At 40.0% G+C, this 288256-nt stretch overlaps 2 protein-coding genes across 2 annotated transcripts; both read left to right on the top strand.

Annotated features, from left to right (window-relative positions):
- The first annotated feature begins 140217 nt into the window (after positions 1-140217).
- LOC126456315 (piggyBac transposable element-derived protein 3-like) lies at positions 140218-150781 on the top strand. Its single transcript, XM_050092066.1, has 5 exons — positions 140218-141159; positions 143618-143722; positions 143826-143898; positions 150613-150711; positions 150753-150781. The coding sequence occupies exons 1-5, from the start codon at positions 140218-140220 to the stop codon at positions 150779-150781; spliced, it is 1248 nt and encodes a 415-aa protein (XP_049948023.1).
- A 1753-nt stretch (positions 150782-152534) lies between these two features.
- LOC126457742 (uncharacterized) lies at positions 152535-282310 on the top strand. The gene is made up of 14 exons (XM_050094288.1): positions 152535-152863; positions 169414-169670; positions 175476-176778; positions 181649-181836; positions 195001-195234; positions 204942-205213; positions 213795-214255; positions 215298-215551; positions 239068-239301; positions 240675-240908; positions 242025-242249; positions 250706-250998; positions 274307-274418; positions 282016-282310. Exons 1-14 carry the CDS (start codon positions 152848-152850, stop codon positions 282169-282171), a joined length of 4239 nt encoding a protein of 1412 aa, XP_049950245.1. The 5' UTR covers positions 152535-152847; the 3' UTR covers positions 282172-282310.
- Positions 282311-288256: the final 5946 nt, after the last annotated feature.

The following is a 288256-nucleotide window of genomic DNA, read 5'->3' as shown; positions in this document are numbered from 1 at the left end:
ACGGAAGACGTAGAAACGATATTTCGAAACAAATACGTATAGTGTAAGTCAAACGTTCGGATTAGAGTAGAGGCCCCACTATATATATGAATTACAAAAAACAAATACTAAAAAAAAAAAAAGTTGCATGGCGCGAGATTCGATCCGGCGACCTTCGCATTACGAACCCGAGCGCTTACCCCTGCGCCACGACGCTGTCTGAAATTATAAATCGTAGAGTATTTCACCATAACGATTTCTTTTAACTGTCGATTTTCTCAACAACGGTTGAGAAGTGCATCTTGGTGCTTTGCCACATTACACCTCTGGCCATGAGCTTTTATTATGCGCAGTATGAATCGAATCTGAATTTCACAATTGGCGGCCACCCCTTGTCAGACGTGTCTGGATTTTGGGTTCAACAGATTGAGTAGCCGTTCAGGATTGTGTTAGTATTTGGTTCACCCCAAGTATTTGATTTCAAAATGGTTCAAATGGCTCTGAGCCCTATGGGACTTAACTTCTGAGGTCATCAGTCCCCTAGAACTTAGAACTACTTAAACCTAACTAAACTAAGGACATCCATGCCCGAGCCAGGATTCGAACCTGCGACCGTATTGGTCGCGCGGTTCCAGACTGTAGCACCTAGAACCGCTCGGCGACCCCGGCCGGCAGTATTTAGTTTCCTCGGTACCACCCATAAGGGGTAGGGTTTCCCCTATCCGCCACACGGGATTATTATTATTATTATTGTTGTTGTTGTTATTATTATGTCATCAACAAATCCGATATGGTGTATCATCCCACCGCTGAAATAGATGTGTATTGTTCGATTAAGTATTTCCATCACATACATATGGGTTATAATTAAGTTACATTGCTGCTAGTAGATATATTTCTCACTTTTTCTTAGACAGTTGCTACCTGTTACTCCATCATAGGAATTTATGTGCGCAGCATTGTTGCAATACAGACGTTTAAATTATCCGATTTCTATAATTTCATTTTGATACCAGATCGTTCTAATCGGATTCAGCCAGTCAGTCTTAATGTGGATATCCGGCTACGACTCTCATCATATCATAGGCTGGGTAAACCACATTCTTAATCGGACTGTAGAAGCTAGATCACTTATCTATGACAGGGCCTGAATTCTTAAACACTGTCGAAAATAATAATCGAATATTCTTATTACAAACACGTTATTTAAATATAAATAGCCGGCCGCGGTGGCCATGCGGTTCTAGGCGCGTCAGTCCGGAGCCGCGCGACTGCTACGGTCGCGGGTTCGAATCCTGCCTCGGGCATGGATGTGTGTGATGTCCTTAGGTTAGTTAGGTTTAAGTAGGTCTAAGTTCTAGGGGACTGATGACCTCAGATGTTAAGTCCCATAGTGCACAAAGCCATTTGAACCATTTTTGAATATAAATATATGAACTAACGAGATAACAGTTTATTTACAGGAGCAGAGCCCCATCCATCATAGCAGAGCAGTGCGAGATTGGTTTCAGGGCCAAGAGAGGATAAAGTTGTTGCCGTTTGTTCCACAATCACCGAACATCAACCAGATACAGAATATGTGGACAGAGGTAATAAGGTCATTGCCATGTGGACCTACAAATGCAAGCGACCTTTGGACGAATATAGAAAATGTATTGTGGGAAGTAAACCATCACGCTACACTGTCGACGGCTTAATGAAATCAATGGCCCTACGCCTTCGAGAAATCTTACGTAATGATCGTGTGTGGAGTGGTTACTAAAAATAAACCCGTCCACAAAACCCATGTGTACAATTATCTGATAATCGGTCAAGCTTTGCTTTCTCTCAGCTCTTTAGCATACAAGTCCATTTACTTTCAGTCCCCTCCTTACAATTCTTGCAATGCAAGGTAACTGAAAAATGTTATTGACTGGTGCATGTGGTGTTCAACACACAGTAGTTGTCACCCTCACTGAAATCAATGACTGTTTGTGTGTGTGTGTGTGTGTGTGTGTGTGTGTGTGTGTGTGTGTGTGTGTGTGTGTGTGTGTTCACGCACAGTCTGAATCAATACTATTAACATTAGAGAGACAATCAACAATAAATATTGCATCAAATATGACTGTAAAGTATTTTAATGGGATGGGAAGTTACAAACTGAATTTTTACCCAACCCACGTCCTGCATATTACGTTAAGTAAGATGTATTAACTCCACAGTATCGTTAGCAGAGACTGCGCTCTTGTTGTCGAGGCTCGCGACAAGTGCAGCGATTAGCAGTGCCCAATGCCGCCGCGATTTGTTTATGTCGGCTGAGCGTGGACACTGCAGCAGACGCTTCGCCATAAACAGAAAGAAATCACCTTGGCTCTGACTGCAGTGAGCGGATATCACTGCCTGCGTGTTCTTATAGTAACCAACGTGAGACTCTACTCACAGGTGCCATGGAGCAGTTGCAACGGGCATCATGCCATTAGTCATTAGAATATTAACCAGTGATGAAATGTCCACCCTATTTGAATCCCAAAAAAATAGAAGCCTTCTCACAAAGGAATGTGAGGTGATATCAAGATTTATCCAACATACAAAAATTAACTGCAGGGCTTTCATGTATGCAGCAGTAGCATACAAGGAAATATTATGTCTTGGAAGCGTATATTTCATTTCCTCTTCTCATATTAACGCCCTTGTTTTAGTATGAAGTGAGAAAATAAACACGAAAAACTAAAGTTCCTGAGAAGCATATAAGTCATTTCCTCTTCTCATATCATCACTTTTGTTTTAGTATGAAGTAAAAAAAAATAAACAGTTTAGGGTTGTGAAACATATGACACCAGATTCTTATCGTAGGCGCTAGGAAACGTATAAAGCAGGGAGCTGCCCATTATTTTGTCCAACAGTCTGTTTCCTTTCATGCATTCTTATTTAAGGACTTGGGGGCATCAAGTTCTTCAGCAGAATAAGCCTTGTGTTATTGTGCTAATTACTGTATGAAAAAAATGCAACAAAGGCTAGTTCCCCTAGAGCAGCGAGGATATTTGCTCATGTCTGTATTCAGCAATGACTGCCAGCTGCCACAACACTTCACAGAATCCATGCGGCAGGCAACACAACTGTGTGTGCACTTCAGAATTCATTCAGTAAGACGCCAGGTGATGGATGGAAACGTCAAATTAACGTCGTTTTCCGAGTCGTATTCAATATAGAATGAGGTGTTATTAAGATAGTTGAGCGTTCTAGCAATTACACTTTTATAATTCCCATATGAGTATTCCGATAGCCAAAAGAACCCGTTTGTGTGAAACCATCGGGAACTGCATTAATATCAAACTGCAAGAACTTGAGACAATACGTGGACTCTTCTCTTCGCTGGGTGACCTATTACTGTTATTTAGGATTCTCTCCGTCCTAGTCGTAATGCAAATGGAACTTCAGAGGTGCTTTCCGCTATTCTTGACAAACGTCAACAACTTGTAATCACTGCGAGTCACAACTGCGTGATGATAATGGTTCAGGTTGTCAGTAGTTGTGGTGGTGTTATGCTGTCAAACTGCGTTCAGTAACGTTAATGGCGGCGCGCATAATTTAGCACTGACCACCTACTTAAGTAAAGATAGTGTTGTGGCGTCGTCGCTTCTCTTTATTTGGCCTCAGCTTGAGTAATCCGATTTAACGAACATAGTACTCCATTCGCGGGCTGCTAATGTTACAGTATGACGACAGAGATCATCGTTGGGTTATTGCATTAATTCTGCAATGAATTGCTTTGCAAATATTACCCTCAGCTATGCAGCTGGAATTACTCATTACACAGGTACTCTATGTTGCACTTGGTTAAGTGATCATTCACTGCAATGCTGCTTCTACTGTTCGTAAATACTTGTATACTTCAAAAATGGTTCAAATGGCTCTGAGCACTATGGGACTTTACTTCTGAGGTCATCAGTCCGCTAGAACTTAGAACTACTCAAACCTAGCCATGCGGGATTAGCAGAGCGGTCTTAGGCACTGCAATCGTGGACTGTTCGGCTGGTCCCGGCAGAGGTTCGAGTTCTCTCCCTCGGGCGTGTGTGTGTGTGTGTGTGTGTGTGTGTGTGTGTTTGTCCGTAGGTTTATTTAGGTTAAGTAGTGTGTGAGCTTAAAGAATGATGACCGTAGCAGTTAAGTCCCATAACATTTCACACACATTTTTTTTTAACTTAAACTTTAGGACATCAGACACATCCATGTCACAGACAGGATTCGAACTTGCGACCGTAGCGGTTGCGCGGTTCCAGACCGCAGATCCTAGAACCGCTCGGCCACTCCGGCCGGCATACTTGTCCACTGACCATTCGTTATTTGACTAAATATGAACTACAATCTGATTCGCATATACACTCCTGGAAATGGAAAAAAGAACACATTGACACCGGTGTGTCAGACCCACCATACTTGCTCCGGACACTGCGAGAGGGCTGTACAAGCAATGATCACACGCAGGGCACAGCGGACACACCAGGAACCGCGGAGTTGGCCGTCGAATGGCGCTAGCTGCGCAGCATTTGTGCACCGCCGCCGTCAGTGTCAGCCAGTTTGCCGTGGCATACGGAGCTCCATCGCAGTCTTTAACACTGGTAGCATGCCGCGACAGCGTGGACGTGAACCGTATGTGCAGTTGACGGACTTTGAGCGAGGGCGTATAGTGGGCATGCGGGAGGCCGGGTGGACGTACCGCCGAGTAGCTCAACACGTGGGGCGTGAGGTCTCCACAGTACATCGATGTTGTCGCCAGTGGTCGGCGGAAGGTGCACGTGCCCGTCGACCTGGGACCGGACCGCAGCGACACACGGATGCACGCCAAGACCGTAGGATCCTACGCAGTGCCGTAGGGGACCGCACCGCCACTTCCCAGCAAATTAGGGACACTGTTGCTTCTGGGGTATCGGCGAGGACCATTCGCAACCGTCTCCATGAAGCTGGGCTACGGTCCCGCACACCGTTAGGCCGTCTTCCGCTCACGCCCCAACATCGTGCAGCCCGCCTCCAGTGGTGTCGCGACAGGCGTGAATGGAGGGACGAATGGAGACGTGTCGTCTTCAGCGATGAGAGTCGCTTCTGCCTTGGTGCCAATGATGGTCGTATGCATGTTTGGCGCCGTGCAGGTGAGCGCCACAATCAGGACTGCATACGACCGAGGCACACAGGGCCAACACCCGGCATCATGGTGTGGGGAGCGATCTCCTACACTGGCCGTACACCACTGGTGATCCTCGAGGGGACACTGAATAGTGCACGGTACATCCAAACCGTCATCGAACCCATCGTTCTACCATTCCTAGACCGGCAAGGGAACTTGCTGTTCCAACAGGACAATGCACGTCCGCATGTATCCCGTGCCACCCAACGTGCTCTAGAAGGTGTAAGTCAACTACCCTGGCCAGCAAGATCTCCGGATCTGTCCCCCATTGAGCATGTTTGGGACTGGATGAAGCATCGTCTCACGCGGTCTGCACGTCCAGCACGAACGCTGGTCCAACTGAGGCGCCAGGTGGAAATGGCATGGCAAGCCGTTCCACAGGACTACATCCAGCATCTCTACGATCGTCTCCATGGGAGAATAGCAGCCTGCATTGCTGCGAAAGGTGGATATACACTGTACTAGTGCCGACATTGTGCATGCTCTGTTGCCTGTGTCTATGTGCCTGTGGTTCTGTCAGTGTGATCATGTGATGTATCTGACCCCAGGAATGTGTCAATAAAGTTTCTCCTTCCTGGGACAATGAATTCACGGTGTTCTTATTTCAATTTCCAGGAGTGTATATGACATGGGCTAGCGTTGGCACAAAGCAGTGACTAAGGGTTGGATGCCGTTACACTGATGGCAAGACAAATATTCGCAAATCACCTCTATTGCCTCAAAAAACAATTGCATCTTAAACATCGAAGGACCGACGTCCACACTGTCACAGCGCGTTGAAATACAGCAACGACGGCAGATGAAAATTTGTGACCGACTGGGCTTCAAACCTGGACCTTGCTTACTAGACACACGTACTGATCACTGCACTATTATCTTTTTTTTTTTTTTTTTTTTTTTAGTTGAGAAAACTTTCAGCACCAGGTAGGCGGAGGCGAAGAGAGGAGGGGTCGAAGATCCGAGGCCTAGCCACAATGCCTCCCCCATACCTATCACTGGGCTGTATTACTCCCATGTATTCCATGTTTGCATCCACATATTACTTTAAATTAAAGAACAAAATTGATGTAGTTATTAAGGTAAAATAAATTACAGATTGCAGCCTCCAACGGCGTGCGTTCCTTGTAGAACATAACTTATAACAGTGAAAGGGGTGACGGAAAAATACATAGCAAACATTCATTCAGAAATATATTCACAGTTTAAGTTATTATGCACTGGATGCATATGAGGTCTGTAACGAAGCCATTTATTTTTCAACAAATGAAAGAAATTTAGGAGCCGGAGGGGTTTTGCCAATTAGAACAGTTCTGGTTTTAGAACCAACGTAAAAGAATATTCCAGGAGTAAAAAAAAAGTGAAAGAATAGTATTCTGCTTCTAACCAATAAAACTGTCCACCTCTTTGTAGCCTACATAAAGCAATAGATAAAAAATTTTGAAACCATTCCTTATATTTGTTGTTCTTCTTCAGCTTAAAATGTTCTTCTGTAATACAAAACATGTACTCTTCTAAGTTCTAAGTTTTGTTTGTTACGACGTAAAACAGAAACTGTTCCAGAAGCCACGAATAACTGTTATTCTTAGCGGACGGGTAACATTTCCAGTCGGGTTGTAAAGCTTCAGTTATCGGTATATGACTTTCTGGGGTTCTGTTGATAGTGCTAATTTCTTCCTAGTCCAGTTCCAAATTCTGATTCTATTTTCACATAAGAAGATGTGCACTACAGCTTCTACAAGCCGACATTTGTCGTAGTAAGGAGATGGTCTCAATTTGATTTTCCACAATCGTTCCGCGGTGGGTATGATTTCGTTTACAACGTCGCACCATACGGCACTGACTCTAGTTGGTAGAATTTTATTGTTGATATTTTTCCAGACGTTCCTCCAGTTTTTTTGTAGGTTAATTTACCGGGATTGGTTTGTGAAGACGATTTCTGGTAATACAATTATAGACGATTCTAGTGTTGGTTTGTGCTGGTGGAAGCTCAAATCGCCATAGTACTTTCGGACGTAATCTAAGCTGGCATGCTACGTTAACAGGAGCGTTCCCATCCCCAGGATTTAACGAGTGGAACAGAAGTTTCGTAATGCCTGTCTTAGTGGCATGTATTAGTTTAAAAGTACGTCTTTAATTCCAGGTCCTCCGTTTTGCCTCCGCAAAGTCGCCGTGTGGGAGGATACTTTGAAGATATTTTGTTTCCACACATACCAAGAGGCTACAGCTAATATTTTATGTGCAGTGACCTGTGGTATCGGTAAGACTGCTACGACATGATATATTTATAAACTGAATTTTCGGCAGTCGGTCTAACGATCGCGTGCCATGCTCCTTCAACAAGGTTCCGATGACATTAAGTTTCCGCTCCCAATTGTTCGTGGCCATGCGCTTGGGATTCGCCCTTAACCACAATCCGAGTTGAGGTCTCTCATCAGTTACGTCTAACCAGTGCGCACCTATTGCACTATTGGAAGAACCGAGATGCAGTATTTTGGATTTAAAATTTTGTAAATTTATAGTAGGAACTTATGAGGCCAAGCTGCTTAAGTCATCGGTCCGTAAGCTTAGACACTACTTAATCTAACTTAAACTGACTTACGCTGTGGACAACACACACACACACACACACACACACACACACACACACACACACACACGCACACACACACACACACACACACACACCGGAGGGAGGACTCGAACCTCCGACGGTGGGTACTCTCGGGACACAGCAGCCAACCTCTCTGCAGCACCTACTACACACGCTCCTCGTCAGACTTGAATTCCCATCTTTTTCATACTTTTTATACCTAATTCTATAGATAACCATACTGTTACAATTTCAAATCAATAACTTCAATACTTTTGGAGACATAAATTTTTACCTAAAACACACAATAACCGTGCTAGCATTCTGAAATTGAGTTAGGAACTGTAATATAATCATATATAGTATCAATTGAAACTACAAATAAGAGGACAGGTTCGTATAATCTAATTGTATGGAATTTTCTTTGATTTCACTTAACACAGATTTGTGAACTAATTAAAAATACTTAGGAAAATTATTGTTTCATTATGTTTTGGTTGTGTATGTTTTTTGAAAAAACTGAAAGAGTTAATGGAGGACATACATAAAGTGAGAACGTGGTACTTCATTAAAATTATGCAAGTGTATGTGTGAGACAGTTGTTGTGCAATAGGGGTATTTGTGACGTATGTCTGAGTAAGCTTGATTTTGTAAATGGCAACCAGGAGGGGCATTGAATGTTAAATTTATTAGTAATTTATTTTGTGGAAGGGAATCGTATTTTGTTTTCATTAAATTTTATTTGGTTTTGGAATTACGAGATTTCTAGTCTAAATTGCTTGTGGTAACCTGATTGGGTGACATTAGAAATACTGCGAGTATAAAAGTGCTTGAGATTATTCGATTGGCTGCTTAATATACTAGCCAATAGGATTTCAGCGTTTCCCGCGCATTTGAGTAGGGCTGTGTGCCTCACATCTATGACTGGAGATAGTCACTTGGCTGCAGTCTTCTGGAAGACACCTATGTTAAATTGCGCTAGGTTGTTTAAAATATTGGATTGGACTAAATATCGTCTGGTTACTTTTGGGTGTGAACTTATAACAGAGACAATCAGTAACATGGTGTAATTGATATCAGGATATTAAATACAGACTAGATAACCATTTTTCTCCTTTTAAAGACAATAAACCAACTTAATGGAATTTTTGTAAATTTTTTCAAATGACTCATAAAAGAATTCCGAATGTTCGATATTTTAACCAACTTTCAGTTACTGCCCAAGGACTGGAGTTATGTGGCTCCTTGCATGGTAGGTATTTAGTATAATTTTCCCTAATGCTGCATTTGTCAGCTATACCTGTGGTCTAGGGGTAGCGTCTTTGATTCATAATCAAAACGTCTTCGGTCCCGGGTTCGATCCCCGCCACTGCCTAAATTTTGATAAATAATCAGCATTGGCGGCCGAAGACTTCCGGCATAAGAAATCAGCCTCATTCTGCCAACGGCCTTGTCAAAGAGGGCGGAGGAGCGGATAGAGGTTCAGCGCACTCTCTTGTCCTAGGGGTGGGAAATTGCCCCTAAAGGCGGAAGAATCAGCAATGATCAGCGACATGAGGATGCAGAGGGCAATGGAAACCACTGCATTAAAGACACGTAACGTGTATCCACAGGACATGTGGCCTGTAATTGAAGAAGTGTAATGATAATCTCTCCATTGGCAAAAGATTCCAGAATAGTCCCCCATTCGGATCTCCGGGAGGGGACTGCCAAGGGGGAGGTTACCATGAGAAAAATATTGAATAATCAACGAAAGGATAACGTTCTACGAGTCGGGGCGTGGAATGTCAGAAGCTTGAACGTGGTAGGGAAACTAGAAAATCTGAAAAGGGAAATGCAAAGGCTCAATCTAGATATAGTAGGGGTCAGTGAAGTGAAGTGGAAGGAAGACAAGGATTTCTGGTCAGATGAGTATCGGGTAATATCAACAGTAGCAGAAAATGGTATAACAGGTGCAGGATTCGTTATGAATAGGAAGGTAGGGCAGAGGGTGTGTTACTGTGAACAGTTCAGTGACCGGGTTGTTCTAATCAGAATCGACAGCAGACCAACACCGACAACGATAGTTCAGGTATACATGCCGACGTCGCAAGCTGAAGATGAACAGATAGAGAAAGTGTATGAGGATATTGAAAGGGTAATGCAGTATGTAAAGGGGGACGAAAATCTAATAGTCATGGGCGACTGGAATGCAGTTGTAGGGGAAGGAGTAGAAGAAAAGGTTACAGGAGAATATGGTCTTGGGACAAGGAATGAAAGAGGAGAAAGACTAATTGAGTTCTGTAACAAGTTTCAGCTAGTAATAGCGAATACCCTGTTCAAGAATCACAAGAGGAGGAGGTATACTTGGAAAAGGCCTGGAGATACGGGAAGATTTCAATTAGATTACATCATGGTCAGACAGAGATTCCGAAATCAGATACTGGATTGTAAGGGGTACCCAGGAGCAGATATAGACTCAGATCACAATATAGTAGTGATGAAGAGTAGGCTGAAGTTCAAGACATTAGTCAGGAAGAATCAATACGCAAAGAAGTGGGATACGGAAGTACTAAGGAATGACGAGATACGTTTGAAGTTCTCTAACGCTATAGATACAGCAATAAGGAATAGCGCAGTAGGCAGTACAGTTGAAGAGGAATGGACATCTCTAAAAAGGGCCATCACAGAAGTTGGGAAGGAAAACACAGGTACAAAGAAGGTAGCTGCGAAGAAACCATGGGTAACAGAAGAAATACTTCAGTTGATTGATGAAAGGAGGAAGTACAAACATGTTCCGGGAAAATCAGGAATACAGAAATACAAGTCGCTGAGGAATGAAATAAATAGGAAGTGCAGGGAAGCTAAGACGAAATGGCTGCAGGAAAAATGTGAAGACATCGAAAACGATATGATTGTCGGAAGGACAGACTCAGCATACAGGAAAGTCAAAACAACCTTTGGTGACGTTAAAAGCAACGGTGGTAACATTAAGAGTGCAACGGGAATTCCACTATTAAACGCAGAGGAAAGAGCAGATAGGTGGAAAGAATACATTGAAAGCCTCTATGAGGTTGAAGATTTGTCTGATGTGATAGAAGAAGAAACAGGAGTCGATTTAGAAGAGATAGGGGATCCAGTATTAGAATCGGAATTTAAAAGAGCTTTCGAGGACTTACGGTCAAATAAGGCAGAAGGGATAGATAACATTCCATCAGAATTTCTAAAATCATTTGGGGAAGTGGCAACAAAACGACTATTCACGTTGGTGTGTAGAATATATGAGTCTGGCGATATACCATCTGACTTTCGGAAAAGCATCATCCACACAATTCCGAAGACGGCAAGAGCTGACAAGTGCGAGAATTATCGCACAATCAGCTTAACAGCTCATGCATCGAAGCTGCTTACAAGAATAATGTACAGAAGAATGGAAAAGAAAATTGAGAATGCGCTAGGTGACGATCAGTTTGGCTTTAGGAAAAGTAAAGGGACGAGAGAGGCAATTCTGACGTTACGGCTAATAATGGAAGCAAGGCTAAAGAAAAATCAAGACTCATAGGATTTGTCGACCTGGAAAAAGCGTTCGACAATATAAAATGGTGCAAGCTGTTCGAGATTCTGAAAAAAGTAGGGGTAAGCTATAGGGAGAGACGGGTCACATACAATATGTACAACAACCAAGAGGGAATAATAAGAGTGGACGATCAAGAACGAAGTGCTCGTATTAAGAAAGGTGTAAGACAAGGCTGTAGCCTTTCGCCCCTACTCTTCAATCTGTACATCGAGGAAGCAATGATGGAAATAAAAGAAAGGTTCAGGAGTGCAATTAAAATACAAGGTGAAAGGATATCAATGATACGATTCGCTGATGACATTGCTATCCTGAGTGAAAGTGAAGAAGAATTAAATGATCTGCTGAACGGAATGAACAGTCTATTGAGTACACAGTATGGTTTGAGAGTAAATCGGAGAAAGACGAAGGTAATGAGAAGTTGTAGAAATGAGAACAGCGAGAAACTTATCAGGATTGATCGTCACGAAGTCAATGAAGTTAAGGAATTCTGCTACCTAGGCAGTAAAATAACCAATGAGGGACGGAGCAAGGAGGACATCAAAAGCAGACTCGCTATGGCAAAAAAGGCATTTCTGGCCAAGAGAAGTCTACTAATATCAAATACCGGCCTTAATTTGAGGAAGAAATTTCTGAGGATGTGCGTCTGGAGTACAGCATTGTATGGTAGTGAAACATGGACTTAGGGAAAACCGGAACAGAAGAGAATCGAAGCATTTGAGATGTGGTGCTATAGACGAATGTTGAAAATTAGGTGGACTGATAAGGTAAGGAATGAGGAGGTTCTACGCAGAATCGGAGAGGAAAGGAATATGTGGAAAACACTGATAAGGAGAAGGGACAGGATGATAGGACATCTGCTAAGACATGAGGGAATGACTTCCATGGTACTAGAGGGAGCTGTAGAGGGCAAAAACTGTAGAGGAAGACAGAGATTGGAATACGCCAAGCAAATAATTGAGGACGTAGGTTGCAAGTGCTACTCTGAGATGAAGAGGTTAGCACAGGAAAGGAATTCGTGGCGGGCCACATCAAACCAGTCAGTAGACTAATGGAAAAAAAAACAACCAGTATCTAGCATCGCAAAGTGAAGGGGCAGACAACCTGTATCCTATCCAAATAGGTGGACAGATTGTTTAAATGATAGTGAGAGAACGTATCAGAGGCAGTTACCCAAGTAGCGGACTGTGTGTTTTTTAGATTAGGCGACTCTCTATCCTATCCAGATTAAACGATAGCTGTAAAAAACGCAGAAGAATCAATGTAAGACCCTAAGAAAGGCCTTCCATGGATGAGAGTAGGCCTATTACAATTGTAGTGGTCAACCACTGAAGTGTTTGTAACAAAATGCGAGATTTTGAAGTGCTCCTAAAATGAACTGAAGCTCACATAATATTAGGCGCAGAAAGCTTTGTACAACCTGAAGTTGACAGTAGTAGTGTGACACCTGAGATCAAGAAGTTAAATATCCGTTATTGTAGACTTGCATCATTTTCATGTATACTAAATGTGCGAAAAGAGATGTTGCAATAAAAGTAAAAATTGAGCACAAAGCGAATCAAAAAGTTTTTTTGCTGATGAGAACCTAGAAGAGTGTGCTTGTGTGTGTGTTACTGCAGAAAATTTCTCTGATAATTGTAGCAGTCTACAGATCCCCTCTATGAATCTTCCAGCTATTTATGAGAGATCTAGATGCATTATTGAACCACCTGTCAGACAAGAAGAAACTGTTAGTAGTTCCAGAAGATTTCAGTACAGATTTCAAAAACTATACATACATGAAAAATGAACTAGAATTATAATTTAGGTGTTTGAATTCAATTTCAGTAGCTAATTTTCCAACTTGTGTGCCGCAAGATAGTAGGACACTGTGACTCTTCAAGCTTTCCCGGCGGATGTGTCGTAAGTAGTCTTCTCGGGTTTGCCGCCGGATCACGTTGTGCAAATTCCACAATATTTCCTCGTTGCAACTGTCCGACACCTTCAGGTGGTTCAACCTTGCTTGTGGCCAGGTACGACTGACGGTATCCGCACACCGACGCCCCGTTTTTAGAACACGCGCGCGAAGAATGCGCAGCCGCGGAAATGGCGCATGCGCAGTGATTTGCCATATTCAAACTCCCGCTGCCGAAAATAGCAGAGCTGCTCTCCTGTGCGTGTACTGTACGCTGCGTTTGGCAAGTGCGGCCAGACCTTACTCACCAACGGCTGTACTAGGCTATGACGGGCCTGTTAGTGAAGAATCTTGATTTTCACGTCGTGATTTAATAGCAGCCAATGCAGGATTCCACGCTGTGCTCAGTTGAAATCCCGTATCCTTGTTGATGGATCAAATTCATGTATAGGACAGAGTAAGTTATGATCTCACATTGCTTTCATATTACAAAAAATACTATATTATTTTAAGGGAAATCTTTAAAATGTCCAGAAGAATGCATATACTGACAGAATTAAATAAAGCAGATAATAGGATTAAAACTGTATGGGACATTGTCAAATGGGAGACAGCCCAGCCAGTCAGTGTACAAGATTCCATAACAATGGAATTAAATGACAATCATATGAATGATAATTCACCAAATGCAAGTACTTTTAAAAGTCACTTCCTAAATGTAGCAGCTAATATAGGGTTGAATGGTTCAGTTGAAAACGCAGAATATATTAAAAATGTCATTCACTAAATTTTAAGCAACTAGAAATAGATGAAATTAATACAGTTATAAAAACTCTAAAATATAAAATCTCTTTTGTGTTGGAATTTCAAGCATAATTCTGAAAAGTTGTTCCAACTTAATAAGTAATGTCGTTAGTGATATATGACCACTTCATAAGAAAGGTGACAATACAGATGTAAACAATTGCTGTCCAGTTTCCTTACTGACATCTTTTTCCAAAATATTTGGGAAAGTTCTGTACTCAAGAGTTGTCACACATTTAAGTAGAAACAATTTACTGAGCACATCACAGTTTGGATTCCAGAAAGGTTGCTCAACTGAGAATACTATTTATAGATTCACTCATCAAATAGTGCATACTTTAAATAACTATATATCGCCTGTTGCTATATTTTGTGATCTCTCCAAGACTTTCGATTGTGTAGATCATGACACTCTTTTATAAAAACTCAAGTTTTATGGAATTGATGGCTTTATCCACAGTTGCTCTGAATCTTACTTGACAAACAGAATGCAAAAGGTTGAGCTGAATACTTCAGACAATGTCACAAAGGATGCACACAGGTTACAATTCTGGGTCCACTCATATTTCTTATATATGTGAATGACTCTCCACTTGACTGTCATATTTTCTGGGGTAACTCATCACTTGGAAACAAAGAACTGATTGCACAAGAGCGAACAGTGAGAATAATATATAGTGTTCACCCATGGATGTCATGTAGCTACCTCTCAAAGGAGCTAGGCATTTTAACAGTGGCATCGCAATATATATTTTCGCTAATGTAATTCATCATAAATAATCCATCACAATTCGAGACGAACAGTGATCTACATACCTACAACACTTAAGTACACATGTTAAAGCTGTCTGTGGCCCAGGGAAGAGTTCAATATTCAGCAATAAAAGTTTTCGACTATTTGCCCAAAAACATCAAATATCAGACAGGTAGCGATCAAGTTTTAAATCTAATTTATAAACATTTCTTTTGGGCCATTCCTTCTATTCCACTAATGAATTTCTGCTTAAAAACTGGTAGCCAGTAAAAAAAAAACTAAAAAAAAAACACGTTTTGAAGTGTAGTTGTATAAGCACGAATAAAATGATAATGCGTTCATTAATGTTACCATTAATCATATGTACATATCCTGTAACTCGTTCCACATCATTTCCATAAAGGAATTGTTGAAATGATCAAAGGAACATGTAACTAACTGACTCTTTGGAGAAAATTTAAATAAAAACAGAAATGATAGGGAAATGAGAAATGGAATTGGTATATTTGTTGCAGTAGGCAAGAAACTCAGGATCACTGGGATAGAAATTAAAGCTGCTTGTGAAGTTGCTTAGATAAGAGTCAGTATCGACGGTAGGAATAAAATATTAACAGGGTCCTTCTATCGATTACCAGGCTCATGTTCTGATGTAACTGAAAAATACAGAGAAAACCTCGGTTCGCTAGTATGCAAGTTTGCTAATGATCGTGTAATCATTGGAGGAGACTTTAATCGTCCAACAGTCAATTGGGATGGTTATAGTTTTGTTAGTGGTTAGCATGACAAGACATCGTATGAAACATTACTAAATGTCTTCTCTGAAAACTACCTAGAACATGTAATTTGGAACCCATCTCATGATACATTAGCTCTTCCTCTTTGAGGAAGTCCACAGCAGAACTGGTTTCAGTGACCATAAGGAAGCTATAGCAACAATGAATACCAAAACACAAAGGGTAACTAAAACAAGTAGAAAGATTTAGATTTTTGGCGAACTGGATAGAGAAACAATAGTGTCGTACTCCAATGAAGAACTTGAAACTTTTTGCTCAGGACAGGAATATGTAGAGGAACTATGGCTAATGTTTAAAAGAATAGTTGACAATGCACTAGATAGTTATCCATACAGTAGGACAGTTCGTAATGGGAGAGATTCTCCATGAAATATAGTCACTTTAAAGAAACTTCATAAGAAACAGAGGCTACTGCTTAGTGGGTACAAAACAAAGCACTGGCTATAGACAAAGAGGTGCTAAATGAAACATGTTTTGCAGCCAAGAGCCTTCAATGACTACCGCAACAGAATGTAGTCAAAAAATCTCTCACAAAACACAAAAAAATTTGGTTATAATTAAAGTCTGTTGGTGCCTCCAACGTTAGTATCGAATCACTCATGGACATGGCAGGAACTGGAATTGAGAGCAGCAAAGCAAAAGCAGAAATGCTCAAGTTTGTTTTCAAATGTTTCTTTACAAAAGGAACCCCAGGAGTATTGCCCCAGTTTAATTCCCATACCACTGGAGAGATGAGTAAAATAGACATTAGTGTCACTGGCGATGAGAAACAGCTGACATTAAAGTTGAACAACGCCTCAGGGCATGATGGAATCCCTATGAGACTCTATACCCAATTCGTGGCTGAGTTAGTGCTTCTGTTAATTATCATTTATCGAAGATTCCTTGAACAGAAAACTGTGTCCACTAACTGAAAGAAAGCACAGGTCACACTTATCTACGAGAATGGTAGCAGAAGTCATCCATGAAACTACTGTCCATTGTCCTTGTGTACTTGACATCAGTTTGTTGTAGAACCTGAGCTCAAACATAATGAGGTATCTTTACAGAACGACCTGCTCTGTGCCAACCAGCATGGCTCAAATGGTTCAAATGGCTCTGAGCACTATGCGACTCAACTGCTGAGGTCATCAGTCGCCTAGAACTTAGAACTAATTAAACCTAACTAACCTAAGGACGTCACACACATCCATGCCCGAGGCAGGATTCGAACCTGCGACCGTAGCGGTCACGCAGTTCCAGACTGAAGCGCCTTTAACCGCACGGCCACACCGGCCGGCTCAACCAGCATGGATTACGAAATGCAGATCATGTGAAATCCAATTCGCAATTTTCTCACATGATGTCCTGAAAGCCATGGATCAAGGCAGTCAGGTAGATGCAGTAGTTTTCGATTTCCAAAAAGCATTTCACTCAGTACTACACTTATTATAAAAAATACGATCGCATGTGGTATCATACGAAATATTTGACTGGATTGAGGAGTTCATGACAGGGAGGACACAGCATGTTATGTCGGATGGAAAACCATTGACAGATGTAGAAGTAACTTTGCTTGTACTTAAGGGAAGTGTGTTTGGACCTTGCTGTTCATGTTGTATATTAATGAACTTGTGGACAATATTGATAATAACTTCAGACTTCTTGCCAATGAGGCAGTTATCTACAGTGAAGTACAGTCTGAACTTGTGGACAATATTGATAATAACCTCAGACTTTATGCCAATGAGGCAGTTATCTACAATGAAGTACAGTCTGAACGAAGCTGTATAAATATTGAGTCAGATCTTGATAAGATTTCAAAGTGGTGCAGTGACTGGTTGTTTGATTTTAAAATTCAAGAAAATAAAAGTGTGCACTTAGCAAAACGAAAAACACAACGAGTCTCAGTTGGATTCTGTAAACATAAAAATATTTGAGTGTAACGCTTAGTAAAGACGTGAAGTGGTGCGATGACATTGGCTCACTCATGGGTAAAGCAGGTGGCAGACTTCGATATAATGGTAGCATATTATCTCCAAAGGAGACAGCTTACAAATCACTCGTGTGAACCATCCTAGAACATTGCTCAAGTGTGTGGGGTCCATACCGAATAGGACTAGCAGGAGATACTGAATATACACAATTAAGGGCAGCACGAATTGTCATAGGTTTGTCTGACCCAACTGAACTGGCAGACTCTTGAAGATAAAAAAAATTTATCCAAATCTACTAACAAAGTGTCACGAACTGGCTTTAAATGATGACTCTAGAAATATATTAGGATGCCCTAAATATCGCTTTCATAGGGATCATGAGGAGAAGATTATATTGATTACAGCGGTACAAAGGCATATAAACAACTATTTTTCCCGCGTTTCATATACGAATGGAATGGGAAAATATGCTAACAACTTTTACAGTTGATTGACTTCAAAAATGTAGTTTCACATCACATAGACATTGAGCTTATTAGAAACAGATAATTAGATCAAACTGAGAAGAGAAGGAAGCAGGAAATGTTCATGACATTAAGTAAAAGGAAGAAACCCAGTATGGCTGCATTGTTTTAGAGAAACCATAGGAAAATCCAGATAATAGGGCCAAACCGGAAAGTGAAAATGTCTTCTTCCTAATGGAGTTTTAATACCTTATTCTATGCAAAAGAGACGTCGGGAAATAAGTGGAACTTTATTTTTGGTGGCAGTAGGTGAAGTTGGAAAGAGACAGGAATTTGGCTCTTCGCCAGTGATTGCTAAGTTGTGTTCTACAAAATTGTTGGAATGATAACATGTTCACTTCGTATTACTGCAATCTGGCCATATATCATTAAAATCGTTGAGTAATCTCAGGTACATTTGTATTGTTAATGATGCAGACATTGGATAATTTAGCAACTTTATCCACTCCGCAACGCCCTCTGTGAGAACACGTGTACTGTGCGAAGTACATATATATATACAGGGCGTTTCCAAAGTGGTGGTCAATATTCAGGTAGGTAACAGGAATGATCATTCGAAACAAAAACTCAAGTAAACATGGGGTCTAAAACGACCTTAAGAGCTATGAGCACTCTTGATCTTCGATACTGTGAAACAAATCTCTTCTATTGCAAGGTCTTTGCTTTCCATATTTTGGGAAGTGGTAATATGCACCAAAACAAGAAAAAATGTCCAGTAAACATGTGCTCGAAAATGCTTACCTTGAAAGTTATGAGCACTTGTTCATTAGAAGAGTTGTGTTTCAAAATAGCGAAAATGAACAAGTGCTCATTGCTCTGAAGTTATGCGTTTCAGGGTACATGTTTACTGGACTTTTTTCTTGTCTTAGTCCATACTACCACTTCCCAAAATATGGAAAGAAAAGAGCTTGCATTAGAAGAGATTTGTTTCACAGTATCGAAGATGAAGCATTGTTCATATCTTTAAAGGTATGCGTTTTAGACCCCATGTTTACTTGACTCTTTTGTTTCGAATGATTGTTCCTTTCATATCCTTGAATATTGACCATTACTTCTGAAACACCCTGTATATACAGGGTGTTTCACTAAATATGTTTGTAAGTTACTAAATGTGTTGTGTAAGTTACGAAGTAATAGGCGACGGAAGTATTTATTGTGGTAGGTCACCATAAAAACGTTACACTGTCTGCGGAGCTATGAACATAGTTTATTGTGTTATTATCCAAACAGTAACAGAAAAGATACAATTTTTTAAATGGAACAATAGTTGTTTGTATGATGCACTGGAATCAGTAACACCTGCTGTGTATACATCAATTGGAATTACATTCCTATCACTTTTAGTTTGGGAGCTACAACTCTTCAGATTTTTTGGGGCAGATACCACACACGCTGAGCATAACGCAATGCGCTTTCCGAGTTGGTAACGTCGCCGGTGTCACGGAGCGAGAAGCTTCCTCGATACGCTGTTAGACTGCCGACTGTCGCCGAACACGGCCGTATAACCGACAGTTCGAGCCCCACAAACAAATGGGGCTCAATATACCATAGTTACTGACATCGGATGAAGTTGGCATGCACGAACAACGAGTATGTTCGACATGTTGATGCTCGGCGAGTGCCGACACGATGCCACTGAAGCAACCATGGCGCACACCGTGAGATATCCTAGACGAAGAGCTCCAGCAGCCATTACGTTCTTATGTGCCGAATAACGACTTCGAGAAACAGGCAGCTTGGTAATGCGCCGCAGCAACAGACGAATAACTGCAAGAAATGAGGAGACCAATGTGTGTGTTTTAGCTGCAGTACACCACGATCCTCATGTCAGCTTGCAAGCCGTTGCTGCAGTCGCTGGTGTCAGTCTCACATCTGTGTGGCGTAAAATATACGGCCACTGGTTTCAGCCATTCCACCTGTCACTGACCCAGGAGCTGCACGGGAACGATTTCCGTGCGAGAGTTACATTCTGTGAATGGGCCATATATAATTTCACTCTGGAATCTTTACAAGGTGTTATGTTCTCTGATGAGTCCACGTTCACAAATTATGGTGCAGTGAATCGCCATAACGTGCATTACTGGGCCGCTGAAATCCTGAGTGGTTACGACCTGTCGACCGTCAATGTAGGTGACCTATTAATGTATGGTGTGGAATCCTTGGGGATGAAATCATCGGTCCACACTACTTCCCAGGTTCACTGACAGATGAGTTACATCGCCCGTTATGGTCGACAGTTTGGGTGGTCTCCTTGAACATGTGTGTCTACACATGAGAGTCCAAATGTGGATGCAACACGATGGTCACCCAGCCAATTCTGCACGTGCTGTTGTGGAAGAACTAAACAACAGGTTTGCAGGAAGGAGGTTGGGGCGCCGTTGACCTCATTCATAGCCCTCAAGGTCGCCTGATTTAACACCATTAGATTTCTTTTCCCCCCCATTACCCATGGACCTTGCCGTTGGTGGAGAGACTTGTGTGCCTCAGCGATACAGATGGCCATACCGTAAGTGCAACCACAACGGAGGGGTATCTGTTGAGAGGCCAGACAAACGTGGGGTTCCTGAAGAGGGGCAGCAGCCTTTTCAGTAGTTGCAGGGGCAACAGTCTGGATGATTGACTGATCTAGCCTTGCTGTGCTGGTACTGTGAATGGCTGAAAGCAAGGGGAAACTACAGCCGTAATTTTTCCCGAGGGTAGCTTTCCTGTATGGTTAAATGATGATGGCGTCCTCTTGCGTAAAATATTCTGGAGGTAAAATAGTCCACCATTCGGATCTCCGGTCGGGGACTACTCATGCGGACGTCGTTATCAGGAGAAAGAAAACTGACGTTCTACGGATCGGAGCGTGGAATGTCAGATCCCTTAATCGAGCAGGTAGGTTAGAAAATTTAAAAAGGGAAATGGATAGGTTAAAGTTAGATATAGTGGCAATAGTGAAGTTCGGTGGCAGGAGGAACAAGACTTTTGGTCAGGTGAATACAGGGTTATAAATACAAAATCAAATAGGGATAATGCAGGAGTAGGTTTAATAACGAATAAAAAAATAGGAGTGTGGGTACGCTACCACAAACAACATAGTGAACGCATTATTGTGGCCAAGATAGACACGAAGTCCATGCCTACTACAATAGTAGAAGTTTATATGCCAACTAGCTCTGCAGATGATGAAGAAATTGATGAAATGTATGATGAGATAAAAGAAATTATTCAAGTAGTGAAGGGAGACGAAAATTTAATAGTCATGGGTGACTGGAATTCGAGAGTAGGAAAAGGGAGAGAAGGAAACGTAGTAGGTGAATATGGATTGGGGCTAAGAAATGAAAGAGGAAGCCGTCTGGTAGAATTTTGCACAGAGCACAACTTAATCATGGCTAACACTTGGTTCAAGAATCATAAAAGAAGGCTGTATACATGGAAGAATCCTGGAGATACTGGAAGGTATCAGCTAGATTATATAATGGTAAGACAGATTTAGGAACCAGGTTTTAAATTGTAAGACATTTCCAAGGGCAGATGTGGACTCTGACCACAATCTATTGGTTATGAACTGTAGATTAAAACTGAAGAAACGGCAAAAAAGTGGGAACTTAAGGAGATGGGACCTGGATAAATTGAAAGAACCAAAGGTTGTACAGAGTTTCAGGGAGAGCATACGGGAACAATTGACAGGAATGGGAGAAGGAAATACAGTAGAAGAAGAATGGGTACCTCTGAGGCATGAAGTAGTGAAGGCAGCAGAGGATCAAGTAGGTAAAAAGACGAGGGCTAGTAGAAATCCTTGGATAACAGAAGAAATATTGAATTTAACTGATGAAAGGAGAAAATATAAAAAGGCAGTAAATGAAGCAGGCAAAAAACGAATACAAACGTCTCAAAAATGAGAACAACAGGAAGTGCAAAATGGCTAAGCAGGGATGGCTAGAGGACAAATGTAAGGATGTAGAGGCTTATCTCGCTAGGGGCAAGATAGATACCGCCTACAGGAAAATTAAAGAGACCTTTGGAGAAGAGAGAGCCACTTGTATGAATATCAAGAGCTCAGATGAAACCCAGTTCTAAACAAAGAAGGGAAACCAGAAAGGTGGACGGAGTTTATAGAGGGTCTATACAAGGGCGCTATACTTGAGGACAATATTATGGAAATGGATGAGGATGTAGATGAAGATGAAATGGGAGGTACGATATTGCGTGAAGAGTTTGACAGAGCACTGAAAGACCTGAGTAGAAACAAGGCACCCGGAGTAGACAACATTCCATGAGAACTACTGACGGGGACCGATGACCATAGCAGTCTGGTCCCTTTAATCTCCCAAACCAACCAACCAACTACTGACGGCCTTGGGAGAGCCAGTCCTGACAAAACTCTACCATCTGGTGAACAAGATGTATGAGACAGACGAAATACCCTCAGACTTCTAGACGAATATAATAATTCCAATCCCAAAGCGAGCAGGTGTTGACAGATGTGAAAATTACCAAACTATCAGTTTAATAAGTCACAGCTGCAAAATACTAGCACGAATTCTTTACAGACGAATGGAAAAACTGGTAGAAGCCGACCTCGGGGAAGATCAGTTTGGATTCCGTAGAAATGTTGGAACACGTGAGGCAATACTGACCTTTCGACTTATCTTAGAAGAAAGATTAAGGAAAGGCAAACCTACGTTTCTAGCATTTGTAGAAGTAGAGAAAGCTTTTGAAAATATTGACTGGAATACTCTCTTTCAAATTCTAAAGGTCACAGGTGTAAAATACAGGGAGCGAAAGGCTATTTACAATTTGTACAGAAACTAGATGGCAGTTATAAGAGTCGAGGGGCACGAAAGGGAAGCAGTGGTTGGGAAGTGAGTGAGACAGAGTTGCAGCCTCTCCCCGATTTTATTCAATCTGTATATTGAGCAAGCAGTAAGGAAACAAAAGAAAAAATCGGAGTAGGTATTTAAATCCACAGAGAAGAAATAAAAACTTTGAGGTTCGCCGATGACATTGTAATTCTGTCAGAGACAGCAAAGGACTTGGAAGAGCAGTTGAACGGAATGGACAGTGTCTTGAAAGGAGGATATAAGATGAACATCAACAAAAGCAAAATGTGGATAATGGAATGTAGTCGAATTAAGTCGGGTGGTGATGAGGGAACTAGAATAGGAAAGGAGACGCTTAAAGTAGTAAAGAAGTTTTGCTATTTGGGGAGCAAAATAACTGATGATGGTCGAAGTAGAGAGGATATAAAATGTAGGCTGGCAATGGCAAGGAAAGCGTTTCTGAAGAAGAGAAATTTGTTAACATTGAGTATAGATTGAAGTGTAAGGGAGTCAAATGGTTCAAATGGCTCTGAGCACTATGCGACTCAACTTCTGAGGTCATCAGTCGCCTAGAACTTAGAACTAATTAAACCTAACTAACCTAAAGACATCACACACATCCATGCCTGAGGCAGGATTCGAACCTGCGACCGTAGCGGTCACGCGGTTCCAGACTGAAGCGCCTTTAACCGCACGGCCATGTAAGGGAGTCGTTTCTGAAAGTATTTGTATGGAGTGTAGCCATGTATGGAAGTGAAACGTGGACGATAAATAGTTTGGAAAAGAAGAGAATAGAAGCTTTCGAAATGTGGTGCTACAGAAGAATGCTGAAGATTAGATGGGTAGATCACATAACTAATGAGGAAGTATTGAATAGAATTGGGGAGAAGAGGAGTTTGTGGCACAATTTGACAAGAAGAAGGGACCGGTTAGCAGGACATCTTCTGAGGCATCATGGGATCACAAATTTAGCGTTGGAGAGCGGCGTGGAGGGTAAAAATCGTAGAGGGAGACCAAGAGATGAATACACTAAGCAGATTCAGAAGGATGTAGGTTGCAGTAAGTACTGGGAGATGAAGAAGCTTGCACAGGATAGAGTAGCATGGAGAGCTGCATCAAACCAGTCTCAGGACTGAAGATAACAACAACAACAACAAATTTATTTTCGTGGGGATATCTAAAGGATCGTGTTTATGTCACTGAACCCACATCCTCAGATGATCTAAAATGGCGCATCGAGGACGCATATTGCTCTGTGACATCGGCGATGTTACATCTCGTATGCAGATCCTTTAGAAGGTGCATTGGATTGTGCATTAAGGAACATCGACACACATTTGAATATCTCTTTTAAATCAACTTCCCACCGCCAGAACATCCGTCACCTACCACACAGCTATGTATTATCTACAGCATGTGGTATCTGGCCCTGAAACTTTGAAGGGTTGCAGCTCCCAAACTAAAAGTGATAGGAATGTAGTATATATTGATGTATACACAGCTGGTGTTATTGATTCTAGTGAATGATAGAAACAACTATTGTTCCATTTCAAAATTGTATCTTTTTGCTGTAACTCTTTGAATAATAAAATAAACTATGTTCATAGCTCCGCAGACAGTGTAATGTTTCTTATGGTGGCCTACCGCAAAAAATATTTCCGTCGCCTATTATTTCGGGCGAAGCCTGTTTTTGTACTAACATCAACACACAAATTTTGCAGAGAGAAAAGACAGGATGAGTCAAAATCCCCCTGAACAACTTTGAGTTTCTTGCTGGATATTATTGTAATGTTTGTAAGGTAATTCAAAATGAGACCATATTTTGCAGCCTAGAAAACGTTACCTGCAACATTTCTGGCAGCTGAAATCGCTTTGCGTTTTCTAATGCAGAATCATAACCTACTTCATACTGCTAGAGCTATTCTTCGATTTTGGTGTGGAATGGTGGACCCACGTTTGAAGCCAGAATTCTATATTTAAAAAAGTGATGATACTACTTGTGTGATGATTTCGAAAGGAGTTCCTACTCCCTTGCAGTGGCACACTTTTGAATATTACATCAAGTGAAATGGAGAACCATATAAGAAAAGGAAAGTGCAGATTTCGGCTCTCAGAGAGAATTTCATGCAGGAACATTTGGAGTATTAAACATTTAGTAAAGAAACAGTACCTGAAAGCAAAGATTCAGTTATGCAGCATTTTGTGCTACATTTTGGAAGAAGAAATAAAAATTTTGTGGATTGCCAATGACATTGTAATCCTGTTAGAGGTAGGAAAAGACTTGTTATAGCTTTTCATTGGAATTGATAATGTCACTGAAAGTGATCATAGGACTAAAATAAACAAAAGTAAAATAAATGTAATGGAACACGGTCAAATTAGGCTATGCTGATAGAATTTCAATAGGAAACAGGACACTGAAAGTGGTGTATAAGTTTTGCTATTTGGGCAGCAAAGAAATTGATGATGGCCAAAGAAGAGAGCATGCAGCAAGCACAAGAAAAACGTTTCTGAAGAAGAGGGATTTGTTAACATTGTATATTAATTTAAGTGTTAGGAAGTATTTTTCTTAGGGTATTTATATGAAGTATATTCTTGTGCAAAAGTGAAATAAGGTGATATACAGTTCAGACAACAATAGACTTGATAATTTTGAAATTTAGTGCCATAGAAGAATGCTGAGGATTAGACGGTTAGGACAAACAACTCACAAAGAGTCCTGAACTTAATTGGGGAAAAAGAAATTTGTGGCACAACTTGACCAAATGAGGGATTTGTTGATACGACACATCCTGAGTCATCAAGGAATGGTCAGGATGGTAATGGAAGGAAAGAGGGGGCCAAAAATTGAAAACAGAGAAGCCAAAACCTGAGTGCAATAATTAGGTTCTCCTGAATGTAGGTTTCTACAGTTATAAAGAAAGGATGATGTCTGCACAGGAGAGACTAGCATGGACAGCTGCATCAAAGCACACAACAGCAATAACGTTTTGGAAAAGCTAAGACATATTTCAAATATTTTTTTGAATTATCTCTGACATACATTTAGAATTAAGGATATTTTTCGAAGAATCGGTGCACATCGGAGTTAAAGACCCACTGCGAACGATATATGTATACAGTGCATGTATTTTCTCGCGTCGCGACAAGGAAGCAATCCATATCCCAAATAAATTCCAAACATTTTGTTGTATCGCTTAAACGTGGAATCGACTCCTTCCATACAAGAGAAACTGATACATTCATCAAGCTAGCCTCTCCCAATACATGTACCTCCGTCACGTAACGTTTTATTGCTCTCTGCGGACGTTCCGCTTCGACACTCAAGAGAATTAAACTATATATATATATATATATATATATATATATATATATATATATATATATATATATACCGTTCAATTCTCTTGAGTGTCGAAGCGGAAATGAGGATATTGTTTTATACATTGACAGCGGAACGTCCGCAGAGAGCAATAAAACGTTACGTGACGGAGGTACATGTATCAGGAGAGGCTAGCGTGATGAATGTATCAGTTTCTCTTGTATGGAAGGAGTCGATTCCACGTTTAAGCGACACAACAAAATGTTTAGAATTTTTTTGGGATATGGATTGCTTCCTTGTCGCGACGCGAGAAAATACATACACTGTAGCGCTGCAGATTCAGTTACTCCGTGCAAGAGAAAAGTCGAACTTAATTATCCTTATCAGCTCATCTTCCAAAAATGCAACAGAAGAATTAGAAAAATCATCAACACATGGTTTCAAAGTGCCAAATTAAGGCCATTTCACACTGTCTGTCACGTCACGTCCTGTCAAAGCGTTGTGCAGTGCATTTCAAATGGCGGCATCCACACTGGCCGTCCTATCACGTCGCGTCATGGCACCGTCCACACTTCTCGGGAAGAAAGTTTTGAAGCTCATTTCCACCTGATACACGACCATATGCGTGTTTCCATATTTCGTTTCGTCGTGGTTTTCATGGTTGATATCAGTTGTTTGTTGTTCGTTATTTGTTATAAATTTTTTGTTTCGCTATTTCTTTTGTTAAAATTTACAATTTTATAATAAATGACGAAAGATTAATTGAAGCAATGAGGCAACAATCTGAACTGTGCACACTAAATTACTTGCCATCTACTACATTTATAAAGTTCATTTTTATACATACCGGTACAGTATTCAATATTTTACAATGTGATAGATTGCAATTTAGACGCAACCTGAAGTGAAAAAAATTTCTGTGGGTAGAATCAGACTGATTAGTAAGTGTAATTTATTTGTATGCTGTCAGGCATTTGTGATGTTTCATAACGAATTGCGCTAAAACCTTCAGACGCTGCATGAGTGGCACAATGCCTATTTGTAAACTGTGCATCAAATAACGTATTAGAGTAGTTTGTTTAAATGTGTGTTCGTGGCAGGCTTGCTTATTGTTAAGTAGCTCTCTGGATTATTTATGAGCTTTTACAAGCATCAGTGTTCAATATTTATATGGTTTCACTAGCTAATCCCAGTACTATTAAATTCAAATCAACAAATAAAAAAAACATGTAAATCTTGAAGGGATTGTGGGAGATATGACTATGAAACAAAAATTTAGACTGGACTGGCAACTAAACTTATTCTTAAAGAAACCAATTTTTCACGGGATCTTGTGGTAGCTCGTAACACTTCGTTGTTTATAGTGATTCTGGTTGCAGTTTGATGTAAAAAAGAAAAAAACAACTGATGCTTCGACTTTCTAAAATACTTATAAAATGCAGATTCTTCTTCTTCGAATTCCTTGGATAATGAGTGAAATTCCACTTCAGTACCGTAATGACATTTTTTGGACCCGCATTCTTTTTTGCTATAATTTGCCGTATTGTCTTCCTTCTCTAATGTACAAGCTGTACCTCCAAGCTGAACTTCCCAGTAAAAACAGTTGAAAATAGTCTTGCTAAAATCGCAATTCCCACGAAAAAACACTTGAGGACAACCATGCGAGTTGAGATCACACGTATTGAATTGACTTGACGAGCCGTGACGTGACGGTGGCGTGAAGGTCAGTGTGAATTGGCCTTTAAGTATTCAGCGAAGCATCATAGTTGTTGCATGTTGGATAAAAAACCGTACATTGGAGGAGACTGCGGTGGAGTCTGACTTGTCAATGAAAACCATCTGTGAGTATTATGGATTTTGTAGAGAAGTCTGCTACGGTGGCGTGACCAGTGACAGTGTTCCGATTAGCAGTCAGAATAATGTGGTGGAAGTTTACGAATCACACATGGCTACACGTAAATATGGAAGAGGGCGATTACTCAAGAATGAAAAAGAACATGTGTTGGTTTTTGGAAGGATTGGACGAGATGCGTGGAAGTGTTTTACATGGCATTTGTATTGAGAGGGAAAAAACATTAGTACCACTAATTAAGCATTCGAGAGGGGAAAAAACCCTAGTACCTCGAATTAACCACATCACATTACCCAGTACGAAATTCGTCACAGATGGATGGAAGGCATATGAAGCTATGAAGGAGGAGGGTATGGAACACGATTTCGTGAACCATTCCATAGAATTTATTAATTGAAGACAAAGTCTGTAAATGAGCCCGCAATCAGATTTGTCACTTTATTTTGAAACGTCCGTCTTGATGACACAGAGTTCTTACTTTTTATTACCAGTTTCGGCATACTGCCATCCTCAGATCTGTTACAAAGATAATTATTGTGTAAGCGACAGGTTCAATAAGTTAACGCTAAATCTAACAAGTCTTAGTGAGACATAAAATATAAAATTATAAAATATTTGTAACGACATATAGCAACCATACATACGATTAAAATATTCTGATGTAAATCATCATCAAGATAAACATGTGAGTACATGGTACGTGCTGGTAATACTCAGATTGCGTCTGGTATTTATACAAGAGACTAATGCCAGCAGACGGCACTTTAGCTAGAGCGCATATTAAACCAGTGTCGCCAATGTGACGATTAAATATTAGTTAAAAATCTCTTAAAATTACTTCCCATAGCAAAACGAGCGTCTGACAATAAAACATAACTGATATGAAATTGGATTAATACTTACAGTACCATAAAAAGTACAAATACTAATATAATACAGCCACTAGGCTGACTAGGTAAAACATACAACTTGTATAAGCTAGTATAAAAAGCGTAACAATAAAATATAACATCTAAAAAATCTTCCAGCCTGAGAGATCAGTTACCATAAACGTAACTGGAATACAATTAATAAAATAGTAACTATGCATTAGAAGTCAAAAAATCGATAGTCGATATTATATCCAGCGTGTGGTCTCAATACAGACATGCCGTAGTATCCTTGTTTTCCTGTGGTGGAGCTTACGGAGGAAGGCCGTCTCTTCGTCGTCGACGGCCGGCGCACGTCGACCCGCTGGGGTGCTCTACGCTACTCAAGACTAGTAGGTCTCCGAATATATCAAGATACGCCTTTAGACTGAACTCATTCTGTTCATTCAGCAGTACTTCCGGTTGCCGTTTCCTGTGCACATAAAAACTCCATTTCTTCGAGTAGGTTCAGTAACTGGCCCTTTAGCGCCCTATGCAACACCATATTGTTGTCTATGCTTCCTACTAAATGTCTTTCTCTGCCTAAATGTATACCGAAAGTGATATTGTTTTGATTACACGTATGTCCTCTAAAACGAGTCAGGAAATTCCTTCCTGCCTGGCCGATATAAAAACTGTCACCGTCTTTGCAGCTGATCTTATAAACACCAGATCCCATATATTTATTGCTGTCGTTGTCAGCTTTGTGCCGTAGCTTACAACCAATTGTACATTTAGTTTGAAACCCAATTTTTATTTTTTCTGAAGGTCTGCGCAATTCTGTCGGAAACGCACCATTGTGCGTCATAGCAACAAACTTCTTGCCCTCTGGTCCTATTGACTCCTTCCTGTCACACATTTTTGCTTTTAGTTTGTAATAAAGTTTAATTACATCACGATCTTTATATCCGTTTGCCTTAGCTGCTGTCTAATTACGCTTAATTCTTCCACTTCGTCATTAGGGCAAGTGGTAGTTTTAGCATCATGTTGATCATAGCGCTGAAGTATGCCCATTTATGCTTCCTTGAGTGACAGCACTTCGCATTTATAGTAGTGTCTGTGGCTGTTGCCTTCCTAAACATGCTAATCTTATGTCTTCCGTCTCAGTTAGTTAACCTAAGATCAGAAAAACTTATACTTCTCTCTTCTTAAAATTCCACTGTGTATTTAAGTTTTTCATGCATCTCACCCATTCTTTCCGCTATCTCGCGTATTTCACTTTCGTCACCTTTGTACAGTAGTATGGTATCGCCTGTAATAGACAATTTCGTTAGTGCGGGTTGCCTACATCAGGGGCAGGTATGCACTCAGAGGCAATCCTATTGTTCTCCTTTGATTGACATTTACTTAACATATTATCCTGTTAAGTGATTTTCCATGTCACTGCACTTAACCTATTGGCCCCCCCCCCCCCCCACTCCAACACCCCTGCCCCCCTCACTGGTACAGGTACACTTTCAGGTCTGAGTTACTGGAGTAGCCCCTGTCACTGCTATTAGTTTGATTAACTACTTAATTAACCTCTCCCCCTCAAGTAAACACCCTACCCTCCCACCCTCTCCTCCTCCCCCAGAAAATGGCGGGAAAAAGACGTAATTGATCGGTCGTTTGGAGGGAAATCGATTGCTGTGTATGGAACATTGTTCTAGAGGATTCAAGGCTTTTCAGGTCTGAGTTATTGGAATACACCCTATCACTACTATTAGTTTGCTTGACTACTTAATTAACCTCCCCCTCCACTCTGGTAAACATCCCTCCCCTCCCACTCTCTCCTCCCACCCGGAAAATCGCGGGAAAAAGACTCAGTTGATCGGTCAGTTGGAAGGAAATCGATTGCACTGTATGGAATATTGTTATTTATCAATTTAAACAATGTATGGAATTTATGGAAAGGGTATATTGTTTATTTATAAAAAAACTCAGTTTTTGAGGGTTTACTTTCTCTTGCTCTTCATTCTCTGCTGTTTGGAAACATCTAAGTCTTGCAAGAAGCAATTACATGGGGCAAACATGTTGCATAACCTAATGTTCGTCACTGTACTCTGGGTGTCTTAACCTAATCTTTGGCCCTTTGTCGGCACTTAACCTATTGTTCTATTAAGTGGTTTTCCATATCACCACACTTAAACTATTGTACCGCCTTTGATACGAAATTAAGTAATTAGTTATCTCCTCTCACCATTTTCTGGAACACTTTTCGAATTTCACATGTTTTTGAACGCCATTTCTGGCGCATCCTTCTGTGTCACCCACGCCCTTAACCTATTGTACTGTTCTGCTCCATGTCACCCGCTCACACACAGTCTCCCCTTAACTATTGTACCGCTGACACTACCCTGATATAAAAAATTTATGCAAATTAATTAACTCTATATTCTTCACATGTATGGGGTAGTTTTTTTTAATTTCTACATCTACATCTACATGATTACTCTGCAATTCACATTTAATTGCTTGGCAGAGGGTTCATCGAACCACAGTCATACTATCTCCCTACCATTCCACTCCCGAACAGCGCGCGGGAAAAATGAACACCTAAACCTTTCTGTTCGAGCTCTGATTTCTCTTATTTTATTTTGATGATCATTCTTACCTATGTAGGTTGGGCTCAACAAAATATTTTCGCATTCGGAAGAGAAAGTTGGTGACTGAAATTTTGTAAATAGATCTCGCCGCAACGAAAAACGTCTTTGCTTTAATGACTACCATCCCAACTCGCGTATCATCCTATTGGTCTTAGAGTATTGTTCGTCTGTATGGGGGGCCCTTGCCAGTTGGGTCTGATTCAGGAGATTGAGAAGATCCAAGCGCGTAATGGGGCCCCTTAGGGAAATGGCAGCAAGAGAGGGGAAGAAAACCAATGTGCACTCCGTGTGCATACCGGGGGGAGTCATTCCAGATGTGGAAAGGGTCCTTCCGGATGCCATGAAGGGTACAGGGTGCACCCATCTGCAGGTGGTCGCTCATGTCGGCACCAATGATGTGTGTCGCTATGGATCGGAGGAAATCCTCTCTGGCTTCCGGCGGCTATTTGATTTGGTGAAGACTGCCAGTCTCGCTAGCGGGATGAAAGCAGAGCTCGCCATCTGCAGCATCGTCGACAGGACTGACTGCGGACCTTTGGTACAGAGCCGAGTGGAGGGTCTGAATCAGAGGCTGAGACGGTTCTGCGACCGTGTGGGCTGCAGATTCCTCGACTTGCGCCATAGGGTGGTGGGGTTTCGGGTTCCGCTGGATAGGTCAGGAGTCCACTACACGCAACATGCGGCTACACGGGTAGCAGGGGTTGTGTGGCGTGGGCTGGGCGGTTTTTTAGGTTAGATGGCCTTGGGCAAGTACAGAAAGGGCAACAGCCTCAACGGGTGCGGGGCAAAGTCAGGACATGCGGGGACCAAGCAGCAATCGGTATTGTAATTGTCAACTGTCGAAGCTGCGTTGGTAAAGTACCGGAACTTCAAGCGCTGATAGAAAGCACCGAAGCTGAAATCGTTATAGGTACAGAAAGCTGGCTTAAGCCAGAGATAAATTCTGCCGAAATTTTTACAAAGGTACAGACGGTGTTTAGAAAGGATAGACTGCATGCAACCGGTGGTGGAGTGTTCGTCGCTGTTAGTAGTAGTTTATCCTGTAGTGAAGTAGAAGTGGATAGTTCCTGTGAATTATTATGGGTGGAGGTTACACTAAACAACCGAACTGGGTTAATAATTGGCTCCTTTTACCGACCTCCCGACTCAGCAGCATTAGTGGCAGAACAACTGAGAGAAAATTTGGAATACATTTCACATAAATTTTCTCAGCATGTTATAGTCTTAGGTGGAGATTTCAATTTACCAGATATAGACTGGGACACTCAGATGTTTAGGACGGGTGGTAGGGACAGAGCATCGAGTGACATTGCCGGCCGCTGGTGGCCGAGCGGTTCTGGCGCTACAGTCTGGAACCGCGCGACCACTACGGTCGCAGGTTCGAATCCTGCCTCGGGCATGGATGTGTGTGTTGTCCTTAGGTTAGTTAGGTTTAAGTAGTTCTAAGTTCTAGGGGACTTATGACCTCAGCAGTTGAGTCCCATAGTGCTCAGAGCCATTTGAACCATCGAGTGACATTATACTGAGTGCACTATCCGAAAATTACCTCGAGCAATTAAACAGAGAACCGACTCGTGGAGATAACATCTTGGATCTACTGATAACAAACAGACCCGAACTTTTCGACTCTGTATGTACAGAACAGGGAATCAGTGATCATAAGGCCGTTGCAGCATCCCTGAATATGGAAGTTAATAGGAATATAAAAAAAGGGAGGAAGGTTTATCTGTTTAGCAAGAGTAATAGAAGGCAGATTTCAGACTACCTAACAGATCAAAACGAAAATTTCTGTTCCGGCACTGACAATGTTGAGTGTTTATGGCAAAGTTCAAGGCAATCGTAAAATGCGTTTTAGACAGGTACGTGCCGAGTAAAACTGTGAGGGACGGGAAAAACCCACCGTGGTACAACAACAAAGTTAGGAAACTACTGCGAAAGCAAAGAGAGCTCCACTCCAAGTTTAAACGCAGCCAAAACCTCTCAGACAAACAGAAGCTAAACGATCTCAAAGTTAGCGTAAGGAGGGCTATGCGTGAAGCGTTCAGTGAATTCGAAAGTAAAATTCTATGTACCGACTTGACAGAAAATCCTAGGAAGTTCTGGTCTTACGTTAAGTCAGCAAGTGGCTCGAAACAGCATATCCAGACACTACGGGATGATGATGGCATTGAAACAGAGGATGACATGCGTAAAGCTGAAATACTAAACACCTTTTTCCAAAGCTGTTTCACAGAGGAAGACCGCACTGCAGTTCCTTCTCTAAATCCTCGCACAAACGAAAAAATGGCTGACATCGAAATAAGTGTCCAAGGAATAGAAAAGCAACTGGAATCACTCAATAGAGGAAAGTCCACTGGACCTGACGGGATACCAATTCGATTCTACACAGAGTACGCGAAAGAACTTGCCCCCCTTCTAACAGCCGTGTACCGCAAGTCTCTAGAGGAACGGAGGGTTCCAAATGATTGGAAAAGAGCACAGATAGTCCCAGTCTTCAAGAAGGGTCGTCGAGCAGATGCGCAAAACTATAGACCTATATCTCTTACGTCGATCTCTTGTAGAATTTTAGAACATGTTTTTTGCTCGCGTATCATGTCATTTCTGGAAACCCAGAATCTACTATGTAGGAATCAACATGGATTCCGGAAACAGCGATCGTGTGAGACCCAGCTCGCCTTATTTGTTCATGAGACCCAGAAAATATTAGATACAGGCTCCCAGGTAGATGCTATCTTTCTTGACTTCCGGAAGGCGTTCGATACAGTTCCGCACTGTCGCCTGATAAAGTAAGAGCCTACGGAATATCAGACCAGCTGTGTGGCTGGATTGAAGAGTTTTTAGCAAACAGAACACAGCATGTTGTTATCAATGGAGAGACGTCTACAGACGTTAAAGTAACCTCTGGCGTGCCACAGGGGAGTGTTATGGGACCATTGCTTTTCACAATATATATAAATGACTTAGTAGATAGTGTCGGAAGTTTCATGCGGCTTTTCGCGGATGATGCTGTAGTATACAGAGAAGTTGCAGCATTAGAAAATTGTAGCGAAATGCAGGAAGATCTGCAGAGGATAGGCACTTGGTGCAGGGAGTGGCAACTGACCATTAACATAGACAAATGTAATGTATTGCGAATACATAGAAAGAAGGATCCTTTATTGTATGATTATATGATAGCGGAACAAACACTGGTAGCAGTTACTTCTGTAAAATATCTGGGAGTATGCGTGCGGAACGATTTGAAGTGGAATGATCATATAAAATTAATTGTTGGTAAGGCGGGTACCAGATTGAGATTCATTGGGAGAGTCCTTAGAAAATGTAGTCCATCAACAAAGGAGGTGGCTTACAATGCACTCGTTCGGCCTATACTTGAGTATTGCTCATCAGTGTGGGATCCGTACCAGATCGGGTTGACGGAGGAGATAGAAAAGATCCAAAGAAGAGCGGCGCGTTTCGTCACAGGGTTATTTGGTAACCGTGATAGCGTTACGGAGATGTTTAACAAACTCAAGTGGCAGACTCTGCAAGAGAGGCGCTCTGCATCGCGGTGTAGCTTGCTCGCCAGGTTTCGAGAGGGTGCGTTTCTGGATGAGGTATCGAATATATTGCTTCCCCCTACTTATACCTCCCGAGGAGATCACGAATGTAAAATTAGAGAGATTAGAGCGCGCACGGAGGCTTTCAGACAGTCGTTCTTCCCGCGAACCATACGCGACTGGAACAGGAAAGGGAGGTAATGACAGTGGCACGGAAAGTGCCCTCCGCCACACACCGTTGGGTGGCTTGCGGAGTATCAATGTAGATGTAGATGTAGAAGAACTGCAGGATTTGTGACTGGTTCATTTAGCCATGGCGAGAGCATTAGAGATCTCATTGAAAGTTTGATGTGCGACACACTTCCAGATAACGATGCTCTAAACGGAAGAGGCTGCTCACTAAATTGCAAAATCCTATCTTCGCTGGGGATGTAGAGCATATATTATTACCACTAACATTCATATCACGCAATGACCACCATTCAAAAATAAGGGAAATTATAGCTCATACTGAGACGATCAGGCAGTCGTTTTTCCCTCACGAGTGGAACAGGAGGAGGGAAATATGACTTTGGCATAAATAGTGCCATCCACCACACACCACATGGTGGCTAGCAGAGTATATATGTAGCTGTAGCTGTAGATGGAATATAATTTAAACAAAAGATCGCTAATAATAAAAAATACATCCCACGACTTGACACTCGATGCTGACACTGGAGTCCGGGTGTACCTACGTAACGTTGCTGGTGCGATGATGCATAGCTGCGATTCAATCAAAATGGCTCTGAGCAGTATGGGACTTATCATCGGTGGTCATCAGTCCCCTATAACTTAGAACTATTTAAACCTAACTTACCTAAGGACATCACACACATCCATGCCCAAGGCAGGATTCGAACCTGCGACCGTAGCGGTCACGCAGTTCCAGACTGAAGCGCCTAGAACCGCACGGCCACACCGGCCAGCTTGCAATTCAATCCACAGCCTAGAGATGTTGCAATGTTTCCAGAATAGTACAATGTGCATTGTTCCTCACATTCTTAATCTGGCATGCGAGAGCCATGTGCGATAACTTATGTAACAGGTCTAACTTCGAATGCTTTCTCCCTAGCAATCCTGATGGAACATCACTTCTTCCCTTCCCGCTCTCAGCAAATACACAAACGTTCTCACCACTAAAATCCCTCATCATGCCTGTCCAAGCACGTGAAAACACCGTTCTTGTTGTTTGTGAAAAGATCACTGTCTAAGCACAGATGGGGGAAATCAGAACAACTACACAAACAGAATTCGAAGCACTATCCTACAGTAGAGAAAAACGACGCGAATTTGCGCTATCTCACAGCTACAGGTCTGAAGGTGTCCTAATGGCACAGTGCTGGATGGACGCATCCAAGCCAGAGATAGTTGGTCTGCTTCAACTCGTCTTTTAACACTTGCTTTCTTCGAACTTTCCGTACATACCTTACCGCCATTCTTGTTCAAAACAGTTTGTAGACACTCCTACGTCCCGGACCAAAGGATGTCTTGTGAATTAAGAGAGCATTATAATTGTGTTTTGTACAGATCACCATATTGCACTGACAATTAAGCCCTGAAAAGTGCCCATACACATCGCCAAATACAGAAAGACTCTTACTCAATTACACTGCTCTCCGACTGAGGACAGGAGCTTGAATATTAGAGCACGAAACCGATCTCCAACCGTGTTAGTGTAGTAAACATACAAAAGTGCCCATTTTACATCATTTGCACATATACCACGAAGACAGACAGCACTGTATATACTCCTCACAGCACTAGGTATTTTTCCACAGCCGACGATCACAAGTCATTCACCCCCAACATGTGACCAGAGCACCCTCAGCGGACCAAAGTCACTCCCAGAACTGTTCTATAAATTCGTGCTCGTCTCCCCTCGGCACAAACTCGTTACTGTTTCTGGTCTGAACCTCCTTCCTAACCTGCTCGCTTTACTACACTCATCTCCAGACTCGGGGATTACAAAAACAAATATATTTTCGCATGGTTTGACATAATATTATACCATTTTCCCGTTACTTCTCGACATCAAGCACTCGACAGCATCCTACCAATCGCTCGCACAATATAATTCCCAAGATATGGTCTGGAAATTATTTCTCTAGAAACCCGTAACTTTACCTAGGTGGGACATGCTGTAAACCACTGACTAACTAGGAACTTGTCACGTCTGCAAAGACATTTACTCGGCAAGTCGAAACAAAAATAGAGAAATCTGATATTTCCACTCACGAATACCGATGTTGGTGATGTAACAGATTCGAAATCATCCCAATAATTTACAAGGTCAACTAAAGTGTTTCTTATGTCTAGAGAACCAGCAAACGTGTCTTCCACATGCTAAATACACTTGCTACAGTCGATTTTCCCTCAACTAAATAAAGGCGCGAAATGTGCAGAAGGAGTCAACGGGACAATTTATGTAGGAGGGAATAACGATGCAGTGCAAACACACGTCCATTTTGAATCGTCTCACATTTTCACGCGATCATGAATGCTATCCAACACATACTAAGTATTAGTTCGCTATTCGGCCGTCTAGAAGACAACACGTTAATTCATCTACATTCCTACATTCCAACAGGCCTTTGCATTTGGAAGGCTCCTACAGTTAACGGAAACGTGAATCATTCCCGCGACAAGTCACCGGCGCTGCACGCCAAGCAAGCATAGACAGAATGATCCTGCAAAATCGTTCACATATATATTTGATCGCTATACTTACAACTAAATGTTACGATCGCGGTCTCAGCTGAACGACATTCGACAATGAGCGAAGTATCGGAAATACACCCTGTTGACGGCTGTGGCTCTGGAAATAGAAATATCAGTACCATTCTTATGACCTGACATACTCTTCCCTTTGCTTTCACAGTACTCAACATCAAATCCATACCTTCCTTACACTGGACAGTTATTTCCTTTGCATATGTCGGAACACAAACACACACTTTATAAGCCTGATGCTCAAGGTGAAGCTATCACGCAAGCCCTGCTACTAAGTACAATACTTCGTCAGTAACTGATCGCTGGCGAAACAAAATAATACTGAGAGAAAATCAACCATGGGTGGATATGTTTAATAAGTTTTTCTTGTGAGTGATACCACTGTGTCTTAGAAAGATAGCTGTAATCGTCTTACAAACCGCCAGATTTTAAAAAAAACCGATCCTAACAACTACCGTATGTTACTGTCGCAAGAGGTCTTGGTTCTGTATGTGCACACAAGTATCCATGTTAAATGTTATTACGGCTTTATAAATCCACGTATGGCATTACATCTGAATGAGGTGGCTTTTTGTCCGGACAAATACCGTGACGGCGATCGCAGGAGTATCTATTATCAACCCAACACCCCAATTACACGTCGCCAACGGTTCAACCTCGTAATAAAATCTCTGAATTTAGAACGTGATTCGGATAAGGAACGTGGTATGTAAGCAGTATTTGCGACTCCCTCACGCCGCCCCAGCTGGATATTTCTATAGTACTTGCAACATTTTCTGTCTCGATACCATGTCACAAAAATCACGAAACACATTACCTTTCTCGAACCTGGCTGCTACAGTAAAATTCCAACGTGGTTTTAGTTACCCACTACGCATCTTATAACTGCTCCCATTTCTACAGTTTTCCGCATGGGTTCGTTCCAATTTAAGTCAGAACTGAGCAGAAGTCGGAGGAAGACATATTCACCACCTTCTGTAACCTGTGTAGAAACAGAACGACCTGAGTTAGTGCAACAGGACCGTGTTTTGATCATTCAGTGGAAATGCGCGCAATGTGGTACGTCTCCAAACTAGATACAGATACTACAGTCCGAAGCAGATCCGCGTCCATTCAAATCAATCAGCCCAACATGTTATCGTTATTATCTACCCCCCCACCCCCCCCCCCCCCAACAGAGAAAAATTACGAACTATAAAAGCTCCACTAACTTCATCCAATATAGAAGTCACCTAGGCACCGATGCTCACGTGATGATGCATACCTCCTGTGCGGTCCAGTGCAGAGAGGGAGATTTCACGATGTTCCCCAGAATAGCATTCCTAATGGGACACCCAGTCCTTCATCGAATTTACCTGTCAAACTGCTGCTTCTGCCTATGCTAGACGATCCTATGAAATATACAGCTTTTGATCCAGTGTAGAGGGCAGTTTAAGGCTTCATCACCCATACTGGAGGATAATGACTGTATCCCATGGCTATACTGTAAGTCGCAAGAGACGCTCCATGTAACCCTGTGTCATTTTTTGAAACATTGTTTTCTAACATGCTTTGCACTCTGCCATACATTTTGTTCTTCTGCCACAACTTCGAGGTCTGTGTCAGGTCCTAAACTGACATTAAGACGCTCTGATCCACGGCCTCTTGCAGAAAACTAAACATTGTACGGTGTAAATCATTTTTTTTTTACAGCGGCTACAATAATACGCCACACACTGGACGATTTTAAATAAAAGACAGCTACAACATAAGGAAACTAGAAGAGTTTGGCTGCGTTGTGGAGAGTTTCCAAACAGATGTACGAAAGTGATTGATGGTCTCTGCATTTAAACTCATCTGCCACAGTGACGGAATAGATGATGGCTCTGCATTCCCTTTCGATTGATTGCGCATATTGCACTCATGTATTCGATCACTTTTTTTTTTGTGGTTTTAGGGCGCACAACTTCAATGGTCATTAGCGCCCAGACTACGTTAAGAATGCACTGCAAGGCACAAGTTTAAAACAACAACTAAAAGGGAAAACACGATAAAAGACAGACTGACAGGCATAGGATTAAAAAACAGCATAATCAAATGTCCTTAGAGAGGTTTGTCAAATTGATAAAACGAAGAACGCGAGCAGCTGCTCGTGGGTCATCCGCTAAAATGGCATCTAGAGTACAAGGCAAGCCAAGATCAAGATGCAGTGTGTTAAAATCCGGACAGGACGTTAAAATGTGGCGGACTGTCAGCAATTGCCCACATGGGCAGAACGGCGCCGGCGCAGCCGTCAGCAGATGGCGATGGCTGAACCGGCAGTGTCCAATGCGTAACCGGGCCAAAACGACCTCCTCCCGCCGAGAAGGGCGGGAAGAGGACGTCCAAGCTGCGGGAAGAGGTTTCAAGGCCCGAAGCTTGTTGTCCGTAAGTGCAGCCCAATCGGCATGCCACAGCGGTAAAATGCGCCGACAAATTACCCTGCTACAATCCGACGAAGGGACACAACAAGAAGCTGTCCGAGGCTTGAGGACCGCAGCCTTAGCCGCGGCATCTGCAGCTTCGTTCCCAGGGATACCAACATGGCCAGGAACCCACATAAAGCTAACTGGAGAACCGACGTCCACCAGCTGCTGAAGAGAACGTTGGATCCGGTGCACGAAAGGGTGAACCGGATACGGATCACTGAGGCTCTGGATGGCGCTCAGGGAATCGGAGCAGATGACATAAGCAGAATGTCAGTGGCGGCAGATGTAATGAACAGCCTGGTAGAGGGCAAAGAGCTCAGCTGTGAAGACTGAACAATGGCCATGGAGCCGGTATTTGAAACGTTGTGCCCCGACAATAAAGGAACACCCGACCCCGTCATTGGTCTTTGAGCCATCTGTATAAATGAAGGTCATATTAATGAACTTCGAACGAAGTTCGACAAAACGGGAGTGGTAGACCGAACCGGGGGTAACCTCTTTTGGGAGCGAGCTGAGGTCAAGGTGAACGCGAACCTGAGCCTGGAGCCAAGGTGGCGTGTGGCTCTCGCCCACTCGAAAGGTTGCAGGGAGTGAAAAATTAAGGTGTTGAAGGAGGCGACGAAAGCGAACTCCAGGGGGTAGCAGGGCAGAGACATACAACTCGTATTGACGGTCGAGAGAGTCGTCAAAAAAGGAACGATAAGACGGGTGGTTGGGCATTGACAGTAGCCGACAGGCATACCGACAAAGCAGTATATCGCGCCGGTAGGTGAGTGGCAATTCGCCAGCGTCAGCATGAAGACTCTCTATGGGACTAGTATAAAACGCTCCGATCGCAAGTCGTAAACACCGATGTTGTATGGAGTTGAGGCGGCGTAAGATGGATGGCCATGCAGAGGAGTATACGAAGCTCCCATAATCCAGCTTGGAGCGGACGATCGACCGATATAGACGAAGTAGGACGGTTCGATCCGCTCCCCACGACATACCACTGAGAACACGGAGGACATTTAAAGAACGGGTACAATGGGCAGCCAAATATGACACATGTGGAGACCAGCTAAGTTTCCTGTCAAATGTATGACCTAAAAATTTTGTTGTCTCCACGAATGGGAGAGCAACGGGACCGAGTCGTAAGGACGGTGGGAGAAACTCTTTGTAGCGCCAGAAGTTAATACAGACTGTCTTCTCGGCAGAAAAACGGAAGCCATTGGCGACACTCCAGGAGTAACGACGGCCAAGAGAACGCTGAAGACAGCGCTCCAGGACACGTGTACGCTGCGCGCTGCAATAGATGGTAAAATCGTCCACGAAAAGGGAGCCTGATACATCAGCTGGGAGGCAATCCATTATTGGATTGATCGCTATGGCGAAGAGGGCGACGCTCAAAACTGAGCCCTGTGGCACCCCATTCTCCTGGTGAAAGGTGTCTGACAGGACAGAACCCACACGTACCCTGAACTGTCGATCCTTTAAAAAGGAACGAATAAAAAGAGGGAGGCGACCGCGAAGGCCCCATGTATGCATGGTGCAGAGAATGCCCGCCCTCCAAGAGGTGTCGTAAGCCTTCTCCAAATCAAAGAACACAGTCGCGGTCGGGCGTTTCCGCAAGAAGTTATTCATAATGAAGGTCGACAAGGTAACCAGATGGTCAACAGCAGAGCGCCGCCTACGAAATCCACATTGTACATTGGTAAGTAGGCGTCGAGACTCGAGCAGCCAAACCAAACGAGAGTTAACCATTCGCTCCATCACTTTACGGACACAGCTGGTAAGCGAGATGGGTCGATAACTGGAAGGCAAGTGCTTGTCCTTCCCCGGTTTAGGAATCGGGACAACAATAGACTCGTGCCAGCATGTGGGAACATGTCCCTCAGTCCAGATGCGATTGTAAGTACGAAGAAGAAAACCTTTACCCGCAGGATAAAGGTTCTTCAGCATCTGAATATGAATAGAATCAGGCCCTGGAGCGGAGGACCATGACCGGGCAAGTGCGCTTTCGCGTTCCCGCATGGTGAATGGGGCATTATAACTTTCACGATTCGAGGAGCGGAAGTTAGGTGGCCTAGCCTCCTCTGCCTGTTTGCGGGGGAGGAAGGCAGGGTGGTAACGAGCGGAGCCCGAAACCTCTGCGAAAAAGCGGCCGAAGGCATCGGAGACATCCTCCGGGGCCACAAGGACGTCATTCGCGACCATCAAGCCAGAAACTGGTGAGTGGACCTTAGTGCCAGATAGCCGGCGCAGGCTACCCCAGACAACAGAAGAAGGAGTAAAACTGTTGAAGGTGCTTGTGAAAGCAGTCCAGCTGGCTTTCTTGCTTTCTTTAATAATACGACGACACTGTGCACGTAATCGTTTATAAGTGATACAATTCGCCACTGTAGGATGGCGTTTAAAGGTGCGTAAAGCACGTCGACGAGCACGTAAAGCGTCTCTACATGCTGCGGTCCACCAGGGGACCGGTACGCGACGTGGAGAAGAAGTAGGGTGAGGGATGGAATATTCAGCAGCAGTGAGAATGACTTCCGTGAGGTGTGCGACCTGACGATCGCAGCTTGGGAAGGTTTGATCCTGAAAGGTCGCCCTGGAAGAGAAGAGCCCCCAGTCTGCTTTGGAGATGTTCCAACTAGATGAGCACGGGGAGGGGGTATGCTGCAGGAGATGGATAACACACGGGAAGTGGTCGCTCGAATATGTATCAGAAAGTGCATACCACTCAAACCGGCGTGCAAGTTGGGTAGTACATATAGATGGTTGGTTGGTTGTTTGAGGTTAAAGGGACCAAACAGCAAGGTCATCAGTCCCTTGTTTCAAATAGACTCCATTCTGCTAACGGGACATCTCAGTATAGTCAGAAAAATAAAACGGATAAAGGGGAAACGTAAAAGGGCAGTCACGTTGTCATTAGTAAAAACAAATGAGGGAAGTTGGCAAGAGAACGAACCCAACACTATGCTGAAACAGCATAGGCAAGACCACCTGTGACTTAAAAGGTACAACTGCTATAATGCAGAAAGTACGTATGGGAATAGAAAAACTAACCAAGCCTTAAAAAGAAGGGGTGAAAACAGAGTAAAAGGGAAAGAAAAGAGGATTCCGGTCAGGGAGGTGAATCGGGAATCTCTGAACACTGCCTACAGTGGGAGACACCCAAACACTCACCGCCCTGCCCCAACACCAGAGGGAGATTAAAAACTTTAAAACTGAGAATAAAAACCACTCTCCCGGAGGAAACCTAGAACCAGAGAGACCATCCGGGAATCGTCAGCCAACATCAAAGGTAAAGTGTGGGGGAGTCTGTACTTAGCACGCAGAGCCAAAAGAAGGGGGCATTCAACCAAAATGTGGGCCACTGACTGGAAGGCTCCACAACCACATAGCGGGGGTGGCTCATCACGCAAAAGGAAACCATGGGTCAGCCTGGTATGGCCAATGCGGAGACGACACAGCGTGGTCGAGTCCTTGCGGGAGAGGCTAAAGGAAGAACGCCATGGGCCTGTATTCACCTTAATGGCACGAAGTTTATTAGACAGTGGAGTAGCCTCCCAAGAATTGGCCCATGACTGTGCAAAGTGGGATTTGATGTGAAGCCGTAAATCCGCTGCAGGAGGGGTTACAGAAAACGGGGGGTAAGTAACTGCTCCCCCAGCCAAACGATCAGCGAGCTCATTACCCGGGATACCCACATGGCCCGGGACCCATAGGAAGTCAATGGAACAAGCAGCACGGTGAAGATCAGCGAGATGGTCATGGATGGCAGAGACCAAGGGATGGCGCGAAAAACACCGGTCAATAGCAAGAAGGCCACTCATCGAGTCCGTACATAACAAAACGCGGTTGTGTTGGGATTGTTTAATAAAGGTAAGGGCCCGGGAAATTGCCATCAATTCCGCAGTAAACACCCCACATGAGGGTGGCAGTAGATGATTTTCCGTTCCAACAAAGGACGTGGAGGCATACCCAACATGATCAGCAGATTTAGAGCCATCAGTGTAAAAAACAACAGCATCCCGAAACTCCCATAAAATTTGGCGGAAAAAGGAACGGAATACCACCGGGGGGATGGAATCTTTCGGTCCGCGGCGGAGATCCATCCGAATTCGAGGCCGAGGAACTAACCAAGGAGGGGTGGAGGGGAGGGAGCGAGGAAGACAGGACAAAGAAGGAAGCCGAAAATCACGGGTAAGAGACGCAAGGCGCAGCCCAACCGGTAAACCCGCCCGAGGGCGGGAGTCAGGCGGGCGACGTCCATGGTCTGGGAATAGGATAGAATAGGAAGGATGAGCGGGAGAAGAACGGATAGTAAGGGCATAAGACACCAGAAGCTGGGACCGCCGAACAGAAAGGGGGGGGATCCCAGCTTCAACCAGGAGACTATCAACAGGGCTAGTAGGGAAGGCACCGGTGGCCAAACGGATACCACGATGGTGGACTGGATCCAGCACGTGCAGCGTGGAAGGAGCAGCTGAACCATAAACTTGACAACCATAGTCCAAACGTGACAGAACTAGAGCACGATAAAGACGGAGGAGGAGGGAACGGTCCGCACCCCAGGAGGAGTGGGCAAGGAAGCGAAGGACATTGAGTTTACGGAAACATCCTACCTTCAGGAGTCTGATATGGGGCAGCCAAGTGAGCTTGTTGTCGAAAAGAAGACCTAGGAAACGAAACTGTGGAACCACAGGCAATCTTTGTGCAGCGAGATAGAGCTCTGGATCAGGGTGGACCGTAGTACGGCGACAGAAATGGACCACCCGCGATTTTAAAGGAGAGAATTGAAACCCGTGGGAGAGGGTCCATGCAGAGGCACGCCGTATAGCCACCTGGAGCTGCCGTTCTGCAGATGGCATCGAGGAGGAACTAACCCAAATGCAGAAATCATCCACATACAGGGCAGGGGCGACCAAGGGACCGACAGAGGCCACAAGTCCATCGATAGCAATGAGGAAAAGAAGGACACTCAAGACAGAACCCTGTGGGATGCCCGTCTCCTGGGTCCGTGGAGAACTAAAAGCAGTACCAACTCGAACTCTGAATGACCGATGGATCAGGAACTGGCGGATAAAAATCGGGAGTGGGCCCCGAAGACCCCACTGATGAAGGGTTAGTAAGATGTGATGGCGCCAGGCCGTGTCATAGGCCTTGCGAAGGTCAAAAAACACTGCAACCAAATGGCGGCGCTGGGAAAAAGCCTGCCGAACTGCGGATTCCAAGCGAAGCAAATGATCGATTGGAGATCGTCCCTCTCGAAAGCCACACTGGTAAGGGGACAATAGATCCCGAGATTCGAGGACCCAAGTGAGCCGACGGGCTACCAGCCGTTCAAGTAACTTACAACCAACATCGGTCAAACTAATTGGCCGATAGCTGTCAACAGATAGGGGGTTCTGACCAGGCTTAAGGACAGGAACCACAATGCTATCCCTCCACTGAGAAGGGAAGTCACCCTGGAGCCAGATACGGTTAAACACCCGAAGAAGATGGTGCCGTTGTGGAGCACTGAGATGTTGAAGCAGCTGGTTATGAATGGAATCTGGGCCAGGAGCTGTATCATGAGAAGCAGATAGAGCAGAAAGAAATTCCCATTCAGTGAAAGGTTCGTTGTAAGATTCTGACTCACAAGTGGTGAAACATAAGGTGACAGCTTCAGCCTGCTGTTTTTGATGAAGGAAAGCAGCTGGATAGGAGGCCGACGCTGATGCCACTGCAAAATGGGTTGCAAGATGTTCTGCGAGAACTAATGGGTCCGTACAAATGCCATCTGGGAGGTGAAGGCCTGGGAGGGTGGACTGCCGATGGCAACCTTGGAGAGAGCGAAGTGTAGCCCATACCCGTGACAGAGGGACAGTGGAACCAAGGGAAGGTTGGTTGGTTGGTTGGTTGGTTGTTTGAAGTTAAAGGGACCAAACAGCAAGGTCATCAGTCCCTTGTTTCAAATAGACTCCATTCTGCTAACGGGACATCTCAGTATAGTCAGAAAAATAAAACGGATAAAGGGGAAACGTAAAAGGGCAGTCACATTGTCATTAGTAAAAACAAATGAGGGAAGTTGGCAAGAGAACGAACCCAACACTATGCTGAAACAGCATAGGCAAGACCACCTGTGACTTAAAAGGTACAACTGCTATAATGCAGAAAGTACGTATGGGAATAGAAAAACTAACCAAGCCTTAAAAAGAAGGGGTAAAAACAGAGTAAAAGGGAAAGAAAAGAGGATTCCGGTCAGGGAGGTGAATCGGGAATCTCTGAACACTGCCTACAGTGGGAGACACCCAAACACTCACCGCCCTGCCCCAACACCAGAGGGAGATTAAAAACTTTAAAACTGAGAATAAAAACCACTCTCCCGGAGGAAACCTAGAACCAGAGAGACCATCCGGGAATCGTCAGCCAACATCAAAGGTAAAGTGTGGGGGAGTCTGTACTTAGCACGCAGAGCCAAAAGAAGGGGGCATTCAACCAAAATGTGGGCCACTGACTGGAAGGCTCCACAACCACATAGCGGGGGTGGCTCATCACGCAAAAGGAAACCATGGGTCAGCCTGGTATGGCCAATGCGGAGACGACACAGTGTGGTCGAGTCCTTGCGGGAGAGGCTAAAGGAAGAACGCCATGGGCCTGTATTCACCTTAATGGCACGAAGTTTATTAGACAGTGGAGTAGCCTCCCAAGAATTGGCCCATGACTGTGCAAAGTGGGATTTGATGTGAAGCCGTAAATCCGCTGCAGGAGGGGTTACAGAAAACGGGGGGTAAGTAACTGCTCCCCCAGCCAAACGATCAGCGAGCTCATTACCCGGGATACCCACATGGCCCGGGACCCATACGAAGTCAATGGAACATGCAGCACGGTGAAGATCAGCGAGATGGTCATGGATGGCAGAGACCAAGGGATGGCGCGAAAAACACCGGTCAATAGCAAGAAGGCCACTCATCGAGTCCGTACATAACAAAACGCGGTTGTGTTGGGATTGTTTAATAAAGGTAAGGGCCCGGGAAATTGCCATCAATTCCGCAGTAAACACCCCACATGAGGGTGGCAGTAGATGATTTTCCGTTCCAACAAAGGACGTGAAGGCATACCCAACATGATCAGCAGATTTAGAGCCATCAGTGTAAAAAACAACAGCATCCCGAAACTCCCATAAAATTTGGCGGAAAAAGGAACGGAACACCACCGGGGGGATGGAATCTTTCGGACCGCGGCGGAGATCCATCCGAATTCGAGGCCGAGGAACTAACCAAGGAGGGGTGGAGGGGAGGGAGCGAGGAAGACAGGACAAAGAAGGAAGCCGAAAATCACGGGTAAGAGACGCAAGGCGCAGCCCAACCGGTAAACCCGCCCGAGGGCGGGAGTCAGGCGGGCGACGTCCATGGTCTGGGAATAGGATAGAATAGGAAGGATGAGCGGGAGAAGAACGGATAGTAAGGGCATAAGACACCAGAAGCTGGGACCGCCGAACAGAAAGGGGGGGGATCCCAGCTTCAACCAGGAGACTATCAACAGGGCTAGTAGGGAAGGCACCGGTGGCCAAACGGATACCACGATGGTGGACTGGATCCAGCACGTGCAGCGTGGAAGGAGCAGCTGAACCATAAACTTGACAACCATAGTCCAAACGTGACAGAACTAGAGCACGATAAAGACGGAGGAGGAGGGAACGGTCCGCACCCCAGGAGGAGTGGGCAAGGAAGCGAAGGACATTGAGTTTACGGAAACATCCTACCTTCAGGAGTCTGATATGGGGCAGCCATGTGAGCTTGTTGTCGAAAAGAAGACCTAGGAAACGAAACTGTGGAACCACAGGCAATCTTTGTGCAGCGAGATAGAGCTCTGGATCAGGGTGGACCGTAGTACGGCGACAGAAGTGGACCACCCGCGATTTTGAAGGAGAGAATTGAAACCCGTGGGAGAGGGTCCATGCAGAGGCACGCCGTATAGCCACCTGGAGCTGCCGTTCTGCAGATGCCATCGAGGAGGAACTAACCCAAATGCAGAAATCATCCACATACAGGGCAGGGGCGACCAAGGGACCGACAGAGGCCACAAGTCCATCGATAGCAATGAGGAAAAGAAGGACACTCAAGACAGAACCCTGTGGGATGCCCGTCTCCTGGGTCCGTGGAGAACTAAAAGCAGTACCAACTCGAACTCTGAATGACCGATGGATCAGGAACTGGCGGATAAAAATCGGGAGTGGGCCCCGAAGACCCCACTGATGAAGGGTTAGTAAGATGTGATGGCGCCAGGCCGTGTCATAGGCCTTGCGAAGGTCAAAAAACACTGCAACCAAATGGCGGCGCTGGGAAAAAGCCTGCCGAACTGCGGATTCCAAGCGAAGCAAATGATCGATTGGAGATCGTCCCTCTCGAAAGCCACACTGGTAAGGGGACAATAGATCCCGAGATTCGAGGACCCAAGTGAGCCGACGGGCTACCAGCCGTTCAAGTAACTTACAACCAACATTGGTCAAACTAATTGGCCGATAGCTGTCAACAGATAGGGGGTTCTGACCAGGCTTAAGGACAGGAACCACAATGCTATCCCTCCACTGAGAAGGGAAGTCACCCTGGAGCCAGATACGGTTAAACACCCGAAGAAGATGGTGCCGTTGTGGAGCACTGAGATGTTGAAGCAGCTGGTTATGAATGGAATCTGGGCCAGGAGCCGTATCATGAGAAGCAGATAGAGCAGAAAGAAATTCCCATTCAGTGAAAGGTTCGTTGTAAGATTCTGACTCACAAGTGGTGAAACATAAGGTGACAGCTTCAGCCTGCCGTTTTTGATGAAGGAAAGCAGCTGGATAGGAGGCCGACGCTGATGCCACTGCAAAATGGGTCGCAAGATGTTCTGCGAGAACTAATGGGTCCGTACAAATGCCATCTGGGAGGTGAAGGCCTGGGAGGGTGGACTGCCGATGGCAACCTTGGAGAGAGCGAAGTGTAGCCCATACCCGTGACAGAGGGACAGTGGAACCAAGGGAAGAAACGAATCGTTCCCAACATATCCGCTTGCTCTGTTTGATTAAATAACGGGCTTTAGCGCGAAGGCGCTTAAAGGTAGAAAGGCTGGCTACAGATGGGTGCCTCTTAAAGTGTTGCAAAGCTCGACGGCGATCACGGATGGCAATGGCAATGGCCGTACTCCACCACGGGACTTGCCGACGACGAAATTGTCCAGATGAGCGCGGGACAGCAAGGTTAGCAGCGCGAACAATCGCGTCAGACACGTCACGTAGGACGTCATCAATACAACCCGACAAAGAGGGAGGAAACTCGACCTGTGCAGTATATAGAGGCCAATCGGCGCGGTGGAAAGACCAACGAGGTAACCTCTCCATCGGGGAGCGGGAAGGGAGCGTGATAATCAACGGGAAATGGTCACTATCACAAAGGTCGTCGTGTGGCGACCAGTGTAATGAAGGGAGGAGAGAGGGAGAAGAAAGAGAAAGATCAATGGCAGAAAAGGTACCATGACCAGCACTGAAATGAGTAGGGGAGCCATCATTAAGAAGGCACAGGTCGTGGTCTGCAATAAATTGGTCGATAAGAAGACCTCGTCTAGATGGATAGGCACTGCCCCACAAAGGATGATGAGCATTAAAATCCCCAAGGAGGAGGAAGGGAGGAGGAAGTTGCTGAAGAAGGGTGGTTAAGGCAGCAGGTGTAAGAGTTCTGTCAGGAGGGAGATAAAGATTGCATACTGTGACTGCAGAGTCTAAGTGGACCCTAACAGCAACCGCTTCCAATGTAGTTTGGAGAGGAATCCACGTGCTAGCAATGTCTGTACGGACCAACGTACAAACGCCACCAGAAGCCCGCAAGGGTCCGACCCGATTTCGACAGAAAACACGGAACCCACGGAGGGTCGGTGAGTGAGCATCAGTAAAATGAGATTCCTGGAGAACCACACAAGCTGCTGAGTAGGACGAAAGAAGGGATTTCAATTCCGGAAGGTGACGATAGTAGCCATTACAATTCCATTGGAGAACCACAGAACGATGGTTTAAATGAGGGCTGAACACGCTAAATCCAGTCATACCGCCGGGTCCCCACCCGTCACCGACAAGGAGGGGGCGACATCCATAAACGACAGGTCAGAATCCGGTTGTGAAGCCGGGGAAGGGACCTCCGGTGACACCAGAGGCTCTTTGTCCCGGGACTTATGTTTCTTCTTCTTTTCAGGCTGAGATCGAGGAGGGCTGTGTGGCATAATGGAGCCAGCTGCAGCAAGATCAGGAACAGAAAGAGACCGGGCGACCTGGGGGCCGATAGACCGCGGCTCTCGCGGTCGCCGCGCTGCAGCAGACCTTTGACCTGGAAGGTGCCGGGAAGGGGCATCCCGGGAGAGGCGCCCTTGACCAGCAGACGCCGAAGGAGTGGGACACTTCTCCGGCTGGGGAGGGGGAGCGGCGCCCAGAGGAGAAGGTGTGGGAGCCGCAGGGGAGGGGGGAAGGAGAGGGGTCCGGGACGGGGGTAAGGAAGGGGGAGGAAGGGATGAAGATGTAACCAAGGCGTAACTAGATGTCATGGACACAGGGTGCAATCGTGCATATTTCTTACGGGCCTCTGTGTAGCTTAAACGATCAAGAGACTTATACTCCTGTATCTTTTTTTCTTTCTTATAAACTGGGCAATCTGCTGAACGTGGAGAATGACTACCATGACAATTTACACATACAGGAGGGGGAACACAGGGACTCCCCTCATGGAGTGGACGTCCACAGTCACCACAGAGAGGGTCCTGGGTACAGCGAGAAGACATGTGGCCAAAACGCAAGCACTTAAAACACCGCATAGGAGGTGGGATGTACGGCTTCACATCACAGCGATAGACCATAATCTTAACTTTCTCAGGAAGGGTATCCCCTTCAAAGGCCAGGATAAAGGCACCAGTATCAATACGATTATCTTTAGGACCCTTCTGAACACGCCTAACGAAGTGAACACCCCGCCGTCCGAGATTGTCCCGAAGTTCCTCATCAGTTTGAAGGATGAGGTCTCTGTGGAAAATCACACCTTGTACCATATTGAGAGACTGGTGAGGGGTAATGGACACGGGAATTGTGCCAAGATGGGTACAGGCACGAAGGGCCGCAGATTGGGCAGCCGAAGCAGTTTTTATCAGTAATGAACCCGACCGCATCTTGCTCAGGGAGTCCACTTCGCCGAACTTGTCTTCAATGTGTTCAACAAAGAATAAAGGTTTGACACTGGTGAAAGTATCTCCATCAGTCCTGGTGCAAACTAGATAACGGGGGAAAGGTTTTGCCCCTAGACGACGGGCCTGACCCTCCTCCCAGGGGGTAGCCACGGAAGGGAAGGCCGAAGGGGCAAGAGAAGCAGCACTTGAGGAATCAGTACCACGCAGAGAGACGGCCGCAGAAGAGCGGCCAGAGGTTTGGACCCTTATGCGTTTCATCTGCATTGCGTCCGCCCTGATACCACCCACTCCGATCAGGGGCTCTCCTCACGGGCGCCACCCAGCCACAGCAAGGGCCGTCTGGCACGGCGGCCATTGCCGGGAGTTCCGATGCTCCAGGATGACGAGCAACCACTCCAAGGCATGCATGAGGAGGTCACAGCTCAGGTATCAGAAGTGTGATCCCTGTGTGTTCAGGGGGCTCAACCAAAAGGGTACATAGCGACCCCACCACACGGGCTGGCTACCGTGCTGGCTATGCACCCTAGCATCAGACAACGACGTAGAAGAAAAGGTGGAATATACTAGGAGGGCACACGTCGGAGACACTAGGTAAGGTGCTCTTCCCCAAATGGCTCACACTACGGAAGAGAAATTTTGGAATGGAGGTCAAACCCCAGAGGGGGACCAAGGAATGCCAAAAGGAGGAGATGATTACGCAACAAAGCCAGAGTGTAAAACCAACAGAACCAGGAGGATAGCGGGGGCCAACATAAGCAAGGACACCAATAGAGGGAGAGGAGAGGGCGAGGGGAAAGGGGTATGGAGGGGAAAGGAGGGGAAGGGAAAGGAAATGCAGCCCGGGAGAGAAAGAAGGCTGCAATGGCTCGGGGCCCCGTGCTCGCCACGCACGTATCCACGAAAGAGTTGTGGACCCCCTGGGGGAACCAAGGGAAGAAACGAATCGTTCCCAACATATCCGCTTGCTCTGTTTGATTAAATAACGGGCTTTAGCGCGAAGGCGCTTAAAGGTAGAAAGGCTGGCTACAGATGGGTGCCTCTTAAACTGTTGCAAAGCTCGACGGCGATCACGGATGGCAATGGCAATGGCCGTACTCCACCACGGGACTTGCCGACGACGAAATTGTCCAGATGAGCGCGGGACAGCAAGGTTAGCAGCGCGAACAATCGCGTCAGACACGTCACGTAGGACGTCATCAATACAACCCGACAAAGAGGGAGAAAACTCGACCTGTGCAGTATATAGAGGCCAATCGGCGCGGTGGAAAGACCAACGAGGTAACCTCTCCATCGGGGAGCGGGAAGGGAGCGTGATAATCAACGGGAAATGGTCACTATCACAAAGGTCGTCGTGTGGCGACCAGTGTAATGAAGGGAGGAGAGAGGGAGAAGAAAGAGAAAGATCAATGGCAGAGAAAGTACCATGACCAGCACTGAAATGAGTAGGGGAGCCATCATTAAGAAGGCACAGGTCGTGGTCTGCAATAAATTGGTCGATAAGAAGACCTCGTCTAGATGGAAAGGCACTGCCCCACAAAGGATGATGAGCATTAAAATCCCCAAGGAGGAGGAAGGGAGGAGGAAGTTGCTGAAGAAGGGTGGTTAAGGCAGCAGGTGTAAGAGTCCTGTCAGGAGGGAGATAAAGATTGCATACTGTGACTGCAGAGTCTAAGTGGACCCTAACAGCAACTGCTTCCAATGTAGTTTGGAGAGGAATCCACGTGCTAGCAATGTCTGTACGGACCAACGTACAAACGCCACCAGAAGCCCGCAAGGGTCCGACCCGATTTCGACAGAAAACACGGAACCCACGGAGGGTCGGTGAGTGAGCATCAGTAAAATGAGATTCCTGGAGAACCACACAAGCTGCAGAGTAGGACGAAAGAAGGGATTTCAATTCCGGAAGGTGACGATAGTAGCCATTACAATTCCATTGGAGAACCACAGAACGATGGTTTAAATGAGGGCTGAACACGCTAAATCCAGTCATACCGCCGGGTCCCCACCCGTCACCGACAAGGAGGGGGCGACATCCATAAACGACAGGTCAGAATCCGGTTGTGAAGCCGGGGAAGGGACCTCCGGTGACACCAGAGGCTCTTTGTCCCGGGACTTATGTTTCTTCTTCTTTTCAGGCTGAGATCGAGGAGGGCTGTGTGGCATAATGGAGCCAGCTGCAGCAAGATCAGGAACAGAAAGAGACCGGGCGACCTGGGGGCCGATAGACCGCGGCTCTCGCGGTCGCCGCGCTGCAGCAGACCTTTGACCTGGAAGGTGCCGGGAAGGGGCATCCCGGGAGAGGCGCCCTTGACCGGCAGACGCCGAAGGAGTGGGACACTTCTCCGGCTGGGGAGGGGGAGCGGCGCCCAGAGGAGAAGGTGTGGGAGCCGCAGGGGAGGGGGGAAGGAGAGGGGTCCGGGACGGGGGTAAGGAAGGGGGAGGAAGGGATGAAGATGTAACCAAGGCGTAACTAGATGTCATGGACACAGGGTGCAATCGTGCATATTTCTTACGGGCCTCTGTGTAGCTTAAACGATCAAGAGACTTATACTCCTGTATCTTTTTTTCTTTCTTATAGACTGGGCAATCTGCTGAACGTGGAGAATGACTACCATGACAATTTACACATACAGGAGGGGGAACACAGGGACTCCCCTCATGGAGTGGACGTCCACAGTCACCACAGAGAGGGTCCTGGGTACAGCGAGAAGACATGTGGCCAAAACGCAAGCACTTAAAACACCGCATAGGAGGTGGGATGTACGGCTTCACATCACAGCGATAGACCATAATCTTAACTTTCTCAGGAAGGGTATCCCCTTCAAAGGCCAGGATAAAGGCACCAGTATCAATACGATTATCTTTAGGACCCTTCTGAACACGCCGAACAAAGTGAACACCCCGCCGTCCGAGATTGTCCCGAAGTTCCTCATCAGTTTGAAGGATGAGGTCTCTGTGAAAAATCACACCTTGTACCATATTTAGAGACTGGTGAGGGGTAATGGACACGGGAATTGTGCCAAGATGGGTACAGGCACGAAGGGCCGCAGATTGGGCAGCCGAAGCAGTTTTTATCAGTAATGAACCCGACCGCATCTTGCTCAGGGAGTCCACTTCGCCGAACTTGTCTTCAATGTGTTCCACAAAGAATAAAGGTTTGACACCGGTGAAAGTATCTCCATCAGTCCTGGTGCAAACTAGATAACGGGGGAAAGGTTTTGCCCCTAGACGACGGGCCTGACCCTCCTCCCAGGGGGTAGCCACGGAAGGGAAGGCCGAAGGGGCAAGAGAAGCAGCACTTGAGGAATCAGTACCACGCAGAGAGACGGCCGCAGAAGAGCGGCCAGAGGTTTGGACCCTTATGCGTTTCATCTGCATAGCGTCCGCCCTGATACCACCCACTCCGATCAGGGGCTCTCCTCACAGGCGCCACCCAGCCACAGCAAGGGCCGTCTGGCATGGCGGCCATTGCCGGGAGTTCCGATGCTCCAGGATGACGAGCAACCACTCCAAGGCATGCATGAGGAGGTCACAGCTCAGGTATCAGAAGTGTGATCCCTGTGTGTTCAGGGGGCTCAACCAAAAGGGTACATAGCGACCCCACCACACGGGCTGGCTACCGTGCTGGCTATGCACCCTAGCATCAGACAACGACGTAGAAGAAAAGGTGGAATATACTAGGAGGGCACACGTCGGAGACACTAGGTAAGGTGCTCTTCCCCAAATGGCTCACACTACGGAAAGAGAAATTTTGGAATGGAGGTCAAACCCCAGAGGGGGACCAAGGAATGCCAAAAGGAGGAGATGATTACGCAACAAAGCCAGAGTGTAAAACCAACAGAACCAGGAGGATAGCGGGGGCCAACATAATCAAGGACACCAATAGAGGGAGAGGAGAGGGCGAGGGGAAAGGGGTATGGAGGGGAAAGGAGGGGAAGGGAAAGGAAATGCAGCCCGGGAGAGAAAGAAGGCTGCAATGGCTCGGGGCCCCGTGCTCGCCACGCACGTATCCACGAAAGAGTTGTGGACCCCCTGGGGGGAGTACATATAGAGAGGTCTAAATGGGAATAGGTGTGAGATGTGTCCGAAAGAAAAGTAGGGGCGCCAGTATTGAGGCAGACAAGACTGAGCTGGTTGAAAAGGTCTGCTAACAGGGAGCCCCTCGGGCAGGATGCCGGAGAGCCCCAAAGGGGATGGTGGGCATTGAAGTCTCCAGTTAACAAAAATGGGGCAGGTAGCTGAGCAATAAGCTGCATCATGTCTGCCCTGGTAACGGCAGATGACGATGGAGTGTAGACGGTACAAATGGAAAATGTAAAAGTGGGGAGAGTAATGCGGATGGCAACTGCCTGCAGGCCAGTGTGCAGTGTGATGGGATCGTAGTAAATATCATCCCGGACCAGCAACATAACCCCTCCATGAGCCGGAATACCTACCACAGGGGGTAGGTCAAAACGCACAGAGGTGTAGTGTGCCAAGGCAATTTGATCGCATGGGCATAGCTTCGTTTCCTGGAGGGCTACAACGAGCGGACGGTGCATGCGGAGCAGCAACTTCAAGTCCTCTCGGTTGGAGCGAATGCTGCGAATATTCCAGTGAATAAGTGCCATCGTAAGAAGAAAAGGAAGATGAAAGAAGGGGTCACCTCGAAGGCCGCTGAGGGCCTGGCTTCGAGCGAGCACTGCCGCCGCTATCAGTAGGCGGACAGTCATCGTCCATTGGGTCTATAGGTTCATCGGCCATCTTGGTAAGATGGCCGGGAGTGGGAGCTTCCTCCGCCAGTGAACGACCAGATGTTCGGCTACCAGCGGTGCAGCCAGGCGAAACGGATGACGGCCTGGGGCGGCAACCGCTGGGTGGCGCAGGAGAAGAAATGCGCCGTAGCGGAGAAGGAGAACTGTGCTTCCTATGAGCCTTCTTGGAAGGTCGTTTGGTGGAAGTACCGATCGAAGGCTGGGAGGTCGAGGTACGTAGGAAGTCTGCACGGGACGGTTCCTTCTTGAAGGCCCGTGCATCTGACTTCTGGGTTTTCGTCTTAGCAGAAGCTGATGAAGGGGCTGGTGTCTGTGGGGTGATGGGAGGAAGAGGAGACGTCGACCGCGCGATCTTAGCACTGGCCGAACGGACGACCGTGGTGCTGAAGGTCAGATCGCATGTCTGGGTTGCCACCTCCCTGGTAGTCCGAGGAGAGGCGAGGACAGTACTGTATTTTCCCGCTGGGAGCAGTGTGGGCTTCCTAGTAGCCAATAGCTTGCGAGCAGCCGAGGTGGACACTTTCTCTTTGACCCGAATTTCTTGGATACAGCGTTCTTCCTTATAGACAGGACAGTCGTGGGAGGATGCGGCATGGTCACCCTGATAGTTCACACAACGAGGAGACGGAGGTGGACAGTCACCCTCATGGGCATCCCTGCCACAAGTGACATTTAGCCGCATTGGAACAAGACTGTCGAGTGTGATTGAAACGCTGACACTGGTAGCAGCGCATAGGTGTCGGGACATAGGGGCGAACAGAAATAACCTCGTAGCCCGCCTTGATGTGCGATGGCAGCTTAACACTATCAAAGGTCAAGAAAAGTGTCCGGGTCAGTACAAGGTCATTGTTGACCTTTTTCATGACCCTATGGACAGCCGTCACGCCCTGCTCAGCGAGGAAAGATTGAATCTCCTCGTCAGTCAATCCGTTGAGGGATCTAGTATAGACCACACCACGAGACGAATTCAAAGTTCGGTGAGCCTCCACCCGGACAGGGAACGTGTACAGGAGTGTGGCCCGAAGCAGTTTTTGTGCCTGAAAGGCGCTCTCAGTTTCTAGTAATAAGGTACCGTTACGCAACCTGGTACAAGATTTGACAGATCCGGCTATGGCATCTACACCCTTCTGGATAACGAAAGGGTTGACAGAGGAAAAATCCTTTCTGTCCTCAGATCGAGAAACGACGAGGAACTGTGGGGCAGGCGGTAGTACGTTTGTCACTGGTGGCTGGTCAAGTTTCCGTTTTTGGGCAGAAGTCGAGAGAGATGGAGTGAAATCCATTGTGGAGGAATCCCCCATGATTGCCAGCGTCTCCGATGGCGCGCTCCTTCCTTGTGGGGACCCTCTCAGAGGGCACTCCCGCCTTAGGTGAATGTTTACACCTCAGGTCACACCTCCCGAGAAACAGACGGAGGGACCAATCGGCATGGTCAGAAGGTATCAGCTCAGGCAATCACCCCTCCCTGGGCCTGGCCTTTACCAGGGGGTACGTGCGTACCTTACATGTCTACCCAGGGCGGGGAATTACGCGTTACCCCGTCACCGGCTACGCGTGCGAACGCGTGGGTCGGCCTTCAGGCGCGCACAGGGAGAAAGGAAGAAGAGGAAAAAGAAGAGAGAGAGAGGGAGAGAGAGGACAGACTGTCTCAAACGCCGAGGCGGAGACCAGAGAAGGCAAGGAGAAGAAGGCAATGAGAAGGCAAGGAGGAGAAGGCAATGAGAAGGCAAGGAGAAGAAGGCAATGAGAAGGCAAGGAGAAGAAGGCAATGAGAAGGCAAGGAGAAGAAGGCAAGGGAAAGAGTAAGGAAGACAGTGAGGTGGAGAAGAGCAAAGAAAGGAACCAACCAAAGGAAGGAAGAAATGAGAAGTGAAAAAGCAAAATGACCGCAAATAGAGGTCGTGGAACCGTCCGTCTCCGGATGCAGGCGCTAACTACCCCCTTGAGGGGGAGGGACTCCTTTTAGTCGCCTCTTACGACAGGCAGGAATACCTCGGGCCTATTCTAATCCCCGGACCCGCAGGGGGGGCGATCACTGTGTTGGTGTTAGCTATCCCCCAGAAGGTGTCACCCATCCACAAAACTCATTCCCCAACTCAAACAAGTGCTGTCAGTCAATCATTAACAGCGCACCAATGCACGGATGGGACGGAAAAGACACCACCGATGTACTGTAATAATAAGCATCATAGTTGATAGCACGAACAATTTTACCAATTTTACAGTAATTTCAATGTCGGCCAATGATGTGACAGCATGTTTCCCCAATTTCAGTATCATAGCTAAACTGCCCCTTCTCTACTTTGTGAGAATCATTGCAGATAGATGACTGCACAGTACGTCCATTCAGTGTTAATTCTCGAACACACAAATCGTCTAAGTATACCAGACAACGCTCTACATATTTCTAACATTTCGAGCACAGTGCTCGATTTACGATCTATCTCTCTGCGTATGAGAGTCACAGAGCGTTCTCGCTGTCATAGGGTAAAATTAGAGAGTGAAAGACCCTCATCACACTGTCATTGACCAACCCGCCCTGGAGCACCATTACCGAAATAATCTGCAACCGATCAGAAGTAGACAGCTACACTCCACGTCTCGTGAATGAATAGAGCTTTCCGAGTACTCACCTATCCAAGCGCACGAGATTTCTCGAGATGCGCCCATGTCGAAGAGCTTAGCACTGTATTCGCCATTCCTAACAATCATTTTATATAGGGCTGATGCAGGTATAGTATAATTTCCCAACCGTGATCGGATGTGAACAGTGGGCGCTATACATCTCCGGAAAGCTGTATTGTACTCGTATCACACTGAGCCAATGTTTTAAGGAAGTAGCTTTTTTCGTTTTACCGTTCGATAACATAGTTTATCGTAGAGAAATCGGGAAGAAGGATGTATGTCCTGCGCTTGAAATATATTCCTTACATTGGAATATCACCAGCGCTACATTCCATACGACTGACAGATTGGAAATGTAAGCAATCTAACATAATAGCCCGTTTTAAGTGCAGAACGTTGTAGCCTTAGGAGTGCATGTGTTTATGTTCTCTCTTATCAATACCTTCCAGGTACCGATCCTAGACTCTACAACATTACTTTATAGTTGATATCCTGGTTGATTTACGTAAAAATGCCTCGAACTCCATCCGTCTGGAGCTCCATCGCGCATAAAAATCATTCGTTTCTTGTTTTTCTTAAACGTCTGCTATTACATCATGACGCTTTGAAATCTGTTACTATACATCGAAAAGGAGTGCTAAGCTCCTCGACATGGGCGCATCTCAGAAATCTCGAGCACTTGGATGGGTGAGGACTTGGAAAACTATTTATTCACGAGACGTGGAGTGTAGCTGTCTACTTCTGATCGGTTGCAGATTAATTCAGTAACGGTGCTGCAGGGCGGGTTGGTCAATGACAGTGTGATGAGGGTCTTTCACTCTAATTTTACCCTATGACGGCGAGAATGCTCTGTGAGTCACATACCCAGAGAGATAGATCGTAAATTAAGCACTGTGCTCGAGGTGTTAGAAATATGTAGAGTGCTGTCTGGTATACTTTGACGATTTATGTGTCCGAGAATTAACACTGAATGGACGTACTGTGCAGTCATCTATCCGCATCTATCTCTGTTGGGGGGTAGAGAACAACGATAACAATATGTTGGGCTGATTGATTTGAATGGACGCGGATCTGCTTCAGACTGCAGTATCTGTATCTAGTTTGGAGACATACCACATTGCGCGCATTTCCACCGAATGGTCGCAACACGGTCCTGTTGCACCAGCTGAGGTCCTTCTGTTTCTACACGGGTTGCAGAAGGTGGTGAATATGTCTTTCTCCGACTTCTGCTCAGTTCCGACTTAAATTGGAATGATCGCATGCAGAAAGCTGTAGAAATGGGAGCAGTTGTAAGAGGCGTAGAGGGTGACTGAAACCACGTTGGAATTTTACTGTAGCAGCCAGGTTCGAGAAAGGTAACTCGTTTCGTGAAAGGAGTGTGCCAGAAATATGACTGAGTAGTGGTTGTAATCATTAAAGGAATTGTCAATAGGATCCAACACAGGAATGTGCTTGAATGGAAAGACCTGTTTCCAAATCATGGACATCATTTCTAGTGGATAACTTAACACTACAGGCCTGAGAAGCTAGTGTACATTTTCTTATGACCTGAATCAGCACATCATCTGCTACTACTGTCTGTCATCCTTCTCAGTCAGTAATCGTCTATAGATCACTACATACATCACCAAACCTCTAAGATGGTACCGAGACAGAAAGCGCTACAAGTACATTAGAAATATGTAGTTGGAGCGGCGTGAGGGAGTCGCAAATACTGCTTACATACCACGTTCCTTAGCCGAATCACTTTCAAAAATCAGCGATTTTATTACGAGGTTGAACCATCGGCGACGTGTAATTGGGGTGCTGGTCTGATACTGTATACTCCTGCGATCGCCGTCACGGTATTTGTCTGGACAGAAAGCCACCTCATTCAGAGGTAATGCCATATATGGAATTATAAGGCCGGTATAGCTTTTAACATGGATACTTGTGTGCACATATAGAACCAAGACCGCTTGCGACAGTAATATACAGTAGTTGCTGGGATCGTTTTTTAACATCTGGTCGTTTGTGAGACGATTACGCCTATGTTTCTAAGACACAATGGTATCACTCAGAAGAAAAACTTATTAGACATGTCCACTCATGGTTGATTTTCTCTCACAAGGGAACCTCCCCATCGCACCCCCCTCAGATTTAGTTATAAATTGACACAGTGGATAGGCCTTGAAAAACTGAACACAGATCAATCGAGAAAACAGAAAGAAGTTGTGTGGAACTATGAAAAAATAAGCAAAATATACAAACTGAGTAGTCCATGTGTAACATAGGCAACATAAAGGAAAACGATAGCAGATGAACGCCGTGGTCTCGTGGTTAGAGTGAGCAACGGAAGGTCCTTGGTTCGAGTCCTCCATCGAGTGCAAGTTTTATTTTATTTTCGCAAAGTTACGATCTGTCCGTTCATTCATTGACGTCTCTGTTCACTGTAATAAGTTTAGTGTGTTTTGCGACCGCACCGCAAAACCGTGCGATTAGTAGACGAAAGGACGTGCCTCTCCAATAGGAACCGAAAACATTTGATCGCAAGGTCATAGGTCAACCGATTCCTCCACAGGAAAACACGTCTGATATATTCTATACGACACTGGTGTCGGCATGTGCGTCACATGACGGGAATATGTTGTCGACCCACCTAACTTGTACACTTGGCGAATGGGTAAAAAGATTCTTCTACCTTGCCCGATTTAGGTTTTCTTGTGGATGTGATAATCACTCCAAAAAAAGTGAGGAAAACATAAGAGTTTGTCACATAAACTGCATCAAATGAATGCAACAGTTTCAGAGTCGCACAGTTTTCCCTGTGCTCTGTCAAAACATATGTTTTTTACGTTTTCAAATGTTTCCGTGCGTAGACCATCAAATTCTGTATATGTCCAAGCAAATCTGAACATGTCCTGGAATTTTGGAGAGCGAAGTTGATTATGTGTGAGTGGCTGAACTTTGATAATTATCTGAAAATAAAAAATTAAAATTTTCACCCGAGGGAAGGATTGAACCAAGGACCTGTCGTTCCACAGCTGCTCACGCTAACCACGGGACCACGGCGCTCGTGAGCTGACATTATCCTCGATGTTGCCTACGTTGCGCATGGACTACTCAGTTTGTATATTTTGCTTATTTTTTTCATAGTTCCACACAACTTCTTCCTGTTTTCTCGTTTGATCTGTGTTCAGTTTTTCAAGGCCTATCCCTGTGCCAACTTATAACTAAATCTGAGGGGGGTGCGATGGGGAGGTTCCCTTGTCAGTATTATTTCGTATTTCCAGCGATCAGTTATTGATGAAGTATTATACTTAGTAGTAGGGGGTGAGTCATAGGTTCGCCTTGAGCATCAGACTTATAAAGTATGTGTTTGTGTTCCGACATAAGCATAGGAAATGACTATGTCCAGTCATAAGGAAGGTATGGATTTGATGTCGAGTACTGTGATAGCGAAGGGAAGAGACTGTCAAGTCATAAGAATGGTACTGATATTTCTATTCCAGAGCCACATCCATCAACAGGGTGTATTTCCGATACTCGGCTCATTGTCGAATGTCATTCAACTGAGACCACGATCGTAACATTTCGTTGTAAGTATAGCGATCAAATATATATGAACGATTCGTAGGATCATTCTGTCTATGCTTGCTTGGCGTGCAGCGCCAGTGACTTGTGGCAGGAATGATTCACGTTTCGCGAACTTTGACACACATGATGAGGCCTTTTAGCGGTGAGAACGTTTGTGTGTATGTTCATAGCGGGAAGGGAAGATATGATGTCCCATTAGGATTGCTAGGGGCAATGCATTCGATGTTAGACCTATTACGTAAGTATGCACGTGCAGGCTATACGGCTCTCGCATGCCATGTTAGGAATGTGAGGAACAATGCTATTCTGGAAGCATTGCAACATCTCTAGGCTGTGGACCGAATCTCAGCTATGCGTCATCGCACCAGCGTTGATACCTAGGTTAACACGTATTTCGATAGGAATTTCTCATGTGTCAAGTATGAAAGAAATGTCGCCGCGTCATACTTGGAGGGCCAGAGTGGTGGCGTCGTAGCTTCACTGGGAGCGCCAGCGTCAGTGTCGGGCATCGAGTGGTGGGATGTGTCTTATTATTAGCGATCTTTTGTTTAAACTATTCCATCTACATCTACATATATATTCTGCTAGCCACCAAGCGGTGTGTGGTGGAGGGTACTATTCGCGCCAAAGTCATATTTCCCCCCTTCTGTTCCATCATGAGGGAAAAACGACAGTCTGAACGCCCTCCTTTGCATTTTTACGTTCGTAGCCACCTACTTTGGATATACATTTATTAGTTTTCACTGCTATGTAACATTTAGAAGCACTTAAAAGCCTAAATCAAAAATTGGAAATGGGTAAGGCTTTAACTACGAGGGCTGACAAAGGTAATTTGGTTGTCGTAATTTATGGTTGCGATTACATTCATAAAACCGAAAAGTTTCTTGCAGGAAATAACATGACTGAGGTCAAGAGAAATCCTGTGAACAAATATCAGTCAGATATAAGGAAAGTAATCGAGAAAAGTATATTTATGTTTCCAGATGTAAAAGAGAAGCACAGATTAAAAATGATGAACCTGTCCATCCCTGTGCTTCATTCGCAAATTAAATTACACAAGAAAGAGGAACCGATTCGACCGATTGTTAATAATAAGTCGTGTCCTAATTACAAGTTGAACTGGGAATGCAACAAGAAACTAAGAGCAGGGTATACTTACAGAAAATAATTTAATGTCAGGAATAGTTATGAATTTGCGAATGAGATTAAAGATGTACCAATCCCAGCTGGAGCTACAAGGGCTTCTTTTGACATTGTTAACCTATATACCAACGTCCCAATAAACATAACGTTGAAATTATAAGAACTTGTTAACGTATAAGAATATTAGTCAGGGTGAAATAGTGGAACTTTTGGAAGTTTTAGAACTTGTGTTGTCATTAAACTATTTTAAATTTAACTACAAGATTTTTTCTCAGAAGGACGGACTCGCAATGGGCAACAGTTTGTCTGGTACTTTAGCAGATATATTTGTAAATGAGCTAGAGAATAAGTGTTTTGAACAAAATCCTGACGCCTGCGAGAAAATTGTCAATTACAGACGATATGTAGCCGATATCATACTACTGTACAAAGGCGACGAAAGTGAAATACTCGAGATAGCGGAAAGAATGGGTAAGATGCAGGAAAAAATTAAATACACAGTGGAATTTTAAGAAGAGGGAAATACACGTTTTTTGGATCTTAGGTTAACTAAAAGAGATAGAAGACGTAAGTTAGGAAGGCAACGGACACAGACACACTTATAAATGCGAAATGCTGCCACCCAATGATTTATATAAATGTCCTGGGTGACAATCTGAGCAGTTCTCTTAGGTTATTCGCACATGATGCTGTAATTTACCGTCTAGTAAGGTCATCCGAAGACCAGTATCAGTTGCAAAGCGATTTAGAAAAGATTGCTGTATGGTGTGGCAGGCGGCAGTTGACGCTAAATAACGAAATGTGTGAAGTGATTCACATGAGTTCCAAAAGAAATCCGTTGGAATTCGATTACTCGATAAATAGTACAATTCTCAAGGCTTTCAATTCAACTAAGTACCTGGGTGTTAAAATTACGAACAACTTCAGTTGGAAAGACCACATAGATTATATTGTGGGGAAGGCGAACCAAAGGTTGCGTTTCATTGGTAGGACACTTAGAAGATGCAACAAGTCCACTAATGAGACAGCTTACACTACACTCGTTCATCCTCTGTTAGAATATTGCTGCGCGGTGTGGGATCCTTACCAGGTGGGATTGACGGAGGACATCGAAAGGGTGCAAAAAAGGGCAGCTCATTTTGTATTATCACGTAATAGGGGAGAGAGTGTGGCAGATATGATATGCGAGTTGGGATGGAAGTCATTAAGGCAAAGACGTTTTTCGTCGCTGCGAGATCTATTTACGAAATTTCAGTCACCAACTTTCTCTTCCGAATGCGAAAATATTTTGTTGAACCCAACCTACATAGGTAGGAATGATCATCAAAATAAGAAATCAGAGCTCGAACAGAAAGGTTTAGGTGTTCGTTTTTCCCGCGCGCTGTTCGGGAGTGGAATGGTAGAGAGATAGTACGATTGTGGTTCGATGAACCCTCTGCCAAGCACTTAAATGTGAATTGCAGAGTAATGATGTAGATGTAGATAAATGGGCATACTTCAGATCTATGATCAACATGATGCTAAAACTACCACTTGCCCCTAATGACGAAGTGGAAGAATTAAACGTGATTAGACAAGCAGCTAAGGCAAACGGATATAAAGATCGTGATGTAATTAAACTTTATTACAAACTAAAAGCAAAAATGTGTGACAGGAAGGAGTCAATAGAATCAGAGGGCAAGAAGTTTGTTATGACTCACAACGGTGCGTCTTCCGACAGAATTGCGCAGACCTTTAGAAAAACGAAAATAAAAATTGGGTTTCAAACGAAATGTACAATTGGTTGTAAGCTACGGCACAAAGTTGACAATGACAGCAATAAATATATGGGATCTGGTGTTTATAAGATCAGCTGCAAAGACGGTGACAGTTTTTATACCAGCCAGACAGGAAGGAATTTCCTAACTCGTTTTAGAGAACATACGTGTAATCAAAACAATAGCACTTTTGGTATACATTTAGACAGAGAAAGATATTTAGTAGAAAGCATAGACAACAATACGAAAATGTTGCATAGGGCGCCAAAGGACCAGTTACTGAACCTACTCGAAGAAATGGAGGAAACGACAGCCGGATGTACTGCTGAATGAACAGAATGAGTTCAGTCTAAATGCTTATTTTGATATCTTCGGAGACCTACTAGTCTGAGTAGCGTAGAGCACCCCCAGCGGAGCGACGTGAACCGGCCATCGACGACGAAGAGACTGGGCCTTCCTCCGTAAGCTCCATCACAGGAAAACAAGGATACTACGACATGTCTCTATTGAGACCACATGCTGGATATAATATCGACTATCGATTTTTTGAATTCTAATGCATAGTTACTATTTTATTAATTGTATTCCAGTTACGTTTATGGTAACTGATCTCCCAGGCTGGAATATTTTTTAGATGTTTTATTTTATTGTTACGCTTTTTATACTAGCTTATACAAGTTGTATGTTTTACCTATTCAGCTCTTGGCTGTCTTATATTAGTATTTGTACTTTTATGGTATTTTAAGTATGAATCCAATGTCACATCAGTTACGTTTTATTGTCAGACGCTCGTTTTGCTAAGGGAAGTAATTTTAAGAAATTTTTAACTAATGACTGTGCATGTTGCAATTTAATCATCACATTGACGACACTGGTTTAATATGCGCTCAGCTAAAGTGCTCTCTGCTGGAATTAGTCTCTTGTATAAATACCAGACGCAGTCTGAGTATTCCCGGCACATACCATGTACTCACACGTTTAACTTGACGATGATTTACATCAGAATATTTTAATCGTATGTGTGTCTGCTATATGTGGTTATAAACATTTTATAATTTTATATTTTATGTATCACTAAGACTTGTTAAATTTAGCATTAACTTATTGAACCTGTCGCTTACACAATACTTATCTTTGTAACAGACCTGAGGATGGCAGTGTGCCGAAACCGGTAATAAAATGTAAGAAATCTGTGTGATCAAGACGGATTTGTAAAAATAAAACTCCATGGAATTTGTATCATCTGATAGCACTTGTGTACACATGCAGAATATCAAGCGAAAGTGGAAGTCTCTCATATCATCTGCAAGAAAAGAGTGGAGACCAGGGGATCAGAATCAGTTATACGTGTTTCAGTTCCTGTATTTCTATAACCTGCGACTAACTAGGAAATTTCTGTCCCACCCACTTTTCCTCAAAGACATATTGCGAGTTTAGCCTGGGTATGGCAGAAAAGAAATTGCACCTGTTGTGTACACTTGTACTATAGCGAACTGATGAATAATATGCATCTGCATATGCTGTTCATATCTCTTCTCTAATGAGTTTTTCTTTCCAATATGTTATCGATATACGACGTCCATCAAGAACCGATCACAGTATGGTATAACAGTTTCGTGTGTGTGTACGATTTTGAGGTTTCTTAGTGAAATAAAACCTCAAAATCGTACACACAGATACAAACACACAAAACTGTTACACCCATGTAGTGACTGGTTGTCGATGTATGTCATTATGTTCAAAACAAGATAAGCTATGACAAACGATGCTGGTGGTCACAAATATTTCACTCCATTATTCCTACATTTTGACGTTTATATTCTTCGTTGTCACAAATATTTGGAACATGTGGCATGAGATTAAAAGTTTAGAAATTTTTAATTAGTGACTTGAATTGGGTTGTGCATCCTTCAATATTTAGATTCTTATTTGATGGAACTGGAAAGGAAAAATTATAAGACAAATTTCTTCTGATTGTGTTTTCAACACCTGTTTCCAGTAAGAGCTCTATGTTGGCCATGAAACATTAAACATATCATTTTTACTAGCAAGTGGACTTATGTAGACTACATAACTTTTGCAGCATTTATGTTTAGTCATGGAGTTCAAATTTTAAGAGTTTAATATAAGAAAAGATTAATAGGCATTCGAGGAGTTTTTGTAATTCATATTATTTGAGGCAGAGACATACCTGTCACGAACTGTGTGCGAAAAAAGTTTTAAATTTGAATGGATATTTAGTGACTGTATTGTAGACTTACTGATTCCAATCACTCGAACAATATGTTTATTTGTGATAGTAAGATTATTAAGACTTTCGAACTCGGCATTGACTCAGAGAGAAGTGAGTTCGTTTTTTGGGCGCAATTACGGGTCATTGGCAGCCCTCCGTATGCTGGTGGATACGTGCGCGGTCTAACGCCCTATACTTGTTACTAAGATACAGAATTCGCAAGCTGTGTAAGTACGAGCTCCATTTTATTTGTCATAAACAAAGACGCATCATGCTTAGAGGTCTATTATTGGACATCGCGACGTACTTCAAGAACCAAGCACTACAATGGTGTAACAGTCCTGTTTCATCAATGAAAACTGAACAGGGAAGTTACAAGTAGACTGAGATGGGAACGTGCTTAGAAGTTTGTTATTGCACATCGCGACAAATGTTTTTGACAAACAATATTAAAAAAGAGCGAAAGAAAATGGTACACCTGCTTAATATTGCGTATTGCCACCGCGAGCACACAGAAGTGCCGCAACACGACATGGCATTGACTCGACTAATGTCTGAAGTAGTGCTGGAGAGAACTGATACCAAGACATCCCAGATATGCTCAATAATATTCATGTCTGGGGAGTTTGGTGGCCAGCGGAAGTATTTAAACTCAGAAGAGTTTCCTAAAACCATTCCGCAGCAATTCTGGACGTGTGAGGTGTCGCATTGTCCAAGACCGTCGGAATACACAGTGGACGTGATTGGATGCAGGTGATCAGACAGGATGCTTACGTATGTGGCACCTGTCAGAGTCGTATCTAGCCGTATCAGGGGTCCCACATCATTACAACTGCACACACACACACACCATACCAAGACAGAACCTCCACCAGCTTCAAAGGTCCCCTGCTGACATGCAGGGTCCATGGAGTCGTGAGGTTGTTTCCACACCTGTATCCTTCTATCCGCTCGACACAATTTGAAACGAGACTCGTTCGACCAGGCAACATGTTTCCAGTCATCAACAGGCGAATGTCGGTGTTGACGGGCCCACGCGAAGCGTAAAGCTTTGTCTTGCAGCCATCAAGGGGACATGACTAGGCCTTCGGCTCTGAAAGCCCATATCGACGATGTTTCGTTGAATGGTTTGCACGCTGACACTTGTTGATGGCCCAGCATTGAAATCTGCAGCAATTTGCGGAAGGGTTGCACTTCTGTCACGTTGAACGATTATCTTCAGTCGTCGTTGGTCCCATTCTTGCAGGATCTTTTCCCGGCCGCGGCGATGTCGGAGATTTGATGTTTTACCTGATTTATGATATTCACGGTACACCCGTGAAATGGCTGTACGGGAAAATCCCCACTTCATCGCTACCTCGGAGATTCTGTGTCCCATCGCTCGTGTGCCGTCTATAATGCCAAGTTCAGACTCACTTAAATCTTGACAACCTGCCATTGTGGCAACAGTAACCGATCTAACAACTGCGCCAGAGACTTGTCATATATGGCGTTGTCGACCGCAGCGCCGTATTCTGCCTGTTTACTTATCTCTGTATTTGAATACGCATACCTAAGCCAGTTTATTTGGCGCTTCAGTATATAATTACTCTTCGTTTCAATAGGAGTAATTCAACCTGTACTCAGGTTCCTGCGTAAGTACATACTCGTATATAATGACACAATCGTAGGAAATGTAAATTGTAGTGTTTACATTCCATGTTCATCAATTAAATAAAATTATTCCATCCATGTGGTGACCCGTTCTTGATGTATTTTGTGATGTTCAGAACCAAGTAGCATCTTTCTGTTTTCAATATGTTCGTCTTTTGTCCTGTTTCTTGTCAACAGCTCGAGAGGCAACCGTTCGATATACAGGGTGTCCATAAGGTCCCTTTAGAACTTCAAAATTTTATTACAACGGCAACTGTTGAAATATTTTAACAAAATATTATGCTCTTAGGCCACGCTAAAAAGGAAGAGCTAATGTGAGTTGTTTTTCTTTTATTTCTCAGGAGATGTGACGTTCTGGTAAGACCAGCAATTCCAGCGTCATGGGTTGCGCTGAAGAGGGAAGGTGTGCACTATCTCTCAGCATAGTTATTCTGTTTTGCTGTTGCAACTTAGCTGAAGCCTTGAAGATACGTCCTATATCAAGTGGTGTTTTGTTCTCGCGACCAGCGGACGTAATTATGTCCGGACATCAATGGACCTTAAGGGTGGACTGTAATATTTGGGCGGTTGACGACGAAATCTGTAAATTAGAGGATACATTTAATGAACTTCATTCCATGGTGGCTAATCAGTCAAGGTTTAATGACACACAGGGGGAATATCAGCTACTACGATCAGCTTTTGCACGCTTACAAGCTCAGTTGCCGCAAACTGCAGGAAGGGTACCCCAAATTCCACCCCTTCCAACTTTTAACCTAAGGGTCCAGACAAAATCACTGAACAGTTGTGAGGCACTCCAACAGAACACTGAGTAGACTGAGGACAGAAGTGAATGAACACAGTGTAAATAGTGAATCAATTGCATTTTGTGGTGTTTGTGAAGTGAACTGTAGTTGTTTTATTTTTTGGTTGAATTCGGGGACGGATTCTTTTCGAACGAGGGAGGAATTGTAGAGGACAAGGGGCTATTTTTAGGAAATATGGTGCGAAATTGTGATTTAGTGAGTTTCAGTACGCGATGCGCCAGCCTCACGGCAGACGGCGGACGAAGGCTGGCCGGCGCGTTATGCAGGTGACACAGTGTTGCAACGAGCGTCGGTATGTGTGTATGTGCGCGGTAGCCATCAACAGCCAGAACACAGCATTAGCAGAATTACGCAGGCGCGGGCCATGTGTGGCACGGTTGCGATAGCCAACTCATCGAGAACCTTGTAACAAACAAGGCGCCGCGTAACCGGCGGATTCAGCAGCTGTCTGCACTATTTAAGAGCATCAGAGGTGGGCGTTGGCATTCGGTTCGACCGATTGGGGGTTCGGTCGCTGTTACGTCGTCATCATGAGTGACGCTGTCCCTGAGGACCGGCCGGCGGAGGGTGTTGCCGCTGCTGCACTGGCGACTCCCGGCGTCATCACGAGCCACTGCTTCTGCGAGCCTGGCCAGGCCTCATGCTACTGACCTCCTACCGCCTGTGCAGCCGCTGACCGAGCACGGCGTCGCGTCCCCTGGGCTGCGTGCATCAGCATGTCTCCACCATGACAAGAGCGGTGGGGCTGAGATACCAGAAAATGTATTGGAAGAACCAACAATAAAAAGGAACATTGCTAAAAACAGCCACCTTCTCCTACCCAGCCACACCCTACAACCCCGACCACGTCATCCTATTATACTTTTATTGTAATCACTGTTTATTAAAGTTTTTATATATACTACAATTTTGTGTTTGAGATACTCTGTTGATGGAAGAACCTGAACTTTTTCAAAATGGCAACTCCTCAAGAGAAGGCACAACGTGTGTCCTGGTTTATTGAGACAAAATCGGATGTTCAGACTCAGCGAAACTTCAGAACGAAGTATGGAAGAGATCCACCATCGCACCCTTCAACAGGAGACAGGGAAAATGTTGGATAAAGGGAGGAACAGGCGACCAAGAACATCTGAGGGAAACATCGATCGCGTTTTAAACGTCTTCACTTGTTCACCTACGATGTCCATCCACACCGCTGTCAAACAGTTGCAACTACCATGTTCAAGTGCGCATAAGGTCCTCCACAAGAACTTATGGCTGTACACTTACAAAGTGCAACTGTTACAGACACTTGAGCCAAATAACAAACCAAAACGACAGAGTTTGCACTCAACATGCTGGAAAGCCTTTCGGAGGATGAAGCATTCCTCAAGAGAATTTGTTTCAGTGACGAGGCAACTTTTCATGTTTCTGGGCCGTTAAACAGATACAATGTGAGAATCTGGGGATCTGAACACGCTCATGTGACTGGGATAGTCCAAATGTGAAAGAGTGGTGTGAAATCATGTGCAACCGAATAATTGGTCCATTTTTATTCAACGAGCCAACAATTAGTGCAGATGTTTGCCTCTACCTTCTGACTGAATATATAGCACCACAACTAACTGACTTTCAACCAACTGTCATTTTCCAGCAAGATGGTGCACTACCATATTGGGGACTGCATGTTCGTCGGTACCTCAATGAAACATTTCCAAGCAGATGGATTGGGAGGGATGGGCCAATTCCTCGGCCACCACGTTCGCCAGATATCACTCCCTTGGACTTTTTGTATGGGGATACGTAAAAGATATCGTGTATCAAACACAGATACGAGACATTGCTGACTTGGAGCAAAGGATTCGTAATGCCATTTCCACCATTGATGACGCTATGCTACAGCGAACATGGCAAGAAATCGAGTACCATCTTGATGTGATTCGTGCAACTAAAGGTGTCCATATAGAGGTCTATTAAACACTGTGAAAAAAGCTTTTATAAACACTGATTACAATAAAAGTAATGTTATTAAAATATTTCAACTGCTGTTGTAATAAAATTTTGAAGTTGTGGAAGGACTTTATGGACACCCTGTATATCAAAATGGATCTGCAACTTCAATGTGCGCAGACTCTTGAAAATTACTGAAATGAGGTATTTCCCAGGAATGTTTCTATTTCCATCACTGTACTTTCTAAACACGTTATCTGAACACAACATCTTCTGACGGTGAAACCAAACCACCTCTACTTTTTCTGTTGTAAGAGAATACACAGTATGACTCCCTTCCCCACGCAATTGAAATAAGCAAGATTCACACTGTAATGTTCTCTCTAACTAATGTACTACAAACCCCGCAATTTACACAACACTATGGGTTGCCACTTCAGAGAGAATCACTTCAGCTTCAACACAATCATGACTATGGCTGACTAAATAGCTTTCACTATCTACTAATTGCCAAAGATCAGTGGTGAAATTTATTTATTGTTCTATATTCTGACCACTGTAAGTCAAAATAAGGATTTCTTTGAGGGATGTACTTTTTCCGCTCTGTGGTTCACGAATGTCACTGTGGATTTAGAATCTCTTATACACAGATATGAACTGACGAACAGTTCGATTATTGTTTCATGCACCACAACTAGGGATTTCACTGAAAAACGTCTCCAATTCATCTTGGGAGCTCCTATAAAGGGGGATGCAACTTAAACAAAGGTGCAGTGGCCTGTGGTTCGACAAGCTTTGCTTAGATGTGTAAAATGCTGGAATTACATACAAGGAAGCCAATTAACCCTGTTTTTCTCTTAACAGTACTCAACTCTTGTTCCATAACATTTCAGTGACAGTAAGTGTTTTGACATATATCTGTGCATTCAATAAAAATCTGTCCACAACTTAGAAACTACAAGCGTTCAAAAGTTGCTTCCACTTATTTTGCAGAAGGCTTCTGGAATTCAATATATCACTGGAATTCAATATATCAAACAGACAATTGAACATGTGTATACATTTTATTGTTGCAGATGCGTTTTCAAAAGTTGGTATCTTCATGTTGGAGCAGTACCACATTGTGTCTGCCACAGAGTTGCTGTGCATCTGGGCTGCTAATCTTTCATTTAGTTATTTACAAAATTAATATTGCTGCTTGTCATACTGTTGCCCATGTGGAGTCCTTTTACTTGTAACTTATGTATTAGCTAAAATAGATACCACATTGCCCGTCCAAAAACGTTTCCCTTCTCCTAAGTTCTCAGAAGTTTTAGCATGTGGGGTGATCTAGCAGAAACGTAACTTCAAAAATAATATCTTGAACAACAAATATGGTCTTTAGTCAACATCAACTACTTGAATACAACTGGCACTAGCAAGACTGATGCACTGTTCAACAAAGTGAGCTTTCTACTCCCCAGTTATTCCATACATCAAAAAATACCCCACTGGTAGTGCCCACAATCCATTAATAGCAACTAATGTTAATACATATGCGTCTTTAGCTACAGGTAAACTATCCACAGCAACAGAAGATCCCATATCTACATAGCTGTAGTATTGTGCACCATCAATTTCTATGTGTTGCCTGACTGCAATTTTATCTATGAACAAACTGCATAGAATTTGGTTACTTTGTCCCTGAGAGAAGGCTTTTGCTTCGTTAATGGTGGATGCCTCTGACGTAAATCAAGGTGCCCTGTCTACAAACTTTTACTTTGCTAAGGTTCTTGGATGTGGTAGGCATGTGGTGAAGTAGCGTCTAACGTATTGTACGCTTTTGGGGAATAAAATTCAGAGTAAGAGCCAACAAATGTAGCTTGGGTCTGTATGTTCTAGGCACACCTTGACAGTTTGCCTTTGCTGCTTGTCTTTGCAACAGCTCCTCATTCATCCCAGTTATGCGTGCAATAACACTATCTTCATCAGTCAAATGTTTTTTTCTGAGTTCTTATGTTACCATACTCAAAGAAGCCACTTTTTTGATAAATGGCAGTTTGTTTGCTGAAGAACTTTACCTTTTTCCTATATTGTTCATTTTTTGTTAAGAGAACTGTCACATCCCTTTCAAGGCTTCTCACTATTAGTGTTTCTTCATGATTTCCTTTAAAAATCGGTGAGGGGGCATTAGCAGAATGAAAAGAAGCTTCATCCTGAAATCCACTGGTAGTAACTTCATTTTGAGTTCTACGGGTAGCAGTTAAATCAACTATACATTTTGAAGTCTCTTCCTCTCGTTCTACAGGAAACAAAGATTGAAATAAATTAAAATCTGTTTCATTACACATTACAGTCTACTTACAATTGCTCTTATTGCATCATGCAGAGTCAAATATTTGCAATGCTTCTAGATTTTGATTAGACTTTCGAATATTTATTTGCACTACAATTACACTACAGTGACGCTTGTGAATGCGAGGAGATAAGAAGAGAAAACCGCTTTTATTAAAAGCTCCATTTGGAATGGGGGGGGGGGGCGGGGTGGGTTGAGTTCGATGTCGTCAGTGTAGTAAGAAGGTGCTAATGTGATGTAGTCTGGATCCACTTTGTATCTTGAAATAGTAGCAATTTACACTTGAACATATTATATATTAGACAAACTATCCTCTTTTCAACTCTTCCACAATAAAGCACTTTTTTCCAATATGATGAGATGTCACTGCTCATAAGAGAATGCAATGTTGTTACTGAAGCATTTATATAACGTTCTTCCACTACTGATTGGAATGCTTTCAAGTGTGTCAAATTTTATCGAAGAATGATTAAGTAATCAAAGACCAGGAAGAAGTAAAATAACAAAATATGACAAACAGAAAGAGCAAGAGCATGACAGTTAAAAAATAAAATTTAACATTAAAAACTTGCTTATTACACAGGTATAAATATTAAACAAACGCTTTCTACCTATATATATTTACTGTTTCTACATACAACGGTAGTTTCAAACATAGGAGCGTTATTGTAAATGAACTTCCCGCCAAATACAGGCAAGTATAGAAATATCCTCTCCTAATATGGTATTGTAATTTTATTTCCTACTTTTGCTGGAGTTCAGAATGAAAAGTCTGATGTCACATAGCCAACCTTTGGTAAATGAAGTGGAAAGGCAGGAAAAATTGATGATACTGCATTTTCTCTGTTTCGAACACTCAAAACTGAAGTCTGGTCGAGATTTCTTCTATAAAATGCTGGAAACGTATTCTGCTCCATTTTCTAGGTTTTAATCTTTCCTTCTTACAGCATGAACCCAAATGACTCTATGAATTTCACAGACGAAAAATAAACAAGGCCACAAATTTCGCGAATATAAACAGTAATATTAAAGAAATGTGGTCACTTGCCTGGTATGTACAGAACGTGATCCCTTTTAACTTGCTAATAGTATACCAACGATTAGTACAACGGTAAATATCGGAAGTCAGCATTATCAAGCAAGAAACTTCCACAACTCTACACAGTAGCACAGATGAATACGAGTCTTCTGAGCACACTATCACGGCAGTGCCCGGTGTCAGTCGGTTTCATGTTTGTGTCGTTGAGTCATCTGCTCTTTTTTATACCTCCATGCTTCCTTGTCACAAATATTTCACTGTTTACAAAGAGGTTTATAATCAGTATAGGTCGCTTGCTGTTTATTTCCTAGCACATGCGAAGTTCATGAAGAGACAGATACTTCACATGTTACAACCAGTGGCATTTCCGTTTGGCGTAATTCTGTCCCTAACGTCATGTGCCGCCGTTCCGAATAGGGACAGCGAAAAGAGGGAAAATCCACTGCTCCAATTATCATGTCGTAGAAACTCTTGATGGTGTACAAGACTGTCCCACATCGTTTCATCAGCTTATTTTTTCCTTAAAAGATTTACTTACCCCATGATAAACGAAATGCCCACTTTTATTTTCGCTTGCTATTTTAGTTCTGAAACGTTTCTCAATAGATTTTGAAGAAAGAATGCAGTTAAAAAAAATAGGAGTTTTGTACTTGGTAGTGTAGCATCTTAGCTTCTTAATAAACTGTTTACCTTCTCATAATTTGTAACAGTCACTGTCAAATGATAATATTTGTCAACCATGTGCACCTGATTTACCAATCTTGTAGTGAGAAGTTCGATAGTGAGTAGCTCACTTTTAGATACGTTTTAGACCATAAAGAACAAAAACGTTTTTGAAATGGTAGCGTCATTGACATCTGTCCTTATTCACAAGTAAATGTGAGTTATTGAGTAGCATCATTGCCGAGACTGCAAGCCTACAGAGTTCACAAGTTTTTATCTTATTGTCAAACACTGCATGACGGAAAAAAACAGTTACTGACCTAATGTCAGTCTCTTGTGTTACTCAATGATCCATGTGCAGAAAACTCCAAGCAAATACGAATATTTCTCCTGATGATGACTAATTACACTGGCAATGGTTTTACAGTGGACCACATTTGATATTATAAAAGACAAGCAGTCATTTGTTGTCAACATCCGACAATTAGTAGAATTACATCCGTATTCTGAAGCAGAACCTAAGAATATATTAAACTGAGACTTTGCTGTTGCTGGACTGTACTGAAAGTTTGCGACATTCTACTTAGTTTGTCTTTGGTTGTAGATGAAAAATGGCAGTAGTAAATAAATTAAGTAATTAAACTGAGTAATGCACAGAAAATTTTAACTGTTGTCTCTCTGTGATTATATAGTATCACAAGTTGTAAATAATTACATCTCATTTCTATCCCTGTTGTAACAGAAAGAAGGAAGGAGGTTTAAGATTTAATATCCTGTCGATATCGAAGTCATCAGAGATGGTTAAAAAAAGAATAATGGGCAGGTTCAGCATACTGTCAAACACTGTAGGACAGGTAGACTACTTACGTTGATAGATGGAGGTGTGCCCATCATTGTTTTTTTTTCCTTTTTCCACATGCCTACACCAGCAAGGGAATCCCCAGTCTTTGACAGCTGACATACAAGGTCATAGATAACATAACTGCAGCCATCAGCTTTTCACCACCAGCCATTCTTAGCTATCTTGTAAAACAATGCTTCATTACTTTAATGGTACTATTTTGACAGTGCAGTGACTCATCGAGTCATTAGGCACAAAAGAAATAGGTTATGAACTCATCCCATGTATAGTAACAGACATTTACAAGAGTTTTTTTATTTTACATAAAAAGTAAGGACCTCCTTGAAAATATTTATTTGGAATGAAGAATGAATCATAATACATTGCAGTATGTGCTGCAGAACATTCAAGATCTGATACACATCAGGGACTAATTAACATCGTCATTTTTGGTAAAATCTTGCTGTGTCTCGTTCATTTATAAAAATTCCGTTTACTTTCCACTATATCTTTTCGTTTTTTCTTAGTGATGCTGTAGTTGGCAGTAGCAATGGTTCAACGGCTGGAGCCAATGGCGACCTCTCAGAAAGATTTTTTGTCTTGTGACACTGATCGATAGGTGAAAATTCTTGAGATAACGCCATGTGGCTCACTGGCTCTGTTTCCACTGTCAAGCAACTGTGCATAGCTCTTGAAATTATTTTAGCTTTTAAGATTTGCGATAAAATGAAAGCCAAGTGGAACTACTTTTCGAAAGACTTTTACCTGGATTACCTAACCTGATTTTGCATAGGTTTTCAAGTTTTCCTCTGTATCTGTATTTAAGGTCTTTCCATTAAACATCATTTTAATTTGAATAAGAATAAAAAGGTGTAAAAATGTGGCTCTTTAATTTCCTGTTGTTGAAGATTTATGAAAATAGATGGACTAAGTAACTTTGTGTGTATCATTACTTGTAATTTTTCCTCACGAGCTGTGAAATGAGAAGGAAATTATCCTTCAACAAAATAAAAGATAAGACAAAAGTATAAAAGTTGTACAGTGATACTTATGATAAAGGCAGATGGGAGATATCTGATACACATGGGAGAAACTGAAGTGTAACCAGCTGCCACCTCATGCTAGAAATATTAAACATTCTGGATATCACCGTTGCAACCCAGCTCCTGCCATGCCATCATGACCCAGTCGCCTGTGTGAATGTAAAACAATGGATTTAAAACCCCAGCACACCATGACTGCAAACCGACATGTCATGGTCTGGTGCATAGTGTGAATATATCTAAGACTGGCAAATCGGTACAGACTTCCAATATTCTAAGATGACTGCTGATTTTGATGCCATATCCACAATTCAGTTTATGCAACAAATGGCCTGAAGTAAACAATTTGGCACACAGAACTGACAAGTAAGCTGACAGAAATGTATGGTATCAGCCAGAGACTACACAGAACAATCATTTTGTGTAATAAAAATCAAATTTCAGTATATCCATCAATATAGTACACTGCCTTCAATCTTACCCATACACCAAGGCCCCACAATCGTGTAAGTGGGCTATTGTGAAAAGTGGACAATTAGAAAGGTACTTCAGTGCCCATTGTGAACTTACACACTTCCAATTGTATCACATCTTCCTTTGATTTATATGATGAAATTAATGTCTCATTTAAGAATGTAACTAAGAAATAGCAATTAATTTATGAACAACCACCAGGCACTGTTTACTGATTTCTTTTTAACACACAACAAGTAATTTGTCATAACTGTTTGTTCACAACTATATGCAGCTTGCTAGGTTAGCATGAGTGCAAACTGCAGCATTTCATTGTTCAGTGCTCCAAATTTCTAAAATGAAATGTATTTTGCTACACATGATTTTACCAGTTTCTGACACATTACATTATTATCATTTCATATTATTTGCAGTATGAAGGTGAACCCTGATACCTGCAATTGTGGTGCCTCATCAACATCTAAATTATTTTACAGCATTGCAGAATCAAAGGTTTTGAACCTCACATCTAGTGTCAAAAACAGCAGCTACTATTAATAACAAAGAATGTAAAGTCAGTGACGTACCCTTTATGAAAATGTGCTATGACTGCAAGTCCCTAATGTAAAATAATTGAACACTCCCACATAACGCTGAAAGGTAATATTGGTTCCTTCCCCAAAATTATTTGTGTTATTTAATGCTGCAATACTCTTACCCATTTTCTTCATGTACTCTGGAACCTGTAAACAACACAGCTATAAGTTACAAATACTATTGGTATACAGCAATAAATATATAATGTTCGATTTGTGTCTTTAAAAACCCCAATACACTTCAGTTGCCAGAGTCCTACCGCCACAATGGCGTCCATTCAGCCTGCTCTTTGGTCTATCCAGTGGTTCAAAATGTCTTCCACTGTGCATGGCTGTCAGTGAGCCTAGTTTCATTTTACAAGGTATTTGCCACAGACAGTCAATAATATTCCACAATATGAAATATAACACAGTATTGTTAACAGTCTAGAGGCCACTTTGCAGAATAAACTGAACTGTTAAGGAAATGCAAATAGCCTGTCATAATCAGTTCAGATAACAGAATTTTCTATGTGTAAACTTATCACGTTTCGAAATTCAGCATCAGAGTCATGCTCGAACAGCACTGATTAGCAGTGGAGAAACACTAGCAGTGAAGCTGAATATTGAAGTCGACTTTGCTTGTGGCACACCAAATTAAGATGCCTTTTTTGTGGTGAGGCAGAAAAGAACGTCCTTCCAACTGCAACAGTGTAGTCAGAGAGACTGCACAAGTAATGCTAGGGATGCCGCTCAATTGACATCACTTTAATTTAACATGGAAACACTCTTTTATTTTCAGTAACAAAGTGGCGATTATTATCAATTGGATTCCCATTAAAATAGTCCAAATGTTATTTAGAAATTTGTTGTTGGACTGTTTTTGGCCAACATTCAACAAATGTGACTTTCATCTTACAAAAAAAGTTATTATAACAAAATTTTCATGTTTACTATACTGCACATTAAAATGGTATGTGTGCCAGTGATGTCTCTGAATGTCAATTCACTAATGCTATAGTATCCACTTCCTCTGTGGTTGTAGTTTGGAGATGCATTTTAAGCAGATCATCTCCTGGAGAAGAGCTATCTGGTTTTAATCCAGGTGCCATATATTAAACGTTTAAAATGAAATAGGGGTGCTTTGAATAAGTCTTCATCAAATTTGGATAAATTTCGTTTGGTGAACAACATGCACCCCAAAGAATTGTGTGATAGATTTGTATTTCAATTATTTAAATGAAACATAAACAAGATGACTGCTAAAAAATCCATATCAACACAAGAATTCTACAGTTCAAGTTGACAGTATAATATTATTGTGCAAGATGTAATAACAGAACAAAAAATTATATTTTATAAGTAATACACATGATCTTTTGTCAACTAACAGTTATCCTACCAAGCCCACTTATTGGAGTTGCTGACTGTATGGTGCTCCCCACAAAGACAGCGGATGTTCCCATGGATGAGTCCACAGGAATAGCAACACGATGCAGCCAACCAACCTTGTGTACAATACTCATTCATCAAGATAGCTTCACTAGAATGAGATTTTCACTCTGCAGCGGAGTGTGCGCTGATATGAAACTTCCTGGGAGATTAAAACTGTGTGCCAGACCGAGACTTGAACTCGGGACCTTTGCCTTTCGCGGGCAAGTGCTCTACCGACTGAGCTACACAAGCACAACTCACGCCCCCTCCTCACAGCTTTACTTTTGCCAGTGCCTCGTCTCCTACGTTCCAAACTTTACAGAAGCTCTCATGTGAAACTTGTAGTAGTAGCACTCCTGAAAGAAAGGATATTGCAGAGACATGGCTTAGCCACAGCCTGGCTAAGGCTCTAGCTCAGTTTTTTAAAACTAAATCGTTCACTCATTTCACTCACTCCCTTGTAAGCTTTAAAAATTTTACCTAGCACCAGCTGAATATCTCTACTATCGTCTAAACTTCAGCTCTAACTCATTCTTACTTTCATTAAAAAAATGTATTTTGCTATAAAATATGCAAAAAATTAAGAGGAATTAATATTTTTTCTTTTGACATTCACTTATTTTCTTAAAAATTTATCTTTTTTACAAAAAAAGTGAATGTAAGTGAATGTTGACACCACCTTGGTAGTGAAGGATCTTGTGTGTAATATTGAAACATCATCAAATAATGTAGTTCATGATATAAGTTCGTGGCTTGTGGAAAATAATTTGATGCTAAATCACAGTATGACTCAGTTTTTACAGTTTCTAACCCACAATTCAACAAGAACTGACATTTTAATCAGACAGGATGGGCATGTTATAAGCGAGACGGAACAGTTCAAGTTCCTAGGCGTACAGATAGATAGTAAGCTGTTGTGGAAAGCCCATGTTCAGGATCTTGTTCAGAAACTAAATGCCGCTTTATTTACCATTAGAACAGTATCTGAAATAAGTGACATTTCAACACGAAAAGTAGTATACTTCGCATATTTTCATACGCTTATGTCATATGGTATTATTTTTTGGGGTAATTCTTCTGATTCAAAAAGGGTATTTTTGGCTCAAAAACGGGCTGTTCGAGCTATGTATGGTGTAAGTTCGAAAACCTCTTGTCGACCCCTATTCAATAGTCTGGGAATTTTGACGTTGCCCTCACAGTATGTATTTTCTTTAATGTCGTTTGTTGTTAGCAATATTAGCTTATTCCCAAGAGTTAGCAGCTTTCACTCAGTTAATACTCGGCAGAAATCAAATCTGCATGTGGAATGCACTTCCTTGACTCTTGTGCAGAAAGGAGTGCAGTATTCTGCTGCATCCATTTTCAATAAGCTACCACAAGAACTCAAAAATCTTAGCAGTAGCCCAAACACTTTTAAGTCTAAACTGAAGAGTTTCCTCATGGTTCACTCCTTCTATTCTGTCGAGGAGCTCCTGGAAGAGATACAAAATTAAGCAAATTCCAGTGTACATTTTTGATTTCTTTATTTAAACTAACGACTTGTCGCCTGAATATGTTTCTTATATTTCATTTTATCTGTTTCTACAATCGTGTTATAATTTCATGTATTGACTCGTTCCATGACCATGGAGACTTCTCCTAAATGTGGTCCCACGGAACAATAAATAAATAAATAAATAAATAAATAAACAGAAACAGTTTTATATGTTCTATTCCTTATCCAGAATTTTTCTAATTTTTTCTTCTTTATCAGACATAAGAATTTTAAAAACTGTTGATTTTTCATGTTTTTTGAGACAAGACTTGACTACAGTTCTACCACTGAGAGGCACCCACATGCCTTGCTCATACTGTGGCATCAAGCAGTCAGGCCTGCAAGATGAGTGGTCTGCCAAGCGAGTGGATTCATTCTTATTTATCGAGTAACATGAACTCTAGTACTCACACTTAAGTTACAAGTTATCCTCCTATATGATTAATACGCAACGGAAACACGCATCTGACTATCAGTAATTTACAGAACTCTGACTGTACACTATGCACTGGCAATACCACATTTTCTTTTTGTCTTTTATTTAACGGCTTTTGTCAACACGTGGCCATCGCACTGAATATGAATGGCGCACACATTATAAACTCGGGACATTATGACAACATACAATTCGAAGGAAAAGTCCACCAATCTTTTTCTTTTCACTATCTTATTTATTCCGATAAATTCTCTAACCTAAACACGCAAATTCTATAACCTACAACAATAACACATGAGAAATTCCGCCCAGTGGGCATGGCTTTACAACGGTGAATCTCTATATTATGGTCTCGTAATTATTTTAACGCTACAGTGCACTTTCTGGATAGGATGGTGGATCTTTTATTATACCTCACACTTCGACTCTCACAATCATCATCACTAAACTTTCCTCCAGACCTAGCGGTACCGAAGGAACAAGCATAACCCACTAATCTTTTGAAACTACCTCGCTACTCTCCCATGCAAACCACACATACTCAAATTACATGACATACACCACACTACAACATGAAATACTACACAGAGAATGGTCACAACATTATCACTTTCAGCTTTCCCACTTCAATTAATATTTATCCCAGTTTCACACGACACTGCCCCACTTCGTAATTCTACTTTCCTACTGTGAACTCTGGAGATATATGCACGTCTTCCTGTGCAATGCAAGCCAAGTGGCGTTGCTGGATAGACGGCCGACTCACCTTGATTCTCTCTCAGAGTTTAAATCTAGCGTCACACGGAATCATATAACGCAAAGTAACATTAAGAACATATTCATCACACACGCGAGTCCTCAACTGATACCATGGACGAGTACTTCTCTTTATCTTTAGTCTCATACACAGTTTGAGACTCACACATTACTCACCACGTGGAAGTACTCGTCTCTAACTTCAAGTCCTGCACACGCCATTTCTTAAATATTTCAACTTATGGTACACACGCTATTTCTTAAATATTTCAACTTATAGTACACACGCTAGTAATCAGCTTAACTTAAGCACACGGAAGTATTTCAACTTATTGCTACACGTGGTTTCATTGTGACCGTTGGTCACTTCCGAAGATTACTACAATCCCATTAATATTACCTGCCTGACATTTAATTCTCCCCACAAAAGTTTCTGAAATAGATAAATTAATATTTCAAACTACTCTTAAATATTCCACATGCATACCATGTCTCCACTCCTTCGTCATTACAGAGCACAACTAAAACAGGTCTTAACAGCACAGGGTCCAGCGGCAGAGTGCTGAAATATGGCCGTTCTTGAGGTGCTCTCGCACCTCTGTCGAAGTGGGGGGAGCACCTTCTTACCGTATTGGTCAGCCACATTTCAGGCGCTCAAAGGTCAGGCAAATTTCATCTCTTTGGTCCCACCAAAGGTGGCCAAAGGATCGACTCAAAGATGATCATATATCCACATTCACTATCTGCGGTTAGCAGACGACCATACATTCATTCATTTCAAAGATCTCACCAAACTGGATGTAGGGATTTACTTTGTGGGAGTGCACATGTAATCAATTAAATAAATAAATTGTCATTCTTTTCCACACTGGTATCTGGCTTCGCTGTATTAATTGAAATTGAGTTATTTTACAAAAAAAAATGTGTTCTTCTGGCAAAAATAATGAAGTATGTTGTACCTATTTTCAATGTCGGGCGGTACTGTACTCTTTCACCACCGGCTACCCATGCAGAAAAAACTGGCACGGTACTATCCTTGCAATGCGAGGGTAGTTCCGAACATTTTTTTAAGAAAGCTGTATTAGAACAAACGTAGCAAGTCATCAAAATAACCAGGAGGAGACCTTAGCCCCTGGTGACCGCAATTAGACGACCAAATGCTGTTACTTTACCAAAGTATTGACACAGTTGTTCCATTATTGTACTCTCCACAATCCAGAGTAACGTACATTACAAGTTTGCAACAATCCACATGACAAATGAAACATTACGTCACACAAATAAAAAATAATGTTGAGATATAAATTTGCTTAGTTACTGGGATCTTCGTTATTTTTATGAGTAATCCAAACTTCACTAATTCTATGACAAATAAAAAAAATACTAATTGTACTCATGAAATTTTAAGTAGCTCACCGTCCAAACACAGAACAGGTAATCTGACATTCATAAATTGCGTTGTAATAATCTTTACACGGCAATGTCTAAATACAAAACAAAATCAACAAAAGAAAAAATTTCGTACACTAGTTACACGTAGAATGTCAGGGTCCATACCATTACTCTAAAATATACATCAAACCTACAGAGAAATAAAACTGAGAAGAAAAACAATGATATATACCACAAGTTACCTACTGGTTACGTAATACTGTTCGTCTAAGACATCATGTCATACCTAATTAACTATCATCACTTAAGCAATTGCCACAACTACTCGACTGTGAGTTTAACCTTATCCTTGTCCACCAGTACAAATACCTGCTGCTGAGCTAGTCAGTCCATCAACTTTGATCTATACACCCAATAAATAGTTAGCAATAAGTGCTTGAATCCACCAGTAGATCTTGTATCTTACTCTACTGCTCATTTCTCTGTTGTTATACATTTAGACGACAAGAACTTGCATTTAGACTAGCCCTCGTTCCACTTTAATGTGAAATATCACCACTGTGATAATGCAAATAAGTGGCTTCAGTCAACACACCAACAAGATTATTACTGTCCACGACATCAAAATGCATCAGTTAATTCCGATATTTGTTGTGAAATGCAAACTCTTGTCCCCTGTGACAACCTTACTGACCAATGCAACAAGAGCCGCTACGTTAGTATTACGCCACCGGGTAATAATTAAAGCATCATTGTACCAAATATTCTAATAAACATGCTACGTGGACTTGATGACCCAGAACAAACAAAAAAAAAACACTAACTATTCTAAACACAAATGTTAATGAAGTACAGTTACACTTGCTGTCCCTTCAGGAATGAAACATATAAAAAAAACATTTACACAATAACAAATACATTATTCCCTATCTTGCAAGTCACACGGAAACATTTCATTCTGTGATTTTCTTGGGGTCAAAAAGTTGTGATAGTTTTCCTAGAAACACTGTCTCGGTGTCAAAGCTCTCCCATGGTTACCCGGACGAAAGTCTTTAAGTCACTCAAATCGGCATTTTGAACACGCACTGAACAGTAAACTGTATCTCACATTGAACACAAATGTCATAGTCACTCTCAGCGCACCATCCACACGAATCTGGTCTTCCAGAAATGGCCCTACAACTACTATTACCCACGGTTCTGTCCTTTCAGTTCATGGTGTAATTAAAAGTCGTAATTCCAACAAACAGCACCTATTCCCGCACCAATTAAAGAAATGTCTCCTACTACAGATGCAAATGTCAATGTTCCACTTTAGTTTCTTGCGTTCATACAATAATTAGTCACCAAACGACAACTGTCCTCTTTAAGTATACCAAGCGTCCCACATGCAATTCACAAAGCACACTTAACAAGTCACTGCCAAAAGCTTATGGATCCCACCGTTCAGTGGTCAAGACAAAACAAAACAATCGTCCTGTCTGCTAAAGACAAAATCTTTTCCACCACTCACAACGTGGAAACACAAGTCCTTCACTTTCCACCTTATGGAGAAATACGAGCAGTCATCTTGTTTCACGGCTCCACAGTCCAGTACTAGCTAATAGCTGCTGGTAAAAAATGCCCGCCGGACTATGCCGCGCGTCGTTCATTCTGCCGTGGCGCCGCCGCCGCGCGAGCCGTTCAGCAGAAATAAACCACCCGCTGTTGCCTCCGAGGGATACTTTCCCCAGTCGTAAGGGTGGCGGAACTTATGAATGGCCAGTGGTACGTGCGTGTCGCCCCAGGCCGTTGACCTGCTGAGTGTGCCCCGACCGGCAGTGGAGTGGGGAGTGCCACGGCTCTGTCGCCCGTCGCCATGGGTAGCGGTATGGGCGTTACGACACCAAATCAGTCAGACCCTTCCGTGCATCTCGCAACATTACAGACAAAAGGATATTCTTACAGTATTTAAATACTCATTGATTACATGTATGATCTATTAGATAGATTGGCAATAAAAGAATCTTTGTTCTAAAAACATAAAATCATACCCCCTAGTTTTCTACACATACAACATCAGCATTTATCCCTTTTCTATATACAGCCCACACTTGTGCTATTGATTGTACCTGTCGTCCCTCATACAAAACATGAAAGTGTAAAAAAAACAAAAGGAATAATAAACAATCTATACAACTCATAATTACAATATAAAATAGTAGGCTACTCTAACATCCTATCACAGTGAAAATATTAGAAACTGTTTATTCTAAAACTACAATATACAGTGAACCTTTGTGCTTGTGACAGACTGAAATTAATACCCCTTGAAAGTGTTCTAACAAAAAAACAAAAAGAAATAATCTACACAGCTCTCAATTACCTACCACATGTTATTAAATAGTAAACTACTTTAACATCCTAACACAATAAACATTTTAGAAACTGGCGACTCTAAATCTACAACATAACAGTGCACCTTTGTGCTTGTGACAGACTGAAATTAGTATCTCTTTATACATTTTACATTTTATTATATATAAGAACATTTCTAGGACACGTAAGTGCCATCCACATGTCAGATGCTGACCTGACATCGAGGTTCATCCCAATCAAACAATACACAATAATGTTTTAGTTATGGGTCGGTAGCATCCACTTTACAGGAGTGTGCGCATTGATCACACTACTCTATGACTCTCACTCACCAGACATCACATTTTCCTTCTCATTCAATCCATTAATACACTAACAGAATAGGTCTAGAAGTCAGCTAACCTTAACACCACCACACTCACGACAACATACCATACCTTTGCTCCCTTATACTCATAAAACCACCACACTCACAACATATCATACCTTTGCTCCCTTATACTCAACCACATAACACATGAAGCTGTTTCGGAGATAGCATTCCAGTCTCCGAATTCGTCCTTTCACTTTGGCACCTCTCTCCACCGGCTTACCTCTGCATTCACTTTACCGATTACTCCTCCTGCTAAATATCACTTTAGAATTGCAGCATTTCATCTAAGAACAAAAAATACACAAATTATTCATCCTGCAAAATAACTGAACACATTCTTGGTACCGTTTTGATTAGTTATACTGGTACCAGGCTTCAACAACAACAACAACAAAAATAATTTTTTTTCACATAGCAACTATTATGGTAAGAATTAGATTTACACTTATATTACATCTTACGTCAGTATTCCACAACGTTCACCATCTGGATCTCATACTCCCTTTATGTCCTTTCACATTGTGCAGTTGTCCTCATCTCTTCATTCGTATTTCGGCTCTCCGTCCGTCCATTACTCCATCATTTCCTGGTCTTCCTTCACCATTGGCATCAATCTCTATTGCAGCATACACAGGCCTCTCTGTAACATATATCTAAGACATCTCCACATTATTGAATTCTACTCATCTTTATTTACCACTGTTTCATCACGTCGAATCTCTCTTTATTAATCACACTGCTTCACGTCACTTCTCTCCTTAAATATCCCCTTTAACCACTACTATTTATCACGTCGCTTCTCTATCTACCATCTTTATCCACTCATTAATCATCACGTCGTTTCTGCTTGATCCTTATTCATATGACAAAAAATACGTACATACACCACTCTGTCGACTCCTGTTCATGACTCATTCGACCAGTCTATTCCGTCATACTTCCTGACATCCCGCCTGAAAATTCTTATGTTCGATTTGACCCTGCACAACGTTACACACCACAAATAAATACACTGACTATCTACCATAAATTGCCTACTTTAGATCTATCCTTAACTTTTCCATAATTTGATGTTAGAAATGTGATGAAGCCCACGAGATTGTTTTCCGTTGATCGTCTCAATCAGTACAGCATTTTCATGGACAATTCGCCTCACTCTGAATGGTCCACTATACACCGTAAAGAATTTGCTAGTTAGGAATCTGTGCTTCTTTGATAATCGATGAGTTTTAATTAGAACCCTGTCTCCTACTGCCAATTCAATCTTACGGATCTTTCCTTTCTGCTTCTCGTTCCTATCCTTAGCTGCTTTCTTAATACGCTCTATCGCAACCTTGACAATTTCTGTGTGCCTCTGCTTTCCTGATCTCGGAAAATCTACCAGCTCCCTGACTCGATCTGGTGGTGGTTCATTCTGTAGTACCGTAATTGGTGATAAACCAGTTGCTCCATGTGGTAGCTCATTGAGGATGTCCTGAAAATCTTTGAGAAAAATACTCCAACTTCTGTGTTGCCTATGGCAATAGATCTTACACAATTTTCCCAGTTCTTTTACCACTCTTTCTCTGGGGTTACTTGCAGCATGGTATCGGGATATGAACACCGGTTTTATCCTTCTTCTCTTCAGTGTGGTTAGCCATTGTCTGCATCTATATTGTGGTCCATTGTCAGCTATGAACTTTTCTACAGTACCTACTTCTCGCAAGAAGTTTTTAACGATTGCTGCTGCTACTGTCTTTCCCGTCGCACGTTTCAATGCGGTAAAAGTCACATACTTTGACACCAATTCCACTGCTACTAAAACATATCTGTATCCTTGCACTGACTTAGGTAGCGGGCCAAACAAATCTGTTGCTCCAAATTCCCTCAATCTACCTGGCACTATCGGAAAAGCGGTGCTTTGCATGAGATAGTTAACGATTTTGCCTTCTGGCACAATTTGCAACTACCAAGCACGTTCTTGATCCTCCTCTCCATACTAATGAAATAAACTGATTCCCTTAACTTCTTACAGCATTTTCTTGCCCCGTAATGCCCGTAACTTAGGTGCGTGTACCAGATCAACTTGTTGACTATTTCATTTGGTATCACAGCACCCAGTCCTGTGTGTTCGGATTTCTGTGGTAGAAAAGGACCCCGTTCTGAATTGTATAAAAGCGCGCTATATTGGCATCTAAGTTCGCTCTAACTCTGTCCTTCACCATTCTCCATGACGCGTCTTTATCCTGCTCTTTCGCGATATTTGTGAGTACCGCCCCTATGTATTTCTCGTACGGCACGCCCTGCATATACAATATTTCATATCTGTTCTCGTTTACCTCCTCATCAAAACATTGACCATGACCTACTGGGTTCCTTGACAACGCATCTGCCGCTATATTCTGTGGCCCAGGAATATACATGACCGAAAACTGAAACTCCTGTAAATAGAGTGCCCACCTAGCGAGTCGTCTATGGTTAAGTTTGGCCGACATCAGAAACTGTAGTGACTTGTGGTCAGTATAGATTTTAGTATGCCTCCCATACAAATAGTATCTAAACTTACTAAAACCCCATACTATTGCCAAAGCTTCAAGCTCAGTTACCGTGTAATTTCTCTCAGCTTTGCTAAGCACTCGGCTCGCAAATGCAATAGGTTGTTGTATTACTTCTCCTCCTTGCTCTTGCTCTTGGAACAATGTAACCCCAAGTCCACTACGGGAACTGTCCGTGGCCATACAAAACTCTTTCCCTAGGTCTGGATGCCCGAGAAGAGGTGCCGATAGCAGTGCCTTCTTTAACGCCTCATACTCTTCCTGTGCGAAAGGGTCCCAATTCCATACCGTTTTCTTTCCAGTCAGCTGACATAGTCTGAGTGTCGCTGCACCCCCAATCTTAATGAACCTCCTGTAAAAATTGATTAATTCTAAATAACCCCATAGCTGACGTTTTGTTCTTGGCACCGGAAAATCTCTGATTGCTTTGAGTTTGTCTGGATTTGGTCTTATTCCCTCTGGTGTCACAATGTGACCTAAAAACTCGATTTCTTTTCGTCCAAATTCTGACTTTCCCAAATTCACGGTTACCCCAAGCCTCTCCAATGCACCGAGCAATATTTTTAACGTTCTATTGTGGTCTTCCCAGTTTCTTTCGGCTATCAGGACATCATCCACGTACTGTGTTACCTTATCTTTTATTTAATTAGGAATGACAGTATTTAGCGCTCTGATAATTGCTGCAGATGATACATTTAACCCAAAAGGTAGTTTCCGGAATTGATACGATTTCCCGTAGCACAAGAAAGCAGTGTATTTTCTGCACCCCCTATCTAACTCTACCTGCCAGAAACTCATTCTCAAATCAACTGAGCTGAGAACTCTGATCCCGTGAAACTTTTGTAGCAATTCGTCAAGTGTCAGCGGCCGATCTCTCTCTGGCTCTATTATCTTATTAATCCTTCTTGCGTCCAAAACTAATCTAATTGACCCATCCTTTTTTTCAACATAAACTAAAGGGCTGTTGTACGGACTGGATGCTGGTTCGATAATCCCTTGTTGTAGCAAGCTTTCGATCTCAGCTTCCACTCTTTCTTTGTACACAACAGGTATCGGGTACACTTGGGCCCTAAACTGTTTATGTGACTTGACCTTGAATCTATACACAAAATTTCTTATTGTACCCGCAGCATGTTTAAATACCTTTCTATTCTCGTATAAAATTTTCTGCAATTCCCCGTAGACCGTGGTCCCTCGTAAATGCCAGATTTTCTCCCTGATCTCCTCCTCCAAACATTTATGAATTTCCTTCTTCCCTTGGTCGAACCCCGTATTCTGTGCCTGTCTACCGGACTTTACCGCCAGACATAATGCTAAGTGTGCGTTATCTTTAGCATATAAGCAATCGTCGAATCTTAATGTAATTTCCTCCGAATCTCGTTTCAACTCCATCGAACCATTTCTCATGTTAACGACTGCTTTATATTGGTTCAAAAAATTAACGCCTAATATCCCTTCAACAGTTAGAGATGACACAATCAGGAACACTGTACTAAACCTCTTCGCCTGGCACCCAAAGTCTACTAGCGCTTGTAACTTCACCTCAATTCCCTTTCCTGTAACTGCCCCTCTCACTGTTGTCCTTTGCAATGGCAATGTTGCCCATGGTTTTGTAAGACTACAACACTTAAACACATCTTCCCTCAAAACACTCATTACACTGCCTGTGTCGATGACACAAGGTACGATTATATTATTTATTTCTACGCTAATTATTGGGTGGACTTCACTCCCCACATCTCCTACCTCCTCTAACAGATTCTCCCATAGTTTTCCGTAATCGATATACCTAATATTTATATTTATATTTATATTTGGTTTGTACCCGTCTATCATGTAGTCACCTTCTTGTCCCTCCGTCATTGTGAGAGTGATTGTCCTCTCGTGGACCCAATGACTGCCAATCCTCTCTTCGCCCATCATTTTCATTTCCCCTTCTTCTTCCATCTCTGTCCCATCTTCTATTTTCCCGGTTTGCCGGTCGATTTCCCCATGAATTCTGCCCCCTATTTCCTCGCCATCTTCCATTTCCGTCATTCCTCTGATTCCATGCTCTCCTGTCATTCTGATAGTTTCTGCTGTTCCTATCCTCGACTCTGTCTGACCTATGAGTCGTATCACCGTTCATAATATTGCTCTCATTACCCAGTTCCTGTAACAAGTGCTGAAATGACGCGGAATCGTCTAAGCCTCTGCCTGCTATTACTATATCTCTGCGCAATCTCACTGGCAACTTAGTTATACAGATTCTAATGAGCTCCCCAGTTTCGTATGGCACATCCAAATACCTATTTCGTCTCAGCATTTCCTGATAGCACGACACTGGATCTCTTATACCACCTTCGTTACAATTTGGCATCATCAATATGCTTTGCTTAACCTGGTCCTGCTTACTTTTCGACCAGAATTCATTTAAAAACTTGTCACAAAATATCTTGTAGCTACTACAGTCTTTAATAACTTCCTGCATTTTCGCTCTAGCCTCGTCCCTCAAATGGTTACACACAAACTTCATTTTGAGGAGCGGTCCCCACGACGATGTAATGAATCTTGAAACTGAGACAGCCAGAGGCATGGATGTTGGTAATTATCATGATCCGGAAAACAAGTGTACGTTTGTACCGACACGAAGTGCCTCCTACATTCTTCTTCCGCATTTATGTTTTCCGACCTTGGACTATACCCAGTTGGGTTTGCCACCTGTTTTATCCGACACAACCGTTCTTCTAACTCTCTGAGTTCGTCTTCCTCTTTCTGCCTATTTTCGTTTTTTGAATTTATCTCACTCTGCCTCTGCAGTCTACCTGGTGGTGTTACACCTTCGCTTCTGCACGCTAATTGCAACTGTGCTAGTTCTTTCCTATGTTTCCTATTTGTTTCTAATTGTGCCTCTTTAAACTGCAATAGTGATTGTATCTCCTCCTGGTCGGCATAAACCTCTCGCTGCGTACTGTCAGACCCTGTTTCGCCTCTTATACTGATCTTTTCTACATCTGCGCTAATCGTATTCATTCTGACCACTACCTCCGCAACTTCATCCCTGTGTTTATTTAGCGCCACTTCCTGCCGGGTGACTTGAGCTTCCACGCTGTCTAATGCCCCTTGTTTATCTGCAAGTAAGTCCTCCACTATCTCTTTGATTCGCTCATCCGGCAACACGTCCCTAAGTTCTGTAATACCGCTCTCTATTGCACTTATTCGTACCTCCAAATTATTGGCTTTTTCTTTCACCGCATCACATTCGTGCTTCACTGCATCCAGATTCATCTCCCCCTCATCTAACCGATTATTAACTGCGGACAGACGCTCATCGATAACTGTGTGTAGCTTCCTCATTGCCTCTTTATTTCCCTTATCCATCGCCTCCAATCTTTCCTTATTTGCTTCCAATATTTCCTTAGTCTCCCTATCTCTCTCCTTATTATCTCTGTTCATCGCTTCCAATCTTTCCTTAGTCTCCCTATCCATCGCTTCCAATCTTTCCTTATTATCTCTATCCATCGCTTCCAATCTTTCCTTAGTCTCCCTATCCATTGCTTCCAATCTTTCCTTAAACTCCCTATCTCTCTCCTTAGTCTCCCTATCTCTCTCCTTAGTCTCCCTCTCTCTCTCCTTAGTCTCCCTATCTCTCTCCTTATTATCTCTATCCATCCTCTGTAAAAACTGCAGTATCACATTGTCATTTGCTACTTTCGACGCGCTCACCTCGTTCGCCTGGGAAACGGTAGCTTCGCTAAGGGTAGCTTCACTTTCACTGCATACCTGACCTAGTCCCGGCTCGCCCGCGTCGTCGGGAAACGCCCTCGATTGTGAACAAAGCCCGCCGCATAAAGGATCACCTAGCCGCAGTCTGCTGAACAATTTAGCCCCTTCTGAGTGCTTGCCGTCCCCGCTCATTAACCCATGGTCAACAGCTACTTCCTGCTGCACTGCTACGTCCACCCCAGAATCGCTATTCTCCATGGTGGCTACACTTTTCGACTGCGACCTAGTTACTACGGACATTACACAAAAAAAATTATACCACGATCTTCCAGCCTTGGACGATATAGCAATTAATTACACAAAAAAATAAAAGATCCTCACCAATCCAGAAAGAAATTGCAAACAGAAAAAAATTTTACTTCCTATCGCTATCACAATACATTCCATAAAAAAAATCTTAACAGCAAACCCTAACAAAAAAATATCCTGGCAAAAAATATCGTGGCAAAAAATATCCTGGCAGGGTCGAAATTATGAGAGGCACCCACATGCCTTGCTCATACTGTGGCATCAAGCAGTCAGGCCTGCAAGATGAGTGGTCTGCCAAGCGAGTGGATTCATTCTTATTTATCGAGTAACATGAACTCTAGTACTCACACTTAAGTTACAAGTTATCCTCCTATATGATTAATACGCAACGGAAACACGCATCTGACTATCAGTAATTTACAGAACTCTGACTGTACACTATGCACTGGCAATACCACATTTTCTTTTTGTCTTTTATTTAACGGCTTTTGTCAGCACGTGGCCATCGCACTGAATGTGAATGGCGCACACATTATAAACTCGGGACATTATGACAACATAGAATTCGAAGGAAAAGTCCACCAATCTTTTTCTTTTCACTATCTTATTTATTCCGATAAATTCTCTAACCTAAACACGCAAATTCTATAACCTACAACAATAACACATGAGAAATTCCGCCCAGTGGGCATGGCTTTACAACGGTGAATCTCTATATTATGGTCTCGTAATTATTTTAACGCTACAGTGCACTTTCTGGATAGGATGGTGGATCTTTTATTATACCTCACACTTCCACTCTCACAATCATCATCACTAAACTTTCCTCCAGACCTAGCGGTACCGAAGGAACAAGCATAACCCACTAATCTTTTGAAACTACCTCGCTACTCTCCCATGCAAACCACACATACTCAAATTACATGACATACACCACACTACAACATGAAATACTACACAGAGAATGGTCACAACATTATCACTTTCAGCTTTCCCACTTCAATTAATATTTATCCCAGTTTCACACGACTCTGCCCCACTTCGTAATTCTACTTTCCTACTGTGAACTCTGGAGATATATGCACGTCTTCCTGTGCAATGCAAGCCAAGTGGCGTTGCTGGATAGACGGCCGACTCACCTTGATTCTCTCTCAGAGTTTAAATCTAGCGTCACACGGAATCATATAACGCAAAGTAACATTAAGAACATATTCATCACACACGCGAGTCCTCAACTGATACCATGGACGAGTACTTCTCTTTATCTTTAGTCTCATACACAGTTTGAGACTCACACATTACTCACCACGTGGAAGTACTCGTCTCTAATTTCAAGTCCTGCACACGCCATTTCTTAAATATTTCAACTTATGGTACACATGCTATTTCTTAAATATTTCAACTTATAGTACACACACTAGTAATGCAGCTTAACTTAAGCACACGGAAGTATTTCAACTTATTGCTACACATGGTTTCATTGTGACCGTTGGTCACTTCCGAAGATTACTACAATCCCATTAATATTACCTGCCTGACATTTGATTCTCCCCACAAAAGTTCCTGAAATAGAGAAATTAATATTTCAAACTACTCTTAAATATTCCACATGCATACCATGTCTCCACTCTTTCGTCATTACGGAGCACAACTGAAACAGGTCTTAACAGCACTGGGTCCAGCGGCAGAGTGCTGAAATATGGCCGTTCTTGAGGTGCTCTCGCACCTCTGTCGAAGTGGGGGGAGCACATTTCAGGCGCTTAAAGGTCAGGCAAATTTCATCTCTTTGGTCCCACCAAAGGTGGCCAAAGGATCGACTTAAAGATGATCATATATCCACATTCACTATCTGCGGTTAGCAGACGACCATACATTCATTCATTTCAAAGATCTCACCAAACTGGATGTAGGGATTTACTTTGTGGGAGTGCACATGTGATCAATTAAATAAATAAATTGTCATTCTTTCCCACACTGATATCCGGCTTCGCTGTATTAATTCAAATTGAGTTATTTTACACAAAAAAAAATGTGTTCTTCTGACAAAAATAATGAAGTATGTTGTACCTATTTTCAATGTCGGGCGGTACTGTACCCTTTCACCACATTCACATATAACTTGTATTTCCATATATTTCCATGTATCAGACATAAGAATTTTTTTAAACTGTTGATTTTCATATTTTTTGAGGCAAGACTTGACTACAGTTCTACCACATTCACATATAACTTGTCTTTCCATATATTTCCGTGTATATTTATCTTAATAGAATTCATTCTTTTTATTCAGACAGTCACAACACTGCTATAGGAGTTAGGTATTGTCCATTTAGAGATTATAAAATTTAATAGGAAAACGCAAAATTTTTAAAAAATTTCAATAAGTAAATTCCAAATCATGAAATCCTTTATCATTACATTTAACTTAATTCATTCCTTTATATCGCAATTCAAATTCTGCCCATCAAAAAATTAAAGAAATATCTATTAGATAAAATAATTTTAAATTCATTATAGAGCTCCACCCCCCCCCCCAAGAAACCTTGCCTTTGGTGGGGAGGCTTGCATGCCTCAGCAATACAGATAGCTGTACCATAGGTGCAACCACAATGGAGGGGTATCTCTGAGAGGCCAGACAAATGTGTGGTTCCTGAAGAGGGGCAGCAGCCTTTTCAGTAGTTGCAGGGGCAACAGTCTTGATGATGAACTGATCTGGCCTTGTAACTCTAACCAAAACGGCCTTGCTGTGCTGGTACTGCAAACAGCTGAAAGCAAGGGGAAACTACAGCTGTAATTTTCCCCGAGGGCATGCAGCTTTACTGTATGGTTTAATGATGATGGCGTCCTCTTGGGTAAAATATTCCGGAGGTAAAATAGTCCCCCATTCAGATCTCCGGGTGGGGACTACTCAGGGGGACGTCGATATGAGGGGAAATAAAACTGACGTTCTACGGATCGGAGCGTGGAATGTCAGATCCCTTAATCGAGCAGGTAGGTTAGAAAATTTAAAAAGGGAAATGGATAGGTTAAAGTTAGATATAGTAGGAATTAGTGAAGTTTGCTGGCAGGAGGAACCGGACTTTTGGTCAGGCGAATACAGGGTTATAAATACAAAACCAAATAGGGGTAATGCAGGAGTCGTTTTAATAATGAATAAAAAAATAGGAGTGTAGATAAGCTACTACAAACAGCATAGTGAACGCATTATTGTGTCCAAGGTAGACATGAAGCCCACACCTACTACAGTAGTACAAGTTTATATGCCAACTACCTCTGCAGATGACGAAGAAATTGAAGAAATGAATGATCAAATAAAAGAAATTATTCAGATAGTGAAGGGAGACGAAAATTTAATAGTCATGGGTGACTGGAATTCGGTAGTAGGTAAAGGGAGAGAAGGAAACGTAGTGGCTGAATATGGATTTGGGCTAAGAAATGAAAGAGGAAGCCGCCTGATAAAATCTTGCACAGAGCACAGTTTAATCATAGCTAACACTTGGTTCAAGAATCATAAAAGAAGGTTGTATACATGGAAGAAGCCTGGAGATACTGACAGGCTTCAGATAGATTACATAATGGAAAGACAGAGATTTAGGAACCAGGTTTTAAATTGTAAGACATTTCCAGGGGCAGATGTCTACTCTGACAACAATCTATTGGTTATAAACTGTAGATTACAACTGAAGAAACTGCAAAAAGGTGGGAATTTAAGGAGATGGGACCTGGATAAACTGAAAGAACCAGAGGTTGTACAGAGTTTCAGGGAGAGCATGAGGGAACAATTGACAGGAATGGGGGAAAGAAATAGAGTAGAGGAAGAATGGGTAGCTTTGAGGGATGAAATAGTGAAGGCAGCAGAGGATCAAGTAGGTAAAAAGACGAGGGCTAGTAGAAATCCATGGGTAACATAAGAAATATTGAATTTAATTGATGCAAGGAGAAAATATAAAAAAGCTGTAAATGAAGGAGGCAAAAAGGAATACAAACGTCTCAAAATGAGATCGACAGGAAGTGCAAAATGGCTAAGCAGGGATGGCTAGAGGACAAATGCAAGGATTTAGAGGCTTATCTCACTAGGGGTAAGATAGATACTGCCTACAGGAAAACTGAAGAGACCTTTGGAGAAAAGAGAACCACCTGTATGAATATCAAGAGCTCAGATGGAAACCCAGTTCTAAGCAAAGAAGTGAAAGCAGAAAGGTGGAAGGAGTATATAGAGGATCTATACAAGAGCAATGCACTTGAGGACAATATTATGGAAATGGAAGAGGATGTAGATGAAGATGAAGTGGGAGATACGATACTGCGTGAAGAGTTTGACAGAGCACTGAAAGACCTGAGTCGATACAAGGCCCCAGGAGTAGACAACATTCCATTAGAACTACTGACGGCCTTGGGAGAGCCAGTCCTGACAAAACTATACCACCTGGTGAGCAAGATGTACGAGACAGGCGAAATACCCTCAGACTTCAAGAAGATTTTAATAATTCCAATCCCAAAGAAAGCAGGTGTTGACAGATGTGAAAATTACCGAACAATCAGTTTAATAAGTCACGGATGCAAAATACTAACGCGAATTCTCTACAGACGAATGGAAAAACTGGTAGAAGCCGACCTCGGGGAAGATCAGTTTGGATTCCGTAGAAATATTGGAACATGTGAGGCAATACTGACTCTACGACTTGTCTTAGAAGCTAGATTAAGGAAAGGCAAACCTACGTTTCTAGCATTTGTAGACTTCGAGAAAGCTTTTGGCAATGTTGACTGGAATACTCTCTTTCAAATTCTGAAGGTGGCAGGGGTAAAATACAGGGAGCGAAAGGCTATTTACAATTTGTACAGAAACCAGATGGCAGTTATAAGAGTCGAGGGGCATGAAAGAGAAGCAGTGGTTGGGAATGAAGTGAGACAGGGTTGTAGCCTCTCCCCGATGTTATTCAATCTATATATTGAGCAAGCAGTAAAGGAAACAAAAGAAAAATTCAGAGTAGGTATTAAAATCCAGGGAGAAGAAATAAAAACTTTGAGGTTCGCCGATGACATTGTAATTCTGTCAGAGACAGCAAAGGACTTGGAAGAGCAGTTGAACAGAATGGACAGTGTCATGAAAGGATGGCATAAGATGAACATCAACAAAAGCAAAACGAAGATAATGGAATGTAGTCTAATTAAGTCGGGTGATGCTGAGGGAATTAGATTAGGAAATTAGACACTTAAAGTAGTAAAGGAGTTTTGCTATTTGGGAAGCAAAATAACTGATGATGGTCGAAGTAGAGAGGATATAAAATGTAGACTGGCAATGGCAAGGAAAGCGTTTCTGAAGAAGAGACATTTGTTAACATCGAATATAGATCTAAGTGTAAGGAAGTCGTTTCTGAAAGTATTTGTGTAGAGTGTAGCCATGTATGGAAGTGAAACGTGGACGATAAATAGTTTAGACAAGAAGAGAATAGAAGCTTTTGAAATGTGGTGCTACAGAAGAATGCTGAAGATTAGATGGGTAGATCACATAACTAATGAGGAGGTATTGAATAGGATTGGGGAGAAGAGAAGTTTGTGGCACTACTTGACTAGAAGAAGGGATCGGTTGGTAGGACATGTTCTGCGGCATCAAGGGATCACGTATTTGGTATTGGAGGGCAGTGTGGAGGGTAAAAATCGTAGAGGGAGACCAAGAGATGAATACACTAAACGAATTCAGAATGATGTAGGTTGCACAAGGTAGAGTAGCATGGAGAGCTGCATCAAACCAGTCTCTAGACTGAAGACCACAACAACAAAACAACATAGAGCTCCAAACAAATTTTTTCGTCCATGCCTGGCTAGTAAATATTCCCAACCACTAATAATATGTAAAGCACTTACTTCTAACTCTCTGATCATTTAAACAAATCAGTATTGCTAACATTGTCGAACTTTTTCTGAAATCTTTGGCTTTATAAAGAAAATTTTTGTTACTTTTTTTACAATCTGTAATGCCCATGTAGTAATGCATGTATCTTATTTTCCAAAACATCGTTTCTTGCAATGAGGGCTCAGTGCTTTAATGTTTAGATTTCACGCTTTTCACTTCAAATCAAATACATCATTCAGTATTGTTCTCTATTGTTAAACAAGCAATATTTACAATCTTCTAAGCTCATTGTGTTTTTAACAACACGTTTAACTCCTTTACATTTTTCTCTTTTTTATCACCAAAATTTATAAGCAAATGTTTTTGCTCTTAAACCAAAGAATTGTTCTATGATTTTTCCATTACATTCATCTTTCATTCTTCCTAAAACTGTCTTGTTTACTTGTGGAATTCCATACATATTAACTACTGGATAATCACTTGTACCAAAGTGATCAGTCATCGATTTCATATCTTCATAGAAATCTTCAGTTTCTGTATTGTAGATATAACTGTCAGTATGTTGATAACACAACTCAACACTTTCTCCATATTTTGGCTTCACTATTCTATAGTGGAAATCATATATCAGTTCTTTCGATAAATCTAGTGTACTCACGCCAAAATAGTTTGGTTTCTTAAATCTAATTTTTTGTTTTATTCATATGAACAGCAAAAAGATTTTGATTAAATACAGGTCTTCCCTAAACATTTGTATTTGCTATAAGTTCATCACATTTTTCTCTGTCTGACACTAATTTTGTATTCACTCTGTCTCTGAAATTTTCCATTGTCTTACCAGATACTGAATTATCCATTAACTTGTAGAAATCTTTATCAAAATATTTTTAGCTTTAGTTCTCGTTTCAGTATACAAATCTATATATTTCTTCAACCAATCTGATTGATTAAAACTTGGAACTCTATGCATTTTTGTTAATTTCATTCCTAGAGATAAATACTGTTTAAGATTTCTGTAGTGAATTACACAATAATGTTTTTCATTCAAAGTGGCCATTAACCTTTTTTTTTTAGTTCCAGGTACAACTTTATTTTCAGGAGTGAGTGGTTAATCGTTATGTAAATCATGTAATTCTTTTGGATATTCTAGATCTACTTCAGATATATGCCCTTGTGCAAGTTTACCTGAAATTTCACTTATTTTGTACAATTAAAAGTATCTGTATTATCCCATTCAAATCCATCATATGGTAAATATTGAATCATGGCATAACCGTATAAACTTTTTGAATCCAAATATGCTAAGGAATTCGATTTCTTTTTAACATCATAATCTTTTGTGTATATATATATATATATATATATATATATATATATATATATATATATATAATTTCCTTTTAAATATCTTCTACAACATTCAGATATTTCTCCATTTATTCAAATCAAGTGGCCACTTAGCCATTTTTAACATTACATCCTGATAAAACAGATGCTCTAAAATACCAAGATGGATCTAAATCATAAGCATTTATACAAGTTTTTCTGAAGTTTTCAAACATATCAGGCAATGACAAAACATCAGTTTAAGATATAGATCATGATCTTCAGCAAGATTTTTGGCGTGAAGTTTTTCCGAAACTATTTTCGCCTGTTTACAATCTTTATCACTTCTTTCACAGTAAAATTCTTCCTTTGCTGGTAATTGTGTCTCCTCAAATTTTTTCCAGAAACCAATGTAATCATACTGATAAACACCTTTGTGATCAGCAGATTCGATAAGTCTTCTGGAAAAAATTTTCTATTGTTTTTCATTTCATCTCTCTTCAAATTTAATGAAAGTCTGTAAAGTGAAGAAGTCTCAAATTTAAGTGTATCTAAATATATCACCTTGTTTTTTCTGTCTTCTTACCAAAGTTGATGTATCTATCTTCATTATTAGGTATTAAATGTATCTATTTTTTATCATAACAAAGTTCTTTTACAAAAAGATGTGAATCATATCCTGAGAGATTATACAAGTAAATTAATACAGAACCCTAATGTGTCAGTTTGAGATTACAATTATTACACTATCTCTTTCTTATCATAACCAAGTTCTTTCAGAAACAGATGTGAATCATATCCTGAGAGATTATATAAATAAACTGGTACAGAACTCAGATGTGTCAGTTAGAGATTAAAATTATTACACGATAGATTTATAAATTTTCTGCTTAAATGATCATGATGACGGATCTTTCTATTTTATTGTGAGTAATGGCATTATCACAGTGAACAAATTTTTAATCTTGTATATCTTGATTATTCTTTAGGTGCTAATGGTTCCACTACTTCAATTTCAAAATATGTTCTTCCAATACCTTCCATTTCTTGTTACACATATGCAATAAATTTTTCATAACAATTTGGTCCTCTGTACACAATAGGATCTTTATAACATTCATTAACGTATTTCATATAATAACAGAATTCATGTTTTTCATATTTCATTGCGTATGGATTTTCTGGAATTGGCTGACAATTACCCATCTTCAGTAGAAAACTTACAAAATCAGCAGAAATGATAAATGGAACATTTGTGTACATTTATAATTTTTGAACCTTTTTCTGGCAGTTCTACTTGTATTGATTTGTTAACTAACCTGTTTGATGTGGGATTATCTAATTTTTCTTTACTATTGACATGAAGTAGAAACAAATCACAAATAAATATTACTGTTCCAGGTTTAATAATTTCACTTCAAGCAAGTGTACATAAATTTGTTATACAACAATAGTGTGAGTTACTTCCATCCTTGAAATAAGGGAATCACGTTGTTCTCTTCTTTACATTTTGTAACAATTTATGGGTATAACTGGTATTTTTCATCAATCTAATGAACATTAATAAATACATTAATTTTACTCTCGCTTTTTGGAAGGTTATCAACAACTTCTGGAAATTCAAAATTTTCAACTTTCTTTTTTTTGTATATGCTAATTCTTTCCGCATTTTTATCTACAGAATATAGTGCAGATTTAATAGACCACAAGAAAAATTTTTGATTATTCTTTTTTATATTAATACAGTTTTTTTAATTTTACTTTATCTCGTAATTCGATGTGTGATGATCCTCTCAATGGAACATATCAGTTAATTCTAGTTATAGACCAATAACACTGTTTAATGTCCATTCTGATCTCTGCACATGAAAATTACCAATTCATGATAAAATATCTTGTTTACAACTCTTAAAACTTCCAATTAACTCTCTTTCATTAGTGATTTTACCTGGAACTCAAATTGAATCGCTGATTGAAAAAACATCCAAAATCTCATTCTACTCTTAAGGCAAGTGAGAAAAACAATATATGTACTTTATAATGTATTAGAATAAGAAGAAATTTAAGCTGATGATGAAGTAGCACTCAACAAGTTTATTGTCAGCATCTCACAACTTCATGCAAACCCATCTGCATTGCATAAAATTTTTGTGCTGCAGATTTAGGTTGTTTTTGCAATCAATGCATTTGATGAAAATTTTTTAAAAAATACAAAGGAATTAACTGTTTTTATCTAGAATACAATACACCAATCCTATGTTTATTGCAGAGCTGTTATATGACATGTTTGAATTCTTTCGCTAATTAACACTGTTTACAAAAGGAAATATATCCTTGTAACACTATTCTTCTGGCAACTGTAGTTTCTTCTTTTGGTAATATTTCAAAGAGAAGTTATTGGTCTGAAGCCCATTAATGAATTCCATTGCTTCCACAAATTTTGTCATTGATGATTTATAATGGAAATGATGAAACTTTGAAGTATATAGTGGTACCTTGTCAGCCCTAGGAATATCTCGTTTCATTGTTTCAATAGAAAAGCAAGTCTTCTTATAAATTGATGGCCACCACTTTTTGAAGTCTACTATTTCATCTCCATCCACCAAATGCATGATGAAATCACGGTTTGCAGTTACTATAAGCTCCATTAATTCCTAGATTGTGTACATTCTCTCTACTTCCTTGAGGACTCTCTTTATTACCCCACATACCCTATGACATGGCAGGAATGAGTGACTGTGGATAGGATACATATGTTCAATCTTTTCAAATTGGCCTAACTCGTAATTCAATAGAAAACTACAAACTTGATTGGGTTCTTTTTTCGCTTTCCCTTCGTGATAGAGATAAAAAACAGATGACCTTGTATGTAGATTATGTATCAAAAATACTGAAGCAGTCAACTGGTGTAAGTAGAACAGCTCTTGCCCCAGAACACATGGAAGTTGAACATTTTGCATGTAGTCGAAACATAAAGCAGTAGTTCTAGGATTAGTCTCCAACTGTCTTTTCCCATCTTGCAGAGCATCTTAAAACTTGTTAGATCTTCAGATATGGACAATCTCAGCTACTGGTACTCGTTTTAATACCTCATTGAGTGTTTTTGAATTAATCTTTAACATTAATTCTTTGCAGGTGCAGCGAGTGTCTACTTTAGATCTTCCATAAGCAAGTGACAAGTTTTCATGAAAAATCTTATGATAGTACTCGTACATCACTTGTGAGTTAAGATGTTTTGCGATAAAAAGTTGGTGCATTTTTTTCACAGATAGTTCACGGTCAAGATAGTGCATAGTGTGGCTACCATAATGACTTCCTTGATGGGGAATGATCTGATCTGACCTATAATTTTGAAATTTCCTCTGACGGCACAGCATTAACACTAGTACATTTCTCTCTTCTGTCCTTCGTTGTCTGCCCACTACACAGCAGTTTCTGAATTCTTTTAACTCTCACATCAGTTACTGCTAAACACTTAGAAAAGCTTTTCTGCATATCTCCTACAGGGACACAGTAGTCAAAAGATTTTTCACTCAAGGGTCCTGTCTCACTTCTTGGGCGGTTTCTTTTAACATCACAAGCTGTGATCACCCCTTGTGGGAAACAGACGTGGTCATTCTTGCATTCCATGTTCAGAAAACGTGCTAAAGCTTGAGTTCTGTTGTCTTCTGCTATAACACTAAAACAGCTTCTTAGACACTTGCTATCTTATCCTGTCACCTTTTCCAGAATTGCTGTCCCTCTATAATTTACATGTTCCTCTCCATGAATTATAGCTTTCTTCAAAATATTTCTTTGATATTCCAAAGAATGTTTCACCCTTCTCTTCTCATAACTGCTGGTATGGCACATCATCCATTTTCACAAACATACTAAAATCAACAATGTCAATTTCTTCCATACAGTTGTAGTGCACTTTTCTGTAGTGCTAACAGTTCAGAAGAAAAATAACCGAAGTCCTAGACTTTGGACGTCTCTGCACTCAGCTCAAACTTCCTACCCCTGTTTGAATGACTACAAACGATGACTTTGGCTGTTATCGTGCCCAGTCTGGTGGAGCTACATGCAGAGTAAGCATATTTGCCTTTAACACAGTTTTCACAAAAAATGGACCTAGGAGGCTTTTGCAATCAGCGATTCAATTGTATAATATTTTCACTTCTCTGCATTTGGTACCCACAAAAATGTATAAAAGTTACTTTCAATCCTTGACATATTCTTAGAGTATTTTGTTCAATTTTCATTATTTTGGTTTTACTGCAGTTAAGATATGGATAGGTTCAATTGAGTTTATATTATTTTCAAAATTTATAGGTAATAATCTTTTGGCAAATGCTTTACCAACTAGTTAATCATTAAATGCTTTTCTGTTTTTTGTTTCTCGGAGACAATGGTAGAAAATCGAAATACTTTTTTCAATGATTTATCTTTTTCAGTTTCAAAACTTTTATCGTCAAAATTAGGCAACCGATGCCAAAAAGTTGCACCTTGCATCAGCTGATGCGGGGTTGAGCCAGTGACTTGATATCTCTTAATAAATGTAATTAGATCAGATTTATTGCTTTTACAATAATGATGAAGTTCGACAAACATGAATTTTTGTATTTTAGTCTTCTATTTATTAGAAATAAAATTTATTAGATTCCTAAAAAACTAAGATTTTAAAAATCAACTGGAAAGACTACTTTTTTAATAGGCATTTAAAAATTAAGTACAGGATGATAGCCCTTCCTTATTCTTCATATATTTTAAAACACATTTTTATATTGATTATTATGGTTATATTTATGTGATAGATTTGTGTAAAAACAAATTAAATCTTTAATTTCTTGACAGTCTACCCACTTCTTTGCAGATGTATCAGTTTCATTGTTTTCGTCATTGTTATCTATAATAATTTTTCGAATGTTCTTCACCAGGAATATTTAGAAATAGTTTTTCCATGTACAAAACGAATTCGTTTTCCATTGCATACTTATACAAGATATTCATTTACATATTGCCTACGCATCATTCTATAGCCATATTTTGTGTGTTTTGTGAAGTAAAATTATCGGTTGAGTTCTCAGTGCTACAATTTTTACACAGGTTAGCTGTAATCGATTCCATTTATATCAAAAAAATTATTACGAAAAATGTAAAAATTTCTAATCTTTGCAATGTACCTTTCAATATATTTATTGCCCAATGAACTAATTCTGATGATTTATTAGAATCAACACCACTTAAAAATAAAACAGTATACAAGTTTTAACTAATTTTTTTATGAATTCATTATATTCTAAAAAATATCATCCTTGAAAAAATACAGTAATCCATAAACATATCTGACTGCAGAATTTAATCCCATAGCTAAACCTGGAAGTTGACTGTTTATAACTCCTCGCAATTTATATTCAAGATCAAATTCATCTAACTGCACAGAAAAATTCATTGAAGAGAAAAAAATGTTCTACCACAATAAGTCTTTACTAAACCATTTAATAAAAAGTTTTTATGTAATCTTATAATAGATATTGACATTCAGGATTTAATTCTAATGTATGTGAATTTATCATATACATCACGTCAATAAATAAAGGAACATAGCTATTCGGTCTTTGATATATTCCATCTATTTTTTTGGAAATCTTGCAGTGAAAATGTTAACCAATTACTTATTAGTTGTGCATTCAAATCACTACCTATCCACATCCACTTCTTATACAAAATATATACTATTTCATTCACAAGTATTAAATAATCAAACTTAACAGTTTCACATAAAACTTCGACTGATTCATCTGTTAACACTATTGTACAACTGGTAGATATTTTGGTTCAGTTAGTTGTTCTGATATATTTTTCCATAAAAGCTTTGGATCCCATCGATGTCATCTTGAAATAATTCGAAATGTGAACTGCTATAGTAAGGAAACGTAAGTGGCCAATTTCACAAGCTAAAATTGCAAATAAATTTGTCTGATGTTTTTTCCATTTTTGGTGTATTTTTTCCACATCTAAGTACCACAACTCTTCATCATACATACGTATTTCTACTGGATAATTATTCATATTAGGAAAAAATCCACTTCTTAACACATTTTCTTTTCCTTCTAGGTACTTTGGACAATGGTGACCACATATTTCATTTTTATATAATCGTCTTTTTTTAAAATTAAAATATCAGGATCATTGTTCTCAAGATGAAATCAAATATCAGTATTTTTGCTATAAATGAAATATTTTTTCAGTTATTTCTAATACTTTTTTAATTGCTCTTTTATAGAAACATTTTATATTTTTTATTCCATTTATACACTCTAGTTCTATAGCTCTCAGATGAATCTTTTACACCACATCATAAATTTTAAATTTTCTATCCAAACCCACCAGTTGTTTCAAGATTGTACTGAAGTAACATTAAGGCTTTGGTGACTATGCCATCACTCACTTGAGTAAGTTTTGAATCATTGTGAATATTTAAGTCACAAAATCATGGAGAAATTTTACAGGTTCATTCTTTTTGGCAGATGTTGATATTACAAATAATAGTGGTAGCAGTATCTTCATTTATATACATCTAAAATATTGTAAGATAAAAACCCAAGCAACAACGATATTTGTCAGGAACCTGTGTCTATATCTGGGCTATATATAATTTTTATTAATATAATTAAAAAGGTGTTTCAATAAATTCGGTCGACCATAGATCTTGTCAATAACAAACTTACATATAATAATCAGCAAGTGGTAATGATTATTGATGAAAATAATATTTCTTGGTTTAAAGGAAAAGATTGATGAAATATTAGAATATAAAAGCACAAATCAAGCAATTAGAAAAATTGTCGTTAAAGACACTGGTAGTATAATAGAAAATGTCTGACTCATCTCCCAGATAGGTCTAACTTACAATGAAAAACAAACAATGCTTATAAATAAATCTGGATTATATTAGCTTATTTTATTATCAAAGAAAAAGAACCAAAATAATTAAATTATGTCTTACTAACGATGATTTACATGCAATAAGAAAAACTATTGAATATGAAATGAAAGATCAAATAACACACTTAGAAAATTTACATAAAATTAAAGATGATCATATAGAACAATTAATTATAACAGAAAAAGAAACAGAGAAATAATTACTTTATTACCTCATCTTGTTCCTCAAAGAGTTGATGATAGTTTGAAACCAAAATTCATTCTTTTAAAAATATTCGATGGTGACTATGAATAAAATTATGTCATTAGAATATGACCACAATATTTTCGAGAATAGTTATACAGAATTGAAGATAAATATCTAATTGTGAAGAAATGTTAAGACTTAATTATAACTCTAATTCAATAAATTTGTATCACTAAATAAAAGAAACTTTAAGAACCTTTTGTTGGCACAATTATTTAAATATTTTGAATGACTATGCAAAAGAACAACTAATTAATAATAAAATAAATTATCACCAAACTTGAGATAATATTCTTTTAATAACTTTTCTACATATTGGACAAGAAGCCTTTTCTTCTAACCATTTATCAACACATTCTTTATGAAAGTATGATTACAGTAAGTTTTTAAAAACTCAAGATCACTTAATCATGCAAAACTTTCAGTACATTATGAAGAATTTATTACTTCATAAAGTTTCAATACCTCTTGCATGAGAGATTCTATAAATATAGATAGTTCAAAATATATATCCAGTTAACCTTATTTTTAATTTCTCTTACAAAATCTTCATATAATTTTTTATCACTTGATATAACACTTCCACTTAATTTTCCTAGAAATACTCTCATAAGACCTTGAGATAAAGTCTAAAGGACTGATATAGTCTCCCAGTTAAATTTAACTTGAAACTCAATCATAAACAGTTTTTGTCGACCTAATATTTGACACAAATCTATTTTATCTCGAAATTCTCCTATGAAATCTTCAGATAATTTTTAATTACATGAGATATCATGGCAATTTGATTTATCTTGAAATTAAAACCATAAAATTTTCAGATAATTTTTGATGATCTGAGATTTCATCCCAACTTACTCGAAATTCTCTTACAGAATCTTTAAATAATTTTTGATGATACTCTATGTTATCTCAATCTACTTTATTCTGATGTTCACTTATAAATTTTTCAGGTGGTATTTTTTCTCTTGAAATAAATGATAATCTGTCTTGAAATTGTCTTGTGAAATTGTTAGGTACTTTACATTGTGATGTAGCATTCCAATGTATTCTGTCTTCAAATTCTCTTGTAGAATATACAGTTAATTTTTATTTGATATAATATCCCATTTAATTTTGTCTTGAAATTTTCTTATAAAATCAACAGATAATTTTTTCTGTGACATATTACCCCAATCTAAATTGTCTTGAAATTATTTGATGAAATTATTAGTTAAGTTACAATATGATAAAGCATTCAAGTTTAAATTGTCTTGGGATTTTTTCATAAATTTTTCAAGTAATATTTTATATCTAGATAAAATATTCCAAATAATTTAGCTTTAACTTCTCTAATAAATTCTTCAGACAAATTTCGTTCTAGTATTAATATCAGTTCGCAATCTAATTGGCTTGAAATTCACTCATACAATCTGCAGATAATACGAATGTCCTCATATATATTTCCATCCAGCTTCATCATATTGATCATTATTGCTAACATTATCAAAAATTTTATTTCTGTGTGTTTCAGTTGTCATCGAATGAAATGTATATAATTCCTTAAAATAAATGTTTCCAAAATTAAAATTAAATTATTAGAGTTCCCTTTAATTCCCAGTTCTTTTGCTTTAGCTTTTAATTCATTCATCATACAATTTTTCACTTCATTATTATAATTGTTCAGTTCTTCATTTATTGTATTTTGGTTATTAATTAATTAATAAGTCATTTTAGTCTTAGATTAGAGGAACCTATAAGTGATGATTGTTTTGCTTTAACTTTAAATTTGTTTACTTTTAGACTACTTAAACTCACAATTTCTTAAATATAATTTTTATTAGAGTTGTAAAAAGCGTGAAAATTCGAAAATTTTTTGGATATCCGAAAATTGAAACACCTGAAAAAATAAAATGTCTATTTGAGTGATTGGTTTTAACTACAATATAAAAAATCAAAACTCTAATACAAATTAGTTTTAATAAATGGCAGTTATTATAAGTACTTATAATTCAGGATCGTTTATGTCGAATATAGCACTTATTCAGAACTATGAGTATCAACGGAATTTTTAGTCTTAGTTTAGAGAGATTTGGTTTCCTTCTTTTGAAGAGAAATATCTACTAATTACAAAAGATATTTTTTAATTTTATATAGAACTGCTGAGGGGTCAAATTCCTCCAATGGAATTTTAAACAAGTGAAAAAGGATTAACAAAAATCGAAATACAAAATTGTTAAGGCATTCGTGGCCACATGTTGACAAACTGCCTATTGGATTCTGTCTCGGGTTCTTCGGCCGACGTTCATCTAATGATTTTTCTGACGTTTCACCAGCACGAGTGGCTGGCATTGTCAAAGTTTCACCCTCCATTGCCGGTGGTGAACTGGAGCTGAGCTCGCGGCCGCAGACTATATGTACCTGGCGCGCCAACGTCCGAGGGCTTCTCCGCGGTCATTTCCGGTGCGGTTCTCCTCTTGCTACCTGCAACGGTCGTTCGCTGCAGTACGGGAAGCCAGGATCCGTTTACCTTAAGGCTTTCCTCTTTCTTGTTGAAACTGTTCGCGTGTTTTTGTATTTCTACAGCTTCTCTAAACAAGTGCGTGTGATAGTGCTTCTCTACAGCCAGAACTTCCGTGTCGGCGCATTTTATTACGAATACATACAACACGGAGAGACTTGGCAAGAACGGATCAGGAACTTCTGGAAATTTTCTATCAACTAAGTAGCAGAATGCATCGAAACGACTGGGACAAGATCGACAGCATCACTCACAGGAGCATGTAGAACGAACTCGAGCCCTGCATCGAGAGGCAGAAGAAAAAGTTTGAAAGATGCTGGAAGCAGACCGACAAGGCGATTCCCGACGGGTCACACACAGTGGTCAACCTCATTGAACGACAATTGACCGAAGAGGAAGTGTCTGTTCTTCAAAAAGGAGGGAATTTCGCTATCGTCCCGAGAACTATACCTATGGAGGATATCATTGCCAATACCGAAGCAGCTATTCGGACCCTTCCTTGTGAAAGGGCAGAGGAAATACGCACTGAAACAGCCAGGATACTGCGCCGAGCAAAATCACCAGCTTGCAACCTGAAGAAAGAAGAGGTACAAGCCATTAAGAATCTCAACGCCGACAAGAGTATATTGGTACTGCCTGCCGATAAGGGGAATGCGACCGTCATAATGAAGACCGAAGATTATGAGCAAAAGATCCGAGACCTATTAGATCCGACGACGTACCGAAAACTAAGTGCAGATCCGACGCAGCGTATCACTCGGAATACGAATCGATTAATCAAGGCGTCTTCTCTGCCAGCGGACATACAGAGAAACCTGTGCAACACAGAAGCCCTACCACCTCGGCTGTATGGATTACCCAAGATCCATAAGAACAACGTTCCACTGAGACCGATCGTTAGCGCTCCTGGCTCACCAACGTATAAACTGGCAAAACACTTGGCTTCTGTGCTCCAGCCACACGTGGGGAAGACCGACACATACGTCAAGGACTCAGGACATTTCATTGAGAAGCTGAAGGAACTGAAATTTGCACCAAACGACATACTGGTCAGCTTTGATGTTGTTTCGTTATTTACGAAAGTGCCACTCAGTGACGCTCTGGAGCACATCGGTTCCATGTTCCCGCAAGACATCAAAAAGCTCTTCCATGCGTGTCTCACCACGAGCTATTTCACGTGGAATGGTGATTTCTACGAACAGCTGGAAGGCGTCGCCATGGGTAGTCCTCTCAGTCCAGTGGTGGCCAACTTCTTCATGAAACAATTCGAAGCACAGGCACTGGACTCAGCGACTTGCAAACCTAAGGTGTGGTACAGGTACGTCGATGATACTACGGTATATTGATAAGTTTCACTTATGGACCGTCTGACAGCAACTGAATAAAACACAATTTTAATGCCATATGCGTTTCGCCTTTATTTTCTGCAAGGCATCATCAGTGGCCTGGATTATGTACATATGTTAGCTATTTTATTTACATTTTTGTCACTGTGCCTATAGGTTATAAACAGTTCTGGTGGTTGGTATTTCCTATTAAGTAGTAATGTTTTGAACTGTACTTACAGGTTGTGTAGACAGTTTCTTACATATTACGCTCCTGTTGCATTTTTGGTGTTGTTCTTCTTCCTATGAGCGCCAATTTGCTGTTTTTTCCACATTCCACAGCACTATGCACTGAACGCTTGTTTTAATGCAATGTTTTGGTTTCTGTTGCCGACTGTCAAATGTTTTTGCCAAAGATCGAATATTACTGCCAAACTTATGAGTGTAACTATTGAAGTATCTGTGGTCTGTTCGTGTATGCATTTGTGTGTGCGTTTTTGTGTGTGTGTGTGTGTGTGTGTGTGTGTGTGTGTGTGTGTGTTTTGGTGTGGTATTAATTTAATTTCATTTAATTTTATTGTATTTAGTTATTTATTTTTGTTTTTGTCCTGTGTATGTGTGTGTGTGTGTGTGTGTATTTTGGTGTGATATGTATTTTTTTGTGCTGTGTGTGTGTGTCTGTCTGTATTTTGGTGTTATGTAATTTTTTTTTGGGTGGGGCTGTGTATGTGAGTGTGTGTTTATGTGTGTGTGTATGTGTGTGTGTGTCTGTCTGTCTGTATTTTGGTGTTATATATATATATATATTATGTTATCATTTCCTTTATTAAGTGTAGTAGGGAGCCTGTGCTGATGTGTGTTTGTTCATGTATCACATGTTTGTTTTCTGCTATGGCTTTCTGGATGTGGAAGTTTTCTTGCATTTGTATAAGATGTTTGCCATGGTTGCTTATTCTCATTATTTTCATTTCTTGTTCCATGTTTGTAGGATGATGGTTGTAGTGTTTTAAATGCTCTGCAAATGTGGAATGGTTTGTTTCATACTTCCAACATCTGATATGTTCTTTGTATGTTGTTTCAAAATTCCTGCATGTCATGCCTATGTATACTGCATCACAACTTTGACATTCAAGTTTATATATTCCTGATTGTTGGAATTTGTCCCTCTTGGTAGCTGGCTGGCTTAGGTGTGATTGAAGGGTTTGCCCAGGCTTATATGCTATTTTGAAGCCCTGTCTCTTTAGGATGTTTGCAACTCTGTGTGTTAGTTTATGTGTGTAGGTCATGGTGTTCCATCTGGTTCTTTTCTGTGTGGTGTTGTCATTGTGTGTGTTTGTTGAGTGTGTTTGTAAGTTTTCAGCTTGTGAGTTCTTTTGTATTGTGGAAATGTGTTTGTTTTTTATTTGTGTTTTTATTTTATGATTGAGCCTGTGTACCACATGGGTGTCACACACGTTGTTCCTAGCTATTTGTATGATCGTGTTCATTTCTTGTTCATAGTTTCTCTTGCTGAGTGGGATTCTGTGTAATCTATGTAACATGTGTCTTAGTGCTGCAAGTTTCTGGCTATGGGGGTGGTTGGATGTGGAATGTATTATTGTGTCCGTGTCTGTTGGTTTTCTAAAGATGTTAAATGTATGTTTTCCATTTTCTTTTTTAATTGTAATGTCAAGAAAATTTATTTGATTTTCTTTTTCTTTTTCAAGTGTGAATTTTATGTTCTTATGAGCTTTGTTTATTTCTGAATGGAGTTCATCTATTTTTTCACTTGGCTCGTCTACCAGACAAATAATGTCATCCACGTATCTGTACCAATATATGATTTTGAAACTTTCATTTGTGGTTATCTTATCAAATATCTGATTTTCACAGTGACTGATGAAAATGTTTGCTAGTGTTCCTGATATTGGGGATCCCATGGGCAGTCCATCAGTTTGTAGATAATATTCTTCCTCAAACTGAAAGTAGTTTTGTTCAGTTGTCAGTCTGAGCATATCTGTTATTTCTTTTATTGCGTCTGTGGTGAGGTTGCTGTGGGATGAGAGATTTTGTTCTATGATTTCTATTGTTTCTGTGATAGGGATGGAGGTATACATATTTTCTATATCGAATGAAATCAGTGATGCTGTGTGTGGTATCTGTACGACAATTGACCGAAGAGGAAGTGTCTGTTCTTCAAAAAGGAGGGAATTTCGCTATCGTCCCGAGAACTATACCTATGGAGGATATCATTGCCAATACCGAAGCAGCTATTCGGACCCTTCCTTGTGAAAGGGCAGAGGAAATACGCACTGAAACAGCCAGGATACTGCGCCGAGCAAAATCACCAGCTTGCAACCTGAAGAAAGAAGAGGTACAAGCCATTAAGAATCTCAACGCCGACAAGAGTATATTGGTACTGCCTGCCGATAAGGGGAATGCGACCGTCATAATGAAGACCGAAGATTATAAGCAAAAGATCCGAGACCTATTAGATCCGACGACGTACCGAAAACTAAGTGCAGATCCGACGCAGCGTATCACTCGGAATACGAATCGATTAATCAAGGCGTCTTCTCTGCCAGCGGACATACAGAGAAACCTGTGCAACACAGAAGCCCTACCACCTCGGCTGTATGGATTACCCAAGATCCATAAGAACAACGTTCCACTGAGACCGATCGTTAGCGCTCCTGGCTCACCAACGTATAAACTGGCAAAACACTTGGCTTCTGTGCTCCAGCCACACGTGGGGAAGACCGACACATACGTCAAGGACTCAGGACATTTCATTGAGAAGCTGAAGGAACTGAAATTTGCACCAAACGACATACTGGTCAGCTTTGATGTTGTTTCGTTATTTACGAAAGTGCCACTCAGTGACGCTCTGGAGCACATCGGTTCCATGTTCCCGCAAGACATCAAAAAGCTCTTCCATGCATGTCTCACCACGAGCTATTTCACGTGGAATGGTGATTTCTACGAACAGCTGGAAGGCGTCGCCATGGGTAGTCCTCTCAGTCCAGTGGTGGCCAACTTCTTCATGGAACAATTCGAAGCACAGGCACTGGACTCAGCGACTTGCAAACCTAAGGTGTGGTACAGGTACGTCGATGATACTACGGTATATTGATAAGTTTCACTTATGGACCGTCTGACAGCAACTGAATAAAACACAATTTTAATGCCATATGCGTTTCGCCTTTATTTTCTGCAAGGCATCATCAGTGGCCTGGATTATGTACATATGTTAGCTATTTTATTTACATTTTTGTCACTGTGCCTATAGGTTATAAACAGTTCTGGTGGTTGGTATTTCCTATTAAGTAGTAATGTTTTGAACTGTACTTACAGGTTGTGTAGACAGTTTCTTACATATTACGCTCCTGTTGCATTTTTGGTGTTGTTCTTCTTCCTATGAGCGCCAATTTGCTGTTTTTTCCACATTCCACAGCACTATGCACTGAACGCTTGTTTTAATGCAATGTTTTGGTTTCTGTTGCCGACTGTCAAATGTTTTTGCCAAAGATCGAATATTACTGCCAAACTTATGAGTGTAACTATTGAAGTATCTGTGGTCTGTTCGTGTATGCATTTGTGTGTGCGTTTTTGTGTGTGTGTGTGTGTGTGTGTGTGTGTGTGTGTGTGTGTGTGTGTGTGTGTGTGTGTTTTGGTGTGGTATTAATTTAATTTCATTTAATTTTATTGTATTTAGTTATTTATTTTTGTTTTTGTCCTGTGTATGTGTGTGTGTGTGTGTGTGTATTTTGGTGTGATATGTATTTTTTTGTGCTGTGTGTGTGTGTCTGTCTGTATTTTGGTGTTATGTAATTTTTTTTTGGGTGGGGCTGTGTATGTGAGTGTGTGTTTATGTGTTTGTGTATGTGTGTGTGTGTCTGTCTGTCTGTATTTTGGTGTTATATATATATATATATATATATATTATGTTATCATTTCCTTTATTAAGTGTAGTAGGGAGCCTGTGCTGATGTGTGTTTGTTCATTTATCACATGTTTGTTTTCTGCTATGGCTTTCTGGATGTGGAAGTTTTCTTGCATTTGTATAAGATGTTTGCCATGGTTGCTTATTCTCATTATTTTCATTTCTTGTTCCATGTTTGTAGGATGATGGTTGTAGTGTTTTAAATGCTCTGCAAATGTGGAATGGTTTGTTTCATACTTCCAACATCTGATATGTTCTTTGTATGTTGTTTCAAAATTCCTGCATGTCATGCCTATGTATACTGCATCACAACTTTGACATTCAAGTTTATATATTCCTGATTGTTGGAATTTGTCCCTCTTGGTAGCTGGCTGGCTTAGGTGTGATTGAAGGGTTTGCCCAGGCTTATATGCTATTTTGAAGCCCTGTCTCTTTAGGATGTTTGCAACTCTGTGTGTTAGTTTATGTGTGTAGGTCATGGTGTTCCATCTGGTTCTTTTCTGTGTGGTGTTGTCATTGTGTGTGTTTGTTGAGTGTGTTTGTAAGTTTTCAGCTTGTGAGTTCTTTTGTATTGTGGAAATGTGTTTGTTTTTTATTTGTGTTTTTATTTTATGATTGAGCCTGTGTACCACATGGGTGTCACACACGTTGTTCCTAGCTATTTGTATGATCGTGTTCATTTCTTGTTCATAGTTTCTCTTGCTGAGTGGGATTCTGTGTAATCTATGTAACATGTGTCTTAGTGCTGCAAGTTTCTGGCTATGGGGGTGGTTGGATGTGGAATGTATTATTGTGTCCGTGTCTGTTGGTTTTCTAAAGATGTTAAATGTATGTTTTCCATTTTCTTTTTTAATTGTAATGTCAAGAAAATTTATTTGATTTTCTTTTTCTTTTTCAAGTGTGAATTTTATGTTCTTATGAGCTTTGTTTATTTCTGAATGGAGTTCATCTATTTTTTCACTTGGCTCGTCTACCAGACAAATAATGTCATCCACGTATCTGTACCAATATATGATTTTGAAACTTTCATTTGTGGTTATCTTATCAAATATCTGATTTTCACAGTGACTGATGAAAATGTTTGCTAGTGTTCCTGATATTGGGGATCCCATGGGCAGTCCATCAGTTTGTAGATAATATTCTTCCTCAAACTGAAAGTAGTTTTGTTCAGTTGTCAGTCTGAGCATATCTGTTATTTCTTTTATTGCGTCTGTGGTGAGGTTGCTGTGGGATGAGAGATTTTGTTCTATGATTTCTATTGTTTCTGTGATAGGGATGGAGGTATACATATTTTCTATATCGAATGAAATCAGTGATGCTGTGTGTGGTATCTGTATGTTCTGTATGTTTTCTATTAGGTTTCCTGTGTTTAGCACTGTTCTGTTGTTTTCTACTTTATAGTGGTTTGTAACTAACTTTTGGAGGTGTTTGGCTATGCGGTATGTTGGGGCTTTCTTGAAGTTGATAACAGGTCTCATTGGCATTCCGTCTTTATGTACTTTCGGTTGGCTGCGGATTGTTGGTGCTTGTGGGTTTTTCTGTGTTAAGTAGTATTTCTGTTTGTCTGTGAGTGTGTGTTCAATGTTTTTCAGTGTTCGTTTCACATTTGCCTGGAATCGTGTAGTTGGATCTGACTTCAGTTTTTGTATTGCGTTTGTGTTTATGTATTCCTTGGTTTTTGTCATGTATTGCTCTTTATCCATGAGTACTGTTACATTTCCCTTGTCTGCTCTTGTTATTAACACGTTGTTGTTTGTTAACTTTTGTTTTAACCTTTTCATAGTAGCTGCTTCTGTTTGGTTGTTCTCATTGTGTGTCTGCTGTGTTTGTTTTATTATGCATTTTATTTCTTCTTTTACTAGTTCTCTTGTCAGTCCTATGTTTATTTCACAATTATTTTGTTGTTCTTCACGTGTAAGGATGTGTTCGGTTTCTACTATGAGATTTTCTATGTATTGATTGTTCACTTTGCTATTGGTGCAGTGTTTCAAACCTTTTTCCAAGAGCATTTTTTCGTTTTCGTGTAGTTCTGTCTCTGTTAGGTTAACTAAGCGTGGATGTAATGTGTGTTGGTGTTCATGTGGTTTCACATTTAAAATGTAAATGTATTTTTGCGTCTTTTTTACTGCTAGTTTCATTATCTTGTGTTTATGTTTATTTTGTAAATGTTTCATTGCTATGTATGTGTTGTGCTCAGTTTTTTCTACTAGTGCCATGAAAACTGCGGCGTTTCCTACGTTTTTTGCCAATTCTAGATGAGTCTCGTAGAGCATCATGTTTAGGTGCTGTTTTTTCGAATAGAGCATCTTAATTTCATGTAGTAACCAATATCGTTCTGCAAATGATTTCGACTTTTGTGCCACTGTAGAACTGTTTTTAACCTTTACATTAATGTAACTTGGAATTTTGAAACAAGATACAAAGAACATATCAGATGTTGGAAGTATGAAACAAACCATTCCACATTTGCAGAGCATTTAAAACACTACAACCATCATCCTACAAACATGGAACAAGAAATGAAAATAATGAGAATAAGCAACCATAACAAACATCTTATACAAATGCAAGAAAACTTCCACATCCAGAAAGCCATAGCAGAAAACAAACATGTGATAAATGAACAAACACACATCAGCACAGGCTCCCTACTACACTTAATAAAGGAAATGATAACATAATATATATATATATATATATATATATATATATATATATATATATATATATATATATATATATATAAAACACTAAAATACAGACAGACAGACACACACACACACATACACACACACACGCACACACACACACACACACACACACACACACACACACACACACACACACACACACACATACACAGCCCCGCCCAAAAAAAAAATTTATGTAACACCAAAATACAGACAGACACACACACACAGCACAAAAAAATACATATCACACCAAAACACACACACACACACACACACACACACATACACAGGACAAAAACAAAAATAAATAACTAAATACAATAAAATTAAATGAAATTAAATTAATACCACGCCAAAACACACACACACACAAACGCACACACAAATGCATACACGAACAGACCACAGATACTTCAATAGTTACACTCATAAGTTTGGCAGTAATATTCGATCTTTGGCAAAAACATTTGACAGTCGGCAACAGAAACCAAAACATTGCATTAAAACAAGCGTTCAGTGCATAGTGCTGTGGAATGTGGAAAAAACAGCAAATTGGCGCTCATAGGAAGAAGAACAACACCAAAAATGCAACAGGAGCGTAATATGTAAGAAACTGTCTACACAACCTGTAAGTACAGTTCAAAACATTACTACTTAATAGGAAATACCAACCACCAGAACTGTTTATAACCTATAGGCACAGTGACAAAAATGTAAATAAAATAGCTAACATATGTACATATTCCAAGCCACTGATGATGCCTTGCGAAAATAAAGGCGAAACGCGTATGGCACTAAAATTGTGTTTTATTCAGTTGCTGTCAGACGGTCCATAAGTGAAACTTATCAATATACCGTAGTATTACGCGCAACTGAGGAGGACAGGACCACAAAAGTTGAAGACGTCGATGATACTTTCGTGGTGTGGAGCCATGGTGAAGAACAGCTCGGTGACTTCCTAAGGCACTTGAACAGCCTCCATGCCAACATAACATTTACCATGGAAGTAGAAAAAGACAAGAAACTGCCATTTCTAGATGTGCTGGTCACAAGGGACGGCGAAAACCTGGGACACAGCGTGTATCGAAAACCGACACACACGGACCGATACCTGCACAAACTGTCAAACCACCACCCGAGCCAGAAAAGAGGCATGATTAGTACGCTCGTAACGAGAGTAGGACGAATATATGAGCCGCAACACCTCAAACGAGAAATGCAACACCTGGAAACTGTTCTGAGGAGCAATCGGTACTCCACAAATTACATTAGAAGTGTAACAGAGCCAAACACTCGGCGAAGTAAGGAACCAGAAGAAGAAATGTCGGGTACGGCCTTTCTGCCATACATTCCCAGACTGACGGACAGAATCGGCCGTATATTGCGCAAACATGGCGTAAAGACGATTTTCAAACCGACAAGGAAGATCAAAGGGTGTCTTAGATCGGCGAAGGAGAAAAGAGACCCTCTTGTAATGTCGGGAATATACCGTATACCATGCACATGCGGAAAAGTTTATGTCGGAATGACTGGACGATCCATTAACACCAGGATCAACGAGCATAAGCGACATTGCAGGTTGGGGCATGTGGAGAAATCGGCCGTGGCAGAGCACGCACTGAATGAGACCGACCACGTAATAAAATTCGCCGACACGGAAGTTCTGGCTGTAGAGAAGCACTATCACACGCGCTTGTTTAGAGAAGCTGTAGAAATACAAAAACATGCGAACAGTTTCAACAAGAAAGAGGAAAGCCTTAAGGTAAACGGATCCTGGCTTTCCGTACTGCAGCGAACGACCGTCGCAGGTAGCAAGAGGAGAACCGCACCGGAAATGACCGCGGAGAAGCCCTCGGACGTCGGCGCGCCAGGTACATATAGTCTGCGGCCGCGAGCTCGGCTCCAGTTCACCACCGGCAATGGAGGGTGAAGCTTTGACAATGCCAGCCACTCGTGCTGGCGAAACGTCAGAAAAATCATTAGATGAACGTCGGCCGAAGAGCCCGAGACAGAAGCCAATAGGCAGTTTGTCAAAAATCGAAATATCATGCACAGTAACAAATTACTACAAGTCTTTGGTTTAAGAATATGAACAAATTCAATGTGAAATCAGAACATTGAGATGAAATAATCTTGTTCAAAAGAAATGTATTTTGTTAACACTTAATAAATTTAAAGAATCTACAATGACATTTAACACAAAGCAGTGGAAACAAGTAAGAAAATATTACTCAACTTCCGAAAAAGTACTATTTGACTATACTAAGTAGACAGCAGAGCATAAAGTCTTTCAATTGCAACAATGACCCGGACAATTAAAAAATAATTAAACATAGTTGAACAAGAAAATCAACAAATAAAACAACAACTACAAGAAAAGGACACAGAATGTTTACATTTACAAGATGCAGTAAATAACATAGTAGAACTGAAAAAAGAAGAGATTAATTATACTGCAAATATTGAACATTACCCCAGAAAAAAATGCTTTAAAGCTGACAGTGTTCAATTGAAATTACAGCAACAAGGGCGTTTTTCGACATATAATAAATGTCGATTAGACGATGACAAATTATTTAACATATTTATTAAAGAATCTTATGAAACAACTCGTAGAAAATATAATATAGCATAGCCTCCAGAAAAAAGAATATAATTAAATTATCAATACTCAAGAAAGGCTGTGCTATATGCACTCTCAGAAAACTAATTTGTAGTATCTTTGTTATTTGGTGCAAAAGGGATGAATATTTTTTGTTTCATTGTTTTCTTGGTTCTGATGTTCTAGCTGACATACGCTTCTTGTTCACTGTCTGTTGCTAGTATAATTATCTGTAGTAATATAATAATATTTTGAATATGTGTGAAACTGCTGCTCATAAATAGTGTGTTTTTGTCAGTAGCAAGTACCTTTCCTGCACATGATTTAGTTACGTAATAACTAAATGTTGCCCTGGCCAATTTGTATAGGCCCATTGTTGTAGCAACGCGATTAATCATAAAAATGATATAAGCTATTTTAATAGTTATTTTATGCTAAAGTTATTAAATAGAATAATCTCAATAAATACAAAATGGTGTCTTGTAATATTTTCCAATTCATTTTTGACCAGAGGTACAGTTTAACTAAGAGTAATTTCTATAAATGTGTACGCTGCCATTGCACATAGGCAGCTATCCTGGAGCATCAAGCCTCACAGAAAAAATAATTAATCATTGTGTTTAATTGGCTTATGACATAATACTAAAGACAATATTTTTGATCCATTGTGAGTAAGATGAATGTCTTCATGTTGGAGTACAGATGATATTTCTGGAGACAGCACCCTGATAATATTTAGCCATGTCTTTTAACAAACATAAAAGAGTATATAAGAAAACATTTCATTCAATTATCAGACTATTCTCTTTCAAAAAAAAGTTACACGATAACTGGGGCCCAATGTGGGGATTGATGTTCCAGAAAATTTATATACATGAAAAGAATACATAATTAAGATAAGAAAATTAACGCTTGTATATGTAATCTGTTTCAAGTGTATGAGGATTATTACTTTCGATGTTAAGAGAAACCGAAGACCTGGAACCCACCACAGATTTGAACAAGAATAGAACCGATAGTAAAAACGAAGGTAAGGGCTGCTGAAAATATCTCTTACTTTCGTGTTTTGTGTAGTTTGCCACTATTCATTGTTTGTACCGTGTGATAGTGTTTTGCAAACAGTAATTCAGGTAGGCAAGAAAATTTATATTTGCTGTATATTTTGTGTAGAATTTGAAATTTTAGATTGTATTATTATTATTTTTGGGGTGATTGCTGTGTAAAAATAATTGTGATAAAATAATGTCTCGTTCAGAGTCCATGATATTATGTAGTAAGACTAGGAGAGAAGTTGATATGGAAGCAGATTCACAAGAGAGTAGTGATAATGAATTGGATGAAAGCCCCATGAGATCTACATCCAATAGAAATATGCAAGAAAATATTAGGGGTCATGAAGTGGAGACTGCACATCAGCGCACAGATATAGAGTGTAACGTTGATAGTAGCTTGTTGCCAACTGTGCGGGTGAAACAGCCGTGTCTGCAACTAAGCAAACAGTTTCGCGCATGGAGCAGGGTTATGACACTGTAACTGCAATTCTAATGAAGTTAGATCAGAAACAACAGGAAGAGAGAGATAAAGAGAGCGAAAGAATACAGTTACAGATGTGGAAACAGTAGGAGGAGAGAGAAAGAGAGAGGGAAAGAATATAGTTAAAAAGGGAGAGACAGCAGGAACAGAAAGAAAGAGAGAGAGAGGAAAGGGAAAAAGAGAGCGAAAACAGAATATATGAACAGCTTCAAAGCTTAGAAGTCATGAAAGCAAACAGAAAGTTTGAAACAAGTGTGCCAAGAATTGCCAAATTTGGTAGCTAGTCTAACAACAGATGCACAAATTTGCAGATAGAGCAGAATAGCGTGAGGGAAGATATTAAGAACATAGCCAAGAGGGTAGAAAATCTGAGATAGGAAACGAGGAAAGAATACAGAATTGCCTAGCAGAACATACTAAAAATGTCGTAGAAAAAGTAGAAAAATGGATAGATAACAAAGAGAAACAGATAGACGGTAAAATACAGACAGAACTGACATGCGCAATTCATGCAGTTCACTCGGTTAGTCAGATTAATCAGACAGAACAGGAAAGAGTAGATAACATGAGAATGGAGGAAAAAATGTGTGTGACACATACGGGACTTAACTGCTAAGGTCATCTGTCTCTAAACTTACACAGTACTTAACTTAAATTATCCAAGGGACAAACACACACACACCATGCCCGATGGAGGACTTGAACCTCTGCCTGGACAAGCCACACAGTCCATGACTGCAGCGCCTTAGAATGGAGGACAATTTTTACCTGCTTCTCATGCTTCACACGAAAATCCGACGTTCTCTGCCACCCATAGTACGATTTGTGGGGTGCAGGCAGGAACGTGTTGTCCTAACTCTGAACAGTTGAATGGTTGACGAGCTGTGCTTACTGGGTCTTCAATAATGATGGAGGAAAGTTTAACTGAACACCACCAGTTTCAAACCTTCTCCATCGACAAGAAAAATATTCACCCAGTTGTATTCATAAAGAGCTTTCGAAACATACTGCCCAGACCATGAACAGAGAAACAAAAGATCTAAATCATTGTTTCGCACATAGTAGGAGATGTTTCTCTATGGGCGACAGATGCAGCTGAAACTAGCTACACCTGCGAACAATTTGAGAAAGTATTTCTAAATAAGTACTGGTCGCTTTGTATTCAGGAAAGACTTAGAAAATAAGTATACAGTCCAGAGGCATATAGTCCTAAACAAGGAAGCCTAAGAAAGTATTTCGAAAAAAAAACATTAAGAAAACGCGATATTGGGACGAACCGATCTCAAATCTTGATGTGATCAGGTTATAAAAACCAGACTTCCCTCCAATATTTGAGAGGAACTAATCCATGTACAAGACAGTGATTTAGATAACTTCTTGTCTGTCGTGGATTCAATAGACTAACTTCAGGAAGACTTAAAGTTTCAAAGTAGCAATGGAAATGGTTACGAGTGTAAAGAAAAGAACAATAATAGGCAAAATGGTTGGAATAATTGTAGGAATTGTTCTAATGGACGAAACCGCAATGGTAAACCTATGAACGGAAATTAGTCATTTAACAGTCATCCAAACGATGACAAATATAGTAACAATAGACTGGTTTGGGGAAACAGTTCACCTCAATACAGACGAAAACGAAGATATGAGGAAAGATTTGGCCCAGGAAATGGCAATCAACAGCAGATGCGAGACGCAGGGCCACAGGGGAAGAATGTGTTTGCAATTCCCTAATATCCAAAACAGGACAACCAGAATAACACCAAAAGATACTCGAAGAATAGCAATAGTAGAAACGAACATGGTCAAACAGGTACTTCAAACAACCCGGCTTGGCAGAACCAGAATCAAAGTGTGAGAATAGTTGATATTGTTGGCCGTGGGATGGAAGGAGAGCTCACAAGAGACTTAAGAGAAACAGGATGTAGTTAATATGTTAGGATATAACGATGCTGTTGGAATGAAGGAAGAACTTTTGTCTGAGAATAAGAGATGTAACGAAGTAGATAGTGAGTTGATACAGGCTGTGGTTCAGGTTAAAGTTCTTAGTATACCGGTCAATATTTCAATTGATACAGGAGCTACAGTTAATGTGATTAGTTATGATTTCAACAGGAAATTGTGCAAATTGCTTTAAGTGCCAGTGTTGCCAGTTCAGAATTGCACAGTGTCAGGTGCCAATGGTGCCCAAGCACAGGTAGTGAAGAGCCAGGTACAGGTGGACGTATTTATGGGAAATGGAGCATTAAATTGCACGTTCCTAGTTGTAAAGGGATTGAGAGTCGCCTGTATTCTGGGTCGGGAGATTTTGAGGGGAAGGAATGTCTATATACACCTCTCTCAAGGTATTTGGAGTTTAGAGAATGGAGAAGTAAGAGTGAAACTAGAATTGCTGCGCACAGTAGCTATACATCGCAAATATTGTCAGAATGTTAAAGTCAAATGTAACCTGCCAAAAATACTGGATATGCAGCAGTGTTTTGAGGGGTGAGATTATATCCATCACAGTGGAGAGAATGTTAATACCACAGAGTCCTGTCAATCAATAAAAGATAAAGTACAGAAATCCACATATCTGGTACCCGAGCAGCAATTGCAATTATCTCACCTATTAAAGGAACATACAGAAGTATTCTCTGAGAGGTCATCAGAGGTTATACATATCATATTGATGTGATGCCACACAAGACATTTTGTAATGCTACTTACTCCATTGCATGGTCAAAAAATGAGGCAGTGAAACCAGGAATACGTAAGATGCTAGAATGGGGAATAATTGAGCCATCAATGTCACCTTACAGCAACTTGTTACTAGCAGTTACAAAAGATAATTAAAAATTACGTCTGCTGTTAGATGCTCTTGATTAATAAAATTATTGTGCCAGTAAGAACTAGGCCAGAGAATTTGAAGGAACAGTTGCAAAAGGTTTTTGGAGTACAATATCTTTCCTCCACTGATTTGCGATTTTCATATTATCAAATCCCCTTCACGAAACAGTCGAGAAAATATATAGCTTTTATTTTCACTAGTTGGACTTACCAGTTTAAAGTATGTCCATTAGGTTTAAATACAAGTGCTGGGGTATTCATAGCAGCTCTTGATTTGTGTTAGGCCCAGAGTTGCTTGACAGAGTCACTGTATATGTAGATGACATTTTGATTGTGACTTCCACGTGGGAAGAGCATATGGAGATAACAACCAGAATATTGAGCAAATTCGAAAAGGCTGGAGTCACTACCAACCTAAGCAAGTCAAAATGCGGTAGGGAAAACATTAAATTTCTGGGATTTCTGAGACATGTCATTTCACCCTTGGGCATTGTCCCAGACAAGAAGAAAATACAAGCTATAAAGAATTTTCCATCTCTTAGAACAAAGGACAATTAAGAGCGTTCTTGGGCTTAGTATCTTTCTTTCGGCGTTTTGTTGCCGATCCATTACTACACAGTGATGTGTTGTCAAATCTGCTCTAGAAAAATATATTTTGGCAGTGCAATTCTGCCTGCGACAGAGTTCAATCGTTTCAAGCAAGCACTAATCAATGCAGGTACTCTGTACCACCCTGACATGGTGAAAGATTTTTGCATTGCTGCTGATGTGTCTTTTACAGGACTAGGAGCTTGTCTGTTCCAAGTGGATGAAACAGACGGTGAACGACAGGTTAAAGTGATTAATTTTATGGGTCATGTCTTAACAGAATGTGAATGATCATAATCAGTAACGGAACTTTGAAGCCTTAGCTATGGTTTGGGCTTTCAACAAATTTCATTTTTACGTTTATGGTAAAAATATAAAGGTGTACTGTGACCACCAATCACTAAGTTTCTTGTTAACATGTAAATTGCTACACACACTCTTAGCGAGATGGACTTTAGCGTTGCAAGAGTATTGCTTCCACACTGTATATATTAACAGGAATGATAACATAATTGCTGATCCCTTGTCTAGATTTACACAGAGTATGTCTGAAAATGCAGAACTTATCGAACAAGCATCAGAGTACAAAGTACTGTTAGTTAAGATCAAACATACAGACATAATTTTCTTGACATGGGTAAACATATGTCAGAATTGCAAACTACTGACTGTAAGTGGAAAAAAGTTGTTCAAATTGTCACTGAGAATCCGAATTCGGAATTAGCGAAGCAATTTAAGATAAAAGATGGCATTTTGTACCATAAACCTAAGAAAGATGAAGAACGGTGGTGCGCATGCATTTTGGAAAGTTGTTTATGAGACTATCTGGTATACCCATAAGACTTGGGGGCATTTTGGCGACAATAAGACTACTGCTAAAATAGAACGGTTTTGCTATTACCTAAATTTAGGCAGGTATGTTCACCGAATTTTGAGAACATGTCTCATATGTCAGAAAACAAATTGAGCAACCATTCAACAAGAAACGAATTACATGCAACCATACCAACACACTCATTACAACTACTTTCTTTGGATTTAACTGGACCAATCCCCACAGCACAAGGAGGGTGCAAATATATATTGGTAGTTTACGATGTGTTTTCTAAGTATCTAAAGATGTATCCACTCAAATGTTCTACAACTACAGTAATTGTTAGCAGGATAGAAAACGATTATATATGCATAATACGTAAGCCGGAAGCTGTCATTTTAGATTTTACAAGTGGAAAAAATGTTTGAGAAACCATAGTATAAAACAGATACTGACAGCTAGGTTCGAAGTAGAAGCCAGTCTAGAGGAACACGTATTCAAAGAGTTTAACAGATTCACGCGGACATAAGCGCCAAATAAGCATACAAAATGGATTGAATATGTAACCCTATATGAGAATATATTTAACCATTTATCACATTCTACCACCCAATACATGCCAGCAGAATTGATGATGTCTGAGGGTGGAAGTTACGAGTGGGTAATTGCTTCATTGCCATAGTTAAACTGTCTACAACTGATTAGAGAAGAGAAGATCAGCAAGGCTTTGACCTCTCTTAAAAAATGTGCTGAAATTAGGAAACAGAAGTACGACAAACAGATAAGAAAAGTACAAGAGTTTGAAGTAGGAGAGATGGTACTGCTAAGGAACCACCCGAAGGCTTATCTCATAAATAAAAGAAATAAGAAGTGGCAATTATGGTATAGTGAGCTGTGTGCCATTGAAAGGATACTGTGTGGATGTAGTTGTTTTCTAACTGATCCTGAGAATAAGAAACCAGTGGGTTTATACCCATATAAGGACTTAAGAAAATTTTATAAATAGTATGTGAGTATCTAATAGATGTAAGTTTAGGCTTAATAAGTATTTCTTTTCATTAATGAATTTTCACTTTATTTGTAATCAAGATGAAAGTTTTTTCCCTAGTATGTAGTAAAAGTTTTATGCACTTAATGTCATAATACAATTCGTTAGAAATATGTAACCACAAAAGCAATGATATATCTAGAATTCTGAAAGGGGCTAAAGAATTTATTAATTGGTCATGAGCATAGTACACCTAATGGTACAAGCCATGAATCAACGAGAAAAAAAAACAGATCAATAGGTAGAAACCAAGTAGTTTTATCTACCAAACTTATAAAAATAAAATGTCACTAAGATATGTTCACGTTTTGAATGAACTGGACTGTCAAGCACAGTGATTTAAAAAACATCACAGAAACAGAGACATTTTCAGGAGTCCTGTATTCAATATATATATATATATATATATATATATATATATATATATATATATATATATATATATATATATATATATATATATATATATATATAGCAAGAGAAAAGTACAGCTGATCTGTGCAAGTGTGTCTGGAGATACCTGTTTGTGACATTATAAACAGTGTGGTGTGTGACAGAAGTAGTGAGACTGTGTAAACAGCCTACTCTGGGCACAAAAACTGTGTGAAGCTAAAGTTAACGTAGGACAAACTCTGCATTTGAAAAGTGTCATACAGCAATACGAGATGGAAATACAAACTGCAACAAAAGTGTGATGAACTGTACGTGGACAGTGCCATACCGTGCACTTTGTATATATTAGCAAGTGAATGATTAATTCGTACACAAACCGACATAATCTGGTGCTGGATGAAACAATAAAATCTGAAGGAATAAACATCTATTTACCTATAATGAACTTCTGCTGCTGTTGTTCTTGCATTTCATGAAATTTTGCCGTGGAGCGGTGGCGGAGAACATCTGAAAGGAGGGTAGAAGAAGACGCACGTACGGTACGCGGTAGTGTGCATTGCTGTCGCACGTCAGCTAATCGCTCGCCTCGGTGACGTCACAACCTGCAGTACGCGCTGTCGGGGGCGCAATCTGGTGCCCAGTCCCTCATCACTTCACCAGCTTACCGCAGAAGAAGAATAACAATGAACATTCTAAATTTTGTAAATAACAGTAACTATGAACTAAATTGAAATCATTGTATTTGTTTTTATGTCTTTAAATGCTGAATAAGAGTTCAGTCTTATAGCTCTGTCCTGGTTTCCCTCGGTTTCCCAGTGGCTTTTCCGCAAATGCGGGAGCATAAAACAAATTATTCCGAGGAAAGATAGTAAAAAGACTGCACTCAACTTCAGAATAAAATCATTCATGTGCAAGAACTGCACGAAAGTACCTGTATTATTACAAATATTAAAATCACATGTTTCTGTAGTCACCTGTATGAACACACACAAACTTAAAATGTATTAATACCATGATTAAATGAAATACATCTACTGTCGCCTGTTTGTATGTAGACATCATAAACTAAAATATACTATCATGGAATACCATTTACAAGACTATGTAACTATGAAAGTGGTATTCCAGGGGGCTTTACAATCATCTGTAGTATACTAGTAATATTTTGAATATATAAGAAACTATTGCTTATAAAACGTGTCTTTTTGTCAGTTGCAAGTACCTTTCCTGCACATGATTTAGTTACATAATAATTAAATGTTTTCCTGGTCATTTTGTATAGGCTCATTGTTGTAGCGACGCCATTAATGATAAAAATGATATAAACCATTCTAATAGTCATTAAATGCTAAAGGTATTAAAAATAATAATCTTAATATTTTCCAATTCATTTTTGGCCAGAGGTACTGTTTTATTAAGAGTAATTTCTATATATGTGTATGCTGCCATTGCACATAGGCAGCTATCCTGGAGCATCAAACCTCATGTAAAAAAATAATTATGTATTGTGCTTAATAGGATTATCACGTAATATTACAGAAAGATTTTTTTCTTAATCCATCATAAGACGGATGTCATCACATTGGAATACGTATGATATTTCTGGCGATAGTTCCCTAACAAAATTTAGCTGTGGCTTTCAACAAATATAAAAGATTATTTAACAAACATTTCATTCAATTATCAGAATTTTCCCTTTAAAAAAGCGTTACATGCTGATAGTTGAAAAATATTTGGGTATACATAAAGATAATAAAGAGAAAGAAATGTATCAAGTACACTGTAATGGCATAAAACAGTATAAGGAATTATACTGTAAGATATGAAAAAATATGTTCATTTAATAAATTTTAATACAAGTAAAGTATATTCTAATATACTAACTGAAGACCCTATAGGATTTGATCCAGTTATTACGAAACAAGAAGTCTTGGAAATAAAGCACATATAGTAAAAACTATCGCACAGGGAGCAAAAGGCTATTTATAATTTGTACAGAAACCAGATAGCAGTTATAAGAGTTGAGGGGCATGATAGGGAAGCAGTGGTCAGGAAGGGAGTGAGAAGGGTTGTAGCCTATCCCTGATGTTATTCAATCTGTATATTGAGTAAGCAGTAAAGATAACAAAAGAAAAATTCGGAGTAGGAATTAAAACTAATGGAGGAGAAACAAAAACTTTGAGGTTCGCTGATGACATCGTATTTCTGTCAGAGACAGCAAAGGACTTGGAAGAGCAGTTGAACGGAATGGACAGTGTCTTGAAAGAAGGATATAAAATGAACATCAGCAAAAGCAAAACGAGGGTAATAGAACGTAGTCGAATTAAATCGAGTGATGTTGCCGGAATTACATTAGGAAATGAGACACTTAAAGTAGTAAAGGAGTTTTGCTATTTGGGGAGCAAAATAACTGATGATGGTCGAAGTAGACAGGATATAAAATGTAGACTGGAAATGGCAAGGAAAGCGTTTCTGAAGAAGAGAAATTTGTTAACATCGAGTATACATTTAAGTGTCAGGAAGTCGTTTCTGAAATTATTTGTATGGAATATAGCCATGTATGGAAGTGAAACGTGGACAATAAATAGTTTGGACAAGAAGAGAATAGAAGCTTTTGAAATGTGGTGCTACAGAAGAATGCTGAAGATTAGATGGGTAGATAACATAATTAATGAGGAGGTATTGAATAGAATTGGGGAGAAGAGGAGTTTGTGTCAAAACTTGACTAGAAGAAGGGATTGGTTGGTAGGACATGTTCTGAGGCATCAAGGGATCACCAATTTAGTACTGGGGATTGGCATGGAGGGTAAAAATCATAGAAGGAGACCAAGAGATGAGTACACTAGATGGATTCAGAAGGATGTAAGTTGCAGTAGGTACTGGGAGATGAAGAAGCTTGCACAGGATAGAGTAGCATGGAGAGCTGCATCAAACCGGTCTCTGGACTGAAGACTACAAAAACAACAATGAAAAAACATTCTGCACTTCCTTTTTTGTAATCAGTTAGATTAACTTGATTAATCTTGCCATTAAAATGTGACTTTGTCGCATAGTTACTGAGCTGTGTTAGAAGACTTGTGTATTCAAGTTTTGTAACACGATTGGATAAATAATTATCTAAATATTGTTTTATAACTGCATCATAACCACTTATAGGATCTTTTAAATCTACTAGTCTTCTACCTTTAAAATCAATTTGTTGTGTAGTTATTTTATAAATATTACATAATTCCTTATGAAACTGTTTAATTTAACTTTTATTTTTGGATCAATTTTTGCTTTTAATGCAATTTTGTAAGTTTTATATAAGTTTATTTTTTAATATTTATACCACGTTGAGGCTCATGTAGTTTTTTTCTAAAAATGTCCAATTAATAAATTTGAAGATCATTAGAGTTATAATTATCTGGCAACAGTTTTAAAACAAATAGACATAAATGATCACAAATTACTTCATTAAAATTTTGAATTCGTTGTCCATTATAATACAACTCCCGTGAACAAAGATATTTAACCAATTCTTCAGGAATATTTCCACCAAATGAATCAAATACAAGTCTTTTATTTTTATTGTAACAAATACAGTGAGTACCAACATGATCAGGTGTATCGAAATTTACAGTTCCAGATACAATATTATTTGTTTGATCGCTTAATTCATCAATCATGAAAACACCACAAAAATACTTGATTATTAATTCCTTAGCAAATTATTCTATATCAAAGTTACTTAATATATTTGGATAGAAATAGATTATTCCTTGACTTTTTTTACATTTTTCGTTTCAGCACCTGCTTTCTTTTCCACTGCCGAAATTTGTGTTTTTTGTTCTTCTAATTGATTTCATCTTTATTTTTATTAATTACTGCGTTTGCAATGGCTATAGAATCGCCAGATAGTGAACCAATTGTTGCTAGATATAGTAATATGGCCAATAGTAATGGTAAAAATCTGTGTTCATGTTTTGTCAATCTGGTACCCCTTTTCTTTTTTGTTAGATACTCAAGAATCTTTTTTACAACAGGAATACCTAGTGTAATAATTAGATTACCATCTGTTTTTGTCATTTTGTTTCATTATATTTTTTGTGCATCAGTTAAAATATTATTGATACTATTTAATAGCTCGTCATTTAATTTAATTTTAATTGATTTAGGTTTTGTTTTACCACTAGATAGCAAAGTATAATCATTGCTGAAGTGTTTGAACATTCATAGTTAATGTTTTCTCCTTGATCTTCGTTATGTACATCGTTGAATAAATGGTCTCTAAGAATGTGTGTTCCTGGAAATATGGTGTATTGCGTATTTGATTAAAAGGTCAACTTTATAATCTCACAGAGGACTAATTAGAGTCAATATTTAATATGTTATGGACCCAGGAGAGATTAGTGAACTTTCCATAGCAAAGAAATAAACTGATAAATTAAGGTTATATAATCTTTGCGTGTGTTCAACATGTTGCTATCGTATTTTTTGCCGAGAAACTTTCAAGATTTATTTGTTTAACTATCTAAACGTATTCAAGATGGCTTTCGGAGGACAATCACTGTTTAATTTTGAAAAGTTGACCGGTATGATAAACTACAACGACTGGAAATTCACGATCGAAATGTACCTGAAACATGAGGGACTATGGGACACAATTGCTGGCACTGACGAAGATGAGTAGAATGTACAGCAAGCATTATCAAAATTCTGTTTATCTGTAAATTAATCTGTGTAACCAAAACTTCGTGGAGCAATGACTGCTAAAGAAGCATGGCAAAATTTGCAATCTGCATTTGAAGATAAGAGTTTATCTAGTTATATTGGGCTCTTACAACGCTTAATGAATGTACGATTGGCTTCTGAGAAAAATATGGAGGCGTATTTGTCGAAAATTATGTCACTTGCTCAACAAATTCGAAGTATTGGTAAGAAAATGGACGATGATTTCGTAGCTGCAATTATGCTAAGTGGACTCTCAGGAGATTTCCAACCCTTGATTATGGCAATTGAGAATTCGGGTGTCATTATTACTAGTGATTTAGTTAGTCAGCGATTAATTCAAAAATCGACGAAACGTCAGTTTGCATCCACAAATGAGACCACAGATTCGGCGCTGGTAGCTAGTAAGCAGGACAGTTTACACCAGAAGACGAATATCCAACGTGATGTGCGAAATATCAAGCCTTTTAAGTGTTGTAAATGTCAGAAATCTGGTCACAAGGCGAATGAGTGTAGAACACAGAAGAAACCAAATAAATTTTCAAATTCTGCGAATGCAATGAAAACTGAAAACGAAACTGTGTTAATGGCTCTAACTGCATCTTCACATCATAGTGATGGCTGGTATGTGGATTCTGGGTGTTCAAGACATATGACGAATCAAAGAGACTCGTTCAACACTTTCCAATTGCGCACATATGCTAAAGTGACAGTAGCAGATAATAGCAATCTTTAGGCTATTGGAGAAGGCGATGTTCATCTTCGAGTTACTTGTGACGACAAGAATGAACAGATAACTGCTAATGATGTTGCGTATGTTCCAGGCCTTGCATACAACCTACTGTCGGTTAGTCAGAAGACAAGACATGGATTGTGTGTTTTGTTTGAAAATGCGCAGCGCAGTGTATACAATAAAAGTGATGTAATTGTTTCTGGAACACCAGTAGCAACTACAACTCAAGTAAATGGTATGTATCGATTAGATGAAGTGCGTCATTACACAAATGTTGTAGAAATTGACAGTTATGAATTGTGGCATCGAAGATTGGGACATTTGAATTGTGTAAGCATGTATTTATTAAAAGAAAAAATGCCTGATGGACTGAACTGGACCAACGTCAATTTATATCCGTGTATTCCCAGCATAAAAGGTAAACAGTCTCGACAACCTTTTCCTAAAACATCAAGTAGAAGAGCAAAAGATCTACTTGACATTGTGCATTCTGATGTATGTGGACCAATGAGCATGGCTTCATGGGGAGGATCATGATATCTTCTCACTTTTACAGATAATCTGTCAAGAAAATCTTTTGGTTATATATAAAATATTTGGTTATATATAAAATCAACAACAGAAGTCTATGACACATTCATCGAATTCAAAGCACGAGTAGAAAATGAAACTGGTCGAAAAATCAAAATACTTCGAACAGACAATGGAAAAGAGTTCGTCAATCGGCGCATGAAGTTATTTTTAAAGATAAATGGAATTCAGCATGTAACAACAACTCCTTACGTGCCAGAACAGAATGGTGTTGCAGAACGCTTAAATCGTACAATCATTGAAAAAGCAAGGTCAATGTTAACATATGCAGGTCTACATAGACAATTTTCGGCTGAAGCTGTCAACACAGCAATTTATTTGAAGAATTGATCTCCAACAAAAGCTGTTAAAAATGTCACTCCTGAGGAATTATGGAGTAGTCGTCAGATAAATTTGAGTCATTTACGAATCTTCGGATGTCAAGCATTTGCACATATACTAACAGAAAGAAGGACGAAATTAGAAGACAAATCTAAGAACTTATCTTTGTCGGATATTGCGAAGATTCTAAAGCATATCGTCTGATTGATCCAAATTCACCAAAGACAACTGTTAAAGCCCATGATGTGCAATTCATCGAAAACTCAAAGTGCACTTGTGGTAACAGTATTCCAAACAGTAACCCGATTGACGATAATCGTATAGACAGTCGTCAACTAGCGCCAGCACCTAACATCATTGAAGGGGCAACTGAACGGACACAACCTGCTGAAGCTGACAGAAATGGAGTGTATCTTGAATTAGTGCAAAGTGACACTGAGAAAACAGTAAATAGCAATGTACGTAGTCACACGGAAGTTGCGCAGCCAGAAATGCAACCAGAAATTAGAAAATCATCACGTGAAAGAAAACCAAATACTAAATATTTTAATGGTGATTTTGCTTGTCTTGCTTGTATTCCTGAACCAAATTCGTATGAAGAAGCAATGAATTGTGATGACTATGAAAAATGGAAGGAAGCCTTAGATAATGAATATAAATCTTTACTTGAAAATGAAGCATGGATTTTGACTGATTTACCACCAGGCAGGAAGGTAATTAATTCGAAATGGGTATTCGAGGTGAAAGAAACGTCAAATGGTGAAATTGAACGTTATAAGGCTCGTTTTGTAGCGAAACGTTATTCCCAAATACCAGGAACAGACTTTCATGAAACGTTCTCGCCTGTTGTTCGTCATTCTTTACTTCGTATCCTGTTAGCTTTATCAGCTGAATTTGATCTTGACATTGAACATATGGATGTTCAAACTGCTTTCCTATATAGTGATCACGATGAAGAAGTTTACATTCGTCAACGTGAAGGCTACATGAAGAAGGGCAATTTATGGTCTAAAACAGGCGTCACGCGTTTGGAATATGAAGTTAGATGTGACATTCCATAAAATGAACCTAAAGAAGTCAGAGAATGATTCTTGAATTTACTTCAGAATTGAGAAACAAAATCTACTCATTATAGTTGTTTATGTAGACGACTTGATCATTTTCTCTAATAGAAATAATAGGTGGAAGAAAGAACTGAAGAAAGGATTAATGAATCAGTTTAAGAGGAAAGATCTTGCTGGACTTAGTTGGTGTCTTGGCATGAGAATAAAAGGAAACAGGAAACAAGGGACGATTAGTATTGATCGAAGCAAATATGCAGCAAAAATATTCAAGAAATTTGATATGGAACATTGTAATCCAGTTGCATATCCATTTGAACCTGGTTCAAAGCTGCAAAATTGTGAAAATAAATTGACAGATGAGGAAAAACCTTGTGTTACATCGCATTCCTTATCAGCAAGCCATAGTATCACTACTGTATTTAGCTCAAAGCAGAAGACTGGACATTACGTGTGCTGTGGGAGTTCTAAGCAGATTCAGTTCTAATTATCGAAAAATCCACTGGGAAGCGGTCAAACGAATTATGCGATACATTAAAGGCACAGTCAATGTAGGACTAACTTTCCGAAAAAGTGGAACAACTGAAATTGAAGGTTTCTGTGATGCTGATTATGCATCAGATCTCCATCAGCAGCTATCAATGACTGGCTATATCTTCAAGTTAGCTGGGGCGGCAGTTTCCTGGACTTCAAAACGACAACAACCGTCGATCTATCAACTACAGAAGCTGAGTATATGGCTCTATCAGCAGCAGCACAAGAAGCGGTACACCTTCAATGATTGCTTTGTGAATTGTGTGTTACCCATAGTGAAAAATCAGTAAGTGTATGCTGTGATAATAGAGGTGCCATTGCACTGAGTCACAATGGTGTGCATCACGCTGGAAGAAAACACTTTGACGTGAGGCACCAGTATATCCGTGATTTAATTAAAACCGGAAAATTCAGTGTAAAACCTGTAAGTACCAATAAGTAGGAAGCTGATTTTTTGACAAAGGCACTGCCTAAAGGTAAATATCAGTGGTGCTGTTAAGCTGTGGGACTTTCAGAGTTCACGAATTTCCATCTCGAGAACTTGTGGGGGTGTTGGGCACATTCATATTTTACTCTTTGATGTGTTATATGTATGGTAGTTTATGTTTTCTCCTTGATCTGCGTTATGTACATCGTTGAATAAATGGTCTCTAAAAATGTGTGTTCCTGGCAATATGGTGTATTGCGTATTTGATTAAAAGGTCAACTTTATAATCCCACAGAGGACTAATTAGAGTCAATATCTAATATGAAGGTATTTATTTACAAAGGTAAAAGATTATTAATATTTTTAAAACCCCCATCCGTGTTCATCGACATGTAAACCTATTTATCTGATTTTCATTTTCCATACATTTCTAACTGCAGTTGCTGCCAATTTTACAGGTAAGTGTAGCATCTTCAGAATACATTCTTTCTTTATCTGCTTCATGCCTTTTTTACAAATCTTTATTTTTCTCTATAGGCAATAACATGTTTTTCATTAACTTTGTTTAATGGATTAATTCTTTTATCACCTCTAAATAATTTTCCTTCTAATCTTGTCCCAGCACCACAATAACTGTGAACAGGAAGGTATATTTCAAATGGCAATTTGTTAATCCTTTTCCATAGTTTTCACTTTTTCAAAATGCTTGAGGAAGTTCATTTGAAAATCTAATCAAGTATGGAATTCATTTTGGGTTGTTGATGATGAAATCACTAAAATTATTGGTTAACATCTGTGTTACTCTAACGTTTTCAAACGATAATTTTTATTTCCAGATAATTGTTCACCATGAATTACTGACAATCTATCGATTAACTGACAGACATCATCGATTCAAATATATACATTTGGTTTTTCTGAATATGTCTTTATTAGACCTTGATCTGTTTCTTCATCTGAACTTGAATCTGTATCAACTATATTATCTCTTCTTTAGTTTGGGAAATAGTCATCAATAACTTGTTTTATCAAACGTTTATATTTTTGTCTCTACTTGATTTTATTGTATGTGAATTATTATCAGAATATAGTGCTTCTGATTTGTACAAAATATCTGCATAGTTAGACAAACCAAATTTTTAACCCATATTATCCATAGTATAATTTTTTTAGTTAAACAGTTCATTAATCCATCTGTAGCATCATATTGTTTATTACCAATAATTATTTTCTCATGATTCAATTTAACTGGTAATATCATCTTTGATGACTGCAAAAGCTGTCTTTAGACTGTTAATTTTGTAACTACACCCTGAGTTTGAGCTGTCTTACGTTTCTTCATGTTTATTCAGTGCATCTTATCTTTCTGATTTACTTAATGTGTAGTCATACTTACCAGCATCATTGTCAGACCAAACATGTAGTTGTCTTATTGGTGATATATCTTCCAATTCTTCTGGATGAAAATGAGGATAAGAAATCATCTTTTTTTTCAATTTTTCTGTTTCTTCAATAGCTTTCAGATCTTTATAACCTAAACCTTCGATTCCTTGTTTTACTTTTCCATTGTGTCGATAACAGGTTGACCTCCTTTTTTATACTTTTCTGTTCTTGGTTATTTTTTCCGTTTTTAAACTTTTCTTTTAATTCTTCTTTTCCTTCTTCCATTTCGACTGGCTTTTTAACAACCTCTGAGTCGTATTTATTTATTAAAAATGAAAAAAATAACTCAATTATTTTTAAATGTTTAACATTCTTGTTTAACGTTTACATTATGATTTACCTACTTGTTTATCTCTTACTTGCCTCCATTTGGTTTCCTGGAGAAGCCTAAGATAAAAAATCCAAACTGATCATTCCAGCATTTACTATATAATTCTTTAAAATCGTCAAACTTTTTTAAATTTCCATCAACAAACCCATGATAAATATTATTTAAATTTGTGTCATCCTGTCTGAAAATATTTGAAAATATTAAGATTATCTCTGGTTAATTGTTTTGATATTTTCGAATAAGTTTGAGCTCAGTAAAAACAATCTATTCTATTACGTCTATCTCTAGTAAAATATTCTTTAACTATATCTTGGCTTTCAAGAATCAAGTCTTCAAAAACGCAACTGAACTATTTTGACATTGATCTAATGGAATAATTTCATCATTATTTTCAATATAAGTAGCAATTTTTTTGTGACACGTATCTTAAATTTTTTCACATCTTTTTATAAATTCCAAGTATTTCGTTTGTTCTGAGCTTTTAGAATAAATGTACGAATGATTAATTTTATCCCAGTTTAACCATCCTGATACTAGAATATAATTATCAATCATTAACCCATTACTGGCCATTGTCCCTTTTTTGGGACGCGTATATTTTACTTATTTCTACGTAAGCAATGGAGCTTTTAGCCTTTATTGTTGCACCTGTAGGTTCAACTAAATGTAAAATAAATAACTTTTCTCTAAGTACTTCACGTCAGGAAAATTATAAACTTGCCGATTTTTTGTTCTCGCACTTGGCAGCACTGTATGTCTGCTGGTAGTTCCTGGACGACAATGAGCTGTGATTTTGTTGTCTGGGTGTATCTGTTATGAACATATGGATGTCCATGTAGGATTAAGTATACTTCAGATTTTTTCAAGTAAGTGCAATATCGATATATTTTGTGTGTCCCAATATTGGGACAATGGCAAGTTACACTATCATTTATTGTTGATGTGCCATATTCTTGTATACGCGTATAATACAGAGAATAATTGCATTTTACGTCTTTATATCTGTTTTTTTTCATATTCTATTCGAATTTTACGACTCCAAAAGGATAAAAACATGCTGCGTGGACTTACACTTGAAGAAATTCTAGCAGAACTAGAGAACCATCAAGAGAGTGATGATGAAGGTGATGACGTAGAATTAGTGATTATTCCACCCAATGAAGATGTAATAACAGATGAAGAAGACATTGACGAAAATGTACTGAACAATGAGTCTGTTGTACAAGATGTAGCCTTTAATTTAGTGCTCATAACCAGCCGAGATGAAGCTAATGCTATAGTTGTATCTCCAGAAGCCAAAAGAAGGAAAGCGGTAGGAGATGGAGCAGAAAGTGGTACGTTATCTACAAAAAACCATAAATGTAAGTGGTATAAATGTCAACCAACGTACACAAAGACTAGTGAACCAGGGAAGTGCAACGAACACTATGTTGCGAAGTGTCTAGCAAATAAGACAGTGCCCCAGGTGTTTGAGGATTTTTTTCTGAGAAAGTAATGGGTACTATTATTGAACAAAGCGAAATCTATGCTTGCTAACATAACAAATAAATTTTCTGCTAACCAAAGAAGAACTAAAATCATTTATTGGCATACTACTTCTGAGTGGTTATGAATAAGCTTCCCCATGAGAATATGTACTGGGAACAGGCTCCTGATGTTGGTGTTCCTTTAGTCGTCAACTCCATGTCAGAAATAGGTTTCGGGAAATAAAGAGATTCATTCATCTCAATGACAACTATAAAATAGACAGAAATGACAATATGTATAAACCGAGGTTGTACTTTGAAATGCTGAAAAAGGAATTTGGTAAATTTGGCGTATTTCAATAAGAACTCTCAGTTGATGAAATGATGGTACGTTATTATGGCAAACATTCAGCTAAAATGTTTCTGAGGGGAAAGCCTATCAAATTTGGATATAAAATTTGGTGTCTTACAAGTTCCAATGGCTTTCCTTATAATTTTTCGCCATACTGTGGCAAGACTGACAACAAACAGGAGCCTTTAGGAGCAAGGGTAATAAATGAACTAACCAGCATGATTCCAGAATCAGAGTATCCGAATTATAAGCTTCTCTTTGACAATTTTTTCATCAGTGTTGACACATTGATCACACTCAGAAAGAGTAAAATGAAAGCTACAGGAACAATAAGAGAGATCCAAACTATTGCATGTCCTTTGATTGACTCGAAAAGAATGGCAAAAGAAAAGGAACGAGGATTTTATGACTACATGTTTGACAAAGAGAACGAAGTTCTGGTTGTGAAATGGAGTGACAACAAACCAGTATGTGTAGCGACTAATTACAGTACTATTACTCCTCTGAGTTCCACTAAAAGATACTCACGGGCAAAGAAAAAGGAAATATCTGTTAGAATGCCACATCTCATTGAAGAATACAATGCCCTTATGGGTGGCATAGATCTACTGGACAAGCAGATAAAACTTTATAGGACGAGGATAAGGTCAAAGAAATGGTGGTGGCCATTATTCACACAGATGATAGATATCTGCGTAGTAAACACATGGCATGCATCCCAAATTGCTAACTCTAATGAGAAGCTCTCACTTTTGGATGTCCGACAGAGAATAGTGATGTTTTACCTATCAAAGAAAACAGGATCAGTACCAAAACACAGAGAACCACAAGGAAGAAAATTGATAGGAGGACGGGTGGACACATCCAGAAATCATTTCATTGTACCAAGTAAAACGCAGAAGAGATGTGCTTACTGCAAGAAAAAAAAAAAACAACAAAAATTTGTGATAGGTACAATGTTGCTGTACACGGCAAGTGTTTTGCTTCATTTCATACTGAATAGACATTTAATAATACTAAACTGAGGTATAAAGGAATGAAAAAATTTAAAAATAATGATAAAAAATTTCATCATTTGGAATGTACTCTGTGAAGTTTTTTATAAAATATTTTTCCTATTACATTTTATTATTATTAAATGGACAATACCAAATAGCTAAAACAGTGTAGTGACTGTAAAATTTGAAATTTTCCCGGCGAATCAACTGTTCAAAAAGACTTTGGGCTTGCAGCCAGTCGTTGTAAACTTCATTCTACGATATTTCGGCTGGACAACTGCCAGCCATCTTCAGGTGAGCCGAACGAGGACTGATGAAGACGTTCTCCGCCGAAATATCGTGCAATGAAGTTTACGACGACCAGCTACAACCCCAAAATCTTTTTGAACAGTGTAGTGACTGTCGGAATGAAAAGAGTATTAATGAATTTTATAAAGATAAATACTGAACAGATGGGAATGTAAAAATAAATACTTGAAAATAAAAGTTAGATGTGAATGTGGTAGAACTGTAGCCAAGTTCTATCCCAAAAAACATGAAAAATCAACAGTTTATAAAAATCTTATGGCTGATAAAGAAGGGAGAATTAGAAAAATTTTGGGCAAGGTGTAGAACATACATAACCATTTTTATGTATTTCCTCAAATTCACATTATTTATAAAAAAAGATAATTTTTATAATAAGTAAATGTAATGTGAAGAACATTCCTTCCTTTTCATTTTCTATGTATTTTATAACAAAATATACGTTTTTTAATGAAAATAGATGAGTTAGACATGAAATGTAGGCGATAGTAGAGATATTCAGCAGGTTTTAGGTCAATATTTTAAATGTAATGAGTGAGCGAATGAAACGAGTGAACGAGTTGAGCTCGCTCACTGTATCAATGAAGAATAATACAATGCGTTTACTCGAATGTGATACTAATGTGAAAGAAACAGGTGATGCTATTGAATGAGCACAGAAACAATGAATGCTGCATACGACTACAGACACTGATACTTAGGCTAATTCTCAACAACTGGTCTTTCAAACATCTTTTAACATGTACTTACAATGAGACTCTGAAATCGCCACTGTATAAAAATACGCAGTAACTTATTCTCCTTTCAGTGAAAGGAATATAGTATCCACAGTTTATGTGTAGTGGTCATCAATTGGTGTTGTGACACAGACGTCTACAGGTGGCTCATCTACATTGCCCAGAATGAATTTGAATGTTCCTAAGTACGCAAGAAAACTTCTGTGAAGTGAGAGAGAGGTAGGAGAGAGCTACAGGCGGAAGTTAGGGAGAGTTGTGACTCCTGCCTGGAAATCTCAGTGGACAGAGCATATAACTGCGAAAAGACCCTTTCACATCCAAGAATCTCTCTGTGCAGACATCTGCGCAGATGTCTGTGAATTTAATAAATCGCTGTAAATGTTGTGTGCTCACACTACACAACCTCCAACTGCTCGTCCGCTGTCTATCGATCCAGAAAGGGAATTTCAGTGGCAAGCGGCTAGCTGTCGCAACCTCAAGTTTTATTTCATTTATTAGTCAATTCGTATTGGAGAAAATTCTGTCATGGTCTGTGTTCTCAACTTGTATTACAAAAAAAGTGCAAGAGGCAGAAAGACTTGTCAAAATGGTCTACACAGCGGCAGCTTAAGTGAAGACAGTTTTCGTACATAAATTAATTACTTCGCGAATTTCTGTGGGAACACAATGGCCGACGTAATTAATTGTGGGTGTATTTGGAAACATGTCATTATCTTTTGATCCTCATAACCCTTCGTGTAATATGGAAATATACTTTTATGAGGAGGGCAATTACTCCACATGAGCCATTGACACTGACGTTAAGATTCCTGTTAACAGAATGAAACTACAAGGAGCTGGAATTCTCTACTGCAGTTTCGAAACAAACATTGAACGACATCACACCAAACATTTCTGAAGCTGTTTACACCATCCTGAAGAAGGTTCTCACAAAGGCAAATGAAGTACCTCAGTTCTATAATATAGCAAATCTAACGAGTTACAGGTAATATTTTTTCGGTTTCAGACGTACTTGAAATTTAGTGTAGTCTTAGAAATTAAAGGCGCGTATTCTTAGAAATTACAGGTGTGCTCAATGAGCTATAGTTAATTTGTTTATGAATCTGAAGTTTCCATTCGCAGCCTGAAGTCTACTCACAATGTGCTACAGAATTTCGTACCTGAATATAAAAGTCCACATTAAATTCAAGACAGGGGTTCATCTCGAAAGTTTAACTTCTACGATTATGGTACTGAATTCTACAGTTCACCTATAACTCACTCTTTTTATGAACCACATATTGTTTTTGGAAGCAAATATGTATTAGAATTCCTATGTCTCTGAAGGATTTGCTGCAAGATCGCCCATTATCAGCTTAAAGCTATAATCTGACTGCACTTTTATTTAGAAAAAAATAGGGCCTGCTTTTTTGCTACGCTGTCACGTAAGATTATGGCATAAGAAAGTTGGCCCACTGAGTGAAAGCAAGGTAACAACACTTTCGGATGTCAAAGTAAGAGAAAATTGTAAATTCAAAGCAATTAGAATGAGAATTTTGGTTAAGTTATGCACTTGCTAGTACCACCTTAGTTTGGTGAAATAGTTTCTATCAGCAGCATCTAAAAGAGGTCTCTGTTAGCATCTGCAGTCATTTCACTGGATTATTACTTGCATGTTTTTATCTTGTAAGTAAGTGAATAGATTTGCAAAAAATAAGTAATAGCTATTGTTATCTATAAGATCACCGCATGAACCATAGACCTCGCCATTGGTGGGGAGGCTTGCGTGCCTCAATGATACAGATAGCCGTACCATAGGTGCAACCACAACGGAGGAGTATCTGTTGAGAGGCCAGACAAACGTGTGGTTCCTGAAGAGGAGCAGCAGCCTTTTCAGTAGTTGCAGGGGCAACAGTCTGTATGATTGACTGATCTGGCCTTGTAACATTAACCAAAACGGCTTTGCTGTGCTGGTACTGTGAACAGCTGAAAGCAAGGGGAAACTACAGCCGTAATTTTTCCCGAGGGGATGCAGCTTGACTGTATGGTCAAATGATGATGGCGTCTTCCTGGGTAAAATATTCCGGAGGTGAAATTGTCCCCCTTTCGGATCTCTGGGCGGGGACTACTCAAGAGGATGTCGTTATCAGGAGAAAGAAAACTGGCATTCTACGGATTGGAACGTGGAATGTCAGATCCCTTAATTGGGCAGGTAGGTTAGAAAATTTAAAAAGGGAAATGGATAGGTTAAAGTTAGATATAGTGGGAATTAGTGAAGTTTGGTGGCAGGAGGAACAAGACTTCTGGTCAGGTGAATACAGGGTTATAAATACAAAATCAAATAGGGGTAATGCAGGAGTAGGTTTAATAATGAATAAAAAGAATAGGAGTGCGGGTAAGCTACTACAAACAGCATAGTGAACGTATTATAGTGGCCAAGATAGACACGAAGCCCACACCTACTACAGTAGTACAAGTTTATATGCCAACTAGCTCTGCAGATGACGAAGAAATTGAAGAAATGTATGATGAAATAAAAGAAATTATTCAGATAGTGAAGGGTGACGAAAATTTAATAGTCATGGGTGACTGGAATTCGACAGTAGGAAAAGGGAGAGAAGGAAACATAGTAGGTGAGTATGGATTGGGGCTGAGAAATGAAAGAGGAAGCCGCCTGTTAGAATTTTGCACAGAGCATAACTTAACCATAGCTAACGCTGGGTTCAAGAATCATAAAAGAAGGTTGTATACATGGAAGAATCCTGGAGATACTAAAAGATATCAGATAGATTATATAATGGTAAGACAGAGATTTAGGAACCAGGTTTTAAATTGTAGGACATTTCCAGGGGCAGATGTGGACTCTGACCACAATCTATTGGTTATGAACTGTAGATTAAAACTGAAGAAATTGCAAAAAGGTGTGAATTTAAGGAGATGGGACCTGGATAAACTGACTAAACCAGAGGTTGTACAGAGTTTCAGGGACAGCACAAGGGAACAATTGACAGGAATGTGGGAAAGAAATACAGTAGAAGACGAATGGTTAGCTCTGAGGGATGAAGTAGTGAAGGCAGCAGAGGATCAAGAAGGTAAAAATACAAGGGCTAGTAGAAATCCTTGGGTAACAGAAGAAATATTGAATTTAATTGATGAAAGGAGAAAATATAAAAATACAGTAAATGAAGCAGGCAAAAAGGAATACAGACGTCTCAAAAATGAGATCGACAGGAAGTGCAAAATGGCTAAGCAGGGATGGCTAGAGGACAAATGTAAGGATGTAGAGGCTTATCTCACTAGGGGTAAGATAGATACAGCCTACAGGAAAATTAAAGAGACCTTTGGAGAAAAGAGAGCCACTTGTATGAATATCAAGAGCTCAGATAGAAACCCAGTTCTAAGCAAGGAGGGGAAAGCAGAATGGTGGAAGGAGTATATAGAGGGTCTATACAAGGGCGATGTACTTGAAGACAATATTATGGAAATGGAAGAGGATGTAGATGAAGATGAAATGGGAGATAAGATACTGCGTGAAGAGTTTGACAGAGCACTGAAAGACCTGAGTCGAAACAAGGCCCCCGGAGTAGACAACATTCCATTAGAACTACTGACAGCCTTGGGAGAGCCAGTCCTGACAAAACTCTACCATCTGGCGAGCAAGATGTACGAGACAGGCGAAATACCCTCAAACTTCAAGAAGAATATAATAATTCCAATCCCAAAGAAAGCAGATGTTGACAGATGTGAAAATTATCGAACTATCAGTTTAATAAGTCACAGCTGCAAAATACTTACACGAATTATTTACAGACGAATGTAAAAACTGGTAGAAGCCGACCTCGGGGAAGATCAGTTTTGATTCCGTAGAAATGTTAGAACACGCGAGGCAATACTGACCTTACAACTTAACTTACAAGAGATCCTCCCCATCGCACTCCCCTCAGATTTAGTTATAAGTTGGCACAGTGGGTAGGCCTTGAGAAACTGAACGCAGATCAATCGAGAAAACAGGAAGAAGTTGTGTGGAACTATGAAAAAAATAAAATATGCAAACTGAGTAGTCCATGTGCAAGATAAGCAACATCAAGGATAGTGTAAGCTCAGGAGCGCCGTGGTCCCGTGGTTAGCGTGAGCAGCTGTGAAGCAAGAGGTCCTCAGTTCAAGTCTTCCCTCAAGTAAAAAGTTTGCTCTCTTTATTTTCGCAAAGTTATGATCTCTCCGTTAGTTCATTGACGTCTCTGTTCACTGTAATAAGTTTAGTGTCTGTGTTTTGCCATCACACCGCAATACCGTGCGATTCGTTAACGAAAGGACGTGCCTCTCCAATGGGAACCGAAAACATTTGATAGCAAGGTCATAGGTCAACCGATTCCTCCACAGGAAAACACGTCTGATATATTCTGTGCGACACTGGTGACGGCATGTGCGTCACATGACAGGAATATGTTGTCGACCCAATAACTTGTACACTTGGCGAATGGGTAAAAAGATTCTTCTACCTTGCCCGATTTAGGTTTTCTTGTGGATGTGATAATCACTCCCAAAAAAGTGATGAATACATAAGAGTTTGTCACGTAAACTGAAAATAAAAAATTAAACTTTTCATTCGAGGGAAGACTTGAACCCAGAACCTCTCGTTCTGCAGCTGCTCACTCTAACCACGGGACCACAGCGCTCCTACGCTAATATACCCCTACATGTTGCCTATCTTACTGATGGACTACTCAGTTTGTATATTTTGCTTATTTTTTTCATAGTTCCACACAACTTCTTCCTCTTTTCTCGATTGATCTGTGTTCAGTTTTCCTAGGCCTATCCACTGTGGCAACATATAACTAAATCTGAGGGGGGTGCGATGAGGAGGTTCCCTTGTTAGAAGAAAGATTAAGGAAAGGCAAACCTACGTATCTAGCATTTGTAGACTTAGAGAAAGCTTTTGACAATGTTGACTGGAATACTCTCTTTCAAATTCTAGAGGTGGCAGGGGTAAAATACTGGGAGCGAAAGGCTATTTTCAATTTGTACAGAAACCAGATGGCAGTTATAAGAGTCGGGATGCATGAAGGGAAGCAGAGGTTGGGACGGGAGTGAGACAGGGTTGTAGCCTCTCCCCGATGTTATTCAATCTGTATATTGAGCAAGCAGTAAAGAAAACAAAAGAAAAATTTAGAGTAGGTATTAAAATCCAGGGAGAAGAAATAAAAACTTTGAAGTTCGCCGATGACATTGTAATTCTGTCAGAGACAGCAAAGGACTTGGAAGAGCAGTTGAATGGAATGGACAGTCTTGAAAGGAGGATATAAGATGAACATCAACAAAAGCAAAACGAGGATAATGGAATGTAGTCGAATTAAGTCGGGTGATGCTGAGGGAATTAGATTAGGAAATTAGACACTTAAAGTAGTAAAGGAGTTTTGCTATTTGGGGAGCAAAATAACTGATGATGGTCGAAGTAGAGAGGATATAAAATGTAGACTGGCAATGGCAAGGAAAGCGTTTCTGAAGAAGAGAAATTTGTTAACATCGAGTATAGATTTAAGTGTCAGGAAGTCATTTCTGAAAGTATTTGTATGGAGTGTAACCATGTATGGAAGTGAAACATGGACAATAAATAGTTTGGACGAGAAGAGAATAGAAGCTTTCGAAATGTGGTGCTACAGAAGAATGTTGAAGATTAGTTGGGTAGATCACGTAACTAATGAGGAGGTATTGAATAGGTTTGGGGAAAAGAGAAGTTTGTGGCACAACTTGACTAGAAGAAGAGATCGGTTGGTAGGACATGTCCTGAGGCATTAAGGGATCACAAATTTAGCATTGGAGGGCAGCGTGGAGGGTAAAAATCGTAGAGGGAGACCAAGAGATGAATACACTAAGCAGATTCAGAAGGATGTAGGTTGCAGTAAGTACTGGGAGATGAAGGAGTTTGCACAGGATAGATTAGCATGGAGAGCTGCATCAAACCAGTGTCAGGACTGAAGACCACAACAACAACAGCATCTATAAGATAATAAGATTTAATGACAAAATAATATATAATGCAGAGAATAAAAGCAAAGCAGTCTGGGATGTTATAAAAAAGGAAATGGGGAGAGGCAAACAAATACACAATAACATACTGCTAAGGGAGGGGGATAAGGTAATAAATGATTCAAAACACTTAGCAAACTATGTAAACAAGCATTTTTCACATATTGCAGAGAAATTACAGGAAAAATTCCCCAAAACAAATGTAACACCTGTAAATAATGTTGCACCACAGAGAATGAAGTCAAATAAAACTGTTCAAAAACTAAAACATAAAAGTCAGTAGGCTTAGATGAAGTACCAATGTGTATACTGAAACAATGCCTAGGGCTTATAAAGGCCCCTTAACAAATATAATAAATGAATCCTTCACATCAGAGATATTTCCAGAGCAGTTAAAAAAAAAGGCAAGAGTTATACCTTTCCTTAAGAAAGGTAATGCAGAAGACATAGAAAACAACAGGCCCATTTTCCTGCTGCCAGCACTCTCAAAAATAATAGAAGCAATTATGAAAGACAGATTAATGAATTACCTGAATAAATACAATCTTTTAAGCAAATCACAGTTTGGTTTCTGAAGTGGCAAAAATGTGGAGTCAGCCATAGTAGAATTCACAAAAGTTGTACTTGATGCTCTTGATAAAGATGAGTGTTACACAGACATATTTTTGGATCTTTCTAAGGCGTTTGATACAGTCGACCACAAGACTCTATTACATAAATTAGAAGCATTAGGAATAAGAGGTGTAGCTAATGACTGGTTTCGATTATACCTAGCATATAGGGAACAAAGAGGAGAGATAACACATACTTCAAATACATCTAAACATTTAGTAAAACACTTATCAGAACCAAAATACGTTAATATAGGGGTTCAGAAAGGACCAATACTATCCCTGATATACATAAATGACTTTGCCAGTAGTGTTACTCATGGCGAAAAAATTCTCTTTGCTGATGACAGCTGATGACTGAGAAAACAAGATAACTCCTTGGCGAGAAAGCAAATGAAACTCTCAAGGAAGTTCATGATTGGTCAATAAGCAATAAAGTGTCATTGAACATTAAGAAAACTAATGCCATGAATTTCAATTTGAAGGGGAAAAATGATAATGTTAAATTAAATGTAGATAGCACTTCTATAGACTGTGTAACAAACGCAAATTTTCTAGGAATGAATATTGATTTTCAGTTGAAGTGGCGTGAACACACAAAGGTACTTGTAAACAGAATGTCATCAGCATGTTATGCCCTTAGAATGCTATCATCAGTGTGTAACATGCAATGTCTTTTAGTTACATATTATTCATATATACACTCAATTCTTAGCTATGGCATTCTTTTTTGGGGAACAAACACACAAAATATAAACACAATTTTCAAACTCCAGAAAAGAGCCATAAGAATAATAACCAAAAATACTAGTCGAACTCATTGTAAAAATCTGTTCAAAACACTGGGGATTTTAACTGCTCCACGTGAATACATTTATCAGTCAGTTGTACACATCAAAAATAACATTGGTAATTACTACACAAACAGCTCTGTCCATGACCATGCAACAAGAGAGAGACTCAACTTACTTTTACCAAGAAAATGTAAACATAAAACTCAAAACAGTATTTTCTATCAAGGAATAAAACTGTACAATAAATTACTAAAAGAGATTAAAGAAATTGAAAAAATACACTTATTTAAAAAAGCAGCTAAAAAGTGCCTGTTATTCAATACATTTTATACATTGAAGGATTACTTACATAAAACAGAGTAGGGGTTTGATAAAAAATGTTATACAAATAAATAATAATAATAATGATTATAAAACATCCAACATCCCAACTAACACCTTCACTTTATGTTATTTCCTTCTTTTTTCCTTTCTAGAAATACTTGCCCCAAAGCTATGCACAGCACAATACTAACACCTCTTCCTCTTTTTGAGTTCAACATCTCACTCATTATGAAGAGAAGCTGACTCAGTTTTTCAGGATAGCAAATAGGAAGTTGCAGTACAGGAAATGGCCCAGAGATCACCAGTGTGTGTGTGTGTGTGTGTGTGTGTGTGTGTGTGTGTGTGTGTACCAGGAGTAAATCTAATGATTGTCTCTAACTAGAAGTCCGTAAATATATGTGTATATGAAGTAACTTATTTTAAATTGGTCTAAACTTGTGAACACTTTGACATGTCCTATATCCTTGTAAAAAGAGATATACGGATGAATAAATCTACTTCTTTTACTACTACTATTGTATTGTATTGTATTGTATTTTTATTGATCCAGGCAATCATAGTATTGTACAGCAGTACATATGATATTGGATAGGTCAAGAGAGCTATTTACAGTAATTTTTACAAATTGATGTTTACATTATTTTGTAGCAAGGAAATTATCTATCATCAACAAAACAGGTAATACAAATCAAAGAGATGTAAGGTTTTACATACGATATTGGATAGGTCAAGGGAACATATTTGCAGGTAATATCTAATAAATTGATTTTACATTATTTTGCAATGAGGTAGTTCGCTATCTTTAACAAAACAGTAAATGCAAATGTTGTATGGTAAAATACAAACAGCCAATACAAATGTAATAGTAAAGTAGTCCAGTGTATTTCATAGACATGCACAGTATATAATTTTCAGACCTAATTGAACATTTATCATATTTTTTACATTTTTAACCCCTTTCAAAAAAATGATCAACTGCATAAAAGCAATGGTCCAAGAGATATTTTTTTAACTTATGTGTGAAGGCTCTTGGGTTCTTTATTGCTTTGATTTCATTGGGTAAATTATTATACATTTTTATCCCAACATTTAAAACACTTTTTTGGTAGCAGGTAGTTCTGGACTGAATCATATGTAGGTCAGATTGCTGCCTTGTTGCATAGTTATGAATATCTCCATTGAATTTTAGTGTGCAGTCATTGTTTAACAGGTATGACTTGACAAATGAGACGATGTTATAAATGTAAGCAGAGGGCAGTGTCATAACGCCATTTGTTTTGAAATGTTGTCTGCATGATTCGTTATGTGTTAGATTACATATTATGCGTATTGCCATTTTTTGCATTTTGAAAATATATCTACCTCCAGGTGAGTTCCCCCAAAATATGATTCCATACTGTAATGTAGAATGGAAGTAAGCATAATATACATGTATGAGAACAGATTTTGTGACTGATTTTTTGAGTATCCTTAAAATGTAACACACAGTTGAGAGCTTTTTCGAGATATAATTTGTGTGTGTCTCCCACTTAAGATTTTCTGCAAGCCATATGCCAAGAAACTTGACAGAGTCCACACACACAAGCTCTTGGTTATTTAGAATCACTAAATCTTAAACTGAGTTTTGTATGATCCATATTCGTTGGAATCACTAAGAAAGCAGAGAATGTCAAAGTATCAGAAACTTGGAGTTGTCCCAAGCAACAGATCGAATAGATTTCGCCACTTTGAGTACGTCTGTGGTAGACACTAGACAGTATGCAAAGACTTTTTTTTTTTAATTTGCGTTTCCCAATTTGCCGTAAGGTCAACCGTTCGAAATTTCGCTATGAAAGAATTAAAAACCTCTGCATCCCTCTCGATCGCTGTGTTCTGTGCTTTTAATTTCCCACTAGCATGTCAGTAAGTCCAGCAATGAACTCGCTTTCTCTGCCTCGTGATGACTGGGTGTTGTGTGATGTCCTTAGGTTAGTTAGGTTTAAGTAGTTCTAGGGGACTGATGACCATAGACGTTAAGTCCCATAGTGCTCAGAGTCATTTGAACCATTTTTTGAATGAACTCGCAAGAGCACTCACGTGTATGTTGCATTTTAAAATCCGCTGTGCACACACGGACGAGAAACATGATATTAACACGTTTCGCGCGCCGGATATGTGGCTAGCTTCTGTTCACACGCTACGATTTGTGTGCACAGATGTGATTGATGCCCACAGATTTCAGCAATTTTTCTCAGATCACCAGCTCTACTCTAGTTTTCAAGTTTGCTCACTTCTCCTATCTGCGCAAACTTCTTGCTCAGACGCAACTGTCTGTCTGTGCAGATGTGTTGTGTGCAGACATAAAGGCAAAGGTTTCAGATATGAGTCACAATCCAGTTAATAATTATGATCCTCCAGATTTCAGATCTAAACAGTATAGTGGTGAATGGGGAGGCATGGGGACTCTGTTTTACTCAGAGTGTAAAAGAATGACGCAGAATACGCATTAAAGGATAAGAAAATTGCTGAGCACTACAGAAGCTGTATTTTCTTTCTTTTTTGACTTTGTTCCCTTTCCATTCTGCCTTATCTTCTCTGCTAGCACGTAACTTACTTATACGATATCCATAGAGTGCGCTCGTTTAAACGTCGCAATCGGCTTAGTACCACTGTTTATGTTTACATACGATTTCAAAACAAGCGGTCCGCGAATGTTGTGCTCGGACTGCTGATTCTAGTCATTTACTCTGTGTTATATTTACCTGTACTGCAGTAAATTTTACTCTCCCACGTATGTGTACAAAGTATGATATTTATTTCTGGAAGACGAAATCTGTTAAGCATATTCACCGTAATTTTGTCGTCATAGTTTGACTTCAGAAGTCGGATCGAGGCAAATTCGAAATGGCTCTAGCAACAGGTATGATACACGGGATTGAATTTTTTTTTTTGGGTTGATATAATGCTTTTAACATGTAGAAAAGACGTCCCGAAATAGTGAAGAAACTCACCCTTTTCTTTATTATTTTGAAATAGCGTACAACTGAAATTGCATGGAAACAAGTAGGTTAGGCACGTGTTCACAGCATTATTTGAAAAAGGTTTAATATAGCCTATGCTGCTTTCTTGTATCGTCATTTAGTGTTATGAACGAAGAACTGATGATTGATACAAAAATTAAGTACGCTTCACCTAGAAATTTTTAAGTACATCAGATATTCGCGCAGCCGGACACAAATATTGAACCCGGAGAGGAGGTATACAAACACTATTTTCAATGTGAACAACAATTTAGTACATCAGAGAGTCGCGCTTTATTTTGGCACTATTGTGTTTAGTCAAAAACTGTTCCATTTATTATTAAAACACAGCAGTTTTCTGTGACATTTTTTCAGGTTCTTTCTCTTTCTTGCCAATAACTTCACATATATTTACTGTGCTTTTTTCCCCCCTCTCCACCGTCCACTTCTCACCCGATGTTTTGCGATTTTTTTGCCTGTGCCTCATATCTTCCCCGGAGATGTTTAGTTTGTTTCGGTCCACATCTACACCTGACTCTGCGAACCAGTGTGGAACACTTGGCAGAGAAAACATGCCACTGTACCGGTTATTAGGGCTTTTCCCATTCCATTGACAAATGGAGCAAGAGAAAAAAATGATTGTTTAAATGCCTCTGTGTTGCTGTAATTAATCTAATCTTATCATGATGATCCCTACGGGAACAAAATGTTGGGAAGTTGTAGTATCTTCCTAGAGTCATCATTTAAAGTTAATTCTTGTAACTTCAGTAGCAAGACTTTCTCAGAATTGTTTTCATCTACCTGCAAGAGTCTATTAATTTGGTTCTTTCAACATCTCAGTGACACACTCCCACATGTCAAACGAATGTGTTACAATTCCTGCTACCCTTCTCTGTATATGTTCAACATCCCTTGCTAGTTCTATTTGGTACTGGTTCTACACACTAGAACAATACTGTAGGGTGGGTCACAAGTGATTTGTAAGCAATCCCCTGTGCAGACTGGTTGCATTTCCCTAATATTCTACTAACAAACAGAATTCTGCTACCAGCTTTACACATGACTGAGTCTGTTATCGTTCCACTTCAGATTCTTACTAAGCATTGCACCCAAATATTTGTATGAGTTTACAAACTAACTGATATTACCTTCATAGGGTACAATGTTTTTTTGTTTTATGAAGTACACAGTTTTACATTATTTTAAAACATTTATAGCAAGTTGCCAACTATTGTCCTACTTTGAAATGTTATCAGAATCTGACTGAATATTTATGCAGCTTTGTTCAGGCTGTACCTTATTGTAGATAAGTGTATCATCTGCAAAAAGTCTGAGGTTACTATTAACGTTGTCCACAAGATCATTAATATGCAACATGTACAACAAGGGACTCAGCATACTTCCCTGGGGTACACACAAAGATACTTCTACGTCAGTTGATATCACTTCATCCAAGATAAAATGTTTTGCTTCTCCTTCAAATAAATACTCCATCGAGTCACAAATTATGTTATGTAACCCGTATAATCGTTTTTTCAGTAATGAGTGTAGTTGATGTACAAAGTCAAATGCTTTTCAGTAATCAAGAAATACTACATCCACCTGACTACCTTGACCCTTAGCTTTTAGGATGTCATGTGAGAAAACTGTGAGTTGGGTTTCACATGATTGATGTCTTCAGAATACATGCTGGTTGATATGGAGGAGGTCATTCTGTTCAAGATACCTCATTACATTTAGCTTTGTGGATCACTTCTGGTACCTTTCCTGTAGGCATATGTGACCTGTGATTTCTCCAACTACTGGCCACAGTATTTTGTTCGAGAATTCTACAGTAGACTGTAGCTAACAGAGGGGCTTACAATGCTGTGAATTGGGTACAGAATCTGATACAGATTCCATTGGACCCTGGGATTTTTTCAGTTTTAACAATTTCAGTTGTTACTCAACACCACTGACACTATCTATTTCACCCATCTTTTCAGTGATATGAGAAATAAGTTGGGACAATACTCCTGGGTTTTCTTTTTTAAAGGAACATTTGAAAACAGAGTTAAACATACCAGCCTTTGCTTTGCTACCCTCAACTTCAGGTCCAGTCGTGTCCATGAGTGACTGGACACTTAGCTCTGGTGCTACAAACATCCTTTACATATGACTATACTTTCTTTAGGTTTTGTGAAAGATTGTATGACAGCATTCTGCTGTGGTAGTCACTGAAGGCTTCACGCATTGCTCTCTTGACTTCCAGATGACTTTCATTCAGCATCTCTCTATCTACAACCCTGTGCTTTGTTTTAGAATACCTATGATACAGTTGTCTCTGTTTCTTTAGATGTTTCTTTTCAGTGACTGAATACTTTGGAGGATTCCTCCCATTATGAAATGTCCTACTTGATACATACGTACTTATCCAGTGCATGGTCAGCTATTCTTTTAAACTTGAACCCTAGTTTCTCTGCATGCCCCTGTCATGAGCTAAAAGTTTTAAGTTACTCATTGTGGTATGACACTATTGTTTCTCTGTCTATTTTGCTGAAAATATAAATCTGTGTGCTTGCTTTAGTTGGGTCTAATGCAGCAGGGGATACAACCCGTCGGCTTTGGACAATGACGTCACAAGTCGCCAGAGAGCAGTTTACCATTTTCGCTTTCGCTGTTATGTTTCAGTTTCGTTTTTTTACTGATTGCTTAATAAAGTGGATCTGTTTATTCTATCTCGTGAGATTTTTTTTTTTTTTAAAAGCCAAAAAACACTTATCAGCCACTGAAGGGAGCTACAACACTAAGAAGAATCGCTTCTCGATTGGCCACTTGTGACGTCATTGTCCAAAGCCGACGGGTTGTATCCCCTGCTACACTAGTCCCCTTTAGTTGCCCTTTGTGTTTTGATATTTACTGTTACTGTAACTATGTTATGCTCACTGATACCAGTTTACTGTGGACTTCCTCAAGGAGGTCAGTTTTTTTTTTGTTGCTATTAGATTTAAGTTATTTCTGTCATAAATGGGGTCCTGAACTATCATCCATGGTTTCCTTTACCCAGCTTGTTTTCACTGTATTGCTGGTCATCATGTTTAGCATTTTTTCATCAAGTTTGTCTTCATTCATCGTATTGAAGTGTACATTGAACTTTTCACTTCTTTTCCTAATGTTATTTGTAATTGTCTCTGTTCATACAGTTCTTTTGTTGATCTGTTTATCCAGAGCTCCCTCTTTCTGAACTTTCCCAGTATTTTCCTCTCTTTTTTTGTGTCACGTGCATTTTTCCCTTGATTAATGTTGTTTCCGAGACTTACAAGGCCTTTGGTAACACTACTATATTACAGTGTCTTAAGTTGGGGTTGATGGTGATACTTATTTTGTTTTAGTGGTTCCATGTATGTCTGTATGCTTTTTGTAGTTTTCTAGTTCTTCATTGGATGTCAAGTTCAGTCCTATGTTCTTTAAACCCTCCAAGGCATTTGAAAATTTCTGCTTGCGCTTCTGTACTTAGTCACCAGTGGTGTTTCTCTGTGTGGTGTGTGAATTTTTTGCCCAAGCACTGTGCTTTTTCATGCGTGATTTGTAATCCCATTTTGGCTGACATTGCATGTATTGTCTCTAGAGCTTCTTTGGCTTCTTTTCTGTTATTTGTTATGATGGCTATATTACCAACAAAGGTCAGGCATTTTGTATTGATGATTTTATCTTTGTGTCTCCCTGTCTTGACCCCACTGACTCCTTTATACCATGTCCTGATTAAACTCAGTTTAATAGATTGGATGACAAGCCAGCTCGCTGGCTCAGTCCTTTGTTGATTTTGAATGGGTTTGATCTCCCTCCCATCAACTTCACTTTGATTGTTGTATTTGGGTTGGCTTTTTGGTCGTGTTGTCCACCATAATTTCTTTCAGGATATTGGAGAGTGTTTCTGTATCTATGGGTTCGTAGGCCTTCTTGTAATTGACAGATGTTATTGTGATCTTTCTGGACTTTATCCTTGTTAATAATGTTGCCAGGCACAAGATCTGTTTGCTACCTAATGTTCCCTTCCTGAACCCTCCTTGAGATATTCTTATCTGTGTATCTATCTGTGCCTGTAGGGATTTAACAGGGCTTTGGATAGAATTTTGTGTGTGACAAGTAGTAGTGAAATTCCTCTGTAGTTATTGGAGTATGTTTTGTTTTCTACATCTACATTTACATGGATACTCTGCAAATCACATTTAAGTGTCTGGCAGAGGGTTTATCAAACCACCTTCACAATTCTCTGTTATTCCAGTCTTGTATAGCGCGGGGAAAGAACGAACACGTGTATCTTTCCGTGAGAGCTCTGATTTCCCTTATTTTATAGTGGTGAACGTTTCTCCCTATGTAGGTTGGCATCAACAAAATATTTTCACATTCAGAGGGGAAAGTTGGTGATTGGAATTTCATGGAAGATTGCTCTGCAGCGAAAAACACCTTTGATTTAATGATGTCCATACCAATTCTGTATCATTTCAGTGACACTCTGTCCCCTATTTCACGATAATACAATATGTGCTGCCCTTCTTTGAACTTTTTCGAAGTACTCTGTCAATCCTACCTGGTAAGGATCCCACAGCGTGCAGCAGTATCCTATAATGGGATGGACAAGCGTAGTGTAGGCAGTCTCCTTAGTAGATCTGTTACATTTTCTAAGTGTCCTGCCAATAAAATGCAGTCTTTGGTTAGCCTTCCCCACAACATTTTCTGTGTATTCCTTCCAATTTAAGTTGTTCATAATTGTAATTCCTAGGTATTTAGTTGAATTTACGATCTTTAGATTTGACAGATTTAACATGTAAACAAAGTCCAACGGATTCATTTTAGCACTCATGTTGATGACCTCACACTTTTCGTTATTTAGGCTCAACTGCTAATTTTTTGCACCATACAGATATGTTTTCTAAATTGTTTTGCAATTTGTTTTGATCTTCTGATGACTTTACTAGTCTATAAATGACAACATCATCTGCAAACAACCTAAGATGGCTGCTCAGATCGTCTCCCAAATCGTTTATATAGATAAGGAACAGCAAAGGGCGTATAACACTAGCTTGGGGAATGCCAGAAATCATTTCTGTTTTACTCAATGACTTTCCATCAGTTACTACGAGCTGTGACCCCTCTGACAGAAATCACGAATCCAGACACATATCTGAGACGATATTCCATAAGTATACAATTTCACTCCTTTCTTGTGGATGGGGTGTATTAGGGCTGACTTCCATTCTCTGGTACTTTTTTATTTTCCCTAGTTGTTTTCAATGTTTATTTTACTTTTGAATAACATTTTCGTGGTCAACGTTCTGAAATCGGTCCATATTCTCCTTGTGACCTGCTATTTTTCAATGATTTTATTACGTCACAATTACTTCATGTTTTGTGGATTTGAAATCCAGATCAAGTTCTGGCTTTTTGAAGTGTAGTGTTAGTTTATCACAGTTAGGTAGTGAGTCAAAGCATTGGGTTAATATTTCACAGTTATTTTTTGGGTTTGTCTCTAGTGTTCCACCTTGTCTTTTGAAACATGAACTTGGTGGTTGGTCTCGTGTCATATTTTCTCTGAATGTTCTGTAAAACTTTGATGTGTTTTTTTTTTTTGAACTGTTCCACTTATTAAATGCTAATATCTTTTAAGTCACATTGCTTTAAGATCCAAACAACTTAAAATAACCATATTATTTGATATTTGTTGGCCACAGATTGTAACTTGAACCTCAGGTGCAGGGTAAATGAGGACTATTAATTTTGAAAATTGTTCCACTTGCTCGTGAAATGGCCAGCTTGTATGTAATATGTGTCATACATTTATGTAATGTGTTTCATTCATAAACAATGTGAATTTTACAAAAGTGCAAATTCAGCATCCGATTCCACCAATGTGCTTTGACCCATGATGTCATCAATATGTCACCACATACATTCGCCAACAAACATGAACAAAAATAAAAATGACACAATAACGTCTCACTCCAAAACTCCAAAAAGAAAATGAAACTAAAGGGACAACCGTGGGAAATTGGGGGGGGGGGGGGGGTTAGGGCGGGGCAAGCTAATATACAACAATTAAGAAATCTCCGCGGCATCCCAAAATAAATAACAACTAAAAAAATTTAAATTACGGTATGTGTGTGGTGTCCTTGGGTTGGTTGGGTTTGGATAGTTCTGGGGGACCGGTGGCCTCATATGTTGGGTCCCATGGTGCTCTGAGCCATTTGAACCATTTGAATAACATGTTGTCCACCAGCGACAGCTATGATAGAGCGAGGTGGCCCAATGGCTAGCACACCGGACTCGTATACGGGAGGACAACGGTCCGGACATACTGATTCAGGTTTTCCATGATTTCCTTAAATCGCTTCAGGCAAATACCGGGATAGGTCCTGTGAATGGGCACGGCCGACTTCCTTCCCCAACGTTCCCTAATCCGATGGCACCGATGACCTCGCAGTTTGGTCCCCTCTCCCAAATCAACCAATCAACCGAAAGCAATGACCTTGACCGCGATGACTGCTACGGCCGTGCAGCAGCGTGGCACAACTTGACTAAAAATAAGGGTCGGTTGCTATAACACATACAAAAAAGGCATCAAGAAATTTTCAATTTGGTGATGGAAGTGTGGAGGGTAAAAATTATAGTGGGAGACCAAGGCCTGGATACAGTAAGCATGTAAGAATGGATGTAAGTTGCTATTGTTAAGCAGAGATGAGGATAGAAAGGCTAACTTTGAAAGGTGCGTCTGACCAGCCTTCATTTTGAAGACCAAAACGACGACAACTTAGCATCAACAGAGGTACAGAGAAGTCACCGTAGCACTTTCTGCATTGCAGAAGCGTAACTGCTCTGTTCCGGACGATGCAGGTGCGAAGCATGGAAGATTTTTGCAGGCATTCTCCGATGGAATTGGAAACCTATAGGGCGGCAGGGAGTGTAACACAAGATGCAGAGCACAACGAAGCGCGACAGCGGCGAGGGAACTAACATAAGAATGCGTGCCGCTGGGGAAAAAAAAGAAGGCGCTACCATGTAGGCCTGGGCGAGTTGTAGGAAATACGGCTCTCGCATACAGTGAAAACTGTCTTTTCGAAGTCGACGCAAGGCACTAGCGGAAGGTGGTGGGAGACATGAGCCCACGGATAATGCCGAGACATGGAAAACTCCAGGTTGGTCATCGATGCGCTGGCAGGCTTTGATGACGCATTCCTATAGTCTTAGTATGTAATTAACAGCAAAGATTTAAAGCGTCTCCACAACCAAAATTCAAGGGATGAACATTGGGGGAACGAGCTGGCCAACGTATTGGGCCTCCCCGATCAATCCATTGACCTTTAAATGTCTGTGTAAGTGTCCTCGGATATTCCGGAGAAAATGGGATGGTGCCCCACCGTGCATTCAACATTGTTGGAACGGTATCTGCTCTAGCAGGACAAGCAAGTGGTTTGAAAGGAATTGAAGATACCTTACACAATCAGCTAGTTTGGTATTACGTGAGGTACTGTTAGTTCATCGCTCATAATTCCTGTCATACATGAACTGACAATCGGCACTGAGTCTTGCCTCTTCAGGTGCCCATGACCAGTCGCAGAGGAATGTGTCCTCATTTGTTTACTGCATTCTCTACTCGTACCTAATAACAAAGAGCCCGTAGTAGAAAATCTGTATTTTGTAGTATCGAGGCGATTGTGTGAGACCCAACTCGCTTTATTTGTTCATGAGACCCAGAAAATATTAGATACAGGCTTCGAGGTAGATGCCATTTTCCTTGACTTCCAGAAGGCTTTCGATACAGTTCCGCACTGTCGCCTGATAAACAAAGTAAGAGCCTACGGCATATCAGACCAGCTGTGTGCCTGGATTGAAGAGTTTTTAGCAAATAGAACACAGCAGGTTGTTCTCAATGGAGAGACGTCTACAGACATTAAAGTAACCTCTGGCGTGCCACAGGGGAGTGTTGTGGGACCATTGCTTTTCACAATATGTATAAATGACCTAGTAGATGGTGTCGGAAGTTCCATGTGGCTTTTTGCGGATGATGTTGTAGTATACAGAGAAGTTGCAGCATTAGAAAATTGCAGCGAAATGCAGGAAGATCTGCAGCGGATAGGCACTTGGTGCAGGGAGTGGCAACTGACCCTTACATAGACAAATGTAACGTATTGTGAATACATAGAAGGAAGGATCCTTTATTCTATGATTATATGATAGCAGAACAAACACTGGTAGCAGTTACTTCTATAAAATATCTGGGAGTATGCGTGCGGAACGATTTGAAGTGGAATGATCATATAAAATTAATTGTTGGTAAGGTGGGTGCCAGGTTGAGATTCATTGGGACAGTCCTTAGAAAATGTAGTCCATCAACAAAGGAGATGGCTCGCAAAACACTCGTTCGACCTATACTTGAGTATTGCTCATCAGTGTGGGATCTGTACCAGGTCGGGTTGACAGAAGAGATAGAGAAGATCCAAAGAAGAGTGGCGCGTTTCGTCACAGGGTTATTTGGTAAGCGTGATAGCGTAACGGAGATTTTTAGCAAACTCAAGTGGCAGACTCTGCAAGAGAGGCGCTCTGCATCGCGGTGTAGCTTGCTGTCCAGGTTTCGAGAGGGTGTTTTTCTGGATGAGGTATCGATTATATTGCTTCTCCCTACTTATACCTCCCAAGGAGAGCACGAATGTAAAATTAGAGAGATTCGAGCTCGCACCGAGGCTTTCCGGCAGTCGTTCTTCCCGCAAACCGTACGCGACTGAAACAGGAAAGGGACATAATGACAGTGGCACGTAAAGTGCCCTCCGCCACACACTGTTGGGTGGCTTGCGGAGTATAAATGTAGATGTAGATTCCACTACACCAACAAAAAGCCACAGGAATCTTACATTTCTCTTGACCTATATAGCTGAACCGCAGCTACTGATACCAAAAAACCAACACCTAAAACCCCAAAAAAGTGGAATTGGACGTTTCCCTTGACCCACATAAAAAACCAACACCTACAACTCTGAACAATTGAACCAAAACCACGATGACTCAGAAACCAAAATACTCCCTATTCACTACATCAATTAAAACGCAACCAACCTACCATAAACAGACAACACACAAAACATCACAATTACTATAGAATAAAACCAAAACAAAAACTACTTACCAACAAAAACCTCTGGCAGTATCACTTAGATTGGCCACCCCAAACACACACACACACACACACACACACACACACTTATACACACACTCAGAAAACGCTGCATATACGTGTCCTTGGTCCGAGCCGCCGGAACTCTCGTCAACCTCGCTCTGTTGCATGTTAAACTCAGCATGTCGACATCCACCACCAGAGTGCACCATCAAAAATAACAAAAGGGCATCGAAAAACACAACCAACTCAAAAATTCCGCACTGTAGTGACATCACATACCACTACACCATTACATAACGGGTCAAAGCAGATGGGTGGGATCAAATGCTTCCATTGGCCCTAATTTACCTTGGGGACTGTTTTTCTGGTAAAAAGAATTATGTTACATTTTATTTAAACATAGTATTAACTCATTTTCATTTCATTCAAGAGGTAGAGACTGTGTATGGTTCCACATTAAAAGCTTTCATTTAATTTGACTATTTATGTCTTTCATGGTGTTATTCTCAGTGTGAAGTAATGTAAGAAAACAGGATGCATATTTTCCTCATTATGTTTTTGCTGCTTTACCGAGCGCCAGGTAAATTGCATATGGGAAACATCATTAATGAAATATATTTAAGAACTTAAAATTTAACTTACTCGATGATATTTATATGTAACATACATATATTTTTCTGCAAAATAAATATCATCAGTAATTTGGTCTTTATTAAATAAACAATGATAAGTCATGTAGGCCTACTCACAATTTTTCATGGAACGACATTTGCTAAATAATCTGTTTAGACTAAACAAATTTGTTGCAGTGGACAAGTTGGTAACTGCCATAGAATAGTGACCCTTCAGCAATTACATGGTAACTGTGCTTATCGCTCTGGGATTATGGTGAACGTGTAGTTGATCTTAAAGCTCCAGGCTGGAGTGACAATAGCACAGGCAAAATTAGACCAGTTGAGAATGCAGTTGGCAGCAGTAAGGTTAAAAATGAAATAGGTGACTGGCTGTGATTATGTGCCAGATTTGAGGAAGAGGTTTACTAGAAGCTGAAAAGCACCTGTTTTCAATCTGGGTAGCTCTAAAAGCTTCACTGCTTCAGTGACTGTGTACAGACAATTGAAGGAAAAACTGCAAGTTAAAGCTGTAAATAGTCAGAGGATTGGAAAGACCAAGAAGGTCCTTCTACTAGTGAGTTTTACATTTGCACTCTGCAAACCACCATGAAGTGCATAGCAGAAAGTACATCTCTATCAGTTATTAGGGTTTCTTCCCATTCCATTCATGTGTGGAGTATGGGAAGAATGATTGTTTGAATGCCTCTGTACGTGCTGTAATTATTCTGATCTTACCTTCACGGTCCCTATTTGAGTGATATGTAGGGGGTTGTAGTATATTTGTACAGTCATCATTTAAAGCCCGTTCTTGAAACTTTGTTAGTAGACTTTCTCAGGATACTTTACGTCTGTCTTCAAGAGTCTGCCAGTTCAGTGTCTTCAGTATCTTTCTGAGATTCTCCCACAGATCAAACAAAACTGTGACCATTCGTGCTGCATTTCTCTGTACACATTCAATATCTCTGATTAGTCCTATTTGGTATGGGTCCCACACAATTTAGCAATATTCTAGAACCAGTTGCCGAGTGATTTGTAAGCCATCTTCTTTGTAGAGTGATTCACTTCCCCAGTATCCACCCAATGACCCGAGTCTTATCACCTGCTTTACCCACAAATGAGCCTAATTGATCATTCCATCCCATATCGCTGCAGAGTGTTACGCCCAGATATTTGTATGAGTTGGCCAGTTTGTTGTTTTTTGAAGTTCACAGTTTTACATTTTTGAACATTTAAACCAAGTTGCCTATCTTTACACCACTCTGATATCTTATCAAGATGTGACTGAATATTTATGCAGCTTCTTTCAAACAGTATTTCATTATAGATAACTGCATCATCTGCAGCATCATTTATATACAAAATGAATAACAAGGGTCTCAACACAACTCCATGGGGCAACTCCAAAGTTACTTCTACATCTGATGGGGACTCTCCATCCGAGATAACATGCTGCATCCTCCCCACCAGTAAGTCCTCAATCCAGGCACACATTCTATTTGATACCCTCTATGATTGTACTTTTGACTATTAGAATACGAGTGGTACTGAGTCAAATGATTTTCAGAAATCAAGAAATACTGCATCTGCGTAACTGCGTGGTCACATCATGTGAGAAAAGTGTGAGTTGGGTTTTGCATGATCAATGTTTTCTGAATCCATAGTTGTTGGCATGGAAGAGGTCATTCTGTTTGAGGTACCTCATTATGTTTGAGCTCAGAATATGTTCTAAGATTCTACAACAAGTTGATGTCAAGGATATTGGACAGTAGTTCTATGGATGAATTCTACTACCCTTCTTGTAGACTGGTGTGACCTGTGCTCTTTTCCAAGAACTGGGTGCAGTTTTTTATGTGAGGGATCTACAATAGATGAGGGGGTAACTCCGCTGCAAATTCAGTATAGAATCTGATAGGGATTCCATTGGGCCCTGGAACTTTGTTCAGTTTTAACGATTTCTGCTGTTTCTCAATGCTACTGACTCTAATACTTATTTCATTCATCTTTTCAGTGGCACAAGGATTAAATTGAGGCAATTTTCCTGAATTTCCTTTATGAAGGAAATTTTGATAATGAAGTTAGTCCCTGTTTCACTTGGTAGGGACTAGGGACTGGACACTAACTTTAATGCCAATAACAGCCTTTACATATGACCAGAAATTATTTAAGTTTTGTGAAAGATCATTTGACAAAATGCCATTACAGTAATCACTGACGGCTTCACACATTGCTCTCTTGACAGCCAAAAGCATTTCATTCAGCATTGCTCTATCTATAGCCCTTTGTTTTGTTTTACACCTATTAATGCAGTAGTCTCCATTTCCTTAGAAGTTTCTTTATAGTGACTGCATACCATGTAGGGTCCCTCCCATTACGAACTGTACTACTGGGTACATACCTGTCCAGCGCATGGTCAATTATGCTTTTCAACTTGAGCCAAAGTTCTTGTACATTCTCCACCCCGGTGCTGAAAGTTTCAAGTTCCTCGTTGAGATATGGCACTGCTGATAGATAGGTAGTTTACTGAACATGTGTGCTTTCTGCTTGTTTTACTTGTCCTTTGTACTTTGGTAATCGTTATTGCCACAACATCCTCAGAGAGATCAGATCCGTTTGTTGCCATTAAATCCAATATATTTCCATCATGAGTGAGTTTCCGAGCTATCTGTTTTAGATAGTTTTCGGAGAAGGCATTTAGCAATGTTTCACTGGATGGCTTATCATGCCCAGTACTAACAAAACGGTGAATTTCCAGTTGATTGTCTCCATTGATGATTACAGTATGATTGGGGAATTTAAGTATAAGTGAACTGAGGTTTTATCTTAAGCTTTCAGTTACATCAGGAGATGCGTCTAGTGGGTTAAAGAAGGATCCAATTGAATTATCATTTCATGTCCACCCTTGGTACTGAGTCTTGCCCAAACAATCTCACATGCAGCTTCAATTTCTATTTTGATTGATCTGAGTTTCATGTCTGTTGCGACAAATACATCTCCTCCATTTCCCATTTGCCTATCCTTTCAATATACACTAAAATTTTCCCTAAAACTCTCTGCTATCAATTTCAGGTTTCAGTCAGCTTTATGGACCTAGTATTTTGTGAACTTCACTACTTTTCAGGAGTTCTTCAAACTCTGGCACTATTTTTGTGAATTCTTCAAAACTTAACCATTAAGATTTTAATACTCTCACCTGTGCAAGGCGTTTCTTTTGATCTTACGCTAATACTTCTGGATTTCCTGCAGCTATTGTCATTTGGATTGGATGGAGAGTCATCTGATTTAAAAAGTCCTTGTGTGCATACCCACACACAGTCAGCTATTTGAGTGGCAGCCTCCGATGTGTAGTGCACACTTGACCCATTTAGGGGGCCCTACCATTCACAACCTGTGGCACAAGTCCAGGAAGTCGCAACTTAGCTTGTCACAGAACCTTCAAAGTCTCTGGTTCAGTCCTTCCACTCGACTCAGAACCAAAGGGCCACGATTAGTTCTGGGGACAATGCTGCAAATTGCAAGATTCATTAACACTCCATGCACAAGGCTGGTCTTCTTAACCTTCTCTGCTAGTTGCTGGAATGATCCAACGATGACTCCTGAGCACAGACAACAGGCATCATTTGTTCCAACATGCGTCACAAGCTGCAGTTAATTGCACCCGTTTCCTTTAATAGCTGCCGCAATAGGCTCTTCAACATGTTGAGTGGAGGGGTACCATCATTCGCTGTACGTTTGAACTGATGATTAATAGATCCCTATTGTCTTGCATTTGCCTGCTCTTGCAACTGGACAAAATAGGTTCGCCAAAACAGGTGAAGTGAGTCCTACTGGCTCAGTTTCAGTTTCAGTGAAAGACAGCACCACAGACTTGTTGGTAAGGGGGGATTGGTACAACACCTTGAGTCCCCCTGGTCCCCATCCACCCCGTACAGGGTGCCTAGCTCTAACACTGAAACACCACTCACAATCAAGTGGATGTGTAATGACAGATCCCGTACTTTCTGCAGAGGGAATAGTGGATTGTACTTGAGATACCTTTGGTACTGGTACCACAGATGCATGGCTCTTGAGAGCTCTTCCAAGACGACGACTCGCAGCAGCTGCCAATTCTTTGGCAGTAGTCAGGGCGATTTCTAGCTGCTTATGAATGTCAACCAACTCTTTCCTTGTTTGAGAGCAACATTCACGGTGGGGGTGCATTTTAGCCAGTATGCTGCATTACAGAACAGTGAACAAATAACTTTTAAGTTAAGCCCACTGATTATCTTTTAATATGTTGAGCTAAAAAGTTCCTTATGAGAATTGAAGCAAATACACAAAATGAGATTTTAATTAAGGCAGTAGAACAACCTGTGGTAAAAATTACTAAAACTTTTTGAGGTTAATTATTATAGTTGTAAGCAAACTGGAAAACAGAGCTGATTTATTATAAATATAGAAAATATATAGGGTGTCTCCTCTTTAAGGGAAAAGTAGATGTAACACAATATGTTGGTTACAATAACTGCTATAGTAATTAAATCACAAATGCCAATTTACTACAAATTAGAATATGCACAGGACAATGGCAGCTTCTGAAAATTCTCAAAAATGCACATTTGTTTCTGTTGCTTTACAATGAAATTCAGTGAAGATTATTCTTTGGCAGTAACTGTGAACACCAATTCTGATTTGCTATGAAATAAATTATGTATCCAAAACACTCATACTTGTGAAAGTATTGTTTTGCAAGTGTACAAGTTGTCATGGAAAGGGAATTCTTTTAAACCAAGTACAGGACATGGGGTTGCCACCTGTAATTGAAGCTCTCTTGGCAAAGATCATGGTAAAGAACACCATGTGGTGATTCTTGGGATTAACTGTTCAATACTGCTTTGACAACTCACAACCAAACTGTCACCTTACAAATTAACATAGACTTCAGGCTATGGTACAGATCTACTCTACATCGATACTATGGAAGCCACCGTACAGCTTCTTATGTACTGGTGTGCTTTCAGATTTGTTGGCTGTGCACAGTCAAACTACCACTTTCTTACATAATCTAGACTTCTAGGTACACTGCAACTCAGTCTGTTGCCACAAACTATATTTTGAAAACTAATGTAGATACAGAAAAAAATATTGTCAATGTTTCCTTCCCTTTCTGTTCGTGCATGTATGACATCACACACCACATCACCATTGCAATACAGTACATAACCGGCATCTAGTATAGGTTAATTTAGTTAACTTATTTGGTATGGGTGGCAGGAACAATTTGGACCATTACCGCAACTATGCAATTGACGGCAACATCAGGCGCTTCACTGGGAATATTCCTTGAGTGAAATGACAAGCCTTGGTTGAAGCTTTTTGTCAAATATGTAGATGCAGACTCCAGAAGTTGCTTAACAAGATGGGATGATCACACATGGGTATAACTGGTGTGTTGCTCCTAACACATTTACATCTCACACAGCATGGTCTACACCTGAATGTTTCTGGTAAGACTTTACTTTGACAACTAATTCCCAGAAGCATTCAGTGTAACCAAAATGCAGTGCCTGCTCAAGCCTTGTGATTTGCAAAATTTTCAGTCAACCTTATCTAGGGTAAATGTTTCTCAAGACATAGATGCCAAATAATTGTAAAAACAGTAGAAGTAATTAATGGGAAAACAAGAAATTGCAGCTTGGGCAGCACTAAGGGTGCCAATCATAATATGCTTGGATCTTTCCATCAGTACATAAGAAGCTTGTTAAATAAGAAAGATGAGCTTCCCATATCACTATGGGAAACTGAAATACCTAAAGGCATTTCTGCATGTATGTGCTTTGCATAACAGAACATCAGTTGGGTGTTGAACAGGTGCAAAATAATTTCCACGTTTTTCATTAATTCCTCTGACAGATATGAACTTTGTTGTCACACAAGTGTCACATATGAATTACGTTATGAATTATGATGTTACGAATTACAATGCCTACTTCCATGTTATGTAGTATTATATTTTTTGTGATTTTTAAATTCAGGTTATTAGTTAAAGACAATTTTTCAGTTTTGTGACTACATGGAACCTGCTTGATAGTTTGTAATGCAGCTGCCCTTTATGTGGATGCCAAGAAGGTCAAAATTGAAATAAGGGTTTTATGAGTGCAGCCTATGGTGTTTTTCAGTAATGTCTTTCATTAAATTCATTAAGACTGTTGGCGACTCTTATTATGACACTTTTATTTTGTTGAATGCTATGACCATGGCACTCTGTATTTTTACAACATGATTCATTGTTTAGATGATACTATCTGTGCTGACGTGGTTGCTTTGAATGTGACTACACGGAGGTTGGAGTGGCTATATTTGTTAAGAATTAACTGTGAGTGTAGTGTTCTTCAGTCATACTGATGTGTACAGACAGGAAGTCTTTTCGTTGGATGTATTGTTTTCACTGTTATTATTTGTTATAATGAAACTGTCTCAACACATGCTGTGTGCTCAGAAAGTTTCTTTGAGGTACTGATTGTTGGATCTTTGTATCTCCAATTATTATTTTAGATTAGATGTGTTATTTAGATACGTTATTTATTTTGTATAGTTGTAGTGAGGAGATTGTCATGGATGTGGATATGCTGTAGGTTTCACACATTCATATGTAATGTGTGTTTCTAGTATGGTGAAAGTACAATGATATATGTTACCATTTTCTTTACAGTGCTGCTAGCCAGATTAAACGAGGAGACCATACCTCTGTGTAAAAGACTGTGCCTAGCAAAAAATGTCCTTAAAGACAACAGTTTTCGTATTCAGCATAAAGAGGAAATTATCATAAAGTGGTTTTGTGACCTTGATGTACCAAAAACACAATCAGAGGATGTATGGAAGGCACTGCAGGAGTGCCTTGCAAATATCAGCTCATTGAATATTATTGGTTCTGACATAAGGACTAATGTGAAAAGTTTGTTGGTGCAGGTACGTTTATATTCTGAGAAATTTTAATTTGAAGTGATATACGCTGCTTAGAAAATTACAGCTGCCAGATATACAGGGAACTGTGCTACTTTTATTTTGAAAAATAAATAAATAAAAGAGAGAGGGGGCAGAGGGGAAGAGAAATACAACCGACAACCAAATTTTGTAGGCTATTGACTAGTTTTAAGTTCTTAACAAATTTCTAATTGATAATGTGTATGTAATGACAGGAATATGGAAAACAGCCAGGAATGTTGACAATGACCTATGACTTAGTTTGTTTTAAGAGTTAAATCTTTGTTTAGGACAAGATTAGTATGGAATTCATATCAAAGTACTCAATGCAGCGTGAAAGTACCCCGTGGTGGTGAGTATGTTCAACACATTTGTTGTTTAATTTTGCAGTGAACACATGGTGTGTCGTGGGGCGATCACTCTGTTTTTAAAATAATTGAAAAGCCACGATCGTTTCACTGTGATTTACTAAATAACCGGTTTCAGCACTCTGAAGGTGCCATCATCGGATCTGGGCAGTGATGATGCCGACCGGTGTTAGGCGAGCAGTGGTAGTTTCATCTGGTGACTTCAGTTTTATATTTTATGGAAAGAATGACCATGAGAGCAGTTTTTTATTATTTTTTATTGGTTGTGACAATGATTTTATCAGACGGTCTGCCTCATGTGCCATGATGTCCATATGGTTTTATAAATGTTAATCCATATTTCAGATCCGATGATGGCACCTTCAGAGTGCTGAAACCTGTCATCTAGTAAATGATATTGAAGCGATCATGGCTTTTCAATTGTTGTTTAATGTTACATATTCTTGAAGTTGCATTTGCATATTACTGATGGCTCTCACACAAAAATTAAGAAGTTTCAAGTCACAGCTTCACTATGTTGTCACTGGGTTTCACTGCATATTCAGGTAGTCTATGATCACATTCTCGTTAACATAGTCTGAAAGGAAGAAGTTTATGTGGGTTAACATCTTGGGCTGTGTAGTGGCCACATTTCACTACTTTCATAATTTTCCAGAAACTATCAATACATTTCATAGAATTCCACAAACTTAAATAATGGTGTACTCCAACAATGAAATATAAGAAGTAGATAGTGTTAAGTTTTTGGGGCTACAGGTAGATCACAGTCTTAATTGGAAAATCCACATCTCAGAGATAAGGAAGCACCTTAGTTCAGCTCAGTTGCAGTACACTTTCTTAATGCTGAAGATGATTTAAAAACAAAGAAACAAGTTTATTCTGCACATTTTCATTCATTGATGAATTACAAAATCAGTGCACAGTGCAATGGCTGATGAGCCAGACACAGAATGAGTCTGCATGGTATTTTAACAACCATTGATCCGATACACTGGCCAGCCTTAACACTAGAAGTACCACGTGGGCCATTTTTGACTAAAAAGGGTTTTTATAGGGCTCTACTCCCCTCCATAATCATCGCGGGACAAAATGCTCCTGTGACTTCATCATTTATGGGATTGTACAACTCACCAAAATTTCATCCTACTAGCACACCTAGAAGTATGAAAAATTTACCTGTTGTATCAGTAGTACCATGTGGGTCATTTTTGACCCATACACATTTTAATGCACTTTGATATCAATGACACCAGTTTTCAGACACTAAATAGTTTCTGGGCATGCCTCGACATTATTCACAAGATGTTGGAGTATATTGTAACACTTTTGGCCAAAAAGAATGTGAAATACTAAGAATTCGAAGATTGTTATCAGCATGGAGGGGTATCAGCATGGCTTTCTGTTTTCCTCAGACTGGTGACATGCAGGCACACGAAGTGACACTGGGAAGCCTCAAGTAATATATTATGCAGTGGGAAGCCTTCCCCCTCCCTGCATCACTGTTCAGCTAATAGTTCTGTTACATGACAGCATATGTCATGTGCATCACCCTTATGAAAGTTTCTAGTCAGTATACCTTTGTCTGTGGTCAAGCTGAGCAGGCTGAGGCAGTCCTGATGCCAGCGACATGAGCTTGCAGTTTATTTTCACAAGTTCGCGTCATTGAAGCTGCGATTGCAAGACGACATGGCCTTACGGAGGCTGAGATTCTCTACTATTTGGAGAACATTTCACTGATTCTATCAAGCAATGAATCCGGTAGTGAGATGAATATGGAGGAGGATAACAATTTTGTTCCAGTGGAAACTGCTGACTCAAGTGATTTAGATGTATCAAATGAACAGCAAGCAGAATCTGATCCATCTGACAACAACCTACCTCTTCCAAAATGTAAGCATGAACCATTCTGTTGAAGTTTTTGAACCAATGAGCATGTAGTCCATGGTACAAGTTCCTTTTTTCTATTCTTTATGTGTCGAATTTATGGATTCTACCTGAGGGCGTGGACGTCCCTCCCAACAATGAGCCAAATGAGTGTGCAGTGCAGGTCGGGTCCCTCGACAAGGACAATGATGACGCAGTGCAGGAGTGTCCTGATGGAGTCTTTAAGTCACTGAAACATAAATCTTTATTCAAAATACATCATCCAATGTAAACGCATAAGTCAAACTGCATCATTGCTGGTCTTTCCGACCATTCCCTATCTCTCACCAGCTACAAAGAATTTTGGTAAATGATTCAATTTGCAGCTGACAAAGGCAATGATCCAGGTGTTGTGGATGACTCAAAAGACGGCAATAGTGTGGCAGTCAGTGCAGTTGACGGAGCAGCGAGAGTTGGACATGGTCACGGTATTTGGGTGCCAGACATGGTGCAGCAGGTCATCGTGGACAAGGAAGAGGGAAGTGCCATGCGACATTCACTTCCAGGCAAGGAAGTGGAGAGTTCCAGTGGTACCAAGTGGGGACGGACTGAGCCAGGCGACATAGCAGATAGGCGCAGCGCCCAGAATGTGTTGCAGAAGGTACCCAGGCTGACGGGACACACCAGACAACATGTTGTAGGTGACTCACCACTCTCTGTGTTGCAGCTATGTGTCAGTGACCCCATCAGAAACAAGTAAAAAAAAGCACTGCAGAAAAGGCTCCCAGCACATTTGGTAATAATGAGTGGTCCCAAAGCCTGGAAGAACTAGATGCTTTCATTGGATTACTCTACGCTCTTGGAGTATATGGTGCCTGGGGTATTTCATATAAAGACTTATCAAGCAGTAAGTGGCACTCTTTGGAGATCACTCGAAGAGGTCCCTCCTGTGGCGTTGAGTGGAGATGATGCATTGTGTGCTACACTCTTATACAAGTCAGGCCATAGTCTTCTGACAATATATCATGGGAAAAAGACAAAAATTTCCTTATTCTGAGCAACATGCATGCTAGATGTCAAGTGAATGAAAATGTTGAGAGGAAAATGTGATATTTTATAGTTAAACTGAGGGTGATACAGTTGACCAAAGGGTTAGACACTACAGTGTACAAGCTGGCACCCACTGATGGACTGTGCGAATCTTTTACAATATTCTTGACCCTGCCATGATCAATGTTCACATAATTTGTAAGTTACTTACCACTAAGAAGATTTCATTCTGAGCTTTACCCTCAGAAAAGCAGATGAGCTTGCTGCTCCCTACATACTGCAAAGAGGAGCCAATCTCCCTTTGAAGACACTCAATACTGGTGCTGACCGATATGGAAATAGAAGGCGTTGTCAAATTTTGGTTTCCTGCAAACAGCAAGAGGAGAATAAAACATTAAACATATGCTTCAAGTGCAACAAGTGTGTGCGTGTGTGTGTGTGTGTGTGTGTGTGTGTGTGTGTGTGTGTGTGTGTGTGTGTGTGTGCAAAAGCTGCCAAGCAAAAGCTCTTGTTGAATGTCTGAACTGTGACTCCATTCCAGCTTAGACAATTCTATCAACTCTTTGTTCCTAAACATTTCCAAATATTTATAATTACAGACCGAAGTTGTTGGTTCTTATGTTTTAGTTCCTTGATTGCAATAAGCAAGAAAACACATGGATCATTTTAATCTCCTGCTGCATTTTAGAATGTTTCATAAATTCTCAGTACTTAGCTTATTTGTCTGTAAAAGTAAAAATACTATTAGTACTCACGTAAACAGTATGTTTTAAATCAGTTTCATTCTTTTTATAAAGAAAAACATTGTAACATTGTTTTATGTACTTGTTTTAACGATGATTGATGAGAGACTGTGGAATTTATTCTGTAAAATTTAAAATAAAAATAAGCTTATTTCTGAAAATTTGTTTGACCATGTACTAATCATTTTAGAGACCAAATTATCCTTGGTTATACTTCAGAGTCTTCCTGAGCGTATTGTGAACATGGTGACACTGAAAACACCATCCAGATATGAATGAAACGGCAATTAACTGCTGTGGGTAAAAAATGACCCACAGGTACTACTAGGGGTACGGCAAAGTCCGGTACCTCTAGTGTTAAAGTGGTTTTTAGGTGATTTATTTTTGCTCGATTAGACAAGTGTTGGGCTGGTCGCCAATCTTTGCACCAGAATACATGATACACAAATTGTTATAATATTTTAACACATAGCACAGAGAACATAGTTTGTATGATTCGGAGACATGTGATGCGCACAACTTACCTTGCTTAAGTTAACTGATGGCTGGGGAGGGAGGAGGAGGTGCAGGAAGGGCCATGCGAGGTGAAAATACATTAATTTGCAAAATTGTGAAAAACAGGATCCTCTACAATGGGATAAATACTAAGTAAGAGATGTGAGGTATGGATTAGTGTTTGGGGAAATGCAACTTACAGGGATAATATGTTCAGAATAGAAGAGCATGTTATAACAGCTATATCTGATGTTAGTTGTTGAACATTCTGCAAAAACTTCATAAAAAGTCTCATATTTGGCAACTAGTATTTAATTTTTGATGATGAATTGGGAGAGCAGTTTGCATGCATGAAATAATCAGTATATAATTATGTGCTCTGGCGTACAAACACATCTTGATTAAGAGTTTATGGGAAGCAAGTATGTGTTATTGAAAGACTTGTGCCTTCTGGAATGAAAATTTTTATTTTTTTCTTGCATTACTGTTTTTGGCTTTTAGTGCTCTTTAGATCAAATTTTGCAAGAGGCCTTCTGTTCTCCAACTACAAATTGTATGTTAATAACATCTTTCTTGATGGTCATGAATTTAATGTTACAGTAACCTTGATATATGGTATGGAGTGCAATAAAAGTGTATTTTCAGAGGAAAACATTTTATTTACAGGAGACAAATAGACGCAAGTTTGTAATGACTTTTAGTTTTCATTTTGTGCTTTTGCCGCGTCTTGATGGTCTGCCACTGTAACCTAGACTTTCCATTCACATTTGTCGGCTTCTCTAACTCACAACCAAATAGTCATCTTCCTACTGTCATCATAATTTAGATTTAATATTGACAATTGTTGGGTCTGCCAAATCAGAACCAACTGTCACCTTTCATCCTAATCTAGACATTGGGCTACAATACTGCTTGGTCTGTGACCCCAACCTAGATTCTGCCTTTGAGACACAACAGTGCAAGAGTGCTGTATATGTCAGTAAAAGGAACACATTTAAGTGGCAAAAGCAGGAAATGGTGAATGGGCTGTCCACATGATATGAGTAATTTGTGTTGTTTTGGTACTGTAACCAATATTCAGCCTGCAGTTGACTGCGGGTGACATGCATTTCAGACATCTGCTCAATATGATGAACAAGTACAGCATGTCATTGGCTCTTTGTAAAGTGCAGCCTGCTCTTCATGTCATTTAGATGATAAAAAAAATGTAACCATTTGTAATTATCAATTAATACGGAAGGCTAACCTGTCTCTTTTTTGTTTTCTTTTAGGATATTCAAGACCACATGAAGGAGGTACATCCTAGCAGTGTGCAGTTAATAGGTCTTCATTGCACTCTTAACATTTTACAGACAACGATTTTCCAGCAACATCTTGCACGAAATTTGGAAGAGCTGTACCTACTTTGTGCTTCATTTTTTGAAGCTTTGTCTGAACTTGAAGACACTGACATATCTCGAAAACTGACATTATATTTTGACTGTCTGAATCATATCGTATCATTTAGTAAACAAAGTTCTGTAAAAGGTAAACTTAGTACTGGCTTTGTTAGTTGTGTTTCAGCTTCACTTGTGAAAGCAGTGTTGAAACTGCAACAGCAGAGTACCATTGAAGACAGCACTTGTATTGAAAAAGAGACACTTAAGTTTGTGCAGCAAATATTATTGCCAAAGAACTGTGTTAAAGATATTGTTTCTTCTCTCTCCTCAGTGTTTGAAAGTGAAAGCTGCTCTAATAATGTCATTACTGAAACACTGCTTTATACTTTGCTTTTAGCAAGAGAGAAATTTAGAGCAGATGTTGTGTCTAAGCTATATGCTATATTTTTTGGTGCTGTTGTTACCGACACTAAAGAGGACAGCAGTGGTTTATTTCAGGCATTTGTAGTATTTAGCTTTCTTGTTGGCTTTAAGCCAACAACTATGGCTCCACTGGGGGACTCCAGGGTACAGTTATTAAGGTACAGAGATTTTAAAATGCTTTTTAATGAGTTGAATGTTCACAAACCACATAATGTTGATGAAACATCATTGGCTGTCTTGAAGGGCTTGCTTGATGTTATAATTACAAAAGAAGCAAACTTGGATGCTGTCATTAAAGAAGTTACAATGTTGAAATGGCTACAAGCTCTGATGTTGTCAGTTGTTCAAGACAACGCTGCATCAGAAAGAATGTTTGAAATATTGTGCTGTTTTGTTCAGCTTAGCCCATTAGTAGTGGAACCAATAATAATGGACATCTTAAAAGAAATAATGTTTTCTAGTAAACCGGTACTGCCAGTAATGCTTAGATATACAACTTTTATGTGTACCATCCTTGAGATGTTTATGAAACTTCATAGACTGCAGAAATTTATTTCAAAATTGTTAACTACTTTAAAGGCTATGTTTGAAGGGCCAGTAACATCTGGATTATTAATGGCTGAGGTCTCAGATGTTTTCCCAGAAAAGTTCTGCTCGCAGTTTTCTAAAAATGTCTTGCTGCTGCCCAGTTCTCAGATAATATCAATGATGAGAACCTTTATTTACCATTTAAAAGAAGACTGTCTTCCAAAGCTGCCATCTTGTAGAAATGGTAAGATTAACTATAGAACAGCAACAAATTGCTTCTGTGTCCTTCAGTGTAACATAAATATTATTACTTAGCCGTGCAGTAGTTGCATGAATTTCTGCTACGCTATGGGTCGCTTGGGTGACAGCTGTCACTGACCATTGTTCTCAGTGTTATATTAACAATGATGAAACATAATAGGATATGTATGTCCATAATGATTTCAGAGTCATTTAATTATTAAACACCATACATGAATGATCTATGCATGTTATAATATCCATACATAACTATTTTAATGAAAACAAACAAAAATGAACATATATTGCAGTAAAAATGAATAATAAGTGTGATTTATGAACATACACTGCAATGCCTGTATATGAGCCTCTCTGATACAAGAGTTAAACCAATATTTCAAAAATTACTTTTTGATACATCTATTATTTCAGTCCGCACTGTCCAAACAATTAACACAAACGTCCTTCAAATGATCAGAGCAGGTCCACCTGCCACACGTAACACACTACTTCTGATTGATTTGTCCTGTGCTCTGCCACTCTCGTAACACATTCCTCCTCTTTTTCTCTTTCTTTCCTCTTGTGGCTTCTTTACAGTCCCCTCCATTCCACACAGTGGAAATCTGTGCCTCCTGACCTCCTTAGCTACATATGGTGCTCAAAATCTCCTTTGTGTTTGGGGCTTCATAAGTTCCCATGCAATAATGGTTAGGAAACCAGTTCTCTTCAGTGCTTTATTTTCATTTTAATTGTATTAAATTCTGAAAAGTAAATAACTTCCATATTGAAATTGAAATGGAAATTGTAACACCAGTGGTTGCACAGGTGATAATTCTCAACTACAGCACACAAAGTGGAGAAACTTATTTTTATGCTTGCTAACAATAAGCACATTCAAAGACCAGGGGCGAAAAACTGACCTTTGAAGTGTAACATGAAGCTATACAAATTCATATACGTGGACAACCTGTACAGGCAACAGCATAACAAAAAGAAAGTTGATGCATGACATATACCACCCACATGACTACTCAAGGATTAAAGAAATTTTTTGCTTGGCATGTTATGATGTTAAGTCAAATGTTATTGTTTACTAAATGTAATTGATTATGTCGACTATGAGTGTTCAAACTAAGAAGTTAGTTCTCCGTCTGTTTTATTGTTTTTCCAAGGTTTTGCTTTTGAAGTTTTCTGATTTTTTTGTTTTTATGTAAAGGACTCAATGTCACCCTGTAAAATGAATTCTGGGAAATGCTTCAGATATTTGGAATTTTTACTAATGCAATTGTTTCAAAAAGTCTTTTGTATGTGAGCCATATTTCCATATAGGTATTTTGAGCATTCAACTGCATTTACTGGTACTGTATTATACAAGACATTTCAGAACGTAAGTGTACTGGATTTTTATATTTTTTTTAGAAAAAAGTATTTAAAAAATTACAGAGTGTTGTTGATACATTTGTTGATTATATTTCCACATAATTGCTATCCTGTTCATTGCATGTGGTGAGTCATGGCACAAGCTCTTTTATGGTCTTGTCAAAGAACTCTCCCACCAACTCTTTCCACCACTTCAGAACTTGTTTCTGCATCTGCTCGGTGGCTAAAAATTTAATTTCACTCATACGCCTTCAGCAAGGTGAAAAGATGATAAACTGAGGGTGCCAAGTCAGGGTAATATGGGGGGGGGGGGGGGGGGGGGTTCAAATCATCCAACCAAATGAGTCCAAGAGCACCTTGGTGACTAAGGCTGTGTGAGGACAGGCACTGTCGTGCAACAAGCACACTCCTCTCATCAGCATTTCCCTCCTTTTGTTTTGGATGCTCCTTTTTTTGATCTCACAATTGTATCTCAGATGATTACAAAAATAATTCATAGAGTGGGAAGCAGGAGACAGGTCAGGGCAGCTGGGCACACTACAGGATATCAACAGACGGTGCTGTGATTGAATAATCAAACACATTTAATTGTCTCTTGAGAAGCAGTCATTTAGAACATAACAAACATTTCTAATCACTGAATAAAGTTTATTGTCAACACAACAGCAAACTGTCTTTCTAGCTGCTCTGGTTCTTGCAGACCTAAGTAATGATAATGTCAGTGGCCGCTGTCCCGGGGAGCTGAGCTGTCAAATTGAGATGACAATCTGCACTGAAGAACTGCCCCCGAATGCTGTCTTCAGCGTCCTTTACACTAGTGCCAGAGATGACACTGATGTCGTGTAATCTTACTGCAGAAGGGATGTGTGGCATCTGCCACACTGGTGCCACCCATCGGGGTCCACAGATACTGATGTTTGCACTGGCAGGTTTTGATGGTCAGCACATGAGCGGAGTCATACGATGACACCACATCAAAACCACTGTGCAGTGATGGCCTCTGCCTGAGGCAGAAATCCAACCAAAATGACGTATTTCCAGTTCCAAAACTCTGAGACCATGAGTTTTTTTGCCCGAAATTGTGGTTTTGAATTTTTTGGGAGGTGGGAATTGGTGTGATGCCACTATAACAAATGTCTTTTTGTCTCGTGTGTATTGACCTGCCCACACTTCATGTCCAGTTACAGTAGAGCTCCGAAAAACCTCACCTTCCAATTCAGGTTGCTCAAGAAACTCACTGGCGTTATTGATACTATTTTTCTTGTGCTGCTCTGTCAGCTGTTTTTGGACCCATCGTGCACAGAGTTTTTGGTGTGTGTCTCACATGGGAGAATTTTCGCTGTAAAAGATTTTGCTTCGTGGAAAAGTTGCAGTAGGTGTTATTCATTCTGCGAGTAGGAAGTTGATCACAGTATGTAGCTTGCACTTGGCAAGATTTCTTACGGACTTGTTTCATGCAACTGGACACTACAACATGAGTTTATGTGCTACTGTGTTCCTGTGATGCTCACTCTGGGCACTGGGTCTTCCTCTACCACTCAGTGTTGCCAACCCTGAAAAAAAGAAAACAATGCAGCTTGTAAAGGTCACAGTACACTTACTCTCTGAACATGTCTCGTATGTTTGGAATATTCAACTCGGCTACCTATGTTTGTGATGTTTGTATTTGCATTCCATTATTGATTTCAGAGTTATATAATTCTGTCCTAAGATGTCCATATGGCTGTCCAAATGAAATGAATACAGAGTTCATAGAGAATTTCAAATACCATATACAGTGTGCAGCACACCTACTATGCAAGCCAACTTTAGTATCAGGTGATTAGAGGACCCTGGCAACAGTTATGCTGAAGTTGAGATACATACACTTGTCAGATATGATATCAGTAATGAGAACCTGTATTTACTGTTTGAAAGAAGATTGTTTTTCAAAGTTGCTAGTTAGCAGAAATTTCAAGACTCATGAAATGTCAGCCTAATATTTGTCTGTTACACAAGTGTGTGTGTCTTGACAGTTGTTGTTACTGTGTTTTTCACTCTCCTGCTTATAAAGTTGGCTTGCCGAGTGTGTCTTTATTTCTATGCTATTTGAGTTGCTCTATGTATTAGATGGTCGAGTGAGTTGGACAACCTTATGAATATATAGAATGGAATTACATAATTCCAAAATTGATAACATAATGTAATTATAGGAATGCAGCATTATTATTGCATCATGATGGTGGTTAAGAACCGTAGGTTTGAGTTTAAAATCTTTTTGACATTGAGTACTTACGCAGTTGGATAAGAATGGGGAAATGAGATCACTGTTGGTGTGGCCCAAATATGGAACCATTCTGACATTCACTTGAAGTGCTTTAGGGGAAAATCTAAATTAAGATATTGGACAGAGATTTGAACACTCTTTAAGAATACAAGTTCATTGTCATAACCACAGTGCCTTCTGCCAAGTCAAATCTTTACTAGTTACAAGAGTGTTGATGCAAAATTTGGAGAATAGGCTATACCTGTAATTTCTTTCAGTGCACCTCACTATGCACATTCTTAGTTGGAATTCTTCCCAAGCTTTTGATATATTGAAATTATTTTAATAGTCTTCATATTTCTTGTATCTGCTGCATAGAACAAATTGTACAACCTTTTAATTAATTAATTTGCTTTACTGCAATTGCATTGCCCATGTCTTGAAATAAGACAAAAGCATTTAATGCAGTCTTCTTCTTCTACAAAGATTGTTTCTGTCCCTGGCATGGAACAGGCCAATAATGGTTTGTAATCAGCATAAAAAATTCTAACAGTTGTTAGTTTTTGTGGTGCTCTCCAGTCCAAAGACTAGTTTGACGCCACTTCTCACACTAACCTGTCCTGTGCAGCCATCTTCATCTCTGAATAACTACTGCAGCCTACATCCTTTTTAAACCTTTGTACTGTATTCGTCTCTTGGTCTCCCTCTCAGTCCCCACATGCACACACTTCCCTCCAATACTGAAGTGGTGATCCTCGATGCGTCAGAATGCTTCCTATTGACCTATCTCTTTTAGACAACTTGTGCCACAAATTTATTCACTGCAATTCTATTCAGTCCCTGCTCATACTTCCTCGTGGGTTACGTGATCTACCCAACTAGTCTTCAGCCTTCTTCTGTAGCACCACATTTCAAAAGCTTCTATTCTCTTCTTTATTGTACACATTTTACTTCCATACAAGGCTACGCTTTTGAAAAACGCCTTCAAAAAATACTTCCTAACATACATATCTGTATTTGATCTAAAAAGGTTTCTCTTCTTCACAAATCTTTTTCTTGCCATTGCCAGTCTACATTTTATATCCTCTCTGCTTTGGCTGTCATCAGTTATTTTGATGCCAACGTAGCAAAATGTATCTACTACCTTCAGTGTCTCATTTCCTAATCAAATTTGTTAGTGGGGAATGTTATTATAGATAAGTAATTTAGCTCCTGTAGTTGGCTGTTGATTTGAAAATTTTTGTTGCAGACAATTCATGTGAATCAGCAGAAATTCATACTGCTTTGCTATCCTGCTTATTGTGCCACTTCTTGGTTGGTATTCGTCTAGCTGAGCATACAGTAATAAATTCTGTTCGTAAACGCTTTTGCGAAGCTCTGGAGGAGATGGCTGATGTGTTGGGACAGTTTGGCTCAGCTGTTGTTCAAATCCAACATGTAAGTCTTTTATATGATTTTAATGTTATTATGTTTTTTTAATCATATTAATGTTGGTAACTATACCTTGAATATGTGGTTTCCCAAGGCACAGTCTTAGGTCTGGTCTGCTGTAAGTCTCAATTTTAAAAAGACAACATATTCTGTTCTGCATATCTAGATGTACTACCATAGTGATAAATGTAACACATGTTGAGCAAATAATAGATAGGATTGGAGCATCAAATTTTTAGATGTCCGTTTTGATGATAATTTAGCCTGTAAAAAACACACGTTAGAACTCTTAAAAAACTTGGTTCAGACACATGTGCTCTTAGAATTGTTGTAAACCTTGGGGAAAGAAAAATAAGTAAGTTGACATATTCTGAATATTTTCACACGGTAATGTCATGGAATAATAGTCTGGGGTAACCTGTCCTTAAGGAAGAAGGTCTTCGTTGTTCAAAAACTTGCTGTAAGAATATAATGTGGTGCTGATCCATGATCATTTTCTAGATATCTTTTTAAAGAGTTGGTCATTCTCACTACTGCTTCACAATATATTTATCCCCTCATGAAGTTTGTTGTAAATAATGTATTGCAGCTTCTTACATGTTCCACCTCCAATCCTATAATTACTAATTGAAATTAATTATTTCAGTTCTATCTCTGCCTATTTTTCAGGACATGTACGTCATCCTTTGTAACAGCACAACGAGCAAACGAGGTGAAAGTTCAAACATGTTGATTGATCAAAATAATTGGTACTTAGTTGGTAAAATTGTTTCTCATATTTCACGTGTAGGGGTCTTCTTTTTGCTTTCATGTAGAATAGTGACAAAATGTGTGGATTTGTAGGAGTTCACAGATTTGATCTTGTTTTATCCATTCTAGTCAATGCACTAGACATGTTTCAGTTTTCAGTTTGTTGATATATTTTTGAAATCTTTTCACAAATTATAAATAACACTATTGCATTGTGGTTCACAAATATAAAAACATACTTTTGAAAATTGTTATTTAGACATAATAGGCAACACTCGCTTAACTTTGACCACATGCAGCCATACACCACTTCTCTCCACAAACTACTCCCCAGCAACCAACTCAGTTTACCCAGTTATAGTCCATAGATTGTTAAATAGAAAGATAACAACACATTGGACAAAGATTATTAAATTTCTCCATGTCTGCATACCTCTCTGACTTTTACATTCATCAAAATAATCAAGACTGGTTTTTTATAAGAAATATTTACAAAGTTTATGACAATTAAAAAAGGGTATTGCAAAATGTGTTATTAAACATCTTGTATTGGAAATTACACTAGATGTATAGAACATGACATAGTCAGACCAGTTTCATTAAAACCTACAAATCAAAATGTGAGTATGAGAATAACAGGTTGATGAAAACATAAACAGAACAGTTCTGAATTCAGGTTTATGCTTTATACAGTGCAAATTAGTATGTAACAATATTGTCGCAGAAGAAGCTGAGTAGCACCATGGTGTAGTGGTTATGATACTTAAGTGTTGCATGGAGGCTCGTGAGTTCAAAACTCACCTGGACTGTACAATTTTAATTTCTATATTTGGTTTGAGTACATTCTAGAAGTATCCACAAATGTCAAGAATCATTGTACTGGAATGTTCTGTAGCTGTATATATATATACTGTACGTGTTCTGGCTGGAGGCAGTTTGCTCCGCACTCTTGTATGTGCAGATGCTGAATAAACCTTCATTAAGTGAAGTTAGTGTTCATCATTCCTCTAATTACATCTTCTTCTATGTGACATTATTGTGGTGGAGATGCTGGTATTGGAACTTGTGATAGCGCACATTATCGACGACACAGTGACCCCCATCAGGCCACGACAGAGCCACCATTTACTTGGCAAGAAACCCGAGTTCAAGCCATATCGCAGTCTACGGGAGACAGAAAAAGAAGAAGGCGTTACGATGATAGCAACTGTGTGCCACCACATGAGACATCCTTCCGGGTTCTCTGGTGTTGATGGCCAAGATCCAAACAAGTGGTCAAAGGTATATGAGCGTATAGCCAAATTTAACAAATAGGATGACACCATGTGTTTGGCTAACGTATTTTTCTATTTGAAGGTCACTGTCAAGCAATGGTATGAGAAAAATGAAGAGAAGTTCACAAGCTGGGAAGTATTCCAGGTGAAACTGTGCAAGTATTTCGGCGACACACAACGACAGAAGTGCAAGGCTGAAGATAAATTAAAGTGCAGGCCACTGCATCCAGGAGAAACTACAGCATCCTACATTCAAGACGTCTTGGAGCTGTGTAAAATAGTGGATCCTAGAATGAAGGAGGAGGATAAGGTTGCACATCTCATGAAGGGTGTTGCTGAGGACATGTATCAAGCCCTACTCCTAAAGAAGGTTTCGACAGCAGACAACTTCATAAAATGGTGCCAGTATATTGAGACAATGCATCAAAAAAGAATTACACACAAGAAGTTTGAACGGCTTCCAAACGTCGTATTGATGTCAGGAAGCAACTGATTTCACAAGTGTTCTTCATCATATAGAGAGAGAGGAAGTTCAGAGGCACTTGAATTGCATGGTGAACAAAAAACCAAGACACTTCAAGAGGTCATAAGGGAGGAAGTGGAACAGACATTGAACCCAGTGTCTCTTACTTCATTTCCCTTTAAATGGTGAAAAAGTTGAGACCCAGGTGGAGTTAATGTTCCTACAATGCTGCCTGAGGAACCTGTTTGGGCACCAAGGAAGACTGACATCCGAAGGACCCATTATAACCAACCAGAATGTTTCCACTGTGGACGACCGGGACTTGTGGTGCGTTATTGTTGAGAAAGGCGGCGGATATTTGATGACGCAAATGCCAAAAGACAGCAGACTGATCTTAGCCGACGCCAACTCCGGGACGACGAAGATGAACAAGAAGATGTGGGTGCGGGATGATGTAGGTCACTATCGTCGCAAGCTAGCCACTGGAGAGGACACTCTCCAACACACTGTTCAAGGTCTCCATCGCTGTTTAGAAGCTCTGGCCGATCACCTAGCTGCTGCAACCTGGAAAACTAAAGAGTGCAACCTTCCTTGGAGTTGAGGCTGCCGAAGAGAAAAATCCTCCGCCGTCGATCACCACAAAAATGATAGGAAACTACATCGATATCCTCATGGATTTTGGAGCATCATATTCAGTCATTTTGGAGAAGTACCGTCGCCAGGTGCAGAAAACTGTATTCGTCGACAACAAAACATCTCTGCTGAAGGTGGCTAATGGGAAATATGTAAAACCTACAGGAAGATGTACCGTTCATGTGGGTATAAGTGGCAATACACAGTCCTTAGAATTCATCATCTTACAAGAGTGTAGTTGTGACGTCATTCTCGGATGGGACTTTCTGAAAGCTTCTCAGACAATTATAGAATGTGGTCACTCAAAGATTCTGCTAGATGAGATGAGATACTGTGGACAGGAAGATGCACATCTGAGTGTGTGGAGACTGTGTGCTGGATGAAGTGATCATTCCTGCATTCAGTACTAGAAAGGTAACTGTCACGTGTCATGCCTTGCATCAACCAGTGGATCTTGTAGTGGAATGTAAGAGAAGCATACCACTGAAGAATAACTTGGTCATCCCAGCGTCTGTCGTCTCATTTAAGAATGGATTCAGTGAATTATGGATAGTTATCTGTCGCTGAGAACCGCCGCTGAGAACCGCAGATCCTTCCAAGACGCATGTGCATAGCAAGTGCTGAGCAGGTCATTGAAGAACAGCTGAGCTTCATATAAACCTCCCACACCGAGTCTGTGGGCGAAATTAGCGCTACCACTATGAGACAAGATCTTCTAGCTCGACTATCACTAGTTCTCACTAAGGAACAACAGAAGAAGCTACTTGCCATTCTTCCAAGAGTTCTCTGAATTATTCAATCCACAGGTGAAGCACAAATTAGACAAATCGATGGTGAAGCACTGGATTAGCACTGGAGACCATCAACCTATAAGTCAGAGAGCATGCTGTGTGTCATCAACAGAACGTTGAATAATTCGTGACGGGGTAGAGAAAATGAATACAGGAAGCTTAATAAGATAACTAAAAAGGATGTTAACCCTCTTCCACAAATTGACGATACACTATATTGTCTGAAGGGGGCAAAGTTTTTCTCAACCATGGACATGTGCTCGGTACTGGCAAATTGAAGTAGATGAGGCTGATCGTGAGAAAACTGCATTCATCACCCCTGACAGCCTGTATGAGTTTAAGGTAATGCCGTTTGGTTTGTGTAACCCACCAGCAACTTTTGAACAGATGATTGATAATCTTTTACTTCATCTGAAGTGGACTATGTGTCTTTGTTATTTAGGTGACATTATAGTGTTCTCAGAGACATTTGATGAACATATAAAAAGACTGAGGGCCGTTCTTAAGTGTCTCCAACAAGGTGGGCTGAAACTTAGTCCAAGAAAGTCTATCTTTGGAGCAAAAGAAATAAAAATATTTTGACACCTTGTGTCAAACGAAGATGTGCGGCAAGACCCAGAAAAGGTGAGATCTATAATGGAATTTGCTATTCCTAAAAGTATTAAAGATGTGAGAAGCTTCCTCGGTTTATGTCCTTATTACTGTCGTTTTGTCAAAGTCTTTTGTATCAAAGCCAGGCCACTCCAAGAGTTGTTAAAAGTCAATGCTAAATTTATCTGGGGTGGCGCTCAACAAGATTCTTTCAATGTGTTGCAAAAAGCTCTGACAACTGACCCTGTACTTGGTCTGTATGATGAGAGAGCACCTACAGAGCTACACACAGATGCCAGTGGTTATGGGATCGGTGCTTTTCTGGTGCAAATTTTGGATGGAAAAGAGAAGGTTATATCCTAAGCTTCTAGCACACTTACAAAAGCCGAGAAAGACTACTCGACTACAGAAATTGTATGTCTTGCTGTTATCTGGGCCATGTGCAAATTTCGACAGTGTGTCTACGGAAGGCCATTCACAGTTGTTACAGACCATCATTCACGTTGTTGGCTGACTGTTCTTAAGGATTCAACTGGACGTCTCATCAGGTGGGCACTACGTCTTCAAGAGTATGACATTACCATAGTGTACAAGATGCCGACTGTCTCTCCAGAAACCCTGTGCATGACCATCAAGACTTTGATGAAGATTGTGACTGTCTCACTGCACTCCAGGATCGCTCTGCTGAGCAGAAGAAGGATGCCAAGATATCTCAAATTATGGTTGCCTTAAATCACTCAGAGGACGTGAAAGGACAATTTAAGGTAGTTAATGGAATACTTTGCAAGAAAAACTTTGATCTGTTTGCAAAGAAGTGGCTACCAGTGATTCCTAAACATATGTGCTTAGATGTTCTACAGAAATTCCATGACACACCTGAGGCTGGACATTTAGGATTTATTAAGACCTATGATAGAATCCGCAAGAGATTTTTCTGGCCAAGTTTATTTAGGAGTGTGTGTCACTATGTGTTGCACTGTAGAGAGTTCCAGAGGAGAATGGCAGTTCCTCAGAAACCACGTGGCCGGTTCATACCTATTCCACCAGCCGAAATGCCTTTCCAGCATGTTGGGATTGACCTACTTGGACGATTTCCAACATGTGCTACTGGCACCAGGTGTATTATTGTTTGCGCTGATTATCTGACACGCTATGCCATTACAAAAGCCATGAAAACAGCTGAAGCATCCGAGGTAGCCAAATTCACCATGGAAGACATTGTATTAAAACACGGTGCCCTTGGGTCATTAATTATGGCTCGAGGGAAAGTTTTTCAATCAAATCTTGTGACAGAGATAAACCATCAGTGCAACATTGCTCATCACATGACAACTGCCTACCATCCGCAAACTAACGGGCTTACTGAACGCCTTAATAAGACCTCGGCCAACATGCTATCAGTGTTCGTCAGTGCTGAATGGAGCAACTGGGATGAGGTGCTACCTTTCATGATGTTTGCTTACAACACCGCCAAACAAGACACCACAGGATTTACGCCATTTTACCGGGCACATGGGTGTGAGGCGACTACAATGATGGACACTTTGTTTCCGCTACATCCTGATGACATGGACGACTACATCGGCCAGGTGTTAACCAGCGCTGAGGAAGCTCAGCAGTTAGCTCAACTCCACATGACGCAGGCTCAAGAAAATGATCGCTGAAAGTATGACACGAGCCACTGCCCTGTTGCCTACCAGCCTGGTGTCCTCTTCTGGATCTTCACTTCTGTTCGGAAGGTTGGTCTCTCTGAGAAGCTCCTCAGGCGCTACTTTGGACCTTATAAGGTTGTAAGACAGTTGTCTGATGTTACTTATGAAGTTGAAGATTTCAACTCTGACGCAAGACAACGAAAGATCAGAGATGTGGTCCACGTCCTTCGAAGGAACCCTTACAAGGATCCTGCCACCCAAGGTAAATTCGAAGCTCCAGCGACAGGCAACAAGTGGAAAGGTGATGAAGAGCGCAGCAGCAAAAGAAGTTCTGAGAAGATCACTGCCAGGGTGAGCATCAGTCATGGGGAGTTGGAGTATGCAGGACCGATGACTCGTTTCCGGACTAGGAGGAGATAACACTGAAATGCTGTTCTCTTAAGGAGGGAGCAATGTCATAGAAGAAGCTGAGTAGCACCGTGGTGTAGTGGTTATGATACTAAAATATTGCATGGAGGGTCGTGAGTTCAAAACTCACCTGGACCGTACAATTTTAATTTCTATATTTGGTTAGAGTACATTCTAGAAGTATCCATAAATGCCAAGAACCATTGTACTGGAATGTTCTGTAACCGTATATATACTGTATGTGTTCTGGCTGGAGGCAGTTCGCTCCACGCTCTTGTATGTGCAAGTGCTGAATAAATCTTCGGTAAGTGAAGTTAGTGTTCATCATTCATCTAATTACATCTTCGTCTACTTGACAACATTATGAAAAGGGAAGTTGCCACCATATAGTGAAGATGCTGAGTCGCAAATAAGCACAACAAAAAGACTGTCACAAATAAGCTTTTGGCCAACAAGGCCTTCATCAAAAATAGGCGACGAACACACACACACACACACACACACACACACACACACACACACACAGCCGCGCACTCGCAAACACGACTCACTCACAAGACTGCAGTCTCTGGCAACTGAAGCCATACTGGAAACAGCAGCAGCAATGTATGATGGGCGTGATGACTGGGTGGGGGTAAAGAGGAAGCTGGGGTGGGGAGGGGGAGGGATAGTAGGGTAGGGGTGGGGGACAGTGAAACGCTGCTTGGGAGCACACAGGGATGAGATGGAGAGTGGGTAGGATAGCTATGTGCAGTTGGGAGATTAGACGGAGAGCAGGGGAGAGGTGGGGGGGGGGGGGGGGGTAGCGGAAAAGGAGAGAAGTAAAAAGACTGAGTGCGATGGTGGAATGAAGGCTGTGTAATGCTAGAATGGAACAGGGCAGGGGATGGATGGGCGAGAACAGTGACTAACGAAGGTTGAGGCCAGGAGGCTTATGGGAACATACGAGAAATCCCATCTACCCATTTCAGAAAAGCTGTTGTTGGTAGGAAGGATCCAGATGGCGCAGGCTGTGAAGCAGTCATTGAAATGAAGGATGTTGTGATGGGCAGCGTGCTCAGCAACGGTTTGTCGGTGGTCATCAATACGGACAGACAGCTTGTTGGTTATCATGTCCACATAGAATGCAGCACAGAGTTTGCAGTTTAGCTTGTAGATCACATGACTGGTTTTACAGGAAGCCCTCCCATTGATGGGATAGGTGATGTTTGCGACCTGACTGGAGCAAGTGGTGGGGACAAATCTTGCTTATAGATCTATTACAGGGATATGAGCCATGTGGTAAGCAGTTGGGAGCAGGGATTGTGTAGGGATGGACGAGTATATTGTGTGGGTTTGGTGGATGGTGGAATACGACTGTGAGAGGGGTGGGAAAGATAGTAGACAGGACATTTCTTATTTCAGGGCACAACGGAACCCTGGCGGAGAATGTAATTCCGTTGCTCCAGTCCTGCGTGGTACTAAGTTGTGAGGGGAATGCTCCTCTGTGGCTGGATGGTGAGACTTTGGGAGGTGGTGGGAGACTGGAAATATAAGCCACAGGAGATTTGTTTTTGTACAAGGTTGGGAGGATAATTGTAATCTGTGAAGGCTTCAGTGAGACATCGGTATATTTCAAGAGCGACCTCTCTGCAGGTACGATGACCACGGGTGGCTAGGCTGTATGGAAAGTACTTCTTGGTATGGAATGGTTGGCAGCTGTCGAAGTGGTGGTATTGCTGGTGGTTAGTAGGTTTCCATATCAAACCTACTTTCTTTCAAGCCTCAATTTAATCCTGAGATCAAATCAAGGCTTGAAATAAATTATATGTTCTTAAATTTGCGTAAAAGCCCATCAGTGTTTCTCTGCATAAAAATTTGTTTAACTGGCTGGAGTCCAACACCAATCTCACACTTACATCTCTCTTCATAACTACAACAAGTGGTTATTGTAAGGACTGGTACTTCTTTCAGTAACATCACGTACTTCCATTTTGTGCAATTCTTTCTTTACTGCTGATCTTCTGGCAGTTGGTACACTATAAGGTCTTGTAAAAAATGACTTGTGAGGTTTCAGTTGTAAAGTATGCTGGTTACATTTTACTTGTCCTGACACATTATTAATAAAGACATCACTGTACTCCCAAAGTAAAGATCATAATTCCTGTTTCTGATGTTCGCTGAGCCCACCAGCTTCTCCTACTTTAATGTTACCACAGCCTTCAAACTCTGCCTCATCTGTGTCAATACCAGAATGTCATAGTTCACACCTCCAACTTCTTTCAAAAACTGAATACCATTAACTTTACTATTACTGTTGCTGTTGAAATTTGACTTGAGAAAATTGGTTACAACACAGCTTGCATGTGGTCTTGGAATACAGAACTTCTGTCCTCCCCAATCAAAACCTACTTATCCTATCCAATTTATCCCCAGTATAAAATCCTCTAAAAGTCCTTGAGTAAAATCTACTCCTTCAAGTAATCAGAGTCTGATTCTTCACTGTTTTACTATGTTTACCTGTAGCACCTCTGATTTTAACTAAGGCCTCAGAAACTCATGACACCTGGCTCCTTATGTTGACAAGGCACCTGCCTTCCTATAATCCTGTCTTTCATGTTAATGAAGGAATTACAAACTTCACCATAATCACTGTGTTTAACATTTTTGGATAACAAATCATCTTCAATGTCTTTGGAGCTGTCATCTATGGTTTGTATCTTACTTGTATTGGTCTTATCTGGATTACAAAGTTTCATCACACTAACAGAAAAATCATTACTAGTACTATCCACACCTAGAATGTCACTTATCCAAGAAATTTCACTCCACTGACATTGATCTTCACTCATGTACTTACCTTTTAGTTATTTACAGATATCCTACGCAATTTCTAAAATTTTCATCATTCTGAAATGCCTCACTATGTAACCACAAGTCATAAAAGAATACTTCATCAGTAATAATCTCAGCCAAAAATTTATCATTACTCTCACTACTCTTAGCTGAAGTACCTTCACCTTTGGAATATAAACTTGTTACTGGAAATTAAACTCAGGACTCAGTAGCTTTACCACTATCATTACAATTACTTCTTTTCTCAACTATACCTTTGGATATTTCTACACACTATCATGAATATCAGTTTCCTCCTTATCATCATATATCTCATCTTCTTCCTTAAAACATAAAAAATATTTCTCAGCTGTACTTTTCCCCATAGGATCATCGTCATCACCTTCACATGTACTAATACAAAAATCACTACAAAAATAATTACCTTTCAGATCATTTTTAAACATAGGATCATTTTCGTATCCAGATTTGTTGTTGTTGTTGTTGTTGTTGTTGTGGTCTTCAGTCCAGAGTCTGGTTTGATGCAGCTCTCCATGCTACTCTATCCTGTGCAAGCTTCTTCATCTCCCAGTACCTACTGCAACCTACATCCTTCTGAATCTGCTTAGTGTGATCTACCCATCTAATCTTCAACATTCTTCTGTAGCACCACATTTCAAAAGCTTCTATTCTCTTCTTGTCCAAACTATTTATTGTTCATGTTTCACTTCCATACATGGCTACACTCCATACAAATGCTTTCAGAAATGACTTCCTGACGCTTAAATCTATACTCGATGTTAACAAATTTCTCCTCTTCAGAAATGCTTTCCTTGCCATTGCCAGTCTACATTTTATATACTCTCTACTTCGACCATCATCAGTTATTTTGCACCCCAAATAGCAAAACTCCTTTACTACTTTAAGTGTCTCATTTCCTAATCTAGTTCCCTCATCATCACCCGACTTAATTCGACTACATTCCATTATCCTCATTTTGCTTTTGTCGATGTTCATCTTATAGCCTCCTTTCAAGATGCTGCCCATTCCGTTCAACTGCTCTTCCAAGTCCTTTGCTGGCTCTGACAGAATTACAATGTCATCGGCGAACCTCAAAGTTTTTATTTCTTCTCTGTGGATTTAAATACCTACTCCGATTTTTTCTTTTGTTTCCTTTACTGCTTGCTCAATATACAGATTGAATAACATTGGAGAGAGGCTACAACCCTGTCTCACTCCCTTCCCAACCACTGCTTCCCTTTCATGCCCCTCGACTCTTTATAACTGCCATCTGGTTTCTGTACAAATTGAAAATAGCCTTTTGCTCCCTGTATTTTATCCCTGCCACCTTCAGAATTTGAAAGAGAGTATTCCAGTCAACATTGTCAAAAGCTTTCTCTAAGTTTACAAATGCTAGAAACGTAGGTTTGCCTTTCCTTAATCTATCTTCTAAGATAAGTCGTTGGGTCAGTATTGCCTCACGTGTCCCAGTATTTCTACAGAATCCAAACTAATCTTCCCCAAGGTCGGTTTCTACCAGTTTTTCCATTCGTCTGTAAAGAATTCATGTTAGTATTTTGCAGCCGTGACTTTTAAACTGATAGTTTGATAATTTGCACATCTGTCAACACCTGCTTTCTTTGGGATTGGAATTATTATATTCTTCTTGAAGTCTGTGGGTATTTCGCCTGTCTCATATATCTTGCTCACCAGATCGTAGAGTTTTGTCAGGACTGGCTCTCCCAAGGCTGTCAGTAGTTCTAATGGAATGTTGTCTACTCCCGGGCATTGTTTCGGCTCAGGTCTTTCAGTGCTCTGTCAAACTCTTCACGCAGTATCATATCTCCCATTTCATCTTCATCTACAGTCTCTTCCACTTCCATAATATTGTCCTCAAGTACATCGCCCTTGTATAGACCCTCTGTATACTCCTTCCACTTTTCTGGTTTCTCTTCTGTTCTTAGAACTGGGTTTCCAGCTGAACTCTTGATATTCATGCAAGTGGTTCTCTTTTCTCTAAAGGTCTCTTTAATTTTCCTGTAGGCAGTATCTATCTTACGCCTAGTGATATGCGCCTCAACATCCTTACATTTATCCTTTAGCCATTTTGCACTTCCTGTCGATCTCATTTTTGAGACGTTCGTATTCCTTTTTGCTTGCTTCATTTACTGTATTTTTACATTTTCTCCTTTCATCCATTAAATTCAATATTTCTTCTGTTACACCAGGATTTCTACTAGCCCTTGTCGTTTTACCTACTTGATCCTCTGCTGCCTTCATTACTTCATCCCTCAAAGCTACCCATTCTTCTTCTACTGTATTTCTTTCCCCCATTCCTGTCAATTGTTCCCTTATGCTCTCCCGGAAACTCTGTACAACCTCTGGTTTAGTCAGTTTATCCAGGTCCCATCTCCTTAAATTCCCACCTTTTTGCAGTTTCTTCAGTTTTAATCTACAGTTCATAACCAATAGGTTGTGGTCAGAGTCCACATCTGACCCTGGAAATGTCTTACAATTTAAAACCTGGTTTCTAAATCTCTGTCTTACCGTTATATAATCTGTCTGATACCTTCGAGTATCTCCACGCTTCTTCCATGTATACAACCTTCTTTTATGATTCTTGAACCAAATGTTAGCTATGATTAAGTTGTGCTCTGTGCAAAATTCTACCAGGCGGCTTCCTCTTCATTTCTTACCCCCAATCCATATTCACCTACTATGTTTCCTTCTCTCCCTTTTCCTACTGTCGAATTCCAGTCACCCATGACTATTAAATTTTCATCTCCCTTCACTTTCTGAATAATTTGTTTTATCTCATCATATATTTCTTCAATTTCTTCGTCATCTGCAGAGCTAGTTGGCATATAAACTTGTTCTACTGTAGTAGGTGTGGGCTTCGTGTCTATCCAGATTCATGAGAGTCATTTTCACATAACACACTGTGTGCTTCTGACTTACCTGGTTATTCCACAATTTGACTAATTCCAAAATCATTACATACTTCAGTTACCTGTTCCGATAAGGTATTGAAGGTATTGTTTTCTGCCCATTCATAAAAGTTTACTAAATTCGTTTCTACTTCATGTTCAATGTCATCATATGTGTTGTCAGTTTTGTCTTTTTGTTTTGGTGTGTGGGTTAGTGTAATGGTGCGTGCAAGCAATGACGTCAAAAGATTGTGAATGCAGCATTCAGTTCCATTGACAGCATTGCAATGCATGCATTGAAACTCATGCTTAGCATGTTGAACAGTTGTTATGAGTTAAGTTATTGTTATAAAGTGTAAACTGTGTGGCAATACAGTACTAAATATTCATTTCTGAACATATCGGAGTACTCAAATTAAGATCCTTCACCATCTTTATAATTTTGGATACTGAGGACACCCTTTGATGCCCTGTGTTGTTATTCTTTGCTCACAAAGTAGTACGTAGCACAATCATAACACCAGAACTAAAAACAATCTCAAAAAGATTTCAGGGGATAATATTATTTAAGAAATGTAGTTGAGTTTCAAAAATTAAAGGACTTTCTACCTCATTGTAGAGTTTCTTCATAGGGATCTGAAAAGTAATGTGGATTTCAGTTAGCAGTATTTATTGTACAATGGTTTTAATTATAATTTTATCAATGTTAAGTTTATATTATAAATTCCACATTATTGGCTTGCACCTTAGTAAAAGCTACTTCTTTGACTTCTTTCCTCATCAAGGAGACTACAATTTCTGTGGAATAAGTGTCATGGGACATAACATAATGATTCCAAATTGACTGCTTTTGTGCCCTTTTTTCAGAGACCCAGGTTAGTGGTGTCATATTTGAAAACATGCCATTGTTGGGGACAGCTGCGTATTTTATTGTTATATTATTGTGAGGATACCTACACTCCAGAGATTTCTGTTCCCCATGTTGAAGATTTGACTGCAACTAATTTGACACCATTGCATCGCTATTTGTCACCGGACATCTGGGCACTCCTTACACAAAGAGTAATCAACTTTGGAGAACAACCTTGCAAGGACATATTGGTGAGATACTTTATACTTTCTTTTTACATTCATAATGGGACTGGTAATCAGTACTTTGCTAAATTTTTGATGAAATTATCAAAATATAGAGAGAGTCCCCATGGTATTGTGCATATTACTTTGGAATGGAATGTTAAGTAACCTGCAGATAGAATTGTGACAAGATGATGTCCTCTCAAAAGAATAAATATGCAACTAAATGTATGTGTGAAGAGAATCTTAAAAAAATAAAATTAATGAAATAAAGATTTTAAAAAATGCATTGAAAAGACAGTTGTAGATGTGGGAACGAATATAAAGTGACACAATCCATAAATTTCTTCATTAAGATAATTAGAGAGTCACTTAGAAACTTATAGGAAATATGGTTGGAGAAAATCAAAGACAAATCAATAATAAGGAAAATACATAAATTTTATTTATGGTCATAAATATCAAATGATTGATACGTTGAGTGTTTGCTACTCTGTTGGATTTTACTTGTTTCACTGCAGATTTATATTGATATTATTGTTTGTTGGCAGTGACACTATCCTCCTAAGCCTTTACGTTGAAATAATTAATGATTACTTTTCTGTGTTGACCGTCGTCTCACTGACAGCCAAATGCAAACTTTACATGTCAAACCAATCAAAACACAGTACTACTTGCAGTTGAAAGGAAACCATTTCTTTACTGCGTAATTTACCATACAAACAATCTGAATTCATGTGTGCTGGGAGAAGTATTATTTTTCTTGGCTCATTTGCGAATGTGGTCTCCCAGAACTTTGTGAGTGAGCCTCACTGTGATACCCACCACCCCTAATGGAGTTTTTTGGACATTTCTGTAATACTCCCACAATGAATACACAAACTTGTGATGAATTATGCAGCTCTTCTTTCATCTACATCTACATCAACATCGACATCTGTACTCTGCAAATCACATTAAGTGCCTGGCAGAGGGTTCATCAAACCACCTTCACAATTCTCTATTATTCCAGTCTTGTATAGTGCACGGAAAAAACAAACACCTATATCTTTCCATGTGAGCTCTGATTTCTCTTATTTTATTATGGCGATTGTTTCTCCCTATGTAGGTCAACAAAATATTTTCGCATTCAGAGGAGAAAGTTAGTGATTGAAATTCCGTGAGAAAATTCCACCGCAACGAAAAATGCGTTTGTTTCAATAATGTCCACACCAAATCATGTATCATTTCAGTGACACTCTCTCCTCTATTTCATGATAATATAAAACGTGCTGCCTCCCTTTGAACGTTTTCGATGTATTCTGTCAATCCTGTCTGCTAAGGGTCCCACACCACACAGCAGTATTCTAAAAGAGGACGGACAAGCATAGTGTAGGCAATCTCTTTAGTAGATCTGTTACATTTTCTAAGTGTCCTGCCAATAAAACGCAGTCTTTGGTTAGCCTTCCCCACAACATTTTCTGTATGTTGCTTCCAATTTAGGTTGTTTGTAATTGTTATTCCTAGGTATTTTGTTGAATTTACGGCCTTTAAATTTGACTTATTTATCTTGTAACCAAAGTTTAACAGATTCCTTTTAGCACTCATGTGGATTACCTCACACTTTCCGTTATTTAGGGTCAATTGCCAGTTTTCACGCCATACAGATGTCTTTTCTAAATTGTTTTGAAATTTGTTTTGATCTCCTGATGACTGTACTGGTCGATAACCAACAGGATCATCTGCAAACAACCTAAGATGGCTGCTCACATTGCCTCCCAAATCGTTTATATAGATAAGTAACAGCAAAGGGCCTATAACACTACCTTGGGGGTTGCCAGAAATCACTTCTGTTTTACTTTGAAGCTTTCCTACCTTTTCTGGTTATATAACTTGGCAACAACTGAAGTTAGATGGACATGAGTCAGGCTTGTGCATTCACTAAAGCTGTTTTTATGTGTCCATTCCATATTAAATTGCTGCACATAGAAACTCCTAGATACCTGCAGCTTGTGCCTGATTCCAGTGACTGACTGCTGATTGCATATACAAATAATACCAGATCTGTTACTTCCTTGTGTGTTGAGTCAGCTGCTAATCTTTTTACCAAATTCTGATCATCTGCAAGTTTCCCTGTCCATTTCATTACAAGTTTTTAACAACTTAGTTATTTATTACCGTAAAGTTTTACATATGTTAAGGAGAATGTATAGGAGGCCATACATTTTACAGTCATCATGTCTAAAGTAAATATTGATTCATAGTTCATTTTACAATTGTCCTGTCATAAAGCTCAAATTGATTGAGATAAAAGCGTGTGATGATTATAAAAGACTTGTGCCATTCCATGAAGCCATGAAAAGTGATAATAGTAATAATAATAATAATAATAATAATAATAATCTTACTGGACGGCATGTGGTGCCTATGGATTAAATTATTCTAATGTCTTATTCTCTTAAGATACAGGGTCTTTGAAACACTGGAGTGTCTGTTCTGTGCATCTAAGGCCAACTTCTAAGTTTATATACTTTTTATGTATCCTTTCATATACAGTTACTGGACATGATCTTGTCCTAGTTATTTTTGGGTCATTTTTACATTTTCTTAGCAGGTACTATACCAGAAAATGAGATTTATTTTTAATGTTGTTTTATATATAAACTAAATGTGTTGGCCCTTGTCCAGGAATTCTGGTGTGTGTGTGTGTGTGTGTGTGTGTGTGTGTGTGTGTGTGTGTGTGTGTGTGAGACTTACTCTGTTTGGGCTGTATGTCTAGTCTATGCATATTCATGTAATAATGACTAATTTTGCTATTAGTGTCATTGTATTTTCAAGTTTTCTCATTATGGATCATTTGGTTATATACATTTCTCGGTTTTGTTCCCTATGTCTGTGCTATCCTCATTTGAAGTACCTTCACTGGATTTCCCTACAGTTACTGTGTGTTGTGTTGTCTGTCTGTATAATTGTCTTTGTCTGTATTCTTTGTATAGTGTCCTGGATATGTTACTGAAACAGCATTTAGTTCTATCCATATTCTAGAGTCTCATAGTGGTTGCCAAAATTTCTTTGTTTGTCGAGTGCAGCAGTTTTGTATGGTCCAGAATGTAACTATGGAAGAGTGTGTATTCTGGAGAGACACTTTCTCCGCATGATGCATTCTGTCTCCTGTCTGAGATTCATGCAGGAGAAGGGCTGTGGTCAGTCATCAAGTGGGCTATACACTGGCTGGAGTCACTATGTCTCATTGCCAGCTGCTTTTAGTTGTTGGGAAGAAGTTGTGCATTATTGCTGGTGTCCCACTCCTTTTGCCATGTATCTCTTTTTTGAGACTTTAGTGATTGCAGGGTTTGGAAATTCTCCTCTGTGACTTCTGACAACTTTTCATGTTTACCTACCTTCAGCCAGTGTATTGCGCCCTGCATTAGGTGGTGATGCCTATTGGGTATATTCAGAGCACTATTCACAGTGCTCCCACTGCTGTGGTGCCTAAAGTCCCTAATAGCAATAATAGTGCTCTCACCTGTCTCTACTTGGGAATTGCCTCATAGGGCTACAGACAGTATCAACTAGGTTATTTATACATATAACTAGCATCCCACGATGGGGTCACACAGGTAGCACTAAGTATCTACAGGACAACTTGTCGACACAGCAATAAATTTGTTTACAGGTCCCTGTGTAGAGTTATGCCTAGAATTCAGAGAAGTCTATGTAACTGAGTATCATTGCTGTCATATAACTTAAAGGATTTAAGCAGTGTGTACCAGGAAAGTTCTTAGAAGGCATGAATATTGCCTTTTCCACATTTACCTGTCATTCAGAGTGACATCTTGTAGCAACAATATGTATGTGTGTGTGTGTGTGTGTGTGTGTGTGTGTGTGTGTGTGTGTGTGTGTGTGTGTGTGTGTGGGTGGGTGGGTGGGTGGGTGGGTGGGTGGGCGCGCGCTCGTGTGATCTGTTGCACATCATCTACCAGAGGCTGCCTAAGAGGAGCATGTTAAAAAAAAAACCTTCCTGATCATGTAGATGCATAGCCATGACAGCACTCCTGTTGTAAATTGTAGTACACATTTATCCTTTGTTCAGCCTCATTGCCGCAATTGTTTATTGCAGTCTCTTTGTGGCAGGCTTTTTCACCTTGCCACACTAAGAGTAGTGTCCACATCTAGATTTGATTCATGGGAGGTAGAAAGCTGAAAGCAGAGTTGTGTGCTATGCTGCTGAAAAAACTTTCTTTATGTAAATGAATCAGAACTGTATCCCTTGCTAAAGTAGTTTTTCAGAAACTGTTTTACTTTTTGTGTAAAAAAAATTAAAAACCACAATTTTTGGATTCATGTGTTTTTTGCTAGGAAGTTACATAATTCACTGCTTGTTGCTCGAATAGTGTGCAGTGAATTATGAGTGTGAATTGTGATTGCTGATCTGATGGAAGCAGAAATTGCCAGTTTGAGATTATTATCTTCCTTCAAAATGCATCATTCAACCATCTGTGGAATTTTTTGAAATCTTCTGTACTCATCTACAAGGAATTTCTGTATCCCATTCCATCATCTGTTTTAAGCCACCCTTGTCTGTTTAGCTGTTTAAGAAGCTTATGAATCCACCAATGTTTATGAGCCTTGTTGCTGCTTTTTATTTGGTGCACATTAAGTTATACACTGCTGTACACGAAATGTAACTGACATATTGAAATATTCTTTTATAATCATGAAAGGCCTATACCTCTTTCTCACCAGCAGAGATTCATTGTATAGACAAAGCAGCAGCAGGAGACTTGAATATACTGGGTAGTTATAATTAAACTTTTCTTATTTAATATGTTATAACACAGAAACTAATTGCCGTACGAGGACCAAACGTGGTGGCATTAATGTCAAGCACATGGGGAAGTGAAATTATGCATAATCAACTCAATTGAAGCACTTTTAATGTGCTGCTGTGGTACATTGTACCATTACATACCAGTACCATTACTGCTACAATTGGGCTCAATATGGTTCCCATCAGTGTCCAAACAAGTCTGAAAGTTTAGGACTGCATTCTGCACAGCAGAACAAAGCATGTTCATGGATATACTGGCTACCTCTCTTGATATGCTGTGCTTCAGATCAGCACAGGTGTGAATATTCCCCTGGTAAATCCTTTCCTTCAGATAGCCCCACAACGAGAAATCACAGGGAATGAGATCAAGTGATCGTGCCAATCAAGCATTTGGAAACAACTAGCTGATAATTCATTTCCAAATATATTTCAGGGAAACAGGTGACCTTTAAGAGCGATGTGCAGTGGGACCTCATCTTCAGTGATAACTGTTGATTTCAATGCATCTCTCTCCTTTAGGGTGGCTATGACATGCTGGCGAAGCATATCTCAGTAACGCTGGCCAGTCACACTGCATGTCTTTGGTCCTTGAGCACCAGCCTGTTCAAAAAAGACTGGGCCAGTGATGAATGTAGCTGTGAAGCCATACCATATGGTGACATGTTTGCCATACAGAGGAACTTCATGCACAGCGACTGGAGGTAAAGATCCCCACACTTGGCAATTCTGTGCACTCACCTTACCCATCAGAGAAAAATGAGCTTCATCTGTCTGTAGGATGGTCCACGACCAGCCCTTTTCAACTTCAGTCCTTACGAGAAGGTGGAGAGCAAAGTCAACACTTCTTTGTGCATCCTGTGGTGCAAGCTGTTGGACGATATGGATCTTGTATGGATACCATTTGAGAATGGTTCAAAGCACCTGCCATACAGTGGACTACAAGAAGTTCAACTGTCATGACACGGCAAGCACACTGGCTGCAATCAGGAATTGCATGCAGAATTGTCTGTCATAGCAACAGAGATTTCATCAACCACCTGTGGTGCAACCGGTCGTTGGTCTCTTTCCGGAACGACGCCCAGTTCTCCAGTTGATTAGAACTTCTTCATCATGCTCCGCACAGCAGGTGGAGAAAGAGGACGCTTCCATAATCCTTTCAGCCAGCAATATTCTCGAAGTGCAGCTGCATCATTACTGTTGTTTTCATAATAGAGCCTCAACAATAATGCGCTGCTCCTTTTGTCCAAGCTCATGTTGACATGTCAACAAATGCACTACGACTGCTCAGGTGTGTGAGACTCTGAATCACGATGACTGATCATGGCACCTGGTGGCCATAGTTGGAACTGGACTGTGGCATGGTGACACATGGAAATCATGCACCCCATACTCTGGCCATTGATGTTACCAACTTTGGTACTCATTTGGTAATTAGTTTCCATGTTATAATGTGTTAAATAGAAAAGTGTAATTATAACCACCCGGTATATTTATATGAACAATAACAGCCACACATTACTTCGAGTGATGCCAGATAGATGCTGTCTGTGTTTCTGATTATGTTTTCCCCATTAAGAATAACATACATAGTCCTATTTGGTAGAAGTCTCCTCATTCTAATTGCACATCAGTGCTAATACTCCATGTGTAATTTATTTACCAGGCTTTCTAGGAGTCAAAAAACACAGAATCAAGATGAGCTCTGCCATCCACTGCCCAATGAGTCTCTTGAAAGAACAGAGAAAGCTGGATTTAATGTAACTGGTGAGTGTGGAAACCTTGGCAGCTCTTACATAGGAGTTTTTTGGTCTCTGGAAAAGTCATCATATGAGAGCACAGTGTATGTTCCATAATTGGCACACGAGATAGTTTATTGAAAATCGGTATTAATAAGAACCACCACAGCTGTATTAATGTACATTTACTATGTCAAGACTGGTTTCGTTTAGTGAACATCATCACTGAATGAATCTGGTTGTGCCATAATAAATGTATGTTAATACAGCTGTGTTGGTTCTTATTAATATTTACATGAATCACCTGTGAAGCACAAAATGATCAGGAGCATTTGTTGAAAATTGTTGGATTTAGGGTATACTTTTATGTTAATGGCATGTATTGTCATACATTTTTTTGGTCATCTTTATTACACCAACTATGATAACATTTTTTCCCCTGCTTTGGCTACAACACATAGGAAATCGTTTGTGATTTGGGAGTTCCCTCCAGGTGCTAGGTTGCTACTTTTCTTGTAGTTCAGCATGATTACTAAAACATTCATTCATTCACAGGCTGTGTTTTGTACAAAACCACACAGTGAAGTTGATAAATAATATGGTTGCTTTCATTAATGGGAGTGAATATACCAGAGGCAGGACAGGTGCAGAAGTGCTTGGCCAATGTGTGGGACAAACCTTCTACCTGGGTCTCTTTCAGAAAGATATAATCCATGTGACAATGAATTAGTGGTGGTATACACTATCAGATCAAAAGGATCAGGAATTTATTGGTGGATGTTAATATGGGGTGTATCCACACTTCAACTTTATTATGCCTTGAACTCTGGGGGGGAGGGCAGTTTCAGTGAGGTGTCTGGATGCCTGTGGGTGACTGGCAGCCCATTTTTCCCCAGGAGCTGAATCCAGGGAAAGTAGTGATGTTGAACACTGGAGTTTGGAGTGAAGTTGACATTCTAAATCATCCCAGGGGTATACCACTGTGTTCAGGTCAGAGATGCTGGGCAGTCAAGTCTGTTTTAGCAATGTTATTGTCCACAAACTATTGCCTCATAGGTGGTGCTTTATGATAGTGAGCATTGTCATGCTGACACAATCAGTCATCATCTCTGAAAGGTTCCTCTGCTGTACGCAACATACAATGCTGTAAAATGTGTTCATATCATTCTGTGTTTAGTGTTTCCTTAAGTGCAACAAGGAGACCACACCCTGACCATGAAAATCACCCTCATACCGCAACACCACCTCCTCCAAACTTCACAGTTGGCTCTGCATATAATTACAGGTAACATTCTCCGGGCATTTGCCAAACCCAAGCTCTCTCATTGGTTTGCTAAGGGGTAGCAGGATCCATCACTCATTTCCAATCATCCACTGTCTAATAGCAGTGCTCTTTACACTGCCTCAAGTGTAGTTTAGCATTTACTACAGAGATGTGTGACTTATGAGGAGCTGCTCGACCATTTTACCCCATTCATTTTAATTACCTACACACAGTCATTGTGTTAACTGGATTGCTGGTAGCACTTTTGGACTCACAAGTGATTCCTTCTGCTGGTTTCATGTGATTTCTAAAGAAACATTCCACGTGGGTAAATATATATAAAAAACAAAGATGCTGTGACTTACCAAACGAGAAAGTTCTGGTAGATAGACACAATAGAAAAACACACACACACACACACACACACACACACACACACACACACACACACACACACACAAATTTCAAGCTTTCGCAACCCAAGGTTGCTTCATCAGGAAAGAGGGAAGGAGAGGGAAAGACGAAAGGATGTGGGTTTTAAGGGAGAGGGTAAGGAGTCATTCCAATCCCGGGAGTGGAAAGACTTACCTTACGGGGGAAAAAGGGACAGGTATACACTTGTGCATACACACACATATCCATCCACACATATACTGACACAGGCAGACGTATGTAAAGGCAAAGAGATTGGGCAGAGATGTCGTCCTTTCCCCAGCTTCTTACTTCTATGTACCCTGCACTTTAAATAAGTGTATAAGCCTGTGTGGCCTGTTGTGCACTGTTTTCTAAGTTTTCTGCATCTGTCTTGAATTGCAACCCATCCCTCCCTCCCCCTCCTCCTCCCTCCCCTCCCCCTCCCCCTCCTCCTCTCCCTCCCTCTCCCTATCCCTCTCCCCCTTCCCCTCCCTCTCCCTCTCCCTTTCCCTCTCCCTCTCCATCTCCCCCTTCCCATCCCTCCCCCTTCCCCTCCCCTCCCCAATAATGTTTTTCAGATGTTCCCTCCCTCCTCAGTATCCTTGTGCTTAATATACAACTACTCATGCCTGCACCTGGGTGATCTCTCTCTGTCCTTTGTATCCTTGTGTCCTGCTATCCCCCTTGCTCCCTGCTTCCTCTGTCCAGCTTCTTGGTGTCTTTTGTCATAGTACTGTTTGCACTTGACAAGAGTTTTTTTTGTTATCACTTATCTACCCTTTCATTTCTCTCCATTGCCTTTCATTTCCAAAGTAAGAATCCTCCAATCTGAAATATTTGATTTCTGTGATTCCAGTCTTGGATAAACTTGTCATTCTCAAGATTTATGCATTATTTGAGATTGACTCTTATTTAATTCACTGTGTTAGTTCTGCCTGTTCTTGCATAATTCAGTAGATTGTATAGAATCTGATGTAAGACTGCTGTTTTACTGAATTTGCAGCAAGAATTGTACAATTTTTGGGATAAGGATAATAATAAAATTTTGAGAACAAAGTTAACCAAATGCAGCGTTTTAAATTATGACTGGAATTGGAATGAGGGCATTCTGATATATGATTATCATAAGTTTTGTAAATGACACTAAACAAATGCCAATATCATTACACACAACAGCTGTCTCTGACACTTGCCACAGTACTTTTTAAACCTCATTGCATTTTACTCAAATTGCTTTATTACCAATACATTAAAAACTATCCAAAATGGTGAGTTGTTTTTAGAAAAGAAATACAAAACATGCCAACACAACCAACTAGATAAAATACAGGAATACACTTTCCCAGCCCATGTCCCTTTAAGCCTCTTGATAAGCAAAGAGCATGTGTGTGTAAAAGTCTGTAATTTAATATTTCTATTCTGCCTGTATTTTCTGAAATGTAGCATGATTTGAAATGGTGTTGGTATCTTAAGTTTGACTTTAATTGAAAATTTCAAAATTTGTTTACAGAGACAGCTGGTAATCCAGAAACTGCATTCTCTGTTGCTCCAACATCATCCTGTGAAAGGCTTGGAAGAATCATGTCGTAATGTTAAGTCTTACTTACTTTCTTCTGCTCTGGAGTGTCCACATTTATTGTTAGAAAGAGAGTTCCGTGAAGGGCTGCTAAATAGTGGCAATCCAGTAGACCTCATGACATTGGCGGAGAGAACAGTAGAAGTGTTCAAAGAGGATTCATCTCTTGCCTCCAAATTGTTAGAGCCAGAAACACAGGAAAGCAGGTAATTTATTAAATTTTAGTTTTAAAAACTTCATTAGTTTGTTGTTTTTCCATTACACTGAAATTTCATAAATTTATGAGCTCATAAAAGCAGCAATAACTTGAGGGGGAGGGAAGGAGAGAGAGAGAGAGAGAGAGAGAGAGAGAGAGAGAGAGAGAGAGAGGGAAACATAAAGCAGTTGATACAGAAATTGAATTTTGTAACCAGCAAATGTAATCAAACAGTGCATGATACAAGTGCCTCCATGGCTGGCCTAAAGAGGTTGCCTCATGAAGTTCACAGACCATCCAGCAAGTACACAACAGCCCAGTGTAAGCCTGGCGTGGTGGGCCCTGGGCCTCACTCATGTTTACTTGTTTACCATACACTCACCTAGAAGACTCTGTATTGATGTGTTCTAGATTTATGAGACTTTGCACTGTTCTACACTTCAGTCAGTGTAATTGTGGATCTCTGTATGTGGATGCAGAGTAAAACTTAGTTGATTTTACTTCTGATATTGTGTCTATACAACATTACAACATACTTGGCGATGAGTACGGTGTTGTACTCTAAGTGTTTCGTTTCTTTGATTTGACATAAAGCCAAAATGTCAGTGGAAGAAGTTCTTCAGTCTCTTGGTGAATAACAACATTCTCACTGGCTACCAGCACGCTCTCACCATCACATTAAACAATGTGGCAGCCTTATTGAAGTGCCATGTTCCACTGGTGTTGATGCAAACCCTACCGTTTCCTCCGTACGATGATTCTGCGGAAGATTGGGGCACATGTGAAAACCACCTTCAGCAACATTTTCAAGTTTTTTGGAGTCATTGACCCCAATTTGTGTAAGGCTTTATTTTTGTCATAGATTTCGCTTCATGTTTATCACCTTTTGTGTCAGTTAGTTCCTCTTCAGAAACCTGCCAGTCTCTCTTTTGATGAAATGTGTCAGTTGCTCTCTAATTATCATTGCAAATGTACTTGTATTATTGCTGCTCACATTGAGTTCTACCATTGTCGAAAGCGGCTGCAACTGTCATACAGAGCTTGGGCAGCAGAACTTCATGGGCTTATCCATCATTGCCAGTTTGTTACTGAGGCCCAACAGGTCTCATGCTGATTTGATTGTTCGTAATGCTATAATACACCTGGCTCCTGATAAGGAAATCCTTGAACGTGCTTTACAAAGTGAAAATCCGTTTCTCACAGATGTTCTGAACGTTGCTCAACTTTTGAAGTGTCTAGGGGGCAAAATATGAGATAGAATCATGATGTGAAGATGCCCCAATTGCTTCCCGTCCTCCTTGGCCACCATCAGTTAGCTCACAGGAGTAAGACAACGTCACGGCCATGAATGTAAGCACCAGCAACAGTCAGTGTCACAACAGTGGCTGCATGCCCTTATTGTTTTGTTCATCATGAGCAAGCCACGTGCCCAAAACATTCAGTGACATGCAACCATTGTAAAAAGTAAATAAATAAATATTACATCTGTGTGCAACTCCCAAACTCCTTCACCAGACATGAACATGGATGTAAACACTATTTCCTAAGTGATGGTAGCCAAGAACAAACTCTGAATTGAAGTATGTGTGATGGACAAGGTGATAAAAATTCAAGTAGACACGGGTGAAGTCGTAACTTTGTTTAATTTTCAAACCTATGTAGATCTTGAATCACCGGCATCCATAGTGTACGTAGCAGTTGTTTGGCCTTTGACCTTTCTGGTAGTGGATGTTGTCAACACTGAAAACTTATTTGGGTTAGATGCCTTTAAAAATTTTGGGTTCTCTATTTCTGATGAAGTACATCTGGTGTCGGATCAAGTTCTGTACAAACAATTGGACACGCTGTTCAGAATTTTCCTCTCTGTTTTCAGAAGGTTTAGGGTGTGCTACTGATCTCGAGATTCACATCACAATGAAACAAATGTCACACCCCATTTTTGTGCCCGCCCAGTTCCAGTAGCTTTATGTGAGAAAGTCAAATTGGAACAAGATCGACTCAGATATTTGGGTGTTATCATGCATGTCTCCTCTAGTGAATGGTCTACTTCATTGATGGTTGTCAAAAAACCTAATGGTAACCTTCAGCTCTGTGGTGATTTTAAGTGTCTACAACTTTAGTCTCTTATTGATACCTATCCCCTGCCCCACCTTGGTTAACTCGTAGCATGGATTTCTGGGATTTAGTATTTTTCCAGAAGACACTTATGAGAAGCCTATGTAGAAACTGCCTCTGGATGATAGTTCCAAATGTGTCCTCATAATGAGTACTCCGTTTGGATTATATTGATACCAGTGCCTGCCATTCAGCATGGCTGGTGCCTCTGCCATTTTCCAATGATATTTGGAGTGAGTCACGGCCTTCGTGCAAGGTTGTATTAACTCTTAACGTCCGAGGAGCAATATGACAGACCAGTAGCATTTATTGTTACTCTGTTGCTAATGCATAGGGATGGGGTAGGAGATTACGCCATTATCTAGTTGTTCTTTCCTGAAGCTGCAGTAATTTTGTTTGTCAGTAGCCACTTTAATGTGGCATAAATCTATACTATTACTGCGTCCTTCATGCTAGCAGTCTCTGAGACTGCACCTGGGACTTTGCATTACGGATTCAGTAGCCAAGTCTTCATCTGCTGTTCATGTTATGGACCCTGATTTTGAGGATACTGTTTGAAAATGTTTTCAGGACAGTTTAGAAAGTGATGTAGGACTAGACAGTGACAATGAAATTGAGAGTGGACATAAATCAGAATAGGAACAATGTGAAAGTGAAGACAAACTTGTTTTCCACTTGTGAAATCCTTGAATGAAACAAGTGTTCAAAGTGATGAAGACGGAATTGTAGAGACTGAATCTTTAGCTAAAGGTTCTACTAGAAATATATTTAGTCGAAATACATATCGCTAGTCATTGAAGCCTTTTCCAATGATGGCTAATGGCATTATTTTTCCATATGTTGGACATTAGTGGAGTGAATGTGTTTGTCCTTCACAGTTCATAAAAAGTTCGGGTGAGCTGGTTTAAATTTCTGAAGCAGCTTGCAAACTTGTTGGTAACAGTACAGGTAAAAAGTGAGTCAACTGTCACATAGCCCATGAGCTTCGTTTATCTATTCACCGTGTTTTGGGTGTAGCAGAACTAAGAATAGAAGTCATTGTAGAATGATTGGAAAAATGCAAAACATGCTCCACCTGTGACCCAAAAAAGAAGAGAAAGACATATTTGTCATTGTTGCAAGAATCCAGTCTAATTAGATTTCTCTACAAAAATTTCCAAGTGCAAAGAAAAACTCTGAGGAGGAAACTAAAAATTTGAAAATTACTTGTGTAATTTTCATTTTTTGAATGTTTTGTGGGAGTTTTTTGTGTTTTCATTATTGCATGTATAATAAACAATAAAAATATAGCAAAAAGTAAAAGAGTGCAGGGTATTTGAGTTTCCATAGCATTAACTTTATCATGTATAATTGTGTTCATTTTGTACAATGTTTTGTTTAAATGTGTTTTTTCCATAAAAATAAACTTTAAAATTTATTTGAATACATTTTTTGTGTAGTATTAATGTCACCTTTTTTCAGTTTGAGACAGTGTGTGGAGAGAGAACAGAAAATGATCTGGGAAGCTAAGGGTTAACTACCTGGACAATATTGGGACCTCGGGTTCTCAACAGATGAAAGTTTGCAGGACCTTTTTGCCTTGTTCATGGTGCTACAGGCTGCTGGTTTGAAATGTAACTTGGACAAGTCACATTTTTTTGCCCATCTATCGTTTATCTTGGTTTTGAAGTCTGAGGTGCTGGTGTCAAGTCTTCATGCCTTCTTGTCAATGTCAATGTCATTACAGCTTCGCCACATTCTACCAATGTCAAAGAGTTGCAAGCCTTTCTCAGAAAAATTCCATACTACCATAAATATCTTCCTAGTGCAGCCGCATTGGCACAGCCACTTCATGCTCTCTTACTTAAAGGTGTTAGTTTTCACTGGCCACACACTTGTGAATGTGCTTTTACCCAATTAAGGGGAAAAAAACTTGGCACATTGCTTTGTTACCTTCCAACTAGGCCAACATTTTATTTGGCCACAGACACTTGCTACTATGGCCTTGGGTCTCTCGAGCAAAAATATGCAGACAGTTCCTAATGCCCGATTGCATACACTTCCAAAAATCTGAATCAGTTGCAATAGTGCTACTTGCAGATAGAAAAAGCAGCCCTTGCTATTGTGTACATGCTCAAAAAATTGCATGTATCCCTGTATGGTTCTAAGTTTTGTTCCATTATGATTATAAATCTCTGGTTTCTCTTTCAGTTCTTTGGCATTTTTACCGGACAAAACAGCCCATTGCCTGCAGTGCTGGGCTCTGTTTTTGTCCCACTATAACTATAAGGTTAATTTCTGACCCACAGCACAACATGCTAATGTGGATGTTCTTTCTCAGTTACCGATTGGCCATTATCCAGAATTTGAACAGGATGAAGAGTTGTGATTCCATTTAGACATCAAAGCCCAAAACACTCTGGATGATTTTCCCATTACTAGATCTCAGATTTCAGCGGCTGTTGCGCTTGATTCTGTTTTTTGTCAGGTTGTTCAATTCATCTGACATAGCTGGCCGGATAAACCACCAGGCAGATCATTGGCTCCTTTGTGTAATTATTATGCTCTCCGCCACTGCCTCCCAGTTCTTGATGGTGTTGGCTACTGAAGAGTCAGCACCCAGGATTGTGATCCTATCTGTCTTTGGCAGGACATCGTGCACCTTTTCCATCAGAACCATTGGGGTGTTTCTCGTACAAATTACTAGCCTGCCACTGTGTTTTGGCCAGATATTGACAATGAGATCATGCACGTTGTGACAGTCTGCCCACAGTGTGCCACCCATCAAGCAGCACCACAGGCCTTTCTTTACCCATGCCCACACTCCAGCGCCCCTGGGAGTGCATTCATGCTGATTTTACATGTCTCTTCCTTAACTCCTTTCAGCTTGTTGTAGTTGATGCTTTCTCAAATTTTCCTCATATGGTTTGTTGCTCTTCCATGTCCTCAGCAGCTATGGCCACAGCTCCCTCAAATATTTTCTTCCCTAGAATAATTGCCATATCTCCTTGCGACTGACAATGACTCGCAGTTTGTGTCTCGAGGTATTTGTACAGAGAGTGGTATCTGGCATGTTACAGCCCCTCCCTTTCACCCCTAACCCAATGGAAAGGTGAAAAACGCAGATGAAAAATCATCACTCAATCACTCAATCTTCTGCCGAGGAAGCTCTCAATAGGTTCTTGAGTTTATATAGATTCATTCCAGTTGGCAATAGTAGCCCAGAGGAGCTGCTTCATGGCCACCAGTCCCATATGCTGTTTTATTTGCTCACAGCAGTTCCATCTGGGCTCTGCTGCCTGGGCCCATGGGTTTGGCCGGTGCCCTAAGTGGATACCGATGGTTGTCAGTCACTGCCTTGGCCACTGACTTTACATCATGCACACCTCTGATGGCTTGGTGTCATGACACTATGACCAGCTCTGTCCATGCATGATCAGGTGCATGATGGAAAGAGTAGGTTGGTACTCACCGTAAAGATGCCACATTGAATTGCAGATAGGCATAATGAAAAGACTGGTACACATTAAGCATTTGGAAAAACCCTTCATCACAAAAGAAAAACACACACGCATTCACACATCAAGCACACCTCACACACAGCTGACCACTATCGTTGCTCAGACCAGACTGAGCCTGAGCAGAGATAGCAGTCATGTATGTGGGATGTGAGTTTGATGTGTGAATGCATAGGTGTTTTTCTTTTGTGATGAAAGGTTTGTGTAACAGTCGTTTCATTGTGCCTGTCTGTGCCCAGTGTTTCATCTTTACATTGAGTAGTAATCTGTCCTTTCCATAATTGTAAATAGTAAGTTAAGGCGATCTTTGTCATTACTGTAGGAAGCAAAAACGAGTGACTAGCATGTACTGTCGTCCTGAACAAAAAACTTCTGTTCGATCATTTTTACTTCCTGCAGCAATGACAAAGATTGCTTTAACTTGCTGTTTGTTGCACTTCTGTTCATCACTGGGCTCATTATTTCTGAGTCTGTAGAAGTTGGAACTCTTCGGCTGCTAGTATTCTGTGTTTGGTTGCTATGAACCTCATAGATATAACAGTAACAATACTGCATGTAGTAACATATGAGGTGTGTTGAAAAAGTATTGAACCTTCTTCTTTCGTACAAGATTCAACAGGCATTCAGAGCAATGCCATGAGCAACACAAAGGTACAATGGCTTCAAAGATGACTGCGCATCAAGTGGACCCTCAACAAGCCAAAATGATCATGTCATTGAGCAAGTGTGGACTTTACTCATGGAAGATCATTGTTTCACATTGTAAGAACTTGCAAATGACGTTCGGGGAAGCGTTGGGTAGATACATTCAATTGTGATCAATGATTTGTGCATGAGCAGATAGTCCACAAAATTCATACTGTAACTGCTGGCAAGGAAGTAGAAGCAATACTGCCTGGAAGTGGCACATGATATGCTGACAGTGCAAACGGTAACCCAAGCTTTCTGAACATCGTTACAGTGGAAATATCCAACTTCCCTATCATGTTAACTATTTTCTTCGACTCACAGGGGTGGTCCGTTGTGGTTACACACCCCCAAGGCCAAACCATCCCAAAGGAACACTACCAGAGAGTTTTCATCACCTTTGTGATGCTGTGCAGTGCAAATTGCCAGATCTGTGGGCAGCAGCAACTTAGCAGCTCCACCGTGGTAATGCACCTGGCCATTCTGTGTATATGATTTAGACTTTCCTCACCGAACACAATGTATGCGTCATTAGTCAGGCTCCCTACCACCATGATGTAGCTGTATGACTTTTGGGTGTTTCATCAAGCTGAAAATGCCTTTGAAAGCAACATGATTTGAGTCAAGAGAAGACAACATGTAGAATGTGATGACCTGGCTGATCACCATTCCAAAAGACACAGAAATAATACATAAGTCACTCATATGTTTGCTTATTAGCATTGAAGATGAATTTAAATATTTGTTGTGCGGTGAGCTGTGATATACTTACAAAATTTTAATACTAGTATGGTTGCTTCTTAGTTCCACCCATTTTATTATGAATTTTGATTCAAAAATTTTCCATGTAATACATTGTGTACTTTTTCCATTCAAAATGTTTCTAATGCATACTGGCATTCAGGTGTTATAATTTACCATGTACTGCAAATTTCTTTTACTCTTTATCACCTAATTTTATCATGGATTCTGCTGTTTTTTTGAATAAAATTGAAAGAAGATTGCTAGTCATCTGTGAAAAGGGAGAAATTTATGTCTTAATTTCCATATACTTCTGCCTGTGATTACTGTATTAATTTTAAATGTGAATTTTTGCTTGTTTGTGTTATTTACTTTCATTTTTATTTGAAACGATTTGCACTTTCTCCTATGCACTGAAGGATTTTACATTTTCCAACATCTAAATGATACGTGTTCCAGACTTTAGAATAATGATTCACTGTCACTAGAGTTGCAGACTTTCTTGTTGATGACAAACCTGAATTATATTATTACTGAAATTTGTTGCATTTCCCAAACATTCTGCATAATTCTGGTGATACCCTATTTGGAATTTGGACTTGTTGATTTTATGATTTCTCCTGTAGTTCCACATGCACTTTTTTGAGAATTGAGATATAAAGTTGTGTTTGTTGATACTGAACATCAGTTCTTGAGTGTTAAATGTCATTTGTCTATTACCTTTGATAAAACAGAGGCCCAGTGGATGATATCTTGCAAGTTTTGTTTTGTAGAGAAATTACAGTTTTCTTGTTCCCTCTTTCCCTCCCTTCCTGCCCTCAGTGTATGTGCAAATGGGTGTTTACTCAGTATCATTCCACCAAAAGTGTTTCCTATGTTGGAATTAGTTCTCTTGAAGATAATTTTATTTTCCTTGTTTAATTTCTCATCATTTTTTTCCATCTTAACTCTACTGTGAAGGAGTGCTGTATTTTGGTAGTATTAGATTTCACTATTGATGATTTATTTGTAATGAACGTATTCTGTGCATCATGAACTAATTTGCTATTAGAATCCTTGTTTGTGCACTTTCTGTTAAATGTTCATAATTTCTGTGTAGTTTGTGTAATGGCAAGCCGTGTTATTGTGAAACTCACCAATGAGTTAACTAGGAATTCACCAAGTCTTATACTTTCATGGGCACTTTCTTCCTATGCTTCTCGGAGGAACACTCGTCTATAGTGCAATGTTGCTTTGTTATTTACTGTTACTACACCACCAAATTAGAAGTGAAGCTGTATGCAGCAATGAGAAACCACTAGCTTAGTGACAAACATATAGAGGTGTGGATTTTTTTTCTCTCCTTCCTGTTTTATCCTTCCTATTTAGAAGAAGTTATTTAGGATATCTGCCTGTAGAAGAGTTGAGAAAATCACTAAATATAATATGATAAGTCTAATGGAATAATTTTCTCCAACACACTGACATTTAATGTTAATTTGACTATTGTTGCATGAACTGATAGTACTACCTGATTATATTTTAAATGATTTTTACATTTTTCTTTTCCAGACCATTTATATTGACCTTGCTCTGGGCTGTATTAATAAAAACTCGCAAGTGTTTTGTGAAAGTTAAGAGAAAAGCTGAGCCTGACAGTGATGCTGCAATTCTCTCTTTGAAACTGGCAAGAGATGTACTCTCCAAGATTGATCCTCTTTGCTGTGTTCCAGAAACTGATTCAAGTAGTTTTGCAGAGACAGTGGCAAAAATGGCAGCATTAATAAATGCTTACTGTGAAACTGAACAAGAAACAGTGCCTACATTGACAAATGGTTTGATTTACAATGTAGATTTGTGCCATCTGTACCTGAAAGTGTTACAAAAGTTTCCCTTGCTTAATATGTGTAAAGAAGTCCAGAGCATTGTTTTACTGAGTATCATTGCCATATTGCTTGCCACAGAGAAGATTTATCGCCCTACTGCTGCAGAAGACAAACTTCTGAAGGAGACTTGTTGTGAGATACTTATTGGTGAGTATAAATGAGATTGCTTGATATATTTATATCAGAAGTTATTGCAGTAATTTTAATTTTGAGTTTCTTCAGAGAGCTTAAATTATTTATAACTCTATACTTATGTTGTGTATAGGGATTTGAAAGAAATTAAACAGGTTATTGTCTATCAGCATGGTGATTTGTCAAAGTTTCTGCTAGTAACAACATGGATTAGAAATTTTTGTTTGAAGTAGTAATAATTTTTCTCTTCAGTCAAACAATGGAAAATCCCGAATAGAATGTAACAATATTATGAAAAGGAAAATTACAACTCACCATATAGCGGAGATGCTGAGCCACACACACACACACACACACACACACACACACACACACACACACACACACACACACGCGCGCGCGCGCTGAAATGCAGCTCACATGCATGACTGCAGTCTCAGGCAACTGGAACCACATAACTGGAACACAATTTTTGTCTTGTATTATGTTACAGTCTCTAAATTAAATAAAAGGTATCGATCACTTAAGACCACACTTCCATTGGACCAGAAAAAGCAGTTGGGAGAAAACTGATTTTACATCTGCAGTACTGTCAAGTTCTCCCAGTACTTTGTGTCAAATGGAAAGTACAATACAGAAAATAGTTAAAATTACAAAGTGATAAAAAAGTCCGACCATTACTTTCCTGCAGAAGGCACAAACCTAGGTACTAATGATAGATCCACTTCAAATTTGAAAAGCCTCACATGCTCGTCATCACAAGTGGGTTCCTTCTAATATAAACTAAAACACTGGACTGGAAGTACAACGGCTCCGATCCCTAACTAGCCATCCAGATTTAAATTTTCTGATTTCCCTAATCATTTAGGCAAATGCTATGATAGTTCCTTCGAACCTGTGTGTGTGTGTGTGTGTGTGTGTGTTTGTGTGTGTGTGCGTATGTCAGATAGAGAGAGAGAGAGAGAGAGAGAGAGAGAGAGAGATACATTATCACACATCACACTTGCATCAATTCGAAGCAAGTAACTGAAACATTTTTAGGTTTGCCGTGTTGCAGGTTTGTTGGAAAATGTGAGCAACATAGGCTGTCATTTGCGACTGAGTTATATTATACTCCGTGTAAATGCACTGAGTTTAGCGCCTCATTGTACTAACCTTCGGCAACAGCTACTATCAAGTTTAGCATTGCAAATGATGAGTGGCTCTATAGAGGAGCGGCAGCTCACTGAGAACTTGGATGTCCTGTTGGAGAACAGTGAATGTGGCTCTGCATGGGAAATTGGCACAGCAGTGTTGCAAGCACTTTATAAGGTAATAAAAGTTATTGTTTTCTTGTTAAATTTGAATTTTTTAAGCAAACAATTTCTTAAGGAATTTACTTTTTAATTTATATTTAATAACAATACCTAAATATTGGGAACATCATATTTTAGGAAAGTAATAATTACCAAATTTTCATAAAGTTCAATGGTTTTATTTGTATCAAACATTGCTTTCCACAACACAATTCATAAACCTCTTTTTCTGTTGTGATTATATTCCACGTGGGTGGGAAAAATATATCTAAAAACAAAGATGATGAAACTTACCAAACGAAGCGCTGGCAGGTCGATAGAAACAATATATATATATATATATATATATATATATATATATATATATATATATATATATATATATATATATATATATATATATATTTTAGGTTTGCCGTGTTGCAGGTTTGTTGGAAAATGTGAGCAACATATATATATGTGTGTGTGTGTGTGTGTGTGTGTGTGTTTGGGTGCACAACAGTCAGGTCTGTACTGCAAATAATTTTTAGGTGAGTTACTCATAGGAAATTCTCAGTTATAATATGCAGAGGGATTCAAGAACAACTTATCATTTTATGAAACTGGTGCTACTGATTAAGTCAAAACAAAGCAGTCCTTTAAAATAAATAATAGACTACTTATTTCTGACTGTTACTGATGTGATAAATAGGAGATCAATCGTATTGTGTGCCATGACCTCTATTTATTTGTATTTTGTTTTTACATACTTCTTGGTAAGAAGCATGTTTGTGATCGGATCTATATTAACATCAACATATGCATAAAATTGTCAGGATTACAAATTCGTGACTACGGCAGTTTCTTCTCGACTCGGGATATAAAGTGTGCCCTAGTTTTTAAAATTTCATTGTAACAGAGATACTTAAAGGAGTTTGTAATTACTAACTTGTTATAAATGTAATTAATAGCATTAATTTGCAGCAACAATTTATGCTTATAACAACTGTTAAAATGATGAGTGCCAGTCTCAATACCTGCATTATAATGGTGCACAAAATTTTCCTGATTTCTTTTAAATGTTCATGTTGCCTGTTGAACAATGAGACCGGCAGCTAGGATCTACCAGCCAGTTCCTTTCTAATTTCTATTGAAGTTTTGTGCATATATGCCATCATGTAACTCATGGGAAGAAAATACAGACTATGACTAAGATCTAGCATTCTTTTTGGCTATGGGACATGACCCCCTCCCTGCCCTCTCCCTTTTCAATCGGACCATGAAGATACTTGCTATTGAAATTCTCATACCATCATGATGAAACATATCCTCTTACAGACAAGAAGAGGTACAGTTTCCAACAATTGCAGTAACGTATTTCAAATGAAGGGTAGGTAATGTGAACGATTCAAATGCGGTGGCAGTATAAGGTCCTATTAATTAATCTTATACAATCCCAGCCTGTAAGTCAATAGAGGAATAATTGCTGGTGTTATGAAATGAGCATGGCATGTGGACTTTCATCCTTCACTTGGATCTTATGCTAGTTGATAACACCATCACAGATGAATGAGGCCTCATTCATGAATAGTACAATTGTAAGTGGTTCAGCACTGCACTACTACACTGGATAACCTATTGATGGGACTGAGCTCAGGTTTCAAAGTCAGTTGATCACATTCCTTGCACTCTGGTTGTGGTAGGGTTGTAGTTGCTGCTCCACCACCCTCCACATTTTTATCTTTGGAGTGTGGAATTTCATAGGCAAGTCAACAGATGCTTGTTGATGTATCTTCCTTTAGACATTCTCAGATTTTACTGAGTAAACAATTTTTTTGTTGAGATCATTGACCTACTCTCTGTGGCTTGAACGGCCCTCTTTTTTTATCCACAATGCTCCTCTGTGGAACTCCGCAATGGAATTGTCACAGCCAATTTTGTGTTGTTTTTGATGTTGCGCCACAAACCTTATAGTGACATGTAGTTGTATGTTATGAACATCAGAATTTTACTAATGTGTGTGTCACACACATAACACATTCAAGAGTCAATACCTCAAATTATCTTTTGCGCCTATTGGCTTATTTTCTCAAAATACTCTGTTTGTGGGATATTTGGAGGTCTGTATAGTTTTGATCCGTTATCTTGTAGTTTGTTGTGCAGAGTGCATTCAACTTTTGAGATAATTTGAATGATTCCTGCAGAGATGGTAGTCATCATTATTTCATCTATTCTAACAATGTATGTTTCTGTGTAACAATGTTCTGCAGTTGTTCATTATTGCGTTACAAACTTATTGTCATATGCATCTTTGTTTTTGTGGCACAGTTGCCTAGCTATCAAATTTTGGACCCACAGCAGCATCTTCAGAAGGAGCAGACAGACTGAAGATCCATCCTATTATTGCTGACAGGGTTACCACATATGGAGGGAAAGCCTTGGATTTAAATCTCTTTGTGTCTTCTGCCTCGTTCCTTATTTCCACCTTAGGTTTTGTTTGTAACACCTAACGTGGTGAGTGCTGTAGCTTCAGTTGTCAGTTTACTCTGAAGATGGCTGAAAGATTTATAACTGAAATGTGGGAATAAAGAGAAGAAAAAATAGAGTTTATGCAACTGAACATGTGAAATTTAAGAACATGGCAATAAATTGATTTTATTGTTTTAAGGAGGATTGTTTTGACATTAGTGATTCCCCACATTCAGGACAGGGTATATAAGACCCAGGAGATCCAGGAAAAATCCAGAGATTTTTTCATCTGGGAGAAAACCGGGAAAAACCTGGGAATTTTTTAGAATTCTGGGAATTTCTTGTTGTTTTAGTTTTCAGTTAAATTTTTGTAATTTTGACTGGTAAGAACCGGTACCCTAACAAAGGATTTTACTGTTTCCCACTACTGCAGAATAATACTGCAGCATTAAAACATGAACGAGAGAAAAAAATGAAAATAAAACTTAAATTGCGAAGGAAATGCGCCATATAAAATAACAGTACGTGTAGAAGCGTCTGCCAACAGCAAAATGTGTCAAAAGCTTTAGGAAGACTATGCAATGCTTCATAACAACAAATTGCCTCCAATGAGCGTGATGTCACAACTGTTTACATTAGATTCATTTAAGCAGTTACAAGTGGGTTCATGCACACACACAGTTGAGTTGGTATGAGTAATACCTTCTCCCACTTCTGGCTACAGAAATGTGGCTGTTGGTTGTGTAAGCAGCAGTAGCAGCAACCAGCTGCATGGGGTACCAGGAAAAATTTTACTGGTGCACCAAAGCTGCCAGATTCATGTGTGCACAGCAGGCCTGGATCTACTGGGGAGGGGAGGGGAGGGGGGGGGGGGGGGGAGCAGACCTGCAAACCGGACTATCTGAACCAGTCGGCAGTTTCGGGGGGGGGGGGACAAATTTATATTCTTGAGGGAAAAAACCTTGTTTCAAAAAGCACCTAGCATCCGGCACATGTCGGTCTATTGATTATTCATTTGATTTTGAAACTCACTCCTGCTCATTTTTGGACATTTTTGAACACATTCTAAGTTGATTTCTGAATGAATTATAAGTTGATTTTTGAATGTGTGCATAGTGTACATGATGTCTCTGCCAGGGGAATCCTCTTTGCATCTAGAAATGAACTTTCCAGCAGACAAAACGGGACGGTTCTATACGAGCTGAGCAGAATAAAGCCGAACCGGTGAATGCTTGTTTATGTGGTCGATTCGGTTTGCAGATGTTCAGTGTTGTTATAATTACTAGTGAAATCCATAGTTTCAGACTACCAGAGTGGAAATAAACGACTAACGGGAATAACAGGTAAGAAAGATTATGTATTATCTTCTCGGTGTATCCAAGAAAGTGAAATTCTGATGAAAATTTTTGGCCAGATCGCTGCACTAGACAGGGCCAGTTGTAGTCCCCAGCTAGCAGCTGCTTAAGTTCCATTGTGGGAGTAGCGCAGAGAACACATTGTACAAACACATAATAATGCTTAACCAGAGAATAATCACTGGATAACTAAACTGGTGATTGTGGTAGGGTTAGTAAAGTTAACCGGAGAATGAGTTTTGACAGTGGTAGGAATAGTTACAGAATTAGTGAAGACAAGATTGTTTGTTAGAACGAGGAAGGAGAAGAAACGGGGACATCACACAAATTATGGAAGAATATGACGATTCCAAATTTATACAAAAATTTCGTTCCACTACTTTTCAGTCTCGTGCATGAGAAATTGGAGCGTATGAATGAAATGTTAAACTGTTTCCTAACATAAAGCTTTTTGATTGTAGTAGGCCAGATAGGTATTTCGTATTGGTACTTTGTGAATTATAATGTCATACTATAAAAATAATCATCATTGCCAAAACAGTTGTGCTTATTTGGTGTGTGTTACAATTGCTGTAATATTAGAAAGGCCTATTTTGTTTTATCCAGCACACAGTGACGAAATAGACGTAATCGAATCAAGAAACCACACCAGTCTTGGGTACTATTCGTATTAACAGCTTTTTCAGTATTAGATGACAACATTTCTATTTTTCATGTAGCAAAACGCTTGATGAACTTTGATGAGGTAATAGTTCTTTTGCAGAAAGGAAAGCACACCATGTAAAGCTACTGCAAGATTAGAGAGAAAAATCACTAGGACCTAAAGATTGAAGAAATGTGTACTGTCTTGCCTGGCTCTTGTCTTTACTGGTTGTAGGTATCCTATATTTAATTTTATGTCGCACAGGAGAGCAAGTTATTAGCTAATAATAGGCAATAAAGAGTCCAGATTTTCTGAAGAGTTCTTGTTCTCCCGGTTACAAATAATCCCATCCAGTATTAATTGCGATTTTTATTTTTTATTTTTATTTTTTAGAGGGGCAGGATGTCAAACCAGCCAACTGGTAGCAGGAGAGGCACCACAGGACATTTTAATTTCCACAGTCCTGAAATAGTTTGATGGTATCCATTGCAAAATATACACGTTTGAGTTCCACAGAGCGAAATACAGTGACGTGCGGTAGAATAATGTTGTTTGAAGAGGCGTGGCACTGCACTTCGGCACAATAAAGACCAAGTAACTTGTCTTACACTTCCTTGAAGATATATGTTTCGTGTATCAGACTCTTCACAAAGATGTGCACTACAAGATGAACTTCTTTTTGAAAAGTCTTTTTTTGACGACGTGGTGCACAGAGCAGTCTGAGTTATAGTGGTGTGTGTGTGTGTGGGTGGGGTGGGGGGGTGGGGGGGGGGAGAGTGTTTGTCTCCCGTGTTTACATTTAGTGATTTTTCTGTTTCCTCTTCGTTTACTGCTCTCACGTCAAATGAAATCAAGACTGATTGCTGTGGCTGTTAGCTATCAGGTGAATTAAAATACATTCACATAATTACGGAAGGCTAAAATATATTACTAGTTTCAGATTTTATTTTATTTCCACCTTTCTCACAGTCAAGCATTAATCGCCTCGCAGAACAATAAACTTATTTTTATCGGTTTGCTAAAGAAATTTAGCCTTTATTAAGCTTTCCTGCTGAGGCAGTAAATTTATTTGAAACGAAGTGTTTAATTCCACACTATTGGCTAGTTTCACCTGTTTGCTGCATTTCAAGTGCACATTTTCATCTTCTAGCACATATGGCATTATGCCATAATAAAGAACCAAACATGAGATAATACAGTACTGGTACTCCAGGAAATGTACGTCCTGAAAACCATACTGTAAAGCTTAATATCAGGTCAAGGACTGTGTCATTGGATATCTGAACATACAAATGTGCGCTTTAAGGCGAACTATGCATTTTAGTATGATTCACGAAATTCTGATGCTCTTGGAGTATCCTCTGAGGTCTTGTTTCTTTTATGACATATTGTAAGAAAGATCTTTTAATGTTTTACACTTATGAACATATGGGTTTCCTACGTCACCATAGCTGTGCGAGCATGGGGACGCCTCGTATCTGGCACACTCTGACAACTGCTGAAATGAATCTATTTCTAACAGGTCACAGGAAAATATTGTGAATTGTGGTTTGAAAAGTGTTATTTTCAAAGTAAATTTCCTTTTACGCTAGATGAACTGTGTGCGAGAACGTATGATGAATTTCTTAAATCACAGAGCGTTTGCTCTCACTTAAAAATCAACTCTTTGATGATGAGCCATTTAGAAGAACTTCAAGCCCATAATATCAGAGATTTATGTCGGTATTAAAAATTTTACTGATGCCTTTGTGTTATGTATGTTAAAGTGTAACATGCGCTAAACAGATCAACATTATATGTGAAAGCTTAGCTTCTCCTGTAACTTATTAATCTTCAAGACAAATATTATATGCAAAGGCTTTGCTTTCCTTGTAGCAACACTGTGTATACTAACTTAAACCATTAACTTTTCCTGTTGGTGGAATTTGAATTTATACTCCTGTACAAAAATATGCAGCATACTTGTTGCTGCATATCAGAGATCGTTCCAAAATGTGTTTTTGCCCCGAGTTTCATTTTCTAAAGTGCCGAGAAATTCAATGCCACTATCCATTCAAAGGCGTGGTAAGTTTTACAGTTCTGAGGGAAAGTATACTATCAATTAACACAGAAAAAGTGTGTTTTCACCTGGGAGAAAATGTATTTTTAACCGGGAAATTGAGGGAAAATCCGGGTTTTTTTTTCCCTTGTCCGCATATATACACTGCAGGAAGACCTTCAGGGTTTGATGAAGATAGTTTAAACACATTAATCCGCAATGATCCACATCAGTGTACTCAAGAACTGGCAAAAGTGATGAATTGTGATCATTCCACCATTGTGTGACATTTGCATGCAAAGAGGAAGGTTCAAAAGTTGGGTGTATGGGTGCTGCATGCTCTAAGCCAAAATAAAAAAATCTGTGGGTGGCCATATGTGCATCTCTGCATGCTCGTGTCATCATTGGCTTGTGAACGACACTGACTATTCCCATCGTGTATTGTTACTGCCAATGAGGACTGGTGTCTTTGTGGTAACATAAGGAAAAGAAACGAATAGTTGACCACAAACAATGCAGCAACACCCCATACAGAGACCTACGTGCATCGATAAAAGAATGTTATGCACCCAATGGGACAGCAATGGTGAGGTGTCCTACAAATCTACAAATTGCTTCCTCAAGGTGATGACAACTGAGACTTCTTGTAGAAACAATCCAACAACAACAAGCCTGAAGACTGCATAAAGTGATGCTACTCCACGATAACGCCCACCCGCATTCTGCTAGACTGGCAAAAACACTGTACAGGAGTTGGTTTGGGGAGCCATTCCACTTCCACCTTATCATGCACCCTCGGATTTTAACCTTTTCCACTCTCTGTCGAACAATTTTCAAGGAACTTCCTTTCCAGGCTGTTCAATAAGTTCTTTGCCTTAAAACCGTGTGATCTCTACACTCACAGAATCAAAAAGTTATCCCAGCATTGCCAGACTGTTGTAAATAGTGAGGAAGAATATATTATTGATGACTAAAGTCTCTGTTGTGATTAGTAAACTTATGGAAAAATGCTATGAACTTATGCACCAATTACTTTATGTGAGTGAAATAAAGGGTTAGCTGTAATCATTTTGAATATTAGTTTGAACATCACAGTGCTTTAGTAGGCATGGTCCTTTTGGAGGAGGTAAGCCATTGTCTTCCGCCAGCCTTCGAAATGACTGAACCAGCCAGTTATAAGGGGCTTAAAAGTTTAATGTGGACTCCGAACCGCAGTACTTTTTACATCAACAGGCATTTCCAGAGTTGAAAGAAGTGACAAGTGACAGATAAAAACCCTAGGTCTGACCTGGGATTGAATCTAAGACCTTTGAATCAGTAGTCTTATACTTAACCACTGAACCACAACTACAAACATTTTACTCCTCAGATATTTTGTTTGCCTTAGCTCCACAAAAATTTGAATGATTACCTGTACTGCTGCTGCTTCAAAAACGGACAATGGACAATTTCAATTGTTAACTGGGAATTAACATTGATTTTACTGCTTGCATATTTTTTGTGACTCTCTCTCCCTTAAGTTGATTTCTGCAGAGTTGTGTTAGTACTTCATAGATTGATAGATTGTAAACACTTATTTTATTTTTATGGATGGTCTTTCATACTAAAATTAACTCATTAGTTGTGTTGCCATGTCTTCCAATTTTATTGGTGAACACTGAGCCTATTAATGCAGAATTTTTGTATAGAAAATATTTATTTATGTGTTTTGTCTCCATACCTTTGGATGTCATATCTGTGACTCTTTCCACAAGGATATTAGTAATTTTCTTGATCTGCCTGCTGCTCGAACCTCCTTACGTATTATCTGTTATTTAGGAGATGATTGGGCACTACTACTGCTACCATTGGTTCATGGAGCATTTTGAGTTGTTGATATATCTGCTACTGCTGATCTGTGACTTCATCCTAAAACAAAGCCTGACTGTCCTACCTGTAACTACAAAAATTTACCTAAAAGCATCATGAGAGCTACACACTATTTTCTCTCTCACAAACTGTCAAATTTCTTCTTAGATCCTAACTCGGCTAATATCAGTGTCATCTCTGGTTCTGTGTTAACACACTTTGCAACTTTGTTTATTTATGGCTGATCATGTCACCTATGTTGAATATCCTGGTACTGGTCAAACTGTTAGCTACCACCACATGTATTACGACGAAATTCTCTTATGATTTTCTTACAGAGAGACCCTAGATATTCTGTTATGTGATTAAACCGTGCATTTCTACAATTGATGGACTACATATTCCTAAGGATGTTGACCTAGTAGCAGTACTTTCTTTTCTCATGACAGCTGAAGGAGGTGGTGTTTTTCATTTTTGCACATAAATAAAACTACCAGGGCAGATGCTTTCTTTTAGCCTTCTAGCCAGCCTACCTGCCCCCTCACCCATCCCCTTTTACTCCTATGCAGCTCTGACCTGGCTTTGTCCAAAACAACTGTCACAGTCTCTTGACTCTAATGACACATTTTTATGTGAGGATGCTGGACTTAGTGTCAAGTAATTTTTACATATTTGTGCACATGGGTGGTTTGGCTCCCAATACTTTTTCTACTCTTAATTAAGAATTTGAAGAAACTGCCAACAGGTTGACTATGCTCATAACCAAAAGAATTTTGTGCAATAGATTTTATCACAAGGTCCCAGGTTGATTGTAAAATGTAAACTTTCACAGCCAGACTTAATGAAATTAATAAAATTTTCTGGGCTACTATGCTGTGGCTTGATGAATTTCATGTTCAAACCCAACATTTCGTTCCCATCTGTGGAGGACATTTTCAAGAGGAACAGTTTGATGAGGAACATTTTCAATTTTGTCCGATTCACACTCTGGGTCACGAGTGACTGCAACAACATTCTGTTTAAGCATTCTCCGGCACAATGACTTGATACCACGTATGCTTTAAATACCTGGCTGCAGTTGGCTGTTGTCGGTTGCCATCGTCTGCTGTTGCTATCACCCCATGGTGGAAGACTCAGACACATCTTCTTCAGCACCAGGACCCAGATATCATACAATTTTACACCCTCCTCCATCCTAATTGAAATTCATGGTGTGTTTAACAATCTCTATGGCCCCTCTGTATAGCCTTTCATGGCATCCGCTTGCAGTTGACAGTACTTGAGTTCTATAAAAATGAATGGGGTGGTCTCCTGACTGCAGAGCATGATCCACAACAGGTGATCTGTCAGTGTCTCCCCTTCTGCAGTTTCCCTTGCACTCTTCTAGTCAATTTTTGTGGATTCTTTTTGTAGTACCCACGTACACCTCCCCCACAGCTACATGGAATCCTGTATATTCCCACTTTTTCCAGCAGTTTGCTAGCATCTGTGGCCGATTTTAGGTTATTCCGTATCTTCTGATGGGATTGTAGATTACTGCAACATTCTGTTTTGTCAAGATTGTTCCTATGTGGTCAGCAACATTCTCAATGAAAGGCAGGAAAACTTTCAATTTCACGTGTACTTGTGTGTCACTATGATTTTTGTGCAGTGGTGTTAATGCTCTTTTTACCTCATCAAATAAATAAACATTCTTGAGCTATGCATTGTTGAGGTGTTTTAATTCTGCATCAAGTACTGGCAATCGCAAGCAGATACCACGAAAAGCTGTATGGAGAGGCCAAAGATATTGTTAACTGTCTATAAACTATCTGCGTGATGTTGAGGTACTCTCAATGCCAGCAAAATACCCATGTGTGTCCCTGATAGAAACATATGAGAGACCAGCTCAGACTTTTTCCCAGTATCCATGATATCAAGCACCAGTTACAACAGCTATGGGCCAGCTTGCCTCAGGAGACGTACAACTCCTTTATGACACCCTTCTCAAACAAGTCAATGTATGTATCCAGGCCAGAGGGGTGCAACATCATACTGATATGTGAGCTCATATTCCCAAGTTCTTTATAAATTTGGCTTGATTTTTTGGTGACTGAAATAACATTATACACACTCTTAATCCACGAAATTTAATTTTGTTTTCTTCTCCTCCTCTGGGCCCTTCAGTTTCTTCATCAGGCTGTGTGTATTAGTCAACATTACTTAGGTTGGCATTAACTTGATCAACATAATGCTGCAAAGTGGTAAGGTGCGCTATACAGAGACCTGGTTGACCAAGAGAAACAGCTACTAGAGGTTCTTTCTTTATTGCAAGCATAAGGGTGGTGTTCTTTTGGCTGTGACTATGACATTCCGAACAAGATTTCCTTGGCTGAACATGATGTTGCGTATTAACATTTACACATTTTGCTCAGATGATGTTGAGAAAGGGGTGGTCACTTGTTGCAGAAAATGCCACATATACTGATTGAGAGAAATGTTGCACTTATTCTCTTCACTTTCCTCCATAATTTTTCGTATTGCAGATGAACTACAGCATGTCATTACATTATGGGAAAGTGAAGGTGCTGTGAACGTTGAGGGTGACGATGAGGTTTTGTCATAAAATGACTGTTGCACACTGCACCATTTCTCATTCACCTTCGATGCTCTCAACTCATCGTCAAATCTTTATAGTGCAGCCAAAGTCTCCTTGAATTATTTACTGGTATTCATCATCTCACCTAAAGTTGGATCTGATTCATTTACTGACTGCCCAAATGAACTGGGTAGAAGCTAGATGAACAACCACATCCATAATGATGAAAGGTTTGTCATAAAACCCAACACACTTTGCACGTAGAAAACTGTACTGACAGTTAAGGCCTTGCAGGTAAGTCACTGTTTTTCTGGTACTGGCTGAACTTTAAACAGACAGTGACTTCTTTTGTTTCATTTTCAAAACTGTTGATCTGTCAAATTAAAGATGTCATCAGCTGACCAACTACTCACATCTAAGAGTGGACTTAATTTATGGACCAACTCCTAAATGTGACAACTGAAGAAAATTTAAACTTGTATCAGGTATTTGTAACCCTGCCTGAAGAGCAGGAAATAATGCTGATGTATATCTCAAGTTTCCTTGGATTCATCAAAACTGTTGCAGCTGTTGCTAACTTTGTTGCAGTGCCATTAGTTACTGAAATCATTCCTCTTGCTGTTGTTGTGTCACTTGTTACAGATGTCTCTCTTGCTACTGATTCCATGCTTCTTATTGTTATGTCTACTGTTTTTCAGTTATATCAAAATGATCACAACACAATAAAAAAAAGATGCTTGTCACGGATTTGGCATCTTACTTGGCACTAAATGTTGGAAAAGGTTACCAACATAGAGCACTGTCACACTATGACCAACATAAAGTGCAATACGTGCACATCAACCAGAAGCAACATGGCAAAATTGCTAACCAAACTAAATAAATTAAAGGAGTGCAGTTTTATCATTCACTCAAGAGTAACAATCCGCACAATGTCAAAAGAGTCCAGAACAGTTAGTGAGTTTGTAATATCTTCATGACTGTAGGTGCATACTGAACACTTCATAATCTGGGAGAGAATACATCTCTGTGGAATGTAGCCATATTTATCAGCAAATTAATCCCTGACAGGTAATTGTGACGGTCCCGTCATGAGTGCTCCAAACTAGGCACCACACTTAACTGCTCCTATGTCACTTTCGTTGGAATCTATATACACATTGCTGTTTGTCAGAAATACTAAACTGTGCAGTTAATAGAGATGATACATCCTTAAATCTGAGCAGCAATTATACAGAGTAAGTCAGGAGGAAATGTCCATTCTTTGAGGAGTGACCGTATTGGTGATTTCAAATAAAAAAGTCCAGTGAACATAAGCCCTTTTCTTAACTGTATCTGGCATACAGCTGCTTGAAAATCACAGGTGTCAGTTGCATGCCTGTCTTCTCCGGCACTCACATGCAGTTACAACCAAAGTGACATTAAGCTGCTTAGTGTTCTCTTTACTGACCATTTCAATGCACACTTCATTCGCACATGGTGGGGCTCGTATTTTGCAAGCATGTGCTGAAGTAAAGGACAGTATGAATGAGCTCAGATCAGCAACACAACAGCTGTTTACAAGAGCAGCAAAATGCATTGCAGTTGACTTGTTGAAATTTTTTTCTGGGGAAATGTACCCAGTTACACAAAATGTTAGGTCACAATGTTTCATTTACACTACTGGCCATTAAAGTTGCAACACCAAGAAGAAATGCAGATGATAAATGGGTATTCATTGGACAAATATATTATACTAGAACTGACATGTGATTACAGTTTCACGCAATTTGGGTGCATAGATCCTGACCCAGAACAACCACCTCTGGCTGTAATAATGGCCTTGATAGGCCTGGGCATTGAGTCAAACAGAGCTTGGATGGTGTGTACAGGTACAGCCGCCCATGCAGCTTCAACACGATACCACAGTTCATCAAGAGTAGTGACTGGCGTATTGTGACGAGCCAGTTGCTCACCCACCATTGACCAAACATTTTCAGTTGGTGAGAGATCTGGAGAATGTGCTGGCCAGGGCAGCAGTCGAACATTTTCTGTATCCAGAAAGGCCCGTATAGGACCTGCAACATGTGGTCGTGCATTATCCTGCTGAAATGTAGGGTTTCACAGGGATCGAATGAAGGATAGAGCCATGGGTCGTAACACATCTGAAATGTAACGTACACTGTTCAAAGTGCCGACAATGCGAACAAGAGGTGACCGAGACCTGTAACAAATGGCACCCCATACCATCATGCCAGGTGATACGCCAGTATGGCGATGACGAATACATGCTTCCAATGTGCGTTCACCACGATGTCGCCAAACACAGATGCGACCATCATTATGCTGTAAACAGAACCGGGATTCATCTGAACAAATGACGTTTTGCCATTCGTGCACCCAGGTTCGTCATTGATTACACCATCGCAGGCACTCCGGTCTGTGATGCTGTGTCAAGGGTAACCGCAGCCATGGTCTCCGAGCTGACAGTCCATGCTGCTGCATACGTCGTCGAACTGTTCGTGCAGATGGTTGTTGTCTTGCGAATATCCCCATCTGTTGACTCTGGGATCAAGACGTGGCTGCACGATCCATTACAGCCATGTGGATAAGATGCCTGTCATCTCGACTGCTAGTGATACGAGGCCATTGGGATCCAGCACAGCGTTCCATATTACCCTCCTGAACACACCGATTCCATATTCTGCTAACAGTCATTGGATCTTGACCAATGCGAGCAGCAATGTCGTGATACGATAAACCGCATTCACGATAGGGTACAATCCGACCTTTATCAAAGACAGAAACGTGATGATAAGCATTTCTCCTCCTTACACGAGGCATCACAACAACGTTTCACCAGGCAACGCTGGTCAACTGCTGTTTGTGTATGTGAAATCGGTTGGAAACTTTTCTCATGTCAGCACATTTTAGGTGTCGCCACCGGTGCCAACATTGTTTGAATGCTCTGAAAAGTTAATCATTTGCATATCACAGCATCTTCTTCCTGTCAGTTAAATTTCGCATCTGTAGCATGTCATCTTCGTGGTGTAGCAATTTTAATGGCCAGCAGTGTACTATCACCTGCATTTGTCCTTTCCCCATTGTTTTCATTAGTTTACTCAGAAGCTGTTAAGAACACTATATATGTTCATATGACATTTTTGGTTCTGAGTCACCAGTACTATCACCTTCTGTACTGAAAGTAATGCACAGTTAAAATTTTAAGATTTTCCTAGGAAAATCTGGTTTTCTGTTAATAGTCAAGTATTATTTATAAACTAACAGAGATTTCTTCCCAAGACAGCCATCATTGGTAAATGACTTACAACATAGTAAATAGCACTATTAGATTTTTTACTGACAAAGCTATTGTCTACACGTAAGGAAATGTAGGATATCTTAGCCAAGATTGTACATATGATGTGCTGAGTGGCACCTTTCCTCAAATGTAGACAAATGCAAAATAATGCACACAAACACGGGACAGTGTTTTATAGTATCAATATACACCATATGTGATAAACTAGTGGAGCTCATTACATTTTCTAAGAATGTAAAGGTATTACTAAGAAGTAATATTATATGGAGGAATGTATGAAATCAGTAATAGGATAGGAAAATTGAAGACATTTTTAAAAAAAGACAGAGAAAAGAAAGTGAACCTAGTGAGAACTTTTTTAGAGTAGTACTTCAGTGTTTGGCATCTTTATCAAGTTGAACTGATGGAAGACATTGAAGTAATGGATATCTGTACTGCTATCTAAGTGTTTAGTAGAACCCATATCAAAGTGTAATGGAGTTCAGGAAACTTAAGTGGAAATTTTGGAATGAAGGGCATTATTGTTCTCACAAAACTGTTATTTGTGATACACAGAGGAACAGTTTTGCTGCTCCAGTTTTTATAAAATAATGAAAATAACATAAAACAGATAAGATTGTGGAGCTATACAGTATCCCTCACCTCATACATGAATGGTATAGGCCATGGAATGTATTGGTATGAAGGACGTTATACTGTACTCAGTACACTGGCTTGTTGAGGGCAGCTGTATCAATGCAACAGGAATCATTGATGACTGTACAGAGTAGTAATGTAGTCCAGTACATCATCTTGCTGCCAACAATGGAATGAGTCACATGTGGCGGGTGACCAAACAAAATTTTATGTTGAACTGCTTGCTTCTTACTACTCAGTACATATCCAATCAAACATATCGTATAGTACAGACACTGCTCCCAAAAAAGGATTTCAGATTTACATCGCCTCCACTGTTTGTGTGTGGCGTGAATACTTGCCTCAAGAGTTAAATTTGGCATTTTTCACTCACTTGTCTGGAGAGCATGATATGTCATTATATCTGATTGTTCCACAAAATGAAAGTAAATAAGAAAACAGAGTAAATCTTCACCCATAAACATATACATAGTAATTTCTTAATTTTGTAGGAAAGTTCTGTTGGAATGTAAATACCTTGGAGTAAAGCAGACCACTCACTGAAAAGCAGAAGCACTGAGTTATCGACAGGTAACACAAAACTTGAATTTCCTTGCTTTCAGACTAAATCCTTTTTTGTAGCTGGACAGGAAAGGGGGGGGGGGGGGGGGAGAAAACAAAACTTCATACATCCACACAACACTGGCTGAATACTCAGTACCAGGATTGCAATTCGGCAGGTAGACTATGGTGGGGTAGTGTGGGGGTTGTGTCAGATGGGTTGGGTAGAGCGAGAGAGAGGGTAGAGGCATGAAGGAGGGTCAGGAACGGGTAGCTAGTGGCTCAGAGGGAGGCAACCTCGTTGATGACTAGGAATGCTGGAAGGAGGTGTGACAGGTGTATGGGCTAGACATATGATGTACAGGTGTCGGGAGTCGGTTGGGAGCGGTGCATGATGATCATGAAGTGGAGACATGAAGCTGGAGGGTTGATAGAACAGAGGAAGGGGAACCTGTTGATCAGGGGGTGAGAGGACAGTGGGCTAGCTGAGATTGAGGCCAGGACTGTTATGAAGCAAAAGTATTTGTTGCAAGGAAACTCCCATTTGTATGGTTCAGAAAGCTGGTGATGGAGGAAAGGATGCAGATGGTCCAGGTCATGAAGCAAGCCACTGAAATCAAGCATGTTGTGCTCAGCTGCATGTTGTGCCACTGGATGGTCAATTTTATTCAGAGTCACAGTTTGGCAGTGGCCAGTAATTCTGGTGGACAGCAAGTTGGTTGCTATACTAATATGAAAAGCTGTGCAGTGGTTGCAGCAGAGTTAGTATATAATATGGCTGCTTTCACTGCTTAAGCCATCCCTCCCTCCAGTGGCCTAACCAAAAAATTCCCTTTTATAAATCCCACTCCTCCTTTCCAGAATCTGCCAGTCTCTATCCCTCACAAACCTAGAAACACATCTCCATGACACAGACATTGCAGAACCACCTCTGCTCCCTCTGTAAGATACTGTACTGTGCAATCCTAAAAACATAATATATTGCCCTGCAGACAATGGCTTCTTCACTGTCGTATTGAATCACAGTGAATGTCTGATGGAAGTGTTCTGCCAACTGTGTTGACTCCTCCACCTACAAGCTGTACCATAGTGATCCTATCGTAGAAGTCCAACATTACCTCCAGTCCCTACTGAAATCTTTAGGCCTGATCCCATCTCCCCTGATCCCATCTCACCCCCCCCCCCCCCCCCCCCCCCCCCCCCCCCCCACCATGATGACACCCTAACACACTAACCTTCCATTTGCTCTCCAAAATCCATAAACCTAACACTCTGGGGCACCCCATTGTAGCTGGTTATTGTGCCCCTACTGAAAGAATTTCAGCTCTTTTAGACCAGCACCTCCAACCAATTGCCCAAAACCTAGCCTTTCACATCAACGACACTAACAACTTCCATTCTGGATCCCTATTTGTCACTGTGGATGTCACTCCCTTGTACACCAACATCCTCATGCCCATGATCTTACCCGGTATTGAACACTACCTTTCCCAATGTCCTTCAGACTCCAAACCCACCACCTCACTCCTCATACACCTTACTAACTTTATCCTAACCCACAAATACTTGTCATTTGAAGGGAAGTTTTATAAACAAATCTGCAGCACAGTCATGTACACCCGCATGGTTTGCTCCAATGCCAATCTTTTTATGGGCCATCTAGAGAAGACCCTCCTAGCCTCCCAAAACACCAAACCACTAGTCTGCTTCAGATTCTTTGATGATATCTTCATGATCTGGACCCAGGGCCAAGACACTCTATCTTTGTTCCTTCACCATCTCAACACCTACTCTCCCATCCACGTCACATGGTTCTCCTCATCCCAGCATGACCTTCCTAGATGTTGACTTCCTCCTCTCTGATGGCTTCATTCGCACCTCTGTCCACATTCAACCCACCTACCACCAACAGTACCTGCATTTTGACAGCTGTCATCCATTTCACACAAAAACATCCCTCCCATATAGCCTGGCTACCCAGGGACTGTGTATCTGTAGTGACAAAAACTCCCTTGCTCAGTATGCTGAGTGTCTCACCAAGGCCTTCACAGACAGGCACTATCCCCCATACCTAGTCTGCAAACAGATCTTTCGTGCCATTTCTCCTCACAATCTCAATCCTCCTCCCAAAAACCAACCACAAAGGAGTGTTCCCTTCATCACCCAGTACTACCCTGGACTGGAACAACTGAACCATATCCTTCACCAGGACATGATGATGCCGTGAAATGAGGGACATCCTACCCGATATTCTTCCCACTGCTCCTCCACAACATCCTAGTCCATACCTATGCCACTCCCAATCCCAACCCCTTGCCACAAGGATCATACCCCTGTGGAAGGCTCGGGTGCAAAACCTGTCCAATCCACCCAGCACTTCCTTCCAGTCCTGTCGCAGGTGTATCTTACCCCTTCAGGGGGCGGGCCACATGTGAAAACAACAATGTAATTTACCAGCTCTGCTGCAATCATTGCACTCATTGCACAGCTTTTTACATTAGTATGATTACCAACCAGCTGTCTACAAGGATGAATGGCCACCACCAAACTGTGGCCAAAAGCAAAGCAGACCAACTGCTGGCACAATATGCAACTGTATGTAACACGCTTAATTTCAATGGTTGCTCCACTACCCAAACCATCTGGATCCTTCCCTCCACTACCAGTTTTTCTGAACTGTGCAGATGGTAGTTATCCTTACTACACATTCTCCGCTCCCGTAATCATCCTGACTTCAAACCTACGGTAACATACTGTCCCCACATCCTCCACCCAACAGTTTCCATCCCCTATGTCCTACCTTTTCCTCCCCATGCTCATCTCCCGCCCTGTTTATTTGCAGCCCTCTGCTAATGCATCCACCTTCTTTTTCCCCACTCCTCCCATTTTTTGTTTCTTTTTCCCCACCTCCCTGCCCCACATCCTCCTGACACTGAAACTGTTGGAGTTTAGTTCCAGCACACTCCACCAGACAGCATTTCTCTCTCTCCCCCCACTTGTACATTACTATCCCTTCCCCTTCCCCTTCCCCTTCCCCTTCCCCACCCCCTCCAGATGGCTGCTTGCATCACACATGATGTTGCGATCCCTCCTGAGACAGTGGAGTAGGCAGTCAGGTGTGCTTGCTTTTTGTATGCGTGCATACGTACTTGCGTGCGCACGTGCGTGTGTGTGTGTGTGTGTGTGTGTGTGTGTGTGTGTGTGTGTGTGTGTGTGTGTGTGTGTGTGTGCGTGTGCATGTGCATGTGCAAGCGCCTTTATTGACGAAGGCTGTGGCCGAAAGCTACATGTGAGTGTCTTTTAATCGTGCTTGTCTGCAACTTGATGTGTCTTCTTTACAGTAAATAGCAGTCTATCTTTTCCTAGTTTATCTAGTTTTAATACCCCCCCCAACCTGCTAAAATTCCACTTCCTCACGCTATTTGCTATAGAATAAGGCCAAAAGGTCATCAGAATAATATACAATGTGAGAATTGAAGGGATACACAATGTCATTAATATATATTAGGAAAAAGAAAGAACCAATAATGGAGCCCTGAGGGACTTCTTGTATCACTTTTTCACTTCAGGATTTGAAAGCTACAACCTAACTGTCAGGTTCATGTATAATTTTGGTATACTGTTTCCAGTAGATCTGGTATGTGGCTAGAAGTTTCATGGACGTGTGCCCTCAGTTTCTTTAACTTTAATGGTTTGCTAAGTCAAAAGATTTGCTCTGGTCTAGAAATATACCAGCAGCATGTGTATCTTGTTCTGTGTGACTGTAATCTTCATGTAAGAATCATAACGACTGCAGTGGTCATGCTTAGAACTTTCTTAAATCTGTGCTTAGATTTGGTAAGCATTTGTGTCTAGAGAGGAAATTAATGAGTTGAGATAGGACAATAGTTTCAAATATTTTACTGGAAATGGATATCAGTGACATCTTTCAGTAATTTGAAACTACTTCCTTACATCCCATCTTATGCACTAGATGAATTACACTTATTTTTAAGATATGTGAATATAATTTTTTTAAAATATTATAGTTAATAAGGTAGGTAAGAGGTTTAGTGGTCTCATTCGCACAGTTCTTCACCACTATGCTTGAGAAATTATCCCATCCAGACAAGTGGTAGTTCCTTAACTTTTGTATTGTATTAAATGTTTCTTGTCAGTTCATCTCCACAAATTCGATCACTGCTCAATGTGTGATGTTACTTGGTGTCTCAGCCTTCAAATCTATAATGGAGGCTGGGTGGTGAGAAGGAGAAACAATATGCTTATTGAACAAATTAAGTAATGTCTTTGGATCTTTTACTAGATGACCTTCTTGAATTATGTTGACTTATTCAATGTTGTACAGTGTTTACTGGTTAGTGTCTGGGATGCTTTATCTGTATTGGCTGAGTACGCAGTTGCATCATTGTTGAGCTGTTCTCTCCATTGTAAGAGGTTTGCCATAGAAGGTTTTTTTTAATTGAGCTTTTCCTGTTTTTTAATATACAAGTATACAATATCAATATCATGTGTGTTCTGCTTTGGCTGAATCAAATGTATAAGTTTCAGTCTAATAGTACTTTCTCTATGGCAGTATGTTAGTACCCTGGCTATTTCTTTTTTAGGAAAGCAGTAGTGAAAATGCCTTAACATTATTCTGTAAAATTCATCTCATTTGTTTTCAGAGCCTTCAGCTTGATAAATGGTGTCCCTCATCGCCTCTGCTAGCTTATTTTTGAAATTCTTAGTTTGACACTATTCACAATCTGCTTCTGCTTGTATATTTTGGTTATAATTGATACATAACTTTAGTTATCAGTAGTACATCAAAACTTAGGTATTCTGACAACTGGCAGTAGTTGTGTGAGTAATGAAAATAAACATTTCCGTACTAACACTGCTGTTCGCAACCCCGTTGATCGTTGTGTAATCTATTTGGGTAGAGCTTGACTCTTGCTCTAGTGTCAGCAACTTCCTGTACATTATATTGCAGAAGTTTGCATTAATATTTAACTCTCCAACTATACCAAGGTTAGTGGTCAAATCTGTATTATGCTGTTAAGTCCATTCAGGTAGTAGAACACATCAGTATTTGGTGGGTGGTACCTTCCAGTGTCTTTATGTTTAGCTAACCCCTTTGGCTGAATATTTGTTTGGAGCACAACACCAGTCATTTCAGTTTTTCCTTTAGTGTACAGTTCAAGAAATGAGTTTATTTTAACTGTAATATATTCACTAACAATTAGTGCCACCTACATCTTTTATGTTGTTTCCTGCATTGAGCATGTTTGTACGATATTGCACATTTAAGCCCATTATCCTAGATGCACTGAGCTCTCATGTTTACTTTTTGTTTTGTGTAAATCACAGAGCTTTAAGGTACTGGATTCTAAATCACGTGACTTATTACACAATCCATTCATACTGCACTGAAATTACGTTTCCTGTGTCAATTTACATGTCTGAAAGTCTTCTCCAGTATTACAAAGGGCTTAAGCAGTGGTCAGTAATACCCAGTGCAAAGATACCCTTTTGGTTCTATTTGTACAGGTTGGGCACTTGCACCTTTTGTAATACTTCAGACCACAGGAACTATTTAAACATATTTTCTTTTAGAAATTTGTTGGCTGGAAGAAACTTGAGAGACCCTCTAGGTATACTGGTAATACTTTTTTTGTAGCTTGCAGTCACATAGCGTCAGCTTAAAACAGTATACTGTATTATTTTCTGTCTGGTACACTTGACAACGCAAAAATTGGCTGGTGGAAATCACAGCCAGAACTGAGGTCCAGTGCAGGACTGACATGAATGAAATGCAACCTGCCATATTCTTCTGTGTACCTTAGGAACTTGCAGATGAGGAAATATTACTTCAAAAGTTGTAGGAAACTAATCTTGTCATTATTCCAGATATGTCCTACTATTATCTATAGATATAGTGCCTGTTAACAGAAGTAATGTTTATAAATGGTCACTGCATGTCAAGTGTTAATTTCCGTATGAGTTTCTTTTTCGGCCAGAAGACACACGTTCTTCTGGTTCAAACAATATGTTTTCTATGATGCCCTCATTATATTGTATGAAACACATTTTGATGATGTGCTGCTAATTTCCCACCGAAGTGGTGGAATTTTGGGTACAAATGAACAAGAATCACTTCTGTTGGAGAATGGTCTCCCTGGAGACAAAAAATTAAATTTATTGCCTCTTTTTAACATAATGCATGAGAATTGTTCAAACAGCTTCATTATACCTAACAGCTTCATTATATCTAACACAGTTGTAGACCAATAGTCTGTTGCAGTGTGTTGAGTCTGCAGCTGCACCGTTCGTTCTGTAATAGCCAATGAGAGTACACAAGCTTGCAGTTGAGTCACATATTCATGTGACATGCCTAATCATCAGCAGGCTATTCGGGACCATGCCAATACTCTTGTGGAGCAAGAGAATTTGACAGTGTCAGAGGCTGCGGCACAGTACGGCGCACTGTGCAATGGTGGATGAAACATTATTGAGATACTGGAGAATCCAGTTGGCATCTAGGAACTTTACTTTGACATGTAACAGCACTTGTCCAGGATAAAGAGCTTCTCAACACATCAAGGCAAAATCCTTTTTAAGAGCGGTGCAGTTGAAACAAACTACTACATTTGCTGGATCGGTGGATGTGGTTTGGCGCTGGCTTCAGGGTCTGGACTACTTAGCAAACATGTGGCTATCAAGAAGAGGCTCTATGATGATCATCACCAATTAGCATTGGTTGAGGACAGTGGGGCAGGATGAGTTTCCGTGGACATGGAGTGCTTCACACGATAGATGGTTGACTTGATGCTGTGCAGTATACCCGTATTATGATTAATAATATGCTCCCATCAGTGGAGTTATCTCCAGAGAGAGTATTCTGTTTCCAACAGGACCATTCCCCCACACATGTGTCAGGGATGATGCAGGAGTGATTTGCAGAACAGACATTTCTCTTCTTGATTAGTCTCCATTTGCCCAGATCGAAACCCTATTAAAAATATATGGGCACAGATTAAATGAGTGAAGCAAGAAAGCTGACCTGACCCTCTCCCTCCCACCCCACCCCACCCCACCCCACCCCTATCCAACCTGCCAAGAACCTGTGATGACCTTGACCTTTGGAACGTCGCTCTAGCTGCCTGGTAGGAGATGATGACAGGATATGAGAGATTTATTGTCCACTGCAAAAGCCGACTGCAGACAGTCGTTGAAGTTGAAGGCCTTTGGATGGGATATTAAATGGTAAAGAATCCACCCTTGCTGTGCCCTTTTGGTGGTTGAAAATATCTTAATAAGTACCGTGAACTGTTCATTCTAGTAATTTCGTAGTTCCTGCTGATTAAACAAGTTAATGGGACAAAAAAAAACAAAAAAACAAAAAGCATAAGGCAAGATATGAACCAAACCTTGTTGCTAGGCAGTTGTCTGTTAGACCGCTGACTGTGCCGCTGAGGAAACAACTACAGTATGCTACAGCTGCCAACATTCAGAAGAAACTTCTTACTGCTCTTGACTCCACAGCACGAAATGAAGTGACATTACTAAGTCTGCAATGCTACGAATGACACGGTGCTATTTTTGTGCATGTTTATAAGGATGCTTTCTTGTTCTGAATGTCAAAAAGGTGTTAATCCGTCTACTACAATCACAATTACAAGTGTTCTTTACTGTTATGAGCAGATCTGTACAGCCTTGAATGTGGTTGGCTCGTGTGTAACATGGTGGGTACTTCAAATTTCAGTCACTGCCATTTTTTGTGCTGATAAGTGTACTTCCAAAATTTAAAAACTGTTCATTCATCCACACATCATGTTCTGTGAATCACATAATGAGGAAGAGCATTCAGGGGTGTGGAATGAGTCAACTTGTACATAAAGAGGCAGCAGTAGTAGCCGCACCTCGCTGCTTTTGTAAAGTGTACGGGCAAAAAAACGACTAGCATATAATGAGAATTATGGTAATTACTTGCAACTTGGAGAACTAGCTTCTTCAGCCACAGCAGCATTAGTGGTAGAAAAGAGATATGTTTCAAATTTGTTGTCATAATCTTGTGTAATTATATTATTACTGAAATTTGTGTTTTCGTATTATCTTATATTTAAAAAAAAAAAAAAAAAAAAAAAAACTTTAAATGTTTTTCAGGGAAAACAGCGCCATCTTAAACCTACCAGCCGCTCAATTTGTAAAGCATACCGCAATAAACTGTGCCGCAGATTGCTTGATTTCTTGAAGAAGGGAAATACAAAAAAGAATCCCGAATTGATACACTTACTGATGCGGAGTTTTAATTTAACTTTGACTAACAGCCTCAGTAAAAACAAAGAGAAGCAACTCAGTCATTCTGTAAAATACTTGGATTTGTTTGTTCAAAATGCTGTACGTATGTTCATATTTTTTATTTAATTTGGTTTTAGTACTTGAACTTTGGTTTTATTCTCTTGTGCATGTCACTAAATGTGTTCATTGAATTTGGTAAACTTGTTGTTATTGATCTTACTACTGTGGTATTGAGAGCTTCATATGTTGTTTTTTTTCACAAGTTTTTTCAGCTGACTCAGCTCATTACTTTTTTTGTGTTTCTGTACAACACATTTTATTTCTTGTCATTGTGAAATAGTTTGGAGGCAGAATATTTATTCAACAAGTTTGTTGATGTGGCTGTTTTCTGCAGGAAGTAAAAAAAAAAAAATTCATAAAGCATGCACTTCCATTTCACTTATGAAAAACTGACACAGGTAAAGCAGGGAAAAAATGTGGATAGAAGATTTATTTCTTAGTGTGATCTCTCAGATTTTCTCAGCATGATTGGCTGTCATTGTGCTTCCTGGTATTCTACCAAGTTGTCGTATCCATTTTATGCACAATATTTCGACAACTGCCCCAACCCTCTTCTTCAGCTACTGTCTGTTTGGCTGTTATGTGTATTCTCTGCATGTACTTCAACCAGATTGTGTTCTTTTTTATGCTTATCAGGAAATTTTCTTTTTGTGTGTCGTGGATAAAATAGCAAAAGTAATTAATGTGTAGTGTTTGTATTGTTTTTAACTGCATCCCGCTACCTGCTTAGATGAGCCATCTGAAATGAGTAATGATTCTCCTTGACTCCACATTATGTAGAAGGGCAAATTTGAATACTCACTGGTAGGGCATATCAGCCAAAGTGAAATAATTATCTTCAGTCTCTGTTTCACAACTCATGTTACTTCCTGCCCCCTAATGCCAGCTCCTCTGAATTTTCAAATTGCTCTGTAACATATGTCTCATCTTCCTGTTATGAATCTTTAGCAGGCTCCTCTCCTGTGCCACTTTTAATTCTGGTGACCTTATTTCATGAGATCATCGTATTTGCTAGAAAGTGCACTGAGAGGTGCTCAGCACTTACTGTTATTCGCAGAAATAATTATCCCCATCTTATTACAGATTGTAAGTCTGAAACTAATGCCGGTGCATAATATACAAATTTAATTTGGGAGTAAATCTGATGCATCATTAATTGTTTATTATTAGTTACTATGTTAACTGACACTGTTAGGAAATATTAACGAATTGGTGCTGGTGATACCATACATGTCATCTTTTGGGGCCAGCTGCACCATTATTTTTATGTCTTCTGATTCATTTGTTCCTTGGTAATAATCTTCCAGTTTTTTTTTTTTTTTCAATTATTCGTGTAATGGTTTATGTTTTGTGCTTAACTAATGGTTGTATGCCACACTGTTGCTTTACTGGATTGACTACTTTTTTTTCAGTTGTCCAGTGCTAAGAACTCTGGCCCTCAGACAGAAGATGCCATTGCGTTGCTCTCCACAGTCCTTCGCCATCGCAGTAGGTTGGGGCGTTTTCTCCCTGCAGATTTTGTAACTACAGCTTGGGCAAAAGTTACAACAGATACTGCTGTATCTGTAGACAATGCACAGCTTCTACTGGAGAGTGCCACATTGGAGGAGTATACACACATTATTCAGAGTCTTGCATCACAGACTGTGAGTAAAAGTCTGTTTCTTTATGGTGCATACTTGGAACATTAGTTTGCAGTTGCTTATAATAAATCCTATTTTACAGTATTGTATTGATGGAAAAGACTTATATAATATTTAGTGCATGGTTCTGATAATCATAGCTCATGTGAATAATAATTAAATGAATCTTACTAAAGAGGGAAGAGTGTCAATGAAGTATGAATGATTTATTTTTCAAATGATGGACAAAGAAATAAACTTGCAGTTTGATCATTGCAACTGATTTAATGTCCTGATGATGAAAAAACTGGAGGAAAAAAAATGTAAACTTAGCTTCAGTTCAAAGGTTGGTCTGAACAACACAATGCTTTACTAGCATGCCCCAGTTTTCTTTACAAACTGTTACTCATGAAATAAAACAATCTACATAATAACACTACAGTAGTGAGTATGAACTCAGTTCATATGTTGTGCAGTGTAAAGCCTGTACGGTTCAGTCTTGAATATGAAAAATTTTTCTGTACATTAATGAAATGAATACACATTGCAGTTTTTTTCTTCAATTTATAGTTTGCAAATGATTAAATTTGAAAAGATACTTCTAGTCCACAACAGGATTTTTTTCAATCTGACAGTCTTTGTAATGTTAGTATATACTGACATTTCAGTCCTTGTAAGAGCATAGTCTAAGTGGCACTCAAAAAGTTCATGATGATTTTCTCATATTTGTTGCATGTGTAAATGAAGCTTACACACTTTCGCACAGCTTCATAAATACTGAAGGTAGGACTTTTCAATGTTATTATCATTTTTCTTTTATTGATATATTTTTTGTATTTTTGAGAATCCAGATTCTTACTCATCTTACATCTAATTCATTATATGCAATAACTCCTCCACTACTGTAATATTATTTTGTAATGAGAACTAAATATAGGATCTGCAGTTCCTTTCTCAATTTGCCTGATGACATCTGTTTTATTTTTGTTTGTTTATTTATTTATTTTATTTTAGGAAAGTAGGTTCATGGATATAATTAATGTCTGCCACAGCTTTGATAGACTTTATATGAACTAATGAAATACATTATTATTGTTAATTATACTCAGTAAAATATGTTGTCATTTGGCTCTATTTCAGAAAACAGCTGTTGCGTTATGTTCATCAGATGACATAGAGAGATGCCTCGTCCTTTGGTCGTCGGTGATAAAAAGTAATTTGAGCAGTGAAAAGAACAAAATAAGATGTACAACTCTGACCAATGTACTACAGCTTCTATTTTCATTTGTTTCTCTAAAAGTACCTGATACCTGCAAAAGAGACCTCCTGAAATTTTTTGAAGTTGCTATTAATTATAACAAAGAGGTAATCAGTTCATCACTTCATATTTGAGTCATTATTATAGATCTATCATAGGAACTGAATTATTATTATTGGGAGGATGCGGGAGCGGGGGGGGGGGGGGGGGGGGGGGGGGGGGGAAGGGGGGTGGCAGATTGCCCTGTAAAGTTTAATTCTGGTGATTTCTGCGAGCAGTTATTCTATAACACTATGACAATTCCCATTTAGGGTTTTTGTTTTTTCATTTGTTTTGTTTCTAGTTCTCATGTGAAACACATATTTGACAAGTTGTTGTTTTGAGTCTTTACTCCTGGAAGTAAATAGAAATGACTCGCTCTTGAGGACACGCTACACAGAGATGTTAAATAAGAATGAGAGGAAAATGTGATTTCAGGACTGGTGTTTGAAAAGGAGTTTGAAAGCAAATGGGAATGGGAGGTGAATCTTGAATACACCATTTGTAATAATTTTCATTGCCAAAAATACACAGAGAAATTTTTTTAATTAAATGTTGATGAAACATGCCTTCCTCACTCCATTTTTTACTGGTCTTTCTTATTAGTTTATTTTATTTTAATGTGCTACATGTCAGTTTCCAAATACTTCAGCTATACAGATAAATTTCACAGTGTTAGCATAATACAACTCATCACTATCACACCCTATCCTCTTCATACATTGTTCTCACTTCCAACTTCTATTTCTCTCCTCTTGCCGCTTGCAAGCCCCACGGGGGGTCCCAACCCAGGTTCACCCCAGTCCAGACATAAAACCTAAATCTTGCCCCCCTATAATTGAAATGTTAATTGTGTTAATAGTCACCTATAATACACAAATGACTTTTTATGATACTTTCTCCTAATTTTGATGCAGAGGGAGGAAGGAAAGGGAATCACAGAATAAATCTTCCATGCCAACTCGTATTCTGGAGGAAACCACCACCTGCTGCTCTACTTTCATCTGTGCATGTTCTACATCTTCTTTTATTAATAATTTCAGTTCACTGTTCTCTGTAAGTCATTTCTTGTGACAATGTAACATATAAACCCATGTGTCAATGTGGTACCGGGACTGGGAATAGGGACGAGGGAAAGAGAGACAGTGAATGTGAAAATGAATTGGCCAAAGGGCTAGAATTGTGCATGGCCAGCCACCGTAGATGAGAGGTAAACACAGAAAAGCACTTTTCAGTCTATGTTAGTAATAATGTTCCACTAGGAATGAGTAAGGAAAGGCTAACAGTTATTTTTATTTTTTATTTTTGGAACAGTGGAAGATCCAGGATGGAATGTAACAATATTATGAAAAGGATAGTTGCTACTCATCATATAGCAGCAATGCTGAATCACAGATAGGCACAACAAAAAGACTGTCAGAAAGTGAGCTTTTGGCCAAAGATGGGAGAGACAACCAGGTGGGGGTAAGGAGGAGTCTTGGGCAGGGAGAGGGAGGATAGCAGGATAGTGGTTGGGGATGGCAAAGTGCTGCTAGTGGGAGCATTCAGGTACAGGGTGGAGAGCAGGGCAGCTAGGTGTGGTCAGTAGGTTAGACGGAGGGTGGGGAAGATATGGGAGCAGCAGAGAGGAGAGAAGTAAAAAGACTGAGTGTGTTGGTGGAATAGAGGGCTGTGTACGGCTGGAATGGGAGCAGGGAAGGGGCTAGGTGGGTAAGGACAATGACTAATGAAGCTTGAGGTCAGGAGTGTTATGGGAACATATGATATATTGCAGGGAGAGTTCCCACCTGCGCAGTTCAGAAAAGCTGGTGTTGGTGGGAAGGATCCAGTTGGCACGAGCTGTGAAGCAGTCATTGAAATGAGGAACGTTGTGTTCAGGGGGAAGTACTGTTATTGTGGAAAATACTGAATGTTCACCTGCATGACCAAATCCCTGGTCAGAATGTGACTTGCATGCTTACAGTTTTCCCTACGTGCTCCTGAATGGTTCGTCAGAGACTACTGATCATTATGACACTAGATTCCACGTCAGTATATCTGGTGGTTTTCTGATTCCTTTTATTACTATATCCCGTCTGTACCTTTTCCACTACGATCCCAGGCCCAAGCACAATCCTACTCTTACATTTTGTAAATATGTTCTCCCTCAGTTCCACATGTAAATCGAAACCATATAACGTGTCAATGAGAATAAACCCAACTATCCATACATTAATAACTCTTTCCATCAAACAGTTCAACTAAATCAGCATCGATTACTATATGACCAAAAAAAAAACTTTTTAAACATTCTACAAAATTCATTTATATATTTCTTCCAGCATTCAGGCTGTAGTTTTGATCTAAATTGAAACAGTCTCCCAAATAGATCATTACATACAGTAAAGATGATGTGACTTACCAAATGAAAGTGCTGGCAGGTCGACAGACACACAAACAAACACAAACATACACACAAAATTCAAGCTTTCGCAACAAACTATTGCCTCATCAGGAAAGAGGGAAGGAGAGGGAAAGACGAAAGGATGTGGGTTTTAAGGGAGAGGGTAAGGAGTCATTCCAATCCCGGGAGTGGAAAGACTTACCTTAGGGGGGAAAAAGGACGGGTATACACTCGCGCACACACACACACATATCCATCCACACATATACAGACACAAGCAGACATATTTAAAGACAAAGAGTTTGGGCAGAGATCAAGTGTAACATGAGGTTGAAATGAAAATGAAAGATAAAAATATATGGGGAGAGATAAGGGTGAACTAGAAAATAACTTGAGATCTGGTATGAAAAAAGGCGAAAAAGTGTTGGTTAAGTTGATCCTGTGGTGAACTTGGGTTGGTAGACAGCGATGTGCATGAAGGTTAGGTGGTTGTGTTGCCGCTAAAACACGTTAAAGGACGGAGAAATTCGGGAAAATTTCGAAAAAACGTGTAAATGTATTAAAAGGAGTGGTGTTGTGGTGAAAGATTACGAAAATGGGGCTAACAATTGTAAATAATGACGTTAAAACCTGTGGGGAGCGGCTAAAAATGACCAGTGATGTGCGAAAAACGGAAGTGGAAATAAAGTAAAAGTTATTAGAACTAGCCGAAATGATTGTTTAATACGTGAAAGCAGCTGTTATTGAACTAGAAACGGTGGATTTTATAGCAGCGGTATTGCTGAAAGCGCAAAATAAAAATTTTTTTGGTTATGGTTTGGAAGTGGGTTACATATATATAGGCGGGATAAAATTGTATTACGGTAAAAAGGGGAAGGTGAATACAAAGTGAGACTACTGGTAAAAACAGAAAGAGAAAATAAAGAGAAAATAATACGACAGGAAAGATTTCAAGATGCAACAGCGACAATAACAAACGTAATTGTTGGGTTCAAATTAATGATATGGTTATAATAGAGGAAAACATTCCACGTAGGAAATATATATCTAAAAACAAAGATGATGTGACTTACCAAATGAAAGTGCTGGCAGGTCGACAGACACACAAACAAACACAAACATACACACAAAATTCAAGCTTTTGCAACAAACTGTTGCCTCATCAGGAAAGAGGGAAGGAGAGGGAAAGACGAAAGGATGTGGGTTTTAAGGGAGAGGGTAAGGAGTCATTCCAATCCCGGGAGATCTGCCCAAACTCTTTGTCTTTAAATATGTCTGCTTGTGTCTGTATATGTGTGGATGGATATGTGTGTGTGTGTGTGTGTGTGTGTGTGCGCGAGTGTATACCCGTCCTTTTTTCCCCCTAAGGTAAGTCTTTCCGCTCCCGGGATTGGAATGACTCCTTACCCTCTCCCTTAAAACCCACATCCTTTCGTCTTTCCCTCTCCTTCCCTCTTTCCTGATGAGGCAACAGTTTGTTGCGAAAGCTTGAATTTTGTGTGTATGTTTGTGTTTGTTTGTGTGTCTGTCGACCTGCCAGCACTTTCATTTGGTAAGTCACATCATCTTTGTTTTTAGATATATATTTCCTACGTGTAATGTTTCCCTCTATTATAACCGTTACATACAGTAAGTTTAAAATAACTTTATGCTGTTAATGTTGAAAATTCTGCTTCTGTTTTCTCAATGTCCACTAACAAATACAGTGAATCTATCTTTCCTTGAACTTTTTCTTCAGTCAGATTATTTACATTTACCTCCAATGTTGTAAAAGGGGACTCATTTCTTTGAAACATTTAGTCTTGCGTTGCTATCTGAAATTTGTTTCTGTTGTTCTGCAAATTCTCATTTAGTACATTCTTTAATTTGTTTCGTATCCATATTTACATTGTTCATTTACTTCATTCCTCACTCAATCACAATGGTTAATTACCTCAGAATGTAAATCGCCTTTTAAGTGAGTGTAGTGGATGTTTTAATTCTAAAAGGGTGAGTCAAATGAAAACCTTAAATTTGTAATGACAAATCAAAATTTCGGGCCATTTTCCTGTAAGTTGGTAAGCGCGCTACAGACAGCATGCAGAATGGCCTGTAGGTGGCAGCATAGTGCAGATGCACACATACTGTCTCTGTATTAATATAAAGATGGCCGCCCCTGTTGCGACTTTCACCAGGGAAGAACAGCGTTCTGTTGTTCAGTTTTTGCGTAGTGAAGGTGTGGAACCTACTGAAATTCATCGTCGAATGAAGGTTCAGTACGGTGATGCATGTTTGCCACAGCAGCAAGTCTATGAATAAAGTAGGAAGTTCGCAAATGGTGTGACTTCAGTGGAAGATGCTCCTCGTCTAGGTCAGGCACTACGAATTGTGACTCCACAGAACATTGCAGCAGTTGAAGCCATAGTGAAGGAAAACTGCCGAGTGACACTGAATGACATTGCAGCATGTTTACAGATTAGTCATGGGTCAGCACACCACATTGTGCATGATGTTCTCCAGTTTCACAAAGTGTCTGCAAGATGGGTGCCACGGCAGTTGACTCCTGAAATGAGAGAACGACCTGTTTATGCTTGTGAAGAACTTCTTCGGTGCGTTGAACGAGAAGGTGATGGCTTCCTTGCAAGAATCATTACTGGGGACGAAACCTGGGTTAACTTCCACCAACCGGAAACCAAGAGAGCGAGCAAGGAATGATGCCATTCTTCATCACCAAAACCAAAGAAGTTTCGAACAGGACCATCAGCAGGGAAGGTTATGCTGACTCTCTTTTGGGACAAAAAAGGCGTCACTTTGGAGCATTACATGCCCAGAGGGACCACTTTCACCAGTGCATCATACACAGGTCTCCTAAAAATCATCTGCGGCCTGCGATCAAATCAAAGTCACGTGGATTGCTGTCAGCAGGTGTCCTTTTGCAACATGGCAATGCAAGGCCCCACACTGCCCGTACAACAGTTGCAACAATCACAGACCTGCGTTTTGAGTTTCTTCCTCATCCATCATACTCACCAGACCTTGACCCAACTGATTTCCATATGTTTTGACCACTCAAAGACGCAATGGGAGGAAAGAAGTTCCATTCTGATGAAGAGGTACGCCATGCGGTGCATGAGTGGTTGCGCGGACTACCAAAAGAATTTTTTTCTAAAGGAATTTATGCACTTTGTAAGCGCCGGAGGACTTGCATTGAGTGTGGGGGAGATTATGTTGAAAAGTGATACAGCTTTGTACCACTTCTGCACAATAAATAATATTTTAAAAAAATATTTAAGGTTTTCATTTGACTCACCCTCATAGTATGTTTCAACTTACCTGAGCTTTTTCTTGACATGGCTCAGCAATATTTTCTTCAAACTTCTTAATCTGTTGATATACCCTCTCATAAGTTGTACGTAATTTGTCAGTTACTGTAGTAGTTAACTGTCCTACAGTAGCATTTATCTGAGTAAAAGTGTTTTCAAACCTAACACTTTGAGCATTTAAATTAACATGTCTGCTTGTGTCTGTGTATGTGCGGATGGATATGAGTGTGTGTGCGAGTGTATACTTGTCCTTTTTTCCCTCTAAGGTAAGTCTTTCCGCTCCCGGGATTGGAATGACTCCTTACCCTCTCCCTTAAAACCCACATCCTTTCGTCTTTCCCTCTCCTTCCTTCTTTCCTGATGAGGCAACAGTTTGTTGCGAAAGCTTGAATTTTGTGTGTATGTTTGTGTTTGTTTGTGTGTCTATCGATGTGCCAGCGCTTTCGTTTGGTAAGTCACATCGTCTTTGTTTTTAGGTATATTTTTCCCATGTAGAATGTTTCCCTCTATTAATGCAATATCTTGTAAGACAGAAAAAATAAAATACAACTCACCTCGCTATGTTGTGCAGCATGCTGCATCTTAATGTGAACTGCAGTGCATCATCTTATCTGTCGGTGACACTGTGATGTAGTTGTGGAACTGTCTCCCACACTGCAAATTTCTGTGCAGTTTATTGGTCAGTCATTGCGATTATTTGCTGTCTGTCAAAGCAGATGGCTGTCAATCTTCCATTTCATCATCTTAAAAAAATCATCTTTGTTAGATAAAATGCTGTGACTTTTAATTGCATGTCATCAGCTACAAATTTCTTTTTAATAACTGCTCTTTAGAATGTAGATTAACATGCGCTCTTCCTTTCTTCAGTGAATTGTTCATTTGGTTGCCAGTGGTAATGCCACAATCTCATGATAATTCTTCATGTAAAGTGGGTTATTCTTCTTAAATACTTTCGTCTAATGATCTCCCCTACCAGTTTTTGTTTTGTATTTTCTGCTTTTATCACACATAATGCCATACATTAGTCTCATTCAAAGTTTAAGTTTCCATTACGCTTCCAGCCATCAACTTGATCCATGTCGTGCTCTTGATGTCACAAATGTGGTGTAATGGCATTGAAATATTAATTCAGTTCTTCTTACATTTATTCTTGACCTGGATACCCTTTGGCTCTCATATTTCTGATCAATTGATAGTTGTGGTGCTATTAAAGACTGTTACACTACATTTTTAATCACTACCGCATAACCAATGCAGTCCACCTTGAATTAAAAACACATGTATTGACTTCTCCATTATATATGCAAGAAATTATGGCAAGACGTACTGACAGTGCTCAAGATCAACCGTAGAATGAATCTCAGAAATCATATTTCATTTGTTTCTCACAGCTTAATTCTCCACTGTTAATGTATATTTGCCGCATCTTCAAGACAGGCCAGAGATTGCTGGAACTTTTATTTTCGTGTCCAAGCAGGTACTCCCTCTCTCAAAGTTACTCCAATTGCTGTCCTATATTGAAGACGTGCATCGTGCCTCGACATGGCTCATCCACATGCAAATAAAAATAACGGCAGGTACTCCCTCTCTCGAAGGTACTGCAATTGTTGTCCTACGTTGAAGACGTGCATCGTTCCTCAACATGGCTCATCCACATGCAAATAAAAATAACAATACTATACAATACCTGTACCTTTATATTCAATTGTTCATTTTCTATCTTAATTGCGAATATCATATACTGATAAGAAAGCATATGGATGCACATCACTTTTTTAAAATGATAAGTGCTAGCTCGGTACTGTTACAAGAGCCCCACTGTTTTCAGAGTGTGCTGTGCTTTTTCATGCCAGTATACTTATTAATAAGTGGTTTAAATTATACCACTTGGTGTACGGGCATTTGAACACTTCTTTTTCCTAGGCTGTATTTATTTAGACTTGTGCCATAACATATGCATGAAAATGGCTGTGTATTCACACATTGTGCTACCATTTGTATTGGCCTACAAACTGTGCTGCCATAAGTAAACCAGTCAAACCATCAAGTACAGTAAACCTACACGAACAGTAGCACATTGTGTGAATACACTGTCACCTTCATGCATGTGTCACCTTGTTCTAATCAATCTGTTCAGGTACTGCAGTATGTGGCATTGCAGTATTCTCACAAAAAAACGAAACTGTTTATGTTTAGAGACATATGTGTACTTTATGTTAATATACGGTATATCTAAAGTAAAAATTGTTGCTGATGAAATTGGTACGAAAGATTTAATAAAACACGCTTGAGTTGTTGCTACCAGTAGTTTAGGTAGTGCCCTGTACTTCAAATCCATTTGTATTTTTAATATTAGTCTCTAAATTCCACGTACCGTATGGTTCTAATTAAATTGCAGCTTCTCATGGATATGCAGTGTGGGCTGTAATTGTCATATGGCAGTGGCACTTGATAGATATGCTAATGAGTAATTGATTTACACTAGAGAAAAATTAGTTCCAATTTTGGCCATTAGGTGCAAATCTGTCTGTGTACAGCATCTTTTCTACATCTCTGATGAACAAATTGTGTGAGCAGCAGTTAATAATAAAATCAGTGTTTATGCCTTTCTTACTTGTTTGACCTTTTCTGCCCATGTACCATTCCTAATATATTACATATGGGAACATTTCTATGAGTCTTTCTTGCATTTGCAGCACCAGGTTTGCGCCTGGTATGGATATGACATGTAATGCATGATGGAACAGAAAAAAATACTGTTTTTCAGTTATATATTAATGTTAAAATGCATTGCTTGTGCATAAATGTATTTTAACCTGTTGTTTTATTCATCTTCCAGGTGCAGCTTGTACCAGTAGTTCTGGATCTCTGCCTGACAATAGTTTTACGAGCTGAATTATCATTGATTGGCAGTGTGTCTGAGATGGTAGACATTTCAGATATGTGCCTACAGCTGCTTATGGCAATGATGATAAAATGGGAGGTTCATGTCATGGATCGTGTGCCACTTTTGCTTCTATGTGTGAGAAATTTGATTTCTGCTATTGCTGAAAGAGCGGATGTCACATGTAATCACGAGTATTCTGTGTCGGAATTGGCAATGTTAGCTACATGCTGCCACAAACTTGAAAAGTGAGTGACATTTTAATGTTATCTGTACCAAACCAGGTTTTATGAATGATGTGTTAGTTCTGACTTTCTCACATCTAAATTGTGAAAACTATGTATTTCAACTTATTACTTCAAAATTATATTCAGATACAAATATATTAGAATGTAAATTATTCAGGAGAATAGTAGAGATGTTGAGTCATCCAAAGGCACACAAACAAGACTGAAAATTTGGATGACACCTCAAAGGGAGGCAGCAAGTATACAATATAGGAATTCATGGCAGAGATGCTGCAGGTGAACTTAGTCAACAGAATTGGTGGGTTTGTGCAGCAGACAATGGGGATGATGTGGGTGGGGGGGGGGGGGGGGGGGGTCAGAAAATGGGAGACGATGTGGCTGCAGGGGATTGCCTGAGGTTGAGGTCAGGAATAAAGAGAATGAAGGATGTTTTGCATGGGTATCTCCCATTTGCGTAGTTCAGAAAGGCTGATGGTATGGGCAGGGATCCATATGGCACTGTTTGTGAAGCAACCATTGAAACTGAGCATGTTGCGTTCAATGGTATGCTCTGCAACTGAGTATCGAATGCTGCGCTCGGCCACAGTTTAGCAGTGGCTATTACTTTGGGTGGATAGTTTGTTGGTGGTAATGCCCACCTAAAATACCGTGCAGCAATTGCAGCAGAGCTGGTATATGACATGGCTGCTTCAAGAATGGCCCTGCCTCTGTTGGGATAGGATAAGGCTGTGACTAGACCAGAGTACGATATGCTGAGTGTTTGAATTGGACAGATCTTGAACCTGGCTCTTCCACAGGGGTATGACCCATGTTGCAAGGCTTTGGGATAGGGTGTGGCATAAAGATGTATGTGATGGATGGGTAGCAGACTATCACTTTAGGACGGATGTGAAGAGTTGTGGGTAGGATGTCCATCATCTCAGGGCACAATGATAGCTAGGGAAAGCCATGATGAAGGACATGCTCTTGTCATCCAGCACCTCCAATCAATTGCCTACAGCATATCCTCATATAATTATAGATACAAACTGCTCCCGTTACTGACTCTTGACCATGCCCACCCCATTACCATCGGGATTGCTATTCGCTAGTGTTGATTCTACCTCCCTGTACACCAACATCCCCTTTGCCAATGGCCTTGCTGCTATTCAGCACTACCCCTCCCAATGTCCTTCTTGCTCGAAGCCATATATGTCTACCCAATTACATCCTCACATGTACTTACTTTCCCTTTGAGGGGAAGACACATTTTAAAAAATCCGCAGCATAACCATTGACACATGGGTGGCTCCCTCCTATTCATTTTGTTTATGGGCTATCTAGAAGAAACTTTCCTAACCACACAAAACCCCAAACCCCTTGTCTGTTTCAAGTTCATTGATGGGCCAAGAAATCCTGCCGGAGTTCTCCACAGCCTTCTCTCCTGTTCCCTTCACCCCAGAGCCGGCTCCTTGTAGATTGCAGCAGGTGCCATGAACTGCACTTTGAACATCACAGCCAGTGAAGAACCAATGGCTACCTGGGCACCAGTCTTCTACTTCTACTGGTAGTTCTATGCTTGTACCGAGAGTTCTGTGTTGCTCATTGGTGCCAGACATCACTCCTAGTTGTTGATAGTTTGCTCTGCTGGCAAACATTCAGTGTATATAGACACACATCCATGCCAGGCCTCTACTTACTGCTAGCTAAGGCCATAGCAGTTGTCAACAGTGTAGCAGTTCTTCAGAATAAGTTGAGTACAGTATATTTATTCAAACTGCCTTTGTGTCAACTAATCTTTTGCTTGCCTGTTCAGATTCTTACAGCAACAGATCTTTGGCTACCTTCCACCCATTTGTGGTTACCAGTGCGCAACAAAACACTAACAATCAACATTACCTACATTTTGGAAGCTGTTATCCCGTCCACACCAAAAAAATCCCTCCCATATCATCTGGCCATATGTGGATGATGCCTCTACAGAACGAGAGTTCCCTTGCCTAGGTCTCATTAAGGCCTTCGCAGACAGGCACTATCGCCCAAACCTAGCCCTCAAACACAGTTTCTCATGCCATGTCCTCATACACCCATAATCCTCCAACCACCCTTAAGAACTAGTTGTAAAGGAGCACATCACTGATCACTCATCATCCCAGACTGGAGCAACTTAACCATGTTCATTGCCAGAACTTTGACTATTTGTTGTCATTCCCGCAAATGAGAGACATCCTACCCACAGTCATTCTACCCCTCCTAAAGTGGTATTCTGCTGCCTACCCAACATACACAAATTCCTGATCTGTCCCTCTGCCACACCAATTCCCAACCCTTTGCCACATGGGTCACATCCCTGCATAAGACCCACGTGCAAGACCTGCCTAATTACCCAGCCAGCACTTCCTGTTCCAGTCCTGTCACAGGCATATCCTGTCCCACCAGAGACAGGACCACCTGAAAGCAGCTATATCGTATACAGGTTATGCTGCAATTTGTGCACTGCATTTTATGTGTGTATGACCAACCAACAATCTGCCTGAACAAATGGCCACTGCCAAATTGTGACCAAGAATACAGTTCACTATCCAGTTGCAGAACACGCTGCTGAACACAACATGCTCTTTTCCAATGACTGCTTCAGAATCTGTGCCTTCTGGATCTTTCCTCCTAACCTCAGCTTTTCTTAATTACGTAGATGGCAGCTACCATGGCAGCACATCCTTTTTTCTCATAATACTACTGGCCTCAATCTCTGCTAACCACCAGCACCCTCACCCTCTTCGCGCAAACCTGTCTGATTGCTAGCGTGCTGGCTGGCCACATGCAGCTGTGACTTCTCCAGTGTTGAAGATGCAAACACACTCATTCAAGATGATTGATGGATCACAATGAAGCACCTCGCTGCACGAAAGGATGTCTCTATTGGTAGTGCTGTCATACTCGTCCACTAGTTTGGTACTCAAATGTGTGTGCCTGCTGGATTCCTTGCTGCCTAACAGCAATGAAGGACCATATGAGCCGAGCTACTAGTGTGATATGAGGTTGATTGTGACAATTTTTTCTCAAACATCATCACAGGCAGTGAAACATGGGTTCATCACTTTGACGTAGAAACAAACATCACCTCTTCTCTGAAGAAGAAAATGTTGAAAGCTGCACCTTTAGCCAGTAAAGTCATGGCGAGGGTCTCTTGGGACTCTGAAGAGGTAATTCTGTTTGATGTGTTCCCCCCTCCCCTGTCATGGTGAAATGATCAACTCTGAAGTGTATTGTGCTACCTTCAGGAAATTGAAGAAATTACTTCAGTATGTTTGTCACCACAGAAATGCAACAAACTTCTCCTTTTCCATGACATAGCAAGACCTCACACAAGTTTACACATCTGAGAGGAGATCACAAAACATCCTTAGACTGTTTTTCCTCATCCACCCTACAGCACAGACCTTGCACCTTCTGAGTTCCATCTGTTTGGCCCAATGTAGGATGCACACTGTGGGATGCAGTACATGGCTGATGGGGAGGTTATTGATGCAGCAAGGTATTGGTTCTGATGTCAACCAATAGAGTGCTACCATGCAGGCACGCAGGCCCTCCCAGTAAGGTGGTGTAAGGCTGTCACATTGAACAATGATTATGTTTAAAAATAGGATTTTTTAAACCAGAAAAGTGGGGAATAATATGGTGCATTGAAATCCTAAGTAAAAGCAACCTGCTTGTAGGGAAAAAGAAAGTGTTGCGTTTCTTATTGGATACCCGTCATATTTTCTTTTGTGTTGTAAATAAACACACATGAACATTCAGTATAGTCTGCCATATTTAACTTATAGAGTGATCCTTGTTGTTTTAATTCATATCACAGTGTACCCTTTGTAAAAATGTAATGATAAACTTCTCTTACATTTCCCTTATGTATCTTGCAGAAGGGCATCTATCATTACATTGACACTATGTGCAGATATAGAACTACCTCAAAACATTGTGTTTCCATAACATACCGGAATGTCATTAGCCATAAAACTATATCATGAAGGTTATGTTCCTGACATTAAATCTCTCACCAATTATCTCGGAACAACTACTGAAACTTTGTTGGTGGAATGAATATCCGTCCGGCATTGTATATGATGACATTGTGATCTTTTTTTGGGAGAGGATGAAGGAGGTTTGAATAATGAAGATTGTGTTTGTATAATGAATGAAGATAGACAAAAGACGAGACAAATTAGAAAGAGAGGAGAGGTGCCGCAATGAAAAGGGGTGATGTATGCATTTAGAGTTGCATCCACCTATCTGCTAAACCAAGGTTTCATGCTTTTCACTGAGCCAAGATGTCAATGTACTAATATCAGTTCACAGTTTGGTATTATATGGCATGCTAAGAGTTTACAATTGGAGAAAAGAGTGATTAACAGATTTTTTATAAATTTTTTGTGCAGAGCTAACAGTGATTTGCAGAAATGACCTAAGCAGGACTGCTGACATAACTTTACCATTTTGTTGAAATTTAACCCTACTGGAGACAACAATGAACTAAACTTTGCTTTGTAGGCTGTATCTTTTGGGAATGTAGTGGTGTGTCTCAGGAAGATGTATCCAGTATCATCCTTACTGTGGCTCTCATTTTTTCAAGTTCAATTTTTTCTTTGTGATACCCCATGTTTGATACCATTGCACAAAAAAGTATTGTGCATGATTTGGCCTACATAGGAAAAGAGAGAGGGATGCCTCGCAGTTCTCATATTTGAAGAAAAAGAAAGACAAATCACACAAATACTTATTTATCTTTTACCTAAAAATATTTTTATTTCTTTCCGCTTAACTATAACTATTGTTATTTTGTCTTTGTTTAATAGCTAGATGTAGAGGGTCAGATCATTCACAACTTTAATAGCTAGACATGGAGGGTTGATGAAATGTACGAAGGTACTACATACAACATTTATGAGGCATATATTTGCTTTTAAAATCACTTACTCTTTGATAAAGTTCCTCTTTATGCCCTGGAAACTCATGCCAGTACTCAGATACAACCTGAAGAATACACTGCTTCTGTTTCTTGTATTTTGTAGTCCTCCTTGAGCTAGACACATCTACATCTACATGGATACTCTGCAAATCACATTTAAGTGCCTGGCAGAGAGTTCATCGAACCACCTTCACAATTCTCTATTATTCCAATCTCGTATAGTGCGTGGGAAGAACAAACACCTATATCTTTCCGTACGAGCTTTGATTTTATCGTGCTGATCGTTTCTCCCTATGTAGGTCCGTGTCAACAAAATATTCTCGCATTCGGAGGAGAAAGTTGGTGATTGGAATTTCATGAGAAGATTCCATAGGAACGAAAAACGCCTTTCTTTTAATGATGTTCAGCCCAAATCCTGTATCATTTTAATGACACTCTCTCCCGTATTTCGTGATAATACAAAACGAGCTGCCCTTCTTTGAACTTTTACGATGTGCTCTGTCAGTCCTATCTGGTAAGGATCCTACACCCGCAGCAGTATTCTAAAAGAGGGTGGACAAGTCTAGTGTAGGCAGTCTCCTTAGTAGATCTGTTACATTTGCTAAGTGTCCTGCCAATAAAACGCAGTCTTTGGTTAGCCTTTCCCACAACATTTTGTATGTGTTCCTTCCAATTAAGTGGTTTGTAATAGTAATTCCTGGGTATTTAGTTGAATTTACAGCCTTTAGATTTGACTGATTTATCGTGTAACTGAAGTTTAACGAATTCCTTTTAGCACATGTGGGTGACCTCAACTTTTCGTTATTTAGGGTCAAGTGCCAATTTTTGCACCATTCAGATATCTTTTCTAAATCTTTTGCACTTCGTTTTGAACTTCTGATGACTTAATTAGTCGATAAATGACAGTGTCATCTGCAAAGATCCTGAGATGGCTGCTCAGATTGTCTCCCAAATCGTTTATATACATAAGGAACAGCAAAGGTCTTATAACACTACCTTGAGGAACTCCAGAAATCACTTCTGTTTTACTCGATGACTTTCCGTTACTACGAACTGTGACCTCTCTGACAGGAAATCACAAATCCAGTCACACAACTGAGATGATATTCCATAAGCACGCAATTTCACTACAAGCGCTTTGTGTAGTACAGTGTCAAAAGCCATCCAGAAATACGGAATCAACCTGAAATCCCTTGTCAATAGCACTCAACACTTGATGCAAATAAAGAGCTAGTTGTGTTTCACAAGAACGATGTTTTCTAAACCCGTGTTGCCTGTGTGTCAATAGACCGTTTTCTTCAAGGTAATTCATAATATTTGAACACAATATATGTTCCAAAAATCCTGCTGCATATCTACGTTAATGATATGGACCTGTAATTAAGTGGATTACTCCTACTACATTTCTTGAATATTGGTCTGACCTGTGCAGCTTTCCAGTCTTTTGGTACGGATATTTCGTTGAGCGAATGGTTGTATATGGTTGTTAAGTATGCAGCTAATGCATCAGCATACTCTGAAAGGAACCTAACTGATATACAATCTGGACCAGAAGACTTACTTTTAGTAAGTGATTCAAGTTGCTTCACTATGCCAAGGATCTTTACTTCTACATTATTCATGTTGGCAGCTATTCTTGATTTCTCTTTTGGAATATTTACTTCGTCTTCTTTTGTGAAGGCATTTCGGAAGGCTGTGTTTAGTAACTCTGCTTTGGCAGCGCTGTCTTCGATAGTGTGTACATTGCTATTGCGCAGAGAAGGCATTGATTGTTTCTTGCTGTTAACATACTTCACATACAACCAGAATCTCTTTGGATTTTCTGCCAGGTTTTGAGACAAAATTTCGTTGTGGAAACTGTTATAAGCGTCTCGCATTGAAGTCTGCGCTAAATTTCGAGCTTCTGTAAAAGATAGCCAATCTTGGGGATTTTGTGTCTGTTTAAATTTGGCATGTTTGTTTTGTTGTTTCTGCAACAGTGTTCCGACCCGTTTTGTGTACCAAGGAGGATCAGCTCCATTGCTTGTTAATTTATTTGGTATAAATCTCTCAATTGCTGCCAATACTATTTCTCTGAATTCAAGCCACATCTGGTCTGCACTTATATTATTAATTTGGAAGGAGTGGAGATTGTCTCTCAGGAAGGCGTCAAGTGAATTTTTATTTGCTTTTTTGAATAGGTATATTTTTAGTTTATTTTTTGAGGATATGGAGGTTACAATATTCAATCTCGCTGTGACAGTCCTGTGTTCACTAATCCCTGTATCCATTTTGATGCTCGTTATTAACTCAGGATTATTTGTTGCTAAGAGGTCAAGTGTGTTTTCACAACCATTACTATTCTCGTGGGCTCATGAACTAACTGTTCAAAATAATTTTCAGTGAATGCGTTTAGCACAATTTCAGATGATATTTTATGCATACCTCCAGAATTAAACATGTTTTTTCGCCAACACATCGAGGGTAAAATAAAGACACCACCAACAATAATCATATGAGTTGGGTACGTGTTTGAAATCAAACTCAAGTTTTCTTTGAACCTTTCAGCAACTGTATCATCTGAATTGGTAGGTCAGCAAAAGGATGCAATTATTATTTTAATCTGATTACCAACAGTGACCTCTGTCCGTACTAACTCACAGGAACTATCTGTTTCAATTTCGCGTCTAGATAAACTACACTCCTGGAAATGGAAAAAAGAACACATTGACACCGGTGTGTCAGACCCACCATACTTGCTCCGGACACTGCGAGAGGGCTGTACAAGCAATGATCACACGCACGGCACAGCGGACACACCAGGAACCGCGGTGTTGGCCGTCGAATGGCGCTAGCTGCGCAGCATTTGTGCACCGCCGCCGTCAGTGTCAGCCAGTTTGCCATGGCATACGGAGCTCCATCGCAGTCTTTAACACTGGTAGCATGCCGCGACAGCGTGGACGTGAACCGTATGTGCAGTTGACGGACTTTGAGCGAGGGGGTATAGTGGGCATGCGGGAGGCCGGGTGGACATACTGCCGAATTGCTCAACACGTGGGGCGTGAGGTCTCCACAGTACATCGATGTTGCCGCCAGCGGTCGGCGGAAGGTGCACGTGCCCGTCGACCTGGGACCGGACCGCAGCGACGCACGGATGCACGCCAAGACCGTAGGATCCTACGCAATGCCGTAGGGGACCGCACCGCCACTTCCCAGCAAATTAGGGACACTGTTGCTCCTGGGGTATCAGCGAGGACCATTCGGAACCGTCTCCATGAAGCTGGGCTACGGTCCCGCACACCGTTAGGCCGTCTTCCGCTCACGCCCCAACATCGTGCAGCCCGCCTCCAGTGGTGTCGCAACAGGCGTGAATGGAGTGACGAATGGAGACGTGTCGTCTTCAGCGATGAGAGTCGCTTCTGCCTTGGTGCCAATGATGGTCGTATGCGTGTTTGGCGCCGTGCAGGTGAGCGCCACAATCAGGACTGCATACGACCGAGGCACACAGGGCCAACACCCGGCATCATGGTGTGGGGAGCGATCTCCTACACTGGCCGTACACCACTGGTGATCGTCGAGGGGACACTGAATAGTGGACGGTACATCCAAACCGTCATCGAACCCATCGTTCTACCATTCCTAGACCGGCAAGGGAACTTGCTGTTCCAACAGGACAATGCACGTCCGCATGTATCCCGTGCCACCCAACGTGCTCTAGAAGGTGTAAGTCAACTACCCTGGCCAGCAAGATCTCCGGATCTGTCCCCCATTGAGCATGTTTGGGACTGGATGAAGCGTCGTCTCACACGGTCTGCACGTCCAGCACAAACGCTGGTCCAACTGAGGCGCCAGGTGGAAATGGCATGGCAAGCCGTTCCACAGGACTACATCCAGCATCTCTATGATCGTCTCCATGGGAGAATAGCAGCCTGCATTGCTGCGAAAGGTGGATATACACTGTACTAGTGCCGACATTGTGCATGCTCTGTTGCCTGTGTCTATGTGCCTGTGGTTCTGTCAGTGTGATCATGTGATGTATCTGACCCCAGGAATGTGTCAATAAAGTTTCCCCTTCCTGGGACAATGAATTCACGGTGTTCTTATTTCAATTTCCAGGAGTGTACTTCTAACAGCAACAAACACGCCACCGCCAACTGGTTTCGCCTATCTTTTTGGAACACCATTAGGTTCTTTGTACAAATTTTGGCTGAGCTTATTCCTGGCTGTAGCCAGCTTTCAGTGCCTATAATGATTTGAGCATCAGTGCTTCCTATTAGCACTTGGAACTCTGGTACTTTCCCAACACAGCTACGACAATTTACAACTGTTATACCTATGGTTCCTGTATCAATGATCTTCCTGTGTTTGGCCTGCACCCCTTGTGACTGAAGCCCTTCTTGTGTTTTCCTGAGACCCTCTAACCTAAAAACTGCCCGGTCCACACCCCCCCCCCCCCCCCCCCCCCTGCTACCCGTGTAGCCGCCTCCTGTGTATAGTGGACACCTGACCTATTCAGTGGAACCCGAAACCCAACCACCCTTTGGTGCAAGTCAAGGAACTTGCAGCCTACACGGTTGCAGAACCGTCTGAGCCTCTAATTCAGACCCTCCAGTCGGCTTTGTACCAGAGGTCCGCAATTGGTCCTGTCGACTATGCTGCAAATGGTTAGCTCTGCTTTCATCTTGCAAGCAAGACTGGCAGCCTTTACCACTTCTGTTAGCAGCTCGAAACCAGAGAGAATCTATTCTGATCAAAACTGACACAAATCATTGGTACTGACGTGAGCAACCACCTGCAGTTGGCTGCACCCTGTGCTCATCATGGTATCCGGGAGGACCCATTCCGCATCTGGATTGACTCCACTGGGTACGCACACGGAGAGCACATTGGTTTTCTTTCCCTTCTTGGTGCCATGTCCCTAACGTTGGAGCTCCCAACTATCAATAATCCCACCCTCTGTGATTGTTCGGATCTTGCAGCCTGCGAGGTTTTCCTCTGAAGCAGGACAGGCGACAGCATGTGGCTCAGCGACAGTGTCAGTTGCCTGCAACGTGTTTGTCAGGCAAACCCGGGAGGCCTTATGTGCGGCCATCTGGGAAGTCTTTCACTGTCTGCTACACCCCGGGCGACCTCCCACTTGACCACAGGTGAGGGGTCAACCACAGTGTGAGCAGTAACTGGGCTGGCCACTGGTGAGGGCTGATCGGCGGACTTGGACGTGCTGAACATCTGTTGGATAGCCACGGCCGGCCCATAACAGTGGTGCCCATCAACTGCAGCCGCAAGCTGTGTAACCGAGGCCATCACAGTCTGGAGCTAAGAGTGAAGTGTCACCAACTCAGCTCACATCCACACACAACAATCGCAGTCCCTGCCCATACTAAAGACCATGGAAAACTGAACTATACAGATAATCGGACTATCGGCACATGCTGCACAACTCTGCTGTAGACCCTGACGAAAATGCAGGAACTATGTCTAATAAATTAGATTAATATGCAGAGATTCAAAAACCTAACTACCGAAGCACTCAGGTGAAACTAAATAATTCGCCACTGGTTAGGAACTTGTAATATGTCACAAAATCAGTTTACTTTCCGATGCAAACGAAAACACGAGAACTGTGGCTGTTAGATATAAAATTAACATGAAGAAACTCAAGAAACTAAACTATTAAAGCACACAGATGATACTGTAAAACTCGCTTCTAGTTAGGAACTCACAAATGTCACAAAATCAGTTACTTCCCTGTTGCTGCTTGTGTCTCGGCTGGCTGCTACTGCCTGACTGACTGACTGGCTGACTGTCAACTCGTGCTACAAAAATCTACTGTAGACCTTGACAAAAACGCAGGAACTGTGTCTAATAAATTAGATTAATATGTAGAGATTCAAAAACCTAACTACTGGAGCACTCAGGTGAAACTAAATAATTCTCCCAGATTAGGAACTTGTAATATGTCAAAAAATTGGTTTACTTTCTGATGCACACAAAAATGCTAGAACTGTGGCTATTAGATATTAAATAAACATGCAGAAACTCAACAAACTAAACTATTAAAGCGCACAGATGATGATATAAAATTCTCTCCTGCTTAGGAACTCGTAAAAGTCACAAAATTTGTTACTTCTCTGTTGCTGCCTGTCTCTCGACCACCTGCTACTGACCTGCCTCAGCCAGATCGTTCACAACTCTGTTTAATAGCTAGATGTAGAGCATTAGATCATTCATAACTTTGTTTAGTAGCTATATGTAGAGAGTTGATGAAATCTTTATTTTCGTGCCACTGTGAAGGGCTTGTCTTAGGGAGCCAGTCACTCAAAGCAAATCTGACAAAAAATACTCTTATTTTATAAGAAACTAACTGTTCTGTGGTATTATTGACAATTTGATTGGTTTCTATTTGAATCCATTTAATAATTTTGTCTGATGGGTGAATTCAGTAAATTACTATTTTAATTTTCATTCAGAAGACCAGTTGCGATCGTCAAGGCAGCAGTTGTTGTAAATGATTGTCAGTTTTGTAAAGCCAGATAAGAATGATCACTATCCACACCATGTTCCATATGAAATTTTTAAAGAAGTTGTAATCAAAAAAATTGTGCTTTACTTTCAGAAAGGGCACATAACCATGCTTTGACTTACATAGGAAGTAGGAAAATATGGGGCACAGAACCATGCTTCGACATACATAGCGAGTAGGAAAATATGAATATCACAAATTTTTTATTCTTCTTGTACTCATAATTCAAATTTGTCAAGCAATATAAACATTTTCAATAGCTTTTGTCATCCATCTTACATATTGGATAGCCCCTGGAGCGCAGGGAGATATTCTACGAGATGATGCTGCAACAAGATGTATCACAATTAATGCTATTACTTTAATATAATACCCTGTAGGCTGCGGGCATCTCAAAGCAGACTAGGGTGGGCAGGTGGCTAGGACAGGACAGTGGTTTTGTCTGGTGGGACTGGTAGAGAGAGGTGGGATGCAGAAAGTGGGGTTGGGGCGAATAGCTGGCAGCTAGGAGGGAGGTAGCAGGTTTGCTGGCTAGAAAAGTCGGAGGGAGGGGTGGCAGTTGCAATGGCTAGACATGCAATTCCCGGGCACTGGACACAGGATGCAGTGCGCGACATAGGTGATGTGGAGATGTGTATTGGGAGGGGATGACAGGACAGGCGAAGGAGAAACTGTTGTGTAAAGCATGTGGAGATAATGGTTTTCTGAAGACTGAGGTCAGGAGTGTTACACAAGCAAAGGATATGTTGCTAGAATAATTCCCATTTGCGTAGTTCAGATAAGCTGTTAGTGGAGAGGCATGTGAAGCAGCCACTGAACTCGAGCATGTAGTGCCACTCGGTGATTAACTTTGTTCTTGGCCACAGTTTGGTTTTGGCCATTCATTCTGGTGAACAGTTGTTTGTTTGTCAGTGGCTGCAGTAGATTTGGTATTTGGCATGGCTGCTGTCATAGGTGGCCCTGCCTTCAATGGGATAGGATAAGCCTGTGACAGGACTGGAGTAACAAGTGCTCAGTGGTTGGATGGGTAGGTTGTGCACCGTGGAGTTCCACAGGGATACGACCCCTGTGGCAAGGGGTTTGGAGTGGAAGTGCCTTGGACCAGGATGTTGTGAAGTTGTCTAGGTGATAAAAAACCACTTTAGGAGGGGTTGGAATGATCTTGGGTAGGACGTCCCTCATTACTGGATATGATAGATAGCACAGGCCAACAAAAAAATTTTTTTGAAAAACTTTTTTTACTTTGATAGCTGATCTTTATAGATCCAAATCTAGCCTTAGTTTTACTGTATCACCCATAGTTTTCGAGCAATGTGCTTTTTATTATATAGTACAAAAATCTGATGCCATACGGTAAATGGGGAAGTTAATGAAATGCTTTGTTACAGCATAAGCATGGTTTGTATTTACAGTAAGCTACTTAAAACAATAATATATGTTAATAGAGGTTTCACTTGTCAGCTGGATTTGGTTTGTATTTTCTTACTCTTTTCTCATTGAAGCTTCTTGTGTAGCTTTTTCTACAATAAGTCGCTTGCTGAACTTCTCGGTGAAGTGACCAACAGTAACCCTCCATCAGGCTGGTGTTCCAGCGGCCTTCGTAGTGTTCTTCCATCACTTTAATGTCCTGGTGAAAACGCTCTCCATGCTCCTCACTAACATCTCCCATATTGTCCGGGAAGTAATCAAGGTGACGGTTCAAAAAGTGAACTTTCAGGCTCATTAAACATCCTAAAGTTTTAAACTTCTTTAACATTGTAGCTATGATAGAAACATATTCTGGATCATTTTCATGTCCTAAGAACTTTGTAATGACTTGCTTGAATGATACCCATGCTACTGATACCCATGCTACTTTCTCCTTTAAGGTCATTGTAGATTCAAAGTTAACATCAAACATCAATTTTCTAATGTCAAGTCCGACAAAGACGCCTTCTTTTAGTTTAGCTTCTGAAAGGTGTGGAAACTTTTGGCAGAGATACTTAAAACATAGTCCATCTTTAGGCAAAGCCCTTACAGACTGTTTTATTAGACCTAACTTTATATGTAGAGGTGATAAGAGTATGTTTTTTGGACCTACAAGGTTTTTGCGTAGAATGTTCTTCTCACCAGGTTTTAAAGACTCCCTCACAGGTCAGATCTTTCTGCACCAGTGTTGATCCCAAGCCCTTCTGTCCCATTCACACAAGAAACACGGAAATTTGGTAAAGCCACCTTGCTGACCAAGGAGCATGCATGTTACTTTTAGTTTGCCACATATCATCCAACCACGAGCAGAATAGCCTATTTTATTTAGCATTATTTCTAGGTTTTCATAGATTTATTTCATATGTACAGAATGTCCAACAGGTATAAATGCATACAGGTTACCATTGTGTAATGAAACAGCCTTTAAACTAGTTTTGGATGAATCAATAAACAGCCTCCAGACTTCCTTTTAGTATTCAATACGAAACTCATTCATTAGGCTGTGTGGTTCAGGAATCGGCAAATGTATACCATGCCCTACTGGTCAGATGGCGGACGGAAGGTTAGGGAAGCTTATTACCTTCTTGTTTTTTGAATTATGACCAGTAATATCAACACTGCAAAAGTAGCAATCATTGGTATGATTTCTTGGCTCCCTCCATATCACAGGAACAGCAAATCCAAAGACTGTCTTCTCCTTTTTGGACCATTTTCTCAGATCTTCAACACACACATAATATATCTTATGTGGCGCCCAAGATTTATCTTGATCACCAAGTTTAGATCCAGGTAAACATTTTTCACAAAGTCTGTAATGTTTCTTTGTTGTTTTTCAATCACAAATTCACCACAAATATAACAAAAGCAGTCAGCAGAGTTTTTACAACCATGAGTAGACATTGTACTGAACACATGTACAGGAAACGGGAAAGTGAGGTTAGGTTGACAGTAAACAAAACACCACCTGTTAACATAAAAATAGAATCGACCTTTTTTTTTGCCAGCAAATGTTTTCCAGCAGTGCTACCAATGTCATCTACATTCATTACACCTCCTTTTTAAATTATTTTAACTATATAAAAGCTGTTAAATTCTTTAAAAAATCACTTAAATTTAATAAATTTCACTGTAAAATGCGAAGAAATGGTGGGTGATACAGTTTTTTAAGTATCATATTTGGTTTCCCACCCTATAAAACGTAAGAGTAAGGTATTTTCAGCAAAAAAGTTTTTCCATCATTTGCCTGTGCAATCAGTGCTCTCATAAAGAATATGGTTCAGTTGTTGCAGTCCAATCATAAAACTGAAAGCATCATTCAGCAAGAGTTTGATATACAACTCTTGCCAGCTCTTTCCCATTGTAACTCGAACAACTGAAATATGTGAAGGATTACTGGCATTAAGTTAGTTATAGACTTTTGTTTCCTTTCATTTTTGAATATATTTTTGTGTAAAATTTATTTTTTAAATATACAAATACACAGCTTCTTGAATTATTGTGTGGTGCAACTGGTACCCGGTCCTATTTGGCATGAAGAATTCATTACTGCAAATGATACATTCCAACAGGCTTGAGATTTCCCGATATGCCGAAGTGCTTCACACAGTATCAATGTTGCTGGAACCATCACATGATATTGACTCATGTGACTCTAGTGCAAGAGATATGCGAGAAATTGTGAACTAGCCACTGCAACAGTCTATTGCTCTGATTTAAATTAGACAGTTTTCTGAAACACAGGAGAAAGTAGAATTAAATTTTATCATCTTACAAACTGTCATTGTATTTGAAGAGGTTTGTAATAAACATTATCATACATGTATGGATATCATATAAAAACGTTAGTGCTGCTTTTTAAATAAAGGTAGCATTCAAAAACAGAAATTATGTACTTCAAAAAACATTAGTTGACTCAGAACTCAGATCAGTATTTTATATGGTTATGAGAGACAGTTATGACTTACTAAATGGATAGCAAATGAGAAATTCAGTCGCTGTTCATGTATTAGACTATTGCATAAAAACATTACCAACTTGTAATCAGCTTTAGAACATGATGGTGCCTTTCAGTTGAAACAAAAAGGAAAATTTACCCACAATGGAAGGTCTAACAAAGGAAATACATCGTATTAAACTGACTAATTGTTATCGTGAAAATAAATTACAGTGACAAGACCCTTCATGGAGATGGTACTAACAGATGTCACTAGATTGAGCAGCGGGCAAAAGTTAGAGAATGGGACTGAATTGAAACTGCGATCTTTTATTTATGTAGTAGTTGGTATTGTTGCATATGACCGGCACACTAGACAATATTGCAGTCAGTTGTTCTCAGTTGCTCCAGCTCAGCTGAGTGAGCACTACGATGATTGCGGGTAGGGAAGCAATGAACAAGCAACAAACTTCATTTTGTTACCAGCCATGGGAATCTATACCATGTAGTTTGGCTTTTTATGAACATCTATCACTTTTAAACTACAGTTTGGCTGAATCCATTTGTAGTGAACTCAAACTGATTTTAAAATTGAACAAATACTCACCAATAGTATTCATTTCTGCAGGAGACGGTAAAAGTCTAGATAGAGGTCAGTGGCATACTTGCGTGTTTCTTGCTGTAATGTTGTCGACACTCACCATGATGTATGAGGATACTGAGAGGGGGTGTGTCAGCTGGATCTACACAGCCAATAATAGAGCTGCGGGCAGGCAATATGTTTGGAAGCAAGAGATGTTGGTATTCTCATGTCAGTGTAGATGTGAAATCTGATACGTATTCCAGAAATAACAGCTGTATTCTCAGGTCCCACTGTAACAGCTACCCTCTGGCTCCTACCCTTGTAACCGCCCCCGGTGTAAAACCTGTCCCATGCACCCTCCCACCACCACCTACTCCAGTCCTGTAATCCGGAAGGTGTACACGATCAAAGGCAGAGCCACGTGTGAAAGCACCCACGTGATTTACCAACTGACCTGCCTACACTGTGAAGCTTTCTATGTGGGAATGACCAGCAATAAACTGTCCATTCGCATGAATGGACACAGGCAGACAGTGTTTGTTGGTAATGAGGATCACCCCGTGGCTAAACATGCCTTGGTGCACGGCCAGCACATCTTGGCACAGTGTTACACCGTCCGGGTTATCTGGATACTTCCCACTAACACCAACCTGTCAGAACTCCGGAGATGGGAACTTGCCCTTCAGTATATCCTCTCTTCTCGTTATCCGCCAGGCCTCAATCTCCGCTAATTTCAATTTGCTGCCGCTCATGCCTCACCTGTCTTTCAACAACATCTTTGCCTCTGTTCTTCTGCCTCGACTGACATCTCTGCCCAAACTCTTTGCCTTTACAAATGTCTGCTTGTGTCTGTGTATGTGCGGATGGATATGTGTGTGTGTGCGAGTGTATACCTGTCCTTTTTTCCCCCTAAGGTAAGTCTTTCCACTCCCAGGATTGGAATGACTCCGGAAGTGGGTTTTAAGGGTAAGTCATTCCAATCCCGGGAGCGGAAAGACTTACCTTAGGGGGAAAAAAGGACAGGTATACACTCGCGCGCACACACACACACATCCATCCACACATACAGACACAAGCACAAGCTTACTGTATGTGTGGATGGATATGTGTGTGTGTGCGAGTGTATACCTGTCCTTTTTTCCCCCTAAGGTAAGTCTTTCCGCTCCCGGGATTGGAATGACTCCTTACCCTCACCCTTAAAATCCACTTCCTTCCGTCTTTCCCTCTCCTTCCCTCTTTCCTGATGAGGCAACAGTTTGTTGCGAAAGCTTGAATTTTGTGTGTATGTTTGTGTTTGTTTGTGTGTCTATCGACCTGCCAGCGCTTTCGTTCGGTAAGTCACCTCATCTTTGTTTTTATATATAATTTTTCCCACGTGGAATGTTTCCCTCTATATATATAATAGAGGGAACATTCCACGTAGGAAAAATATATCTAAAAACAAAGATGATGTGACTTACCAAATGAAAGTGCTGGCAGGTCGACAGACACACAAACAAACACAAACATACACACAAAATTCAAGCTTTCGCAACAAACTGTTGCCTCATCAGGAAAGAAGGAAGGAGAGGGAAAGACAAAAGGATGTGGGTTTTAAGGGAGAGGTTAAGGAGTCAATCCAATCCCGGGAGCGGGAAGACTTACCTTAGGGGGAAAAAAGGACGGGTATACACTCGCGCACACTCACACATATCCATCCACACATCCATACATCATATATATATATAAAGGGTACATAAATAAAGAGATTAACAGAAATCAGTTATTTTCAATTAACGCCCAAATTTTGGATTTTTATAGTTTCTCTCCTTTGAGTCCATTTTAACGTGAACTTAACTTCCATGTAGTCGAGATCTGCACATTCCTGTTAGGTGCTTCTTCTTCTGATGCCACAAAACTTATCGTTCTTGACCGTGTAGGTAATGTAATTTTCATTTATCGGACCTCTTCCTTATATACAGGCAGCACTCGTGACATGACATTTACGTATTGCACGGAAGATAACTGAATAGCTTCTTGGTTTTGTTCCAATAATAATTATTATTCAGACAACTTAAATGGCTACCACACACATCTTACAAAAAAAATGTCTTTTCCACTCGAGAACTAAATACAAAGTCTCTCTATTAATTGACAAAAATAATTGAAAGGATTTTTTTTTATCATTTGTTATTCGCCTTCTGGCGTAGCAAAATATATCTTTTTAGATGCTTACAACTGCCATGCTAATAATTATTATCATTGGTTTTAAATTTTTGTCATAGCTTGTTGGGGCTTTTCCTTATTTACCTATACGTATGGGGATGGTGACAATTAAAAATATTTATATCACAGAATGCAGGGTTTGTAAGAAAAATAGGTAGAAAAGAAAATGATGTGAAAATTAATGTTTTCTTTATGTTTATTTTATTTCTCCTGGTATTATCAACATGCAGACAATCAATAAATGGCACAAGTTTACAATAGATGTAATGTTAACTTTTTGGCAGATACTTTGTATTAGTTTGTAATTTCGATTAGTCTGAATGTGATGATAATAAATTTTTCTCAAGGAGCCTCTTAAAGAAAAGGGAGTTCATCTTTACTCAGGTAAATATGATATTTTATTTAGTTGTATTCTATAGACCATATAGATGGTAAAATTGTGTAAATTGAACAAAATCTGTACAAGTCATAATATTTATATGATCACATATAAGTGGTCAGATCAGTTGCTGAGTACTTGTTTTTGTTTGTCAGACATGTAATTTCCATGAAAAATTGTTAAGGAGTTGTATAACTGTGTATTTTATTCCTTTTTGTGTAAAAGTTACATTCACTCAAGGATAGTATGGCTTTAGTATTGTACTTGTGAATATCTCTCCTGCTCTCAAACTGAAATGGGTTGTTGATTGAATTTCATCAATAATTATAAAATGTAATATTAGGCTCTGGTTAATACCCTCGAGTGCTTAAACAGATGCCTACATGATTTACACCTGTGAAGTGCACAAACTTCTTTAAGTACTTTAGTTTGTATGAAGAATACTTTTATAGCTCAAGTGAGGAATTACTCCAAAATATACCATAGTACATCATTGTTGTTGTGGTCTTCAGCCCAGAGACTGGTTTGATGCAGCTCTCCAAGCTACTCTTTCCTGTGCAAGCATCTTCATCTCCCAGTACCTACTGCAAGCTACATCTTTCTGAATCTGCTTAGTGTATTCATCTCTTGGTCTCCCTCTATGATTTTTACCCTCCACGCTGCCCTCCAGTACTAAATTGGTGATCCCTTGATGCCTCAGAATATGCCCTACCAACCGATCCCTTCTTCTAGTCAAGTTGTGCCACAAATTTCTCTTCTCTCCGATCCTATTCAATACCTCCTCATTAGTTACGTGATCTACCCATCGAATCTACAACATTCTTCTGTAGCACCACATTTCGAAAGCTTCTTGTTGGAACTGTTTAACATCCATGTTTTACTTCCATACATGGCTACACTCCATACAAATACTATTAGGAAAGACTTCCTGACACGTAAATCTATACTCAATGTTAACAGATTTCTCTTCTTCAGAAACGCTTTCCTTGCCATTACCAGTCTACATTTTATATCCTCTCTACTTCGACCATCATCAGTTATTTTGCTCCCCAAATAGCAAAACTCATTTACTACTTTAAGCGTCTCATGTCCCAAAATTTAGTAATAATTCTTATAACAAAAGTAATTTAGTAGTTATTTTTCATCACCCTCCCCCTCCCCCTCATGAACCATGGATCTTGCTGTTGGTGGGAAGGCTTGCATGCCTTAGCGATACAGATAGCCATACCATAGGTGCAACCACAACAGAGGGGTATCTGTTGAGAGGCCAGACAAATACATCGTTCCTGAAGAGGGACAGCAGTCTGGATGATTGACTGATCTGGCCTTGTAATATCAACCAAAACGACTTTGCTGTGCTTGTACTGCAAACGGCTAAAAGCAAGGGAAATTACAGCCATAATTTTTCCTGAGGCCATGCAGCTTTACTATATGGTTACATGATGATGGCTTCCTCTTGGGTAAAATATTCCGGAGGTAAAATAGTCCCCAATTTGGACCTTCGGGCAGGGACTACTCAGTAGGACGTCGTTATCAGGAGAAAGAAAACTGGCATTTTACGGGTCAGAACGTGGAATGCCAGATCGCTTAATCAGGCTGGTAGGTCAGAAAATTTAAAAAGTGAAATGGATAGGTTAAAGTTAGATATAGTGGTAATCACTGAAGTTTGCTGGCAGGAGGAACGAGACTTGTGGTCAAGTGAATACAGGGTTATAAATACAAAATCAGAAAACAGTAATGCAGATGTAGCTTTAATAATGAATTTAAAAAAAGAAATGAGGATAAGCTGCTATGAACAGCATAGTGAACGCATTATTGTAGTCAAGATAGACATGAAGCCCACACGTACCACAGTAGTACAAGTTTATAGGCCAATTAGGTCTGCAGATGTATGATGTGATAAAAGAAATTAGTCATATAGTGAAGGGAGATGAAAATTTAACAGTCATGGGGGACTGGAATATGATAGTAGGAAAAGGAAGAGAAGGAAAAGTAGTAGATGAATGTGGACTGGGGATAATGAATGAAAGAGGAAGCCGTGTAGTAGAATTTTGCACAGAGCATAACTTAATCATAGCTTGGTTTAAGAATTGTGAAGAAGGTTGTATACATGGGAGACCCATGGAGACACTGGACAGTTTCAAATAGATTATATAATGGTGAGACAGAGATTTAGGAACCAGATTTTAAATTGTAGGGCATTTCCAGAGGCAGATGTGGACTCCGACCACAATCTATTTTTTATGAACTGTAAATTAAAACTGAAGAAACTGCAAAAAGGTGGGAGTTTAAGGAGATGGGACCTGGATAAACTGAAAGAACCAGAGGATGTAGAGAGTTTCAGAGAGAGCATTGGGGAACGATTGACAAGAACAGAGGAAAGAAATACGGTAGAAGGAGAGTGGGTAGCTTTGAGAGATGAAATAGTGAATGCAGCAGAGGATCAAGTAGGTAAAAAGAAAAGGCTAGTAGTAATCCTTGGGTAACAGAAGAGATATTGAATTTAATTGACAAAAGGAGAACATATAAAAATGCAGTAAATGAAGCAGCTGATACGGAATACAAACATCTCAAAAATGAGATCGACAGGAAGTGCAAAATGGCTAAGCAGGGATGGTTAGAGGATAAATGTAAGGATGTAGAAGCATGTATCACTAGGAGTAAGATAGATACTGCCTACAAAAAAATTAAAGAGAATTTGGAGAAAAGAGAAGCAGCTGTATGAATATCAAGAGCTCAGATGGAAAACCCATTCAAGCAAAGTGGGGAAAGCAGAAAGGTGGAAAGAGTATATAGAGGATCTGTACAATGGTGATGCACTTAGAGGCAATATTATGGAACTGGAAGAGGATGTGGATGAAGATGAATTGGGAGGTATGATACTGCATGAAGAATTTGACAGAGCACTGAAAGACCTAAGTTGAAACAAGGCCCCAGGAGTAGACAACATATTCCATTAGAACTACTGATAGCCTTGGGAGAGCCAACTATGACAAAACTTTTCCGTCTTATGAGCAAGATGCATGAGACAGGTGAAATACCCTCAGACTTCAAGAAGAATTGAATTATTCCAATCTCAAAGAAAGCAGGTGTTGACAGGTGTGAAAATTACCCAACTATCAGAGTAATAAGTAACGGTTGCAAAATAATAACACAAATTCTTTACACACGAATGGGAAAACGTGTAGAATTCAACCTCAGGGAAGATCAGTTTGGATTCCATAGAAATGTTGGAACACATGAGGCAATACTGACCCTACAACTTGTTAAGGAAAGGCAAACCTACATTTATAGCATTTATAGACTTAGAGAAAGCTTTTGAAAATGTTGAATGGAATACTCTCTTTCAAATTCTGAAGGAGATGGGGGTAAATTACTGGGAGCAGGAGGCTATTTACAATTTGTGCAGAAACCAGATGGCAGTCATAAGAGTCAAGGGGCATGAAAGGAAAGCAGTGGTTGAGAAGGGAGTGAGACAGGGTTGTCCCCTATCCCTGATGTTATTCAATCTGTATATTGAGCAGGCAGTAAAGGAAACAAAATAAAAATTTGGAGTAGGAATTAGAATCCACGGAGAAGAAATAAAAACTTTAAGATTTGCCACCGACATCATAATTTTGTCTGAGACAGCAAAGGACCTGGAAGAGCAGCTGAATGGAGTGGACAGTGTCTTGAAAGGAGGATATAAGATGAAAATCAACAAAATCAAAATGAGGATAATGGAATGTAGTCAAATTAAATCAGATGATGCTGGGAGAATCAGATTAGGAAATGAGACACTTAAAATAGTAAATGAGTTTTGTTATTGGGGGAGCAAAATAACTGATGATGGTCGAAGTAGAGAGGATATAAAATGTCGGCTGGCAATGGCAAGGAAAGCATTTCTGAAGAAGAGTAATTTGTTGACATAGAGTATAGATTTAAGTGTCAGGAAGTCATTTCTGAAAGTATTTGTATGGAGTGAAGCCATGTATGGAAGTGAAACATGGATGATAAATAGTTTCAACAACAATAGAATAGAAGCTTTCGCAAGGTGGAGCTACAGAAGTATGTTGTAGATTTGATGGGTAGATCACGTAACTAATGAGGAGGTACAGAATAGAATTGGGGAGAAGAGGAATTTGTGGCACAACTTGACTGGAAGAAGAGATCGGTTGGTAGGACACATTCTGAGGCATCAAGGGATCACCAATTTAGTACGGTAGGGAAGTGTGGAGGGTAAAAATCGTAGATGGAGACCAAGAGATGAATATGCTAAGCAGATTCAGAAGGATGTAGGTTGCAGTTGTTACTCGGAGATGCAGATGCTTGCATAGGATAGAGAAGCATGGAGAGCTGCATCAAACCAGTCTCTGGACTGAAGACCACACAACAACATGTTTCATCAAGTCTTCTTATAGCTTCATGCACCACAGGTTTACATTAGTATGTACGCTCAGAACCTTCATTTCTGCACTGTTTATTATTTCTTGCTAGTGGTTGCATATTTTTGACATTGCAAAAATCTATCTAGTTTGTGAAAAAACAGTATTAAATCAGTTTCCATAGTAGCTTTTTTTTACAGTTGTCTATAAAGTATATCTAAATAGGATTAACCCTTAGTTTTTTTTTTTAGTTTGTGCTTGTACTTTGTGTATTCAGTAAGCAATACTATAAGTCAGAGCGTTGTTTATTTTTTTATTTGTGCAGGTGAGAAACAAAGATGAAATAGTACTATAATTTATTCTTTGTTCACAGTAAGTGAAATTGTCATAATTTTGATTAAAGCGTTCATGCAATGTTGTTAACTCTTTCAGGTTGGTAAATTCTATGATCCGGCATAAGAAACATTTTGCTCGTGTTTGTCCCTACATAGTTGCAGATATATTAAATATTTTTCAGAAGTTTACTATACACCAAGCAGTGAGGGTGAGTTCTGTACCCGTACTTGTTTATTTCTATGTTTTTCTTGCCTTTCAACAATATTGAAAAGGGTAGATTGTTATTCATCGTAAAGAGGAAATGTTGAGTTACAGACTGGCACAATGGAAAGACTGTTACACATTTAGCTTTTGCGTAAAGGCTTCTTCAGAAAAGAAAACACACACACATTCACAGAAGGCCACACCTCACACACACAACTGCTATCTGTTGCCACTCAGGCCAAAATGCAGCTGTCACATTGAACAAAGCAGCAATCTGGTGTAGGGCGGGATGGGGGTGGGGATAGCAGGGTACAAGTGGGGGGGGGGGGAGACAAGGGGGCTGTGTGGCAGAGTACACAGGGACTAGATTGTGGCAGGGCAACATGGCCAGGTGCAGCATCAGGAGGCAGTGGTGATAGTGGGGTTGGAGGGAAATAGGATGCAGAAAGGAAAGGGGCAGAGAAGGAAAAAATTGGTGGGTCCATTGGCAGAGTGTGGCACACACATTAAGGGTAAGGGGATTTGAACTGGTCGATGGGTGTGGGACAGAGGGGACAAAAACAATTGGGTGAAGGATGTGGGAACAATGGGTTACTGTAGATTGAGGCCATGATGATTTTGGGAGCAGAGAATATGTTGTAAGGATAACTCCCATCTGTACAATTCAGATAAGGTGGTGGTGGAGGGGAGGGTTGAGATGGCCCTAGTTGTGAAGCAGCCATTGAAACCAAGCATGCTATGTTCAGCTACATGTTGAGCCACAGGGTGGTTCACTTTGCTCTTGGTCACATCTTGGCTCTGGCCATTCATCCTGATTGGCAGCTGGTTGGTAGTCACACCAATATAAATAGCTGTGCAACGATTGCAACAGCTGGTATATGACATGGCTGCTTTCACAGGTGGTCTCGCCTGTAATGCATACTGGATAAGGGAGTTCGTGTCACTGCAGATACTGCCCAGGGACCAACAAGGAGGATTGGCTACAGCTAAGCTGGGACCAAGGGCAAAGTGGACCACCCTGTGGCACAACATGCAGCTGAACGTAACATGTTTGATTTCATTGGCGGCTTCACTATCCAGACCATCCGGATCCTTCCCTCCACCAGCAGCTTTTCTGAACTGCGCAGATGGGCGTTATCCTTAAAACTTGTTTTCTGCCTCCAAAAGTATCCCGGCCTCAGCCTATGGTAATCTGCTGTTCCTTCACTGTCTACCGAATACCTTCTGGCACCTGTGTACCACATCTTCTCCTAGTTCACATCCACCTCACCCTCACCGTGCGCTACTATCTGCCAATGCACCCACTGGTCTTTTTCCCCTTGTCTGTTCCTCTCCTTTCCACTCTCCCATTCCCCCTCTCCTTTCCCTCACGGTTTCCCAAAGGTGCACCTGGCAGTGTTGTCCTGCTGCAATCTATCCCCTACATGTTCCACCAGATAATGCTCTTTTCTCCCACTGCCCATACACTCCTAACCCCCTCCCCATTCGTCATCCCAGTCTGGATTGCTGCCTTCTTTCAACACAACATTTGCCTTCTGGCTTGAGTGGCTGGAGGTAGCAGTCAATGTGTGCAAGATATGGTTATTTGTGTGAATTTGTGTGTATTTTCATTTCTGAAAAAGGCTTTGGCTGATAGCTAATGTGTGACAGTCTTTTCATTGTGCCTATCTGCAACTCAATGTGTTATCTTTACGGTGAATGGCAATCTACCCTTTTCAATATTGTTGATGTTTGAACTAGGACTTTCTATTGCTTGTTTCATTCTTACCTTTTTAATGTGTTAGTGGTTGAATCTTCTTGCATACAGCTATTCTGTGAGTTATAAATATTTGGCAAACAATCTTCTTTGAATTATGAATCCAATTTAAATCTGTTTTACATTAAAAATCTACATGAATCATCCACCAAGACAAGTATATTTAAGGTTATAGAGTTATATGTATGTGAATTTTATTACCATTCATAAATCTCATGACCTGTTTATAGTTGTAAATATAATAGTTGCTGGTGGCACTTTAAGTGGAACTGAATGTAACACAACAATCACTAATGACTATTTCCATATTTCTGCATGATGTCAGTCCTGTTAAGAACCACTCTAATAAGAGTTACATCAACTGTTTGTAATTTCAAAGAAAGACACCTGTATCAGTGTCGGTGTTTTTTGTGTTTGTGGAACATCTGCTTCTGGTGCATTTGGGTTGCTGCCTTCTCATTCAGGTGGTGTGGTGTGAAAATAGACCCATATTTGAACAAGCAAGGCTCAAATCCCTACTCAGACATTCATATTTAAAAACTTTCTGGCAAATTAAACCTGTGTGCCAGTCCGAGACTCAAACTTGACCCCTTTGCCTTTTTCAGATAAGTGCACTACTGGCTGAACTATCCAAGCATGACTCATGACCCATCCTCACAGCTTTACGTCCACCAGTACCTCATTCTGGATCCATATGTAGGTTTGCCTTTATCCGACTGAGCTGTATAATGGAATAGCAAAAATGGCAATTAATGGGGCTAGTAAAAAGTTGTATGCATTTTTGCCTCACTGTTGTTTTGTGTTATCACTCTAGTCTTAAGTCAGCAGTTGTCACAAACCTTTGGAAAAATAGCATATTTGCTTCAGCACATGTGTACCAGCAGCCTTAGTAATCAAATGATACTGTAGTGAAGTAGAAGCTGTAGTTTCGTCGTGGAACCTAAGCAAGCTCAGGCAATGGCAACTGTGTGAACAAGTGCAGTTCTGCGACTTAAATTGTCAGCAGTAGATTTCTCCTTGGTAATCATTAGTTTGATAAGATGACACTTGGATGATTGCCTCAGTACAAATGGAACTATCACAATTTACAGTGACAAGCTAAGTCACAGGCTTCCTACTGGCAGTTACGACAGAAGGATACACAAGAGATGATCAGTCATTCTCTTCCCAGACAGCATTTTGCTTATTCTACAGTATACACTGAGTTGCTTGTGAACTCTTATGTCAATGTTGCAAAAAGGTATGATCATCTCTCCTTGCCTACTCATTCGCTTCCATCATTGCTTTCCTCCTCTCCCACTGACTGTCACCTTCAGCTGCTGCTCTGTATTTAGTCACAGCATTTTTGTTGTCCATCAATGGAAAATCAAGGATGGAATGTAACGATATTACGAAAAGGAAAGTTGCTACTCACCATACAGCAGAGATGCTGAGTCGCAGATAGGCACAACAAAAAGATTCTCATTTCAGGGCACTACGAGAGGTAATGACGAGAGGTAATTGAAACCCTGGCGGAGAATGTAATGTCCTGCCCACTATCTTTCTCACTCCTCCCACAGTGGTATTCTGCCATCCACCAAACCTACACAATATACTTGTCCATCCTTACACAATCTCTGCTCCCAATCCCTTAGCTCATGGCTCGTACCCCTGTAATAGACGTAGATGCAAGACCTGTCCCATACATCCTCCCACCACCACCACCACCACCACCACCACCACGACCTACTCCAGTCCAGTCACTAACATCGCCTAGCCCATCAAAGACAAGGCTACCTGTGAAACCATTCATATAATCTACAAGCTAGGCTGCAGCCACTGTGCTGGTTCTGTGTAGGCATGACAACCAACAAGCTGTCTGCTCGCATGAATGCCCACTGACAAACTGGGGCCAAGAAACAAGTGGACCATCCTGTTGCTGAACACGCTGCTAGACGTGATATCCTTCATTTCAGTGACTGCTTCACAGCCTGTGCCGTATGGATCCATCCCACCAACACCAGCTTTCCTGAATTGCTCAGGCGGGAACTTTCTCAGCAATACATCCTATGTTCCTGTAACCCTCTTGGCCTCAACCTTTGTTAGTTACTCTCCTCATCCATCCACCCTCTTCCCAGTTCCCATTCCAACACTACACGGCCGTCATTCTACCATCACACCCAGTCTTTTTATTTCTCTCCTTTTCTGCTACTTCCTCCCCCCTCCCCCTTCCAACCTCTCTTCAGCCCTCTGTCTAACCTGCGCACTTCTCTGTCCACCACCCCCACCATACTATCCCTCCCACTTCCGCCCCAGCCTCCTCCTTAACCCCACCGAGTCGCCACTCCCATCATGCACTAGTGCTGCTGCTCACAGTGTGGTTTCAGTTGCTGGGACTGCAGTAATGTGTGTGAGTTGCGTTTGTGTGTGTGTGTGTGTGTGTGTGTGTGTGTGTGTGTGTGTGTGTGTGTGTGTGTTAGAGATGGGCAAACTCAGTCATCCTTAGGAACTAGTTCACTGTTGATCATTGTTTTTTGGGAACCGTTCATTTTTACTCGTTCACCATTCATTTGTGCTTGTTATATGGTTGTTATGAAAAACTGAAAACTAGTAGAGTAGGTGACTGAAGGATGGAGGGCACCAAGAGGGGGACTTGCCTCCCCCTGGAGTATAGAGTTTTTATTCATTACAAAATTCTTACACGCTTTTAGAAGTAATTTCTGTGATTCTGCAGAACCTCTCATTTAGCCAACCGCAGCCTTGTGTGGTTGATTGCAGGGAAATAATATAGGGTGGCGCACCGAAAACCGGCTTCGAGTACAGACTGCTCGCCAATTACGGACGATATGTTGCCTGTTACGAGCAGATACAACAAACAGACAAACATGTAATAATTAGGCAGTGCAGAAATAACAAGCTAAATAAAGCAACAATTGCGAAACAGTCGATGACGATGTGTAGAGAGCTGGAGAAGAGAACATGAAAATCTCACGCGATGCGCATGGGCTATAGCTCATGTAGTCTTGTAAACCTGTTGGTGGCTGTTTCCCAACTTAATAGACCACAAGTGTCTTGTATGAAATTCTTTGTTTCGACTTCAACTACATAACTATGCTAAGTTGTAAACAATAATCGTTTACACCCTATATATACTTCATGTTGTCTCTGAGTTTGTAGGCGAAATAGAGACTTTATGGCAGCATAAAATAATATGTGGTTCTCTCATATTTGCATCACACGCTTAGTAAAAATTAGGTTATGTTGAATTATTAAAGTTAATGCAGCAATAATAATAATAATAATAATAATAATTAAGTTCTCAGTAATAAAGTTTTTGGTTTGAAAGCTCCTTCTGAACAAATGTTTTTGAGATAATAAGTAAATATGATTTTATGGCAATCTATATCTTTTCAAACGGAGAGACACCACTTTTCCTACTGAGCCAAAAGGACCCACAACCCACTTTTTTTCCAAGAAACCAAACTAGCAGGTAATGCAAATTGGAAACAACCAAACTTAAAAATAATTAGAGCCTTCCTAAATGTAATGTTTTGTATATGAAAGATACACGAAAATCATTTTATATGAATTTTCTTACACTAAAAATTAAGCAAATTATTGAAAGTTAGCTGCTAAATCAAGTCGATGAAACCAAAAAATATATGAATAACAAAAAAAAACTTGCCTTGTTATAAGTATGTCTTCTGCTATTCATCGATATAATGAAGTGAGCTGATATGCCCTTTTGTTACCTGAAAAGATGTACCTATTACATACAACGTAATTTTTATGTAATTTACATAAGTATAAAATACTTTTTGATTACCGGTCATGGACGCTGAATATCCAGAACCAAGTGCAAGAACAGTTTGTAACACATGTAAAATAGGCAAGCGCCGTGAACGAAACAAACTACTGGATACTGAACTAACTAGGAGCAGTCGGCAGTGGAACTGAGACAAGTGGTCATGCGAAGAACGACGAGTGCGGCTGAGGGAGACCGAGACTGAGACGAGAACTGCCGAAGTGACCGCTGCGACTGAAGTGAACTAGTGAACTATGAAACGATCATTCCTCGTTCCCGGGAACTATAAGTAGACTGCCGTGACCGAAGTGAACTATGAACCGATCGTTCCTTGGAATTCGTTCCTCGGTCCTATCGTTCATCTTCGTGAACCGTTCCTTTGCACCCGTTCGTTCGCGAACTACCCATCACTAGTGTGTGTGTGTGTGTGTGTGTGTATGTGTGTGTGTGTGTGTGTGTGTGTGTGTGTGTCGTCTGTTGTTGATGAAGGCCTTAATGGCTGAAAGCTTTAATTGTGAGAATCGTTTTGTTGTGCCTATCTGCGACTCCTCATCTACACTATATGGTAAATAGCAACTTTCCTTTTCATAATATTGTTATTTTTGTAGTCCCATGCCTATATGTCTATGTCTTCTGATTGCACTGTCAAAAAATTAAAATTTTTCCATGCAGCTGTAAATAGGTCCATAACAAATTTCAGCAGTGCAAAAATTAATGTGTATTCCATATGATTTAACCTTTACTTAGTACCAATAATTCTTGGTAACTGATAAATCCCTTTCATTCAGAATTACAACTGAATATGCACTGAGATGACAAAAGTCTGGGATACCTCTTAGTATTGTATTGGACCTATTGGACCTCTTTTGCACTGTTTAGTGCAGCAACTTGACATGGCATGGACTCAACAAGTTGTTGGAAGACCCCTGCAGAAATATTGAGCCATACTGCCTGTATAACCTTACATAATTGCAAAATTGTTGCCAGTGCAGTATTTTGTGCTTGAAATGATCTCTCAGTTATGTCCCATAAAAGTTCCATGGGATTCGTGTTGGGAGATCTGCTTGGCTAAATCATTCACTTGAATTGTCCTGAATGTTCTTCAAACCAATTGCGAACAGTTGTGCCTCAGTGGCATGGTGCATTGTCATCCATAAAACTGAAGTCCGTTAATGGCTGTAAATGGACTCCAATTAGCCCAACATAATCATTTTGAGTCAATAATTGGTTCAGTTATGTCAGAGGACCAAGTCCATTCAGTGTAAACACAGCTCACACCATTATGGAGCCACCATCAGCTTGCACAGTGCCTTGTTGACGACTTGCTTCAGTAGCTTCATGGAGTCTGCACCACACTCAAACCCTACCATCAACTCTTTCCAACTGAATTTGGCACTCATCTGACCATGCCACAGTTTTTGAGTCACCTAGGGTCCAACTGACATGATCACGAGCCCAGGAGAGGCACTGCAGGCATTGTTGTGCTGTTAGCAAAAGCCCCCGCATCGGTCGTCTGCAGCCATAGCCCATTAATGCCAAAGTTCCCCTCAGTGTCCTAATGGATATGTTCATAATATGCCCCACATTGATTTCTGCAGTTATTTCACACAGTGGTGCTTGTCTGTTAGCACTGGCAACTCTGCACAAACACCAATGCTACTGGTCGCTAAATGAAGGCCGTCGGCCACTGTGTTGTCTGTGGTGAGAGGTAATGCCTGAAATTTGGTATTCTCGGCACACTCTTGACACTGTGAATCTTGGAACAGTGGATTCCCTAATGAGTTCCAAAATGAAAAGTCCCATTCATCTAGCTCCAGCTACCACTCTGCTTTCAATGTCTGTTAATTCCCATTGTGTGGCCATAATCACGTAAGTACGAATAACAGCTCCACCAATGCACTGCCCTGTTATACCTTGTGTACATGATACTATCACCATATGTTTATGTGCATATTGCTATTCCTTGACTTTTGTCACCTTGGTGTAGATGTTGCATGTTTCAAAAATGTTTTTTGTGAACCTTTTTTGTATTCTTATGCAATTATTCCTTTTGTGTTACAGATGCATATGATGAACTGTGTGTACAGTTTTCTTACTTTGTGTGACTCTCATGCTGTTTCATTCCTCATGCAAATTTTGCCCCCTGCACCGAAAGAAATATTCAAAACAGTGCATGACAACTTCAAGAAACACTATAGGTTTACAGGAAAAGTGTGAAATAAAATTCTGTGTAAAACATTGTTTGTACAGCTTGACTTTCATAACTTATGTAAATAAATATTTCAGTATATATATTTCATATACTTTTTTGTAGGAGTGCCTTAGAAATATTAAATATATAAATGTAAAACCAAAATATATTGCTGTTCTATATTCTGACACCTGAAAATAATGTTTCACAACTTAAAAATACTGTTCTTAAAAATTAGTGCTGTTTTGTTAATACTGTTCTCAGCGCAAAATGTCTAAGCAAGAGTAACTAGGTGATAAATGCAAGGCTGTAGAAGCATGCCATGTATAGGAAGACTAAAGAGACCTTTGGAGAAAAGAGAGGCAGCTATATGAATATCAAGAGCTCATGTGGTAAGCCAGTACTAAGCAAAGATGGGAAAGCCGAAAGGGTGGAAGGAATATATCAGAGAGCAATGCAAGGGAAATGCACTTGAAGGCAGTGTCATAGAAAGGAAGGAGTAATTAAATGAAGATGAGGTCAGAGATACAATACTGCAAGAACAATTTGACAGAATACTGAAAGACCTAAGCCAAAACAAGGCCCCTGGACTAGATGGCATTCCCTCAGAATATTTGAAATCCGTGGGAGACCCAGCCATGACTATGACAAACTTGTTCCACCTATTGCAAGATGTATGAGACAGGCAAAATATTCTCAGACTTCAAGCAGAATGTAAAAATTGCTATTCCAGATATGCTGACTAGCATGAAAACCACAAAACTATCAGTTTAGTGAATTATGGTTGCAAAATACTGACATGAATTCTTACAGAAGAATGGAAAAACTGGTAGAGGCCAGCATTGGAGAAGATCTGTGTGGGTTCTGGAGAAATATAACTACATGCAAGGCGATACTAACTCTAAAACTTGTCTTAGAATATAGGTTGAAGAAAAGTAAACCTATGTTTATAGCATGTGTATGAGGGTTACTCAGAAAGTAATGCACCACATTTTTTTCTCTGCTGAAAACAATGCTATGAATGCGAAATGTTACGTGTGTATTATTTGAAGTCTCCCGAGTGAGTGCGCCAAATTTCCATCACTTCAACGGACAGTTCCAAAATGGTGTCTGTAGGCGATGTACGTTACAAACTACATGCCATCATTGAATTTCTCACTGCAGAGAAAGAAACTGCGGGGAATATTCACAAACGCGTGTGCAAAGTCTATGGAACATCTGCTGTCGACAGAAGTACAGTTAGTCGCTGGGCATGGAGGGCGAGGTCATCAGAAGGCAGTTCGGTGGAGCTTCACGATTTGCAGTGGTCAGGGAGACCATCCACGGCTCTCTCACCTGACATTTTGCAGCGAGATGATGATGTCATTCGCAAGGGCAGATGCATTCGTGGAAGACATTTTGAAGATGATGAGCAGCCGATCTGCACAGTGAAGCATTGGCTCCGCCACTAGGACAAAGATTGATAGCAACAGGGCAAACATTCCCTTGATTCGCAATGGAGGAAGGCTATACAACAGGATAGATATTACGTGGAAAAATAGGGTATGTAGATAAAACACCATTCTTTTGTGTGTGCAATGATCATTATGTTCAATAAAGAATAGGTTAAGGAAAAAAATGCAGTGCATTACTTGCTGGGCAACCCTCATAGATATGTACAGAGTTTTTGGCAGTTTTGACTGGAAAAGCTCTTTGAGATTCTGAAGAAGCAAGGAAAAAATACAGTGTAGGTATCAGAAACTTCTACAGAAATCAGACAACAGTTATAAGACTTGAGGGACATGAAAGGGAAACAGTAGTTGGAAAAAGAGTAGGCAGTTATTTAAACTGCACACTGAGCGAACTGTAAAGAAAACCAAAGAGTTTGGAAAGGGAATTAAAATGCCAGGACAAGAAATTAAAACAGCGAGGTTTGCTGATAAATTTGAAATTCGGTCAGAGCTGGTAAAGGACTTGGAAAAACTGATGAACAAAATGAATGGTGTCTTGAAAAGAGATTATAATATGATCACAATAAAAGTATAACAAGGATAATGGAATGTAGTTGAATGAAATGAAGCAATGCTGCGGGAATTGGATTAGAAAATAATTGTTGTTGTTGTGGTCTTCAGTCCTGAGACTGGTTTGATGCAGCTCTCCATGCTACTCTATCCTGTGCAAGCTTCTTCATCTCCCAGTACCTACTGCAACCTACATCCTTCTGAATCTGCTTAGTGTATTCATCTCTTGGTCTCCCTCTACGATTTTTACCCTCCATGCTGCCCTCCAATGCTACATTTGTGATCCCTTGATGCCTCAAAACATGTCCTACCAACCGATCCCTTCTTCTAGTCAAGTTGTGCCACAAACTTCTCTTCTCCCCAATCCTATTCAATACCTCCTCATTAGTTACGTGATCTACCCACCTTATCTTCAGCATTCTTCTGTAGCACCACATTTCGAAAGCTTCTATTCTCTTCTTGTCCAAACTAGTTATCGTCCATGTTTCACTTCCATACATGGCTACACTCCATACAAATACTTTCAGAAACGACTTCCTGGCACTTAAATCTATACTCGATGTTAAAAAATTTCTCTTCTTCAGAAACAATTTCCTTGCCATTGCCAGTCTACATTTTATATCCTCTCCACTTCGACCATCATCAGTTATTTTACTCCCTAAATAGCAAAACTCCTTTACTACTTTAAGTGTCTCATTTCCTAATCTAATTCCCTCAGCATCACCCGATTTAATTTGACTACATTCATAATTAGGGACAAGAAATCTTCAAAAAAACTATAACATGAAACTGGTAATTTTTAGTGAAATAACATGAAATTGGCAGTTTTAAGAAATATGGAATTTGTCATTTTTACACATAGTAGTTTTATAAATCTGAGGATGATAGCTTACCAGTATTTGTTATTGATAGTAGTTGAATGTTAAAATTTGTGTTTTGACTTCTTATTTCCTCTAGGCTTTGTTCGTGTATAATCTTAAAATGACAGTTCACTTCCCACATAACTAACTATGATGTGACATCAAAAGCAGCACCAAAACTGGCAAAAAAGCACCAAAATTGGCAGAAAAGCACTGTAACGGGCAAGAAACAGCACCAAAATTGGTAAAAACAAAGCCCCAATGTGGCTAAAAACAGCACAGTGCCGAATCTTGCAAAGAACATCAACACCAAATCATAAAAGAGGCAACACCAAATCTAACAAAAACTTAACATCAAAACTGAAAAAAGTCAAAAAATGGAAAAAATAATACTTAAATTGACGTAAAACAACAAAATTGGCAAAAGATAACACCGAATTTGGCCATAAAGCAAAATGATTTTTTCCTGTCCCTATAATCAAGACACAAAAAATAATAAATGACTTTTGCTATATAGGCAGCAAAAAACTGACAATGATTGAACTAGAGAGGCTATATAATGCAGATTTGTAATATCAAGAAAAGTATTTATGAGAACAAAAGAAAGTTATTAATGCTGAATATAAATTGAAGTGCTAGGATGTCTTTTCGGAAGGTAATTGACTGGAGTGTAGCCTTGTATTGGAGTGAAACATGGATGATAAATAGTTCAGGCAAGAAGAGAATAGAAACTTTAAAAATGTGATGCTACTGGTGATATTTTCATCTTATGTATAATATCCGCAAATGTAATTTTCTGTTTAAAGCCTTTCTGTTACATATCTTGTTGGTATTCCAGGGCAGTATATTGCAAAAGAACTCTAATCTATGTTTTTTATTGATACTCCTACAACAGATTGAAGACACAACCTGTAGTTGAAAACAGTTGACAGGAAATGCCTATTTACTGATTTTAATTTTTTTGTCTTTGATTTCCTTAATTGATTTGAACTGAATGCCATAATGGTTTCTTAAATAAAGTTATGGTCCAGTCCCGTCCCCATTATTGTCCGTTCCATTCCGTGGTAGTGAACAATTTATAATGCCATTATTTAGGATATTAAATTTTAACTTTTTTCTTTCGTAAATCTGAATTATTTTAAATTACTGAATATGCAAGTTTCTGTTCTGAATAATATATGCAAGTTTATTGTTAAAAAGGAACCAGCACAAAGCTTGTTAAAAGTGTAGTCTCTCAAAAAGCTGTAGATATTTTGTAGAAAAATCTGCACAGGAATGTTATTTTTAATTCTTTCAATGGAAAATAAATGTTTATGGGTCTCTAATTAGTAATCCCTTGCCACAAGCATCATATCTCTGTGGAAGACCCACGTGAAAGACCTGCCCAATACACCCACCCACCCACCCGCCCTCCCACCACTTCCTATTCCAGTCGTGTCACAGGTTTATGCTATGCTCTCAGGGGCCCGACAACCTGTGGAAGCAACCGTGTCATTTACCAGCTGTGCTGCTGCGATCACTGCACAGCTTTTTATGATGGTATGACTACCAACCATCAGCAACTGCAAAACTGCAGTCAAGAGCAAACTAGATCACCCTTTGGCACAACATGCAGCTGAGCATAACATGCTTGATTTCAATGGGCTGCTTCACTGCCTGAGCCATATGGATCCTCACCTCCACCACCAGCTTCTCTGAATTGCACAGAAGGTGATTATCTTTGAAACATATTGTCTGATCCCAAAATCATCCTGGCTATGGTAACTTGCTGTTCCCACATCCTTCACCCAAGTTTCCATCCCCTCTGGCCTGTCATCTTTGCCCATTCTCATATTTTACCTCTTTGTTTGCTGCCCTCTGGCAAAGCACTGGCCATCTTTCCCCTCTTGTATCCTTTTTCACTCCGTTTTCCCCACCTCCCTGTCCCACAACCTCCTGACGCTGCATCTGTTAACATCCTGGTCCCTGCACACTACACCGGACAGCACTCCTCTCTCTTCCTAACCGTATGCTGCTATCACTTCTCCTTTCCTGCTCTGTCCAGATTGCATTCTGGCACGAGCCACCGGAGTTGGCGGTCATGTATGAGTGAGGTGTGTTTGCTTGTGTGAATGAATGGTGTGTGTTTCTTTTCTCCTGACAAAGGCTGTGCCCAAAGCTTATGGGTATGTGTCTTTTAATTGTGCCTGTCTGCAATTAATGTGTCATCTTTACAGTAAGTAGCAATCTATCTTTTCTTACATTGTTGATATTTCTATCTGGAGTTTCCATTGTTTCAAATGGATAAGAATATTTTAAACACTGTTGCAGATATACCTAGAATGTTCTAGGCTAAAGTAGATGAATTTTAAACCTTGAATGATGTTTCTCTATAACTGTTTTATTTATTTTTTAACTGATTGGATTTGCTGTGAAAATACTAAAGAAAAAGGAAATTGTGTAAGGATACTTCAAAATCAAGGTGGAAAAATTTTAAAAATATTTTCAGAAAATTTTTTCCTCTCCAGCCAGGAGAAAGGGAACAGCATGCATCTGTAGGAAATTTAGGTTATCAGTCACCTTAAAATGAAGCTGAAGGCATGAATAAGGAATAAGAAGTGAATAATAAGTAGATGAACCTTCACCAAAGTAAATTCATGTTGAAGGATTTTTCTGATTTTACAGCTTGCTATAAAGTACTATAGGTTTCTGTAATTAATTATGCTTTCATTTTTAATGAGAATTTCTTATTTTATCTTGAAATTGTGTACACAGCAAAAATAATTCCATTTATCTCACCACCACCTCCTCCAGTACGGTCACAAACACCATCCTTCCCATCAAAGGCGGGGTATGTGTGAAACCAGCCATGTGATCTACAAGCTAAGCTGCAACCACTGTACTGCATTCTATGTAGGCATGACAAGCAACAAGCTGTCTTTTCGTGTGAATGGCCACCAACAAACTGTGGCCAAGAAACAAGTGGGCCACCCTGTTGCTGAGAACACTGCCAAACATTACATCCTTCATTTCAATGACTGCTTCACAGCCTGTGCCATATGGATCCTTCCCATCAACACCAACTTTTCTGAATTGTGCAGGTAGGAACTTTCCCTGCAATGTACCCTATGTTCCCGTAATCCTCCTGGCTTCCATATTCGTTAGTCATTGTCCTCACCCATCCAGCCCCTTCCCTGTTCCCATTCCAGCACTACACAGCCTTCATTCCACCATCACACCCGGTCTTTTTACCTCTCTCCTTTTCTGCTGCC

This window comes from Schistocerca serialis, chromosome 2 (genome assembly GCF_023864345.2).
Source record: "Schistocerca serialis cubense isolate TAMUIC-IGC-003099 chromosome 2, iqSchSeri2.2, whole genome shotgun sequence".
NCBI classification, from domain to species: domain Eukaryota; kingdom Metazoa; phylum Arthropoda; class Insecta; order Orthoptera; family Acrididae; genus Schistocerca; species Schistocerca serialis.
Note: the sequence above shows the minus strand (reverse complement) of the source record. Positions and strands in the feature narration are given on the sequence as shown.

Excerpts from the sequence above, each read along its gene's own strand:
- LOC126456315 (XM_050092066.1), top strand. The coding sequence starts at position 140,218 with ATGATGGTACGTTATTATGGCAAACATTCAGCTAAAATGTTTCTGAGG. Across the intron at positions 143,899-150,612 it reads TGCATGTTTTTATCTTGTAA|CAAGGAAATTATCTATCATC; the intron begins GTAAGTGAATAG and ends ATTATTTTGTAG. Across the intron at positions 150,712-150,752 it reads TCAAGGGAACATATTTGCAG|GTAGTTCGCTATCTTTAACA; the intron begins GTAATATCTAAT and ends TTTTGCAATGAG.
- LOC126457742 (XM_050094288.1), top strand. Across the intron at positions 176,779-181,648 it reads GCTGCCATCTTGTAGAAATG|ACAATTCATGTGAATCAGCA; the intron begins GTAAGATTAACT and ends TTTTTGTTGCAG. Across the intron at positions 242,250-250,705 it reads CTATTAATTATAACAAAGAG|GTGCAGCTTGTACCAGTAGT; the intron begins GTAATCAGTTCA and ends TTCATCTTCCAG.